Source organism: Ovis canadensis, chromosome 19 (assembly GCF_042477335.2).
Source record: "Ovis canadensis isolate MfBH-ARS-UI-01 breed Bighorn chromosome 19, ARS-UI_OviCan_v2, whole genome shotgun sequence".
In the NCBI taxonomy this organism is placed as follows: domain Eukaryota; kingdom Metazoa; phylum Chordata; class Mammalia; order Artiodactyla; family Bovidae; genus Ovis; species Ovis canadensis.
In genome coordinates, this window is record NC_091263.1 from 21,295,506 (window position 1) to 21,529,466 (window position 233,961).

At 46.7% G+C, this 233,961-nt stretch overlaps 3 protein-coding genes, 1 long non-coding RNA gene and 1 pseudogene across 10 annotated transcripts; 4 read left to right on the top strand and 1 right to left on the bottom strand.

The window, feature by feature from the left end:
• The first annotated feature begins 1,403 nt into the window (after nt 1–1,403).
• On the top strand, nt 1,404–96,765 carry CMTM8 (CKLF like MARVEL transmembrane domain containing 8). 2 transcript variants are annotated; one of them, XM_069561325.1, is made up of 6 exons: nt 68,097–68,495; nt 69,422–69,520; nt 86,302–86,377; nt 89,800–89,973; nt 94,785–94,901; nt 96,483–96,765. In XM_069561325.1, exons 3-6 carry the CDS (start codon nt 86,321–86,323, stop codon nt 96,564–96,566), a joined length of 432 nt encoding a protein of 143 aa, XP_069417426.1. In that variant the 5' UTR covers nt 68,097–68,495; nt 69,422–69,520; nt 86,302–86,320; the 3' UTR covers nt 96,567–96,765. The 2 variants fall into 2 exon arrangements, with proteins under 2 accessions (XP_069417424.1, XP_069417426.1); XM_069561323.1 differs by lacking the exons at nt 68,097–68,495; nt 69,422–69,520; nt 86,302–86,377 and adding an exon at nt 1,404–2,235.
• A 7,644-nt stretch (nt 96,766–104,409) lies between these two features.
• CMTM7 (CKLF like MARVEL transmembrane domain containing 7) lies at nt 104,410–225,304 on the top strand. 6 transcript variants are annotated; one of them, XM_069561318.1, is made up of 6 exons: nt 104,410–106,055; nt 141,850–142,023; nt 145,731–145,829; nt 149,128–149,209; nt 215,199–215,448; nt 224,954–225,304. In XM_069561318.1, the coding sequence occupies exons 1-6, from the start codon at nt 105,897–105,899 to the stop codon at nt 225,018–225,020; spliced, it is 831 nt and encodes a 276-aa protein (XP_069417419.1). In that variant the 5' UTR covers nt 104,410–105,896; the 3' UTR covers nt 225,021–225,304. The 6 variants fall into 6 exon arrangements, with proteins under 6 accessions (XP_069417419.1, XP_069417418.1, XP_069417421.1 ...); XM_069561317.1 differs by having other exon boundaries at nt 215,199–215,431; XM_069561320.1 differs by lacking the exon at nt 145,731–145,829.
• On the top strand, nt 109,203–112,461 carry LOC138424440 (uncharacterized). The gene is made up of 2 exons (XR_011250796.1): nt 109,203–109,290; nt 111,801–112,461. It is a non-coding gene; the product is annotated as an uncharacterized lncRNA (long non-coding RNA).
• On the top strand, nt 117,785–123,313 carry LOC138424437 (survival motor neuron protein pseudogene; annotated as a pseudogene).
• Nucleotides 208,367–231,331, bottom strand: CMTM6 (CKLF like MARVEL transmembrane domain containing 6). The gene is made up of 4 exons (XM_069561326.1): nt 230,190–231,331; nt 220,203–220,379; nt 213,229–213,327; nt 208,367–210,745 (listed from the first exon to the last, which is right to left on the bottom strand). The coding sequence occupies exons 1-4, from the start codon at nt 230,322–230,324 to the stop codon at nt 210,608–210,610; spliced, it is 549 nt and encodes a 182-aa protein (XP_069417427.1). The 5' UTR covers nt 230,325–231,331; the 3' UTR covers nt 208,367–210,607.
• Nucleotides 231,332–233,961: the final 2,630 nt, after the last annotated feature.

The window sequence follows — 233,961 nt, forward strand, 5'->3', positions numbered from 1 at the left end:
TCATCATCTTTGCTTTTTTTTTTTTTTTAAACACACAAACATGTTCGCACACATGGAATTCCTCTAAATATCATCATCTTTGCTTTTTTTTTTTTTTTAAACACACAAACATGTTCGCACACCCTTGTCACCACCGCGACCACAGGCAAGCTAGGGAGCCGCTTCTTTGCCGACCGTGTATCTTCCTAGAAGTGAAATATCTATTAGTAGTTTTTACCTATTAAAAAAAAAACCGATTTGTTTAATTTTTTGACTGTGGTGGGCCTTCGTTGCTGCACTTGGGCTTTCTCTAGTTGCAGAAAGCGAGGGTCCTCTCTAGCTGCGGTGCGCGGGCCTCTCGTTGCCCAGGCTTCTCACGGTCTTGGCTTCTCTTGTTGCAGGCTGTGGGCTCAGCAGCTGCGGAGCATAGCCTCATTTGCTCCATTGCTGGTGGAATCTTGGCTCACCTAGGATCGAACTGGCGTCCTTTGCATTGGCAGGTGGATTCTCAAACACTGGAGCACCGGGGAAGCCCAGTAATGCTTCTGAAATCTTTTACTTCCTGAGGTCCTCCTGCGTAGGCCCTAGACCTAAAAGAACCGAATTCCTCGTTTTACTAGAGTGTATCGATCGGTTTTGCTTTCTTCTCAGCTCACTCAGCTGACAGGACATGGTGGGAAAAAATGTCCCTTCAGACCTTTCCCCAAAGGTATTTTGGAACAGATAAAGCGGGAATGGAATGCCTTCGCTGTGACCTGAGAGCAACCCTCTCTTTGTGGACAAGGATTATTTCCTTTGGGGCGTGTCTGAATAAAATAGAATATTTCTTGCCATTCTTTCACCAGACAGTAGGAGAGTGTGCCAGGAAGATGTTCTTGTTGGCAAGGTGTCCACCTAGGCATTTTACAGACGGTTCCACTGAGGTCCAGAGACGTGGGGCCCCTTGCTCCTGGTCACACGGCTGAGAAATGCAAGTGTTGAAATTCGGGTCAGCCTGACACGTTGCCTGCACGCGTGGGGCTCCCTCATCCCCTCCCGCACCCCAGGAAAGCACAGCCCGTTAGAAACTTCACTTTGCACGACCCACACAGTTTTCTAGCTCTCCCCCGAACATTTCCTCCCTAGGCGATGGGACACTGATTCATCGTGATCAGGGACCCCCAAAGATCTCCCCGTTCCCATCTCCGGGCCAGGCGCGGCCTCCACGCATACGCGCGATCGAGCCTGTGAGAGCGCCTGGAAGCGTCTCGCCTTCCAAGCCCGGCGATGAAGCTGGTTCCTCAAATTGTTCCCGGGAGGAGGGGCAGGAAATCCCGCCCGGCTGCGGCGGGCGCCGCGGCGGGAGGGGAGGCTCCGGCCGGAGCGTCCCGGCAGCCACGCACAGATCTCGCTCGAGTCTAAGGTCCGGCCAGGTCGGAACTCCAGCCGCTCTTTCGCCACCTGGAGTCATTGCCCCGCCCACCCCCTCCATTCGCGGAGCCACGCGGCCCGGAGGCCTGGCCGCTGACCTCCCTTTCCACCTGGCGGCGACCCGGCCCCGGGAGGCGGCGCCGGGCTGGGCCGAGCAGCCGGCGGCGCGACCCCAGGCCTCCGCCTGCAGACCCCGCGCCCCGCGCGCCCACCCCCGCGCCCCGGGCAGAGCAACAGGTGAAGCGGGCCCGGCCGGCGGCGCCTCCGCGGGGCGGTCCCGCCCCGCCCACCGCGCGCCCGCCCCTCTCCACGCCCCCGCCCCTCCGCCGGGCCTCCGCCGCCTCCCTCGGCCGCCGGCGGCTCCCCTCCCGCCGGGTCTCCTGCCGCGGCGCCCCCGCGCAGCCCGAGAGCCCGCGCTCGCCGAGGAGAGGGGCGCCGCGCGCTCGCCAGACTCGCGCCGCGGCCGGACGCGCCCGGCAGGCGCCCCCCGCGCGCCCGCGTGCCCCCGCCGCCGCGCCCCTCCCCCGCCGCGCGCCCCCCTCCCCCGCCGCGCCCCTCCCCCGCCGCCGCGCCCCTCCCCCGCCGCCGCGCGCCCCTCCCCCGCCGCGGGCCGGGGCCCCGGGCTCAGAGCCGCGGGCCCGCCTGGACGCGCCGGGGGTCCCCGAGGCGGGGCCGGCGCCGCCCGGCCCGGGCGCGACGATGGAGGAGCCGCAGCGCGCCCGCTCGCACACGGTCACCACCACCGCCAGCTCCTTCGCCGAGAACTTCTCCACCACCAGCAGCAGCTTCTCCTACGACCGCGAGTTCCTCCGCACCCTGCCCGGGCTGCTCATCGTGGCGGAGATCGTGAGTGCCTCGCGCGCGCGCGCGGGCGGGGGGCGCAGGTGGGCCCGCGCCGTGCTCCTCGCCTGGGAGCTTGCTCGCATCCTTCCGACGGCTTCCGAGGAACGCTTTAGGCTGAGCCGCGCCTTCATCCCGAGGTGCCGGACTCCGAGACCCCCTCTCGGAAGAGGGTCCCGTCTCACCGTGGGCTCTTCTAGGGGAGAGGGTCGTGCGCTTCGGGAGGACTGCTGGGGAGAAGCCCGACCTGCTGGGCCCTCTCTGCGGTCGTGCCGTGTCCCCGGAGCGGGATGCTTGGTGAACACTGTGTTCATGAGTGGCAGAGATACCTGGTGCCTCCCTCACCTGATGTCCACGTGGCTGGCCTTTTCCCCAAAAGCGAAGCTTCTCGAAGATCAGGGGAGAAGACTTCTTTTTCCTAGTTATCTCCTTGGTAGATAATTCACTGAGGTGAATCAGGAAGCGTTTACGGAATAAATTCCGAGGGTCTCCTGTCTGGTGCTGTTTGAGGATCAAAGGGGTTCTTGTCTGGCGCTTTGCACATCCTGGTGTAAGACTCAGACCGTTCCCCGGGAGGGGGCACATAAACCAGCCTTCTCTCTAGAGGAGAACGTGGACGCTGAGAGCTATCGCGCCTTGAGGTTTCCTCCCGGCTGAGAAAGGTCCCGGCGTGTTAACAGCTAACGGAGGCTACTGTGTACTGGCTTCACCAGGTGCCAGGGTCTCTTCAAGCCCTGTAGATGCCTTCCTGCCCTCATGTCCCGCACGACAGCCCTATCCTGTGCAAAGTGAAAGAAAGGGAAGTCGCTCAGTCGTCTCCGACTCTTTTGCGACCCCCTGGACTGTAGCCTTTTTACCGTCTGAGCCACCTGGGAAGCCTGTCCTGTGAAGGGAACGTTGGTTATGATCCCATTTTACATGTGAAGAAACTGAGGCTTAGAGAGAGGAAGTAGGTCACACCTGCGGGCGGAGGTGGGCTTCAGACCTAGGCCTGCCTGTCTCCAGGGCCCTGCTCTTAACTGTTAAGGGGCATCCCTTCCTTCTGCCAAATCGCACTGTGTATCTGTGGCGTGTTCGGTTGTATCTGACTCTTTGCGGCCCCATGGACTGCAACCCACCAGGCTCCTCTGTCCATGGGATTTCCCAGGCAAGAATACTGGAGTGGGGTGCCGTTTCTTACTCCAGGGGATCTTCCCAACCCAGGGATTGAACCCACATCTCTTGCATTCCCAGGCGAATTCTTTTTTTGTTTGTTTGTTTTCGATTGCCAGACTGGTCTGTTTCAAAAAGGGTGTCATACAAAAGGGCAGGGAACCATGGCTTTTTCCAATGGCAGGCGGAATTCTTCACGACTATGCCACCTGGGGAAGCCCCATGTTCCTCACACTGTCATTGAAATCTAGCTTATGTGAGCTTGGGGCCATGATGGTACCAAAGTGCCTGAGGACCCCAGATCCCGTAAGAAACCTGCAACAAAGCATGTAACATAGCTCATCCACTTTTCCAGAGACTCAGCACACCCCAGGCCAACTGAATACATCCCCGTTGGTTCCAGTGCATAGAGAGTTTCAAGTGTTGGCTTAGCCCATCCCCCATTCCGTTCCCCCAGCTGGCACTGAGGCTGGGGAGATCCAATAGAAAGCTCGGGTATTGAAATCACCTTGCAGGGCCTGGCTTATAGGAATTCAACAAATAGTTGCTGTGTGGATGAAGGAGTTGGCAGGCTCCTCTGCTCCAACATAGCTACAGTGACAGAGGTGGGGCTTCTACCCTGGTGTGGATGCGGACCAGGTGTAAAGTAGAACACCTCTTGTCTTCTGATTTATGATCAACAGACTCCATGTTCCATGCTTTCTCTGAAAATAGGAAAGTGAGAGAAAAAATGTAAATGGCCCACAATTCTGTTACTAGAAATAATAAATGTTGGCATGTAGACGTTTTGGAAACTGATGGAAAAACATGTGAGAAAAATTATCCCGAATGACTACGAGAGTTTTTATTTTCGGCAGATCTCTGTACGCTCAGGTTTTACAGTCACTGGCCTACCGGTAGGCATCTAACTCCCCCCCACCATTGCCGTACCAGAGGTACCCACATTCCCATCTCTCAGACCCCTCCCCCACCAATGGTGTTATCCTTGGCTTTGCACTCTGACAAATGAGGCTTTAGCCCTCTTGGGCTACCCCTTCCCCACCCGCATTATACGTACACCTTTATGTCTTTGGGTTAGGTCGATAGCCGGTGCTGACCTTAGGATATCATAAACGCTGTTCAAGAGGAGCTGCTGAGCGGTCTGTGAGTGCTTTTCCTTTGCTGTCCAATTTCTTGTTTTTCCTGGAGATTGTAATTTTCCATTTCTGAGTTCTCTAGGTCCTTAGTCGCTGACTTTACTGTTTGAGTCTTCACTCAGGAAACAGAGACAGCAGGTATTCTATCAGGGCCGTCTTCTTGACCAGCCCTCCCTGGGAGTGTCTGATCCCCTCTCACCCGGCCTTCTCACCTGGACACGGCTGATGGCCTGGGGTCTCCTGCATGTGCCTGTTGAAAGCCCCTTCCTCTTTCTCCTGGGTTGATCCTCTGCCTCCCAGGACCAGTGTCCTCCTTCGTCTGGGGGGAAACACACACCCTCTGGTAGTCTCCTAAAAAAGGATGCATGTGTAAATTGAGAGGCGCATCTTTCAAAATGTCTTCATTCCACTGTTACACATAATTAATAGTTTGACTAGGTGAAGAATGGTAGATTGGAAATTTTTTCCTTCAGAATTTTGAAAGCATTCCTCTGTTATCTTCTAGCTCTTCTAATTCTTTTTAAAAGATTCCAATTCTTGATCGCCCCCACCCCCTTTCTGGAAACCTATAGAATCTGTTTTCTTCCAAGATAGCTGTGACATCACAGTGGTGCGCCTTCACATGAGGGTTTTCTTCCGTAATACCAAGAACCTGTTCTCTCAATCAGGAAACTCATAAACATTTAAAGAGATTCAAAAAATTTTTTAATTTATTTGGCTGCGCTGGGTCTTAGTTGCAGCACGTGGAATCTTTCATTGTGGTGCACAAACTCTCTAGCTGTGGCCCCTGGGCTTAATTGCCCCACAGCATATGGGATCTTAGTTCCCTGGTCAGGGATCAAACCCACACCTTCTGCTCTGCAAGGAGGATTCTTAACCACTGGACCACCAGAAAGTCCCCTAAAGAGGTTTTTTTTTTTTTTTTTTCTGTTTACATTATATTCATTTATTCAACAAATATATATTGATCACCAATTTTGAGCCAAGTTACTTATTCTTTTTCTAGGCATGCTCCAAATTGCCTATGTCAAATGTTTAGAATGGCCTGAGAAAGTAAGAAACATTCTCTAAGCCTGCTTTATCCATTGTAGTGGAAATTGCTGTAGAAATTTTAAAAACCTTCACTGAAATGCTGTTTTAACTGGAATTTCTTTTACACCATCTTAGCCTCTAGCACAGTGACTTTAAAGATTTAATGAGCATAAGAATCACAGCACTGTACTAAAATGCACATTCTAGAGTGCTGACTACAGAAATTCTGTTTCAGCAAGTTTGCTGCAGTGAGACAGAAATCAGCATTTTTAACAAGCTCACTAGATGCTATTGCAAAGTGTTCTTGGATGGTCCTTTGAGAAAAGAGCTACAGAATGCTTAGATACTTTCTTTTATCATAATATGCTATTATCTATAAAACAAAGGTCAATTGCTAATTATTTAAAAAATTCCAATTACTTATGATATTTCAAGTGAGTCAATTGATGATTGCAGAGTTTCTTGTGCTGTTTTACAGATTACGTTTATCTAAATAGATGTTGGGCACGTGGAATGGGAGAGGGTGTCTTCATTCATCGGAAGAACACTTCATGAACTTACTGTCCATACATGTGTGCTCGTTAGCTCAGTCGTGTCTGACTCTTTGCGACCCCATGGACTGTAGCCAGCCAGGCTCTTCTGTCCATGGGATTCTCCAGACAGGAACACTGGAGTGGGTTGCCATTTCCTACTCCAAAGAGATTCTTACAGTTTTCCTTTTCTTTCTTTCGGCCATGCCATGTGGCTTGTGGGATCTTAGTTCCCTGACCAGGGTCTGAACCCAGGGCCCCAGCAGTGAGAGCACCAGGTCCTAACCACTGGAATACCAGAGGATTCCGTAGAACTCTTGAAAATGTTAAGGATCACCCTAAATAGTATATACTACATTTTATTGATCCAGTATACTGTTTATATTTTATAAATATTTTTATTTTTGTTTATATTTTAACATCTGAGTCAGGATGTAGCTTGCAGTGGATGGTTTCTTGAACCATAAGGAAAATGGAACCATGAATTCGTTATTTGGGGGTAGAGGCATGGCAGGTTTCAAACTTTTGCTGTTCCAGCCCTCAGATTAAGTTAGACCTGCCCCCAGAAGAATGTTGCTTTCTGCCTTGAAAAAGCAAAGTACTGAGACAAAGAATTACTAAGAACCTGACTTCCTGCTTGAGCCGGGGGGAAATAATAGAGGGTAAAACACACAGTTTCCTCAAATCTGTTGTCAGGATCCCTTGGCCTGGCTTCCTCACAGAGGTGACCTGCTAAAACACCCTAGACGAGGCTGGTGTAACACGGCATGGCAACCAAATTGTGGTGGTTTCCTTCCTCTTAAAGTTTTATAACAAGCTAGAAGCAATCCAGGACTTGACCTGTGACTTGTAGGATGTTGTGATCTCATAACAGTTATGAGGATTGGAAGAATAAAAGTGATTTGTCAGAAGCTGAGTTAAATTGCAGCCTTCCTGTTGTTGGTGACTTCAAAATGAGTTGTGTCATGCAGGTAATAATGTCAGATCGCCTTTCGTTTACTTACTGTCATGAGCAAACTTAATTGGGGGAGGACAGATAGGGTTTCCTGAGAACTGGCATCTAAATTAATTTATCCTAGGACTTGCCTGGCAATCCAGTGGTTAAGGCTTCAAGTTCCCAATGCAGGGGATGAGGGTTCGATCCCCAGTGGGGGAACTAGATCCCACATGGGGTGCGGTGAGGCTGGGAGGAGTTAAATTAGTCTATCCTCTTGATTTCTTTTTGAAGAAGGATGAACACAGTTTCCTAATCTTGGCAGAAAAAGAAAATTTTAGTAAGAAAAAAAAAAAAACCCCTTGAACCGTGTTCCCTACAGTGGTTCTTATCAGGTGTGTCAATATTGACCCATGTTGAGCGTGGGGGAGGCTTTTCAAAAATTTTTGGTTATTGTCATGTCTGTTCTTCTGATGTTCAGTGCCCTGGGGTCCAGGGAGTCTAATGTCCTAAAGCCCTTGGGACAGTCTCCAGCCATGAAGAGTTGCTTCACCAGCTGCCTACAGCCCCACTGTTGAGAAACTCTGGGCGAACCACTGTTTACCCCTTGGAGTAAACCACTCCAGGGTTTCCTAAGTGGTTGTGTGTTACTTATCTGCAGTTTTAAAAAAAATGCGGCCACTTGTGAACCACTCCTTGTTTTCTGCTAAGACCATCTGTGCTGGACGTCTTCCATTCGTCACTCAGAGGCACCCTCCACCCGGCTCTCCACCCTGTAGGGTGACTTGCACAGACCTGGCCGTCTCCAGGGTCCCCTCTGGTGCCACACTGGATTCCAGGGTCCTCCTGGCACCTGTAGAATGTGGTAGGTGGGAGGGGAGTAGGTTCAGGGCGCTCGTTCTTGGGACTCTTCCCTGCCGGGGCTCAGCAGCCTAGCTATGTCCCTCTGTGCAAGGCGGGCTCTGGCAGCCCTCCGCCCTGGGCTGTTTTCCCTGGCTCTGTTATCCGGTCACTCCCAGCCACTTCCTATTGCCAGGCCCTGCGCTATGGCTTGTGGTTTTCCTGCACCCTACCTTCTAAATAAGACCTTTATTAAACTCTGCTCAGATTACCCAATCTGAATGTGCCAGTTTCCTGGGGAGACCTGATAAATTACCTTTCCTCATCAGCGGTTCATTTCTTTAGGCACTGTGTTTTGTTTTGTTTCCAATTTTTAAAAACATTTTTTCTTCTGTTCCTGGCTTTAAAAAAAATTATTGAAGTTCTTCAGTCATTCTTAATGGCTGCCTGTGTGCGCACATGCTAAGTTGCTTCAGTTGTATCTGACTCTTTGCAACCCTGTGAACTGTGGCCTACCAGGCTCCTCTGTCTATGGGATTCTCCAGGCAAGGATACTGGAGGGGGTTGCCATTTCCTTCTCCAGGGGCTCCTCCCGACTCAGGGATTGAACCCAAGTCTCCTGTGGCTCCTGCATTGCAGGTGGATTTTTTACCTCTGAGCCACTGGGGAATCCCAATGGCCACCTAGTATTCCATAAATATCCAGGCTCCCACTGTTCAATTTAGATTTCTTTCTTTCCTGTAACGAGGTTGTAACAAACATTCCTTAAGCTCCGTCCTTCTGGATACTCTTTTAAGATTTTCTATGGATGTGTACTTAGAATTGAGTAACAGGGCATATGAATCTTCCTTGAAGTAAAATTTTATTGATGTCTACAGTAAAATTTACCCTTTTTAGTGTGCTGTTCTATGAGGTTGGGCATATCCAGGTTTAAGATACAGCTTTATTGAGATATTAGCCATAACAGATTGATGATTTTTCCTTAAAAAACTAAAAGCAGAGCTATCGTCTGATCCAGCCGTCCCACCCCTGGGTGTATATTGGGAGAAAAGACACACGCACTCCAGCGTTCACTGCAGCATGCTTTACAGCAGTCAAGAAGTGGAAGCTGCCGCAGTGTCCGCTGACAGACTCATGGATACAGAAGACATGGTACATACACACAGTGGAATATTACCCAGTCATAAAAAGTAACGAAATAACGCCATTAGCAGCAACATGGATAGATGCAGAGGTGAAGTAGGTCAAAGACCATTATGTAGGATATATATGTCCTTTGCTATACACCTGAAACATTTAAAATCAACTATACCTCAAGAAAAAATTAAATAAAAAACAAAAAAATGAGAAAAGTAAAAATATACATGAAAAGTTGACCTTTTAAAGGTGCACAATTCAGTAATTTTTTAGGATATTCACAGAGTTGTACAGCTTCCATCATTAGCTGATTTTAGGACATTTTTGTCGCCGCAGAAAGAAATCTTATACCTGTTAGCAGTCGCTCCCTGACCTCCCCTTGCCTCAGCCCTTGGTAGCAGCTGGTCTGTTTTCCGCCCCTGGGGATTTGTCTGTCCTGCTTATTTCTTGTAGATGGAATCCTCTAGTATGTGGCCCTTGCTTTCTGGCTTCTTTCACTTAACATGTTTCCAAGGGTTATCCATGCTCTCGCATGTCCCAGTACTTCATTGCTTTTATGGCCAAATAATATTTCATTGTATTGTGCATATATATGCATTGTTTATCCATTCACCAACTGGCGAACAGTTGGGCTGTCTCCACACTTTGACTGTTGTGAGCACACTGCTGTGAAACTTCATGCACAGGCTTTGTGTGGACTTAGTTTTCAGTTCTCTTGGGCGTTTACCTAGGAAAGGAGGGTGGACTGATGCAGTAGGTCTTTGTTTACTATCTGTCAGGGTACTGCTAGACTCTCTCCAAAATGGTGACCCTAACTTATAATTCCAGCACCAACACAAGTGTTCCGATTTCTCCACATCCTCCCCGAGATTTATTTTCTGCCTTGTCTAATCATCCTACAAGGTATGAAGTGATAGCTCATTGTGGTTTTAGTTTGTATTTCCATGATGACTATTGATGTTGAGTATCTATGTCATTTGTACAGCTTCTTTGGAGAAGTGTCGATTCAAATCCTCGGCCATTTAAAAGGAACAGCCACGCCCTGAGAAGTTGAAAAGTAATGTCAACAGCAACCTAATAAAGATAATGTTAACAACCAAAAAATCGTTTGCCACTTAAAAATTTAATTTCGCTCATTGTGGACTCGTAAGCATGCTTTTCATATTCTGGATACCAGTTCCTTATCATATGTCAGATCCATGATTTGCAAATATTTTTCTTCCGTTCTGTGTGTTGTCTTTTCACTTTATGTGATGGTGTCCTTTAAAGAACAAGGGTTTCCTGATTTGACAAAGTACAGTTTATGTATTTTTTTCTCTTGTTGCTTGTATTTTTGATGTCATATCTAAGAAGACTTTGCCTAATGCAGGGTCGCAAAGATCTGCTCCTCTGTTTTCTACAGAAAGTTTTATAGGTTTTTTGGGGGGAGGGCGGTGCTATGCTGTACTGTGTGACACGCACAACTGCCCTGACCAGGGATCGAACCCGTGCCCCCTGCGCTGGAAGCACAGAATCTTAACCTCAGGACCACTGGGAAAGTCAAAAGTTGTATAGTTTTATGTCTTACATTTAGGTCTGTGGCTAATTTTGAGTTGATTTTTATATTGAATGTGAGGAAGGAGGGTAATTTCATTCATTTCCATGTGGATATCTAATTGTCCTAGCACTATATGTTGAAAAGACAATTTTTCCCCCCACTGAATTGTGTTGGCACCCATTGTTGAAAATCATATGGCCATAAATGCAAAGGTTTATTTCTGCATTATCAGTTCTGTTTCATTGATCTAAATATCTATCCTTATGCCAATACCACACTAACTGTAGCTTTATAGAAAGTTTGGAAATCAGACTATGAGTTTGCAAGTTTGTTCTTTTTTGAAAATTGTTTTGGCTATTCTGGGTCCCTTGCATTTCCTTGAGTTTTAGTATCACCCTCCTGATTTCTGCAAAAAGGGCTGCTGGGGTTTCAATATGGGTTGTGTTGAATCTGTAGATCAGTTTGGGAAGTATTGTTATTTGAAAACTGTTTTCTAATTCATGGACATGGGATACCTTTCTGTTTATTTACATCTCCTCTAATTTAACAATGTTTTGCAGTTTTCAATGGACATATCATATATTTGTTTTGTTAAATTTATTCCTAAATGTTTTATTCTTTTTGATGCTATTGAACATGGAATTATTTTCTTAATTTCATTTTCAGATTGTTTATTGCTGCATCATAGAAATCCAGTTGAGCTCTGTATCCTTAACCTTATATTCTACAATTTTGCTGATTTCATTTATTAGTTCTAATAGTTTTGTGTTGGAGTGGGGTTGCTTTATGTGTTTTTAAGGCTTCTGGTATTACTGCCCAGTTGTACAGAAAGGTTTATACCAATTGGCGTTCCCTCTGGTTCTGTTTCAGTGTGTTTGTGTGTTTGTGTTCTAGTGGTGTTTCAGTGGGTTTGTTTCTTCAAATACTCAAACTTAACATTTTCCAATTTTCTTGGGGTGGGAGATACTCTAATAAAACCTTATTTGGCATCGACACCCACTGGTCAGAGCATCAGCTAATATTCAGGGGAGCTTTGGACATATGAAGAAAGAAATTTTTTAAAATTTATATTTCTGTGATGATTAAAATCTAGCATTTAAAATATGCTCATTAGCCATTTATTTCTTCTTTCAGTAAATGCCTGTCTTTCGCCTTCTACTCATTTGAGAAAATAGGGCTCTTTCTTTCTTTAAAAATGTTACAGACATAGAAAAGGGGGTGAAAAAGTGAAAGCGTTGCTAACGTCGCTCAGTCATGTCCAACTCTTTGTGACCCATAGACTGTAGCCCACCAGGTTCCTCTGTCCATGGGATTCTGCAGGCAGGAATACTGGAGTGGGTAGCCATTCCCTCCTACGAGGGATCTTCCCAACTCAGAGATCGAACCCATGTCTCTTGCGTTGTAGGGAGATTCTTTACTGTCTGAGCCACCAGGGAGTGAAGACATTTATGAAAATTTACTCCAAGGAGGGAAATAAGATTGGGCTATGGGATGTATTTGAATAGGGAGGTTTGCTTTTTAACTCCTTATTTTTTACATGGTTTTAATTTTTTTGTAATGAGAATGTATTTATACATTAATGTAACTAAAGAAACTTAGCAGTGTGTTCATTGTACAAAACTTCAAATCATTTATATAGAGTGAAAACTGAGTATCTCTGATAACTTACCTCCTTCACTCTATCCAGCATCTACCCCCATCTACTGAGTGTTCGCAGACCTTTTTCTGTATGAAAGAGTGTAGTATACATATTCTGCAACATCTTATTCGCTTAGTGATATCTTGATATTTTTCCATATTGCTTTTTTGTTGATTTGTAAGTTTCCTGTATAAGTATTACCTTTCTCACGTCACTTGTTGTTAGAATCATTCATGCCATTTTCATCAAAATAAGTTTCTAACTTGCATGAAATCTAGAGTCTTACCTTTATTCAGCCTTCTTGGGTTTACTTTGCTTAAACATGGCTTCCGTATACCCAGGATTATACAGATATTTGAAGAAAATACCATTCTTTTAAATGTTAAAAATAGTTACCAGCAGGAGTTCCCTGGTTGTCCAGTGGTTAGGACTCGGCGCTTTCACTGCCGGAGCCTGAGCTCAATTCCTGGTCAAGGAACAGACCCTGCAAGCCGTGCGGTGCTACCAAATATAAATAAATCAACAATTTTTAAAAAATTGTCATCTGAAGGCATAAGTTCTTTCTCTGTGGATAAGAATATAATTTCGTGATCATGGTATCTCCCCTGCCAGAGTGAAGTAAGTCAGAAAGGGAAAAACAAATATCATATATTAACGCCTGTGTATGGAATTTAGGGAAATGGGTGGAATCTAGAAATATGGTACTAATGAACCTGTTCACAGGGCAGGAATAGAAAACAGTCTTGCGGACCCAGCAGGGGAAGCAGAGGGTGGGATGAACCGAGAGACTACGACTGACATGTGTACGTTGCCATGGTTGAAGTTCACGGCTAGTGGGAAGGTGCTGTGGAGCACAGGGAGCTCAAGCTGGTCCTCCAGTGGGTGGGAGGGTGGGTCACGAGGGAGGGGACACGTGTATCCCTATGGCTGATGCACATTGTTGTATGGCAGAGACCACCACAACATTGTAAAGCAATTATCCTCCAATTAAAAATAAATTTAAAAGAATATAATTTCATTTTCCCCCCAAATGGGTAGCCAGTTGTCTCACCATTAATCATATTCCCATATATGTGTAACTGTTTCTTGATTCTGAGTCAATTCTAAATTGACTGTAGCTTTATCATGCATTTTAATATTCCGTAGGGTCAGTTCAGTTCAGTCGCTCAGTCGTGTCTGACTCTGCGACCCCATGGACTGCAGCGCGCCAGGCCTCCCTGTCCATCACCAACTCCCGGAGCTTACTCAAACTCATGTCCATTGAGTCGGTGATGCCATCCAACCATCTCATCCTCTGTCGTCCCCTTCTTCTCCTGCCCTCAATCATTCCCAGCATCAGGGTCTTTTCAAATGAGTCAGTTCTTTGCATCAGGTGACCAAAGTATTAGAGTTTCAGCTTCAGCATCAGTCCTTCCAATGAGTATTCAGGTCTGATTTCCTTTAGGATGGACTGGTTGGATCTCCTTGCTATAAATCACACCAGTTTCCCTCTTTCTTGCTGTGCTTTTGTATACTTACACTTGGAGGTGATTTTTTAAATCATTGTTCCTTACATTCCACTCTGATTTTGATTGAGACTGCATTAAATTTATAAATTAATTTGAAGAGATATCCTTATGATATTGAATCTTATCACTTAAGAATATTATATCTGTTTATTTAAGGTCATTTTATGCTCTTGAAGTCCTAAGTTTTTTCCAGATGAGTCTATGTACTTCTTATTATATTTGATAAATAGGATTTCTAAAAAATGAATTGGATTTGGCAATTTGTAACTGTTTGTAGTTCAAAAAAAAGCTTTTGATTATCTTGTTTTATATGTAACCATTTTATTTGAATACTTAGTTCTAGTTATTATAGTTAGTTCTATTATTATTTTATAAGTTATAGTAATATCTGAACACGGATGGTTTTCTTCTTTTTGTATTTTTACTGTTTTTCATTATTGCATAGGGTAGGAATGATTGAGACGAGATGGATATCTTTGGCTGACTCATAACTTTAACTGCAGTGTTTCCAATGCTTTAATTATAATACAGGTTTTACTGTGGGTTCTGGTAGATATTCTTTGTTGAATTAAGAAAGGGAGGTTTAACTCTGTATTTTAATCAGGAATGATTTCTGAATTTGGGAGCTAGTATTTGGCTGGGAGGGTGCCTTTTGTTAGGTCACCATATAGGGTTTTTTTCCTTCTATTTGTTAGTGGAGTGAATTACATTAGAAAATCTAATGTTAAGTCATTCTTGTACTTCTGATATGATCTCTATTTAATTATAATGTATTTTTTAAAAAAACTATTGGATTTTAACACTTCCTTTTTTAACTCTTGGATTTGATTTGCTGGTGTCATATCTGAGGGCTTTCTGATTGTGTTAATATACGACCAGCCTTCTAGATCACTTTGCCGTGTTCTGTTTTGTCTGACTTTACTAATGTCACCCCAGCTTTTTTTGGCTAGCATTTATCTGATATGTTCTTGTCCCCTTATTTTTAATTGAAGTGAGATTCACATAACATATAGGCATACTTCAGAGATATTGTGGTTCCAGACCAGTGTAATAAAGCAGTACCAAAATAAAGCTAGTCAAATGAATTTTTCTGTTTCCAAGTGCATAAAAATTATGTTTACATTATACTATAGACTGATAAGTATTCAATTCAATACTTTTAAAAAACAAGGTACATACCTTAGTTAAAAATGCTTTATTGGTAAAAAAAAAAATGCTAACTGTCCCCAAGTCTTTAGCGGGCCATAATCTTTTTGCTGGTGGAGACTCTTGCCTGTATGTTGATGGCTGCTGACTAATCAGGGTGGTAGCTGCTGGAGGTTGGGGTGGCTTTTGCAGTTCCTTAAAATAATACAACAATGAAGTCTGCTGCCTTCGTTGACTCTTCTTCTCATGAGCAGTTTCTCTGCAGCGTGCTGTGTTCTTTGATAGCACCTGACCCACAGTAGAACTTCTTTCAGAGCTTGCTTCAGTCCCCTCACACCCTGCCACTGCTTTATCAGCTAAGTTTATATAATGTTCTGGATCGTCAGCCTCGATGCAGTTCACCACCTTTCATGGGCAAGGTTTGTGGCACCTCAGAACACTTACAGTCGTGTCATCAGAGATCACTGATCACGGATCACCATAACAAGTGTGATAATAATGAAAAGGTGTGAAGTATTGTGAGAACTAACAAATGTGACGGAGACCCAAAGTGAGCAAGTGCTATTTGAAAAAGCCAATAAGGCTTGTTTGATACAGGGTTGCCACACACCTTCAATTGTGAAAACAGTATTTTTGAAGCACATGAAAGGAAAGTGTAATGGAATGAGGTAGGTCTATAAAAGTGGCTATTTAAAATGAACAATTGAGTGACATTTAGTATAAAACATTCGATCACTTTTATCTCGTTCTGGAACATTTTCATCTTCTGAAAGGAAACTGTACCTTTAATATTTTCCTTTCTCTGTCATCTTGTTAAGTCTTCTATATTGATCATGTAACTAGTTGTATACCCAGTCTGAGAATTCGTCTTTCAATGTGGAAATTTTTAACACGCTGATATTTATTGTGATAACTTATTTTGAATTCTTGGTTTTCCTTATTTTTTTCTCTAGTGATTATAAGTTATAAATTCCATTTCTATTTTGTTTGGAGTTATCTTTTAAATTTTACCCAAAGTATTTATATATATTTTGCTAACTACCCAGAGAATTAAGATGTGTAACCACATAATTCCATTCAAAATATAACACTAACCTTGTCCTTATCATGCTCTTTGTGTTAGACAGTTTTTTATGTTTTTCTTAAATATTTCTTAAATATGTTTTTCTTTCGAGATATAATTCACATACCATACAGTTCACCCACTTGAAGTGTACAGCTCAGTGGCTTCTGGAATATTCACAGGCTTGTGCAACCATCATCATAATCGATTGTGGAATATTTTCATCATCCTAGAAAGAAATGCCCTACTATTAGGAGTCATTTCCCACTTCTCCACATGCTCTTCCTATGCTATCACTGATTCTGCATTCTGTGTCTATCAAATTTGCCTACTTGGACATCTCATATAAATGGAATCCCATAATATGTGATCTTTCGTGCCTCACTTCTTTCGCTTAAGCTAACATTTTCAGGATTCATCCATGTTGAAGCATGAGTGAGTACTTCATTCCTTTTTATTGCCAAATATTATTTCATTGTGTGGCTTCATTTTATCCATCCGTTCATGAGTTCATAGACATTTGGGTTGTTTTCCACCTTTTAGCTATTGGTAACGCTGCAAGAAAATTATTAGAGATATCAAGGGAACATTTCATGCAAAGATGGGCTCGATAAAAGACAGAAATGGTATGGACCTAACAGAAGCAGAAGATATTAAGAAGAGGTGGCAAGAATACACAGAAGAACTGTACAAAAAAGAGCTTCATGACCCAGATAATCACGATCGTGTGATCACCCACCTAGAGTCAGACATCCTGGAATGTGAAGTCAAGTGGGCCTTAAAAAGCATCACTGTGAACAAAGCTAGTGGAGGTGATAGAATTCCAGTTGAGCTATTTCAGATCCTGAAAGATGATGCTGTGAAAGTGCTGCACTCAATATGCCAGCAAATTTGGAAAACTCAGCAGCGGCCACAGGACTGGAACAGGTCAGTTTTCATTCCAATCCCAAAGAAACGCAATGCCAAAGAATGCTCAAGTTAGTTAAGTCGCTCAGTCGTGTCTGACTCTTTGCGACCCCATGGACTGTAGCCCACCAGGCTCCTCCGTCCATGGGATTCTCCAGGCAAGAATACTGGAGTGGGTTGCCATTTCCTTCTCCAGGGGATCTTTCCAACCCAGGGATCGAACCCAGGTCTCCTGTATTAGAGGCTTTAACCTCTGAGCCACTACCGCATAATTGCACTCATCTCACACGCTAGTAAAGTAATGCTCAAAATTCTCCAAGCCAGGCTTCAGTAATACGTGAACCGTGAACTTCCGAATGTTCAAGCTGGTTTTAGAAAAGGCAGAGGAACCAGAGATCAAATTGCCAACATCTTCTGGATCATCGAAAAAGCAAGAGCGTTCCAGAAAAACATCTATTTCTGCTTTGTTGACTATGCCAAAGCCTTTGACTGTGTGGATCACAATAAACTGTGGAAAATTCTGAAAGAGATGGGAATACCAGACCACCTGACCTGCCTCTTGAGAAACCTATATGCAGGTCAGGAAGCAACAGTTAGAACTGGACATGGAACAACAGACTGGTTCCAAATAGGAAAAGGAGTACATCAAGGCTGTATATTGTCACCCTGCTTATTTAACTTATATGCAGAGTACATCATGAGAATCACTGGACTGGAAGAAACACAAGCTGGAATGAAGATTGCCGGGAGCAATATCAATAACCTCAGATATGCAGATGACACCACCCTTATGGCCGAAAGTGAAGAGGAACTAAAAAGCCTCTTGATGAAAGTGAAAGAGGAAAGTGAAAAAGTTGGCTTAAAGCTCAACATTCAGAAAACGAAGATCATGGCATCTGGTCCCATCACTTCATGGGAAATAGATGGGGAAACAGTGGAAACAGTGTCAGACTTTATTTTTTTGGGCTCCAAAATCACTGCAGATGGTGACTGCAGCCATGACATTAAAAGACGCTTACTGCTTGGAAGGAAAGTTATGACCAACCTAGATAGCATATTCAAAAGCAGAGACATTACTTTGTCAACAAAAGTCCGTCTAGTCAAGGCTATGGTTTTTCCAGTGGTCATGTATGGATGTGAGAGTTGGACTGTGAAGAAAGCTGAGTGCTGAAGAATTGATGCTTTTGAACTGTGGTGTTGGAGAAGACTCTTGAGAGTCCCATGGACTGCGAGGAGATCCAACCAGTCCATCCTAAGGAATATTAGTCCTGGGTATTTATTGGAAGGACTGAAGCTGAAACTCCAGTACTTTGGCCACCTCATGCGAAGAGTTGACTCACTAGAAAAGACCCTGATGCTGGAGGAATTGAGGGCAGGAGGAGAAGGGGATGACAGAGGATGAGATGGCTGGATGGCATCACCGACTCGATGGACATGAGTTTGGGTGTACTCCAGGAGTTGGTGATGGACAGGGAGGCCTGGCATGCTGCGATTCATGGGGTCGCAAAGAGTTGGACACGACTGAGCGACTGAACTGAACGCTGCTAAGAACATACATGTACAAGTTTTTGTGTAGACATATATTTTTGTTTCTCTTGAATGTCTTCCTAGGAGTAGAATTTGCTGGCTCGTATGATAACTATATTTAACTATATAAGGAACTGCCAGACTGTTTTCCAAAGCGAATGCATAATTTTACAGTCCCTGGGCTACTTTTTAAAAAACTAATTTCTTGGGAATAATTTCTTGCCAGTTGTCTGATGCTTTTACCCATAATGTTGTTGTTTAGTCACTAAGTCACGTACGACTCTTTTGTAACCCCATGGACTATAGCCTGCCAGGCTTCTCTGTCCATGGGTTTTCCCAGGCAAGAATACTAGAGTGGGTTGCCATTTCCTTCTTCTGGGGATCTTCCTGACGCAGGAATCAAAGCCATGTCCCCTGCATTGGCAGATAGAGTCTTTACTGCTGAGCCACCAGGCTGTAATACGGTTTGATATTACACCCGTAATACCAAGTGACTCTTTTGACAATTAAAATTTTAAATTTTTTCATGCTACTTTTTGTGTCATTTGCTTTCTTGGTTTATTTTTCACTTTCAAAGTACTTTCCCGAGTAACTCCTTTAGCAAAGGTTTAAAGGTGTTGAATTTTTTTGAACCCTTGCCCTTCTAAGAGTGTCTTTCTGTTCACCTTTATACTTGAGTAATTTCATTGGGTAAAATTATAGGTCTTAAAATTTCTTTTCATTACTGCTTTGAAGATGTTGCTCCAATGTCTTCCAGTGTCCCGGGGTGTTAATAAGAGACCTGATGGTCTGGTAGTCCCTGCACAGGCCTGTTAGTTTCAATATCGTACCCCACCCCCAACCCCTAACCTTGTGACTGCCATTCCCACAGATTTAGTTGCAGTACAACCTTGCATGAATGATGCCTTGCACATTCAATAACCGTAAGAATGTAGAAAGTTGGTATGGATGGTGTAGCAAGAAATGGTAGGTGGATTGTCTTTACGCAATCTGGGTGAAATGGCTCATGCAAGGCAGTTTTGCAACCATAGGAGGTAATTATACTGGAGCTTCAGGTTGATGTAGTTAGGAATGAAAGATTGTTGAGCTTCCACTTGGAGTTTCCTGAGTCCTGGTAAGATCTGTCCCTGGGCAGGCTGAATACCCTCACCCCATCCTGGGAGAAATCCAGAAGACCTTGAAACCCCTATCAGGACAGCTGTAGCCTGATGCTCCCTGCTGAAAACAAACCTTGCATCTATTTCAGTGAACTGTGAGGTTTGTGGTATTTAAGTCGCAGGCTTGTTTTACCAGCTTTCAAACCCACAACTCTAGGGGAATCAGGTTCTCACTTCCTTTTTTCTTTTAATGTTCTTTTAAGTAATCAAAATTTTTTAAAAAGTCTCTTTGAATGCTTTTGGAATTTTCTTCCCTTCTTTAGAGGGTGACTTAAAACTCATCTCCCCCAGCACTCCTTGGACCCTTTATAACTAATACTCAGATCTGTCTTCAGTGCAGGGAGATTCCTTGTAGTTCTTCTATCTCTTCTTTCTGTTTTCTCCTTCAGAAAAGTCTTTATTCCATCCAGAAGTTCCAGGAGAGATTAAGCTATCTTCAGTATCTTCTAACTTTTCTTCTATACAGTCCTTCTCTGTGTTCTCCTGCGGAGCCCTAGGGAAATAATACTTACGGGTCAAAGTCAGATTTTCAGTTGACTATGTTCTGCTCTTCAGCCCAACTGCTGAATTAAAAAAAAATTTTTTTATTGAAGTATAATTGATTTATAATGTTGTATTTATTTATTTTTAATTTTTGGCCACACCCTGTGGCTTATGGGATCTTAGTTCCTAGATCAGGGATGGAACCCTCCCTCCCTGCATTGGAAAGCAAAGTCTTAACCGCCAGGGAATTACCCCAACTGCTGAATTTTAATTTTGGCTGTGATAGTTTTAATTCCCAACGTTTTGTCATTCTTTTTAGTTTGCAGCCTGGTTGTGTTTTATTGAATCACTTTAAGACTGTTGGGTATGCAGTTGACCCTTGAACAGCATTGGTTCAACTGCCTGGTTCCATTTACAAGTGGATTTTTTTTTTTTTTGTAGTATCCAACCACAGGAGCCAAGGTTGGCCAACTATAAGTTTTACTTAGATTTTCAACCACAGAGAGTCGAGGTGCTCCAACCCCTGTGTTGGTCAAAAGTCAACCATATCTAAGCTTTATGGAGAGACCACTTTTATTTGTTGAGTCTGTTGCTTCCCATGTGGCTGTTTTCCTCAACCCTTTGTTGATGATTGTTGGTTTGTGGGGCTTCCCTGGTGGTTCAGACAGTGAGGAATCCACCTGCAGTGTGGGGACCTGCGTTTGATCCCTAGGTTGGGAATATCCCCTGGAGGAGGGCATGGCAACCCACTCCAGTATTTTTGCTTGGAGAATCCCATGGGCAGAGGAGCTTGGTGGGCTACAGTCCATGGGGTCACAAGGAGTCAGACAGCCTGAGCGACTTAGCACAACACAGCACAGTTAGTAATTGTAGATGGTTGGAGGCTGTTTGGCTTACATGAGAATCCATGAGCCCTCAGGAATGAATGCAGGTTTTCATCATGTGACCTTTCAAGACATGATCTAGTGTCTTTTTTTAGAGAAAAGGAATTATTAATGGTGGGGAGCAACATTGGGAGAAGTGTGGCTGCTCGGACTTTGCTATGAGATGTGCAGATAGCTTGTTGGAGCATCTGGAAGTCTTGAGGCTTTATCTTGGGGGCTATTTCAAGAAGTAACTGCTGGAGAGTGTATGGAGAGAATGATCAACTTGGCAGTCTTCTAAGTCTGTAAATTTTTTCCTTATCAAATAACCCTTGGCACATTCTTTTCCCCATCTTTGCTGTTACTTTTAATCATTGGACTTTTTTGAGCATCTGCTTGGAAACTTCCCTTTTTGACGGTCCTCTGTTTCCCTCTCCAGGGCTGAAGACTGGAAGTCTTATTGCTTGTCGTTAGTTTGTTGCCACATGCCTCCCAGGATTCCCTCATGGTTACATATTGTTGCTATTGCTCTTTCCAGCTTTTTAGCACTACTGCATATTTTAAAATTATTTATATGTATGGTGTTTTTAACTTTTTGTTATTTCAGTGGGATTTAGGGAGGATGGAGAGAGAAACATAGAGGTCTAGTCAGCTGCCTTGAGAGAGCTCTGCTGTTTTATTATTTATATAAAGGCATATGTTCTCATTTTATTTATTTTGCCTGTGCTGAGTCTTTGTTACTGCACGGGTTTCCAGTTGTGGCTGCTGCTGCTGCTGCTAAGTCGTTCAGTCGTGTCTGACTCTGTGCGACCTCATAGACGGCAGCCCGCCAGGCTCCCCTGTCCCTGGGATTCTCCAGGCAAGAACACTGGAGTGGGTTGCCGCTTCCTTCTCCTCCAGTTGTGGCAAGCGGGGGCTGTTCTTCAGTTGCAGTGCAGGGGCTTCTCGTGGTGGAGCACAGGCTCTAGGGCACAGAGGCTTCCGTCGGTGTAGCTCTCAGCCTCTATCAAGTGTGGGCTCAGTAGCTGTGGTGCCTGGGCTTAATTGCTCCAAGACCCGTAGGATCTTCCTGGACCGGAGACCAAATGTCCCCTGCATTGCAAGGTGGATTCTTAACCACTCGACCACTTGGGAAGCCCTATAAAGGCATTTTTTATGTCATATAAGGAATATTCATCTTTCTGAGTTGAAAATGTATTTTTCCAGCTTCTCATGCTTTGACTTTATTTACAAAAGCTTAAAGACTTATCTTTAAGTCTATCAGTTGTGTTTTTTCCTTACATTTGGCAGGCTCGGCAGAACAGGGCCTTCGGTGGCTGCGGCATGCAGGCTCGGCAGGAACAGGGCCTTCGGTGGCTGCGGCATGCAGGCTCGGTAGCAACAGGGCCTTCGGTGGTTGCGGCGCGCAGGCTCAGCAGTTGTGGTGCGTGGGCTTAGTTGCCCCCACAATGTGGGACTTTCCTGGACCAGGGATTGAACTCGTGTTGCGTGCATTGGCAGGTGGATTCTTAACCACTGGACCACCAGGGAGGTCCTTACACATTAATTTTTAACCTGTATTTTTCTTGTAGTATGTTTTTCTGTTTAGCTTTAATATTAAAATTTACTTTGGCTGGAGGTAGAAGGTTGGGCGCTAAGGTTGGGTAGAAGGTTGGGTTGTTTTAAGATGTCTTCTCAGTTGTCTCACCCTGGTATATTGATAATCTGTAAGTCTGTTTTTCATTAGCTAATGTGGATTGCTCCCTTTATTTCACTGATTTGGTTCATGCATCTATTGGTTCCACCTCTGTACTTCCTAGTCTATTCCAGCCTTTGCTCCCAAGTTTTAAAGATACACTTTAACATCTGACAAGGCAAACCACCCCAACCATAATTTTTAGAATTTTTTAAAAAGGCATTCATTGCCATGCCCTGTCTTTTCTGTGAAATTATCTGGCTTAAAAAAAATTTTTTTTTAAACTTTTTGGCCTCACCTTGTGGCATGTGGGAATCTTAGTTTCCCTACCAGGGATCAAACCCCACACCCTCTGCACTGGAAGGCGAAATCTTAACCACTAGACCACTGGGGAAATCCCTGTCTTGGCTTTTGATTGGGTTATTATATAATACCTAGATTAACTTTGGAAAAGAGGTTTATACTATATAGTTTCTAATAAGAAGATGCCTTAGCTGTTCCCTTGTCTTCCGTTACGTATTCCTGTTGATTCTTCGCTCTTCAAGGTCTTTTCCAGTCTATAATGTGAGTTTTACAATATAAATTAATAATGCATATCTTATTTATTCAGTCATCAAATGTGTGCTGAATAATTGTGTTCTAGAAGCTTTGTCTTGCATTTATAATATAGTGGTATAATACTTTTCTATTTTTATTTAAGTGGATGGTCAATGATAAGATGTAAGACATGACAAGAAACATATACTTAGAATGATATTGAAGGATAGTTTTTAAAAAAACTCTCAAATTTTCAAATTTGAGCAGAAACTCAAGAGTCATGTATTCCTTGTTGGCTTATTGTCTTTTACTCATCCCACAGACTTAAATCTAAAATTTAACAGATGCAAAATACAGTTTCTTTCTGTTTTTGCTAAGGTTTATGACTAGAGGTATTCCCAGGAAGGTGGTGGTACTTTTCCTTAGATGCACACTTGATCATTCATCTGCATTTAGAAGGCAATGATTTTTCACACAGATTTTCTCACTTGATATGAACCAGCCCCAGACTTTGGGGAACTCCTTCTTTCATTCCCATTTCTAGTTGAGCAACAATTTGAGGAAACAGTTCCCAAATTACAATTGAGTGAGTCAGCTGTACCCTGTGGGATGCAAGTGAAACGGTTCCATTGGTTGCGTCTCCCTCTTCCATTCTCACCCAAGACATTCATGGTAACCAGGCCGGTAGGATCTCCCTTCTACGAGAAAGTAATACGTCTGTTGTCTCGGTCGAGTTTCACTTGCAGACAACATCTGCTCTAGCTAGTGGGAGCAGCGAGAGACTGATTATACGTTACTGGATGGCTTCCGGAATTGTTGGTGAGGCTGGAGGCTGACCGGCAGCGCCTCCCAGAATGCCAGCGCGGACCTGGCCTGCCTGTCCCGGCAAGTGGAAGCAGGATCTCCTCAGGGCTCCTGGATCTTGGACCTCCCTAGCGACACGTGGCCCCATGAGCCCCCTGCTTACCTCTCAATACTCTGAAGCTCGGGATGGGGAACTGGGGTTTCAGTTACAGCTGCCACAAAAAACCAAATGCTGCCTTGGCTGAGTCTGCCGGTGGGGATGCAGAAGGTGCCAAAGTGTGTCCTCTGGGCCCACGATGTTGTCTTTGGCTTCCAAGTCCTGCATGGGTGTGTCTGCCCGAACCCCACCGTGTGTGGGGCCTGAACTTCCGTCTGACTTCCGCGTCTCCTGAGAGGAGGCCATGCTCCAGGGGGAGGGGAGGGGAACTGAGGGGTCCCTGCGGTGCTCCCCACAGCTGCGTCATTGGGTTTCACCAGGGCCACTGCAGCCGAGGTGGAAGACCTCCTGTGATTTGTCACACTTCCAGAACATTCTAAGCACTCGCTCCTTTTACATCTGGCTGTGCATCTTCCTGCCTCCCTCCCTCCCTCCCTCCCTTCCTTCCTTCCTTCCATGTGGCTTGCAGGATCTTAGCTCCCTGACCAGGGATTGAACCTGCACCCTCAGCAGTGAGAGCTCTCTGTCCTAACCACTGGCCTGCCAGGGAATTCCCTCTAGATGTGGATTTCATTTCTAGCTCTGTGACCTTGCACAACCAATTGAAGATTTCCTGAACTTCCATCTATAATAATGAGAAGGGTGATGATGACTTTATAGGCTAGCAGATGAAGTGAGCTAACATACCCATAAGCCCTATCCAAGAGGGAAATGTTAGTTAATTTCTTGGGTAAATGTCGGCTCATTTCTTCCCTTCTTCCCTCAGTAGTAGGTCCAGACTTTGTAGATTAATTGCATTTGAATGGGGCTGCATTTGGAATGAGTGGCCAAATCTTAGTGAGTTCTCATGCACCCAGTAACAAGCAAGAATATAGAATTTGCCCTTTGTGGCTTATAGTAGGATTAGGGTTAGGATAAGACTTATTCTCTGCTGCAAGGCATGCCTGATCTTCCCAGAGAATCAGACCAGGAATCAAACCTGTTCCCCCTCCGGTGAGAGCATGGAGTCTTAACCACTGCACCATCAGGAAAGCCCTAGGATCAGACTTTCAACTAAAAAAGCTTAAAAGTCACATTGAGAACCACAAAGACCTGCTTATTTTAACTTTCAACACGGGTAGTTCATTTAGACTGTGAAAGATTAATAGAAAGATCTGGCCACAGTTATGAGTGATTCCAGCTTTGTAGATGCAGTAAGGAAGGTTTCATTGATTTGTGTTCCTGGATAGACTTTACTCAGAGAAGGTCCGAGAAACCGCTGGGTGGCTTCATTTTCCAAAGGTCTGAGTTGAATAGCCTGTTTTGGAAAACAGGCAAGCCATCGACCTTCTTATCTTGCGTCACCCTTCCCTTCGTCTGTCCAGAATCTAATTACCAGAAATGTCACTCTCCAGGGAAAAAGTAATTCAGAGGAGAAAGACATCTTTATCGTTGATTCATAACCTGCCTTGTTTCCAGAAAGAACTTGAGGCAGGACAAAAATCTTTGAATGAGGTTTTTAAAGAATACAACTGGAAAGCTATGTCAGTCACGGATTGACAAGCTTCAAAGATCACTTCAGAAAAAGAAACACTTAATCTGACGCACTAAACCTGAACAGACTCGCAGGGCCATTCTTGAATGAAGTTCCCAGAGACGGAAAGCCCCTGTTGTGTCTAACACAGGCAGGTCAGCTAATGCTGCGCTGTTGGTTGCCTGACAGCACGTGCAGCCGTCACGGGGAGAAAACATGGAAGACTTGTCAGCTCGTCTTCCTTCAGCTTCAAATTTACTGGAGGAGGAAAAAGTCTGTGTGCTTTGAGGCTCTGGCCTTCTGATTCAAGGCCCAGCAGTCTCCTTAGAGATGGATGTTTGAGGAGATCTATAATAGCAATATCTAATACTCTACTAGCTTGTACTTTGAAAGTCATGGCTCCTTTAACTGTGACATGAACCTTGAGTGGTTTTTCTTTTCACTCACATGTCAGATGAGGAGCTGAAGTTCACACTGCCCTGGGAAGCGAAGGTTGGATTTTTAACTTCCCTTCATGTGATGAGGTTGATTTCATGAGAGGTGGGAGACCAGAGCTCAGCTTACCTAGGCTCCTCGTTAAGGTCGGCTTGCCTTCGCTGCCAGCTGGGAGATGACGCTTGGCTAGGACTCGTGCCCGTTCCCCAGCTCTCGCGGCACTTCAGAAAGACGGAGCCGTCATCCTTCTGTGGCTGACATACGATTGAGAAGTGGGCAAGTGTTGTCTGCAGGTTTAATCATGCCCCTAGAACTAAGATTCCTTCAAACTTCTTTGTATGGAATATCAAACAGCACTAAAACCTCTGTATGATTTAAAGAATGGTATAACAAGTAACCATATGCTATCCACTCAGTTTAAGAAATACAACATTAGCCGATCTTAGAGGCCCCTGGTGTGCCCTGCCCACTCCGCAGAGGTAACTGCTGTCCTGGCTGAGTATTCTGTAAAGTTCAGGGTCTGCCCATTGTTTAGCCTTGACCTTTTCAAAAGGCATTTAAAAAAAAATTATTGTTATTGTTATTTTATAATTTTTTTTGACTGTACCTTGCTGCATGCGGGGTCTTAGTTCCCTGATCAAGGATTGACCCCACCCCCTGCAGTGGGGGCACCAGGGAAGTCCCAGCCTTGACTTCCCTTGAATGTCAAGAGAATATAGGATCACATATTTTCTTCTATGACTTGCTGCTTTAATTCATCACTCAGTGTTTTCCATGTTGCTACATGTAGCTGTTCACGCAGGTTAGAAACTGTACTGTAGTCCATTACACGAATATACTATAATCTTCCTCTTCTGTGTTGATGACCGCCTGGATTGCCAGGTTTTAAGTGAATTAAGTTCTCTTTTTTGTATTTCTCATTTTTTTCTTTCTCTCTTTGTTTGTGAATTATTCTCTGTCTGTTCTGTTAGTTGATTCTCCAGCCATCATACAGGCATAATAGTCTCTCATCCAAGTCAAATGAGGCTGTATTTTTCCCCTGCTCCCAAACGAAGACCTTGGAACTCTTAACACAGATGACATCCCTCACAAGCTAAAATGGTTCTAGGCATTTAGTTCTGTCCTCGTTCCCACCTGCAAGCTAGGCATGACACTTGTATGCCAGCGACAGTTTGGTTTTATCCGCAACCCAAATAGTGGCCTGACATCCGTGCTCACTGTTCTTTCTTCCATCTCAGACCTCCCATTAGCCTTTGTCTTTCTGAAAATCGTTTTCTTCCTCATTCTTGAAAGATTGCTAGGCCAAATTCCACATGACAGTCATTTTTGTCTCAGTTCATTGAAGGTATCGTTCTTTGTCTTACTGGTTTCCATGGTGGTTGTCAGAGTCGGCAGTCAAAAATGTAGGTCGCCATTTCTTTTTAACTGAGCTGATTTGCTTTTAAAATTGTCTTTGTCTTTATATACAGCAATCTCACTGTGATCAGTCAAGTGGAGGGCTTTCTTTTTATTTACTCTTGGGTTTAGTTGGAATTCTTGAATCGCAGTGATTGCTCTTTCAATAGTACTGAAGAATCCTCAGTGTTTATATCTTGAAATGTTGGAAGTATTGCCTTTCTCATTTTGTTTCATCTCCTTCTGAAATTCTTAATGTGTATTAGATCCTTAAGCTCTATTTGCCATGTCTTTTTTTTTTTGTCAGTATTTAAAAAAAATTTTAGTTAATTAATTTGGTGGTGCTTGGTTTTAGTTATGGGATGCAGGATCTAGTTCTCTGACCAGGGATCGAACCTGGGCCCCCAGTGTTGGGAATGTGGAATAGCCACTAGACCACTGAGGAAGTCCCTGCCATATCTTTTAAACTGATAATTTCCAACTATGTGTTCCTGATATACATAGCAATATTACTGCTGTATCTTCCAATTCAGTGATTCTTTCTTTAACTGTTTAATTCATATTGTTGCCTTTTGGTTGCTGAGTTGTATCCAACTCTTTTGTGACCCCTTGAACTATAACCTGCCAGGCTCCTTTGTCCATGGGATTTTTTAGGCAGGAATACTAGAGTCAGCTGCTGTTTCCTTCTCCAGGGGATCTTCCCTACCCAGGGATCAAACCCAGGTCTCCTACATTGGCAGGCGGATTCTCTACCTCTGAGCCACTAGGGGAGCCCCGTTTGATTCATATACTCAAATTTAAATTTTGGTTCTTTTACATTTCTAGAAATTCTTTACCTTTTTCAGATCGATTGTGCCCATCATAGTCTATGTAGACTCAGACCAAACCCAAAGGAGAGACTGCATATGAGTCTAAGTGGAAAGGCATATTTTTTAACCCCTTTACCAGTTGCCAAGGGTATTGGTAAAATTGCTGAGGACCTCAGTATCCCTGTAGGAGGACCCTCAAGGCTTCCTCTAGCATTCTCTCGGTCTTCTCTGCGTCCTCCCTGAGCTCCCCTGCCCTTCAGTGTGGCCCAACTCCAGTGTCCATAAGAAGCCTAGCTGTCCACGTGCTGGGTTAGTTTCAGGTAGTGACCAGTGATGGGTGTGGGGCTCTGGCCAGTGCACACTGACCTCTCTCTTCTTTCCCCTTCTTGTGTTTCCTCCTAGATTACTCACCCTCCTCACCTCCAAATCCTTCTGCCTCTATTGTGCAGGGAAACCATCTCCAGCTCCTACCCGCAACTTGTGTACCTTAACCCACTGAGGGCGCCTCAGGACATAGGCTGCCCAGTGAGCTAGGAACCAGCTCCCTAGAGGGATGGCGTTAGACATAGGAACTTCGTCTTCTCTAACGTGGTTGACCTTTGTTCTGCTCATGGTGTTGCTTGTGCACCTGTAAAACCCTGGTGTTTCGTGTATCATTATATCAGCTCTCGAGGATGTCACAGGGTCTGCGCCTGTCTGAGCACCTTGATGACACCGCTGCCTCTGGGCAGGGGGAGGGGTTGACTGCGGCTCCCTGTGGACCTTAGCCCGGGTGACTTCCTCTGCACTCCTGGACAGAAGGAGGGCTGGCGGAGGTTGCGTCACCAGGAGATGACTGTTTAGAAGGATCAGTTGGAGCCATGCCTGGCAGCGCTCAGGTGCTCTCCGCAGCCTGTCTCATGCATGGATCCCACAGAATGAGCGGTGGGTGTCACGCCTTCCGCGCCTCCTGCCACCTCCCACTCCTCCTCTGGGGAGCTGTCTGTCCGCGTGAACCTGTTTGATGAGGCTCCCAGACCTTCCATACTGTCTGTCATATGAGGGATGCCTTTTTCACGGTCTGTTCTTCGCACAAATGAGTGACATCTCCATGACACTGCCGTTTGTCCCCTAATCTTGAAAACAAAGGGGAAGGGAGAGAAAGAAATGGAAGCGTTCACTCTGGTGAAGGCCCTGCATGGTGGGTGTGGGCTGCAGGCAGGTAAGACCCCAGGACTGCTACTGTTGCTGTCAGACTAGGGCAGTCGGTGGCCTGGGGGCAGAGCTGCCCTGGGGCCCTTACTGAGAGTGGTTGAGCTGGTAGGAACTCTCCAGTGTGGCCCAAACATGCAGAACTCTGAACGTCTCGTCACTGTTGTCACCCTTAGTTCAGTCACTCAGTCGTGTCTCTTTGCAACCCCATGGATTGCAAAATGATGGGCCTCCTGTCCATCACCAACTCCTAAAGCTTGCTCAAACTCATGCCCATTGAATCAGTGATGCCATCCAGCCATCTCATCCTCTGTCGTCCCCTTCTCCTCCTGCCCCCAATCTTTCCCAGCATCAGGGTCTTTTCTAATGAGTTAGTTCTTCGCATCAGGTGGCCAAAGTATTGGAGTTTCAGCTTCAGCATCAGTCCTTCCAATGAATATTCAGGACTGATTTCCTTTAGGATGGACTGGTTGGATCTCCTTGCAGTCCAAGGGACTCTCAACAGTCTTCTCCAACACCACAGTTCAAATGCATTAATTCTGTGCTCAGCTTTCTTCACAGTCCAACTCTTACATCCATACATGACCACAGGAAAAACCATACAGCCAAAGGCATAGTCAATAAAGCAGAAGCAGAAGTAGATGTTTTCTGGAACTCTCTTGCTTTTTCGATGATCCAACGGATGTTGGTAATTTGATCTCTGTCTCTGCCTTTTCTAAAACCACCTTGGACATCTGGAAGTTCATGGTTCATGTATTGTTGAAGCCTGGCTTGGAGAATTTTGAGCATTACTTTACTAGCATGTGAGATGAGTGCAATTGTGTGCTAGTTTGAGCATTCTTTGGCATTGCCTTTCTTTGGGATTGGAATGAAAACTGACCTCTTCCAGTCCTGTGGCTGCTGCTGAGTTTTCCAAATTTGCTGGCATATTGAGTGCAGCACTTTCACAGCATCATCTTTTAGGATTTGAAATAGCTCAACTGGAATTCCATCACCTCCACTAGCTTTGTTTGTAGTGATGCTTCCTGAGGCCCACTTGACTTCCCATTCCAGGATGTCTGGCTCTAGATGAGTGATCACACCATCGTGATTATCTGAGTCATGAAGGTTTTTTTGTAGAGTTCTTCTGTGTGTTCTTCCCACCTCTTCTTAATATCTTCTACTTCTGTTAGGTCCATACCATTTCTGTCCTTTATTGTGCCCATCTTTTGCATGAACTGTTTCCTTGATATCTCTGATTTTCTTGAAGAGATCTCTAGTCTTTCCCATTCTATTGTTTTCCTCTATTTCTTTGCATTGATCACTGAGGAATTCTTTCTCGTCTCTCCTTGCTATTCTCTGGAACTCTGCATTCAGATGCTTATGTCTTTCCTTTCCTCCTTTGCCTTTAGCTTCTCTTCTTTTCTCAGCTATTTGTAAAGCCTCCTCAAACAACCATTTTGCCCTTTTGCGTTTATTTTTCTGGGGATGGCGTTGATCACTGCCTCGTGTACGATGTCAGGAACCTCCGCCCATAGTTCTTCAGGCACTCTGTCTATCAGATCTAATCCCTTGAATCTATTTGTCACTTCCAGTGTATAATCATACGGGATTTGATTTAGGTCATACCTGAATGGTCTAGTGGTTTTCCCTACTATCTTCAATTTAGGTCTGATTTGGCAATAAGGAGTTCATGATCTGAGCCACAGTCAGCTCCCAGTCTTGTTTTTGCTGACTCTATAGAGCGTCTCCATCTTTGGCAGCAAAGAATATAATCAGTCTGATTTCGATATTGACCATCGGTGATGTCCATGTCTAGAGTTGTCTCATGTTGTCGGAAGAGGGTGTTTGCTATGACCAGTGCATTCTCTTGGCTAAACTCTGTTAGCTTTTGCCCTGCTTCATTCTGAACTCCAAGGTCAAACTTACCTGTTAACTCCAGGTATCTCTTGACTTCCTTCTTTTACATTCTGGGCCCCTGTGATGAAAAGGACATCTCTTTTGGGCATTAGTTCTAGAAGATCTTGTAGGTCTCCATAGAACCATTCAACTTCAGCTTCTTCAGCATTACTGGTTGGGGCATAGACTTGAATTACTGTGATACTGAATGGTTTGCCTTGGAAACGAACAGAGATCGTTGTGTCATTTTTGAGATTGCACCCCAGTACTGCATTTCAGACTCTCTTGTTGACTATGAGCGCTACTCCGTTTCTTCCAAGGGATTCTTGCCCGCGGTAGTAGATTTAATGGTCATCTGAGTTAAATTCACCCATCCTAATCCATTTTCGTTCACTGATTCCTAAAATGTCGATGTTTACTCTTGCCATCTCCTGTTTGACCACTTCCAATTTATCTTGATTCATGGATCTAACATTCCAGGTTCTACGCAATAGTGCTGTTTACAGCATTGGACTTTACTCCCAGCACCAGTCACATCACATCACAACAGCTGGGCTTTGTTTTCGCTTTGGCTCTGTCTCTTCATTCTTTCTGGAGTTACTTCTCCACTCTTCTCCAGTAGCATATCGGGCACCTACCGACCTGGGGAGTTCATCTTTCAGTGTCTTATCTTTTTGCTTCTTCCTACTGTTCATGCGGTTCTCAAGGCAAGAACACTGAAGTGGTTTGCCACTCCCTTCTCCAGTGGACCACGTTTTGTCAGACCTCTCCACCATGACCCATCCATCTTGGGTGGCCCCACACAGCATGGCTGATGGTGTCATTGAATTAGGCAAGGCTGTGGGCCGTGTGATCAGCTTGATTAGTTTTCTGTGATTGTGAGTTTATTCTTTCTGCCCTCTGAGGGATAAGAAGAAGAGGCTTATGGAAGCTTCTAGATGGGAGAAACTGACTGTAGGGGAAACTGGGTCTTGTTCTGATGGGCAGGGCCATGCTCTGCTGCTGCTAAGTCGCTTCAGTCGTGGCCGACTCTGTGCGACCCCATAGACGGCAGCCCACCAGGCTCCCCCGTCCCTGGGATTCTCCAGGCAAGAACACTGGAGTGGATTGCCATTTCCTTCTCCAGTGCGTGAAAGTGAACTCATTCAGTCGTGTCCGACTCCTAGCGACCCCACGGACTACAGCCCACCAGGCTCCTCTGTCCATGGGATTTTCCAGGCAAGAGTACTAGAGTGGGGTGCCATCGCCTTCTCCAGGGCCATGCTCAGTCAGTCTTTAATCCAATTTTCTGTTGATGGACGGGGCTGTGTTCCCTCCCTGTTGTTGACCTGAGACCAAACTGTGGTGGAGGTGATGAGGATAACGGTGACCTCCTTCAAAAGGTCCCACGCACGCACTGCTGCACTCAGTGAGCCTGATCCTGCAGCAGGCCGCCACTGACGCATGCCTCTGCTGGAGACTCCTGGGCACTCACAGGCAAGGTTGGGTCAGTCTCTTGTGGGGTCACTGCTCCTTTCTCCTGGGTCCCGTGCATACAGGGTTCTGTTTGTGCCTTCCAAGGGTCTGTTTCCCCAGTCCTGTGTCAGTTCCGGCAGCTCTGTGGTGGGGTTAATGGTGACCTCCTCCAAGAGGGCTCATGCCATACCCAGGTCTGCGGCACCCAGAGCCCCTGCCCCTGCGGCAGGCCGCTGCTGACCCGTGTCTCTGCAGAAGAGACTAAAACCCTTACAGGCAGGTCTGGCTCAGTGTCTGTGGGGTCTCCTGGGGTGCGTGAGGTTTTGTCTGAGCCCTCCGAGTGTGTCTGGAGTGTATGGGATTTTATTCTAAACGTGATTTCACCCCTCCTACCATCTTGCTGGGGCTTCTGCTGTGCCCATGGACGTGGGGTGTCTCTTTTTTGGTGAGATCCAACATCCTCCTGTTGATGGTTGTTCAGCAGCGAGTTGCACTTTTGAAGTTCCCACAGGAGAAGAGGAGTGCGCACCCTTCTACTCTGCCATCTTGGGTATTATTGTCACCCTAAATTACATTATTCGTTCTAGTGAAAAGTCTTTGCTTCAGAGAAGCCAGTGGAACAGAAACGAGACTGGCCTGTATAGTGTTGAAAATCAGAATTCATCACCAATGTGTAAAAGTCAGAAATTTTAGGAAAGTCTAGATTTCCGCTGACTTTCCTGGCGGTCCAGTAGTTAGGACTATGAGCTTCCCCAGTGCAGGGGGCACAGGTTGGATCCCTGGTCTGGGGACTAAGATCTGCAAGCCATCTAGCACAACCATCCCCCTCAAAGAAAAAAATCTAGATTTCCATCTTCTCTTGGAAAATTGGATCAAGGCACAACACTGGGCTCACAGTCGCTTGTGGCAGTCATCCTCTCGCCTCTGCCTGTAAGAGTGCTGGTTGCACGCGTGTTTGACTGTTGTGACAAAGCCCAAGATAAGGGGCTGAAACCAGGCAGGAACGTGTTTCTGTCTCACCCAGCAGCCACGGGCTAGTGGCACGGAGCAGATGGGGCGGCTCTGCGGTGCCAGGCTCCTGCCACCTGTGTCCTGTCCTCGCTGTGCCCCATGCAGGGGCTCACCGTGGTCCCAGTGCCGCTTTGCTCGTCATCATCACATCTGCTCCGGGAGGAGGACAGTGGAGGGTGCAGCCCTCCAGGACCCAACCTGAAAGCTGCACTCGTCATTTCTTCTCTGTTGGCGTGTCCTGTGGGTGCGGCCACGCCTGGCTGCAGCGAAGGCTGGGGAAACGTGCTCTCCGTCTGTATGACCAGGTAAATAGCCAAAGCCCACTTCTTCATGAGCAGAGGAGGTGAGAGTGGGTCTTGCTTTATGCCCCCGAGGCCCCATGTTCACCTTTCTGCAGCCCTCCATCCTGGGCAGTCTTCTCGCGACTGAGACCAAGAGTCATTGCTGTTCCTTGTGGGCTTCACGCACTTGTGTTACCTGCTTGGTCCCAGGAGGCATTTAACATTGCTTTCTCAACTGTGCCCTGATGAGCTTTTTCAGCATGACACCCCCGGCTGTCGTACTTCTGCTGCCTCTGTTTAGAACTCCCTTCCCTCCCTTTCCATGGACAGAGGAGCCTGGCGGGCTGCAGTCCATGCGGTCTCTAAGAGTCGAACACGACTGAGTGACTTTCACTTTCCATCTTGACTTTCCCTCCCTTTCAGGCCTGGCAAACTCCCCCTGAGGATAACTCACCTCCTCCTTCCTTTCCCAAGTTGAGTTCTCTCTGCTTTGTCCCATCCTAATACACAAACTGCTAATTCTACACGTTACCTGTTATTTACCTTCATATCCTGAAAGCCTACAAAATACCTGGTATGTAATACAGAGTAATGATCAGCACCATTTATTGAGTGTTCAGAGAAAGGCACTGTCTAGAACTTCTATAAACATTTTTTAATGTACCACAATGAAATAGCGTGTTAGTCATGGCCTTTCTAGTTGTGGGTGATGGAAACTTGACCCAGACTGACTTGAACAACAACAGAAAGGAGGAGCATTTACTGATTCATGTATCTGAGAAGTAGAGGTTACAGCGGAAACCAAGAGCTGAAATAAAATGATAGCAAATTGCAGTCTCTCTCTCCATCTCTTGGCCATGCTTTCTTCAGTGTAGACTTTGTTCTTAGGAAGGCTTTCTCTGCCGAATGGCAAAGATGTCACCCACAGTTCTATATTATTTTTATAGTTACTGATCCCAGGGAAAAAGAAGAACATGACTCTTTCTCTTCATAGTGATAACCAAGTGCTGGAGGAAGCCTCATATGGGCCTACGTTGGTTGTATGGTCATTCCTTGTCCAATCAGTATGGCCAGGGAGACCGAGTACACAGACCACACCCAAGTCATCTGTCTGCTTCTGGTACTAGGGAATGGAGTCAGCCCCACTCAGATTACATTGCAGAGAAGCTGGATCTCCAAGGAGGGAGATAACAGGCAAGAACACATGCCCATTATATCTAGAACTACCCTTATCCTATTTTATGGTTGAGGCTAAAAGAGGTTATGGAGACCTAAAAGCACAACCAGAAAGTAGCAGAACTGGGATTCAAACCAGGTCTTTCTGACTCCAGATGCTGGATGCTTAATTCACTGCACCTAACTTTTTCGAGCCAAAGCCTTTGACTGTGTGGATCACAACAAACTGTGGAAAATTCTGAAAAAGATGGGAATACTAGACCACCTGACCTGCCTCTTGAAAAACCTATATGCAGGTCAGGAAGCAGCAGTTAGAATTGGACATGGAACAACAGACTGGTTCCAAATAGGAAAAGGGGTACATCAAGGCTGTATGTTGTCACCCTGCTTATTTAACTTCTATGCAGAGTACATCATGAGAAACACTGGGCTGGAAGAAGCACAAGCTGGAATCAAGATTGCCAGGAGAAATGTCAATAACCTCAGATATGCAGATGACGCCACCCTTATGGCAGAAAGTGAAGAGGAACTAAAAAGCCTCTTGATGAAAGTGAAAGAGGAAAGTGAAAAAGTTGGCTTAAAGCTCAACATTCAGAAAATGAAGATCATGGCATCTGGTCCCATCACTTCATGGGAAATAGATGGGGAAATAGTGGAAACAGTGTCAGACTTTATTTTTTGGGCTCCAAAATCACTGCAGATGGTGAATGCAGCCATGAAATTAAAAGACACTTACTCCTTGGAAGGAAAGATAACCAACCTAGATAGCATATTCAAAAGCAGAGACATTACTTTGCCAACTAAGGTCTGTCTAGTCAAGGCTATGGTTTTTCCAGTGGTCATGTATGGATGTGAGAGTTGGACTGTGAAGAAGGCTGAGCGCCGAAGAATTGATGCTTTTGAACTGTGTTGTTGGAGAAGACTCTTGAGAGTCCCTTGGACTGCAAGGAGATCCAGCCAGTCCATTCTAAAGGAGATCAGCCCTGGGTGTTCATTGGAAGGACTCATGCTGAAACTGAAACTCCAATTCTTTGGCCATTTTATGCGAAGAGTTGACTCATTGGAAAAGACCCTGATGATGGGAGGGATTGGGGGCAGGAGAAGGGGACGACAGAGGATGAGATGGCTGGATGGCATCACCGACTCAATGGACATGAGTTTGAGTAAACTCCGGGAGTTGGTGATAGACAGAGAGGCCTGGTGTGCTGCGATTCATGGGGTTGCAAAGAGTCGGACATGATTGAGCAACTGAACTGAACTTTTTTGAGAGTGAATGACCCTGGAACTCCATCTTTGTATGGGGAAAAATGAGGTTTGCTGCCCATATATATGACTGCCAGAATACTGAATTTTCCTATAGCCCCACCATGGGAGGAATTTGTGTAGAAGCGCACATTTAGGGAACTTCAAGTGGTCCAGTGGTCAAAACTTCACCTTCCAATGCCAAGGGTGCAGGTTTGATCCCTAGTGGGGGAGCTTAAATCCCACATGGCTTGTGGCCAGAAAACCAGAACATAAACAATAGAAGTAATATTGTAACAAATTAAATAAAGACTTTTAAAAATTACTGCAGATTTAGCTATAAATTCCACTTTCCCTGGAATATTTCCGGTGCTGTACCTGGAAACACTTTCCTTGGCCGGTATAGAACTCATTTTACTTGCATGGAAGTAGGAGGAGTTGGGTAGCTGGATTCTTTTCTTGGAACGTGTTGATTGCTTTAGTACATTCCCAACTGAGGCGATGTTATCTGCAAGAGAGGGAAAACTGGTTCCAGTTTGGGGGAAGTGAAGAAAATCTTCCTGTTATTTATGTATAAGTGCATCTGGACACGGGCTTCTCTGGTGGCTCAGCAGCAAAGAATCTCCCTGCAAGGTAGGAGATCCCAGTTCTGTCCCTGGGTTGGGCAGGTCCCGTGGAGAAGGGAATGGCCACCCACTCCAGTATTCTTGCCTAGAGAATCTCATGGACAGAGGAGCCTGGCAGGCTGCAGTCCATAGGGTCACAGAGTCAGACACGATTGAAGTGAGTAAGCAGCAGGAGCGTATGTACACATAGTGCATAAATGCATGTGTGGTTTATCTGCGGTATTTTTAAAAATAGTTTTATTTAGGCATAATTTATGGACCATAAATTTCATCTGTTTTTAAGTGTACACTTCATTATTTTTTAGTAAATTTACAGTTTCTTAAAAATATTCATTTGGCTGCCCCGAGTCTTAGTTGCAGCGCATGGGATCTCGTTTCCTGACCAGGGATCAAGCCGGGGCTCTCTGCATTGGGAACGTGGAGTCCTAGTCACTGGACCCCCAGGGAAGTCCCGGGTGGTTTGTTTTTTTTGATGTTTGTATGAATTCTTTGTATACTTTGGATATCAGCCCCTTATCAGATACATCATTTGTAAATCCCCTCTCCCATTCAGTAAATTGCCTTTCCAGTCCAAATTCCAATGTTGTTGGTGGTTTTCCTTTGCTGTACAAAAGCTTTTTAGTTCAGTATAGTCCCACTTTTTTTTTTTTTTTTTTGTACTTTTGCTTTAGTTGAGCTTGCCTGAGGAGACATACACAAAAAGATATTGCTAAGACTGAGGTCAAGGAGCTTTATTGACAGTTATCATAAATGGATGTTGAATTTTGTCAAACTCTTCTGCATCTAATGAGATTATTTTTATCCTTTATTATAATGTGGTATATCACGTTGATTGATTTGCAGATATTAAACCATCCTTGCATCCCTGAAATGAATCCTACGAAATCATGGTCTGTGATTCTTTTAGTGTCTTCCTGAATTTGGTTCCTTTATATATTACCCAGGATTTTTTTTGCATCTATGTTCATCAGAAATCTTGGCCTATAATTTTTTTCATCCCATTCATTCTCAAACCCACTCCAGTCAGCCTGTCACTATCCCACCCAACCAGATTGGTCAGGGTTGCCAATGGTGCCATTTTGCCAAACCCAGTCATAAACTTTCGGTCCTCATCTTACTGAACCTACTTTGACCCAGTTGACGATTCTGTTTTTTTCTTTTAAGTACTTCCTTTCCTTGGATTTGGGCTACTGTCCCAAGTTTGTCCTTATTTCTTTGATGTGCTCCTCATCTCCTTTCCTGGCACCTCCTCATCTCCCCAAGTCTAAACATGGGAGTGTGCGGACTCAGGCCTTACAATATTTTTCTTGCCTGTCTATCCTTATTGAATTCCAGAATCCTGGCTTTAAGCTTTCTCTCTCTATGTCTATGACTCCCAGTTTGTATCTCCAGCTTGAACTTCTTCCCCAGATCCCAGATTTGTATATACCAACTTACTATATCTCTTGTATATTTCATCGACAACTCAGTGCTAAGTGCAAATTTTGGGCAAATACACAGGATAGAGAACCATGTTAAAAAAAACTCATGAGGATGCAATGAGCAAAATCCAGACTATGCTTATAGGACAAATGACCCAATTTCTTAAAAAAAAAATTTTAAAGAAAAAAATAACGAGAGTAATGGAAGAGAAACCTTATAAATTAAGAGAGACTTAAGAGATAAATGTCAGTTGTAATATGTGGACCTTACTTGGATACTGATTAAAATAAGCAAATGGTTAAAAAAAATAAATTATGAGATTATCAAGGATATTTGAATATTGATAAGTATTAAATATTACTGTTAATTTTGTAGCCATGATAATGGCTGCTGCTGCTAAGTCACTTCAGTCGTGTCCAACTCTGTGTGACCCCATAGACGGCAGCCCACCAGGCTCCCCCGTCCCTGGGATTCTCCAGGCAAGAACACTGGAGTGGGTTGCCATTTCCTTCTCCAATGCATGAAAGTGAAAAGTGAAAGTGAAGTCGCTCAGTCATGTCCGACCTTCGGCGACCCCATGGTCTGCAGCCTTCCAGGCTCCTCCGTCCATGGGATTTTCCAGACAAGAGTACTGGAGTGGGGTGCCATTGCCTTCTCCATGATAATGGTGATTTGGTTATATTAGGAAAAAAACATTTTTTAAAAAAACTACCCAGAATGTTGTCAGTTCTCACCAAGGTTTGTGATCCACAGACCACAAGAGACAGTTATATATGTAATTGCCTCTTAACTGATCTCCATGCTTTTACTACCTGTTTTCAGCAAAGCAGCCAGCGAGATCCCACTAAGATGAGTCACATTATACCCCATCCATCTCACTTGGAATAAAAGCCAGAGTCTGTTCAGTCTGCAAAACCGTGTGTCCTCTTCCCCTTCTGGGTTGGCCTCTCCAGCCACTCAGCCTCCTGGCACCTGCCTTGTTTTTCTGCATAAACATTTATCACCATCTGACTACCTGTAATTTTGGGGGGCTGATACTCCCACTAGAAGGAGAGTGATGTGAGGACTGAGACTGTTTATATTGTTTGTTTCTAAACCCCCAAGGGCTTGAAATATCTCCTCACACATAGCAGACTCTAAGTAAATGTTTGTTACAAGAAAAACATGTTTCATGGTGGGGAGAAAAGGAAGACTTTAGGACGAAAATGTTTACAAAGGTTCCTTGGGAGTGAAGGGTAGTTATGAAACATGGCTGAGAAATGGGCCCCAGCCCAAGTCGTGGCGAAGCACGTGGTTGCCTAGGTCGGGGCTGCGGCCCCCTCATTGCCGTGTTGTTCTGTCGCCTTTTCCCCAGTGGGGCGGTCTGTCATTTTATCTGTGACAGCTGCGTATCACTAGGCAGAACTTGGCCAATCAGTTCTAACAAGGAAGTAGAACTCGCTCAGTTGTGTCCAACTCTTTGCAACCCCGTGGACTGTAGCCCACCAGGCTCCTCTGTCCATGGGCATTCTCCAGGCAAGAGCAGGTTGCCATTTCCTTCTCCAGGGGATCTTCCCAACCTAGGGATCAAATCCCGGTCTCCTGCATTAGAGGCAGGATCTTTACTGTCTGAACCACCAGGGAAAGGCGACTTGAATTTCTTCTTCTTGAATTGAAGCACAGTCTCTTGAACTCGTCCTCTGTGGCTAATACTGACCACCATGTGGGACTTCCCTCCCTCCACCGCATGGCAGGATGTTTATTGCTTCTGGCTCCCAGGATTCGTTTGACAGCAAAGAAACATCTTCAGTATGTTTCACACACATGCCCACTCCCTGCCCCCCTTAAGAGAACTGGGGTATCAGAGAGGCTTCTAGGAGGAATAGGGAAGAAATGAGGCCATCCGTGCAGAGGCTCCAGTGCACGGTTAGTTTATGGCTGGAATATGATGCTCTGGATATTTGCGATGCCTTTGGAGTCTTTTCTGAAACTCAGTTTGTAATTATTCACCGGGTATTTTATGGTATTTTATTTGTAGTTCACTTGTTTCTAAAGAGTTCAAAGTAGCTTTTTGAGTATATATAACCCCCCACACAAATATACACTGAAATTTAACAAAAGTGGGGAAGGCTCTAGCCCGGGAGAGCAGGAGGAGGCAGGTGAGTGAGCTCTGGTCGGGGGTGGTGAAGCGGGGTTCAGTGGGGGGTCACCTGAAGCCCGTGCTCTCTGCCGCCCACCAGCCAGGAACTGGGGCGGTGTGCTCCCGCCCTTGACTGCCACACTTTGCTTCGTCAGCATCGTGTTCCCCTGCCCCCCCCCACCTTTGGTCATCAGATTGTGCTTTTTACTGAGAAGTCTAAATAACTGGCTCTATGGCATCGTTGAAAAAGGTGGATTCAGGACTTTGAGTAGACATTCTAGATGATTGGTGTCTGTCTCCACCTCCTGCCGAGATCACGGCTCCCAGAGGCCATGAACTGTGACTGTTGCTCTCGTTACTCCAGTACCTGGAAGGCAGGAGGAACTCGGTAAATATTTTATTGAGCAAATGAATGGTGTTACAGTTCTCCTTACTGGAAAGCAAGAAGCCAGTCAGTTGTTTGAGCGAGAGTTTGGTTGGTTGTTTTTTTTCCTGGCTTGTTTGTGTGTGTGTGTGTGTGGATTTTTTTTTAAAGTTGTGTTAGTTTCGGGGTATAGCACAATGATTCAGCTATATATATATATGTATATGTGTGTGTGTGTGTATATAGATTGTTTTTTAAAATTCTTTTCCCTTATAAGTTATTATAGAACACTGAGTACAGTTCCCTGTGCTATATAGTAGGCCTTGCTGATCATCTGTTTTATGTATACTATGTGTGTATGTAAATCGCAGCCTCCTAATTTATAGCTCCCGCGCCCCCTCCTGAGTCTTTCTGAGAGTTCGTTCACATGAGCGGTTACACCAGGAATGTTGAATGGCATCCTGGATCTTGTCCTCAAGGAAACTTGGGAGAAGCTTTGGACGTAGGGTCCACCCGGCCTTTCCTTGTCAAGGGAAAGTTGCAGGCCTGGCATCACAGAGCAGTTGAAAGGGGGGCAGCGTTTCAGAGGCCCCAACAATGCAGTCTAGGCACACACTTTGGCTCATCCCACCCGACCCAGGAAGGGAGCTTAGAACCCTCCGGGCGTGTGGAGAGCAGCCCCTAGGCGTTCCCGCTTCCGGGGCAGCAGTGGGTGCCTGCTGGAGGTGGTTCAGCTGGCAGGCACAGTAGTGAAAAAGCAGGGCCCTTGCACAGAGTTATATGTTAAACATATACCAAAAAACATATATGCCAAAGTGGATGAATTCCCTGTAATTTCTGTAAACTAGTTAAATGTATCAGTGTCCTGTTTTTAAGGAAGTACTACAGTTATGTAAGATGAGAGAAGCTGGGTGATGGGTACCAAAGACCTCTGATACTATTTCTGCAACTTCCTATGAGTCTATCATTTAAAATAACAGATTTTTTAAAATTAATTTTTAAAGCAGGGACTAGCACCAGAGCTGGCTTCAGCACCACACTTCCCTGTGCTGAGCAGTAACTCTGTCCCTTATCCCTACTGATAACTACATATTACTCCGTGCCTCTCTCCCCATGGGAACATAAACTCCCTGGACGCTGTATCGTTTTGTTCACTGTTAAATTCCCCTCCACTTAGCATGGAGCCTGGCACCTGTTTTTTGTACCCAGGTGTTTGAATGAAGGTAGCACAGGTGACTTAGAATCCGAGGCTCTTCTGTCCTGTGGCGAGAACGATGCCGTTTCCTCCGGGCATTGGGAGAATTAAATGTGCAGAATGTGGATAGGGGCTGAAGCTCTGAAACTTTGGCCATCTGATGCGAAGAACTGACTCATTGGAAAAGACCCTGATGTGGGAAGGATTGAAGGCAGGAGGAGAAGGGGGCGCCAGAGGACGAGATGGTTGGATGGCATCACGGACATGAGTTTCAGCAAGCTGTGGGAGATGGTGAAGGCCAGGGAGGCCTGGAGTGCTGCAGTCCAGGGGGTCGCAAAGAGGCGGACACGACTGAACAGGAAGGACAACAGTGTGGGTAGAACTCAGGGCCTGCCTGGGGGCAAAAACTGAGAAAAACATCCTGACTGTGTGTCATGCTAATTCTGGCGGGGCACACTCTCCTTAAAGAGCCAGAGAACGCGTTTGGGCCTTTGCGGGCCATGCAGCTCTGCAGGACAGTGAGGAGCCGTGGGTAATCTGTAGCTGAGCGAGCCTGCCTGTACTCCAGTGCAGTTTCACTTGCAGACATTGGAACTTGAATTTCATATAGCTTTCACTTTGTAAAGTGTTTGCCTTCTTTTATTCCTACCCCCCGCCCATTTTGAAAATATAGAACCCACTGTTAGCTCATGGGCCTGTGGACTCCGCCTTTTCCCCTAGCCCGCTCTCCATATCACTGGCACACACGGAAGCCCTGGAAACTCGAGCATCTGGGGGCAGAGTTAATGTTTCCCCTCACAAGGAGTCGGCTTAATGATCCCTCTGTTGGCCCGGAGGAAGGCTGCTCCTCTGGCCTCAGGAGACCCAGCCTGCGTCGCCGTCAGGAAGCCCCTTTCCCCTGTGTGGGTTTCACGGAAGCCCCCTCAGTTCCAGGCTCCTCGCGGTGGTCTCTTCGGGTGACTTGTCTCCTGGAAGGTCAGATGGGTTTGGGCTCAGCCTGCTCAGCCTGCTCAGCCCCAGGGGGCATGATATGCCCTTCAGCCCCTCGGTCACCCACCAGTCTCCACTCTGGGGTTGGAGCTGAGATGTGCAGTGGAGTCAGGCTTGGGGTGCTACTCATCTTTTAATTGGGACTGGCTGAGAGCCACTGAATCCTCTTTCCTGACTAAGCAGTTAGACTCGCGCAATGAAGAATCAACGGGCTGCTTTGAGAACTGACATAAAATAGATGAGGTCTCTAGCACATAACCACTGTTTGTATTGGGTCCCTTCTGTGATGATTGAACCCAGATGAGGTAAGGGAGTTCCCAGCTGGAGAGGAGTAAGGTAAGACTGTCTCCATTCCTTTAGACACACACACAGCCAGTCAGTGTTCTTAGCTGGAGCTTTTCCTTCAGCGTTTTGCTTTTATCAAAACTAGCCTGACACATAGTCATACTTTTTTTCCCTACGTTTTAGTTAAACCTCCTAGATATTTTGTTCCTAAACAGCCAATGTGGTGACTACTTTTACCCCTAAAATCATGACATACTTTAGGGGCTAATACTTTTAAACTAGTACCAGGTAAATTATTTTCTTAGTGGTCAAATAAGTTAAGTTTTTTATGTTGTCTTTGTGTACAACAAGAACTATAGTTATTCTGCCAATTCAGGACACAATTAAATTAGAACATTGGATTGAGGAAGGTGAAAGTTTAGCAAAATATCTGGATGTCTGTTGGGAAGCTTTTAAAAGTTGATCGGATTGGTAGAATCTGAATAAATGTTTTAGAAAATTATTCTTTGAATAAAAATCTACATGTTTCATACATTCTGTCAACCATACAGAGATGGCCAAGTCAATTCCATTTCTGTACACAAACAATGAATAGTTTGCAAATACAGTTTTAAAACCTTAATATACAAGACCTTTATGGAGCAGAACTATGAAACTTCATTGAAAGGTAAAGATCTAAGAAAAAAAAAAAAAGAAAGCTATACCATGTTCATAAATGAGAAGCATCCATATTGCACAGATGTCAACTCTTTCGCAAATAATTTCATTCAACGTAATCACAGTCCACATCTCAAAGTCTTGGTGTGGGTACGTGTAAGGCAAATCAGCCTGCTTCTGAACTGTGTTCCCATGTGGAGCAGGCTGATACTCTGAGGCCAAATTTGGAGAACTTTGGCGCCAGAATATGGAGTTTAGATACGATTAATATGGCAGTGTGTATTAGACTGGGTCAAAAATGTAAAACAAAATTTTTTTTGCCTAACTTTAACGTTATAAGCAAATTCTGGAGATTCCCGGTTTACCCAGGGGTTGCCAGGCGTCTTCAGGGAAGACACTTGCATTTGTGTTCGCATCACCTCGGTGCTGAGCTGCAGTCATCCATCATGGACTAATGATGGAAGAACAAGCAGACTGATTTTATGAAGGTCAGCTTAGGCCGAGTGAGGCTGGGTAATGCCAGAGCTCACAAAGGGGCTCGCAGCAGCTGGAGTGAGTGACTGGAGAATTGCACCGTCACACAGGGCATGACACGTGGAAGAACTGGCACAGTGCGCTTGGCACCATATCTGAATTTCAGGGAGTGTTCAGTTTCATAAAATCTGGCCACCAAAAAACAACTAGCTGTGTTGATTTGAAGTTTATTGGATTTGTGGGGTTTTGTTCTATTTAATTGCAAATTAGATTTTGTTTATCAGTGTGAAGGAACCATAAGTAAAAGACGTACATTTAAGAGACAGACTCAGAGACTAAAGAGAATGAACTTACGGTTGCCAGGGGCAAGGATGGGGGGAGGGCAGGGATAGTTACAGGGTTTAGGATGGACATGTCAACACTGCTGTATTTGAAATGGATGAGCAACAAGGGCCTACTGTATAGTGCAGGGAACTCTGCTCAGTGTTACGTGGCAGCCTGGATGGGAGGGGAGTTTGGGGGAGAATGCATACATGTGTATGTATGGCTGAGTCCCTTAGCTGTTAACCAGCTGTTAACATTGTTAACTGGCTACACCTCAGTACAAAACAGAAAGTTAAAAGGTCTATGTTTAGCTCTTGTTCATACTGACATTACACGACTTAGCTGTCGCTGAGGGCTATTGTAAGAATTATTTTCACTTTTTTTTAATTAAAAACATTTTTTTGGCCATGCCATGTGGCTTGTGGGATCTCAATTCCCCGACCATGGATTGAACCCCAGGCCCTTGGCAGTGAAAGCACGGAGTCCTAACTGCTGGACCACCAGGGAATTCCCTGTTTTCATTTTGAAGAGGCTCATATACTATTCAAAGCTGAGAAATACTGAAACATGCTGAATAGGACTGGACTGTGATGTAGATTTTAGTTTTCTTTCTCCACTGGCAATCTGATGGGAGGGGAGAGGGAAGATGAATTTCAGTGGAGAAATTTGTTTGTCTTAGGTCAACTGTTGAGAAGTCTTTAGGCATTTCATTTAATCAGATGAAGAAACTGAGAACAGTTAAATGGCTTATCGAAAGCCCCGTAGCTGGAAGTGAAAGGAGGATGCCAGTTCAGCTCGAATCCCTTCTATCAGGCTGTCTTACAGGGGTGAACAGTGGCCTCATGGGGGGTGATGGCTGGATACAGGAAAGGAATGAATCTGGAAACCTTATTTCTTGAATTTTCCTGTTCCCACCTAATAGTCAGAGATACCTGGCGTCTGCCTGGTGTGTGGTGAGTTAAGTTAAGCCAGCAGCCTGAACGGTTAAGTCCTGGGCCCTGCATCCTGCCTCCTTACACATTATTTATTTGTCTGTTTATTTGTTCATTGTCAGGTGCTGCATTTCCCCTCGCCCCTTTTTTTGGCTGCCGTGTGGCATGCAGGATCTTAGTTTTCCGCTCAGGAATCAAACCTGCATCCCCGGCAGTGGCAGCACTGAGCCCTAACCACTGAACCAGCAGGGAAGTCCCGAGTCTTATTCACCTTGAACAGAGCACTCAGTGAAACTCAGCCTTGCCTGCTTTCGCCTGAGTGACAAGTGTCCTCCACGCGCCTGTTTCCAGGCCTTTGCTCTCGCAAAGATGGTTGAAGCCTAGGATGGACCGTGGACGTGCGTTCTCGTGTGTTCAGCCCAGCCCACTTGGAATCCACTTTCCTTCGTGGAAATCCGGTTCCCCTCTGCCACTCCCTTGAGCGTCCTGCTCCTGGTGCGTTCCTGGCCCAGTGACCCTGGAGAGGTCAGCTGCACTCCTGGAGCCGTTATTAAATGACCTGCTGCGGCTGTGGGATGGCTTCACCCGGAGCTCTGGCAGCACTATTCCAGGAACGATGCCCTTAGGGGCGTGTAATGTTGCTTCACGTGTTCCTGTCCAACTTGAGGTTCCATGGGTCGTGACCCCTGCTTAGTTCACCCAGACTTTTCTTGGGAAGAACAGGGGCTAGATCAACCACAGAGGTGCAGGAGGGCTGTGTGCCCGCGTGTTTGGGTGCCTTAGTGTGTTGTTGGAAGAAGGCAATGGCACCCCACTCCAGTACTCTTGCCTGGAAAATCCCATGGACGGAGGAGCCTGGTAGGCTGCGGCTCATGGGGTCGCGAAGAGTTGGACACGACTGAGCGACTTCCCTTTCACTTTTCACTTTCATGCATTGGAGAAGGAAATGGCAACCCACTCCAGTGTTCTTGCCTGGAGAATCCCAGGGACGGGGGAGCCTGGTGGGCTGCCGTCTATGGCGTCACACAGAGTCGGACACGACTGAATTGACTTAGCAGCAGCAGTGTGTTGTTGATCCTCGGCCCCGCCAGTAGAGGGCAGCAGAGCAGCCCACCTAATGCCCACATTTTCTTTATTTTAATAAGCTTCATGAGGCTACCTTTTCAGCTCGTTCCCCATGTTTGCTCTCAAAAGATGGTTGCTTTTCTGGAAGATTTGTGTTCTAGCCACTGGACAAAGAGAATAAGTCACTCTATTATGTGTTAGTGTTGCAAGATGATTTTAGGGAAATTGCCCTCTACTTTTGAAGAGGGATTGCACCAGTTCCTGGCCTTGAATGCACACATGACTTGAACTTCTTCACCAGGCTATTTATTCTCTTTTATGAAGCAGCATTCATGACATCAGCGCCTCTCGTGGGATAAATGGTAGCCTCACCCGGAACACCTCCTGGCTGGTCTCAGCCCTGTCTGCTGCTGGGGTGGACGCTCCAGGCTGCTTTGTCTGCCTGAAATCCCAGGAATGTCCTTATAGTGTCTTGTGCAAAATGGTGGTGGTGAAAGATAACAATTTGTTCTATTGTTTAACAGCCTTATCTGGAGGAACGTTTAATTACCAGCTTGTGGTAGTTCAGGAAAATAAGATTGTTAAACTCAGGGGACTTTGGCAGTTGAAATAGGAAAAGAAGATCTGTATGTGGGAAGAATTTGGAGTAGTTTGGGTACAAATTTAAGTATTTGAAGTGTTTGTTACTGAGGGAGCCCTAACAGTTAAAAGTTAAAGATGCTGAAGGAACCCAAGTGTGGGTGGAGGTAAAGAGGTCTGGTTTGTGTTCCCAGCACACATCATGGTTATTGGCCATGTTCCTTGCTCATAGAATTTCTGCATAATCTCAATAATCCCCTGGCTAAAAGCTTTGTGTATTGGAAGGTCTAAAACATGAGACATGCAATAGACATATGACTTTGTTTTTAAATATCTTCCCTTCTCTTAAAATTTTTTCTTCAGAACTCTGGGTCTATTTCCAGGGAAACCCTAGCTAGGAATTTCCTTATATCCAGTTTCTGCTTATAAAATGAAAACAATCCTGATTTTATATTTCATTTGCTCTTAGCAGCCAGTCCCACATGGCTAGTTTAAGCCCATCTTGGTTGGATTCACACCTTAAAGAGTGTGGTGTGTTTCCTGTGGAGAACAGTCCACGGTCCCGGACGTACAGCGTGAGGTTTAGAGGATGTCAGGGCACCATTTCCAAATGTAAGTTCCCTTCCTTCTACTCCTCCTTTTTGGAGAAGAGTTCAAAAAGACGCATTGCATTAACTCAGTGATAATGTTGGCTCAGGTTACCCAGTATTTTGTAAACATGTTGGAGTACTTTGGGTTAATCATGGGAATGCCAGATTCTATCTAGCTTGGCTGTTCCTACACTAGAGAGAGGTTTTTCTTACATGGGGGTCATTGAGAAACATCAAAAACCAGTGGAAAGGAATTTTTAAGAAAAATTTATCCAAAACTTAAATATAAGGCAAAAAGAGATTACCGAGTATGCTTTCAATATCCCACTGGAACATTGTTTAACAAGCCTCCGGCGGAGCACATGATATTCTAGGGCGGAAGCCAGCAGTTTTTTTTCTGTAAAGTGCCACTTAGTAAATATTTTAGGCTTTGCAGCTTGTTTGGTCTCTGAGGTAGCCAGTGAGCTCGTTTTGTGAGCACAGCCATAAACAGTGCATAAACAAATGCATTCAGCTGTGTCCCAATAAAACTTTATTTATGGACTTGTTGACATCTGAATTTCATGTAATTTTCATGTGTCATAAAATATTTTTCTTTTGATTTTTCCAACCATTTAGAATATAAAAATCATTTTCGTTCACAAGCCCTATGAAAACAAGCTGATATTAATAAGTTGCAAATGATTTTTGTCCAATTAAGGTGTAGAATGATTTCTCCCATGTAGGGAAGGCCCATCAAGGGTAAAAGCTTTATGCCCTAATGGATGTTAACTAGTTTCTTGTTTGATTTTTGTTTGTTTTAGGCACAGCTTGTGAAACCCTAGTGAGAGCGGGGAAAAGTACAAAATGGAATCGTGTGCCTCTGTTTATGCTGCCGAGTGCCTTTCACTGGATCTTTCTGTTCCTAAACCTTAGGGCCACTTCTTGGTTCAAAGCTGGTTTTTGAGTCTGAGGGCAAAGATTTCCTGGGCTAAGGGAGGAAAAGAGGAAACACAGCTTCAAAAAGGCAGGTTGGCATCCCAGCAAGCCAGGACCTTGGGGAGAGAGATGGAAACAGCAGATAAGGAATCAGAGGCCCTTTTAAATTAACCACTACTCTTGTGGGTGCTTAAAGCCCCCTGAGTACTTCAAGCCCAGAGGAGAGCTGCTCTCAGAAGGTGTTGCCCCCTAACCTTTTGGGGAGGTCAGGGGTCTGTTGCAAACCAGGGAAATCTAAGGCTCCTCTCCTCATAAATTTATGCACACACACACCAAGTTTTGCCTGTACCTTCAGGGTCTTTTGAAACCCCAGACAGAAAGAGATTGACTCACTAAATTCAAACAGAAACTCCAGGGCCTTTGGCGTAGAAACTTGTCGTCTCTGGTCTCTCATGCCCAGTGGCCCTATTAAACTAGTGAAACGGGGCGTCCCTGGTGGCCCGGTGGTTAGGACTCTGCACTTGCACCGTGACTGCGAATTGGATCCCTGGTCAGGGACCTAAGAGCACGCATGCCACACAGCATGGCCCAAAACGAACAAACAAAAACTACAAAAATTACAAAAAGTAATTTTCTCTCTCTAACCCCTAACTCTCACAATCAGCCTCACACCCAGCTGGGCAGCCTCCTCCTGTTCTCAGTGAGTTGCTCTTGGTCACCATTACCTGAACTCTCCAAAGTCCAACTGCATAAGTCCCAGAATCCAAAATAAATAAATTTGGGTTGTAAAGAAGGAAGGTTTTTTAAAGAAAAACTTTGTTGTCTTATTCTAAGTTGCTGAGAGTCACTGCTTGCTGGAACGAAGGCCTTTCCTGGCAAGATTTCCCTATATTCTCATGAGAACACTTGTGTTAACATGTTGCAAAGATGACTTTAATCTTTGCTAAGGATTCACTTGGTGCATGCCTACGTCTTGAAGCCTGTTACTGTAGTAGCCATGAGAAATTTCTAGGATTTTTGACAACTCTGATGCATCAAAACTTCTGGGTTCAGCTCCCATTCTTAATGTGGTAACAGAATCAAAACATGATTAGATTCAAGATTTTTTTTTTTTAATCGTAAATCTTAGGTTCCAAACACTTAAAATAAGTCTGGTCACCTATCTTCAGATTTGAGGAACAAAATAAGGGTCTTAATACTTTCTTCCCCATCATGTGATACGTTTCTGAAGCATTCTGGCTTGATTGCATACGGATAGCAACAGATCTATACTTAGCTTTCTTTTTACTCCCAACTTTAAGTTTTGAAAAATTTCAAATCTGTAGGAAAAGTGAAAGAACAATTCAGGGACTTCCCTGGTGGTCCAGGGGTTAAGACTTTGCCTTCTAATGCAGAGGGTTTAATCCCTGGTTGGGGAGGTAAGACCCCACATGCTTCTAGGCTGAAAACCGAAACATGAAACAGAAGCAATAGTGTGACAAATTCAATAAAGACTAAAAATGGTCCATGTCAAAAAAAATTTTTTTAAACAGAAGAAGGAACATTTCAACCCACTTTTGTAGACTCCATTTAAATTCCCAATTAGCATTTTTCTGCATTTGCTGTGTCTCCTTATGTGTACTTATTTTAATTTTTGTTCCGTTGCTATGAAGTTTCAGGTATGACACTCCCTAAATACTCTAGTGTATCTCCCAAGAACAAAGGTACTCTTATATAATTGCAGTCATCTTCACACTGAAGGCATTTATTGATAGCGTCAGTTCAGTGCTGGTGGTTTAGTTGCTAAGTCCTGCCTGACTCTTTACGACCCCATGGACTGTGGCCCACCAGGTTCCTCTGTCCATGGGATTTTCCAGGCAAGAATACTATAGTGGATGCCATTTCCTTCTTCAAGGGATCTTCCCGACCCAGGGACCATACCCGTGATTGTTAGTGCAGCTCGTGTTCACACCCGCCGAATGTCCTTTGCCGCCGCAGTGTGCCCCAGTCCTGCCCTCTCCCTCTGCCTCCTGTCTCAGGGTCCAGCCAGAGTCACACGTTGCATTTGGTGGCCACGTCTCTTTGATCATCTTTAATCTGGGAGTGTCCTCAGGCTTTTTGTCTTAGGACACTGACATTTAGGAGTCTAGGCCATCTTCTGGAATGCTCCACAGCCTGGTTTGTCTGCTTCGTGATGAGATTCAGGTTACAGCACTGGGGCGAGGATATGGGTGAGTGGTGCTGCGTATTGCTGATCAGGGCCCCTCAGGAGGCAGGTGACCACAGGCTGTCCCCATGACAGCGTGGCCGAGTGTGGTCCCTGGGTTCCGGGTGTGCCTGCGAGATCTTGTAAACTGGGGCCCTCCTGTCCTCAGTCTGCAGGGGCCTATTTTGAAATCATGTACATGTACTTTACCCTAATGCACTTTCACCCGCTGATGTTCTTCTTAGCCCTGTTGCATCTGTTGCTGGAGGCTGCAAGGAAAAGCAGAAAAGAAAAAGAAGTGAAAAGCAAAGGACGTCCGATTAGATCTGTGTGGAACCATCCCTAGTGCTCCTTTATTTGTATAATTGCAAGGGATGAATGCTGTGAGCGCCCTGTAGTTCCCAGAGTGTACAATCAGTCTCTGTGAACAAAAAGAAGCTTAGTTGGGCTCCGTCTCCCCATAGAGACCTCCAAGGCAAATATTTGTCTGGGGTCGGTAGCCTGCAGTGATTCCTGAAAGTCTGGGTGAGGTTATAGAAATGCCTGGTGTTTGCCCTGGTGGCGTGCACAAGACGAATGAGGCAGAATTGTGTGAGCACGGTTACACGTCGCTTTTCATGTTTAGTTAACAGACAGAACAGGGACGTGGGCTTCAGCAGCCCCGGCTGGATAAACAACCTCTGCAGAGTTGAGAGAAGAGTCAGCACTGTCTACTGCTGACTTAAAGGGACACTGAAACTTTGTAAAAAAAAAAGGCTTGAGTGCGAAATAGATAACCAGCAAGGACCTAGTGTATAACACAGGGAGCTATACTCAGCATTTTGTAGTAACCTATAAGGGAAAAGAATCTGAGAAAAATAAAGTGTAATTGAATCAGTGTGCTGTACACCTGAAACTAACACAGCAATGGAAATCAGCTGTATTTAAATTAAAAATAAAATAATAGGCTTGGCTAAAACCTTAGAATCTTTCTGCATGGATGTGAAACTTTGAGTGGATTTTGTTTTTTATTTTGTTTTTAAAATTTTTATTACAGTTAGTCAGTTTTCCATGTTGTGCTAGTTTCTGCTGTATGGCAAAGTATATCCGTTATACATATGTCAGGTGGATTTTGTATTTCCTCTTTCCCCTTAGGGAAGTGAGCTAAGACATTAGTTTGGAGCAGTGGATGTGAACCGTCTAAGGGAAAATGTTGGCCATCTGAACGCTCCTGGGGAGGTATTCTGCAGAGCATGGTGTAATTTGGTGTTCTCAGACATTTGTTTCAAACATGCTCACTGTTTGTAAAGTGCCTTCTCAGCATCGTAGCATCATGTAGCCCAATCCTTTATGACACCGATTTTCAGCCAGGGAGTGGTTTTGACCCACAAGGAACATATAGCAAAATCTGGACCCACTTTGGATTGTCACAACCAGGAAGATGCTATGGGCATCTACCAAGTAGAGGCAGTCTGTCACTCGGTCGTGTCCGACTCCTTTTGACCCCACGGACTGTAGCCCGCCAGGCTCCTCTGTCCGTGGAGTCCTCCAGGCAAGAATACTGGAGTGGATTGCCATTTCCTTCTCCAGGGATCTGCCTAACCCAGTGATTGAACCCAGGTCTTCCACACTGCAGGCGGATTCTTTACCAGGAGAGCTGCTAAAACACGCTTCAGTGAACAGACACCATCGTCCGCCACACACACACACATTGCCACTGACAAAGGAATATCAGGTCCAAAATGTCAGGAGTAGCAGGGTGGAACAGCTCCTTTTTATATGACTTGTCAGCAAATGTTTGCAGTATACGAGGCACCGGGTATTTGAAGAAAATTAAGTCGCTCAGAAGACTGATGCTGAAGCTGAAGCTCCAGTCCTTTGGCCACCTGATGTGGAGAGCTGTCTTGCTGAAAAAGACCCTGATGCTGGGAGAGATTGAAGGCAGGAGGAGAAGGGGATGACAGAGGATGAGGTGGTTGGATGGCATCACCGACTCAGTGGACATGAGTCTGAGCAAACTCTGGGAGGTGGTGAAGGACAGGGAAGCCCGGCGTGCTGCTGTTCATGAGGTCGCAGAGTTGGACACGACTGAGCGAGTGAGCAACCACAAAGCTGATCGCCTCGTTGGGAAAAGAGGCAGTAGAGGATCTCCACGTTCTGGTACATTCATGTTTTTTATTTACAAGCCACCCTAGCTGTTGGAGAGGAGCTGGCGCAGCAGGCTGTGAACAGGAACTTCCTTTGCGTTGGTGTTTACCGGGTGAGTCAGTGTGGAGGGTTACAAAACCACTCTTCTGCTCAGACCTTGGCATTGCCCCTGCGAGGCATCTTACTACTTACCCATTAGCCACCTTTCCCTCTACAATGCCAACAACCGTACTTAGGGTTTAAACATAAATCTTTGATTTTGGGGTTGTTTTTGCCCATGAAATGTTTTCTTGACTTTCGAGGAGATCTTAACACAACTGTATTTGCATAAATCTTCCCACTTCATTTCTTTTGCAGTCAGCTCTGTGCTGTTGACTCAGTGCATTTCGCTACACACCCATCCGTTGTGTTGCCTCTCGTCGCTGCATAGCCCTCCTCGGAATGGATATCGGTTAGCCGTGCTCAGGCTGTGGCATAGACAGTGGGGGAAGGGACTTCAGGGCGGACACTATTCAGGGCAGTGATTCTGAAACCTCAGCATCATCCAGGAGATTATTAAATCGAAGCTCATTGATCTCCCCCCCACACACAGGGTTTCTGACTTGGTAGGTCTGGAGTAAAACTTTCACGTGATGTTGCTGCTGGTCTGGGGACCATACTTTGGGAACCCCCAGTCTGGGACAAAAGTCCACGTGGGGGACCGTGATTAGGGAGTATGTGCAAAGGGGCATAAAGCTGCAGGGGAGTCTGGCTGATGTAAGCTCTGGGAAGACAGGAGGATACTGCCTCAAGAAGGAGCTGAGGTGAACGTTAAGCTCATTCCTGTTAGAAACGCAGTTCGGGAAGAAAAGAGAAAAAAGGGAGATGGAGAATGGGATTTTTCTTTTTTTCTATTAGCAGTAGCTCTATTATGGGCTTCCCAGGTGGCGATAGTGGTAGAGAACCTGCCTGCCAGTGCCGGAGATGTAAGAGCTGCGGGTTCCATCCCTGGGGTAGGAAGATCCCTTGGAGTAGGAAGTGGCAACCTACTTCAGTATTCTGGCTTGGAGAATCCCGTGGACAAAGGGGCCTGGGGAGTCACAAAGGGTCAGGCATGGTGGAGCGCCCACCCATACACAGCACTGTTATTACTATTAGTATTATCACCACCATTGCTGTTAACATTAGCCCTTCAGGATGGAGGAGGCATAAGCTTTCTTTCCAGAAAAATAGATGAAGAGTCACACGCCCCCTCCCTCCCCGCCTCCAGTGTCTGATTTGCTCTGGGTGAGAAGATGCCTTCAGGCCAAATGGTCCTGCTCTCAGCAGCTTCAGACAACGCAGAAGCAGGTTCGTGTCTGTGGGCTATTAGAGACCTTAGTGGCATAAAGAGGGAAAGACAAGCAAGCTGCAGGGTAGTCAGTCAAGTTTTCCGTACAAGGAGAAGCAAATGTACGAGCCCTTCCTCCCCGTCTCTGTGTCTGTGCCCAGAAGGAGACAAGATAACTTGGTAGGAATGCCCGGGTGGCTTAGTGGTGAAGAACCGTGCTGCCAGTGCAGGAGACGCGGGTCGGGAAGATCGCCTGGAGAAGGAAATGGCAGCCTGCTCCAGTATTCTTGCCTGGGAAATCCCATGGCCAGAGGAGCCTGGCGGGTTACAGTCCATGGGTTTGCAAAGAGTCGGACACGACTTAGTGACTGAACCCTTAGCGATCCTCGGGCACCTCAAGCACTCAGTCCTGCCCCAGAACCCCGGGGTGCTGGGTGAGACTGTGGGAGGGGCGCTGACATAGGGCCTGAGGAGACTGGACTCTGACCCCATTCACAACCTCAGTGTCATCTGAGCTCTTCATGCTTCACTGCCAGGCACGTAGTAAATGCTTAGAAACAAATCTGAGCCTTTACTGCTGTTGGGTTTCTAAAAACTGAAGTATGGTTAATTTACAAAATTGTGCCAGTTTCAAGTGTGAAGCAAAATGATTCCGTTACATATATATAATATATGTATTCTTCACCAGATTCCTTTCTAAAACCTGCTCTTAGATTTGAATATGGGTTGATAGGAACCGTGGAGCTTAGTGAATTTTCGTCTATTATCTTCTAGATCCCATGGCATCACCTTTTAATGAAAATTATGGCGTAGCATCCCTCGGAATTTAAGGTTCAAAACTGTTTCACAGTTTGGGGTCACGGCAGCCCCTCCAGTTAGAGATACACTATCGCCAGAAGGTTGTCCTGACAGCTCTGTAGTCAGCAGTGCCTGTGGGTGGATGGCACCCACGTGGGCACAGCTGCTGCCTGTGGGGTCAGGGAGCTGTGACGGCGTGTAGACAGAGCGAGGTGTCCCAGGGAGTTGGCGTCAGGTCATACAACTTGAGTGGCTGATCTCTAGACACCTTTAACCCCCTTCTCTGAACTGTGAAAAGCCTCACTCCATTGCCCCTGTGCTGTAGCAAGAAAAGCTGATTTGAGTTTAAATCAGAAAGCACTCATGCCTGAGCTGAAAACCAGTTTCTTCTTTTGCCCCCATGCTGGACTCACGGCCCACAAAGGGTCCCAAACTTGGGGTGTCGTGGTATCTCATTTTGCCTCAGAGTCCCACTCACTGAGAGCCCAGCTATGTTTTTGGTGATGCAGCGATCCTAGCCAAGGGTTTGGTCCAGCAGGAAGTCGAGAGTGGACACTGAGACCCTGCAGCAGCCTTGTCCATGAGCGCCGAAGAATCGATGCCTTGCAACTGTGGCGCTGGAGAAGACTCTTGAGAGTCCCTTGGACTGCAAGGAGATCAGACCAGTCCATCCTAAAGGAAGTCAACCCTGAATATTCATTGGAAGGACCGATGCTGAAGCTGAAACTCCAATACTTTGGCCACCTGATGGGAAGAACTGACTCATTGGAAAAGACCCTGATGCTGGGAAAGATTGGGGGCAGGAGGAGAAGGGGGCAACAGAGGGTGAGCCAGTAGGGTGGCATCACCGACTCAGTGGACCTGAGTTTGCGCAAGCTCTGGGAGATGGCGATGGACAGGGAAGCCTGGCCTGTTTCAGCCCACGGGGTCACGTTGGACAGGATTGGGTGACTGAGCAGTGAAGTCCAGTCGGGGCTGGAAGCTTCGTACGGTGGCACCAGCGCTCAGTGGGCCCCTGCCCATGGGTGAGGGGAGGGTTTGCCGCCTCTGATGCCCGTTATCCTTGACTGTGCTGAGCTGGCCCTGCGTCTTGCAGGGTCATTTGGGATTCTCATATCCAGCCTTCCTTTTCCTGGTTTAATCTTTAGAAAAGAGGTAGCAAACAAAGGACATTTCAAAACAAAACAAAAGCAGAGTAGGAAATTCACGCTAACATTCGCCATGTAAGTTACATTCGGGGGAAGGAGCAGTGAAGGTATGGGTGATTTTAAAAAATTTTTGAGGTTTTTTTTTCTCTTTCTCAGTAACTCAGAAATCCCGAAACTACTACATGGATTTTAACAAGCCACCCGGGAGAGCTCCCTCGCAGTCCTGTGGTGAGAACTCTGTGCTTCCATGGCAGGGGCACAGGCTTGATCCCCGGTCAGGGAACAAAGATCCTGCATGCTGCAAGGTGTGGCCAGAAAGGAAAAAAGTCACATGGGTGCATCTTTGAGGGAAGGTTGTTGGAAGATCCCATCAGAATTCCATCATGGGGATTGGAGGAATTCTGCCTGCACTGCAAGGCAGGAGCTTGAATTTACAGGCCAGCGCCCTTTTGCTCTAATGACGAGTCCATCTGATCCTCTGGAGGTGCTTTAGAGATGTCCCATTCAGTAAAGGACATCTCAACAGGGAGCTTCGCCCTGACCGCAAGGGGTGCCAGGGAAGACACGAGTTCAGTCAAACTAGGTTGGACTTACAAGCCCTTGACTGCTTTGTTCTAGGGGCATTTTCCTGCAGCGCAAGAGAGCATTGTGTGTGGGGGGTTTCCTCATGGGAACCTGAGAATCTCACGGCCGGGATTATCTGCTCATCCTTTATTATCAGCTCTGGGCACAGGCTTTGAACAGTGCCTCTGCGCCTCTGGACTAACCATTTAGGAAATACCTTGACTTGAAGGCAGGGTTCCGCTCAGGGAGTATGAGTAAGAAGAGTAAGACAGGAATTCTTTATTTTTAAAAAAAGTATTTATTTATTTGGCTGTGCCGGGCCTTCATTGTGGCCTGCGGGATCTAGTTCCAGCTGGGCCCCCTGCATTGGGAGGGCTGCGTCTTAGCCACTGGACAGCCAGCGAGGCCCCTGTGGAGATTTTTTTCTTAGTGTATCTTTTTTCTTTCTGTCCATTATTGGTAAGGAGGCAGAGTTTTCTAGAATGGGCCTGTGGGTCCAGTTGAGGCATCACCGATGGAGACCTTGACAGCCTCTTGCAGAGATGTTGAGTTGTGAGTTCTGGTGAGCTTGATGCTTGAGTAAGTGGGGGAACTCCCCGTCACATCCGTCCATTTCTGTTTTCCTACTCGCCGACTCTGCAGCACCTCGATGGGCCTTTGGGCATCCATTTGGTGGGTGAAGTAAATGGGGAAACACACGGAGCTAAGCTGCCATTGCTGTTTTCAAAACTTTACAGTTAAAGGAGGAAGAGATGTGGGTACTGACCAGACACAGGCTGGATGAAGAGTGGGAAGAAAGAGCCGAGCAGATCCCACGCTGGGATCCCTGCAGTGTTACCCTGGAAGTGAAAGAGGGGCTGTGCAGAGTCAGTCTGGGAAAGGCCAGGCTAGACAGTGTTGATATTATTCCTGGGAGGCCTTCTGAGGCCGTAATGGGCTACATTTCTAAGTCCAGCCTTTCCCAGACTAACTGGACTGTGAACCCTGTTTGTTGGACTGTCTCAGAACGTACTTTGAAAAATGTGACTTAGGGAGCTGGTGGCATATTTTCTGGTGGCTTGTGGTGTTAGACCCTAATTCCTACATTATCTGGGGTTGACAGCCTATGTTATTCCTTTTAAGAAAACCAATTGCCTCTCTCCCACCTCCCCTTTTTAAAAATGAATTAGCTCTTTTTTTTTTTTAATGTTTATTACCTTTCGTTTATTTTTTTGGCTACATAGCATGCAGGATCTTAGTTCCCTGACCAGAGATTGAACCCACAGCCCCTGCATTGGAAGCATGCTGTCTTAACCGCTGGACACCATTTAACCACTCGGAAGTCTTACATTAGCTCTCTTTTGAGAAGCTCTTGACACTCCTTGAAATAACTAGACATCCTCTGCAAAGATCCAAAAGGAAATTCACTGAAATCTAAAACTGTACTCAGTAACTCTTTTCATTCCACCTTTATGGCTTGCTGGGATCCGTCTCCTGGTGGAGCCGACTGGATGAGATTGAGGCCATTGTCTTTTTCAAAATACCCCTGGAGATGACTGAGACCCTTCCAGATGCCTCGTGTTTTCAAGGGTGGTCTCGAGCCCTGAGAGAAGGACAGCTTCTCAGAGCAACTTAGAATCCAGTTAACCAAAGGCAGGACAAGAATGTGAACTTTTTTGTAAGAGTTTGTGGCCAAACGTTTAGGGCCTTACAGAGGCATCTAGTCATTTGTGAGCTTGAAGCTCATGAAACGGAAGCTGAATAAAAAAGCGCCTGCTTTGCGAATTTGGGAGTGGTTTTCTTGGACAGCAGCAACTTTCATTGAGACTCAAAATATATTTGAGTGGGTTGAGGTGTGAAGGAGAACTGAATGACTTCAGTTGAAAGCTGAACTTTTCAGTTCAGTTTTTAGAAACCAGTCGCTTACGTGGTGAGAGACCTCCTCAGTGCTAAGTTCAGTTCTTTTTTTTTTTCTGCATCATAGAATATATGGACTGCTATGGGTTTAAAAAAAATTCTTTTTTGATGTGGACCATTTTTAAGGTCTTTATTGAATTAGTTACACTATTGCTCCATTTCATATTTTGGTTTTTCAGCCGTGAGGCATGTGGGATCTTAGCTTCCCAACTAGGGATTGAACCTGCACCCCCTGCATTGAAAGGCAGAGTCTGAACCACGGGACTATCAGGGAAGTCCCTCTCCTTTTTTTATGTGAAACATCTTCCATTTATTAATATTTCAGAACGCCACCCTCAGCTGAAATCTGACTGGTTGTGAACCCAATCTGTTCACAATCTGTCTGTTTGCCAATATGGTGGATATTTTGCTCTGATAAGAAAATGCTTTTGTGTATAATTTATTCCTAAAAATGCAGGACAAGACTGTGTTTGAAAACGGAACCACAGACTTGCATGTTACTGTTAGAGGCCTGGGTACTGGGAAGTGGCCTGGGATCTGAACTGGTAAGCTTTTCCGACTCTCAGGGCAGTGGGGGGAGAAGCAGGGGACGCCTGACATCGCTCTGGCACTGTGCAGCCATGCATCCCGGGACGGTCACTCGGTGCGGGCTTCTCTCCTCATCTGAACTGAGACTGGTGGTAGAATTGACCTGAGAATCGTGCAAGGTCTAAGCGTGTGGATACAGGGAAAGGCCTTGAAGCACCGCCTAGCGCTTAGGGACTGCCCAGTGAATGTTAGCTTATTTTTTATGGAAGACTTAAAACATAGATTAAACCATAAGTGTAGTCAACCGTGATTACTTCTCTAAAGTCAACTCGTCACATCTGACTTGGTCCATCGCACTTAACATGACATTTAGCAGGAAAGTAAGTGTTCATGTTGGAGGAAAGACTTAGTGTTAAAGGGTAGGAGGCAAGGGTAGGAGGCAAGAGATATTCCTAACATTGTCCAGATTTTATTTTGAAATTCGCATATTGCCAGTGGAAAAGTAAATAAAAGTGAGCAGAAGTCTAACCTTTATGAAGGGCAGTTGAACAGCTGTTCTTTTTAGGACAGACCCAGGTACTCTGACTTAGGAGTTACACTGCTGTATAAATTTTCCCTACAGCGAGCCTGGTTGCGTATAAAATGGTATTTGTACAAGGTGATTCCTTGCAGTGCTGTTGGCAGAGCGGGAGACCGGAAGCAGCCAGCAGAGACTCTGTACTCGGGAACACTATGTAGCGGTTTAATGAGAAACAGGAGGCCTTCCGCCCGGTCATCGAAAAAGCAAGAGAGTTCCAGAAAAACATCTATTTCTGCTTTATTGACTATGCCAAAGCCTTTGACTGCGTGGATCACAACAAACAGTGGAAAATTCTTCAAGAGACGGGAATACCAGACCACCTGACCTGCCTCTTGAGAAACCTATACGCAGGTCAGGTATCAACAGTTAGAACTGGACATGGAACAACAGACTGGTTCCAAACAGGAAAAGGAATACGCCAAGGCTATATATTGTCACCCTGCTTATTTAACTTCTATGCAGAGTACATCATGAGAAACGCTGGACTGGAAGAAGCACAAGCTGTAATCAAGATTGCCGGGAGGAATATCAATAACCTCAGATATGCAGATGATACCACCCTTATGGCAGAAAGTGAAGAGGAGCTAAAAAGCCTCTTGATGAAAGTGAAAGAGGAAAGTGAAAAAGTTGGCTTAAAGCTCAACATTCAGAAAATGAAGATCATGGCATCCGGTCCCATCACTTCATGAGAAATAGATGGGGAAACAGTAGAAACAGTGTCAGACTTTATCTTTTGGGGGCTCCAAAATCACTGCAGGTGGTGACTGCAGCCATGAAATTAAAAGATGCTTTCTCCATGGAAGGAAAGTTATGACCAACCTAGATAGTATATTCAAAAGCAGAGACATTACTTTGCCAACTAAGGTCCGTCTAGTCAAGGCTATGGTTTTTCCTGTGGTCATGTATGGATGTGAGAGTTGGACTGTGAAGAAGGCTGAGCGCCAAAGAATTGATGCTTTTGAACTGTGGTATTGGAGAAGACTCTTGAGAGTCCCTTGGACTGCAAGGAGATCCAACCAGTCCATCCTAAAGGAGATGCAATGAACTGAGTGTTCATTGGAAGGACTGATGCTGAAGCTGAAACTCCAATCCTTTGGCCACCTGATGTGAAGAATTGGCTCATTGGAAAAGATTGAAGGCAGGAGGAGAAGGGGATGAAAGAGGATGAGATGGTTGGATGGCATCACCAACTCAATGGACATGAGTTTGAATAAGCTCCGGGAGTTGGTGATGGACAGGGAGGCCTGGTGTGCTGCGGTCCATGGGGTCGCAAAGAGTCAGACACGACTGAGCGACTGAACTAACGAACTAATTAACTAACTACGGACGCTTCCTGGGCTTCCCAGGTGGCACCAGTGGTAAAGAGCCTGCCTGCCAGTGCAGGAGACTTAGGAGACATGGGTTCGATCCTTGAGTTGGGAAAAGCCCCTGGAGAAGGGCGTGACAACCTACTTCAGTATGCTTGCCTGGAGAATCCCATGGACAGAGGAGCCTGGCAGGCTACAGTCCACAGCGCTGCACAGTCGGAAACGACTGAAGCGACCTAGCACACGTGCACACATAGGATGCTTTCTAAGTTCTTGGAAGAGATCCCTAAAGCGTGCTGTCAGGACAGCAAGGGGAGGCGGAGGGGGAGAGTGAAGTACAATTTGGGAACGACGCAGGAGAAACTAATAGCAGCGTTTGCCCCTGGGTGGAAGGAGGGTAGGAGGGAATTGCCGTGGCAAGAGAAACCCAAGAGGGACCTGGTGACCCCGAGGCGCCTCGCTGTCTGCCTCCGTGCTTCTCCATTTCCAGCTGTAGCAGTGTGTTACCTGTTTGACAAAGTAGAATAAGCAGGAGGTGGGAATTCCCTGGTGGTTCAGTGGCTAAGACTCAGCTCCCAGTGCAGGGGGCCTGGATTCAATCCTGGGCTGGGAACTAGATCTCACATGCCATAACCAAGACCCAGGGCAGCCAAATAAATAAGTAAATATTAAAAAACATTTTTTTTTTAATTAGAAGGAATTTCCACCCCAACTTTCCTCTTTCCATAAAGGTGACAGCAGACGGTCAGCATAACGGTGCTGAGACCCTGGGAATTTCTCTCTAGGTTTAGGTCTCCGGAATGTATGCCTTTATTTCAATTTTATTATGAGAAATTTCAAACTGAGTATAATATACTCCCATCTACCTACCACCCAGCTTCAGACTTTATTAATTTATGCTGCTTCTGTATTCCTACCCATTCTGCCTCCAGGAGGGCTTAGAAGGAAATGTCATTTCACCTGTAAATATTTTAGTAAGTAGCTCTAAAAGGTAGGAATTATCTTCTAATATTTTTGACAATAGTTATATTTTATAATAAAAAATAATCAAGTCAACTCCCCAACCCCTTCTCCAGTCACAACACTGTCCCACTTTAAATTTGACCATGGGGTTCTTTTCTCGAAATGTTAATTCTCAGTCTGTGCTTTAAGAGGTTTCACCACTTCGTTCATCACTGCACCTTGCTTTTTAGGTGCTCCCCAGAGAGCTACTTCCAGCATTTCCTACATGTGAAGTTTTCTCTTCTCAGCTGGACGGTGCTCACTTTGGTCCTGTGAACACGTAGTTAACGATGCTGTTGCCTGCATTGGTGGCTCCCCTCTTCCATGTAACACTCACTCTGATGAGCTAAGAAGGGTGACAGGCAACAAAATATTCAGATATTTGTGTAGACCAGCTCTGCTGAGAAGGCAGGCATGGCAGAGCTGTCAAAACCACCCTCGAGAAAAACAACCCACAATGGGAAATAGGGGTTTGTCAGCTCACATCAGGACGTGTGACATAAAAGGCTTTGGGAGTTGCAATCAGTAATGTGCAGAGTGAGCTTGAAAGTCGAGGCCCCGTGGACTTCCTCCTGCAGGCGTCCTGCGCTGAGCAGCTGTCTGAGAGAGCGAGCTCCACGAGCAGCTTCTGCTTCTCACTGGAGATCTGTGAGTCTGTTGTCGAAGACCTGAACTGACCTCAGTGCCGCTGCCTCCAGTCCTTAGTCAGGTTCCCTCGTGCATCTGAAATGGAATTAAGAGTTCAGAGAAACGAAACTGTACGCCCACACAAACACTTGGATAGTAAAAGCTAAAAGCGGAAACAACCCAAGTGTCCACCAGGTGATAAGTGGACGGGTGACATGCGGTGAGGCGCACAACGGAAGGTTACTCAGCCATTGAAACAGTAGCACATGCTGCTGATGGGCGCTGCAGCGCGGAAGCCGGGTGCAAGGGCTGCGCATGACACAGTTCTGTTTGTGTGAAATGTCCAGATCTGTGGAGACAGCAGATCACTGGCGGCTCAGGGCCAAAGGCGTGATGGTGGCAGGAAAAGGGGAGAGACTGCTGGTGGGGAAGGAGTTTCTTTAGGGTGATGAAAATGTCCTGGAACGATGGTGGCAGTTGTACAGGTCTGTGAATACATTGAAATGCATTGCGTTGTACACTTTAAATGGGGAGGTTTTATAGTTGGTAGATTACATCTCAATGGGGACTTTCCTCGTGGTCCAGTGGCTAAGATTCTGTACTCCCAACGCAAGGGGTCTAGATTTGATTCCTGGTCAGGAAACTAGATCCTACATGTTGCAGCTAAGAGCTCTTATTGGGACAGCTGAAGATCCAGTATGCTGCAACTAAGACCCAGTATGACCAAATAAATAAATGTTAAAAAAATAAATCTCAGTAAAGTTTTTATTAAATACCATTGGCCCTTCCCTGGTGGCTCAGTGGTAAAGAATCCACCTGCCAATGCAGGAAACACGGGTTTGATCCTGCATCTGGGAAGATCCCACATGCTGAGGACCAGCTGGGCCTGTGAGCCACAGCTGTTGAGCCTGTGCTCTGGAGCCCAGGACCTCAGCCACTGAAGCCCGCGTGCCCTAGAGCCTGCGCTCCACAGCAGGAGAAGCTGCCGCAGCGAGAAGCCCGCCCCTGCAGCTCGAGAGCAGCCCCCGCTCCCCACAGCCGGAGAAGCGCCTGTGCAGCAGCAAAGACCCAGCACAGCCAAAAATAAACAAACAAATCAATACAGTTATATTTTAAAGGCATTGGATTTACTTACAGTGCCTCGAAATGTACCTGGCGTCTGTTTTGGTGTTTGTCTGGACTGGGGGTGTGGTGCAGCCCCGGGGTTGGGGCGTGTTAGGTGAGACGAGGAAGGAAGGAGATGTGGCTTCCTTTCCTCTCTGAAACTCCATGCAAATCTTGTTTCTTTCCTCCCAGATCACTGGGAAACAAGTGACTTTACTTGACCTCGTGGTCTTATTTTACTTCCCACCCTTCATTCAAGGTTGGACAGTGGTTCCTTTAGCAGCTAATGACTTCTTTTTTCCTCACTCTACCCCCACCCCAAAACTTGTTTCTAAAGTACCCTTGTACTTGTTGGGTGACAGTCGGTGACTTTCTTTTTCTGGAGTTTTCCTGTGTTGGCAATTGTTTTGGTCTTCAGAAATCAGTGCTGGTATGACTGCCCCTTTTATTTATATGACCCACGAAGGAGAAAGAGTTTAAAAACAACACCTGGAGGACTTCGCTGGTGACCCAGTGGCTAAGACTCCCAATGCAGGGGGCTCAGGTTCAATCCTTGGTCTGGGAACTAAGATCCCACATGGCACAAGGCCTGGCACAGCCAAATAAATAAGTAAATATTAAAAAAAAAAAAGAGAAAAGAACCCAAGGGAATTCCTTGGCAATCCAGTGGTTAAGACTCCCAAGTTTCCACTTCAGAGGACCCAGGTTCCATCCCTGGTTGGGGAACCAAGATCCCACAAGCCAAGTGGTTTTGTGACCAAAAAATAAAAAAAATAAAACAACACCCAGGTCAAAGGTGTATTTTTCTTCTGGTGAAAAAGCTGTATCAGCATGCTGCCCTGGGAAACATGGTGCTATTTAAATGGCATCGGGGACCTAAGTGAGACTCGGGTCATGCGCCAGCTTGTTCACTTGACAATCTGCTGAAAATAGAAAGTCGTGTGGGGAGAAGGGGGTGTTTCTCCAGTGCCTCAGCCGCAAAGAATCCACTGGCAATGCAGGAGACATGGGTTCGATCCCTGGGTTGGGAAGATCCCCCGGAGGGAGGCATGGCAACCCACTCCAGTATTCTTGCCTGGAGAATCCCATGGACAGAGGAGCCTGGTGGGCTTCAGTCCATGAGGTCACAAAGAGTCGGACACGACTGAAGTGACGTAGCGCAGCACTTGGGGAGAGACGGAGAAACACAGAGCTGGTGAAAGTGTGCCTGTGTGCGTGTATGTGTGCTCGAGTGTGTACGTGTGGACTGACTCCACAGACCTCCTTCCTGGGAAGCAGAGGAAGAGAGACGTCCTGCCCTGACATCTTCAGGGGAGCATCCTGGTGAAGAGCTCCCAGGTGGGGGAGCCCGACCTTAGTATCCTGAACTACTTTTGAAGAGCAGGGAGATGGTGGTTGTAATTTGCTAGATCGGGAGGAGGCAAACCACAGTCAGGGGGCCAAGTCTGTCCTGGTGCCAGTTTTCAGGAATGTTTGTTCAAACGGCCACACCCCTTTGTTTAGATATAGGCTGCTCCCAGGTCTTAGCCACAGAGCCGAGTTACTGCAACTGTCTGTCCTGCAAAAGCCTGAGATATTTACTGTCTGGCCCTTCACAGAAAAACTTTGCTGACTTCAGTGCTCAGTGATGGAATTCCCTTCCCATCGGAGTCCTTGGAAGAGGCCTGTTCCATGGTACTTGGAAATTGAGTCCTGGTGATACTTAGAAATCCCTTAGCCCATAATACGAACTCTGGGACTGCTGGCTGTTTCTTTTTATTTTCTCCTATAAAATGATGCAGGCCCCGCCCAAGGCCGATTGGTTCTTTTAGTTGCTGGTGTGTTTGGGTGAACACAGCAGTGGGCTTGGAGAAGGCAATGGCACCCCGCTCCAGTACTCTTGCCTGGAAAATCCCATGGATGGAGGAGCCTGGTAGGCTGCAGTCCTTGAGGTCGCTAAGAGTCGGACACAACTGAGCAACTTCACTTTCACTTTTCACTTTATGCATTGGAGAAGGAAATGGCAACCCACTCCAGTGTTCTTGCCTAGAGAATCCCAGGGAAGGGGGAGCCTGGTGAGCTGCCGTTATGGGGTTGCACAGAGTTGGACACGATGAAGCGACTTAGCAGCAGCAGCAGCAGCAGCAGGCTTCCCTGGTGGCTCAGGTGGTAAAGAATCCACCTGCAATGCAGGAGACCTGGGTTTGTTCCCCGAGTGGGAAAGATACCCTGGAGAAGGGAATGGCAAATCTTGCCTGGAAATTCTGATGGACAGAGGAGCCTGGCTGGCTACAGTCCATGAGGTCACAAAGAGTCAGACACAACTGAGCGACTAAGCACACTCGCACGCAGCGGTGAATGGCTTTGAAACACGCCAGGTGAATTTGGGGCATTTCTGGTGAACCTGGGCTTGTACACCAGCCCCTGTTTCTACAGCTGATTTGGCTGAGCTTTATTCTCCATCAGGACCGACCTTCTTTTTCCATCTGTTCACAGTGATCAGTCTTCTCATTTTACTGGTGGTTCGCAACACCACCTATTGGGTCATCTACTTAGGAATAGTCAAGTGTGGTGTCTGGGGCCTGGGCTCAGAGCTGTTTGATTATAACATGGACACATTTCTCAAGCTGTATCTCCTGAGTTCAGAAACGTGCTTCCATCCACACGTGCCCTCGCGTCATCCCCTGTGAAAAATGCTCTCTGGGCCTGTCCTTTCCGAAGAGAGAACACGAACTTGCTATAAAGATTATAAACGCCTATTTGCTGAAATGTTCTGCCTCCAGTGGGCAGGCTGCCGATTTAGCGTAATCATCTCAGGTTTATTGACCTGTTTGTCCTCTTCTTACGTGGAGCTTTACTAGGCCTCTCTGCAAGAGTGAAGGTTGGACCTCTTTTCCTCATGTAGGGAGTTATCACTGTTAAGCTCGTCTAAGGGAAAAGGAGGTTGGGGTCTCTCACATCATCCTGCCCAGGCAGGAGCTTGGTGAGCTGTTCACAGTCAGCTCGACTGGCAGCAGCATCTCACTGCAGTTTTCATGGGAGCTGTATCGCTGATCCTGTCCGTGATGCCAGTGGTCTCGCTGTTCACACTGTCCGCACTGTTTGCTGAACCCAGGGTAGGCAAGGGCAAGGCAAGAGGCGAGAAGGAGCCGTAGTAACTGAACACGTTTATTCTCTCCTGGCCGGCACGGTGGCCTTAACACAGCCTCCCTCCTGGCTGACGCAGCCCCAGCAGCAGTCACTGTATAACCGTAATGCAGCAGTAATGTAGCCACAGCGTGGCCTCATAGGACGAGACCGTTGCATCGCTCCAGTGTAGCCCCAGGGCAGCCAGGGTTTTCATGGTGAAGCTCACACGGGCGTACCACACAGAGTAGTCCGTGACCAAGCCAGTACCTAACGATGCGCGTGCACAGCGCCATACAGGATCTCAGTGTTAATAGTCCTTCTTTACACTGCGTGGGGTGAGAGGGTCTGAACACACCATCTCGGCTAATTTGCTCTCTCCCTGCAGGAGCACTGGTTTGTGACCATCCCCGGGGGAGCATCACCTGTCTATTTAAATAGTGAAATAGACCTAGGGGTTCCTGGTGTAACTCAGCTACAAGGAAAAGTTCCAGAAATAGAGATGCATTGTTACTTACTGACTGCCTTCAAAAACGCCTCCATGGTTGCCTCTTCTTTAGGGAAAGAAGATAGTCAGTTTCTTGGATAACAGGTTTCTCCCGGGGGAGGGGAGGGGAGGGGACTTGTCTTTCAACATTCAGTGGAAGGAAGATATGACAGTACCTGTCCAAATTAACCAGTGTTGTTTCTATGAACCTGGGCTTATCAAGTTTTTCAACCAAAAATTTCCCCAACTTCTGCGAGCAAACTCGAGGATCTGAGGGTGAGGCCTGAAGCTACCCAGGTGGGTTTGTTTCTGTTGTTTTTTTTTTTTTTTTGACAGGAGTGATTTTTATATTTAAAATTCCTGGGAGCCTTCCCCTCTGCAGTATTTCTGACTCTGATTCTCAGTGAAAAGGTACTGTCTTAATCTGCTCAGCTACTATAACAAAATAATATAGGCTAGGGGGCTTATAAACCACAGAAAAAATTTTTGACTGTTTTATGTATGTATTTGACTGTGTTGGGTCTTGGTTATGGTAGGCGGGATCTTTGCTGCAGCATGTGTGATCTTTTTTATTTTTCCAATTGTGGCACAGGGATTCCCTAGTTCTGGAGCTCGGGCTAAGTAGTTGCCACACGTGGGCTCCAGAGCACATGAAATCTTCCCGGACCAGGGATCAAACCTCCGCCCTCTGCATTACAAGTGTATTTTTAACCACTGGACCACCAGGGAGGTTGGAGCCGCAGAAATTTCTCTCTCACAGTTCTGAAGATGGGAGCTCCAAGGCCAAGGTGCTGGCAGAGGAGGTGTCTGGTGAGAGCCTGTTTGCTACTTGATAGATCGCTGGCTTCTCACTGTGTTCATGCATAGCTGAAGGGGAGAGGGAGCTTCCTGGTGACTCTCTCATAAGGATCCAAACCCCATTCATGAGGACTCCATGCTCATGATTGAATCATCTGCCAAAGGCCCCACCTCCAGGTAGCACCATATTGGGGGTTAGATTTCATCATAAGAACTTGGTGGGGGAGACAGACATTCAGTCTGTTGAAGATACTTAGTTACTTATCTGTGATAATACCTTTCCCCTAACTTACCCCTGAATCTTTGGCTTAAAATGATGCTGTGGCTTCCTGATAGCTTAGCTGGTAAAGAATCCGCCTGCAACGTGGGAGACCTGGGTTCAGTCCCTGAGTTGGGAAGATCCCCTGGAGAAAGGACTGGCTACCCACTCCAATATTCTGGCCTGGAGAATTCCATGGACTGTGTAGTCCATGGGGTCGCAAAGAGTCGGACACGACTGAGCGACTTTCATACTTTGGCAGAGGGCCAGGTTCTGCCCATGATTAGATGTCTGTACAGTATTCCTGCTTATCAAAGGAAGCCCCCAGGGGCCAGTGGTTGACTGTAAAATGCCAGGTGGAGCATCTGAACCCACCGGGTTGGGGGGAGGGGATCACCCTCCCAGGAGCAGTGGTAGACAACGGCATCACCTAGGATGCAAATGCTTAGTGGTGCCCACGAAAGAACCCGGCTCAGGACGGCTGGCTTAGAACCTGCTCTTAGGGCTGCAGGTCTGTTCCCAAGCAGCAGCAGAGGCAGCCAGGTGGCGTGGAGGCCAGCCCGGCAGGGCCCCCGCTGCACTCCTCCCACCCGCTGGCTGTCTCAGCGACGTAACATTGAAACAGATCCTCCCGATAGCTCGCCCACGCTCAATGACATGACTGGCTGTCCCCATGCAGCTGTTGCCAAAGGAAATGTTGAGAATGTGCCTACTCTGAAACACTGACGCCAGAAATACCTGTTTCCAAAAGTGCCTCTGGTCCTAGGACGCCTGCCTGGTGAGTAAACTCTGAACTCCTTAACCTGCTGGTTTGAGCTCCGCAGTGTGGCCCCAGCCACCCCATGTGTCTCACTGCCCACCCTCTGGCCTTTTCCAACATCCTTAAAGCAGGTGGGTGCCAAGTCCCAGCCTTGCCCCTGCCTGGAGGGCAGCTGCTCCCATCCTGGCCTTCCTGAGGCTGAACGTCATCTCTGGGCACCCAGAGTCATTTATTGCTCCTCCTGAATGAATCGCCCAGCATTTCTTGTCGTGACTGCACTTCCTTGGCCCTCACCTTGGGCTCTGCTACGGGGTTTTCTGTTTCTTTCATCTCCCTGGCCACACTGAACATTCTGCAAGGGAAAGAGCTGTGTCTTTTTCCTTGCACACACTCTCTGGCCTCGTGCAAGCCTGTCTCTTTGCTTGTCCTGGTGTCCTTAGTGACTTTCATTCAGCTGTTGGAAGGAGGGAAAAAGCGGAGTTTTACACAGATGTGCTATAAATAGGTGCAATCCAGGAAAACTCAAGTTTACATGGAAACTAAATTAAAAGGTAATTCTGCTGCCAAACAGGATTTTAGGCATCTTGTGAATGGCACTTCTTTAAGGCTTATAAATTTTGATTTACAGCAACTTGATAATCTTTCAGGAAAAAAAATTGAGTGGTTTGAATTTGAAACTCTGAAATAAAACTGCCAAAATAATCCCATTGTATTTTTCTTAGTTGCAAGAATATCAGATTTGGCACACAGGGAAGTTTTGGAGGGCAGCTGGAAGGGTCCATCCCAAACTATCAAATTATATACGCTGTTCCACAGCCTCCAGTAGTCCTTAATGTAGGAGATATTTCAATTTTTAGATGACAGGTCAGAAATACTGAAGTATGAAATACACGGATAAGAGAAACTGCCTGGTCAATCTTCAGTAACATGGTGAATGGCCCCCTTTTCCATGTGAATTCTTTTCTGTTGCAGTAATAGGTAAACCTTTAATCAGTGAGTATTAAAGCTCAGGTTATATACTTATATCTGTGTTAAAGAGGTATGTGACCCTCACCATTAGGAAAGCAACACTTTTTTTTTTTTTGAAAGATCAACAAAATTGACAGATGCTTAGCGATAGTAAGAAAAGAGAAAAAAAGACTGAGACGAAATCAGAAATGAAAGAGGATGCATTACAACTGATGCCACAGAAGTAAAAATGCTCTCAAGAGATTACTGCAAACAATTATACATCAACAAATTTTGCAGTCCAGAAGAAACACATTTTACAGTCCAGAAGAAACAAATTTTGCAGTCCAAAAGAAACAAATTTTGCAGTCCAGAAGAAACAAACTTCTAGGAACATACTGTCTTTTACGACTGAGTCATAAGGAAACTGAAAATTTGAGCAGACCTATAACTTAGAAAGAGACTAAATCAGTCATCAAAAACCTCCCACCAAAAAAGAACCCTGGACAAGATGGCTTCATTGGAGAATTTTAACAAACATTTAAAGGAGGCTTAATACCAGTCCTTCTCAAATAAAGTCCTTGACATAGAACTGTGTGTCAAGAGCTGTGTCTTCCCAGAAATTGAAGAGGAGAGAACATGTCCGGCTGTATTCTGTGGAGGCAAGCATTACCCTGATCCCAAAAGGAGACAAGGATACTATAAGGAAATTGCAGATCAATGCCCCTGTTGAACACAGATGCCAAAATCCTCCACAAAATACTCACAAACAGAGTTCAACAACATGTTAAAGATAGTATATATCATGACCAGATGGAATTTATTACTGAATGCAAGGATGGTTCACCGTATGAAAGTTAATTAGTGTATATAACGTACCACATTAACACAATGAAGGACAAGGGCTGCGTGATCATTTGTCAGGGGGTGTCCAACAGGAGGATTCCTACGTGCTGTGTCTCACAAGTCCTTTGTTTCTTCTTAAGCGGAACAGCACGCTGCTCCCAGAAGCTGGGGTCACTGTGTGAGACAGGCTTCAGTCTCCATTAGTAAACATTCTCTTTACGACAGAGCTGCTTAGCCTCGATCCCCTTTCTTGAGACATGGATTGTCTCCTGACCTTGTGGCCATCAGCATCCCTTGTTCCCTTGGTAACGGTTACTGTATGTGTGGCTTTCTCATCTTTATCACTGACGAAAGAAAATTCTTGTACTACAGCCTATATATACTCACGGAAAAATCATTAAAGCACCTTTGCTCCATCAGAGCTTGGGTCCCTGTGGCTTTCTTTCTTTCTGTCTCTCTCTTCAGCTGATTCCCTGGAGCGCAGAGACCCGTCTCGCTCACTCTCCTGCCCAGCCTTCTAAGATTCTCTCAAGAAGGCACCCTGTGCCTTCACCCCGCCTTGAGAGGGCACCCGGTGCCTTCGTGAGAGACACAAGTCCTGTGTCAAGGACTTTATTGGTTTTTTGCATAAACCAGGGAGTATCAGCCTCTTTCTCTCTTTCACTTTCTTATCGTTGCTACCGAACCACGAGGTTCCGGTCCATTAAAGGACCCCAACAATCATTTCAATTGATGAAGAAAAAACATCTGACAAAATTCGTCACCCTTTCGCGATGAAAATGCTCAGCAAACTGGGAACAAACTCCACTTAAGACTGTATGTGAAAACCCATAGTTAGCATTGTACTCAGTGGTGACAAACTGAAAGCTTTCCCTCTGAGATAAGGCAAGGGTGTCCACTCTCCCTGCTTCCATTCAACAGAGTACTTAAAGTCCTAAGCAAACTAGTCAAGAAAAAGAAATGAAAGTCATCCAGATAGGAAATGAAGGAATAAAGTTATCTTTCTTCATAGATGACATCATCTTATATGTAGAAAACCCTCAACATTCCATACACACACACACACACACAAAGCCACCATTAGAACAAATTAATGAACTAAACAAACTTTCAGGATACAAAATCTACACACAAAAATTCATTCTACTTTAATAAGCTAACGTGGAACAGTCCAAAAAGGAAATTAAATAATCCCACTTACAACAGCATCAAAAAGAATAAGATACATTGGAATAAACTTAATCAAGGTAGCAAAAGATTTGTATCGTGAAAATTACAAAACACTGCTGAAAGAAATTAAAGAGGATACAAATAAGTGGAAAGACATCTGTGTTTGTGCTTGGAAGGCTTTATATTGTTAAAATGTTCATACTGCACAGAGCAGTCTACAAGTTTGATATAATCCTATCAAAACCCCAAAGGAATTTGTTTTTCAAAACCAGGAAAATTTTCTAAAATTTGTATAGAATTTCAAAAGATCCCAAACATCTAAAACATCTTGAGAAAGAAAAGCAAAGCTAACGTCCTTACACTTCCTGATTTCAAAACTTCCTGCAGTCATCAAAACAGTATGGTACTGGCGTAAAGACAGATGTCAAGCTGAGTACTGTCACTATTTAACAGTCCCAAGGGAGTGGAATGTCGCTTACGGATTACCAGTCTCAGGAAGGACTCCAGACTCTTCTGCCGTTGTATCTTGGTATTAGAGTTAGCAAGGAGAACACAGGTGATGGGGCAAGGCTTTACCTGTATGGTGAACAGACATCAGTTTCAATAGTAGACATCAGTAACTCCTCATCCGCTGGTTCCCCTCATTAGCCAACACAGGGCAGTTGGCCTGTGAGCACCCCTCTTAAGCCACAGTAGAAAGACCTCAACCCTTCCCCTGTGTAGTCTGAAATACCGAAAGCTGGGGGAGTGCCTGAGGGCTGTTGCGTACATGGTAACGCAGAACAAAGGAACATTCATTGCGCTTCAAACAGGAAAAGTTATTCCCGCACAAGGTGATAAGCCCTGCTCAGGCTCTCTGGGTTCTTTATCTCTTGGGTAATGCAGTGTTCCAGGCCCGAGGCTCATTCTTATACAGCTGAGTGAGGGTCAGGAGATTGCACGGACAAGACTGCCTTTCCCAACAGCATGCAGCCCAGTGGGTCAGAATAGAGAGCCCAGCAATAAACCCTCCTGTCTGTGGTCCCAGGAGGCACTAGTGGTGAAGAACCCACCTGCCAGTGCAGAAGACTTAAGAGACGTGGGTTCCGTCCCTGGTTCTGGAAGATCCCTTGGAGGAGGGCATGGCAACCCACTCCAGTACTCTTGCCTGGAGAATCCCATGGACAGAGGAGCCTGGCAGGCTACAGTCCTCAGGGTCGCAAAGAGTCGGGCACGACTGAAGTGACTTAGCACACAATCTATGGTCACATGATCTTCAACACAAGTGCCAAGGTGAGGCAACGGGGAAGGACAGTCTTTTCAACTAACGATATTGGGAAATGTGGATATCCACAGGCAAAAGGATGAAGCTGGATACATCCAATGAAGTTGGATACCTTACCTTACATCATATACAAAAAGGAACTCAAAATGAATTACAGACCTCAAGATAAGACCTGAATTATAGAACTCCTAAAAGAAAACATAGGGGGAAATCTTCATGACTGTGTATTCACCAGTGATTTCTTGGATATAACACCCAAACCAGAAGCCAAAGTAGGGAAAATAGGGCTATATCAAATTTAAAAATTTCTGCACAACAAAGGAAGCCATCTGCAGCGTGAAAAGGCAGCTGACAGAATGAGAGAACATATCTGCAAGTCAAGTATCTGATACAGAATTAGAGTCCAGAATATATAAAGAGCTCCTACAACTTAACAAGAGAGTCAGTTTTTAAATGGGCAGAAAACTTGGCTAGACATTTCTCCAAAAAAGATACACAGATGGCCAACAACAAGCTCATGGAAAGCTGCTCAACATCACTGATCATTAAGGAAATGGAATCAAAATCAAAAGAGATGTCACCTCACACCCAAGGGGGTAGCAGCTATCAAAAAGACACAATGACAAGTGTCGCCAAGAATGTGGAGAAATCAGAACCCTTGTGCCCTGCTGGTGGCAGTTTAGTCACCAAGTCGTGTCCGACTCTTTGCAACCCCATGGCCTATAACCCACCAGGCTCCTCTGTCCATGGGATTCTCCAGGCAAGAATATTGGAGTGGGTAGCCATTTCCTTCTCCAGGGGATCTTCCTGACCCAGGGACTGAACCCAGGTCCCCTGCATTGCAGGCAGATTCTTTACCGACTGAGCTATGAGGGAAGCCATGTGCCCTGCTGGTAGGAATGTGAAATACTACAGCTGCTATGGAAAAAAGTGTATAAACCTTCATCAAAAATGGAAAATAGAACTAACATTTAGGTGCTAGTCTCTCCTTCAGTGCCTGTCTGCTCCCTGAGTAAGAACACGCCTCTGCCGGGGACTTGCTAGGTGACTTCCACTGCGGGGGGCGTGGGTTCGATTCCTGGTTGGGGAACCAAGATCCCACTTGCCTCTCAACCCTCTTCACCTCCCCCCAAAAAGAACACACCTCTTTCTTACCCTCTGACGACCTGGGACAAGGACTCCAGGGCTTTTCTGTCTGAAAAGGAAGGAAGGGAAGGGCCGGAGCTGATCTCCAGGGATACTCACGGGTCTGTCCAGCTGGTGCGGGGCTGCACCCTGGCACTGGCCCTCCCAGCTCGCTCTCTGGGAGAGCGGGAACAGCATGGTGCCTTCCTGTTGGTGCCAGTCTTCCTGCCCGCAGCGTGTTTGTGCCCATCTCCTGACAGGTGTAGACTGAGCGGGTATCTGGGGGTCAGGTGCGCTAGCTGGCTGGTGGAGGGACTCTGATGAGGTGCACATGAAAAGGTGGGAGTCGGACTCACCTTCAGACAGAGTCTGACATCCTTGATTGTTTCCAGGGGCCAGATGGTTGTCTTTCTCCATTTCCGCAGCTGTGGCCTCACTGACCGTGGCCTTCGGCCCCTCTGAGCCTGGTCTAGCTGGTGCCAGGGGCATGTGATGCAGGTCGCCTGTCCCCAGGTGAGCCTGGTCTAGCTGGTGCCAGGGGCATGTGATGCAGGTCGCCTGTCCCCAGGTGCTTCCTGGACTGGCCATGATCATGGATGTGTGCATGTATGCTCACTGTGTTGCGTCCGACTCTTTGCGACCCCACGGACGGAGCCCGCCAGGCTCCTCTGTTCATGGGATTCTCCTGGCAGGAGTATTGGAGTGGGTTGCCGTTTCCTTCTCCGGGAATTATGGTGTATAACTCACCCCAGTTTCCTTCGGTTTGAAACAAAAAGGCCTGATAATCATAAACCACGGAATCAAGAATGGCCTTTGCAGCTTCCTAGAAGGAAAGGGATCTGCCACTCGAGGGATCCGAGCTCTCAGCCAAAGATGCACAGCCTTATTTTCTACTCTCAGAGGCAGTGAGGCACCCACAAAGCATGTGGACCGAGGGAAGGACGGACTGCAGAGACCAGCAGCCCGGACAGACAGCTGCAGAGCTCCCCGACCTGGAATGCAGTGGTCTGGCTTCCTTGACATGAGAGTAACTTTCACACCCGCCGCTGTGGGGCGAGCGCCTGGCATCCTTGGCAGGGGGAAGCAGTTCATACCTCCGTGCTTGGCTTTTATTTCAGGCCTTTTAAGATTGACATTAAAGAGCGGCCGTGTGGCTCCTGACGTACTGTTGACAGCGTGTGAACCGCTCCATCTGATCTCCCTTTCTGGTGCCTCAGGGAGGACAGAGGTGGGAATCCCTGCCCCACATCGTGGACACAGACTCACGGGGTGGGGGGCACGTGCCCGCAGGGGGCCCTGATGCAGTGGTGGCTGCCTACAGGAAGACTAGTTCATGTGAGATGGGTTTTTTTGACCTCAGGTGGAGCTGTGCCCCTGTGGGCGGTCCTGGGAGGAGAGAATCCCCAGACCCGGCTTTGTAGACCGTGGTTTTCAACCTGCCCTTGCCCAGGGAGCGTGATCCTCTGCAGCGTGTGGCTGCGTGTGTCTGAATGAGATCAGTGCTGGGAGTGGCAGTGCCGTGGACAGACAGCAATGCCACTGAGAGGCAGGACGGCCGTGGTCATGGGGGTTGGAGCTTCCCTCCACGGAGAAGACGGAGGGGCTGCTTTGTGCTGACTCTCACCCCCCTGCACCCCACAATGCCTTTTTCCTCTCCCTTCCTACTGCTTCCTCCCTGTAAGCCTCTCTTTTCCTCCGCCTCCTCCTTTTTGGCGGCCCTGAGTCTTCACTGCTGCACAGCCTCTCCTCTAGTCGCAGCGAGTGGAGGCTGCTCTCTAGCTGCACTGGCGGGGCTTCTCATTGCTGTGGCTCCTCTTGCTGCGGAGTGCGGACTCAGGAGTTGCGGTGCCTGGGCTTAGTTGCTCCGAGGCATGTGGGAATCTTCCCAGACCAGGGATTGAACCCATGTCTTTGCATTGGCAGGCGGATCCTTAGCTACTGAGCCATCGGGGATGTCCCCTATAAGCCTGTCATCTCTTTGCTGTTCCTTAAAAGGTATCCCTTTTCCTTCCCCCCTTTGCCCGCACTTCACCCAAACAGAAGGAAATCAGCAAGGAATTTTGCTGAAAGAAGCCAGCAAGGCTGGGATCCAGGCGGGCATCCAACCTCAGAGGGCTCCCTCAGCGGTGGGGATGTAGGTGGCTTTGGGGTGTCGCTGAATCCAGTCTCCTTACCCTGACAGTGTGGCTACCACACAGTTCTATTTTCTGGAAGACTCTAAGCTCTCTGACCAGGACTGGCTGCTCCTTTGCTTATTGGTTACCCAGGACCATGAATGAAGTGTTATTCACGGATTCCTGGAGAATATTGGAGCTGGTGTGTGTCCCTTGTGAGGAGATCTTTGATCGAGTCAGTGTCACCCAAGATCCCTTGTAAGTCCCTGGTGCATGGGGCTCCTGAGGGAGTCAGAGGGAAGGGAGGAGGAAGGGCCTTCTCAAAGCCAAGCTGCTGGAGACTTGTGAGAACTCGAGGGTGGCCCGAGAGTGCATTTCTAACAAGCTCGGGGTGGTGCGGGCCAGCGGAGGGGCCGCCTATGTGGCTGCATTGCAGTGGGGACCACGCCCTCTGCCTCTGCAAGGCTCAGGGGCAGAGGCTGGCAGATGATGGCCCACCTGCCCTCCGTTTCGTCGGCTGCGCTCGATCTCTGCTGTGGTGTGCACGGGCTTCCCGCGCCGCGGAGCGTGGGCTCTAGAGCATTCGGATTCCCTGGTTGGGACGCGCTGGCTTAGTTGCCCAGCAGCATGTGAGATCCTAGTTCCCCGACCAAAGGTTGAACCTGAGTCCCTTTATTTTTTTAATTGGAGGATAATCGCTTTTCAGTGTTGCATTAGTTCCTGCTGTACAACAAGGTGAATTAGCTCTAAGTATACGTTTCCCCCCTCCCTCTTGAGCCCCCTTCCTAGCACTCCCCACCCCACCCCTCTAGGTCCTCGCAGAGCGCAGAGCCCTGCTCGCCGTGTCCTGCGGCCGCTTCCTACCAGCCAGCTGTTTCACACGTGGTGGTGTGTGGGTTTCAGTGCTGCGCTGTCCATCGTCCCACCCTCTCCTTCCCCGGCTGTGTCCACAAGTATGTTCTCTGTGTCTGCATCTCTATTCCTGTGAAAGGTGGATTCCTAACCCCTGGACCTGCAGGGAAGGCCCTGCCGCCTGCTTTTGTAGTTTTTGTGAAACGCAGTTACTCCCATCCTCCTGCGTGTGTCTGTGGCCCCTTTCATGCCCCACGGGCAAAATTGAGTCGTCGTGATGGAGATCTTGTGGCCCAGAAAGCCCAAAATGTTTACTCTGTAGCCTTTCCCAGAAAAAAATGTGCCAGCACCTCCTCTAGCATGTCCTTGACCCCTGAGCCCCGTGGTTTTAACTACAAGATTAGACCCCATTTTCTTCCACTGGCTAAATAGTCCTGGACCCTTAACTGCCAAGATGCCAACTCTGCTAAGCATCCTCTGGAGGAGAAATATATGAGACTAATGACTGCTGTTTACCTAGATCTCTGGAGATCACAAAACACCTCCAGACCTTGCAGCAACCTTGATAGTGCTGTACCCGTCTTATGGAGGCACAGACTGAGGCCTAGAGGGGTCAGAAAGTTAGTGATGTACCTAGGTCTTTGGTTCTCCCTACCTCCCACTCTGCTTCTTGGATACAGCCCACGTTGGATGCACTTGGCGTGCGAGTCGTCTGTTACGTGCATGCTAAATTGCTCTTGTCGTGTCCGACTCTTTGAAACCCTGTGGACTGTAGCCCACCAGGCTCCTCTGTCCATGGGATTCTTCAGGCGAGAATACTGGAGTGGGCTGCTATTCTCTCCTCCAGGGGATCCTCTAGGGATCGAACCCACATCTCTTACGTCTCCAGCTTTGGCAGGCAGGTTCTTTACCCGTAGCGTCCCTGGGAAGCTCTTACTGTGTAACAGATTCCCCCCAAGCGTCACAGCTTCAAACAGCAGTAAACACGTGTTACCGCTTGCCGTGTCTGTGGACCCGGAATTCAGGATCCGCTTAGCTGGGCAGTTCTGGCTCAGGTGTTTACCTGAGGGTCAGTCTGGTATCTTCATGGGTTGCAGTCAGTTAAGGCTTGACTGAGCCTGGAAATCCACTTCCAAGGCAGTTGCTCACCTGGCAGGCAGGTTGGTGCAGGCTGCCCTGGAGACCTTGTTCCTCTCTCTCTGGTTCTCCCCTCAAGGCCACTCCAGTGTGCTCACAACATGATCCTTTCCACGACTTAGTCTCCCAAATCACGCAGCGTCATTTCTGCCACACACAGTTCATCAGAATCATTGGAGAAGGAAATGACAACCCACTCCAGTATTCTTGCCTGGAGAATCCCATGGACGGAAGAGCCTGGTGGGCTACAGTCCACGGGTCGCAAAGAGTCGGACATGACTGAGCGACTTCACTTTCACTTTCACTGTATCCAAGAAGTGCATCCAAGCATTTGTAGATGTATGTTTTTACATTTTCTTTAACCCCAGAAGCATTTTACATTGCTGCGGCTGCTTAGTCACTTCAGTCATGTGACCCCCTGGACTATAGCCTGCTGGGCTCCTCTGTCCATGGGATTCTCCAGGCAAGAGTACTGGAGTGGGTTGCCATGCCCTCCTCCAGGGGATCTTCCTGACCCAGGGATCGAACCTGGGTCTCCTGCATTGCTGGCAGATTCTTTACCGCTGAGCCATCAAGGAAGCCCATTTTGTTTTGGGGTATAGCCAGTTAACAATGTTGTGGTGGTTTCAGGTAAACAGTGAACGGACTCAGCCATACCATATACATGTATCCGTTCTCCCCCAAACCCCGCTCCCATTCAGGCAGGCTACCTCCCATTAAACACAGCTATATTTTTTAAACGAGCCCAGTGTGCAGATTCCCATTCCATTGCCTGCTGGCACTGTTGGGCTTCTGTGGATTCTCTCAGTGATTGACATTTTTAAATATTTGCTTGCTTATTTGACGGTGTTGAGTCTTCGTTGTGGCAGGTGGGGTCTTCATTGTGTCACCCGGAATCTTTTGTTCCAGAGCATGGGCTCTCTAGTGGTAGCACACGAGCTTAGTAGCTGCTCTGCAGCATGTGGGATCTTAGTTCCCTGACTGGGGCTCAAACCCGTGTCCCCTGCATTGCACAGTGGATTCTTAACCACTGGGCCAGCAGAGAAGGCCCCCTCAGTGATTTAATTGGCCGTACACGCCAGACTAAAGCTCTGAGTAAAAGCAGGGTGCAGTCACACCCTGGCATCACCTAGGCTCAAGCCTTGTTCTGCTCTGCAGCCCCTGAAGGTCCCCTATAGTGGTATTTGCGGGGGGGTCAAAGAGGGCCGGGGGGAGACACCCACTTTCTTGGCATGTGTGAAGGTGGTAAGATGACCAAGAAGAAAGTGATTCAAAGTGCCCCCCCCACCCCCCGCACCACACCAGGTCATTCAGACCTGCATCTCCTAGGTCCTGGTGACCTGCTCCCATTTGAAAACAGTTTTTCTAACTCGACCTTCCCCGCCTCCCAGATCAGGAAGCAGGGGCCCAAAGAGGCACAGTTTCTTGTTGGCGAAAGCAGCAGGTATTAAGCGCACTTCAATAAAGCTTCGTAGGGGTGCACAGATTAAACTTGCCTTCCCAAGTCTTTGTGTTGGTTACTCCTTACTGCAGCTGCTGCTCACGCTTCTTGTCAGATCTCTTTCCAGGCCACGTCTGAGTCTAATGGGTAAGTCCTGGCCCGAGTTTGTTCTTCTGTGCCTTGCCACCTCTGTGGAATGTGCTTCACATGGAGAAACTCCTCTAGACAGATGGTAAACTCTGATTTCTTCCCACTGAACAGGGATGGGAGCGCCTGAATCTCGCATAAGCAGGGTTTGGTCACCCTCTAGTGGAGAAATGGAAAAGGTGGCCATGCTCGCTGAAGAGAAATGCTGCTGCTAATTGCTTTAGAATATTGTAAAGCAGTTACCCTCCAATTAAAAGAAGTCAAACAAAGGAAAAAATAGATTCTTAAATTTAAGATACATACATTTGCCATATGGATGGAGAATTTCTTGAAATCTAATTTTAACTACCTGCCATGTAACCGGTATGTGATAAAACAAATTATTGACCATTACTAATAGAAACTTGGGCTTCCTTGGTGGCTCAGCTAGGAAAGAATCTGCCTTCAGTGCAGGAGACCCAGGTTTGATCCGTGGGTCGGGAAGATCCCCTGGAGAAGGGAATGGCAACCCACTCCAGTATTCTGGCCTGGAGAATCCCATGGACAGAGGAGCCTGGCAGCCTACAGTCCCTGGGGTCGCAAAGAGTCGGACACGACTGACGCAATAGAAACTCAACAGAAGAGAAGCGCTGTTGACCTGTGACGTGGGGGTGACTCTGAAAGCTCCCCTGGTGTTGGGAATCATCCTGAGGAGCGTGTGGTTCTTTGATGGTGCAGAGACGAGATGCAGGCTTATTGTTCTGTCATCTCCTGTGGTCCAATATACTAACGATCTGATTCATTTACAACAAGGCAGGAAACAAATGAAACAACAGTATGAGCGCGTGTGTATATTTCCTGATGCAGAGATAAGCACGATGGTCCACAGCAGTGGTCCCCACCCTTTCTGGCACCAGGGATCAGTTTGGGGCTGATTCAACCACATTACATTTATTGCACGCTTTATTTCTATTATTATTGTATCAGCTCCACCTCAGATCCTCAGGCATCAGATGTCAGAGGTTGGGGACCGTTGGTCAACAAGATTGGCTACATTTTTTCTGTAAAGGGCCAGGTGGTAGATACTTTAGGCTTTGCAGCCAAAGACCATGGACCCTGCCGTCGTAGCATGGAAACAGCCTTAGATGGTGCTTAAATGAATGAGCATTGGCTACATTTGCGGACCGTGCATAACAGGCCGTGGGCTGAGGGTAGCCATGGACCACGGTTATCAGCCCCTGTGCAGAAGAAGGAGCTGGACTGCGTTCATCTCTCGCACGAGGCAGTCAAGTCCTCAGGGGCCGGCACTCATGCCCTGCTCACCTTTGGACGCTTGAGCGCCCAGCACTGCATCTGGCTGGCAGCAGAGCTGCTCTGGTGCCAGCCTCTGCCGGGTCTCCGCTGTGGCCTGCGGGCTTGCCCTCGTTGTGGTGCACAGGCCGCTCTCATCGTGGAGCAGGGGCTCTCGCTCACGCAGGCTGAGTGGCTGTGCTCTGAGGGCTTAGTTGCTCCTTGGCGTGTGGCCCTTAGTTCCTGGACCAGGGATCGAACCACCGTCCGCTGCGTTGGAAGGTGGATTCTTAAGCACTGGACCGCCAGGGGAGTCCCTGCCTACTCAGTCTTCATCTGCTTCTGACCATCCAGATGTGGCTGGGACCTTGTTCTTAAAGGTCTGTATCAGCCTAGTTTCCTTGTGTAGAACTTGTCACAGTTCACAGTCAGATATCCATTGATGGACCTTCTCCGGAGGCAGAAATGTCTGCTTCAACTCAGCATGACACCACCAGGGCACGCTCAGGGAACTTTTTGATTGACTCCTTGTCACATGTGTGTGGTATTAGACGCAGCAAGAGGACACCACTCAGCATAGTCACACTGTGCGGGCCTCTCCTTGCGGGACACGTAAGAGTGACTCTGCAGGAGCTGGTCTCCAGTGCTGCCTTACTGCAGGGAGTCAATATGGTAAGCGATCGCAAGCCCAGTGAGGTATTTCAGAGGTGTGCTGAGCTCACCTGCTGGATCAGCGCAGCTCTGAGGGGCAAAGGCAGCTGGAAACAGCTGGCACATGGCTCTCAGGGTAGCCTAGTTCATCATCAGAAGTCACCTATCTATTTTGAAGATGGAAAGGCAGATGGTAATCATGCTGGTTCCAGGCTAAAGTCAGAAAGAAAGCAGCCAGCCCGTAGTGCCTAGAAAAAGCCCTGGCTCATAAGAGACGCCCCGTAGACATTTGAATAAACGAGACCCTTTGAACTCCTCTCTGCAGCAGAACAGCTGTCACAAGGCCCAGAGGCTTCACAGGCAGGAGAGTCCTTATGGACAAACTCAGTGTCATTTTTCAAAACCTAAGGCATCTGTTTCCTTGGTTCGCAGGACATGGGGTATGGAAGCTGTGCACGGGTGAGTACACGCAGCCGGGCTCAGTGACAGCCTCAAGAGGTCACCAGGTGGAAGGCTTTCAACATAAAAAAAGTTTTCTTCATAGAAAAACCCGGATATCTGGTACCTTTTGTGGGTGGGAGTGGGGATGGGGCAAGGAATCTTATTCCTCAAGGTAGTAACTGAAGAATTCAGTTCACTGCTTCATCTCTTGCTTTTCTGTTTAAACATTTATTTATTTGGCTGTGCCGAGTCTTAGTTGCAGCATGTGGGATCTTTAGTTGTGGCAGGTGGGATCTAAGTCCCTGACCAGGATTCAAACCCAGGCCCCCCTGCATTGGGAGCTCAGAGTCTTAGCCGCTGGACCACCAGGGAAGTCCCATCCCTATTGCTTTCCTCCTCCTTGTTATCATTTGTTTGGGTCAGTATCCAATATTCATTATCATCTCTGTGTAAATGTGAGAGTTGCGTATTAGAGCGAACTGGCAACTGCAAACAACTCCTCTAGTTTCTTTTGCTTTTCACTGAAGTCAGTAACATGCGTAATTTTTAAAAATTTGCTCACTTGTCTTTGTAGCTAATTGTTCTCACATTTGTCCAATAGCTTTTCAGTAATGTCTCCCGGAAGCCAGTCCCATCAGACAATGAGTTCTCATTTTTCACTTGGACAAATTTCTCGGGGGGATCTCCCTTCACCTTGAAACTCCTTAATGTCTTGTTCTCTGGATCCCTTATCGTCCTCTTTCTTGGCTTCCTCCCTCACTTGGGGTGGAGCAAGTTCCCTAGTAGTCTCACCAGGTGAAAAAGTAGGGAAAATAACATTCAGCGCGGTGCTGACGGCCGTCACTGTGCCTGTCTTTTGAGTCACTTGGCTCCAATCTACCTGGTTACCGTCTGTGCCTGGGTGCCTATCATGTCTAGGTTTCTCCTCCTCTGGGGGCTTACCAGAGTTCTGTTGGCTTATTCTTTTGTTCCTCTTTTAGAGTTTATGCCCTCATTTTTGTTGGGTCATATCCTTCAGTAGATTCCTGAGAAAGAATGTGTGGAAGGTGGATTTCTTTAGACTTGCGGATCTGGGGAAAAAAAAAAGTGTCTGCCTCTTGCTCTTCATTGCTAATTTTCCTGGGTCATTTCTAGGTTAGAAATCACTTTCCCATCTGAAACCATTTGTCATTATTTTCTAACATCCTGTCTGCTTTTGGAAAAGTGAAAAGCCATTCTGGTTTCTGATCCTTGGTGGGTCTTTGGTCGTTCGAAGCATCTTTGCACCTGAGGTTCTAAGATTTCATGCTGAACCTCAGTTGAGGCTGTTTTCATCCATTGTGCTTTGGTACTCGGGGGAGCCCCTTCTAGGTGGACATTCATCCAAGCTTCAAAAAAATATGTTACTTTTGTCTCCTTTCCTATTCATCTCATTCTGATGAACGTTTTAACAGGGTTTGGGAAAGGAACAAAATTAGATTCACGTGTTCATTTTGACATCTTTCCCCCAAAACCTAAAATATACGCCAAAGCTATAGGAATTGGCACTGGCATGGCAGTGCCAGGTGGAGGTGATGGGGCTTCCTTGGTGGCTCAGCAGTAAAGAACCTGCCTGCCAGTGCAGGAGACACAGGATATGCAGGTTCAGCCCCTGGGCCGAGAAGATCCCCTGGAGGAGGAAATGGCAACCAGCTTCAGTATTGTTTTTTAATTTAAACTTATTTATTTTAATTGGAGGCTAATTACTTTACAATATTGTATTGGTTCTGCCACATATCAACATGAATCCGCCAGGGGTGTACACGTGTTCCCCATCCTGAACCCCCCTCCCACCACCCTCCCCGTACCATCCTTCTGGGTCATCCCAGTGCACCAGCCCCGGGCATCCTGTATCGAACCTGGAGGGGCGATTTCGTTTCTTGTATATTGTACGTGTTTCAGTGCCATTCAGCTTCAGTATTCTTGCCAGGAAAATCCTACGGACAGAGGACCCTGGTGGGCTAAGGTCCTTGGGGTCACAAAGAGTTGGACACGACTGAGCGAGCGATTGAGCACAGCACATAGCAGCCGGTACAGATGAGTGGGACAGAATAAAGATTTCAGACACTGACCCAGTATATGAGACGTTGCTGACCCAGAATATGAGACGCCGCTGACCCAGTATATGAGACGTCACCAGTATGTGATGACGGATCACCTGACCATCTGTGAGAAAGAAATAAAATTGGACCTTCTTCACCCCATCTGTAGAACTCTGTTCTAGTCTGTTTAAAGATTAAGCAAACACACAAAGCTCTCAGAAAATATCAGAATATTTTTATGATATGGGTTCTGAGGAAGCCCTATCCTAAGCACATAGGAATAAAAGAAGGCTCAAAGAGTGACCTATCGATTGTGTAAAAATTTTAAACACTCACGTGACTGAAGACTGAAGTTTAAAAAGTAAACTGCATGGAAAAGATTGCTGCATGTGTTGCTGTTCCTGCTATGTAAAGATTTCTGCAGATCAGTAAGGACATGATTTGGTACAAATATCAGGAAATCAGAACTGGAAGTGGCTAATAAGCCTTTGGAAAGATGCTCTTCCCTCCTCACGACTGATCAGGAAGATGCGAGCTAAAATAAGAAGGAGACTGTACGTCAGGGGTTCTTAGTGTGCAACAGCACCATTTGGGAGTTTGTTAGAAACACAGATGCTCAGGTCCCTTCCTAGATCTACTACTGAGCACAACCTCGGGCACGGAGCCTCTTCACCTGAGGGTTAATGAGCCTTTCAGGTGATTCTCTGATGTTTGAGAACCGGTGCTGTGAAAACACGGTGGTCAGTGTCGTGGATGAACCTCACATTGCTGAGTGAGAGAAACCACGCATGGGGGTGTAGACGGTAAGGTTCCATGTCTTTGAAGTTCCAGACCAGGGATGATAGAAACCGGGGGACTTGCTCCCCTCGGAGGAAGGAAGAAGTTAACTAGGAGTGAGGGCGGAGCCCCCAGGTGCCCTGTTTCTTGAGATGGATGCTGGTGATGCAGGTTAGTCCAGTTTGTGAAGATGCGTGGATCTGTTCGCTTAGGGTTTGTGCACTTTTCTCTGTGCTGTACTTCAGCCAAGCAGTGAAAGGCAAAACATGAGCTCTCTCTCTCTCTCTTTTTAAAATCAGGTTTTTAATCATTTAAGACCTGGGCATTTAATGAGGTTGGAAAGGAAGAGCAGGCATGCTCTGATGAGAAGATGAGTTAGCACAAGATTTTTGATGGCTAATTTGACAGTACCTCTGAAGCTTAAAATAGCCTAGAAATTGCATTTCTAAGACTATTATCCGGGAATTTGGGTTTGCAGGGGTATACATTCTGTAAGAATGTTTCCTGGACATGTTTTGTAGAAGCATAAAGGTGACAACTTAAATTTTTCTCCATAGGGAGAAGGTCCCATGAATTATGGAAAACTGGGCAGCTGTTAAGAATTGGCGTAGATCTGGAAGGAGGGCCTCCGTGGTACGGCTGACCGAAAGACAGAAGTTATAGGCACCATATACCGAGTGATCCATATTTTTTAAAGGAAAAAGAAAAGGATTTGCAGGTGGTGATGACAGTGATAAATGCAAGCGGAAGAAGCTAAGAATGGTAGACATAAAATTTTTATGTTGGTTTCTCTTGAGAATTTACAACTGGTAGCTGGAGGTTAGAACTTCTTTGTGTGCTTTATATATGTTTCATCTATTGCCATGTTTATTTTTGCCTGCATTTATCACTTTCAAAAGTTTTTTTTAGGTCTCAGATTTACCATTCCAAAAAACGTGTTAGTCTAAATAATGCTTGTCAGTGAAAAACAAACAGTATTTTTGAAGTCTAAGCAAATAAAGATGTAGAGCTTGTCTTAAATACATGCGCGCACACACACACACACACACACACACACACACACACACACACCAGGAGATGAGCATTTTTGTAGAGTGGTTTTCATCAGCGTTGGTTATAGTGAGAGACAAAAGTTGCTTCTGAGTGTGTTTCAGTTGCCCAAGAAATTCACTTGCATAGGAATTTTCTTGAAGACAATTTTCAAAAAAACTGTCTTTTCTTGACAGTTCTTTCCCTGTGTTTGCTGATGAGATCTTGGGTCAAAGATTCCTACTCTTTGACAGACAGCTCAGTTAGAGATATCGTCCTTGTCTGTAAAAGATAACCACTGCTAGCACGTTAGACAGAGCATCTCTGGACAGTGGACCTCACTTGCTTTTAATAATGAAAAACATTTTCACATTCAGAGTCAAGAGCTCTTAGTTAAGCCCTTGTACCCACTCCAGTGTTCTTGCCTGGAGAATCCCAGGGACGGGGGAGCCTGGTGGGCTGCCGTCTATGGGGTCGCACAGAGTCGGATACGACTGAAGCAACTTAGCAGCAGCAGCAGCAGCAGCAGCTGGATATGAGCTTGTCCTGGCAACTCTCAAACCCTTGTCTCTCCTGGAGAGACACCAGCCCTGTTAGCAGTGGCCCCTCCCATGGTTATTTCCTGGGTGTGTCCTCAACAAAGGACCCTTCCCACCCCTTCAGTTTGAATCAAGAAGCCCTTGATGTTATTTCAGGTCCTGCCATGCCAGGTGACATGTGTTACCTGTCCTGTTGATACAGTGGAATGTCACATCTGTGTGTGTAGGTTACCTGTCAGTTATGGTGAATTCTGGACCATAACCCCAGGGGTGTGAGTCTTAACACTTTCTGGAATTTCATCCTGTTTGATACTTCGCTTTCAGTAAATTCCTTTGCCACAGGTGTGAGCCCCAAAGTACGTAAACGCTTCTTTAGATTCACATATGACATTGGGCAGATAAAAGAAGCTCAACTTTCAGCTCCAAGGAGGGAAAGTAGCAGTGTTCAGAGTCTACTCTCTGCTCTCCCATGCAGACATCCAGACTTGGACAGGGACGTGGGCTTGTCTCCAGGAGCACTTTCAAGTTCCCCTGGAAACCTGTCTTAGTGATGCTAAGTGATGCTCACAGGAAGTCTTCCTTCCTAAAGCAGAACTTGAGCTCTTCCCCTGGACCAACCACTTCTAATCCCATCCCGAGGTCCCAGGCTCGCTCCAATGGGACAGGTTGTAACCTGAGCCCAGGTCAGCCCTGTTAACCTGTTCCTGTATTTCATCTTTTCGGCTGAGAAGGTGACACCCTAATCCACTGGGGAGTTTTTCCAGAGACCTGGGTGTAATTCCTCTTTATTGTAACCTAGTCCATCAAATCCGTGAAGGTCCTGACTCCTGAAATTTGCCTTGACTCATTCACTTCCCAGTACTCACCAGCGTCTTAATCTTAAACACATTGTCTTCTTCTTCCACTTGGATTAATACAACAGTCTCTGAATTTGTCTCTCCACCCCACCACCCAGCCACCTACATGCCCGTTCTTGCCATGCAGCCAAAGTGATCTTAACAAAAACTTAACCTGTTCATATCATTGTCTTGCTCAAAACCCTCCCTTAGCTCGTAGGATAAAGTCCGAAGTCCTTAGGTGTCCTGGCCCACAGAATCTGACCATCGCCAAGCCTTCTGATGTCTTGTACCCATGTCCTACACTTTTCTGCAGGTTCTAGAAGGCCCTTCCCTTGCAGCTGTCTGCTCACATCATGCCCTCTGCCTGGGACAGCATCCGCCCAGCCGTCTGCGTAGCTCTTAGTGGGTCTTCAGGCTCTTCCTCAGCATGGGCCCCTCTGATACTTGCCGTTCCTGCCCACAAGCTCACAGCCCCGTTAGAGACTCTGCTCACACCCTTTATTTCCTTCATAGCATGTTCACGATTCTGACTGTTCGTATATCTCCCCTCATGAGACTCTTAAGTGGTGCATGAGCAGATCGGCTCGGTTCCTGCCTGGCCCTGTCCTCGGGGCCCATGAGCAGGAAGCCTAGCCCGTGGTAGGTGCTCAGGTGTCGAGGCCGAGTGACCAGAGAGATCGGAGTCCGTTTTGTGTCACACCCACAGAAAGAGCTGAGACAGGAAGGAAGCTTCTTGCTCTGAGTCATACGCAGCCAGCGGCCACCGCGGACACCTGATGCTATCTCCTGGGGACAGGGTTTAGAGGCCAGCTTTCCTGTGACTCAGGAATGAAGTCCTCCTGGGCCCTGGAAGGGCTGGGCGGGAGATGGACACTTGGTTGTGGCCTTCCTCCTTGAGAACCAGGCATCCCCACAGCACGGGTCAGCAGCCTTTCTCCACTCAGTGCTGACAGGACAGAGCTTCGGGCTCGCCCTGCCCTGCAGCAACAGTGAAGCTGGGTGACTCTTGCTGGAATAAACCCCCGGTTTGTTTCTTGTCCCCTTGACAGGTGTCGGGAACAGATTCCAGCCACAGATGTGTGTTGTTTTGTCCCTCTTTATTAGCACTAACATTTGTTGATTAATTTATTCATTCATTCATTTATGCATGCCTCCATGCTGCACCTTGAGACTTGTGGGATCTCAGCTCCCTGACCAAGGATTGAGCCCAGGCCCTCACAGTGAGAGTGTCGAGTCCTAACCACCAGACTGCCAGGGAATTCCAGGGCTGGCCTTTAAAAATCAAGATTATCAGCATGTACAAACTTGAGTTTCTGTGTTCTCCTGGGGGTAGGCAGGGAGAAAGATCAAGAAAACCAGCCCACAGCAGTTGGTGGGAGCTGGGCAGAGACAGGGCATGGATGGGCTTCCCGTTTGCCCTGGTCTCTGTGCAGCCTGCTCTGCTCATTCATTTTACCTTTCTGGTGTTTGCGGGAATGTGAATTTGCACCCCCACCCCAGTCACATTTGTTACATGTTTCCATATGTATGCATGAAAGTTGTAGTTGACACTTTGTCTAATTGGTTTTTTCCTGTGTCCACTTCCTCCTCCTCCTTTATTTTCTCTTCCATCTCCCTTTTCCTTCCCACTGCCTCTCCCGCTTGACAGGTTCTGGGACTGCTGGTGTGGACGCTCATCGCTGGAACGGAGTACTTCCGGGTCCCTGCCTTTGGCTGGGTCATGTTCGTAGCTGTGTTTTACTGGGTCCTCACCGTCTTCTTCCTCATCATCTACCTAACGATGACCTACACCAGGATCCCCCAGGTGCCCTGGACCACGGTGGTAAGCAAACCACGAGTGTTCTTCCTGTCCGTTGCCCCTTAGGTGGGGTGGAGTGTAGTCCTCCAGTCAATTTGCGATTGTCTCTATGCCGGTAAAGCAGAGGGCAAAGCCAGGGAGAGCCCAGCACCGGTGTTTCACACCTGAGTGTGGAGCATCATGTTGGAAGGTCCAGGAATTCCTTTTAGGCAAAGTAGCAAAGCGGTCCTCAGAAGACTGAACCAAGAGAAGCTCTGTTCTCTTGCGTAACCTCTTGGTTCATTAATTCTCAATAAACAGTGACCCCTGGATACAGGTGGGTCAGGGCACAGCCGCAGCAGATCTTTCGCCCTTCCAGCCCCTTCTGATGCCATGGCTTTAGCTCTTTGATATTGAGATGCAAAGAGTTAGAATGAAAAATGAAAGATGCTGTTAGAACAACTAGGTGTGCTCATATTTGGGAGTAGGAGAGGGCAAAAGTGACTGGATTGTGGTCCCGACTCCATGCGGGATGCAGGATAACAAAGGGAAACACAGAGTCCAGAGATGCGGGCCATGGATAGGTGAAAAAACGTATGGATTACAGAACCGTAGTCTGCTTGGACACCAGAACAATACCCTAGACGTTCAGTGACAGAAATTTCTTACAGTTCTAGAGGCGAGATGTCTAGGATCAGGTGTGAGTGGAGTTGGTTTCTGGTGAGAGCCCTCTTCCTGGCTTGCAGGTGCCTGCCAGTCTTGCTGTGTCCTCACATGGCAGAGAGAGAAGAGGGGATGTGAACTCCCTTTCATTTCTTAGAAGGGTGCTAACCCTCTCAGGTGGACCTCACCCCCATGACCTCCTCTGACCCTAAATACCTCAGAGGCCCCTAACTGAATACTATCGCATTGAGGGTTAGAGCTTCAGCATATGAATTTGGGGGAAAAACATTCAGTCCATAATATTCTGCCCACCCAAATCACACCCATCTCACAGGCAAAGTGCATTCATTCCATCTCAGCATCCCTCAGACTCATTCCAGCATCAACTAAAATCTAGGTCCAAAGTCTAGGAACTTTCCTGGTGCTCCAGGAAAGCACCTGGTGCTTCCAGTGCCAGGGACATGAGCTTGATCCCTGATCAGGGAATTATGATCCTTCATGCCACACATAAAAATAAATAAAAAATAAAGATAAATCAGACCTGCGAATCAGATTAGCAGGTGCTAATCCTGCTTAAAAAGCAACCCCCCGCCCCCCGCAACTCAAGCCAAAGTCTCCTTTAAATATTATCTGTGTCAGGTATGGGTGAGACTTGAGGTACAGTTCACCCTGAGGCAAAATTTCTCTCCAGCTATGAACCTGTGAAACCAGGCAAGTTGAGTGCTTCCAAAATACAGTGATGGGACAGACACTCCCATTTCAAAAGGGAGAAATAGGAACGGAGGACGGCGTGACAGGTCCCCAGCAAGCCCGGAAAGTTACCAGGCAAATTCCATCTGATCTTAAGGCTCCATAATAATCCTTTTTGGTTCAGTGCGGTATCTTCTGGATCCATCGGGAGAGCACTGTCACCCCAGTGCCTCTGCAGGGTCCCTCCCCCTGGGACACTGGGGGGGACATGCTGGATCACAGAACCAGAGAGGTAGCCCCACCCTTTGAAACTGAGGGGGAACCAGCCTGCCCAGTGGGCCCATGATAGGAGAGCCAGCCTGATGATCTCTGAATCGCCTCTATTTCTGTGAAAGATAAAGCTGCGTCACAGTCATATAGTTCTGTGGTTCTATCCTGCAGAATCCAAGTTCAGCTCCCCTCCTTCATTCTGGCCTATCTCCATCCCCTTCTGTTCAAACTGGAAGTGTTCCTACTGGTATAATCCCTTACTTATTCATGGCTTCTACTGAGATTATTATTCAACTAAATTGTGCCAAGTTGTGTCCAACTTTTTGTGACCCCATGGGCTGCAGCACACCAGGCTTCCCTGTCCTTCACCATCTCCTGGAGTTTGCCCAAACTCATGTCCACTGAGTCGATGATGCCATCCAACCATCTCATCCTCTGTTGCCCCCTTCTCCTGCCTTCAGTCTTTCCCAGTATGTCTGTTCTTTGCATCAAGTGGCCAAAGTATTTGGAGCTTCAGCTTCAGCATCAGCCCTTCCAATGAATATTCAGGGTCGATTTCTTTTAAGATTGACTGGTTGGATCTCCTTGCAGTCCAAGGGACTCTTAAGAATCTTTTCTAACACCCCAATTCAAAAGCATCAGTTCTTCAGCACTCAGTTTTCTTTATGGTCCAACTCTCACATCCATACATGACCACTGGAAAAACGATAGCTTTGACTAGACGGATCTTTGTTGGCAAAGTAATGTCTCTGTTTTTTAACACACTGTCTAGGTTGGTCATAGTTTTTCTTGTTAATTCTAGTTCCAAAATCTGTATCCAACTCTCTGCCCCAAATTCTGTATTCATCAGGGTTCTCTAGAGAAATAGAAGTAATAGAATGTTTATCTATATAAAAAGATTTGCTCCAAGAATCGGCTCATGGGCTTATGGAGCCCAAGACATCCCGAGACCTGCAGACAGCAAGCTGGAGGCCCAGGAGAGCTAATAGGCCTGAGAACCAGGAGAGCTGCTGTTGTAAATTCTAATCCAAAAGCCAGCAGGCTTGAGACCCAAGAAGACCTGAAGTTTCAGTTGAAGTCCCAAAGCAGGAACAAAGACTGGCGGTCCCAGCTCAAGGCAGTCTGGCAGGAGTTCCCTCTTACTCACAGGAAGGCCAGCCTTTCTTTGGAGTTAGGCCGTTACTGACTAGGTGCGGCCCACCCATACTGGCGGGGGCCGTCTGCTTTACCCGGTTGGTCTACTGATTCAAACATCGATCTTATCTAAAAACACCTTGATGCACATCCAGAATAGTGTACCAGCATAAGTTACCACATCAGACTAACCATCCCAGCACTTTGTGTGATACATACTAAAGTGGGGGGATGTACCGAGTGGGATGCCCACATCTGTATTTGGGGGAGCAGATTGACTGACTCCCACCTGTTTACCCAGAAACAAAAGTGAGGATTCCCCATGAAGACCTTCAAGAACCGGGTGTAGTTTCTGAGAGTCAAGTCCATAGTGATCCCACACATGCCTGGGGCAGTGGAGGTAGCCGTGGGGGAGGTGGCACCCTGCTTCCCAGGCAGGAGCGGGGAAGACTGCCTCGTTTGGTTGAGGGAGTCATGGAAGGCTGCCACCCCAGGCTGTGGCACAGGGGATCCAGGTGAGGGCAAATCACAGTGAGTTGGGGAAATTTAAGGAAAGCTGATTTGGAGGAAGAGGAGTCTTGAACCAGGTCTCGAGGAAGACGCTTCAGTGCTGGGAAGAAGATGAGCCTGGAAAAGGTAACATGGGAGCCAGTGGTCCAGATGTGGGAATGGGCAGGACCCTGACTTCCACCTCTGCCCAAGTCTCAGTTCCAAGCCGATGCTCTGGACCAGAGGCTGGCAAACTTTCTCTGTCACAGTCATTCAGCTCCGCTTACTGTGGGAGAGCTGCCTTAGACACTTAGTAAATGAACAAGCATGACTGTGCTCCAGCAAAACTTTTTACATAAAGACTGGCAGGTAGGAGACCTCCCTGGAGATCCAGTGGTTAAGACTCAGAGCTCCCAGTGCAGAGGCACGGGTTCAATCCCTGATTGGGGAGCTAAGATGCCCACATGTTGTGAGCGGTGCAGGCAAAAAAGTTAAAAAAAAAACTGGTAGACTTGAGTTTCTCTGGCCTTTTCACACATGGGTGAGCAGCCCTGACGGGGAGGCGATGGTCTTTCTTGAAGCAACAAAGTGATTAAACACTTCTGAAGGGGCTCCAAGTCTCGTTCTGCTGACTGCTAGTCAGGATTCTTTATCTTGCTGACCTTCAGCCTAGAGCATCTACTAGTCTCTCTCTCCTCCAAGCCTAAGATTCCTTCATTGATCTAAAACATTAAAGATTTAAAACATTGCCTGTAATGTTACTTTTTTTTTTCACTTGTTTAATGATGCTTCCTTCTGAAACTCCCTGGTTTTAAAATGCTCTGATTTGCATTTTCAGAATTTGTCATCATGAGGCATGTCCCATCCCCATTCTACCATAAAGAAGCTGAGGTTTGAAGCCTCCTGACTTTGCGCAGGTTCACACACATCTGGGCCCATGTCTCTCGACTTCCACCCAGCAGGTTTTCTCTGCCAGCATCCTGCTCGGGGTGTTTCTCTGCCCGAGAAGTAATTAGAACCCTGGCCAGCAGCCAGGAGACCCCTTCACATCAGGAGCTGCACGCTCACACGTGTGAGGAGACCAGAAGGTCAGACAAATGAGTATAAACTCAGAGAGTGTGGAATCCTTGCCACCCAGACCCACGGACTTAAACAACTGCAGAATATTCTTCAACTAGAAATAAGCTGTGTTCCCAGAATCTCTAGGTCTTCTGTTGTTGGCTTTTCCCCCCTCCCTGGAGAATCCAGAAATCTGGGTTTCTGTCTCAGCTCCCCCATTTTGGAGATGTTCGCAGCCAAATTTTGGAAATTTCATGTACTGCCACTAGACGCCAATAAAGATCAGGCGTGTCTGGCCTCTAGTTGGGACGTTTTATCTGCTGCTCTCATTGAGGAGCCCTTTGCAAGCCCTCATGCCTGTGTGAGTGGAGAAGTAGCATGCAGAAGGGACCCCTAGGCGCCAAGGAGCCGCCTTCTCATTAGCCTTGTCCCCTGCCTTCTTCCTGCGTCCGCATGAGCGCCTTGCCAAGTGCGATTCTAGCTGCTTCTGGGGTCTGGGGGTGCCCAGACCTTCCCAGGCTCCCTAAACACTCTGCACCTCTGCTTCCCAGGGCCTGTGGTTTAACGGCAGTGCCTTCGCCTTATACCTCTCAGCTGCTATTGTGGACGCATCTTCCGTCTCCCCGGAGAGAGACAGTCACAACTTCAACAGCTGGGCAGCTTCGTCGGTGAGTGCGCCTGTCATCCCGGGGGTCTCCTCCTCCCCGAGGCCGGCTGCGGATCAGAGGGAAAAGGACAAAGTTACCTGCAGAACTTCCCAGGTGGCTCGGCAGTAAAGAAAGCGCCTGCCAGTGCAGGACACACAGGAGATGCGGGTTTGATCCCTGGGTCGGGAAGATCTCCTGGAGATGGAAATGGCAACCCACTCCGGTGTTATAGCCTGGAGAATCCCATGGACAGAGGAGCCTTGTGGCTACAGTCCATGGGGTCACAAAGAGTTGGACGTGACTGGGTGACTGAGGACACATCACCTGTAGGGAAAAGCATCACCTGCCGGGGGGGCTCTTTGGCATTGAACTTCTGCTTGGAGTATCATGGGGCCTCTTGATGGCCTGGAGTGTGAAGAGGCTGAAATAGTGCACTGGAGTGGAACCCAGACTCTGGAACAAAACAAGTATCTGTGGGAGAAAAATCATTTGAGGCGTTCTAAGAATAATTCTGCTGCCTACAGCATCAGTTTGGGGAGAGACAGAGATGAGCACTCTAGGATTCTGTTTAAGTAGAAATTGTTGTTTACACCCTAACGATGCCTGGAGGGATAAACCCTAGCGGAGGTTCCTTCCAGGGACTGTGATGGTCCATGAGGGGTGTGGGATGAGAGGCTTCTGCTTTTTAATTCATGTACTCCTGTACTGTTGGTATTTTTGAATCATGTGTATTTTTCAAATTTAAAAAACTAACTTTAAAAGTTTCTCTGAGATTGGCCTTGAAATATTTCATCAGCATCAGAAGTGTTAGGGGGAGTGGTCAGTTAGACAGGAAGGCCAGCAGGGTGATGTTAAAGCTGACGGGTGATACATGGGTGTTTATTGCACCAGTGCTTTAAACTTATATTTCAAAATCTCTGCATGCATGCATACCAAGTTGCTTCATTCATGTCTGACTCTTTGTGACCCCATGGAGTGTAGCCCACCAGGCTCCTCTGTCCATGGGATTCTCCAGGTAAGGATGGAGTGGGTGCTTTACCCTATTAGAAGATAAACGGCATGAGTCTACATGAGATTAAAAATCACGGTCTGTTGTAGTTAACGCACATAGCAAGACTCAGCTGGGCAGTTGCAAACTATTAGCTATAGGATGGATAAACAGCCAGGTCCTACTGTATAGCACAGGGAACTATATTCAATACCCTGTGATAAACCATAATGGAAAAAAATATGAGAAAGAATACATATCTATATATAGAGAGATATATATATAGGCGTCCCAGGTGGCGCTAGTGGCAAAGAACCCTCCTGCCATCGCAGGAGATGGAAGAGACACGGGTTCGATCTCTGGGTTGGGAAGATCCCCTGGAGGAAGGCAGGGGATTGGAGTAAAGCTGCAGGCTTCCCAGATAGTTCCAAGAAAGAAAAACAGCCCAAATCCATTCCAGAAGGAAGGTAATTGAACCAGTAAAGCGGTTTTAGACGAGAAAACTTGGAGTCCAGGGATGCGGTCAGTACGTTATTCGATGGAAGTGAAGTGGTAGCTTTTGCTAATTGGGATGAATTCTAAACCCCCTTTCTACTGTGTTTTGTTTTCTCCAGTTCTTCGCCTTCCTGGTCACCATCTGCTACGCTGGAAACACATATTTCAGTTTTATAGCTTGGAGATCCAGGACCATACAGTGATTCACCATTTTGAAAATTAAAAGGGGGTGGGGGGGGGGGAGGAAGACTCACTGTAAAACAAACAAACAAAAACAAACCTGTAGGTATAATGTAAATTTCCAGAGATTTGTATTTAACTAATGTTTTTATATACTTAGTTAAATTTGCTCACACTGGTTTGTTACAATTAAACTGGATACTTATTTGCTGTAGCTTCTAATGACTGTCTTCACTGTCTTGTTGCTGTCTTCACAGACCTTAGTTTCTTAGGTGATATAGAGAGAGATGAACTGCTGATAGGAAGAATGCATCAAGTTCATCAACCAAACTTTTAAAAATGCTAGATTCTTTTTTGACTAAATGTTGTAGAGTTGAGGGTGGCATGGTGTCTCATGCGAGAAAGGAGGCCTTTCGCTGAAGCCTGAGGCTGGGGGCTGCCAGGAGTTCTTCACCCTCAGGGAGCTGCCCAGGGTTGATACTGCTGGAAGACACTGTACACAGGCCAGTGTGTCAGAGCGATCCATCTCCCCAAGCCTGGGGGTCATTGGCATCCATGATTCTCACACGCCGACCGGTTGGCACCAAAAGCATCTAACGGCCACTAACCTTGCAGCTTAGTAATGAGCTCCCCTTAAGCGATGCTCTGAGCACAGTGGCTGATGCGCTGCTGGTTGGTTTTTCTAACACTGATTAAAATAAACCCGTAACCATTAAAAGAAAAATTACTTGCCTGTGCCTTAAAACCGTCCTGCTGACCCCAGAGACAGAAGTACCACATTGAGCGGAACATGTGTGACCCAAAGGTCCCAAATCTCTAGGCTCCAGCCTGAATAGTTTGTAACATTCTTATCAGGTCTTAGGAGACAGTGGGACGATGCCCGTTTGGGAGGCAGATGTGCACTCAGAGGAAGTGTTCTCGGGCAGGATGTCTCTTGCTGGCACGGCAGTGTATCTTCAGTGATTTTTCTAACTGAGCCTCTTTTGAAAAACAGAAAGCCACAGAAACGCTGGTGTAGTTGGTGAGCAGGAGCGGGTTCAGCCGAACACTCTGGATGCGGCCCCGTGGCCCCCGCCGTTCTGCTCGTGTGGCGGAGCCATTTCTTTCGCTTGCGTGTTGTTTGTGCTGGTTTCCCTGTTCCTCTGATTACTCCCTGTATAAGGAGAGCTGGGATTTCTCCAGTGTCTAATGACACCCACCCCAGACCTTTGAAAGGAACAGTGAAGAATGTTCCTGGCTTGTGGGTCCAAAGTGGTTGTGGGGAGGGGACACCAGGAGGGAGGGGGTGTGGGGCACGGGAAGCCTGTCTGAGTCCCACCTGTAGTCTTGATGCTTCGGGTTCTGCAGCTCACACCTGCAGCTGACTGGAGCTGCCCGCGCGCTTCCTGGAGTTTTGTTCCCAGGCATCACCCGGACAGCCTGCGACTTGCTGATTTTGCAGGAAAAGCTGAAATAACTAGTCAGGGTGTGTGCACCACCTCTCTCCATCTTTCCCTCTCACACTCGCAGAAGCCTGTTCACCTTCCGCATACCTTCTGTGTATCCATTTTTCTTAAATTGAAATACAGTGGGTTTACAGTGTTGTGTTTTAAGTGCACAGCGAGTGATACACTTTAACATATACATAAGCATATATATTCTTTTTTTTTACATTATCTCACATTACCGGGTGGATTTTTAAGTACTTTGTATTGCAGGTAAGCCTCCTTGAAAGGCAGAAAAACTGTAACCTGAGAGGTCTGTTTCTGTCATGAGGAAGAAGCCTGTTTTTATGATCTGTGTGTGTGTGTGTGTGTGTGTGTGTGTGTGATTTCTACAACCATGGCCACATTTATAGGAAGTAACTTCTGGGGTAAAAGATTTCGTTAGCCAACTTGAAATAGCCGCCAAATAGACTACAACCAACTGTGGACCTTTCCTAAACTGGCAGCACCAAAGGGATCAATTTCAAGGGATCTATTTCAAGAGATCAGTGTTTCATCTCTGTCCATGCGGGGTGTGGGGGACTTGCCTTCTCGTCTCTATTTGTGACTTTTCAAGAGCATGACCCTTAGCGTTGCCTTGAAAGTTCACCTCCAAAAAACCACCCAAAAAACAAAAAGCATTTATTTTTAGCTGAAAGGAAGTTCTTATTTCTTGTTTTGAGTGCTGACTTTGTTCGTCAATAATTTTTAAGTGTGAATTTTTAGACAACAAAATGATTCTCTGCTGAAGCTGGAAGTTTTGAGCTGGGTTTAATTTTTCTCTGGAAAAAGAAGGAATAAAAAAAGCAAAGCCACATGCAACAGAGCCCGCATAACAAGAAGAGTAGTTTTCTGGGGATGAGAAATATTATTCCAAGTACAGTAGAATGTGCTTACACTCTGTCGTCTTAGCCCTCCCAGCACCATCACATTCTCTTTCATAGAACTGAGGGGGGCGGGTTTCATTTAATGTATTTACCCACTCATGACAAATCAATGAAATGCTTTAGGGGTTTAATTTCTCTCTATGGCTATTTCCAACTCTTAGCCCCACAAGGTAAATGTTTAGCCAATATTTTAAAACTAAAAAAATCTAGAGGCAAGAATGTTTGGCATCAGTTACCTTTGTACATTTTTAAATTCTCCCTTCATAGGAGACCCCCCACAGGGTACCAGTGCACAAGCATGTTAAATACACAAGCTATCTCTGCACAGACATTTAACAACACTAACTGAAGATGCAGCCCTGGCTAGGAAATCAATTTAAAAGTCTGAATTTCTGTTCCCTAGACAATTCTTAAATTGAAAAGAGATTTTCACAGGAAAAAAAAACAATCCAGGCACACCTCATTTTATTGCCCTTCACTTTACAGATACCGTGTTTTAGACAAACTGAAGGTTTGAGGCAACCCTATGTGGATCAAGTCCATTTTTCCAGTAGCATTTCCTCACTTCATATCTGTGTCGCATTTTAGTAATTCTCCCAGTATTTCAAACTTTCTCATTATTATGTTTCTTACAGTGATCTGTGATCTTTGATGTTACTATTTGTTTTCAGGTGCCACAAACCGTGCCCATATAAGATGATGACTTTAATCCATAAATGTGTGTGTCCCGACTGCTCATTCCCCATCTCTCTCCTTCTCTATAGGCCTCCCTGTTCCCTCAGACAACAGTATTGAGATTAGGCCAGTTAATAACCCTGCAATGGCCTCTGAAGTGTTCGCGTGAAAGGAAGAGGTCCATGTGTCTCAGTTTAAATCAAAAGCTAGAAATGATTAAGCTTAATGAAGAAGGCATGTTGAAAGCCCAGACAGGCTGAAAGCTTAGCCTCTTGTGCCAAACGGCCAAGTTGCAAATTCAAAGGAAAGGTTCCTGAAGGAAATTAAAAGTGCTATTCCAGTGGACACAAGAATGATAAGAAAGGGAAATAGCCTAATGGCTGATATGTAAGTTTTTGGGGTCTGTGTAGAAAGAAGATCAAAACAGCCACTTTTCTTGAAGCGGGGCTGGGGGGGGGGAGCCTAATCCAGAGCTAGGTCATAACTCGTTTTAATTCTAGGAAGGCTGAGAGAGATGAGGCAGCTGCAGAGGAAAAGTCTGAAGCTAACAGAGGTTGGCTCATGAGGTTTATTTTTTTTTTTGTTTTTGTTTTTTTTGGTTCATGAGGTTTGAAGAAAGAAGCCATCCCTTTAAAGTTGGAGGTGAAACAGCAAGTGCTGACGTAGAAGCTGCAGCAAGTTGTGCAGAAGATCTAGATAATTCATAAACGTGGCCACTCTAAATAACAGATTTTCAATGTAGACAAGTCAGGCTTCTATTGGAAGAAGATGCCATCCGGGACTTTCTGAGCTGGAGAGAAGTCAATGCCTGGCTTCAAAGCTTCAAGGGACAGGTTGACTTTGTCATTAGGGGTGAAACACAGCTGGTGATTTTAAGTTTAGTGTTCATTTACCATTCTGAAAATCCTAGGGACCTTAAAGTGAAAGTGTTAGTCGCTCAGTCGTGTCTGACTCTCTGCGATCCCATGGACTGTAGTTCATCAGGCTCGTGAAATTCTCCAGGCAAGAATACTGGAGTGGGTTGCCATTTCCTCCCCCAGGGGATCTTCCCAACCCAGGGATCGAACCCGGGTCTCCCACCATGCAGGCAGATTCTTGACCGGCTGAACCACCAGGGAAGCCCCAGGGACCTTAAGGGTTATGCTGTATCCACCCTGCCTGCGCTCTGCCAGTGAAAAACAAAAGCCTGGATGACAGCGCCTCTGTTGACAGCATGGTTTACTGGCTACTTTAAGCCCACCGTTGAGACGCACTGCTCAAAAGAAAAAAAGATTCCTTTCCAAATATGACTGCTTATTGATGAGGCACCAGGTCACCCAAGAGCTCTGGTGGAGATGAACACGAGATTAATGTTGTCATGCCTGCTAACACGACACCTGTTCTGGAGCCTGTGGATCATGGAGTCATTTCGGCTTATTATTGAAGAAATACATTTTGTAAGGCTTTGACTGCTGTAGATGGTGATTTCTCTGACAGATCTGGGCAAAGTCAGTTGAAAACCTTCTGGAAAGGACTGTTTTTTAACAACTGGTGTCACTTAGAATATTCGTGATTCATAAGCAGAGGTCAAAAGAGCCACGTTGCCAGCAGTTTGGAGAGAGTTGGTTCCAGCCGTCGTGGAGGGCTTTGGGGGATCGAGGCTTCAGCAGAGGAAGTAACTGCGGATGTGGAGGGAAGGGCGGGAGAGCCAGTTAGAAGTGGAGCCTGGAGCCTTCCCTGGCTGGCAGTGGTTAAGACTCCGAGCTCCCAGTGTGAGGGGCCCAGGTTTGATCCCTGCTCGGGGAACGAAGATCCCACATGCCGTGAAGCAGCCGAAAACGAGCCAACCAACAGCAGGGGCTGGGTTGCTGCCTCTCCTCTCCTGATGAAACTAGTGGATGAGGAGTCGCTTGTGGAGGAGAGAAGGCAGTGGTCCCTTGCGATGGAATCTACTCCTGGTGAAGATGCTATGAAGACTGTTGAAATGAGAACAGAGGATTTAGAATATTACATAAACTCAGCTGCTAAAGCAGCAGCAGGATTCGAGAGGACTAACTCCACTTCTGAAAGAATATCGATGGGTAAAAGCTATCAAACAACACTAGCAAGTGCAGAAATCATTTGTGAAAGGAGTCCATCGATGAGGCAAACTTCAGTGTTGTCCTATCTTAAGAAGAAGACGGCCACCCCAAAATTCAACAGCCACCGCCTTGATCAATCAGCTGCCATCAACATCCAGGCTAGACCCTCTACCAGCAAAGAGCTTATGATTTGCTGAAAGCCAGAGGATTGTTAGCATTTTTTAGTGAAAAATATTTTTAAAATTATGTACATTGTTTTTTAGACAGAATGCTAATAATAGGCCATAGTATAAACAGAACTTTTATGTGCCCCGAGAAACCAAAAAAATTTGTGTGACTCGTTATTGTTATGGTCCAGGACCAAACCTGCCCGATCTCCGAAGAAAGCCCATATTGGCCTAAATACACACAGGTGCGCACTGAAAGAGCAACCTGGGAAATATTTCCTGACTTGGTGTTACATAAATATTCTGGCTACGTTCTGCTGCCGAAGTGAATTGTAAGTGTACAGAGGTTAAAGAAGGTAGGTGACTCTTCCCGGTGCTGGTGACTTTTGGGCAACGGGAAAGATCAGAATATCTATTGTTAAAAGTAAACAAGTATTTGGTGTATATAAAAGAGTATCAGGTTTGAGGGAAAGTGCTTGGCAACCCAGAGGTGATGACTTTTCAGAAACTTAAGGTGAGTGGCAGGAAAGTTGAGGCATTCACTCATTCCATCTGGAAGGTGTGTTTCGTGTCAGTGGCAGACTTCTTTTCTAGAATATTCAGAGTAGCAGTTAAGTCAGGATGTTGCAGACCTTGCCGCTGCGTCCTCAGCATCTTCCTCTTGTCATCTGACTGCCCTTAATTTTTTTTTCAGTATCCACACCGCTCACTTACACCCCAGCGACTTCCGGGAAAGCCAGCTCCACTGTGCTCTGGGATGGAGCGTGTGGCCAGGGCTAAGCCCATCCCACCCTAGCCGCAGCAACTGGCTCAGGCAGGAGCATGTGACCCAGGCTTGCTGGGGAGTTCCGAGGCAATGTACAAGCGGGAAGTTGTTGACAGTTATCTTGTGACCATGAGGAGGAGCCAGCCATGGGATGAAGGCAACGGGAAGAAAGATAAAGATGGAAAGATACTTCATGATGACACGGCTGAACCTCCAGCTCCTCCAGCCTAGTGGATAGAAAACAGCTATACTGTGAGAAAAGGAACTAGGTGAAAAATACACACACACATATATGAAGAGTCTTAAAAATATTCATTCCCATTGATTTGGGGATCCTTCTCTTAGGAGTCTTAAGATTCATGCCCAAAGATGCTAATCCTGGTCTTATGTATAATAGGAAAAAAAGTAAATTAGCCTAAAACCCTACCAGTAGGAGAATGATGGGTCAATAAATCACTGAATGAAACTTTATAAATGAATGCAGTACAACCCAAGTTTATTCAGAATCAGAATTGGCTAGCACCATCATTAATGATTTAACTTTGTATTTCTCTGGGCCAGGAAGATCCCCTGGAGAAGGAAATGGCAACCCACTCCAGTACACTTGCCTGGAAAATCCTATGGATCAAGGAGCCTGGTAGGCTAAAGTCTGTGGGGTCGCAAAGAGTCAGACACGACTGAGCGACTGACACTTGTATTTTTAACACATTTTTTAAGCTGTGCTTGAACTGTGGTTGGTAGGTTGATTACGAAATTGAAAATTAGTTGTTAAAGTGCTGTCTCTTTAAATACATAGAATGAAGAAAAAAAAGCTATACACACACAAAAAACATCAATGCTGCCACGAAAAAGTCTTTGTGAGGAATTTCTAACAGGAAATTGTGGTATGATTCAGAGCTTAATTGTAAAGGATCATGGGGTGATTTTTAAATTTCTTTGTTTTTCCTAGAAAAAAAAGAATACACAGTGAGCATTTCTGTTCAGACTTAATTTTAATTTAATAGAACAGAGAAATTGATCTGACCTGTTTGATAGTCACAGTTATTCTTGGGCTGCATGGCTGTGCTGTGGTCAGATGTGCCCGACTCTTTGCGACCCCATGGACTATAGCCAAGTTAGTGGGCCCCCTCACTCTTGTGAGTGCACTCACCTAACCCCTTGCTCCCCAGGGGGCAGCCCTTCTCACCAAGAGGGCATCACATTGTGTAGACATCTCCGTGTACTTGGCCACAGGTCAAGTACACTCCAGATCAGCAGACGGCTCTTGTGCGGCCAAGCCTCTCGCTCCAGCTTTTTAAAAAAGAAAAAATTTATTTGGCTGCACTAGCTCTCAGTTGTGGCATGCAGGATCTAGTTCCCTGACCACGGATCAAACCCCGGGTCCCCTGTATTGGGAACATGGAGTTTCAGTCCCTGAACCACCAGGGTAGTCCCTGTCGCTCAGGCTTTTAAGTGATCGTGATAAAATGATTAACACAGAATGGGCCACCACCAGTGATTACGTCTGATCGAGGCTGGGTGGCATGTGGGCCAGCGGCAGGGAAACCCAGCCAAGTCTCGGCTTCACTGGACTTGGAAACGACAGTGGTTCACAAACTCTGAAATGCATCTGATTCATGTAGGAGGTTGAGGGCCGATCTTGCCAGAACACAGGTTGCTGAGTCTCATACCCGGAGGTTCTGATTCAGCAGGTCTGGGCAGATGGAGAGGGGAAGCGGTGAGAATTTGCATTTCTCACAAGTTCCCAGGTGATGCTGGGAACACAGATCGAAAATCACTGATTTAGGAGATTGGTGGCCCCTGGAAGGAAGAGTAATCCAGTGCGTTTCTTTTTTTGCTTCCCTGAAGCCTTCACAGCAACAAAGACCTCACGTCGTCTCCACAGTGTGTTGTGACCCCTTGGAAAAGCACAGAAGCGAAGATGTGAAACTGTATAGAAAATGACATGCGATGTCAGCTTCGTGCCCGGGGCATCTGAAGCTGTCACAGAGCACCTGCATAGCTGTCACATTGTCACAGCAGCCCTGAGGTGCGGTTACCTTTGTTTTAGAGAATGAAACGGAAGTACCAGGCACCATGACTGTCGTCTAAACAGAAAACAGATATTGGAGGCAGTTTCTTTCTTCGGCCATGAAAACTTCCTAGCGTACACGAAAGTAGAGAACGTGGTGTCACGAATCCCCGAATGCTTCAGCTTTGGCAATGACTGGTTCTCAGACTTGAGCGTTCAGTAGAATCACCTGGCAGACTTGGCAAAGCAGAGATTTCATGAGTTATCCCTACTTTCTAGAATTATCAAAGGACTTCTCCAGTGGTCCTGCGGTTAAGATGCCAAGCTCCCACTGTAGGGGGCCCGGGATCTTAGTTGGGGAACTAAGGTTCCGCATACCACATGGTCCAACTGAAGAAATTATCAGGACTTATCAACAGTTAGCACTGGCATCCAGTGATCTCATGAGGTAGGATTTTGTGTTGTGTGGAAACATTTCGTGGTTTGATGACTGATACCATTTCCTTTCAGTGATCCTGCTTGCTCGTTTAAAAAATAACCCAGAACGCAGGAAACAGCATCTCTCTTGGATAGCGGTTTGACAGCTTCTTATAGAGAGAAACCTGTGCTCACTTTGTGACCCAGCAAACCCATTGATAGTTGCCCCCACACACATAGAAATGAGAGCTTCTGACCGCCAAAAAAATTTCACCAGAATGGTCACAGCTTTATAGGGTAAAATGGGATTTATCTCGATGCATCCTGTCGAGTGAAAGAAGCCAGAAAAAATGAGAATATTATGTCAAGTCTATCGAATCCGAGAAGAAGCAAAACGAATCTATAGCGACAGGAAGTGGGAAAAGAGCACGATGGAACTTTTCCCCCGTGGGCGGTGATTACACAGATGTACATTCACACACAGAACAATTAACAGAGCTGAACACGGAAGGCTTGGGCATTTCAGTGAGTGTAGTTTACACTTCAAGAGCCCTCAGCACACATCCGCAGCCTCGCCCACACCAGATCCCAGGAGGCTCAGACCAGCTGTGCCCGGCCTCGCCCACCTCGGAAAGGCTAATACTCGGGGCATCCGCTTCCCTCGGCCCCCTCTAGCTCAACTTCCGCGCCTCCCCAAGGGCGGAGGCTACAGCCGCCTTTCAGCTGCGCGCCGGCCAGTGTAGCCGAGGCTGGGTGGGCGTCCTCCGAGCGGGCCCGGGGCGCGTGCGCCCCGCCCACCAAGGCCCCGCCCCGCCCACAGGCCCCGCCCCGCCCCACAAGGCCCCGCCCTCTGGTACTGGCCCTTGCCCTCCGCCGGCGGAGGCAGCCCGCGGGCGAGGGCCGCGCGATGTCGCACGCAGCCGGGCTCGTCCGCACCACGTGCAGCAGCGGCAGCGCCCCGGGAGCCGGGGCCGGCGCGGGGCCGCTGGGCGCGAGCTCCTCGGAGGGGCTGCTGGACCCCGTCTACCCCCGCACCCACGCGGCGATGCTGAAGGTGGCGCAGATGGTAAGGGAGGCCGGGGCGCGGGCCGGGGTCCCGCGGGGAGACCGCGGAGGGCGGGGTCCGGGAGGGGGCGCGCCCGCGGCGGGAGCATCGCGCCCCGGGCGGGGTCGCGCGCCGCCCCGGTCACGTTGGAGGGGCTTCCTCCGGCGAGGAATTCGGCGCGCCCCGGCCCTGCTCCGGGCTCCCAGTTCCTCCAGCCGCTCCGCGGGGTCCGCCTGCCTGGGGCCGCAAGAAGCCACGGCCAAAGTTCCGAGCGCCTTCCTTCCTCTTCTCGGGCCGCGCCGCTTCGGACCCGCCAGGGGGTGGGGAGTGCCGGGGGGCGGCGCTCAGGCCGCGGAAGCCGGCCGCCTCCAGCTCTCTGGCCGCCGCGGTTTCCTCGCTAACCCCGCGCCGCTGGGCCTCCTGCCACCGGAGCGGCCTCGCCCGAGCGCGGGGTCCGCGGCCCGGCCTTCCGGGGGCAGAAGGTGGGGGACCCTTGGGGCAGCTGTCCCGGGCCCTGCCCCTCGACTCCCGAGGGAGGGCCTGCCCTCGGGGCCCCTGGACGGCAGCGGTCACTCGGGAGGCCTCTGTGCTTTGTGAGGAGCGGGCATCTCCGGAAAGGGAGCCGGGCGGGACCGAGGCCGGGCCCTCCAGCAGCGCAGACCTTGCCCGGCCTGTTCCCCATTCTTCTCTCTCTTCCCAAGTTTTTCTTCCTCACAATTTTTAAGCCTGAAACACCTTTCACGTTTGTCTGATGTGTTTGGAAACTCGGCCGGGCTCATTGTGATTCCACTCCAGATAATGTTTGCAGTGAGAATGGTAGAGGGGGGAAAGTGGTGGTTTTGCAAGGAGGGAGGGATGGGGCTTATACGCAAGGTCACGGACCCAGAGGCCGGGCTGCCTGGACACAGGGTGAGAGCCTCGCAGGCGTCCACAGCTCTGTTACTCTGGGGGCCAAGGGCGCGTGGAGGGGACTCTGGTTTCCTGCTTAGGCCAGAACTGAAGGGAAGAGGGACTGAGTTCCCTTTTCTCAAAGAAGAGCATCTAGATGGACTAAAAATTAGGAAGTGGAAGTATTGTAGCTACTAACCAAAATAAATCAGGCACAGCTGTGTTGGCTTTGAGTGAGGCATTTTGGGGGGCTCAGGCTAAGAAATCTGATCAGCCAAATAGAGGGGACGTACCTACCTCCCCACCCGCTCCAGTGTTCTTGCCTGGAGAATCCCAGGGACGGGGGAGCCTGGTGGGCTGCCGTCTATGGGGTCGCACAGAGTCGGACACGACTGAAGCGACTTGGGAGCAGCAACCTACCGCCTCATCCTTAAGAAAGATGAATGGGAGCCTTGGAAGGTGTATCAGGAGCTGAATGATGAGATTAGTGGACAAAGATTGGGGTCAGAGCCATCCATAAGTTTAATAGACACAGACAGGGGAGAAGAGAAACCACCCCTTTATTCCTCTCCTAAACTAGCCTCTTACCTTTGGCCCTTGGGCCAAGTTGCAGGTGACAGTGATGGCCCTATGCCCCAGAGAGAACAGAGACTTGGAGAATTGCATCTCTGTGTGCCCAGAGGGTTCTTACGCCTTCTTCCTTCCCTGGGGACTGCCCTGTGGCTGCAGGCGGGTTTGAGCAGACCCCCTGGGCGTGAAGTTGCCTTCGCCATGGTCATGTTACTACGCAGAGACCATTTAGGGCTGATCTCCTCCTCCTCGTCTTCTCTGGGAGTCCCCCCAAATCCACTACCCGAGGAAGGAATGTCCATCTGGATCCTCACAGAGTGTGAGCTGGAGCCGGGCCTCCTGGCATCATGCGTGTCCTTGAGGGGCCTGGGCTGGAAGGAGTGCCCGGGCCCTGCAGGCATCCAGAGGCCCTTGCCCGGGGCTCCAGCAGCACTCCTCATCATTTTGTTTGTTCATTAGACTTCAGTGAAACAGATAGCTGTGACAAAGCCCTTGCCCTCAAGGATTCTGTGGTTTTGCTGAGGAGGCAGACTTGTCCCCAAACTGCCTGGCTGATGTGATGAAAGGTCTGTGGTTGCCCACATAAGGAAGGAAGGATGGAGGGGAGATTAAGGTGACATTTGAGTTGAATCTTGAGGGTTGAGTGTGGGTGTGTCAGGCTGGGCACGCCCTGTTGGCCTCCCAGTGACTTTATTCCGGTGATTCTGGGGAGGGGGGACGCAGAAAGGAAGGAGACAGGGTGAGATGAGGGCCAGTGATGGGCAGTTCTTCCTGACATTTAGAAAGGGGTCTATGTCTCTTATTGAGCATCTGCTCTGTTCTTACCTCTGCATAAGCCAAGCTTGTCGGAGAAGGCACTGGCACCCCGCTCCAGTACTCTTGCCTGGAAAATCCCATGGATGGAGGAGCCTGGTAGGCTGCAGTCCATGGGGTCGCTAGGAGTCGGACACGACTGAGCAACTTCACTTTCACTTTTCACTTTCATGCATTGGAGAAGGAAATGGCAACCCCCTCCAGTGTTCTTGCCTGGAGAATCCCAGGGACGGGGGAGCCTGGTGGGCTGCCGTCTGTGGGGTCGCACAGAGTCGGACATGACTGAAGCGAAGCCAAGCCAAGCCAAGCCTGTGGAGACAAGATAGAGCCTTTCAGCAGAGACTCTGACACTTGCAGAACCATAATAGGGAAGGAGAATCAGAATGTAGTTTCATAAGCAGTGAAGATGGAAATCTAAGTGTCTTCCAGAAGCTTCCTTTTTAAAAAGTTTTATTTTCAGTCACACTGTGCGGCTTGTGGGATCTTAGTTCCCTAATCAGGAATTGAACCCAGGCACTCGGCAGTGAGAGCCCCGAGTTCTAACTACTGGACCACCAGAGAATTCCTAGAAGGTTCCTTTATTTACTCAGTAAATATAGAGCACCTGCTGTATGCTAGGACAGTGTGGAAGGCCCAGTGAACAAGAGGGGTCAGCCCCTGACTTCTTTATAGTGTAATTGGGAAAATAAACATTGAGTGGTTTTAAATATAAAAGTGTGCACTGGGACAAAAGTTACAAAGGAAAGGCCCATAGAGCAGCAGTCCCCAACCTTTTGGGCACCAGGCACCAGTTTCATGGAAGACAATTTTCCTGTGGACTGAAGGCGGGGGATGATTCAGGATGATTCAAGTGCATTACACTTATTGTGCACTTTATTTCTGTTATTATTACATCAGCTCCATCTCAGATCATCAGGCATCAGATCCCAGAGGTTGGGGACCCCTGCCGCAGGGAATTAACTGGGAGGTCTACCCTGTCAGGAAGGTAAGGAAGGGCTTTTCTGTGGAAGGGATATTTGGAGGATGAGGGAACAGCATTATCAGAAGAAGGAAGAGCACAGACAGGGGCTCAGTGACTGGAGGAAGGAGGAGTGATGGTTGGAGGGAAGGGAACAGGGCTGGGAATGGTGTGAGTGAGTCTGGAGAAACATGCTGGGACAGCCCATCCAGGGTCTGCCAGAGCGTGGTGAGAATAGGGCGCTTGTTCTAAGATTATCCCGGAAGTAATCATATCAATATCAGTCGAAGCGATGGTTCTCAACCTGGGACTGCACAGCCCCCTAGAGTCATTTTGGAACTTCATGGAAATTGTCTGTTGGCCGTCACTGGGATTAGGGTCGTATTCAGGATGTGTTTCATTCATTTCAACGAAGTAATGAAGGCATTGCAACTATCCTAAAGAGAGGTGTTATCAGGAATGCTGTGGAAGGGGACTAAGTGGGTGTGTGAGTCTGGGAAGAGTGCCTGAGTTTTTCTGGCTTCCTAAAGACTTTCTAGGAGTTTGGGGCAAGTACGGACTTCCCTTGGGTATTCACAGCCCACATCCCAGATGGAGTTAGATGGTGGGGGATCGCAGCCTCTGATATAACCATGGAAAGACCTGTTAGTGGAGAATGAGCAAGCATAGCCCAGAATGGCTCACCCTTCATGTTCTGTCTCAGGACTGTGTGGAAGGAGGAGCCCCAGTTTGGTTCCCAAATGCAGCCGGCACTCCCATGCCCTATTTTGTGGCAGCTGGAGGGTTGAGGGCAGCAAAGAACCTCATGTCAAGAGTTTTTGACCCTTTGGGACTTCCCTGGTGGTCTGGTGGCTAAGACTCCAAGTTCTCAATGCAAGGGGCCTGGCTTTGATTCTTAGTCAGGGAACTAGATCCCATATCACACAGCTAAGACCCGACCTAGCCAAAAAAAAGTCTTTCACCCCAACCCAGTCCCAGTCCAACAACAAGAAACTGCTGTCCATCAATGGTCAAACAAAAATAATAAGACGTAACTTACAGGCTTTATTCCTGATAACAGAAGTAATACTTGTTCCTTGTAGAAACTTTGGGAAACCGAGAAAAAACTAGACCCTCCCACTCCCTCTCCCCCTGGGTTTAATATTGAAAGTAAAATTTTACACTATTTCATAGGCGACATACAGTTTGCAGTTGTTGTTGGTTTTGTCTTATTTTTACAAAAGTAGGATGACACCCTACAGTTTGTAAAGTGCTTTTATTTGCTTAACAGGTGATGGATGATTTCTCATGTCACCTAAGGTTTGCACGCAACAGTGTTTTTGCAGCCAGTTACAAATGTACCTGTGGTTTGTGTGACCAGCCCCCTCCCTTTTTTTTGGTGGCTCAAGGAGCTTTCGGTTCTGCCTGTTGATGAACAAGACAGTGATGAACTGAACTGCCCTGCAGAGAAGTTTTGGTGTGCAAAGCCATTAATACTTCCTTAGGATAAATGGTCATGACCTTTCACAGAGAGAGAGATGGAGTGCGTCTTGCCCTGCTGAGCGTGCTGGCCTTAAACAACTCTCTAGCCTTGTTAACATCCAGAAATCAATGGTTGTCTCTGTATCATCCAGAAATTTCCAGGAGCCAAAAGTGGTAGTAATAATATTTTAAGTCACAGTCTTATTTTCAGTGTCTGATGGTTTAGAAAAGAAAAAAGCAGGCTAGAAGACTTTGTAAGGATTTTATTTTATTTTTTTAAGAGCTTCATAAAAAAAGATTTATTTCTTCAGAGTTTTACATCAGTCATTGGTTGCTGGTATGAAAATATCTCTTTTTTTAATTCTTTGGCTCAAGGGTGATACCGTTGGTCAGAATGGGCACATGTCCTTTTCAAAAGCAAGAGGTCTTGGAGAAATCTGTGTGTCCAGAAACAAGAGCTGTGTAATGTCCATTGCAGTCTCTCTTTTATCACCTACTTTTGATGTGGACCATTTTTAAAGTCTTTATGGAATTTGTTACAGTGTTGCTTCTGTTTCTTGTGTTTGGAGGCATGTGGGATGTTAGTTCCCCGACCAGGGATCAGACCCCCACCCCTCAACATTGGAAGCAAAGTCTTAACCACTGACCCACCAGAGAAGGCCCTCTTTCCACCAAACACTTTGAAAGGCAGTCGTGTTTAAGCAATGGCAACAGCCTCCACGTACTTTGGAAGGATGACAACACCCTTGGGTGCGAGGATTTGTCTATTCAGGCTGCAGACAATGTGGTTTCCTAACTACTGGCGAGAATTCCCCTGCAGGGCACCCCAAATAACTGTCCGCAATCGGGAGCCACTGGCCAGCTGAGAGGGTCCTGATGAAAACAGCAGCTGAAGGGGTCCACCAGGCTGGGGGATGAGGGTGGGGATTTAGGGGCTGTGCGTGGTCCCACATGAGTCCAGACAGTCCCACAGGGTCCCTGGCATCACAGTGGATCCTGGAGACCCTCCAGGACATTCCGAGACCGCCCTGTGTGGCTCAGCACATTCGTTTCATTGTTTCCTCCCTTCCTCCCAGGCTCATGCCCTGCTCTCCAGACTGGTGCTTCCTGCCTGGGGCCCCTGGCCGCCATCTGCTTCCTCGCCCTGCCGTCTGCCCGCGGCACCGGCCCAGGCCTGCTGCCTGGGAGCCTCCCGGTGACCCGCCGCCTGCCTCATGCTGTCCTCCTTTGTCACCAGTTTGGCTCAGAAGTTTATTTGCCCGCTGCTCACTCCCGGGCATTGCTCTGCCGGGTCCTTAGCAACCCGCTGGCATTGGTGGCCTGGCTCAGGGCCTGGCGCTGGCTGCTGGCCCTCTATCCCCTAGCCTTCCTGAGAGATGAGGGCTCGCAAGGAGAAGGGGACCTCTTCCCAGTGCAGCCCCATCCTCTGCACCAGCGGCGGTGAACCTCCTGCTGAGAAAGCCTTTCACCTGGTCTGTGTTTTACTTGGCAGTGACAAGGCTCTTCCTTTCCCTGGGGCAGCCTTTTCCCTTTAAAAAAATAGGGGGACAGATTCACTAATAGAGAAAGAGAGAAATTGTTTGGAAAGTGGTTGCTACACATTACCCACAGAAGAGATTACTGTGAAATTTTCAGAGTAAAACAGGTGGAGGTGGAGACAGTGAAGGGAATTCAGAAGGGAATAGGAAAGAGAGAGGAGAAATTAAATAAATGCTTTTGGGCACAGAGTAAATTGGACCTTCTGGAATGCAGAGAGAGTAACTAAAGAGAGCATTTCTTCCTCTTAGGTTTTCTTTATTCCCCTGGGGAGATGGCAACAATGCTAGTATTGTTTAAAGGGAAGTCTTTTTAAAACTTTTTCTCTCATATGATGAAAGTGATACTTAGCTAATAATAATAGTAATAATAGCACTTATCACACACTGAGTTCCTGTTAGGTGACAATGACTGGGCTAGGTGTTTTACATGTGTGGGCTTATTCAGTCCTCAAAATAGGTAGTTCCTATAATTATCTGCATCTTACAGATGAGGAAACAGAGAGAAATTTGGTAACTGGCCCCAAATCACAAAGCCATAAATAATGAAGCTGCATTTGGGGCAGTTTGAGTCTGGATCTTGAACTCGTGAAAGGACAACTTGGAGTCACTGTTTTTCATTGTCAGTATGCCGTGAAGAGTTCCCCATGTCTTTAAACCTCTTTTCCCTAACTACTCACTTATTTGGCTGCACTGGCCCTGTGTTGCAGCTCACACATCTTCGACCTCCTTTGCAGCATGCGGGATCTTTAGCTGCAGCATGTGGGAGCTAGTTCCCAGACCGGGATGGAACCCAGGCCCCCTGCCTTGGTAGTGCAGAATCTTAGCCGCTAGACCACCTAGGAAGTCCCCTCATGTCATTACAGCTTACCTGGGAAGGATGCTGTGGTGCTACATACGAGTCCATTGTTTGGTTAGAGGACAGGCAGTCGCAGAGTTAAAAGGAGGTGCTCTGAGATGTCCCAGCAGGTGCTGATGACAATTTCACCTTTTGCCAGAGATGAATTCAGGCCGAGTGGGGAAAATCCCTCTCTGGGGTACAGGGCAGACGAGTGTCACCTACTTTAGAAAGTGTTTCCCGTATTCCTCTCTGGGCCTCTGGAAGGCTTAAGAGGGAACCATTAGGAGGACTTCCCTGGCTCCCTGGTCAGAGAACTAAGATTCTGCGTGCCGCACGTGGCAAAAAAAAAAAAAAAAAAAGTTAGATCATTAGCATCATCCTTGCATTATGTCCTAAGTTCCTCCCAAGAGAAGAACTAAAGTTCAAGTGTCTGCTTCGTCATGTCAGGCAGTTTCACATGCAGTTTCCCTTTGGCTAATCCTTAACGACTATTCGTCAATTATTTCCCCCTTCTTTTGATTCAATGAAGGCTGAGAGATTTTGTCCCTTGCACAAGGTTGGAAAATTCTATTAATGTCTGGAGCCAGCATGGGAACCTAAGTGCCACGGTCTAACCCTTCCCCCCATGCTGTACTGGCCCTCTGTGTGTGGCAGACAGGCTCCCCGGCTCCCCTCTGTGGCTGACACACCCTAGGGGGACCCCTCCCATGAGTCACTTTGTTGTTCAGTTGCTCAGTTGTGTCTGACTCTTTGTGAACCCATGGGCTGCAGCACGCCAGGCTTCCCTGTCCATCACCAACTCCCTTAGCCTGCTCAGATTCATGTCCGTCAAGTCGGTGATGCCATCCAACCATCTCATCCTCTGTCGTCCCCTTCTCCTCCTGCCCTCAATCTTTCCCAGCATCAGGGTCTTTTCAAATGAGTCTGCTCTTCGCATCAGGTTGTCAAAGTATTGGAGCTTCAGCTTCAGCATCAGTCCTTCCAATGAAGATTCAGGATTGATTTCCTTTAGGAGATGTGATGTCATTCCCATGGTTATATCTTGTGCCTGGGCGAAGGGATGCTGCAGATGTAATTAAAGCTCCAAGTCAGTTGATTCTGAGTTGATCAAAAGGACGTTATCTTCAGGTGAAAGTCCCTCAGTCACGTCCAACTCTTTTCAACTCCATGGACTGTAGCCCGCCAGGCTCCTCTGTCTATGGGATTCTCCAGGCAAGAATACTGCAATGGGTAGTCATTCCCTTCTCCAGGGGAGCTTTCCCATTCAGGGATTGAGCCCGGATCTCCTGCATTGCAGGTGGATTCTTTGCCATCTGAGCCATCAGCCTGGCTTAATCAGGTGACAGTCCTTAAGAAAGATACTGGGTTCTTCCCAAAGGGAGAGATTCTCTTGCTGACCCTGGAGAACTAACCTGCCCTGCTGGGTCCAGCAGAGGGCCACATGAGGCGCAGCTATGGGTCGTGTCTAGAAGCTGAGAGCAGCCCTCAGCTGAAATCAACCAGAAAATAGGATCCCATAGTTGGAACAGCCCATGAGCTTGGTTGAGAACTCCAAGCCTCAGAGGAAACCCCAGCCAGGCCCCCACCTCGACTGCAGCCTCGTGAGACCCTGAGCAGAAGACTCTAGCCAGAGCTCCCGACTGCTGAAAATTGTGAGGTTTTAAATGAATATCAGTTTAAGCTACCTACCTGGGTAATTTGTTAGGCAGCAGGAGATATCTCATACACCCACAGAAACCTGTGTCTCCTGCATCGGATCTGGTGTTTTCATGGCTGCTCCTTAGCAAGAAAGGCCGGGGAGTGGAGGGTCAACAGCCGTGCAGGAGGCAGGAGGTACAGTGGCCATTTAAAGAATACATTTACTTTATTTGGCTGCATTGGATCTTGGTTATGGCATGCAGGATCTCTGTTGTGGCTCATGGGCTTACCCTGCAGCATCTGGGATCTTAATTCCTGGACCAGGGATCGAACCCATGTTCCCCACTTTGCAAGGCGGATCCTTAACCACTAGACCACCAAAGAAGTCCTTCAGTTCAGTTCAGTCACTCAGTTGTGTCCAACTCTTTGCGACCCCATGAATCTCAGCACGCCAGGCCTCCCTGTTCATCACCAACTCCCAGAGTTCACCCAGACTCACGTCCATCGAGTCAGTGATGCCATCCAGCCATCTCATCCTCTGTCATCCCCTTCTCCTCCTGCCCCCAATCCCTCCCAGCATCAGAGTCTTTTCCAATGAGTCAACTCTTCACATGAGGTGGCCAAAGTACTGGAGTTTCAGCTTTAGCGTCATTCCTTCCAAAGAAATCCCAGGGCTGATCTCCTTTAGAATGGACTGATTGGATCTCCTTGCAGTCCAAGGGACTCTCAAGAGTCTTCTCCAACACCACAGTTCAAAAGCATCAATTCTTCGGCGCTCAGCCTTCTTCACAGTCCGACTCTCACATCCATACATGACTAGTGGTAAAACCATAGCCTTGACTAGACGGACCTTAGTCGGCAAAGTAATGTCTCTGCTTTTGAATATGCTATCTAGGTTGGTCATAACTTTTCTTCCAAGGAGTAAGCATCTTTTAATTTCATGGCTATTTTTTTTAATAACAGTTAGATACGTTTTTATCTGGGCTGTGGTCATATGTCTTTTAATTCTTTGCAGTCAGTCTGTTGGCTGGAATCCGTGCTCTGGGCATTGTGCTAAATGCTTTAAAAGCGAAGAATTCACTCATTGTTAGGACCCGGGTTCAGATCTTCCCTGGTGGCTCAGACGGTAAAGCGTCTGCCTATAATGCGGGTAGACCCTGGTTCAGTCCCTGGGTTGGGAAGATCCCCTGGAGAAGGAAATGGCAACCCACTCCAGTACTCTTGCCTGGGAAATCCCATGGACAGAGGCTGGCTGTCCATGGGGCCGCAAAGAATCAGACTCGACTGAGGGATTTTCACTTGAAGATAACATCCTTTTGATCAACTCAGAGTCAACTGATTTGGAGCTTAATTACTTTTCTCTGCAGCATCCCTTCACCCCAGCATGTGACATAACCATGGGAATGACGTCACATCTCCTTTGCTGTTTCTTACAACGGTATTTCCACTTTACAGATGAGGAAACTGTGGGGAATTTAAATACCTTCTGTGCAGAAGAATGGCCTCCACCTCCGGCAGCCCCACTGTCCTCCAGGGTGCTTCCTAGAGCCAGTCTAAAAAATGAAAATACTGATGCTCACAGTGGTTGTACAACTGTTAAAAATGTATTTCCTTTTTTTGAGTAGATAACATTCACATGATCAAGATTTTTAAAGTGCATAAACTCTTCCAGTTTTGACATTTCCTTCCTGGAAGCTCCCAGTGATAACTGTTTTCTTGTATGTCATCAGGAGTTGTTGATATTTTATGTTTCTGTGTGTGTGTGTGTGTGTGTGTGTGTGTGTCTGCACTGGCTTTCCACTTTGGGGATCATTTCGTATGCATGCAGAGTGTTCTCATTCTCCTGTTCTGTAACAGCTGCGTTATGTCCCGGAGAATGGATTGACTGTATTGTTTTTTAATCAGTCCCCTATCGATGGGCACTTAGGTTATTTCGCATCTTTTGTTACGTCACAGTGCTGTAGTGGACACCATTTTACATATCATAGTTCTCTGTGTGCAAAGATCCTCAGAAGGAGAAACCCCTAAAGGTGGAATTCCTAGGCCTGCCAGCTGTTGCCTGCCCTTGGACATTTCTTCGTCTGTTCTGTAACTCAGATTCTCAAACATCTCCTGTGATCTACTCCCAGGGGGTGTCAGAGGTCTTCCGCATCCATTGTCATTGAGAGGCTCTACTTGGTGCTCAGGGTTCAGAGTTCAAGCTCTCTAGACTCCTGCCTGACTTGCTTTAAGATCAAGATTTAAGGACCAGAAAAGTCTGGGGAACAAGAAGACCTGTGTGATCAGCATTGCTAGAATTTCCCAGAATCCATCACAGGGAGTGTTGAAGTCAAGCTTCCTAAAAGTAGAGCTAGAGATGGGGATTCTCTTATTTATTTAGCAATATTTATTTTTATTGCAGTGCAGTCGCTTTACAATGTTATGCCAGTTTCTGCCGTATAGCAAAGTGAGTCAGCTCTGTGTGTACAAACACCCCTGTTTTTTATTTCCTTCCCACGTAGGTCGCCACAGAGCAGCGAGGAGAGCTCCCTGTGCTGAACGCTAGGTTCTCATGAGTTATCTGTTGTGTACACGGTAGTGTGTATTTGTCGATCCCAGTCGCCCAGTCCATCCCCCTCTCCCTTCCCCCCTTGGTGTCCATGCTGTGGTTCTCTGTGTCCGTGTCTCTGTTTCTGCTTTGCAAGTAAGATCACCTCTACCTTTTTTTCTAGATTCCACATATATGTGTTAACGTACAATATTTGTTTTTCGCTTTCTGACTGACTTCAGTCTGTTGTTGGACCGTCTCTAGTTTCCTCCATGTGATGTGTCTGCATATGGCAGAGTCTCGCTCCTTATTGTGGCTGAGTAATACTCCTGCAAAAATTGCCTGAGTGAGGGCTGCAGTCAAGGGCAGGGGAGGACTAGATGATGGGTCTGGGAAGTCTAGCCTCAGTCTGATCTTGCTGGGAGCTCTGGAGAGTGAGCTGCCCCACAGAGATGCTCCCGTTTAGGGCAGTGGAGCTGGGCTTTTGTTCTGTTCATTGGCTACAGACCAGATTAAGGGAGTCGATAAACTTGGGATGGGGGGCCTCTGAGCGAGACAGCTCCCGCTGTGCAAGGAAAATCTTGAGAAGGTTGAGGGTGTGATAGCTGGGATGCGTACACTGGCCTGATAGAGGGGAGCCCAGTGAAGCAGGGGGCTTCCCTGGTAGCTCAGCTGGTAAAGAATCTGCCTGCAATGCAGGAGACCCCGGTTTGATTCCTGAGTCAGGAAGATCCTCTGGAGAAGGGACAGACTACCCACTCCAATATTCTTGGGCTTCCCTGGCGGCTCAGCTGGTAAAGAATCCGCCTGCAATGCTGGAGACCTGAGTTCGATCCCTAAGTTGGGAAGATCCCCTGGAGAAGGGAAAGGCTACGCAGTCCAGTATTCTGGCCTGGAGAATTCCATGGACTGTGTAATCCATGAGGGGTCTAAAACAGTTGGACACGACTGAGCAGTGTTGGAGTGACTTTCACTTTCACTTTTCACTCACTGTCAGTAGAGCAGTGAACCTATGAAGCAGCGCCTGCCTGTGTTTCTCAGGAGCCTTTGGAATGAATGGCTTTTCCTCTGGTTGATCTCTGCCAAGGCTCTACGCTGGTGTGCTCTGGGGACAGACAAACCTGACCGAAGCCTCCCTCCATCTGCAGAACTGGTTTATCAGTATTCTTCCCTGGGGCACACCCTGGATCTGCAAGGCCAGTCTGCACCGAATTCGGATGTTACTTTTTGCTGGTCACTTAAGCAGTTGTTATTTTTGTTTTCAACTCTCATTTGAAACAAGGGGAGACGAAAACAAATCAATATTTACTGAATGAAAAAATAAAATCAATAGGAGCCAAAATTATTTCTGTAACCTTTCAGGAAAGAATTGTGAGCAGTATCATGAGGGTATAAATAACTTGACCGTATCTGTTTTAACTCCTTGGAGGGACCTAATGATTTCAAAGAAGCACCACTGACCTTGTGTCGATAATGTGACATTGGTTTTACAAGGGTCCTCAAGTGTCATCATTACGGAGCAGTGTTTACTGACTGCCACTTTGGGAAGAGGAAAAGCTGCAGTGTATACAGCGGAAATTAACACAACATTGTAAATCAAAGCAAAACTGCAGCGTAGGGACTTCCCTGGCGGTCCAGTGGTTAAGACTCCACCTTCCAGTGCAGGGGGCATGAGTTCGATCCCTGCCTGGGGAGTTAAGATCCCACATGCCTCTGGGTGCGGCTGAAAACAAGAGCCTGCATTGTAATCTGCATCCCCTAAACCTGATGGCGTCTCCTTGCTGACAGAAAGCCTGTTGTCAGTTTGTTGTGTACATTTGGTTCCAGACCACCGCGGTAAAGTGAGCATCACAGTAAAGTGAGACAAATGAATTGTTTGGTTTCCCAGTGTTATATAAAAACTATGTTCGTACTATATTGTAGCCTGTTACCTCTGCAATAGCATTATGTCTAAAAAATGTACATACCTTAATTGAAAAATACGCTATTGCTAAAAAAAATAATGCTAACCATCATCTGAGCCTTCACGTGTCTTTGTCTTTTTGCTGTTAGAGCATCTGGCCTTGATATTCGATGACTGCTGACCGATCAGGGTGGTTATTGCTGAAGGTCGGGGCTGCTGCTAAGTCGCTTCAGTCGTGTCCGACTCTGTGCGACCCCATAGACGGCAGCCCACCAGGCTCCCCCGTCCAGGCAAGAGTACTGGAGTGGGTTGCCATTGCCTTCTCCGGAAGGTCGGGGCAACTATGGCAATTTCTTAAAACAGGACAACAGCGAGGTTTGCCGCATGGATCGGCTCTTCCTTGCATGAGCGGCTTCTCTGCAGCCTGCAGGGCTATTTGGCAGCACTTGACCAAATAGTGGAGAACTTCTTTCAAAATTGGAGTCAGTCCTTTGAAGTCAGTCCTTTCAAACCCTGCCACTGCTTTATCACTTAAGTTTATGTAGTATTCTAAGTCCTCTGTTGTTATTTCAACAAACTTTGTAACATTTTCACCAACAAACTTCACAACTCTGCCTCAAGACACCACTTCCTCTGCTCATCTGTGAGAAGCGACTTCTCATGCACTTAAGCTTTATCAGGAGAGGCAGCGATTCAGTCCCATCTTCAGGGTCTATGTCTAATTCTAATTCTCTTGCTGTTTCCACCACATCTGCAGTCACTTTCTCCACTGAAGTCTTGAAACCCCTCGAAGTCATCTGTGGGGGCTGGACTCAACTTCTTCCAAATTCCTGTTAACGTTGATATCTTGACCTCTTCACGTGAATTATGAATTTTCTTCATGGCAGCGACAATGGTGGATCCTTTCCGGAGGTTTTCAGTTAACTTTGTCCAGATCCATGAGAGGAACCCCTGTGTATGGCAACTGTATAGCGTTACAAAATGTATTTATTAAATAGTAAGACTTGGAAGTTGAAACAACTCCTTGATCCATGGGCTGCAGAATGAATGTTGTGTTGTGTGGTAAGTCACTTCAGTCACGTCCAACTATTTGTGACCCTATGGTCTTAGCCCGCCAGGCTTCTCTTTCTGTGGGATTCTGTAGGCAAGAATACTGGAGTGGGTTGCCATTTCCTTCTCCAGGGATCTTTCCGTCCCAGGGATCGAACCTGCTTCTCCTGCATTGGCAGGTGGATTCTTTGCCACTGGGCCACCTGGGAAGCCTCTGTCCTCCAGTAGAAGGGTATTTGTCTACACTGAGCACTTGTCTCGCGGTGTGGCCACCTTTGTGACTTACCTTACCTAGTGCTTCTGGAGAGCTTGCTGCAGCTCAGTGTCTGCACTTGCTTCACCTTGCACTTTGCTGTTAAGGAAACGGCTTCTTTCCTTCAGTTTCATGAACCAACTTCTGCCCACTTAAGACTTGTCTTCTGCAGCTTCCTCACCTCTCTCAGCCTTCTTCGAATTGAGGCAAGTTAGGGCCTGGCTCTGGATTAGGTATTAGCTCAAGGGAATGCTGTGGCTGGTTTGGTCTGCTATCCAGGCCGCTGAAACTTTCTCCACATCAGCAATAAGGCTGTTTTGCTTTCTTATCATTACGTTTCTTTTTTTTTTGTAATGAAATGTAATGGAGCAGCACTTTTCATTTCCTTCAAGAATGTTCCCTTTGCATTCACACCTTGGCTAACTTTTGGCGCCAAAGGCCGAACTTCCAGTCTGCCTCAGCTTTCGACATGTCTTCCTCACGAAGCTTAATCATTTCTAGCCTTTGATTTAAAGTGAGAGGCGTGCGACTCCTCCTCTCACTTGAACGATTGGAAGCCCTGGTAGGGTGACTGGTGGCCTAATTCCAGCATTGCTGTGTCTCGGGGAGCAGGGAGGCCTGCGGGGAGAGCGAAAGACGGGGACGACTGGCCAGCAGACACAGTGCCCTTTGTCCTCCGTGCTTGAGTGCGTGTTTCCCAAGAAGGCCCTTCTCTTGCAAGCCGCCGTGCAGTTTGCTCTTTCAAGAGGCCTGTGACGTCAGTTCTGTGGCATCTGATCTCGCTGCTGTGCTCGGGTTTCACCAGTTGGCCCGCTAACGTCCTTCCTTTGGTCTGGCGTTGCCCTCAGTGATGGGGTCTCGGCACCCTCTTCAGTCTGGAATGGTCTGTCTTTTTCTCCATGACTCTGACATCCGTGAGGGGTCCAGGACGGAGCAGCCCTGTCATTGGATGTGAGTTGGTGTGCAAGGACGCTCTGACTCCCGGCGTTCCGTAGCCACCACGGAGGCAGAAGAGAAAGAAAGGGAAGAACGTGTGTTTGGGTCATGGTGACCTTATCTCCATTTTACTACTTCCGTTTTCACAAAAGTCCCGTTTGCAGACTTCCTATCTGGAGTTAATAAGAGTTCAAGTTGGGCTTGATTGCATGTCCTATTAATAATAATAAAACACAACAGCTTAGCTCAAAGAAGACATCCTTGGGGGACCTCCCTGGTGGTCCAGTGGTTAAGACTCTGTGCTTCCAATGCAGAGGGCACAGTTCGGTCCCTGGTTGGGGAACTTAAAGGTGACATTCTTAGAAGAGTGGCTAAAGTTGCTTGAGGGATGATCACCCACCACGTCCTGTTCTGTGAACTTGCCTGAATTACCTCATTTAATGCTCAACAACGGCCCTATCCTCTAGGTACTATTATTTTTCACATTTTCAGCCAAGCACCTGAGTCCATGGTAATTACACCGTCAGATATGGAGTCTGGCACAGGTATTTAGTGGTTCCCCAAAGCCCAGGCTGCTTCTCCTGAGCTGCAGGCTGGCTTCTGGTCAATAGCGGTGCAGAGGCAGCTCGTTCTCACCAGCGGAGTGAGTGAGAAGGGCTGCTGGGTACTTCTGTTTGAGGCTCTGCAGAGGCGCAGGATCCTCTATTCTTTTTTTTCAAAGTCAGTTGAATGCAGGGGACTCCAAGCCCTATTTTGCGTGTTTAAAGATAAGGGATGGACGCCGCGCACCTGGCAGCGGGCTAGCCATGGCGATGGGCGGCGGCGGCGGTGGCGGCAGTGGCGGCGGCTTCCCGGAGCCGGAGGACTCGGTACTGTTCCGGCGCGGCACTGGCGAGAGTGATGATTCTGATGTTTGGGATGATACAGCATTGATAAAAGCATATGATAAAGCTGTGGCTTCATTTAAGCACACTCTGAAGAACGGTGACATTTCCGAAGCCTCAGAAAAACCAAAAGGCACACCTAAAAGAAAATCTGCTAAGAATAAAAGCCAAAGAAAGAACACCTCAAGTCCTTCAAAGCAGTGGAAAGTTGGTGACAAATGTTGTGCCATTTGGTCAGAAGACGGGTGCATTTACCCAGCTACTATCGCTTCAATTGATTTTAAGAGAGAAACCTGTGTTGTGGTTTACACTGGATATGGAAATAGAGAGGAGCAAAATCTGTCTGATCTACTTTCCCCAACCTCTGAAGTAGCTAATATAGAGCAAAATGCTCAGGAGAATGAAAATGAAAGTCAAATTTCAACAGATGAAAGTGAGAACTCCTCCAGGTCTCCTCTAAATAAACCAGATAATACCAGGTCGAGAGCTGCTCCGTGGACCTCTTTTCTGCCCCCACCACCCCATATGCCAGGATCAGGCCTGGGACCAGGAAAGGCGGGTCTAAACTTCAGTGGCCCGCCGCCGCCACCCCCATCCCCACCGCATTTCCTGTCCTGCTGGCTGCCTCCATTTCCTGCTGGACCACCAATGATTCCCCCACCACCTCCCATATGTCCAGATTCTCTGGATGATGCTGATGCTTTGGGAAGTATGTTAATCTCTTGGTACATGAGTGGTTATCATACTGGTTATTACATGGGTTTCAAACAAAGTCAAAAAGAAGGAAGGCACTCACATTTCAATTAAGGAGCTTTTTGTCTTTCAGATTCAGGTGTAGCTCTCTCCCAAGGAGATGGTGTTCTGGTGTGCCCTGGTTGACGTGAACAAGCGTTACGTCATTTTCTTCATGCACACTTGGATGGGTGCATGTCATCTGCATTTCCCCTTGTGTCATGTGACTCATGCTTAAATAAACAGATATTTTAAGGGAATAATCAGTTTGAATAACTGAACAATGGAAATATGATTAAAAGAAACTCAAGGTCACATACAGTGCAGAAAGTCAATCTGTTAAAATTGCAACTGAGCCCGTTTGTATATTGTAACTTTCTTAGTAAGTATGTTAAGCTTTTTATTAATGCCTTTAAAAATAAATAACTTTAAAAAAATAAAAATAAAAATAAAATAAAGATAAGGGATGGAAACAGTCCCGGGGTCTGTAAGCGGTCTGCTTCCCCTCCCTAACTGCCCCCGCCCCGGCCCGGGAGGGAGCTTTCCCAACACCCCCACCCGAGGTAGTCCCCCCACCCGCCCGCCCGCCGCTTCCACCCAACTGCTGCCCCCATCACCCTGTCCCGTCGCTCTCTTCTGCTTTCTTCCCAGCACTTCTTCATCTGAAATCCCCTTTCTTACTTCCTCGTCAGAAGTGGTGGTGGTCTTCTCCACCAGGACGCAACTGAACCGCAAGGGGGCGGTGGCCATCGTGCCTGGGTCGCTGCGGGATGCCTCACAATCTTTGTTGTTGTTGTCTTAGCTTTAAAAATATTTTTTTTAATGAAAGTATAGTTGTTTTGGGGATTCCCAGGTAACTCAGTGGTAAAGACTCCACTTGTCAGTGCAGGAGACATGGGTTTGGTCCCTGCCTCGGGAAGATTCCCTGGAAAAAGGAATCTGGCAACCCTCTCCAGTATTCTTGGCCTGGGAAATCCCATGGATAGAGGAGCCTGGTGGGCTATAGTCTCTGGGGTCCCAGAAGAGTTGGACATGACTGAGCGACTATATAACAGCTATCATATTGATTTACAATGTTGTATTCATTACTCTTGTACAACAGAGTGATTCAATTATACACATATTACACTCTTTTTTTAAAAAATGCTCTTTTCCTTGGGACTTCCCCAGAGGTTCAGTGGTTAAGACCCTGTACTTCCAACGCAGGGGGCCTGGGTTCTATCCCGATTTGGGGAACTAAGATCCCATGCGCTATGGGGTGCAGTCACACAAAAACATTTTTTCCCACTATGATTTTTACAGGATATGCATATAGTTCCCTGTGCTATACAGTAGGACCTTCTTGTTTATCCATCCTGTATATAGAAGCTTACACCTGCTAACCCCAGCCCCCCACTCCATCTCCCCCACCCCCTGCCCCCTGGCATCCACAAATCTGTTCTCTGTGTCCATTCAGAATCGTTTTTTTTTTTCTTGAATGAATGAAAGAAGATATTCTTTACCAAAGCCTCTGTTAATAGCACTCATTTCGGAAAAGTCCGCCTGGGTAAAGCGCTTGAGAGACGTGGATCTTCTTCTGAAGACCCAATACTAGTTGTTAATCATGATCATGAACAGTGATAGCGAGGGCAGAGGGGTGACCGGGCTGTGGAAGGGCCCGAGGCAGTGGTGTCAGGCCTGCAGGCCAGGAGGCAGAAGCGGGAGCCGGCGGGGAGAGGCTGAACGCCCGGCCTGGAGTTTCCGGTGGAGACGAGGTTCTGTGCTGGTGGCCAGTGTGGAAGAACCTTTCTTTTTTATTGAGTCGGGCTGACAGCTTTGCACTGACTCACACAGTGAAAACAGGGGGCTCCACTGCCAGAGCAAACAAAGCCGAGCCATGGGATGAGAGAAGTGTCTGCCGGTCTGTCCAGCTGTCAGGACTGGGCCCCTAATTTACAGCGTCACCAGCAGACACTGAACGGCAGCATTACTGTAGTGGGCTAGAGACTGAGGGCACAGTGTGCCTGATGCGGGCAGCTCACTCTCAGACTTCGATTTCTGGCTCGAGTGATGAGCCTCTGTGCGGTCCTGGTCGTGGCTCTTCACCCGGCAGAGGCTCAGCTTCACGTCATGGCATCAGATAGATGTTTATTTGGTGTCTCCTCTGTCCCAGCTGTTTGGGGGTACAGCAGTGAACAAGGCTGATCGTACCTTTCCCCTTGGGCAGAAGATGAGGAGGTGTTACGCATCATCACCCCAAGGCCCCATTGTTTTAGGCGCTGCTAGGAAAGGAAGCTGGTGTTAACTATGTGAGGACGCAAATCTCATCACTTAGAAAATGTATGCGCATTTGAAAGAATTCTTTTAGACTGAACTAAATGGAGATTTTATATACGCTTGAAAGTGAAAGTCACTCAGTTGTGTCCGACTCTTTGTGACCCCGTGGACTATACAGTCCATGGAATGCTCCAGGCCAGAATACTGGACTGGGTAGCCTTTCCCTTCTCCAGGGGATCTTCCCAACCCAAAGATGGAACCCAGGTCTCCCTCATTGCAGGCAGATTCTTTACCAGCTGAGCCACCAGGGAAGCCCAAGAATACTGGAATGGGTAGCCTGTCCCTTCTCCAGAGGATCTTCCTGACCCAGGAATCGAACCAGGGTCTCCTGCATTGCAAACAGATTCTGTACCAGCTGAGCCACCAGGGAAGCCCTTTTATATACTCTTGTGAATACCTAAAAAGGAAAATTGATGAACGAAAATAAATTGGTGAAGATAGTCCTAAAATGGCCCGTCTCTGCTAAATTCTTTTTTTTTTTTTTTAAGAATCTTTATTTTTTTAAAATATATTTTATTTACTTATTTTACTGCTCCAGGTCTTAGTTGCAACATGCAGGCTCTTCAGTCTTTGAGGCAGTGTGTGGGGTCTAGTTCCCCGACCAGGGATGAAACTCAGGCTCCCTGCATCGGGAGCACAGAGTCTCAGCCACTGGACCAGACCAGCAGGGAAGTCTCTAAGGACTCTTTTTTTTGAGGAATCCTTTTTTAAGTATTTTCGCATACTCTGGTCGTCGGTGTCGTCAAGAGTGTGAGCAGTGCAGCGTTCCTTAGAAGAGTCCGTGGGAGAACTGATAGCTATCGGTGCTGGGCTCGTAAGCCAGCTGGCTTTCGACTCCTGCTTCTGGGGATGATGCTACAAGTGCCCGTCTCACCGTCTTGCCATCTCCACCCCGCAGCCTCTGGCTCCCAGGCTTTCAGAGAGCGCTCCGCTCTGGTCTCGGGGGTTTTCTTATGTGTGCTCTGACGCCATTCCCAAGTTTTGAGCTGGCCCATAGCAGGCAATTGGGGCTGCTCCACATCTGCTCTCTGGTCTCGCCAGCAGAAGGTGCAGACCCGTCTGTGGCTGGAGGGAACTGAATGACAGACGGAGCATGTCTGCATCAGTGAAGTGTGGTTAGTGTGAGGGCGATGAGCCTGCTGCGGGAGGAGGCAGACAAGGCCGTGATCTCAGCTACCCGGAGTCCTCCCAGCCTGCACTCACAGCTGCCTGGGAAAGGAACCTGAGGCTGAGGCCTGAGCCTGGGAAGAGAGTTCCGAAGGAGGCGAGAGCCTGTGCGAAGGTGTGGAGTCAGGAAACGTGCGTGGCCAGCTCCCAAGCCGGGCTGGTGGTGGTGCAGCCTGGAGCTCTGGTGGTGGTTGTTGTGTTGCTCCGCCGTGTCCGACTCTTTGTGACCCCTGGACTGCCAGCCCTTCACTGTCTCCAGGAGTTTGCTCAGACTCATGTCCTTGGAGTTGGTGATGCCATCCAATCATCTATCCTCTGTCAGCCCCTTCTCATCCTGCCCTCAAAGCTTTCCCAACATCAGGGTCTTTCCCAGTGAGTCGGCTCTTCACATCAGGTGGCCAGAGTAGTGGAGCTTCAGTATCAGTCCTTCCAAGGAAATCAGGACTGATCTCCTTTAGGATTGACTGGTTTGATCTTGCAGACCAAGGGACTGACAAGTCTTCTCTAACACCACAGTTCAAAAGCATCAGTTCTTTGGCGCTCATCCACCCAAAAAGCCTGCTGGGCTTTGATTGGGATTGTATTGAATCTATAAATCAGTTTGGGGGATGGCATGTTAACTATATTGCATCTCCTTAGCCATCAAAATCTCTCCTTTTATTTAGGTGTTCTTTGATTTCTCTCATCAGTATATTTGTAGTTTTTAGCAACTGAGCCACTTCACTTTCACTTTTCACTTTCACGCATTGGAGAAGGAAATGGCAACCCACTCCAGTGTTCTTGCCCGGAGAACCCCAGGGACGGAGGAGCCTGGTGGGCTGCCGTCTATGGGGTCGCACAGAGTCGGACACGACTGAAGTGACTTAGCAGTAGCAGCATACTATAAATTTAGATTTATATCTATTTATATCTGTTGGTACTTATAAGTAGTCTTGTTGTCAACAAATAAAGCTGTTTGGGTTTTATTTATTTATTTATTTGTCCGTATGACTTGTGCGATCTTAGTTCCCTGGCCAGGGATCAAACCTGTGCCCCTGCAGAGGAAGCAGAGTCCCAAATAAAGTTATATTTTTTTCCTTTCAATCTGTGTGCCTTTTATTTCTTTTTCTTATTGCAGCCTCCAGAAGAACATGGAATATGAATGGTGAAAAAGGACATCTTTGTTGGCTTTCTTGGAGGGAAACCTGCAGTCTCTCACCACTGAGTATACTGATAGCTGTAGATTATTTTGCTGTTGTTCAGTCGCTCAGTCGTGTCCTACTCTTTGCGACCCCACGAACTGCAACACACCAGGCCTCTCTGTCCTTCACCAGATTATTTTGTAGATGACCTTTATCTGGTCAGGGAAGTTCCCTGCTATCCTGAAAGTTTTTATAATGAACGGATATTGAATTTTGTCAAGCGCTTTTTCTGCGCCCATTGATAAGATATTCAGGTTTTCTTCTTCTGTCTGTTAATGGGCATACACTGATTTTCAAATGTTGAACCAGTTGTGGATTCCTGGGATAAACTTTAGTTAGTTGTTTAGCATTTATATTTCTTATAGATTGTTGGATTCAATATACCAACATGTACATTTTTTAATCTTTTATTTGGAACATTTTTTCTGACTTGCGGTGTGGTTTTGGCTGAGCTGGGTCTTCGCTGCAGTGTGTGGGCTTTCTCTAGCTGCGGCAAGCAGGGGCTGTGCTTCGTTGCAGTTTGCAGGCTTGCTGTTGCAGTGGCCTCCCTTGTGGCTGAACGCAGGCTCTAGGTGCCCAGGCTTCAGTCGTTGCAGCTTGCAGGCTCATTAGCGTGGCATTCAGGCCTTTGGGCACTAGGGCTTTAGTGATTAGGTGTGTGGGCTCAGATGTCCTGCCGCATGTGGAATCTTCCCGGGCCAGGGATCAAACCCATGTCCCCTGCCCTAGCAGGCACATTCCTATCCACTGTACCACGTGGGAAGTCCTGTGCCCTTATTCTTTCGAGGCTTAAAAGAATAGCCTGGAAAGAGTTGATCCAGCAGCTTGTAACGCTCCCCCGAGACTTGGGCGCACTGGTAGCCGAGCCCAGGTTCCCCTCTTTCCTCTTCCTGTGGCTGCAGCCCTTTGGGGTTTTGCCTGTGTCTCACTTCTGCACACACGTTAGAACAGGATAAAGTTGTGAAACTCGGTTCAGAAACAGGATGTAGGAGGAAGCACTTGCCTCCTGTGGCTAGATCTAAGTTGACTCGCCTCACCTTGCTGAGGCTCTGCTAAGTGCTGGGCCCCAGGGCAGCCCTGGGGACCGTGTGTCCCTGCTGCGTTCATCCCAGTGGGTCTCTTAGCAGGTGCACAAGGGAGGCTTTGTTTAGCGGGAACTTTTTGCTCCTGTCTCTGCCCTCCCGGCTTCTTCCAAAGGCATCGAGACCAGGGCTGCTCCGAGGAGACTGAAAGGCTCTGTGTCTTACCAGCAGGCAGCTTCCAGCAGCCAGGAGGCCTGGAGTGAGCCTGCAGGCCCGGGAAGGGGAAATGTAGGGAGGGGCTGGGCTGCAGCCTTACCGGGGTTGTTTTGTAAGCAGAGGCCAAGGGGGTGGGGAACTTTCTGAAGGAAAGTCTTTGTTTTCACCTGGCACACGGGTGATTTGAAAGTGAGAGGCATGGGAGAAAGGCCTGCTTTGGGGAGTGATGTGACTGAAGCTGGGGGTGCGGACCACAGTTAACTGCGCCTTTGAACCAAGGATGCGGTGGCTGGAGGGGGAAGCAGTCAGGGGCGAGGCATATACTTCTGCCCCGTGGTCTTGTCCCCGCTTCGGAGTCATTTTCTAAAACCCGACCAGAGAGCAGCAGAGGGGACGCTGACAGCCCGCTGGAGGCAGGGGCCCTGGCACGGTTTTTTCTTTCATCCAGTGCTTTGTCTGTGTAAAGGTCTAGACAGACAGCTCTGCCAGCTGGTTTGGAGCCTGCTGTCAGCAGTCTGAGGAATCCGAGGCAGCCGCCTCCCATTTGAGCTCACAGGGGTAGTTTCCCGCCTGCGCCCGAGAGCTGTGATGTAGGAGGGGCTCCTCACGTCACCCCAAGGCCCCCCCCCCAGGACATCTGTGCCACCTGTCACCCTCCTCCCTGTGTGCTCAAGTCCTGCAGCCCCTGGAGTCCACCCTGAACCACTCCCACTCTTTACAGAGGATGTGCCTGCCTTCCTGCCCTCCAGCAGCCTTCCTCACAGATGGTACCTTCCTGACGTTATTCGTCTTTTGTTTTCTTTTTCTTTAAAAAAAAAAAAGAAATTTATTTGAGCTGCGCTGGGTCTTAGTTGCAGCATGCGGGATCTTGAATCTTCATTTGAGCATGTGGGCTCTTTAGTTACGGCATGCGGGATCTAGCTCCCCAGCCGGGGATCAAACCCGGGCCCCCTGCATGGAGTCTTAACCACTGGGCCACCAGGGAAGCCCTCGTCCCCTTTTTCTTTTAATGTCCCTGTGTCGCGGTCTGAGGCCCCTTGTCCTTTGAGGCAGGGCCCGGGTCTAAACTGTCCTTATGGTGCGCTTATTGCCTGCTGACGACTGGCCCTGCTTAGATGAGCCCCCGGTTAACTGTTGCTGTGTGCCAAGAGCTTCTCAAACATCATCCCGTGTTACTCTTCTCAGAATACATGCTCAGGGACTTCGACTCCTTGCCCTTTCTTGAATGTTTACTGGAGCACTACCAGCCGTTCTGAATGCTTTGCTAGAATCGTCTCATTTAATCTTCACATCAACTCTTTGTGGTAGGTTTTCTTCTTACCCATTTTAAAGATGAGGAGACTGAGGCCTAGCGAGGTTAACTGGCCCCTTAGTACTTGTGTTTAGTGACTGTTTGACCCACGGGGGTTGCTGGCGTGCTTTACTGCTCCTTTCAGGCTCACTTGCTCCGACTGAAGACCAGCCTCTGGCTTACACTCAGTCTCCTCTGGGTGCCATACGACGATCGTGTACCCTTAATCGCCGTGGCTTTCCATCAGTGATACATGCTTACAGTCCCTCAGTGGCTCTTGTGTACTTGCTTTGTCATTTTTTATCCCAGACTAATTTCTCTTTCCCCCAGGCTGGCACTGAGTTGGCATCATGCTGCCTGGGTTTTTAATCCAGGCATCCCACACCCACATTGTCAAATCCAGCAGGCACTTATTTCTGGCAGGCGCCCAGGGCTGGATGCCAGGCCTCCTGCTGGGGCCGGGCCACACAGCTTCTCCAAATATTTACTTCACCAGGATCTGGGCAAAGCACTGAATGGCGTAACTCTCTCTCTCCTGAGTCAAGGTTTCCTTAGGATCGTCCTTGGCAGAATGGAAACCAGCGTAGCCTTGTGTTCCTAAGCAGGGCTGGGACCGTCGTTAGGACTCAATAAATAATCACTGAATGAATGACTTTATTCTTTCCACTGTAAACACTGGGGTTGCCTGAGTGGGAAACCAGGGAAGTTCTGAAAACAGTGCATTAGTTAGCTCTTGCTGCATGACAAACAGCCCTAAAATCTTGGTGGCATCACCAAGCCTTTACTGCTCACATGGTGGAGGTCTGCTGCGGTCGGCCCTGCTAATCATGACCCCGGCTTGCTTCTGTGTCTGGAGGCTGGCTTCTCGTCCAGTCTGGACTGGGTTCATCTGGGGTGACTGGGTTTCAGCACTGTCTGCATGTCTGCCACCAGACGTTTCCTTCTTAGATGCCACTGCAGGGAAGCCCAGACCTAGAGCTGGCGGAGGTAGCCTCTGAAACTGTCGGTGGCATTTTTTTTCATTTTTCTCAGCTGAGCCTGGAGCATCCAGACCCAGCAGTGGTGGCCCCATCAGAGCCTCTCGTTGAGGACCATCCAGGTCGAGCATCTTTTTGGGGGTGTGACATGGGATGGAGGTGGGGATTTATGGAGTCATCTTCAGCCATCCCCACTGCAGCCAGTGGCTGCTCTGTGTGATCGTCGGTTACCGGGTTCTTGGAGGCAACAGCTGCCTTCCAGCTGAGCCGCCTGAGAGCTCTCGGCCCAGGGGCTGTGTCTACGCCAGGGTCCCAGGTGGGGACCCAGATGTGATCCCTCACCTGGGCCCCCCGCTGCCCTCTGAACGGACCTCAACTTCCCTTTGCACAAGAATCAAAACACGAAACCCAGAACAGTGCATATGCAACTCTCAAAACAGGCCAGGCGGGACCTTTTTTGTTTAAGCGCCTGCTCCAGCTACTACGGTTGCGGCGCAAATTGCTGCTAAAGTTAGTCTGTGTAAAGCAGCCACTCGCTAGGCTCACAGATTCTGTGGGTCAGGAGCGTGGGCGCGACGCGGTGAATAGGGCTTTCTCTTTGCTCCGTGGTGACTGGGCAGCTGGGAGAACTTGAGAGCTGGGGCCAGAGAAGCCAAAGGCTTTGCTTTCTCATGCATTGAGCTAAGTGCTGACTGGTGAGCCACCCTCAGCTGGAGCTTTGGCCAGACACCCACTCTCGGCCTCCCAAGTGGCCTCTGGTGGGAGAGCTCCAGGGGTGCGTTTGCAGATGGAGCGGCGGCTCAGGGAAGTTGCATCAGGGTCCCTGACCCAGCTGTGGAAGGCCTGTGTTGTCACTTTGACCACCTGCCAGGAGGCCATTCAGGCAACCCAGGTTCAAGGCAGGGGATGCGTTCCGCTTCTAGGTGAGGAGCGGCCAGGGTCTAGAAGAACGCAGGAGCCTGGAAATGTTGCTACGGCTATTCTCAGAAAGCACAGTCGGCTGGCATGCAGTAACGAGGGGTGAGATGTTCCTTCTACCCCTCACTGCTGAGGCCAAGGGCATCACAGTATCTGGCTGCAGGGAATTTAAGCCTCTTGTGCAGTCCAGTCCCATCCTGTCTCCTACCACAGACCATTGAGTCCTCAGGGAGAGCTTTATTAAAGCTTTGCCAATGAAGTCATCTGCCCTGTCCCACGTGCGTGCGTGTTAAGTTGTTCCAGTCATGTCTGACTCTTTCCAACCCCATGGACTGTAGCCCGCCGGGCTCCTGGGATTCTCCAGGCAAGAATACTGGAGTGGGTTGCAATGCCCTCCTCCAGGGGATCTTCCCGACCCAGGGATCCAACCCATATCTCTTTCACCTCTTGCATTGGTAGGCAGGTTCTTTACCAGTGGGACCACCACCTGGGACCTCAGCCTGGGGAGAAAAAAGACAAAAAACATAAAGGGGGGCAGAAGCAGGGTTCTATGATTAAGAACCAAACTGTGGAATTGGATGGAAAAGACTGAATCCCGTCTCCGGGCAAACAGCTCTATGGCCCAGGGCGGGCACTTCCCACATCTAGGTTTCCTCATCTGCATAAGAGTACAACCCAGGGCCAGGCTCTTGGGAGGTACCTGATGAACAGTAGGCATCCCTGAGAATAAGCTTCCTCATTTCAGCACTTTGTAGGAAGCTCACGTCCCAGCAAGGGCCGTTGACCCTGCCCCTGCGCCCCCCAGTCCTGGAGAAGATTCTCGGCAGTCTCTCTCTCTCTTATTGTCTTTTAATGATTCTTCAGGGAACCTCTGGGAAACACTAGCTCCTACTCTTGAGTCAGACCCTGGGGGGTTCACACGGGGGGTCTTTTCATCCCATTCTCTAGGTTTTAGAATCTTTTAAAAAAAAGAGAGAGAGAGTATTTCATATATTTGCTGTTTTCCCCCGTTCTAAATTAATACTGTGTTTGCTCAGTTAAGGACTTCCTGTTTCAGTAGGACAATTTAGTAAAAATGACGTTACTGGATCAACAGATGTGCTAATTCTTTTTAGATACATGACAAGTGGGTGTTAAACCCGGCAGTGCCTCCCAAGCCTGCTTAGTATTGATCCTCAGGTGTTAGTTCACTGTTCTGTCGCCTCATAGTTCACTGTGTATGTGTTTGGGGGTGAAGCACCAGAACTCTCCGTTTGTTACTGGAAGTTATTCTCATTGCCTCTTTACCTGGTTACCTGTGGCAGCAGTCACCACCAGCTCATGCCGAGTCCTCCTCCTTTTTTTTTTTCCTATACCTCGTGGCACATGGGATCTTAGTTTCCTGACCAGGGACGGAACCCTTGCCCCCTGCAATGGAAGCTCGGAGTCCTAACCACTGGACCACCAGGGAATTCCTTCCATCCTCCTTGAATTATATCTTCACCTCCTTAGACTTCCCTTTTTATTTTTAATAGCTTTATTGATGTATAATGTACATACCATAAAAGCTCCTCATTTTAAGCATACACTTCAGTAATTTTTAGCAAATTGACAGGGTTGTGCAACCATCACCATAATCCAATTTCAGATTCTTTCCCAAAAGATCCCTCATGCACACTTGCTCCCACATTATTCTGAAGAAGCCGCTGCTGTACTCCTGTATTTATCTCATCCATAAATATTTCAGGGTGTGTGTGTGTCTTTTTTTTTTTTTTGCTGCACCACGTGGCATGCGGGATCTTATTTCCCCAACTAGGGATTGAAACTGGGCCCCCTGCATTGGAAACGCAGAGTTTTAACCACTGGACCACCAAGGAAGTCCCAGGGTGTGTCTCAGTCGCCCAGCACTCTACGTGCTTGTTGTGGTGGCCCCTACTAAGGCAGCACCCACCCACCCCCCTCTGCTTGTGCCCCCAAAGCAAACCCCTGCATTCAGTGCTGTCTCTTGAAACCCAAGAGCCAAGATGGCGTGATTGCAGAGAAGAGTCTGCAGTCCACCCACAGGCCGTGTTTACACTGGGGCGCTGGTGAGAATCCAGTTTTGCCCCAAATTCAGTCCTGCACCCATCATTGAAGGCCTCCTCTGTGCTGGGCCCTGTGGGTGCAGCAAGGAATTGGTCCTGGGCTCTGCCCTTGTGCCCACCACTGAACTGCGTACGGGGAAGAACGCCCCGGGGTGGGGTGGCCGGCTGGCCACAGCACCACTCTGGCCTGATCCGCACCTGGACGTGTGTGTGCCTGCGTGTTGCAGAGGCTCCCTGATGACCCCTTGTTTCTGGGGTCAAAGCCTGCACTTGTCTCAGAGGCACCAGGGAAGCCCACGTGCACCGGTCTCCTCCCACGTGTTAATGGTGGGGCCTGTCCCGAGCGGTGCTTTCTCTTTCTCTCTCCCCCTCTCAGCATCAGGGAGCAAGAGCATGGTCCTGCCGGGTGCCTGGAACGTGGAAGGCCTCAGGAGTGGGTGGACTGTAAACTGTATTCATTCATTCCAGCCAAAAATATTACCTGTGGAGAATCCGCGTGCCATTCAAGGTCCTGACTTTGGAACAACAGTGAGCAAAACAGACCAAAACGCTCAGCATCGTGGGGCTTACAATCAGGGTGACAGACAATAGGAAATAAGCAGATGAAATACACTGCTCGCTGGGGCTGTGGAGCAGAATGATTGAGAGACGAGAGACTACAAATGATGAAGTACTTATCTTTTAAAAAGCAGGGTATTGGGACTTCCCTGGTGGTCCAGTGGTCAGGACTCCACTTCCCAGTGCAGGGGGCACAGGTTCCATCCCTGGTTAGGGAGTTAAGATCCCATAAGCCTCCTGGCCAAAAAAAAACATAAAAAACATAAAAAAGAAACCAGAAGCAATATTGTAACAAATTCAATAGACTTTCAAGATGGTCCACGTAAAAAAAAAAAAAAAAACCTTCTAAAAAATGAAAACTAGGGTATAAAACAGTGTATAGGGGTTTCCATGGTGGCGCAGTGGTAAAAAAACAAAACAAAATCTGCCTGCCAGTGCAGGGGACACGGGGTTTGATCCCTGATCCAGGAAGATCCCGCGTGCTGCAGAGCAACTAGGCCCATGTGCCGCAGCGACTGAGCCTGCGCTCTAAAGCCACAGCGACTGAAACCCGCACGCCTAGAGCCCGCGCTCTGCAACAAGGAAGCCACTGCAGTGAGAAGCCCGTGCACCACATCCGGAGAGTAGGCCCCGCTCACCGCAGCTGGAGAAAAGCACACGCAGCAACAGTAAATAAATAAAATTTATCCAGCGTAGCCAAAATAAATAAGAATTACTTTCAACAACTGTACATAGTATGCAATCCAGTCTTTGAAAAGGAAAAATAATACTGCTGGTGCTAAGTCACGGCAGTCATGTCTGACTCTGTGTGACCCCATAGACGGCAGCCCACCAGGTTCCCCCGTCCCTGGGACTCTCCAGGCAAGAGCACTGGAGTGGCTCGCCATTTCCTTCTCCAGTGCATGAAAGTGAAAGGTGAAAGTGAAGTTGCTCAGTCGTGTCCGACTGTTTGCAACCCCATGGACTGCAGCCTACCAGGCTCTTCCATTCATGGGATTTCCCAGGCAAGAGTACTGGAGTGGGTCACCGTTGCCTTCTCTGGAAAAATAATACATATGTGCTCAAAACATCCCTATGTAGAAAGAAATACCCTAAACTCCAGAGGTGGTAGTTATCTCTGAGAAGTGGGATTATGGGTGATTTTTTGTTTTCTTAGACACTTCATGAATTGATTTTCTTTTTTCTTTTTTTTAAATTTTTATTTATTTATTTGGCTGCTCTGGGTCTTAGTTGTAGCATGTGGGATCTAGCTCCCTGACCAGGGATCGAACCTGGGCCCCCTGCACTGGGAGCTCAGAGTCTTAGCCACTGGACCACCAGGGAATTCCCCATGAATTGATTTTCTATTCTGTATAAGTATCGATTATATAATTAGAGTGACCCTACTTAAGCAGGATGCCTGACATGACTGTCATTTCTAAAGGGCCCCACCTTTCTGAGTTGGAGCCCCAGAGTCCTGCCTCCCAGTGTGAGAGCACTGCAATCAAGGCAGGTTTCCCTTCTATTATCCAGGGTCCCACAGGCTGTTCTGTGCTTGCTCCCAGTGGAAAGCAGACAGAAGGTTTAAGCCCTGGGCTGAAAACAGAGGCCAGGAGCTGGGAGAGGGGCCTGGAGAGACACAAGCAGGTCCCATGGGCAGGGTGGTGGTGTGGGGAGCAGGGGTGTGCAGCTGTGTGCCAGGGCACAGCTGACCCTGCTGTGTGACGTTCAGCAAGTCGCTTAACCTCTCTGTGCCTTATTTTCCTTGTAAAAGGACAACAGCAGGATTTGCCTCCTGAAGCACTTATCCCTGGGCCTGGCCCTGGGCCGTTAAAGATCTCCATGAGGTGTCATAAAGCGCCTTTTACAACTTTGTATGGAATTTTGTGTGTGTGGGGGGGCGCCAGTTCTGTGCAGCTTGAGGGATCTTAGTTCCCCAACCAGGGATCGAACCTGTGCCCCCTGCCGTGGAAACGTGGAGTCCTAACCACTGGACTGCCAGGGAATTCCTCGTATGTGATCTTTATAATACAAGAAAATAAACCAAGTGAATTTTACCATGGAACAGTCCTTTGACACATGCCTTTCCATGGGCTGATGTGGGGCCATTTCCTGGAGACTGGAGGAGGGGGTCCACCGACAGGTAGGGGTGCATGTAGGAGCCCAGGGCAGAGCTCAGCCACAGCTGGAGTATTGCAGTCTCCTGCCGTCCTCCTGCCCCCAGGCAGAGCCGCCGATGGGCCCGTTTACATCTACAGATGCACTTCCCCATCACGGCATCATCACCCACATCTCTGACTTTTTGAACAAGCTCAGCTTTCATCTCCCCGGCTTTTCCAGAAAAGCCTCTTAGAGCGGGTCTGCGGCCTTTTGATGTTGCCTTTCATCACTTACTTTCCCTCCTCCTGCCTGTGTCTCTCACTGAAACGTCATTCCAAGGTCAGAAGGAAAACCTGAGAGAGGGTGGGGTGGTGACCTGCTGGCACCCAGCCCCAGCAGGCTCTCACACAGAGGTGCGTGGTGCCATCTGCAGCCAGACGTGGGCAGGGTGTTAGGGGACAGACCTGCTGGGGGGATGTCCCTGGGCAGTTCATCTCCTGAGCACCGCCTCTGGAGGCTTTCCAGAAACTGTCTTAGACTTCAGAATTCCATTTGCTCTTTGAAGGAGACCCACCCAGCCTGAAAACCTGGGCCCACTGCCTGGCACGTGGCCGTGAACCTCAGATCTGCCTGTATTAGTTTCCAAAGTTCTCAGGGAGCGACAGTCATTTCTCTCGGGTGATGTTTAGTTGGTTTCATCTGCTGTGAAACTGAAACGCATGCTGCTTTCACGACACTCCTCTCCTTTCTAAGAGTAAGAATTCTGATAGCACGGAGTCGGAAAGAGCTCGGTCTAGGGGAGAGGGGGTGGCTTCTCGCCTGAGGGAAAGCCAGGGTCTCTCCAAATAGTGCCACGGCAGGTCCGAGAGACGTGGCTTTGAGTTGAAGGTTCTTGCAACGTGACTTTTAAACCCCTGGACATTTATATTAGATGACTTATTTTCAACTTGCCTGACTGTTATAAAAGAACTGATTGGGAATTCCCTGATGGTCAAGACTCAGAGCCTTCACTGCCAGGACCTAGGTTCATCCCACAAGCCCAGATAAAGACTGGTAAAAATGATTCTTTTTTGGCGCAGCCAAGAAAAGAGAAGAGACCTTTATGAGAGGATCTAGAGAATTCTCTGAATAGAGGAGCCTGGTGAGCTACAGTCCATGGGGTTGCAAAGAGTTGGACATAACTGAGCAACTAAAATACACACACACACACACACACACTCACACACACACTCACGCACACACTCACGCGCACACGCACACACACACAGGAGGCCGCCAGAGAAACAAATGAGTCCTTTAGGTGGTATCACACTGATATTATTCTAAACAGAACCGATGTGTCTTCCAGAAATTCTCCAGCCTGCTTCACTTCAGTTTCTCTGAGTTCAGACTTTTTTAACTGGGAACCCGAACAGGTCCTAATAGATAAACAATAAGGACTTACTGTCCAGTACAGGGAACCGTATTCAGTATCTTATAATAACCTATAATGGAAAAGAACCTGAAAAAGTGTGTATATATATATATAACTGATGTATATATCAGTTGTCCACATCCCAGCTCTTTTCTCTTCGCTGTCTGTTCTTTCTCTTGCTTCACCCTTCCGCATGCCCCCTGAGTGTCAGTCTGGAGGATTCAAGGCATTTGCAGAGGTTACTCACTGGCCCTGGAGGAGTTCCTGAAAAGCCTAGAATAAAGCACACTAGCTGAGATGCTGGCTAGCTAAAGTAGCAATGATGCCTCCTTGGGCAGAAAGGAAGTTTTGATAGCGTGCACGAGTATACACCATCTGCCCTCTAAACGAGACTGGCCAGAATCGGGCTTTACTGGAGAAGACTGCATGACTGGCAGCCTGAGACCCAGGGATGAGAATTCGGGGAGTCTTATTTCATAGTCAGGGTTCCCAGAGAAGATGGAGATGGGCTGGGGTCATAGAGCAATCGTATGCTTCTCGGCTCAGCCCTGGGGCTCAGAGGGGAAGACTTGCCTGGGCCCCTTCTGTTGCTTGGGGAAACTTACCCGCGTGTCCGCAGACTCAGTCCCAGATAAAGACTGGTAAAAATGATTCTAAAATCTGTGCATTCAATGAGGTGCAAAATTGCTTCTCCACCTCGAAATCACACTGCATAATCCTGGGTTATTTGCATTTTAAGTGAATTAAACCGCCCTAGCCTGTGTGAGAGGATCCATGCCAGGTGGCGGGACCCCCCCGCCACCTCACTCCCCAGATAGACGAGGGCTGGAAATGGGGGGATGTTGGTGGGGCAGCAGAGCTCTGACCATCAGGCACACTCCTGGGTGAAGCAAAGACTCCCTTTGGAGCTTTGAAACAGCCTCAAGGCGAGACTCGTCATATCATCCGTGGCCAGTGGGCTGGAGAGGAAACGAAAAAGTGAAAATCCTCAGGCTGCTAATTAGCGAAAGGGAAATATGCAAACACTGAGGGTCTCGTGTGTCAGGCCCACATTCTTCTGCTTTGATCTGTTAAGTAGAACACTCTTCACGCCCACTTTAGGCCTCAAGCTGAATGTTCTTTGCTGGCTGAGTCCCTGTAACCTAGGACCTTGATAGAATGCTAGCAATGAGGAGCTTTAGAAAACAGCCTTTTTAGCGTTGGCCAGCCTTAGATTGATTTTGTGATTGAATTCTCATTATAGCTGCTCACTTTCTGCATCGAGGTTTCCCCATGGCAGCACAGTAGCGAGGGCTACACTTGAAGCCAGATAGTTCTTTATTATGGGGTCTATGCTGTGCATGGAGGGGTGTCAGCATCCTCCCACCACACACACACACACACACACACACACACACACACAACCAGGAATGTCTCCAGACATCACCAACTATCTCATAGAACACAAAATCACACATACACGCCCTTGGACAGTCACTGTTGTGTAAGCCAGAGGCAGTATGAAAGATTTAACCTTTCTCCTAAACTGGTTGTGCTTTTAATATTGACCAAGACTTTACATACGTTTAACACATGTGTGTTATTGGTTCATCCCCCGTTTGGGGTGAGCAAGACTTTCTTCTCTGTTAGTGGCCTTCACAGAAACTCAGCCCTCTCTTCCCTCTCTGCCCTCCCATGGTATTCGTTTCCTTTTTGGCCACGCCGTGCAGCATGTGAGATCTTAGTTTCCCAATCAGGGATCAAACCTGGATCCCCTGCATGGGATGTGTGTCGTCTTAACCACTGGACCACCAGGAATGTCCCTCCCAGGGTATTCTCATGTTGCTAATAATTGACCCGACCTGCTTATTCATTACTAGGTCTTGAGTTTATTACTTCTGCACACTCATTCATTCAGGTAACAATATGCTTAGCGAGTTCTCATAGCAGGCCCCAGGATGGGGCAGGGTGTGGAAGGGCAGGGTGTGGAGCAAGCAACACCTTGTGGCCGGGACCCCCACACATTTGATGATGCGTCTGGCCTCCTCAGCTCATTCATGATCAGGGCTTACATTTTGGAAAGCAAAACTGCATCCAAAGTGGAGGGACATGATCCCTGGAATCAGACAGTCTTAAGAGTCAAATCCCTCCTCCACTGCTTACAAACTGGGTGTTAGTCGCTCAGTCGTGTCCAACTCTTTGCGACCCCACGGACGCATGGAGCTCTCCAGGCTCCTCCGTCCATGGGATTCTCCAGGCAAGAATACTGGAGTGGGTGGCCATTTCCTTCTCCAGCGGATCTTCCCAACCCCGGGATTGAACCGGGTCTCCTGCATTGCAAGCAGATTCTTTACTGTCTGAGCTACCAGGAAAGCTCTAACTGGGTAGCCGTAGGCTGATGATGGAGCCTGTTTGCCTGCATTTCCCCACAAGCAGGCATGGGGGGATTTTGCTGACTCAGCAGAGTTCTGGGACGTCGCAACGAGATCGTGTACATCAACCAATCAGTACACGGTAACGATGAGGTAAGTCTATGGCAGAACAGTCAAAATGAGACAGAAGGAAAAAAAAAAGCCAGCAGTAACTAAGAACATGCCCCCATTTGTGGGCCTTCCCTAAAGTGCAGTGTGAATCTATGTTATTCATTAACCAGACCTCCTCAAAGCAGACAGATGCACTCAACTTTTGAGAAGAAGGCCTCTTTCTTCAGATTCTTTATAGCTCCATGATTAATATATTTCTTTTCCATCTCAAACAAGGGGTCACACTGACCAAAGGCTTATCTGTACGTGCATAGTTGAAAAAAACAAAAACCCTTCAACCAACTGTATACTCAATGCTAACCTGTCAATATGATACATAATTTCTTTGTCTCAAAAATGTATACAACTGCACCTCTAACTTCTGCTCAGTGGAGCAGTCCGCAGAGTTTCTGAGAATCTGTTTGCCAGGTTATCATCCTCAGTTTGACTCGAATAAAATTCTCTTATCTGTCTTCTTTGCTGGATTGTTATTTGATTTCTTGCCAACAGTAACTTACTATCTGCCGGCTGGTAGGTTATTTGTATAAACTGACATCTTGGTGGGTCAAAAATAGTCAAGTATTGGCAACTTCCTAGGTCAACCTCGCATGTAAACCTGGGGTCCACTATCTGACTGACTCTGGAGGTTGAGCAGATAAGGGGAGTGGTCCTGCCTGGCTGTTTCCGGAGTTCCCGCCCTCTCTCTGAGGTTGCACCCTGCTGCTGCATAGACTACTCAGAGCAGACGAGCCACTTCCTGCCATCCTCAATGTTCACCGCGGCTTGTGTGTCAAAAGCTTGTCCTGTGGGGAAACTGCTGTTCCTTGCCAGTTTGTGAGGGAGTAACCTCAACTGTGACAGCTCCTTAGTTCCCTGTGGTTGGTTGTGTTCCTGTTGTCTGGTTTTATAAATCTGTCTTATCCCTGTATTCACTTTATCTTATTTTGTTTTTTGGGCATGTGGGATGTTAGTTCCCTGACCAGGGATCGAACCCGAGCCCCCCGCAGTGGAAGTGCAGAGCCTTAACCACTGGACCTCCAGGGAAGTCCCTGTTTTGTCGTTCGTCCCCTGGGTGCCCATCTCAGGTGGGCGCTCCTCTGATGTCTCCGTGTTCCCACCCCAGGCCACGCTGCTGATCGCCTTCATCTGCGTGAGGAGCTCTTTGTGGACGAGCTACAGCGCCTACAGCTACTTTGAAGTGGTCACCATTTGCAACTTGATCATGATCCTCGCCTTCTACTTGGTGCACCTCTTCCGCCTGTACCGCGTGCTCACCTGTATCAGCTGGCCCCTGTCGGTAAGGGAGTGGCCGGGCTGCGCTCCGCCCGCACGGGTCAGGACGCTGGCTGGGCGCTGGGGCCCGACGTCCTTCCAGCCTACCCACCCCGCCTCCTTGGCTGCTTCAGCCCTGAATTTCCCACTGCTGGGTGGCCCTCTCTGCCTCGGGTCCTACTGGCCTCTAAAACTCACCTTCAAGCTGCAAGAAGGCTGTGATTCTCATCTCGATGCTTCTTTTCTCAAGTGACAGAAAATGGGCTGTGGCGAGGGGGCGGGTGACTTGGAGGCGGAACGTGGAAGGACAAAGCTGATGGAGGTGGTGGGTATTTACACTGTTGTACGGATAAGATCTGTCAGCTGCGGTGGAGAGGCAGAGTCTGAGGAAAGATATCAGAAGTTGCTAAGGTTTCTTCTTCCCATTGTATTATTTTTAAAACGACTTTATTTACACCTGTTGACATGTCATACAATTACCGATTAAAGTGTACAGTTCAGTGGCTTTCCATATGTTTTTAGACTTGTGCAACCGTCCCCTCATTTATAGAATATTTTCATCACCTCAGAAAGAAACCCTGTACCCTTTAGCTGTTACCTCCTACCCCTCATCTCCTCCGGCCCTGACCTGCTAATTGACTTTCTGTCTCTATAACTTTTCCTGTTCTGGAGATTTCATGTAAGTAGATTCATATATGTGGTCTTCTGTAACTAGCTTCTTTCACTAAGTAGAGTGTGTATTGGTTTATCTATTTACAGCATGTATCAGTACTTCATTTCTTTTTATAGCTAAGAAATAATCCATGGAAAGGATATACCATATTTTGGCTTTTTGTTGATTTGTTTGTTGGGGGTGCACCACGTGGCATGCGGGATCTTAGCTCCCTGACCAGGGATCGAACCAGTGCCCCCTGCAGTGCAAGCACAGGGTCCTAACCACTCAGTCACATTTCGTTTATTCATTTATCATTGATGGATATTTGGGTTGTTTCTACCTTTTGGCAATTGTGAATCCTGCTGCTGTGCACATTTGTATACAAGTTTTGTGTATGGACGTGTTTTTGTTTTGCTTGGGAATATACCTAAGAGTGGAATTGCTGGGTCACATGGTAAATGTTTAATTGCTTGAGAAACTGCCTGGCTATTTTCCCAAGTGGATGTACCGTGTTGCATTCCAGCAGTCTTCCCACTTGTTCTTTTTGAGGATTATTTTGAATTGTAGTTCCATAAGGACTTTATAATCAGCTTTTCAGTTTCCACTAAGAAGTGAGCTGAGATTCTAATAAGAATGACATTGAATCTGTAGATAAATTTAGAGAGTATTGCCATTTTAATAGTAATATAAAGTCTTGTGATCCATGAGCATGGAAGGTTTTTCCATTTATTTAGATCTTCTGAAACGTCTTTCAACAATGTCATGTAACTTTCAGAGTACGAGTTTTATACTATTTTTGTTTAGTGTGTTGCTAAGCATCCTACCCTTTGTGATACTATTTCAAATGTAATTATTAATTTCATTTTCAGATTGTTCACTGCAAGTGGATAGAAATACAATTGATTTCTGTTTATTGATCTTGTATCCTCAATTGTGTTGAAATCATTTTTTAGATCTAATAGACGGTTAGTGGATTCCTTGGTGTTTTCTATCTGTGGCAGCATACTGTCTGTAAATAGAGATAGTTTTACATTTGTTTGCAGTCCGGATGCTTTTTACTTCATTTTCTTGGCTTACTGTAAGAAATTGAATGTTGAAGTGGCAAGAGCAGATAGCATCTTGTTCCCAATCTTAGGAGGAGAGTATTAGGTTTTTATCATTAAATGTAACATTAGCTGAGGTTTTTGTAGATAAGTGTTAGTCACTCAGTCATATCCAACTCTTTATAACCCCATGGACTGTAACCTGCCATGCTCCTCTGTCCATGCAATTCTCCAGGCAAGAATACTGGAGTGGGTAGCCATTCCCCTTCTCCAGGGATCAAACCGAGATCTCCTGCATTGCAGGCAAATTCTTTACTGGTTGAGCCACCAGAGATGATATTTATCAAGTAGAAGAAGTTGCCTTTAATTCATTTGTCTATTAAGACAGTCATGTAGGGGGATGAATCCCTCTAGGATTCTGTTATTGCACTGATTTTCATATGTGGAACTATCTTTGCATTCCTGGAGGAAATTCTGGTTGGCTGTGTTGTATAATTCGGTTTATATGTAGCTGGATTTGGTTTGCTAGTCTTTTGTTGAGCATTTTTGCATTGATATTCATAAGAAATATTATTGGTCTGTAGTTTTCTTGTGATGTCTTTGGTTTTGTTATCAGAAGTGTTTGCGTCTCTTATGTTTTTTAGAAAAGTTTGGAAAGAGTTGGTATTGCTTCCTCTCTAAATGTTTGTAATTCTGCATGGAAGCCATCTGGTCTGGGCTTTTCCTGTGGGTAGTGTTTTTATTATTCATTCAGGTTCTACTATTTTAGATCCTATTGAGATTATTTCTCCTTGAGTCATTTTCAGTAGCATGTCTTTCTAGGAATATCTCCGTTTCATCTAACTTATCTAACTTATTGGTGTACAACCGATCACAGTATTCTTTTAAAATCCTTTTTATTTCATCAGTAGTGATGTCTCCTCTTTCATTTCTGATTCTGGCCATTTGAATGTTTTTCCTCTCTTATTTTTTCCCCTTGGTCAGTCTAGGTAAAGTTTTCTCTATGTTGTTGATCGTTTCAAGGAGCCAGCTCTTGATTTCATGGACTTTCTTTGCTGTTCCTTTCTCTGTATCACTCATTTCTGCAGTAATCCCTGTTTCCTTCTTTCTTCTTGTTGTAGGTTTTAGCTTACTTTTCTTTTCCCAGTGTCCTAAGGTGAAGGTTTAGGTTATTCATTTGGAACCTCTCTTCACTTTTAATATATGCCCTAACAGCTACAAATTTCTCTGTAGAGCGCAGTCCGCTTTCGGTGGCCCTAAGACCCAGCTCGCCCTTCTGATCTGGTGTTGGTAGGGGAGGGATGGCATGAGGAGAAGCATCCTCTTGTTGTCAAAAGACAGAGACCCCACCTCCTCCAGGACCTGCGAAGCCCCCATTTAATCATGGAGAGTGAATGGGGCATAAAGAGATGGCCTCATGGACCCAAGGGAAGCAAAGATGGGGTCAGCCCTTCCTGCAGACCCTCGGCAGTCTGGTCTGCGGGCACGTTTTCAACAGCCAAGAAGAGGGAAGAAACAATGCGGGTAGAACTGGGAGGGCTTTTGTCCGCAGAATGGGGAGGCCCTCCAGGCAGCCATCAAAGCCAGCGTGTTGCAAGCCCAGACTTTTCTCTGCAGCAGGAGCGAAGGCACACATCTCTTTAAGGGCTTTGCTTCTCAGAGCTGGAACTGTACTGAAACGCTCCAGCCTGGAAGTTGCAAGCAGCTCATTTGCTTGTTAGGAGCTTTAGCCGGAGGTCCAGGTAACCATGGACAGCCTGACCTCAGGAGTGCAGCCATCCTTAGGAGACATCTCTGCTCATCTGAGAAGCATCTTTGTCTTTGTCGCCTCTCTTCCTGCCTGCCCAGCGTCTTATCTCTCCTGCTTGGCCTCATCCTGGCCAGCCGTCCTTTCTTGTTGCCTGTGAGCTCCACTGCTCCTGCTGGGGTGTTACCGGGAGAAGAGGAAGTGTCTCCCTCTCCCCTCTGTCCTTCTCTTCCGAGAGCCGGGAGTGGAGCTCCCTACCCACCCATCTGCTTTGTTTCTGCCCCCAGGAACTCCTGCACTATTTAATCGGTACCCTGCTCCTCCTCATCGCCTCCATCGTGGCAGCTTCCAACAGTTACAGCCTGAGCGGACTGGTGGCTGGAGCGGTGAGGACGTTTCCCAGGAGGCGGCAGGGAGGAATTCCTATTCTGAATGCCCACTTTCTTCCTCACAGGGCAGCAAAGGGATTGTTCTTTGGGGCCTTTCTTTCTCGGGATCAGTCTCTACCTTGATCCACCAGCAGCGGTCCCCAGAGAGCCTGAAACTTGGGCCCATGGCAGAGGGTATCAGGTGGTGATGGGCAGGGCTGTGCAAACTCAAATGGCCCCAGCGGCCCGGACCTCTTTCTTTTACAGCCACTCCTTAAATCAGGGGATAAGTAGGTTTTAATTCTCATGCTTGCCCTGATCATTCACTCGGGGCTGTCTTAGCTCTATGCAGGGAAGGGTTCTGAGGCACCCTGGGGCCCAGGGAACAGTCCTGCGATCAGCTATCCACCATGAGTCTCAGCTTTGCCATTCCTGACTATTCACAGTATTCAGGCCAGGAAATAACACTCCTCTACCTTTCAGAGGTGAAGACTGACCCACTGGCTAGCCTCAATAGAAGTAGGATGAAGTGGACAAAAATAGAGCATGGTGGGAGCTATGTGTATTTATCATCCAGAGACACACAGATGTGTCTATGTGAGTGTGAGTCACTCAGTCGTGTCTGACTCTTTGCGACCCATGGACTGTAGCCTGCCAGGCTCCTCTGTCCATGGAATGAATTCTCCAGGCAAGAATACTGGAGTGGGTAGCCATTCCCTTCTCCAGGGATTGAACCCAGGTCTCCCACATTGCAGGCACATTCTTTACTGTCTGAGCCACCAGGGAACCCACATGTGTCTTAGAAGCCACATATGGGAAGCCATATTTTTTAAAAGATCTATAGGTTCCTGTCATCTGATTTCTGATTTAGCTTATTGTTTATAGTTTGGAAGCCTGTGGGCTACAACCGATTTGCCTCACTTTTCAAATGAGTTTGAGGAGAAGCTGTCTGTGTGATAGTCACTCACTTCCACATGGAACTCAAAAATCTCTTGACTTTGGGCTGAGAGCCAATGAGTGCCTGGGATTCCACCAAAGGGTGGAGTCTGCAGGGGGCAGAAGGTCCCTGCAGAGGGGCAGCCAGACCTCTGAGCACTCACGCCCCTTGAGCTTAGTCATTCAGTCGTGTCTGACTCTTTGTGACCCAATGGACTGTAGCTCCTCTGTCCATGGGATTCTCAAGGCAAGAATACTGGAGTGGGTTGCCATTTCCTGCTCCAGCAGATCTTCCTGACCCAGGGATCGAACCCTCGTCCCCTAATTTGTGCCCCTTAAGCCCCTCCCGTACCCCTTCCCCACTGTGGAGGTTAGTTTCCAATAAGAGGGATGTTTCTCACCTGCCCGCTGGCGGAGGAAGCACAGGGGAGATTCGTGCCCACCGTGTTTCAGGACCACATGGGCGGAGTCCCACTGGGTTTTCTGATTCAGGTGGCGCATGACAGTATTAGCCCTGGACTCCCAACAACTCCCACTTGTCCTCCACCTGTCCTGTGGGAACCAGCATGGACCTGGAGAAGCCAGAAGAAATGCAGAGATACAGTCCCTGCTGTATGAGAAAGTGATGCTCTTGCTTAGGAGGCCGGGGCTGTGAAACAGTTAACATGCAAGGCCCTGTCGTCCAGAAGCACATTATGTAGCCCTGTAATAAACTGTTCAATTACGCAGCGTGAACAGTTGGGGAGCAGGACAGTGTATAATGTGCTAATTGTGCAGAACAGACAATGAGAGGCCAGGACAGGCTATAATAGGCTGATTATGTGGTGCAGACAATTGGTACAAAAGGAACCAGGGAGACGGACAAGGGGGAAGAGGAGGCTGGTGGGGGCTGGCAGGGCAGCCACGTGTGGGAACCAGCAGGCAGGCAGGATAGTCCTGCACTTGGGTTGGCTGCTCTGGGCTGTTCCTGCTGGACCTCCGGGAGCCCCCAGGCATCCACTTTGGGGGGCCTGTGGACACTTGGGCAAGGTGAGCAGAGAGGAACCCTGGGCTCAGATCTCTGGTCTGGCCTGGCTGGCTCCACTGCCCTGGCTTAAAGAGTTGACCTCCCGTCCCTGCTTTCTTGAGCTGCAAAAACATGGGGGGAAAGGTAACAGCTGTGCTCCCATCTGGCAGAGCTGTGAGGCTAAAGGAAGCCATGCATCTGAAGGGCTTAGAACACTGCCTGGGATGAAGTAATCATGCTCCATCAGCATTAGCACTTGCTGCTGCAGTTGTTGTTAACCAGAGGTCCCCAACCTCTGAGATCTCATGGCTGATGATCTGAGGTGGAGCTAATATAGTAATAATAGAAATAAATGTAACGCACTTGAATCATCCTGAAACCATTCCTCTTCCCTGGTTCGGGGAAAAATTGTCTTCTATGAAGCCCAGCCCTGGTGCCAAAAAAGTTGGGGACCTCTGTGACAAGTCGGGAAAGGCTACCGGCTTCCAAGTTCCAGGCAGAGACACCTGAGCCTGTGTCTGCTGCTCATTCCATCATTTAATAATCCTCTGTGAGGCCCTTCAAAGTGTTAGTGAAATTGTTAGTCACTCAGTCATGTCCGAGTCTTTGTGACCCCATGGATTGTAGCCCGCCAGGCTCCTCTGTCTGTGAAATTCTCCAAGCAGGAATATGGGAGTGGGTAGCCATTTCCTTCTCCAGGGGATCTTCTGACCCAGGGATCGAACCTGGGTCTCCTACATGGCAGGCAGATTCTTTACCATCTGGGAAGGTAAAGAAAGTAAAGGACTTCCCCACCAGGGAAGCCCAGGAGGTCCTTTGCCTACCACAGATGAGAAGGCTGTGCAAGGCTGGGTGCTCACAGCGGAACGCAGGACAGGCATGCTGCTTGAACTTATTTCAGCCTAATGTTACTTAAACATGTGTAAACTTGATGCCAGGTATGGGGCCTCAACTTCTGGCTCCAGGACAGCTGGGAAGCCAGACAGAACAGAAAGCCTTTGTGGATGAAGTACATATGATGCTACCTAACCAAGATCCATTTGAACACTGAATGTTAAGAACCCCGAATAAAATGTACTGTTCCTCCTTTTTCTGTCTTATTAGACGAGGATAAAGAGTGGGGGCACGTAGTTGTCTGGAGAAAGGTGAGGGGTGGTGCCCAGAGGCCTGGCTGCGACCCAGTTGCGGCCTGACTGAGGCCAGGGCATCACCTCCGTGGCTGCGTGAGGACAGGTGGCCAGGTCAGATGAGTCCCCGGGCTCCCTCGCGGCCACAGCCAGTACAGGAAACGGGCACAGGGACGAGCCGCTGAAGGGGCTGCCCGCATGACTGGCCCTTGCCCTGGGCACCTCCTGGCCCCTCTCTCTCGTGCAGGTCTTCGGTTTCCTGGCCACCTTCCTCTGCCTGGCGAGCGTGTGGCTGTCCTACAAGATCTCGTGCGTGACCCAGTCCACAGGTGAGTTCTGCTCTGAATACAGATGACCAAGAAGGTTCCCTGTGCTCAGGAATGGGAGGACATGGGCCCTGGAGCTTGGCACTAGGGGACCACTGACAGAGCACCAGCCTGTCTCCATGGCGCGCAGGGTCACCCCAACATTCTCATTCTCTTGATGGCAAAGCGTTTTCTTTAAATGAGTTTCCTAATGACAAAAATAAAAGGTAGTATATTTAGAAAATAGAAATAATAAAAAAAATTTTTTTAATAAAAACCATTATCACACTACCGAGAAACAGCACCTGCTGGGTGTCTGTCCCTTCAGCATTTCCTTGCTCTGAATATGCAAAGAGAGCTGTGCCTTTGTTTTCTGGGCCATGCCGTGCAGCTTACAGGATCTTAGTTCCCTGACCTGGGATGAAAGCCAAGCCCCCTTCAGCGGAGGTGCAGAGTCCTAACCTCTGGACCGCCCGGAAAGTACCAAGAGATGTGCGTTTATTAAAGGATCAGACTTTGTGCATGATTTTGCAAACTGCTCCTCTGCTCCTACCCAGACCCTTACCGGTCACTTTCTCCACATTATTAAGTGTCCTGCTCGGGCATCCGTCATCGCTCGGTGGCATTGCCCTGGCTCCTCTGCGTGTCAGCATCGTAGTTTACTGAACTTGTCTCCTATTTGGGCACATTATATGTATATATATATATTTTTTAATTAAAAATTCTCTCCTACTCAACAGTGCTGTAATGAACAAATGAACACCCTTGTAAATATACCCCCAGACACATAACCTAATTTTTTTTCACCTTTAGAATAAATTCCTAGAAATAGGATTGCTGAAAGTTGAACTAGCTATACTCTACTTCTTTCTTTGAATCAGTACTCTTTGCTCATTATTCTTTTATTTGTTTTTAAAACATACATTAAAAATATCAAAGCACCTTACAGAGTGCTTGCCACAGTAGAGCTTCAGTCTCCTTCTAAAACTCTCACTGGCAGAAAGCTGACAGAAGGCTGGGTGAACAGAGCCAGTCACCAAGGACCACAGTAGTAGGACTCCCTTTAGGGAAAATGTCCAGAATAGACAAATCCACAGAGACAGAGAGCGGAGTACCGGTTGCTTAGGGCTGGGGGCAGGGGTACAGGAGTGACTGCATATGCGTTTCAGGCTTCTTTTGGACACGATGACTGTTCTAAGATTGTGTGGATGGTTATACAATTCTGTGAATATAGTGAAAACCACGGAATTGCACACTTTAAATGAGTGAACTGTGTGGTAGTTAATTATATCCCTGTGAGGCTGTTTAAGAATGAATGATGAAAAAAAGAATGTGAAAAAGTTAATAGGTAGTGTCTAAAAATGATACACCAATCAACGTTGATATAAATATGTTAAACTTATGGAGGAAGACCTGAAATAAATAGCCGAAGGAGTTAAAGTACCTCTGAGAAAGAAGCCTGGGGTGGGGAGGAGCTGGGAGGGGAATCTCTTATTTCGTTTTTACAAATGGACTGAAAAAGCATAAAGTAATTCCCACAGCCTTGGTGTGGGCCGAGGAACGCAGCGCATGCGCAGCCCTGGGGCAGCCCTGCGGGCCTGGCCCCCTCAACCCTGCCCTTCCCTTCCCCCAGACGCAGCCTGACGCCCCCAGGGCCCCCCAGCCCTGTGGGAGGTCCTGCAGGACGTGTGACCCCGTGGATGGAGGGTCATGAGCTGGCGACCCCAGAAGAAACCGGGGTCTCGGGACTCGCACCGGATCCCCCGGCTGGTAGGCGCGGGAAGGACTCTTCTTCCGGCTTCCAAGCAGGTCCAGCCTCTCTCTGCAGCCTTACACACTTCATCAGAGAGTATTCCTCCCTGTCTGGGAAAGAAAAGCAGCCGCCAGGAAAATCTGATCTCTTCCTCCAGCTTTAGAACTGCCTCAGGGACTGATGCCCCCCACCCCCCACCCCCCACTTAAGCTGATGGAGGGAGGGGGTTCTGAATACTCCTGTGAAGCCTGTCCCTCTCTCCAGCCCTCGGGAGGAGCACTGCCTTAAAGTCTCTTCTGAAAACACAGCCATCTAATTTATCTCGCTTGGAAATCTGGTCTTGAAGGTACCCTCTTCCTTAAAAGTGAAGCCTCGTGGTAGCACCGTGCGGTCAACCAGTCACCAACTAGGAGGTGTCACGGGCCCTTTCCTGTTGTTCCCATTGTGTATGTGTTTTTAAATAAAATGTTAACTTGGCCAATTGCAGGAGTTCTTACTAAATTAGAAGAAGGCTGTAAAACCAGAGTGAAGCACGTGCTACCTGAGGACCCACTAGGTTCATGTGCCCACCAGAGGGGAGAAGAGGAAAGAATGCATATTATCCTGGCCTCAGACTTGTGTGTTTTCAAAGTACATTAAGGGTGGAAACCAGCGTAATTCACATAAGACTCAAAAGCAACTTGGGCAGCCTTAAAAAAGCGGGAAATTCTGACACATGGTACACCATGGATGAACCTTGACAACATCATATTAAGTGAAGCAAGCCAGACACTAAAGGACAAATACTGTATGATTTTAGTTACAAGAGGTGCCTAGAGTAGGCAAAATTCACAGAGACAGAAAGTAAAATGGCGATTGGTTGCCTCCAGAGTCTGGAGGGCGGAATGGGGAGTATTTAATGGGTAGGCACAGCTTCTGTTTGGGAAGGTGAAAATATTCTGCTCTGGTTGGGTCTTCCTTGGCAGTCCAATGGGTAGGCTCTTTGCTTCCACTGCAGGGGCTGCAAGTTTGATTCCTGGTTGGGGAACTAAGAACTCACATGCCACCAAAAGAACAAAAAATACATTCTGGAGATGGTGGTGACGGCTGCACATTAATCTGAATGTAATTAACGCCTAAAAAATTGTTTAAATGGTTAACTTTTCTGTTACGTATATTTCACCAAGTTTTTCTTCTCTTAAAGCAACGCAGGACCCTCTGTCTAAGGCTCCTAAGTAACTGACAAGCTTCTTGGGAAATGGAGAAAGAGAGACACAGTTCAGCCCAGCAGAGGCCAGCACCATGTTCTAACAGCTAAGCCTTGCAGGTCTAGAGAATACAGGTCTGTCATCTCAGGGGCAGTGCCCACGAGTAAGCCAAACTCTGTCCCCACCACCCCAGCTCCCAGCACAGGGAGGTGACCCACCAAGCAGTCCCAGCCCGGCAGGACCAAGCGGAGATATGGGAGGAGGGACATTTGAACCCATGGTGGGAGGATGGTTAGGACTCCGCGCTTCCACTACAGGGGGCATGGGACCTGCAGGGACCTGCCCCAAGGACCGAGAGCCAGTTTTCACTCATCATGACCACTGCAGGCCCAGGAGAGGGTGTTGACACCAGGGACCCTGGGAGGTGAAGCCAAAGTGGGTCGGCCCACATGGTCTCCCACGAACAGGCGGCAGAGCCCTGGGGAGGGACCTGGAGGGTGGGGTGGTGCCCTCCATGGGGTAGGCCTCTGCACAGACGTTTCTCACCATCCACAAGGAAAGACTTCTGCTCAGTGAGGCTCCCAGGTGCGGCCACAGAACTGGCCCTTCCTCCAGGGGCCCCATGAGGAAGCCCACCTGTCCCAAAGGCCGGGTGGAGACCCCAGGAAAAAGCCGAGGGCACATGAGGTCAGGGCTGGAGATGGGGTTTGAGTCCAGGTCCTCACCCTGGACCTGGAGGCTCGGCCTGGACTTAAAGTCTCCGTCCTTAGCCTGGGCCTTCAGTCAGGATGCTCGGGTGACCCAAAGCTGGCCCAGACCTGTGCCACCACCTCCCAGGCCTCGTTCGTAGCCTGGGTTGCTACCTTCTGTTGCCATGGAGATACGGCAGGCCTTTGGGTCCCACTTCTTCCCCACTGTAGGGCAGTTTCTGGACTGTAGCAGTGAACAGGGGCTCACAGAGGTGAATTTTTATTTTAAATTTTTAAAAGAAGTTATCCTGTTTTTTAAATTAACTCATTAATTGGCTGATTCAGATCTTAGTTGAGGCCCTCGGATCTTTTCCTTGCGCACTCGATCTGTCTAGTTGCGGCATCAAGGCTCAGTAGCTGCAGAACACAGGCTTAGTTGCCCGAGGCATGTGGGATCTTAGTTCCTCAAGGAGGGATTGAACCCTGGTCCCCTACATTGCAAGGCCGAATGTTTACCACTGGACCATCAACGAAGTCCCCGGATGTTGATGTTATGTGCAAAATACATATTAACATCTTAAGATGCACACTCTGTTATTGATGGCAAACACTGACAGTGGGAACCCCGCCTCACACAGCCCTAGGAGAAGGCTGGCCTTGCACCTTGCCTGGTCCAGGGAGGCACCAGGAATGCGAGGTGAACTTCTGAGAACCTTCCAGGATATCTTGGATGAGCCAGGCTTCCTCCACCTCCAGCCACCAAAAACAGGTAGATGAATGAGCAGAAGAGGCTACAGCCCCATTTAGCGCCTTACTCCAAACGGCATGTAGTTAAGGTCACTCCTCTTATAGACTGACTGCATTAGAAGTCAGTGTTATAAATGTAAGTGAATAATTTATATGGATGCCATATTTCCAGTTTTACATAATGGGATTTCATGTGTAGTTTAGACTGACAAGGGGGACTTCTCTGCTTTAAAAAAAAAAAAAAAAAAGGCACTCCTTGAGCTGAAGGGAGCTGCCAGGCTGCCCACTAGACACCAGACAAATGGACAGGGCGACCAGTCCAGGTTGGAGAGGGCCAAACACCGGGAGAAACTTCCTCAGGAGGCCGCGGTGACCACACCTGGTGCCTCTGGACCTTGTAAGGAGACTTGAGGCAACTGGTAGCTTCTTGGGGATTCACTGCCAAGAAAAAGAGAACACGATTAACTCTATATAGAGTTGCGCAAAAAAGGAAACGCTAGTATGAAGTGTTGCGCCAGATTCAGTTCTGAAGAGGGATTAAATAGTCAATAGCCAGACAGCTATTGATCTGGTCGAAACTCAAAAAAGGAAAAAGAAACGCCGGGCCGGGGATGCACGTGGAGGGGCGGCCGCAAGCGCCACCGGGGTCGCCAGGAGCCCCACGTGACTGAGAGAAGTAGAAGTCTGGATTTTTAGGCCAAACAAAACTTGTGTGGGCTGGCTGCAGCTGGTTTGCAGAGCACCCCCGACTCCTAGTGGCGGTTCTCGGGCAGGCCGGGGAGGGGCGGGGGCGCAGGAAGTCAGTTGCTTCCTGCGCCCGCTCGGGCGGAGCCCTCCCCCGGGAGCCGGGTCCCCCGCCCGAGCCGCGCCTCTGGGCGCCGCCACTGCTCCCCGCGGGCTCGGCTTCCTTCTGCGAAGAAGCACCCGGCCCCGCCTGAGGCTGCTCGGCTCCCCGCGCCCGCAGCGCCGCCTTCTGGTGGCCGTGGGGAGCGCCGCCGCCGGCCCGGAGAGCCGAGACATCCGAATCCAGGGTTCGGGATCAGAAGCACAACTTGCAGGTTTTATTGGAACCTCAGGCACTCAGACGCATCATAATTCCCTAGTTCGTGATGCTCACGCGCTGATCACTGGCTTCTGACCACATTTAACTGTAACTACACGCTTCCCACCCCATCCCCGCTCCTGGTTCTCCTTTCTTTCGAAATCTCCATTCACCACACCTTTGCTTTTCTTACCGCCTAATTCTAGTTTCGCTCGATGTATTGCCTAAAAAGTGCAGATGAGTATGGCAATTCTTTATAATTAAACGAAAAGGACTCCATGCCGTAGGTCATCCTTTCACTATGTTGCTGTAACAGACACACCACCCCCCGCCCCCACCTTCTTTCAGGCAACACTTAGCATCCTCTCAGCCCTTATTCGCGCCCTCTCTTAATCCAGCCAAGAACCGCGTGTCTGCCGCGCAAAGGCTGTGACCAGTTTCACTCCAGCGCAAGCACAGAGCTGGGCCGCAGGCTTCACGGACAGCTTTTGACTGCCACTCCAGAGCTTTCCTGTGGACCCTGCCATGGGTGTGCAGCCCGCAGTTACGGGAGAGTTCCTGCCCGTAGGGTGATGCTGGCTAATTGGACACAGCAGTCGGTGGATACATTTGTCCTCCTTACCTGAGACACACTGTCCTGTGTTTAGCCGCTCAGTAATATCGACTCCTTGCGACCCCGTGGATAGTAGGCCGCCAGGCTCCTCTGTCCACGGCAGCCTCCTCTGTCCATGGGATTCTTCAGGCAAGAATACTGGAGTTGGTTGCCATGCCCTTCTCCGGGGGATCTTCCCAACCCAGGCATGAAACCCAGGTCTCCCGCATTGCAGGCGGATTCTTTACCGTCTGAGCCACCAGGGAAGCCCAGACTGTCCTGAGGCAGATTTTATACAGTGTCTCCCATGGGACCCTGCAAACGATCACACAGGGTGGTCCATTCGGCAGCCTCCTACTGGCTTCACTGCCCAGGTAGGTAGTCCATCTGGGTCTGTGAGTACAAGTCAAAAATAGGCCGCCGCTGCGCCAACTAACTGCCTTACTCAGGGGCCACCTTGGAAGACAGTAGTGAAGGTTGCTGAGCCCAGTGGTTGGAGCTCGGAGCATCTGACTCTTCCAAGGAAAGAAAATAGCCTGGAGGGAGCGATGAAAGGCCACGGGCAACCCCCCACAGCCCCCGCAAGAAGTGGGTGGGCAGAAAGCCGCCAAGATTCTCAAACGAGCGAGTCGTTTGAACAAGAAGTGAGTCACCTTCCAAGTAAAATTCCTGGGTAAGGAAGGAGGCCACGGAATGCCAGGAAAAAGGCAACCCAGGAAAACTGCTATACAGATGAATCTATTTTACAATAGCCAAGACAGGTGATTGACAGGGTTAAAAGGGGCGGACAGAGCGGACCAGAGGAGTGGTGAGCTTGCACGTGGGAAGCAACGCGGGAACCTGGACTGAGTCCGCGAGTCCTGCGCGTGAGGACCTACTCAGTGCGAGCTGACTCCCCTCAGACCCGGTGAACCAAAGCCATGGGTCGGGCGCGGACAAGATTCAGGTATGGATCGGCTCTCCGGATTCACCCCACCCAGGGGAAGCCCCGCGTGCTCCTGAACTTACGGAGTACCGGCTGCAGTTTTGTGGGGGGTTTGGTTGGCTTTGCTCTGACGGTGCTTGCCTCTCTTTCATAAGAACCTGCTCGCGGGACCCACTCATTTGATCCACTGTTGGTGGCTCCTCTGAGGGTCAGATGCAGGCTCCAGGATAGGCTTTTCCCCGTAAAGTTCGCCGAGCATAACATTCGAGACAGCACCTTCTTCCTGGGAGAAGAAAGGGCACACGGTCTTTTGAGGGTGGCCAGGGTCAACACGGAGTTCCCACGCTTCCTGGGGAGCTGCACGCCCTCTGTCAGGCCGATGGAGGCCGGGAACTTTACTGTGGACTCTGGGTGCCTAGGTAAGAAGGTGGCCTCGTTCATTTCCACCACTCTCGAGGCTTCCAACGTGGCGCAGTGCCACTCCCCTCATACCTGGCTCTTGGCCTGCAGTCTAGGGTATGGCGAACAGTTTATGTTTTAAATGGGGGCGGGGTGGCGGCCAGGGATGGAAGAAACCAGTTTGCTTCCACCTGGCGTAGCACACAGTATGCTTAAGGCCCTGAATTCTCCAGTGAGACAGCATCAGTGGCTTGGACACAGCTTGTTACCATGTGAACTGTTGGTGGGCATGCAAGCGTCTCTATGACAGCTTCACAGGCCAAACTGCTTTTGCTTAGTGACCCACACTCCCCTCAGCTGCCTTCCAAGTAGCCATCTTGGGAGCTGCATCACAAAGAGACGTGTCACAATCAGTTAACAAGAAACTTGGTGTGACCACAAATTATGGCAAAAATCCCAGCTCCACTGGCCCCTTTGCATATTGCATAGAGACAGTACATCCCAAACCTGGGAATATTCCTGTAACCTCCACCTCCAGATGTCAGACCTGTGGCCACATTTGAATGAGGGCCCCAATACCCAATAATCTTGGAAGCCCTTTAGGCGCTCTATCCTTGCACCTCCTTCAGACCAGTAACGGGTGCCTGTAACTCATTGCGCAGCTGATGGAGGCCTTTTACCATGATGGCCTTTGGCTCTCCTGGCCCTCTGAGCTGCTGGTGGTGTTTTAATAAAAACTATAATAGACAAACCAGAAGAGCATAGAGGTTGAAGAAATTTTGGCCCAAAAATAAGTATAATAGACAAATAAAATGTTACATATTTAAAGGAGATAGCGCAGTGATTTGACGTATGTCTGCTTTGTGAAATGATTGCCACAGTCAGGTTAACACATCCATCACCTCACAGCTACCTTTTTTTTTAAAGTGTGTGGTTGAGCTTTTGAATTTGAGAACTTCCTCCTGCCACTGAGAAGCAACTGTGAACGTGACTAACCTCTGGTCAAAACAGCCTCCAACCTGACATCCTGCAAGTCTGAACTAAATTCCATAGGTGGGATGAGCTCTAGGAAGTTCTGTTGTATAAACACTACGGATCTTGCAGTTAAGCCCAGTCCCTAAGCCTTTGACTTCGCCAACAGGTATCTTCCCTCATGGAGTGCTAGTCTCATGAAAGCCAGCTGACGACAATCAGTGAAGGAGCCCACCCTGCTTCCAGGTGAGCAGGCCCTCTTTAATGCCAGAGCCTTTCAGTGAAGGCAGACGGCTGGTGGCCTGCAGCAGTGGGTGTCCCATGTGATGAGCTGAATTTCACAGGGGACTTTGTAGTCAGGGCATTGCCCATCCCCGCTCTCCCAGGAATCAGTGAACAATATCTGTATATCAGCTCATGGACTGTCACTTATGACCCAGCTTTAATGGTCAGGTCTTTGGGCCCCCCAGGACTGGACTCGTAAAGAGATCCCATATATTGGATGACCTCCCCTTGGAAACATAACAGTTTTCAGATTCAATATTTACATTATATGCATAGTTATATGAAATAACCACACCTAGAGAACAGTGTTGAGACAAACATATGTGGGAAAAGCCAACACGTGTGGCCATTACCTCTCGCTGTTGTTTAGTCGCTAAGTCACAGGCGACCCCATGGACTGTAGCCTCCCAGGCTCCTCTGTCCATGGGATTTTCCAGGCAAGAGTACTGGAGTGGGGTGCCATTTCCTTCTCCAGGGGATCTTCCTGACCCAGGAATTGAACCCAGTCTCCTGCATTGCAGGTGGAGCCATTACCTCTGCTGCAGACCAGTGGGCTGTACTCAAGTCCACCGTAGCTGTAATGGAACCGCCATAAAGCTTGAGATGCCTAGAGAGGAATCATGGAAGTGAGTCTTCACTGCAAAGACCTGTATCGTTGGTCCACTATCCTAGAGTCCTCAGTGAGGACTTCCACAGGGCCACCTGGCCTGTCTTCCCCTATTGGCAGCTTGCTCAAGAGTGACTGGCCCCCCTGTCGACCTGAGCTCCTCAAGGGCTTTTGCACCTGCTGTGATCTCAACAGGTGAATGGGTGGATGTTTCATTTTGTTCAGATCTACGCAGATACGCTTGACCACTTTGTCCCAGATATTTTACGGTCACCCTCCCCTGCCCACTGTCTGCGCCACTGGAAAGTAGCAACTCCTGGGCCGGAAAGGAAGATGAGCTGGATCATCCCCCTGTGGAGTGGACGCCTCTCAGCTGATCAGGTGTGAACATGGCTGACCCCAGAAGTGCACTGAGGTCCAGGGCAAACGAGCAACTTTTTTTTCTTCTCTTTTTACCAACATGGACCAGCAGTTTCAAATGTCCTTCCCCTAATATTCTAGTTTTCATGATGTTGAAAGTCTCACCTTCACCTAACCCGCTGCAGGTTCCCAAGGGCCAGTGGCCGATCAAGACAAGCGTGGAAGGTCCTGGAGGTTCATTTCCTCTTATTTTGGGAGCTTATTGGAGAAATGGCTCAAAAAGACTGAGTTAGCACAATAGAAAAATATACTAATTCCAGCTCCTGGGCTTTAAAAAAATTTTTTTATCGGAGTATAGTTGCTTTACCATGTTGTATTAGTTTCTGCTGTAAGCAAAGTGAGTCAGCTATATACACATATACATATATTTTGTCTCTTTTTTTGGATTCCTTCCTATTTTAGGTCACCACATAGAATTGAGTAGAGTTCCATGAGCTATACAGTTCATTCTCATTAGTTATCTATTTTATACAGAGTAGTGTGTATATGTCGACCCCAATCTCCCAATTCATCCCACCTCTTCCTCCCTTGGTAAAGATAAGTTTGTATTTTTACATCTGTGACTTTATTTTGGCTTTGCAAATAAGTTCATTTGTACCATTTTTTTTCCCCTAGATTCCACAATATAAGCGGTATTATACATTTGTCTTTTTCGGACTTCACATTGTATGACGATCTTTTTTTTAAATTTATTTTAATTGGAGGCTAATTTAAAATGTTGTAGTGGTTTTTGTCATACACTGACATGAATCAGCCTTGGGTATGCATGTGTCCCCCATCCTGACCCTCCCTCCTACCTCCCTCCCCATCCCATCCCTCAAGGTCATCCCAGTGCACTGGCCCTGAGCGCCGTCTCATGCATCACACCTGAACTGGAGATCTATTTCACATATGTTTCAATGCTATTTCAATACACATGTTTCAGTGCTATTCTCTCAAATCATCCCACCCTCGCCTTCTCCCACAGAGTCCAAAACTCTGTTCTTTACATCTGTGTCTCTTTTGCTGTCTCACATATAGAGTCATTGTTGCCATCTTTCTAAATTCCATATATGTGCATTAATATACTGTATTGGTGTTTTCCTTTCTGGCTTACTTCACTCTGTATAATCGGCTCCAGTTTCATCCACCTCATCAGAACTGATTCAAATGCACTCTTTTTAATGGCTGAGTAATACTCCATTGTGTGTATGCACCTTGCATCCCGGGGATGAAGCCCACTTGGCCATGATGTGTGATCTTTTTAATGTGTTGTTGGATTCTGTTTGCTAGAATTTTTTAAGGATTTTTGCATCTGTGTTCATCAGTGATACTGGCCTGTAGTTTTCTTTTTTGTGTGTGGCATCTGTCTGGTTTTGGTATTAGGGTGGTAGATTAGGTGACCTCATAGAATGAGTTTGGCAGTTGACCTTCCTCTGCAATTTTCTGGAAGAGTTTGAGTAGGATAGGTGTTAGCTCTTCTCTAAATTTTTGGTAGAATTAACCTGTGAAGCCATCTGCTCCTGGGCTTTTGTTCGTTGGAAGATTTCTGATTACAGTTTCAATTTCCGTGCTTGTGATGGGTCTGTTAAGATTTTCTATTTCTTCCTGGTTCAGTTTTGGAAAGTTATGCTTTTCCAAGAATTTGTCCATTTCGTCCACGTTGTCCATTTTATTGGCATATAGTTGCTGATAGTAGTCTCTTACGATCCTTTGTATTTCTGTGTTGTCTGTTGTGATCTCTCCATTTTCATTTCTAATTTTGTTGATTCTTCTCCCTTTTTTTCTTGATGAGTCTGGCTAATGGTTTGTCTATTTTATTTATCTTCTCAAAGAACCAGCTTTTAGTTTTGCGGATTTTTGCTATAGTCTCCTTTGTTTCTTTTTCATTTATTTCTGCCCTAATTTTTATGATTTCTTTCCTTCTACTAACCCTGGGGTTCTTCGTTTCTTCTTTTTCTAGTTGCTTTAGGTGTAGAGTTAGGTTTTTTATTTTATTTTTCTCTTGTTTCTTGAGGTAAGCTTGTATTGCTATGAATCTTCCCTTTAGCACTGCTTTTACTGAATCTCATAGGTTTTGGGTTGTTGTGTTTTCATTTTCATTTCTATGCATATTTTGGTTTCTTTTTTTATTTCTTCTGTGATTTGTTGGTTATTCAGAAGCATGTTGTTTAGCCTCTATATGTTTGTATTTTTAAGAGTTTTTTCCGGTAGTTGGCATCTAATCTTACTGCACTGTGATCAAAGAAGATGCTTGAAATGATTTAAATTTTTTTGAATTTACCAAAGCTAGATTTATTGCCCAGGATGTGATCTATCCTGGAGAATGTTCTGTGTGCACTTGAGAAAAAGGTGAAATTCATTGTTTTGGGGTGAAATGTCCTATAGATATCAACTAGGTCTAACTGGTCCATTGTATCATTTAAAGTTTGTGTTTCCTTGCTAATTTTCTGTTTAGTTGATCTATCCACAGGTGTGAGTGGGGTATTAAAGTCTCCACTATTATTGTGTTATTCTTAATTTCCCCTTTCAACTTGTTAGCATTTGCCTTACATATTGTGGTACTCCTATGTTGGGTGTGTATATAATTGTTATATCTTCTTGGATTGACCCTTTGATCATTATGTAGTGTCCGTCTTTGTCTCTTTTCACGGCCTTTATTTCAAAGTCTATTTTATCTGATATGAGTATTGCTACTCCTGCTTTCTTTTGGTCTCCATTCATGTTAAATATCTTTTTCCAGCCCTTCACTTTCAGTCTGTGAGTGTCCTTTGTTTCTAGGTGGGTCTCTTGTAGACAGCGTATTTCGGGTCTTGTTTTTGTATCCATTCAGCCAGTCTGTCTTTTGATTGGGCCATTCGACCCATTTACATTTAAGGTAATTATTGGTAAGTATGATCACGTTGCCATTTACTTTGTTGTTTTGGGTTTGAGTTTATACACCCTTTCTGTGTTTCCTGTCTAGAGAAGATCCTTTAGCATTTGTTGAAGAGCTGGTTTGGTGGTGCTGAATTCTCTCAGCCTTTGCTTGTCTGTGAAGCTTTTGATTTCTCCACCTTTGAATGAGCTCCTTGCTGGGGACAGTCACCTGGGCTGTAGGTTTCTCTCTTTCATCCCTTTAAGAATGTCCTGCCATTCCCTCCTGGCCTGAAGAGTTTCTATCGAAAGATCAGCTGTTATCCTTATGGGAATCCCCTTGTGTGTTATTTGTTGCTTTTCTCTTGCTGCTTTTAATATTTGCTTTTTGTGTTTGATCTTCATTGATTTGATTAATATGTGTCTTGGGGTGTTTCACCTTGGGTTTATTCTGTTTGGAACTCTCTGGGTTTCTTGGAACTCTCTGGGTTTCTTGAACTTGGGTGGCTATTTCCTTCCCCATTTTAGGGAATTTTTCAACTGTTATCGCCTCAAGTATTTTCTCATGGCCTTTCTTTTTGTCTTCTTCTTCTGGGGCTCCTATGTTGCATTTAACATTGTCCCAGAGGCCTCTGAGGTTGTCCTCATTTATTTTAATTCCTTTTTCTTTTTTCCTCTCTGTTTCATTTATTTCCACCGTTCTATCTTCCACCTCACTTATCCTGTCTTCTGCCTCAGTTATTCTACTGTTGGTTCCCTCCAGAGTGCTTTTGATCTCAGTTACTGCATTATTCATTATTGATTGACTCTCTTTTTTATTTCTTCTAGGTCCTTGTTAAACTTTTCTTGCATATTCTCAGTCCTTGTCTCTAGTCTATTTATCTGTAACTCCATTTTGTTTTCAAGATTTTGGATCATCTTTACTCTCACTATTCTGAATTCTTTTTCAGGTAGACTCCCTATCTCCTCCTCTTTTGTTTGGTGTGGTGGGCATTTATCATGTTCCTTTACCTGCTGAGTGTTTCTCTGCCTTTTCATTTTGTTTAGATTGCTGTGTTTGGGGTGGCCTTTCTGTAGGCTGCAAGTTGTGGTTCCTCTTTATTGCGGAGCTTGCTCCCTGTGGGTGGGGTTGAATGAGTGGCTTGTCAAAGTTTCCTGATTAGGGGAGCTTGCATCTGTGTACTGGTGGGTGGAGCTGGATCTCTTCTCTCTGGCGTGCAGTGAAGTGTCCAGTAGTGAGTTTTTGAGGTGTCTATGGGTTTGGCATGGCTTTGGGCAGCTTGTATTTTAATGCTCAGGGGTGTGTTCCTGTGTTGCTGGAGAATTAGTGTGGTATGTCTTGCTCTGGAACTTGTTTGCCCTTGGGTGGAGCTTGGCTTCAGTATAGGTATGGAGGCTTTTAGATGAGCTGTTGTCGATTAATGTTCCCTCGAGTCAGGAGTTCTCAAGTTTTGGATTTAAGCCTCCTGCCTCTGGCTTTCAGTCTTATTCTTACAGTAGCCTCAAGACTTCTCCATCCATACAGCACAGATGATAAAACATCTACGTTAATGATGAAAAGTTTCTCCACAGTGAGGGACACCCAGAGAGGTACACGGAGTTACATGGAGAAGAGAAGAGGGAGGAGGGAGATAGAGGTGACCAGGAGGAGAACAGGGGCAGTCAAAGAGGAGAGAGCAGTCTAGCCAGTGATCAATTGCCTGTGTGCTCTCCACAGTCTGGAACCCTCAGAGAGGAGAAAAGGGAGGAAGGAGATAGAGGTGACCAGGAGAAGAGGGGTAGTCAAAAGGGGAGAGACCAATCTAACCAGCAGTCAGTCCCCTAAGTGTTCTCCACAGCCTGGAACACCCAGAGAGATTCGCAGAGTTAAGTAGAGAAGCGAAGGGGGAGGGAGGAGATAGAGGTGACCTACGGGAGAAAAAGGAGAGTCAAAAGGGGAAGAGGGCAATCAAGCCAGTAATCACACTCCTAAGGAAAAATGGGTACTGAAGATTGGATTCTTAAAGGTACAAAATTGATAACAAATACCAAAAAGCAAAGATTAAAAATCTAGGGTAGAGGTTAGACTCTCAAAAATACAATATTAAAAAAAATCACAAAAATTATAATATATATATGAATATTGCTTTAAAAATAGGGTCTTTTTTGCGAGATAATAGTAGGTTATAAAAATGAAAATTAAAGGAGTAATAGAGGACTTAAAATTTTTAAAAAATGATAGATATTTAGGAATTTCTCTGGAGCTGTTGCAGGCAGTTTGGGGTCAGTTCAGTTTCAGATAGTTCCTTGTTCCAGCTTGTAGGTCTCAAGATCTACAGGCCCCTTCCAAAGTAGTCGGTGCTAACGACAGGGTTTTAATCTGTTGCACCTGTCACTTCCCTCTTTATTTTGGCTTGTTTGTTGGTCTCTTAGTGTCTAATTTCTGCCCTGACACAAGGGGGCGGTGGTGGACACTTATTTAGGCTCACTGTAGTGCTGTGGGGAGGGAGGAACACTCCAAACTTGCCGGGAGTGCTCACAGTGTCTCGGCTACACTGGGTTTGCCCCTGCTCACGGCCTGTGTGAATTCCCAGTCTACACTGCTCAGGCTCCATGTTGCTCTGCAGGGGAACTGTCTAAAGTGGGCCCTGAGTTGCATGCACTTCCCAGGTCTAAGCTGTTCAGGTTCTCAGATACTTCACAAAGGTGCAGACTCGGTTGGGCCTGCGTTTTGTGCCCTTCCCAGGTCCGAGCAGCTCAGGTGACCAGGTGCTTGGCGAGTGCACTCTCCCCAGGTGGGGGTGCGTCTTATCGCCTCCCCCATCCCAGCCCCTCGGTTTCCTGGGTGGCAGTGGGAGGGCTTCCAGTGGGAGCGCTGTCTCAGGCGTGCCCTGTGTCTCCTCTGGGGAGCCGATCTCTGTGACCCTCCTGGCGGATGTCAGCCATCCAGGGTCGCAGGAAGACTTGGTTAGCAACTGGAGCCTGCTCACAGTTTGGTAGAGGATGCCGTCTTTGGGGCCGAGATTGCCTCTTTCCTGCTCTGGCTGCCCCCCCCCCGCACACCCCGCGCCCCCCACCCCCCGCCCCCGCCTCCCTGTCTCCAGCGGGGGATGGGCCGGTCTGCAGCCAGCCAGCTCTCCTGGTGTTTGCTCAGTGCTTTGTTCTGTGAGCCAGCCAGCAGTGTCTTAGGTTAGGGGTTTTCGCGGGATAGTTCTCTTTTTTTTCTCTCTCTGGCTATCCCACAGTTTGGGTTGCTATCTCATGTTTAGTCCAGTTCAGTCGCTCAGTCATGTCCAACTCTGCGACCCCATGAATCGCAGCACGCCAGGCCTCCCTGTCCATCACCAACTCCCAGAGTTCACTCAGACTCACGTCCATTGAGTCAGTGATGCCATCCAACCATCTCATCCTCTGTCGCCCCCTTCTCCTCCTGCCCCCAATACCTCCCAGCATCAGAGTCCTTTCCAATGAGTCAACTCTTCACATGAGGTGGCCAAAGTACTGGAGTTTCAGCTTCAGCATCATTCCTTCCAAAGAAATCCCAGGGCTGATCTCCTTCAGAATGGACTGGTTGGATCTCCTTGCAGTCCAAGGGACTCTCAAGAGTCTTCTCCAACACCACAGTTCAAAAGCATCAATTCAAAAAAAAGAAAAAAAAAAAAAGCATCAATTCTTCGGCGCTCAGCTTTTTTCACAGTCCACCTCTCACATCCATACATGACCACTGGAAAAACCATAGCCTTGACTAGACGGACCTTTGTTGGCCAAGTACTGTCTCTGCTTTTGAGTATGCTGTCTAGGTTGGTCATGTTAGCTCCCTCAGGTTGCCCTCAGGGCGTTCAGTCCCTGTCCTTACCCTAAGCAATGCAGCCCGCGCCTCCATGTTCGGCCCCGCTTGCTGGTGGCAGATGCGGGCGTCTGGGGCTACTTCTCGACGGGGAGTTGCCGGCAGGCTCATAATCTGTGGGTTTATTTGTTTATCTATCCTCCCAATTGTGTTGCCCTGAGATTCCTAAACTCCGCAGAGACCCGCCGGTGGGAGGGTTCCCTGGTGTTTGGAAACGTCTCCTGTTTCATGCCTCCCTCCCCGAGAGGGGTGTCTGTCCCTAACTCTTTTGTCTCGCTTTTTACCTTTTGTATTTTGTCCTACCTCCTCTTGAAGACAATGGGCTGCCTCTCTGGGTGCCTGGCGTCCTCTGCCAGCGTTCAGAAGTTGTTTTGTGGAATTTGCCCAGCGTTCAAATGTTCTTTCGATGAATTCGTAGGGGAGAAAGTGGTCTCCCCGACCTATTCCTCCGCCATCTTAGGACTGCCCCCCTCTATAACAGTGTTTTTATAGTCCTTGATTTTTATAAAATTTTACTTGGTATTAGCAAGGGATAGTAAAATAGTCCCAGGAAGTCAGCAGCAGATCCATGCACACCCATAAATCTGGTATATGGCAAAAGGCAGCATGGTCTGTTACAGGAGCAGAGCCGCTCACTGAGACAATCGAGGAGTAGGTATCAGATACTCACCCCACACAGAAAAATCAGGGAGGACCAAAGTACTACATATAAGGGGAAAATCCTTAAGTATTTTAGAAGGTAGAGAACATCTCTGACCTTGACGTAACTACAGAACCAAAGTTAAAATATATTTCTGCAGAATAGGAGAAGATATGTCCAAGGCGTGTTACAAAGGGTCATATCTATAAAATGTCAAGAACTCTCAGGATGGACATGTACACACTGCTATTTTAAAAATAGATAACCAACAAGGACCTACTGTATAGCCCAGGGGACTCTGCTCAGTATTATGAAACAACCTGAATGGGAAAAGGATTTGTGGGAGAATAGATGCATGTGTAACTGAATTACTTTGCTGTGCACCTGAAACGAACACATTGTTAATCGCCTTTACTCCAATATAAAATGGTTTTGTTTTTTTTTAAAGAACTTTCTAGACTTTGCTGGTGGTCCAGTGGTTAAGACTCTGCCCTCCCAATGTAGCGAGTGCAGGTTCGATTCCTGGTAAAGGGAATCAAGATTCCACGGACGATAACAATAAAAGAACTCTCAAATGAGGAAGAAACAACTCAATATTTATAAAAGGCGACCAAGGTTATAAACAAACCACAGACCCATGGAAACCTAAAACGTAAACAAATGAAAAGCTGCTCAGCCTCACACGTCTCTACTGAAGCTGTTTTAGGCAAATTTCTTTCAGAATGAATGACGGAATTTGTAATGGTTTTTTGTTTTCAAGGATGAGGATGTAGAGATGGTGGTTAATGAACTAGGGGATTGGGTCATTTATGATACCACTAACTCTGGGTTTTTCACAGTGATGCTCTAGCAATTGCTGCGTTGTACAGTTTTGGTACTAGATTAGTACTAAGTTTAGTACTGGATTAGTACTTGTACTGGCTGATCACTGCTTATAGGTGTTGGAGTCATGATGGAGGTTACTCTGGTAACTAAACAGAATTATGCTCGGGAGGAGGTGATGAGGAATGAGAGGAAACAGTTCCCTCAGGCATTTTTGGTCTGATACAATGTAGAGGTTTTTCTTTGGCTAAGAGAGGTGGATTTTGGTAAAACATGTTGTAGTCAGAAGTGATGACACTGATTTTTGGCTATCTGAAAAATTTAATGATGGTAAGAGGCGGTGCAGGATCACTGGGAAATAGCCTAAGAGGTTAGAGAATTTGAAGAGGTTTGAACGATAATTCAACTTTAGATTTGGGGGTGGTGTGGTTGATTTCTAGGACCAGAATGAAACCTGAAATAGTCACGGCCAGGACAGTTGGTTTCGAATAAGGAGGCATTGTTATTTGTGGAATTGTTGCGGGGGAGAATAGTGTTGGAGAGAAGGAATCCAGCGAAGATGCTTCCAGCTAATAGACGTCTGATGGAATGGATTAGGAGCAGGTGATTTTCATTGAGAAGAGAGAAGCAAGGTCGTCCTGGGAGTGGGAAGAAAATTTGCATGCTGTGGACAGCTGGGAGCAGCGTGGTAATGAGAGTGGTTAACAGGGCTCAGGCATCGGTTACAAGGAGTTAGCAGTTTCCATCATCAGGTCTTTGGAATAAGAACCTGTGAGGACGAGGCTTCCAGTTCTCGCGAGACTTCCGCGACGAGGGAGGTTGCCGTGAAAAGGTATGGCTTTCCAAAAGCTTTCTGTTTTTCGAATGCCTTGTTCACCATTTAAATTGTGGAGCATGGATCCGGAGCTTGCAAATGCTGTGGCTTTGAAGAAGGCATGTGTACACGTATACAGGAAGCTCAGTAAGGTTGACTCATGCCATCGTTACCTTAAAGAGGCCTAGTTGGTTCAAGTGGAGAAAGCAGCCAGTTTTTGGACGTTGATTTGGGTGAGAGTCCAGCCTGGTGGGCTACAGTCCATAGGGTTGCAGGATCGTACGAGACACCAACCTCTGAGCACGCGTGCACGCAGACATGGCTGTAAGTAGTATGGTGCTGGCTCCAGAGCATATGTTCTTGTTTGGATGAACTTATTGTTTTCTATTAGGGCGTGAAAGTGGGTAAGTAGAAAAATGCCTGTTCCAATCTTGCGCTTGAGTGGAGCAGGGCTGAATGGGGGGTGGAGGGGTGGTGGGGAGGCCTCTTGCTGAGGGAATTCAAGGAAGGAGGCCAAATGGGGTGGATTTTCCAGTTGTGGCTGGGAAACAAGCCCTATGAAGGGAAGCTGGGTTAGTTTAAGTATAAAAATATGTTGTATATTTCATGTTAAGTTGAATAAGAGTCATGCTAATTGACGCAAGAAATCCAGTATCTCCCATGCAGTTATATAAGATTGCTTGAGGGAGGAGTTTCCCGGTGGCCCCTGGTTAGGATTCTGGGCCGTCATTGCTGGGGCCCAGATTTGAACCTTGGTCTGGGAACTAAAATCCCAGGAGCAGCCCAATGGGACCAAAGAGGGGAAAAAAGAGGTTGCTTGCAGGGCAGCTGGATTGGCTTCTGCTTGGCCATTTGGCCATGTCATCATACAATCAGTAAAAAGGTATAATTCCATCTCCTCATCCAGTGAGAAGTTGGAAGAGGTTGTTGGCAGTATCAAGAATTAGTATTGTAATTAGAAAGAGGAGGAAGTATTTGAAAAATCGGTTCATATTAGGGTCTGCGTGTATATATCACATTAAGAATGCTATAATCATGTAACAAGTATAGCTACTGATGCGAATGTTACTGACATCATCTCTTTTGAAGCTAAATGATCATTTGAAGGTTTGGACAGTGATTCATTGTCCTTTCGAAATCATTCTTGGCCTGCAGCACAGCAAGCCTGCTTAGTCGCTCAGTCGTGTCTAAGTCTTTACGACCCCATGAACTGTACCCTGCCAGGCTCCTCTGTCCATGGAGATTCTCCAGGCAAGAATACTGGAGTGGGTTGCCATGCCCTTTTCCAGGGGATCTTCCCAACCCAGGGTTTGAACCCAGGTCTCTCACACAGCAGGCAGATTCTTTACCCTCTGAGCCACTAGGGAAGCCCAAGAATACTGGAGTGGGTAGCCTGTCCCTTCTCCAGGGGATCTCCTTGACCCAGGAATCAAACTGGGGTCTCCTGCATTGCAAGTGGAATGAATGAATATTACTATAAGGATTTGACTGGTGATAAAAACGTATGAAATAATGGCTTTTATGTAGGTTGAGTATATGTCACTTTACATGTTTGAGTTTGTTATAAGCGGTAGTGTTAATATAAATAGCCTAATTGCTGTAAAAGAGGCAAAAAAATGTATTCCTTTTATTTAGAGTGGCATGAGTGTTGGCTCCTAAGACCAAGTGATGACTGCTACCCTTTGAAGGTCTGAAAAAGACATCCTGTTAGGTCTGGAGGCCTGAATTAGCAGTTCTGGTGTACTTTTCTGGTAAATAAGAGAGTTTGACCACAATAAATCTAGTGTTGTTTTTTTTTTTTAAACTATGTTGGCAGTAGAGGGGCCAGCACATAATTTTGGGGATTGAGTGATAGATAAGAGTTGGAGAATTAAAAGAGCATTTTCTCATGTCAGTGATTTTTTTTTCCCCCCAAACCACACGCTTTATATTTAAATCTAAAATTGATGGGCTATAAAACACTCATTACAACAGTCAAACTTATAAGCTCCTAGGTAGTTTATAAATACAGTGACTTGATATTACGATTTAGTACAAGGGCTAATATATTAAGATCCTAAAAACGAATTTTCCACCTTATGAATTAAAGAATAAAAGTATTTGAATGCAATGCATAAGTAGACCCAAACTCTCTTGGCTAGTTTGGCCTATTGCTTTCCTCTGGTTTTCTGCTTCCAATGTTGTTGGTTTCTGGTCTTCGGTTTTAATCATTTCCCTCCTTTGGGGTTTCTTGTACACTTCTTCTAATTTCTTGTTTAGTCCACCTTACTTATTTTTTTACTTGGAGTCTGGCTGCTCCCCAGTGTCGCCGTGTTGGTGCCTGCTGTGCGCACGGTGATTCAGCTCTCCGCCTCCCGCCGCCCGCAGTCCCGCCCCTCTAGGTCATCGCAGAGCGCCGAGGGGCCCTGTGCTGCCCGCAGCTCCCCGGCAGCTCTGTTCACCCACGGCAGTGTGTATGTGTCAGGGCTGCGCCCTCTCCTCCCCTCCGCCCCGTGCCCACGGCTCTGTTCTGTAGTCTGCGTCTCTGATCCTGCCCTGCAAATAGGCTCGTCAGTACCTTTTTTGTAGATTCTATATATATGCGTTCAGTTCAGTCCAGTCACTCAGTCGTGTCCGACTCTTTGCCACCCCATGAATCGCAGCACGCCAGGCCTCCCTGTCCATCACCAACGCCCGGAGTTCACTCAGACTCACGTCCATCGAGTCGGTGATGCCATCCAGCCATCTCATCCTCTGTCGACCCCTTCTTCTCCTGCCCCGTAATCCTTCCCAGCATCAGAGTCCTTTCCAATGAGTCAACTCTTCGCATCAGGTGGCCAAAGTACTGGAGTTTCAGCTTCAGCATCATTCCTTCCAAAGAAATCCCAGGGCTGATCTCCTTCAGAATGGACTGGTTGGATCTCCTTGCAGTCCAAGGGACTCTCAAGAGTCTTCTCCAACACCACAGTTCAAAAGCATCAATTCTTCGGCGCTCAGCCTTCTTCACAGTCCAACTCTCACATCCATACATGACCACAGGAAAAACCATAGCCCTGACTAGACGGACCTTAGTCGGGAAAGTAATGTCTCTGCTTTTGAATATGCTCTCTAGGTTGGTCATAACTTTTCTTCCAAGGAGTAAGCGTCTTTTAATTTCATGTCTGCAGTCACCATCTGCAGTGATTTTGGAGCCCCCCAAATAAAGTCTGACACTGTTTCCACTGTTTCCCCATCTATTTCCCATGAAGTGATGGGACCAGATGCCATGATCTTCGTTTTCTGAATGTTGAGCTTTAAGCCAACTTTTTCACTCTCCTCTTTCACTTTCATCAAGAGGCTTTTTAGCTCCTCTTCACTTTCTGCCATAAGGGTGGTGTTATCTGCATATGTGAGGTTATTGATATTTCTCCCAGCAATCTTGATTCCAGCTTGTGCTTCTTCCAGCCCAGCGTTTCTCATGATGTACTCTGCATATAAGTTAAATAAGCAGGGTGACAATATATAGCCTTGACGTACTCCTTTTCCTATGTGAAACCAGTCTGTTGTTCCATGTCCAGTTCTAACTGTTGCTTCCTGACCTGCATACAGATTCTCAAGAGGCAGGTTAGGTGGTCTGGTATTCCCATCTCTTTCAGAATCTTCCACAGTTTATTGTGATCCACACAGTCAAAGGCTTTGGCATAGTCAATAAAGCAGAAATAGATGTTTTTCTGGAACTCTCTTGCTTTTTCCATGATCCAGCAGATGTTGGCAATTTGATCGCTGGTTCCTCTGCCTTTTCTAAAACCAGGTTGAACATCAGGAAGTTCACGGTTCACATATTGCTGAAGCCTGGCTTGGAGAATTTTAAGCATTACTTTAGTAGCATGTGAGATGAGTGCAGTTGTGCGGTAGTTTGAGCATTCTTTGGCGTTGCCTTTCTTTGGGTTAATACACGGTAATTGTGTTTCTGACTTCACTCAGTATGACAGACTCTGGGCTCATCACTATCAGTGATGGCTTCATGTTGGGAACATGATGTGCATATTTACCTTTGTGCTATGATGAGCGCATATCGGGAGTATAAAGCAGTCATTACTGCATTAATTCCTATGAGGATAATGGTGGTGGTTGATCGTGAGAGAGGTGATGATACTACACATGATTCTCCAGTTAGGTTGATAGTTGGGGGCAGGGCTAAATCTGTAAGACATGCTAGGCATCATCACGTTGCTGCGAACCAAGGTGTGTTTACAGGCCTTGTGCTGGGATGGTTGTTGGGCTGCGAATGCTTTGTTGGTGTGAGTTTCCTCGGAGATGGGCATAGTCGCTGTGACACTGGAGGTGATGATTCAGGCGGCAGCTGCCCTGAAATCTGTGTGTGGGTCCGTAGCCTCCCACTGTTACCAGTGCGGCTGCCAGGACTGGGGCCTCTGTCCTGGGGGCTTCTGCGTGGGCTTGGGCTGATCAGAGCTGAAGGCCGTCAGATGTTTTAACAGCTCTCATCTGCCTTCTAGTCCTATGAAAATGCTAGATCAGGAGCTGGGGATTATGTGTGCTCGACATTGAGTTATTAAGTTTTTAAAAAATTTATTGAAATACAGTTGATTTACAGTGTTGTTACCTTCTGCCTACAGCATAGTGATTCTTTTTTTTTCTTTTTGCCTACAGCATAGTGATTCTTATACGTGTGTGTGCTAAGTCGCTTCAAGTCGTCTCCGACTCTTTGCGACCTATGGCCTGTAGCCTGCGAGTCTCCTCTGTCCATGGGATTCTCCAGGCAAGAGTGCTGGAGGGGGATTGCCATGCCCTCCTCCGGGGATCTTCCCGACCCAGGGATCGAACCCAGGTCTCTTACGTCTCCTGTATTGGCAAGCTGCTTCCTTACCGCCAGTGCCAGCTGGGAAGCCATACACATGCTTATGTTCTCTTTTCGTGTTCTTTGCTGTTGTGGTTTATCACCGGATATGTAATACTGTTCTCTGTACTATACAGAGGACCTTGTTTATCCATCCCATATATAACCCCAGCCTCTCACTCCACCCCTCCTCCAAGCCCGCCCCCCTCCACATCCCCAGCCTGCGCTGTGTCTGTGAATTACTCGGTTTACTGAGCCTGCAGGGTTGTGGATATACCCTAGTGCTACTAAGAGGGGGAGGGACCCACTAGTGTGTAGAATAAGAAAGTCCTGCCTGAGGTTGTTCTCCTTGATTACCCTCATTGAGTAATGACCAGTGTCAGAACGCTAGTTGCTTCCAATAAAGTATAAAATAGTGTCTGTTCCATGGCCAGTGTTAAGGTTAGCAACATTTGTAATATTACTAGCCTGGTGATGGAGAGTGTTTGAGGGGTGGTTCGGGAGACGCCATACATGTTTGATACTGTTACTCATAAGGATAGTTCAGGTGCTATTTCACAGGCTGCAAATACTCGCAGAACCATGGGTATTCTGCTAGCTAGACTGAAATGTGTGTTTAGAATTATTAGCTCTGCTATCATGAATAGTGATAATATTATTCCTTAAAGGCATCATATCTAGTAAGGATATTGAGATCAATATGTTAATAATCCTACAAGAGATAACTGTACATGCCTTAGTAATATTTATGTATACTAAAAGGCACTAGATAATTATGAGCTTAATCATACTGTAAAGAGTCAATATTATTTCAGTTTAAGTTAATGATCATATTCAGTTCATTCTAGGCCTTTTTGGGTGCATGCATAGACCAAATTAATTGCTGTTAATGCAGTTAGAAACAGGTTTAATGAGCATAGTTTGCTTTAAAAATTTTTTTGGGGGGGTTGATGTTTGTTAGTTTCAGGTGTACAGCAAAGTGATTCAGCGGATTCTTTACCATCTGAGCCACCAGGGAAGCCCAGTACTTATGCGTATATTCATTCTCGTCCAGATTTTCTGTTTATATAAGTTATCATAGAAAATGGAGCAGAGTTCCCTGAGCTACACAGTAGGTCCTTGTTGGTTATCTGTCGTACACTAGTAGTGTGTGTATGTTAATCCCAGGGTCCTGATCCATCCCCTCTGCTCACATCTCTCCTTTGGCTACCCCGAGTTTGTTTCCATGTCTGTAAGTCTGTTGCTGTTTTGTACATGAGCTCCATTGTGTCCGTTTTCCTTAAATTAGACTCACATGTGAGTGGTATCATATGCCGTCTGTCCCTGTCTGTCTGACTTCCCTCCCTTAGTGCGATGATCTCGAGGTCCATGCAAGTAGCGGCCGATGTCATTTCAGTCTTTTTTGCGGCCCAGTAACACTCCATCGTGTGTATGCACCAGCCTTCCATTCCTCTGCGATGGACGTGTAGACTGCTTGCATGTCTTGACTGTTGTAAATAGTGCTGCAGTGAACACTGGGATGCGTGTATCCTTTCAGTTTACGATTTTCTCCAGATACATGCCCAGGAGTGATATTGCTGGATAATGTGGTAATTCTGTCTTTAGTGTTTAAAGGACCCTCCATGCTGTTCTCCATAGTGGCTACAGCAGTTTACACTCCCACCAGCAGTGTAGGAGGGCTCTCTTTTCTCCACACCCTCTCTAGCGTTTATTGTTTCTAGACTTCTTGATGATGGCTCTTCTGGCAAGTGTGAGGTGATACCTCATTGTACTCTTGTATCTCTCTGATAGTGATGTTCAGCATCCTTAGTAATAGATGCGTTTTAGTCGTACCAAGTTTGCAAAATATCAGTCTCAGGCAGCAGCCACTGGAAAGTCAAAGCGGTGATTGGGTGTGAAGTGAAATTTTAAATAGTCTAAGAAGCAGAGGGTCAGGAAAGTAGAATCAGTTGTTACCTGTTGGCTGGGGAATCCGTTAGCCATGAAGTAAGCTGATCCGTATATCCTATCTGAAATTGCGAGAGGTGTTCCCTACTATTCTGAGGTTTGTGAAATGTGTAGTAAGCACCCCAGACAGTTGTCATGGAGTTTGTTGCTCAGGCATATCTGAGTCTTAGCAGCCCCATAGATGGTAGCCCACCAGGCTCCTCTGTCCATGGGATTTTTTTCCTGGCAAGAATATTGGAGTGGGTTCTCATTTCCTCCTCCAGGGGATCTTCCCGACCCAGGGATCAAACCTGTGTCTCCTGCGTTTCCTGCACTGGTAGGCAGATTCTGTACCACTGAGCCACCTGGGAAGCCCCAGACAGTTCTCGGAGGGTCTGTCTTTGTCTCCTTCTGGGAGTCTATGGCAGGCACAAGCGATGAGTACCTCAGTGGCCAGTGGGACTGAGGTGTTGAGGAGTGGTCCTCTAGTGGGTTTGGAGGGTGAATGCTTGGAGGGGTCAGCATCCACCTAGCCCGGGTGTGGGGGCAAGGCTTGACTAATGGAAGACTCAGAAAATGGTGGTATTAAAGAGGACTTCTGAAAGGATGAAAAGCATTAATCTAGATCAATGATTATGGAAAGTGATAAACATCTTTTACTATTGTATCTGTGTAACTGTTACTCATTTAATACTATTGCATCATGGGTGGTCAACAGAAAAATAATAGGATTCTATGTCACCAGAACCAGCATTTAATGGAAAAACCTGTAATCACTTTTTAAATCCAGATGCATATCAGAATGAAAAATTTTTGAAAAATATGAAAGCCAAGGTATTACTTTTTTTCTCCAGAGCTCCAGATATGTTTCTAATGTGCAGCCATGTTTAAAAACAACCGGACTCTATGATAATCCTTTACTTTTATCTAGTTTATTTCACTTTCTCTATTTCGTATTTAGTGCTCCCATTTCAATTAGTTTATGTTTTCCGATTTCTCTGTCTCTTCTGTTCTTTTATTTTCTTTCTCAAGCGTAGTGGAAAAACTTCTGCATGCATATATATTAAATAGTATGTGGGGGCTTCCCTGGTAGCTCAGCTTGTAAAGAATCTGCCTGCAAGTGTGAGACATGGTTCGATTCCTGAGTCAGGAAGTTCCCCTGCAGAAGGGATAGACTACCCACTCAAGAATTCATGGGCTTCCCTGGTGACTCAGATGATAAAGAATCCACCTGCAATGCAGGAGACCTGGATTTGAACCCTGGGTTGGGAAGATCCCCTGGAGGAGGGCATAGCAACCCACCCAAGTGTTCTTGCCTGGAGAATCCCATGGACAGAGGAGCTTGCTGGGCTGCAGTCCATGGTGTCACAAAGAGTCAGACATGGGTGAAAATCTAAACACATGTAAATGTGTGTATAATACATATATTTTAGAAAACTTACAAACTTTTGCCTAACTAAAAAATTTAAGACATTTTGATTCTACTTGTTTGACTTAGTATGAATAGAATGCTATATTTCTAATAAAAAAAAACATTTAAAAAGCAATAGTTTTACTGTATAACACAGGAAACTAATCAACAGCTTATAACCTTTAATAAATAAAAATAATCTGAAAAATAATATGTGTATAACTGAATCACCTTCCTATGTACGTGAAACATGGTAAGTCAACTATACTTCAATAAAATATGTTTATTAAACAAACAAAAAGAATTAGTCCAGATCGAAGTCCTTTTTGAACAGCTGGTGTAGGATGGCCGTGGCAGGTGCTTTCTTGGACTGTGTCTCATCATCAGTGTGTTGTGCGAGTGTTAGTAGACTTAGAATTCTCATATTGAACTGAAATCCTGTGACGAGGCCACGTGTTGACAGGAGAGCCGGAGGGGCTCCTGAAAGGAGTCAGGGTCTGAGGTTTACTCTGACGTGCGTGGGTTTGATGGGTCATGCGTGTTGTCATGTCAGTAGAGACTTACTGGTAGGGTGACTACATAAGCTTGAACTAGCGGGACAGCAGACTCAAGGATCATGAGTGGAAGGCGAATGATGACTGTCTTAGGGCTGTGCTGGCCCTAATATGTAGCAGCGCTGGAGCTCCCCCCGCCCCATTCAGTGATTAATGAGCGCCCTGCTCCAGTATTGGCTGTTAATCCTATGGCTGAGGCTGTGGGTTCACTAAATAGGCTCACAGTTGTGATGAGGACTAGCACAGGGCTAAGATGACCCGGGGCTCCTTATGGTACAGAATGGTCCAAGGGTGCTTTTGTTATGTGGGGAAAACCAGGCGTGACCGTTCCTGCCCCTGGAGGGATTGCTAGACCTGAATGTGCTGAGGGTTGTGTGGTGGGCGTGAGTGACGGTGGTAGGATCCTAGTAAATTGTTGACCCAATAAATAGGATGAGTGATTGAAATGCTTGTGTTCAGGTCTGTCCTCTGTGATTGTAAATGGCTGTTGTTTGGTGGGGGAGGGGCGATTAATTTTAATTGGAATATAGCTGCCTGACAGTGCTGTGTTAGTCTCTACCGCACAGCAGAAATAACCAGCCATACGCATACATGTATCCCCTCTTTCTGGGATTTCCTTCCCGTGTAGGTCAGCACAGAGCATCAAGCAGCGTGCCTCGCGCTGCACAGCCGGTTCTCGTTAGTTACCTATTTTATATACGGTGTCAACAGTGTGTATGCGCCGATCTCAGTCTCCCGAGTCACCCACCTCTCTTGCCCCCAGCTCGTATCCAGACTGTTTGCTGTCTGTGTCTCTGTTTCTGCTTTGCAAATTAGATCATCTGTACTATTTTTCTAGATTCCGCATATGCATTAATATACCACGTTTTTCTCTTTCTGACTTACTTCATTCCGTATGACAGTCTCCAAGTCCAGCCCCGTCTCTTCAAATGACCCAGTTTTGTTCCACCTTATGGCCGAGTGATATGAATGGCTGTTATTTATTTTGATGTGAGTTGGAGGCATCACTGTTGAGTAGAAGTGACGTGGTTATGGACTTGTGGTGGAGGTGTGGGGAATACAGTTCTTGGGACTAGACCAATGATGATAACAAGAGAAGTCCTGTTATTGTTGGGGTAATGAATGAGGCCAATAAATTTTAGTTCATTTTCTTTCTCAAGGGATGGATTATTTTTTTGCATTTGAGTGAGTTTTAATTCTAGGTTTATGTGATAAATGTATTTTAAAATTATTCATTGGACTGTAATAAATAGGCCTAGAATGATTGAAATAGTAATGAATTGATGTCTCTAGTTGCAGCAAATCATTAAGGGGAGATTTTAACTCCCATCTTTAACTGAAGAGGTTCATGCTGTTTAGCTTCTTAGTGGATTTATGATATTTATGTGGACCATTTCTCAAAATATCCTGGTGGAACTAATTCCAGGATGATAGATATGAAGCTATGATTTGATCTACAAATTCCTGAGCACTAACCATAGCGTAGGCCTGGCTGTGTTGATACAGGGGTTGTTTGGTTTAAGTTTGTTTGGATTAAGATGCTCCTGGAAGAGCATCTGTCTCTTTTCAGGCCCGATAAAGGGCCGGCTCATGAGTATAAAACATCTTCAGAGGAGGCTGAGCTTCTCTTGTCATCTCTATGGGTAGAACCACTCGGTCATCTCCTTCTAAGGAGTCGCAGTTCTCCAGGCTTTAGGTCTGATGTAGGGGTCATAGAGGGGTCAGAGTTGAGAGCTTCATAATCAGTGTATTCGGAGCTCCAGCCTCATTGTTGCTGTGGAGCTTTTAGGGTCAGAAGAGGATGAATCGGCAACAAGGGCAAGGCAGTTAAGATGAGGAGACGACTGGTAAAGCTGTTCAGACCGCTTCCACTTCTCACGCATCTCTCGTCTTGCATGCGTAAGTTCAGTCATCAGCATGAGTGAAAGTGGAAACCTCTCAGTTGTGTCCGACTCTTTGTGACCCCGTGGTCTGCAGGCTGCCAGGCTCCTCTGTTCGTGGAATTCTCCAGGCAGGGATACTGGAGTGGGTAGCTGTTCCCCTTCTGCAGGGGATCTTCCCGGCCCAGGGTTCAAACCCAGGTCTACCGCATTGCAGATGGATTCTCTACTGTCTGAGGTCTAGTCATTAGCATGAGTGATATAGTGTAAAACACTAGAGCGCTAATAAAAACAATGATGCTTCGTGTGTGATCATGAAAATGTAGGAGCTCTTCTGTGATGGGTTATATTGCCTCTTGGAAGTTGAGTGGAAAAGGATATGCCGTGGAGAGAGAGTGAGTTTTCACCTGTATTTTAAGTTGAGCAAAGTTTTGAAATTTTTACTCGATCTCATTGATCGAGAAGTGCACAATGATTATGGTGTTTGCTTGAAACCCGTAGAAGAGGGTGTGATTCCTTCCTTCCCTAATTATTTGAGACTGATGTAAGTGGGTTCTTCAAACGTGTGATGTGGTGGAGGGCCTCGATGTAATTACTCTGACTTTGGAAAGTTATTCTACTGTTGAGACCTCTTGTTGTGATGCAGATGCTTCTCATATTATGAAAATTATTAGTATGAGTGCTATAAGTGGAATGCAGGAACCTGTTGATGAAATGGTATTTTATGTTGTGTGGGCATAAAAGTAGTGAGAATATCCTGGTGGTATTCCAGATAAACAAAGAAAATGTTGTTGGAAGAAGGTTTTATTTGCACCTATATATAGCATTACAAAATGTATTTTTCTCCTGTCGGATTGAGCGTTTAACCCAGGAGTAGCGGGAATCAATGCACAGAGCCTCCTGTGATAGCAGAAACGCCTCTGTTGACAATGATGTCATTTAGTCACCGAGTTATGTCTGACTCTGTCATCCTATGGATTATAGCCTGCCAGGCTCCTCTGTCCATGGGATTTCCCAGTCAAGAAAACTGGAGTGAGGGTGGGGAAGAAAAAAAGAAGAAAACTGGACTGGAGCGGGCTGCCATTTCCTTCTCCAGGGGATCTTCCCCACCCGGGGATCGAAGCTGCATCTCCTGCTTTGGGAGGTGGATTCTTCACCACTGACCCACCAGGGAAGCACCCCTATGGTGATACCTAGTGAAAAGCTGTAACTATGTAATGTGTATTGTGAAGGACAGTATCGAGGGGTGAGCTGGCCATAACAATTCCTGTTAAACTACTGCTGTCAAAAGGAAAAGGAATCCTAGGGCTCATAGTAGACGATCATTAGCTGTTATCTTTGTGAATAATTGCTAGTCAGCTAAATACTTTTACTCTACGGTAGGAATAATTGTGGTAGCTGACATAAGGTATGGTTGTGTATCAGCATCTGTACCTACTGTGAATATATGATGGGCTCAAAGGATAAAGTCTAGAAAGCTGATGGATATCATGGCTCAAACTCTGCCCATCTATCCTGAAGGCTTTTTTTTTTTTTTTCCTGAGACTGTACTTGCAAGATTATTCCAAATCCTAGTAAAATAAGGATATAAACTTCAGGGTAATTAAAGAATCAGAATAAGTGTTGTATATAATTGGGTCTCCTCCTCCTGCAGGACCAAAAAATATTGTGTTTAGAATTTGGTCTGTTAATAAGAGAGTCATTCCAGCTGCTGATACCAGTAATGATAATAGGAATATAGCTGTCATCAGTACAGATTATACAGATAATAGTATTATCTGTATTGAGATGGTATCGAGATGGTTTTGTATTGATGATTGCACTAATGATATTAGTCCGCCTAGGACTAAAGAAACACCTGCCAAGTGTAGAGGGGAAGTGGTGAAGTCACTGGAATCTCCTGTGTGAGCTTGATTTTCGGCTAAAGGTGAACACACAGTTCAGCCTCTGCTGGCACCCACTTCAACCATTGATGTTGTAAGAAAGAGTGTGGGCCTCTGGGTTTTGTCAGCCTTTTAACTGTTTTGAGGCTTTCAGTGGCTAAGTCGAAGATCTCACGTGGTAAATGTCACACTGCACTTGAAAATATGTGGGTTACTTTCAAAATACCTTCTGATACTGATTTCTAACATAATTGCACAGAGGCCAGAGAAAAAACTCGGTGATTCCAGTACCTTTAGACCGTGAAGATTTTGCACCTTGTTTCATGTCCCTGGATATGTTCCACTGTCTCCTGGTTTATGGTCTGTGGGAACTTGAGTAGAATTTGTTTTGTGCTGTTGTGTGACAATTGTATACATTTAATTATGTTGAAAAATACACAATTAGAGGCTTTGTGGTCTGGAAAATTGTATTTATGTCATGAATATAATACACAAGATATATTCAGTCAAGAGAATACTTATTAGAGTTTCAGTATCTCTACATTTGGGCATTTAAGATTCTTTTGTATTTATTTGAAACAGCTGGATACTTCATTACTTGTCTAATTAGAAAAACTTGAGTATATTGAAGACCTGGTCATTTAATGATCCTTAATACTGTAATTAATACATCAACGGATTTTCCTCAATGATATAAATTTGCACTAAAAGTATGATTAGAAAATGAAAAACGAATGGGAAGGCAACAGTTTTTTGGTTGTTGTTTTGAGTGAGAACACATACCGCTGTTAATAGTGCGGCGATTCTCCTCAGCGTAACGTTTGAATGGATGTATTCCTTTTTTACTGGGAGTAAAAGCAAATAAACAGAAAAATGCCTGCTTACAAGCCCTGTGCTTGATTGGAGTGGGGCTGAGCGGAGGCAGTGGGGAGCTCTCGCTGCTGAGGGATTTCAAGCTGGGAAGCCAAATGGGGTGGGTTTCCCATTTGTGGCTGGAAAACAAGTCCTCTGAAGGGTAAGTTTGGATAGTTTAGACGAAGGAAAAATTTGTTGTAAATCCTATACGTTTAAGTTGAATAAGAATCATGCTATTGATAAATGAATTGGATATCTCTGATGAGATTATATAAATTTACTTGCAAAGGAGCTGGATTTGAGTTACCTCCTGCTCAGCCGTGCCACCATCCATCAGTAAAAAAAGACACAGTTCCAACTCCTCCTCATCCAACAGGAAGTTGGAAAAGATTGTTGGCAGGACCAAGAATTAGTCCTGTCATTAGACAGAGGGGGAAGTATTTGAAAACTTGGTTCGTGTTCAGGTCTGTGTGTATGTATCATATTGAGAATTCTATAATAGATCACGTGACAAGGACAGCTGCTGGTGTGAACATTATTGAAGTCATCTCTTATGAAGCTAAGTGATCATTTGAAAGTTTGGTGATTCACAGTGTCCGTTTGAAGTCATTATTTCTTGGCTTGAGTGAATGAATATTACTGTGGGGATTAGACTGGTAATAAAAGCATATAAGAGTGGTTTTTATGTAGGATGGGTATGTGTTATTTTAGCAGATGTTAACGGTACGTGTTTATACTTGGTAGTGTTAATATAAATTGTGTAACTGGTGCGAAAGAGGCAGTAAGATTCCTTTTATTTGGAGTTACATCTGTGTTTTGGCTCCTAAGATTAATGGATGATGACTATCCTTTAAAAGCCTGAAAAGGCCATCCTGTTAGGCATGGGAGCTTGAATTAGCAGTTCTTGAATACTTTTTCAATAAATAAGAAGGTTTGAGCTTCTGTTACTAGATTAACAATCCTCATGGGTTCTTTAACATTGTATTTACAGTCAAAGGACCCCCCAAATAATTATGGGATGGAGTGATAGAGAGGGAGGAGGTAGTTATAAGGGCATTTTCTCATGTCAGTGATGGTTTAATGTTAGGAGTGTGATGTGTATAATTACCTCATTGTGTTATAATAGGGAGTGTAAAGCAGTCATTTCTATATTAATTCCTATGACGATAATGGTGGTGTTTGATCACGAGAGAGGTGATATTATTACAAGTAATTCCCCAGTTAAGTTGGTAGTTGAGGGCGGGGCTAAATCTATCAGGCTTGCTAGGAATCCTCGTGTTGTGAATGGGAGGAGCCTTTGTAGACCTCATGCTGGGGTGGTTGGGCTGTGGATGTGTTGATGTGAGATTGCTGGGAGAAGGGTATAGTTGGTGCGACGCGGGGGTGATTATTAGGGCAGCAGCTGCTCCGTAGCTTCAAGGTGTTTGAATGAGAAACGCTAATGCTGCGTGGCTGACAAGAATATGCAGTGGGTAAACGCTTCCAGGCGTAAACCCTTCGAGCGAGTGAGATTTATTCCTCAGAAGGAAACTAGGAGAAAGGGATCTGCCCTGAAATCTGTACATGGGTTTGAAATGGTTGTGACCTTACATGCTGTAGCCTCCCTGTAAAATTACTAGTACGGCTGCAAGGACTGTGGCCCCTGCCCGGGGGCTTCTGTGTGGGCTTTGGATAGTCAGAGCTGAAGGTCAGAGGTGGTTTTTTTTTCTGAAGGCTGTCATGCATGTTAATCCCATGAAAATGTTAGATCAGGAGTCCGGTATTAATTTGTATTCAATGTTGAATTATGAAGAAGTTTAAATTGAATTTATTTTTAATTGGAGGATAATTGCTTCCCAGCGTTTTGTCGGTTTCTGCTGTACGACAGTGTGGATCAGCCATAGGCATACATACATCCCCCTCCCTCGTGACCCTTTTTCCCACCCCTCCATCTCACCCGTCTAGGTCATCTCAGACCCAAGCTCTGTGTGTTACGCATCAAGTCCCTGCTAGCTGTCTATTTTACATACGGTGATGTACATAGTTGATGTACAATATTGCATTAATTTCTGCTGTACAGCAGAGTTGATTCTTTTTATCGGACTTCCCTGGTGGCTCAGCTGGTAAAGAATCCTCCTGGGAGACCTGGGTTCAATCCTTGGGTTGGGAAGATCCCCTGGAGAAGGGAATGACTGCCCACTCCACTATTCTGGTCTGGAGAAGTCCATGGACTGTACAGTCCCCAGGGTCATAAAGAGCTGGACACGACTAAGTGACTTTGACTTCACTTCGCCGTTGTGGCCTCTCACAGGGTACTGAAGACAGTTCCCTCTGCTGTACAATAGGACTTTGTTTCTTCACCCTGTTTATAATAGCTTACATCTGCTAGCCCCAGCCTCCCATTCTGTTCCTTCCCCAGCCCCTCACCCTTGGCAACCACCAGTCTGTTCCGCTTGTCCATGAATTATTAAGAAGTTCCATGAGCCTGAAGTCTTGTGGTTGTATCCTAGGGCTATGTAGACTGGGAGGGATCCTACCAGTGTGTCGAACAAGAAAGTGTATGTATTCAGCCCCTGTCTGAAGTCGTTCTGTTTGGTTACCCCATTGGGTAAATGACAGTATATGTTGGAACTAGTATTGTTACAAATAAAGTGTAAAATGGGGTTTGTTCTATGGCAGCCAATGGTAAGATTAGGAATATATGTAATATGTTGATGGAAATTTTGTGGGGGGGTTTAAGGACTCCTCGGACAGGTGGATTGGCTGGCTAGAAGTGTGAGTGGCAAAGTCCTGTTGTTAAAGCTGATGAGAAAGTCACAGAAAAAGCTCGGGAAAAGTTGAGGCTGTTCTTGTTAAATTGACTGAAAATAAATAGGCTTATTCCACTAATCCGTAAGCTGTGGCCTGTAGTGTTAATTCAGATGATATCACTCTTTGAGAATCGTGCTAGTGGTACTGATGTTGGCATAATGATTTTTACCACTGGAGAAGGTTAAGATTCTGTGCCTAGTTGGTGCCGTCCATATCTGATGCTCTTACTAATAGGAGTAGCCCAATGCCGTTCACAAGCTGCAGATACTAGTAGGACAATGGGATTTTGCTGGCCGGAGTGAAAGGCGTTTTTAGAAATATCAGTGTTGCTCTCATGAACAGTGATCATATTATTCCTTCTTGGCATAATAATGAGGCTATTAGGTGAGACCAGTATGTTAATAATCTTATAAGAGATACTGTACATGCTGCTGCTGCTACTGCCGCTGCTAAGTCACTTCAGTCGTGTCCGACTTTGTGCGACCCCATAGACGGCAGCCCACCAGGCTCCCCCATCCCTGGGATTCTCCAGGCAAGAACACTGGAGTGGGTTGCCATTTCCTTCTCCAATGCATGAAAGTGAAAAGTGAAAGTGAAGTCACTCAGTCATGTCTGACTCTGAGCGACCCCATGGACTGCAGCCCACCAGGCTCCTCCCTCCATGGGATTTTCCAGGCAAGAGTACTGGAGTGGGGTGCCATTGCCTTCTCCACTGTACATGCTATGCTAATATATATACTAAAGACATTTGATAATTATGAACTCAATCATAATCTACTGTGTGTGTATACACATTTATACATTCATTTATTTTAGCTTAAACTGATGATCATATTCAGTTGATTCCAGTCCTTTTTGGGTTCATCCATAAGTTCAGTTCAGCTCAGTTGCTCAGTTGTGTCTGACTTTTTGCAACCCCATGGACTGCAGCATGCCAGGCCTCCCTGTCCATCACCAGCTCCCAGAGTCTACCCAAACTCATGTCCATTGAGTCACTGATGCCATCCAAATCTCATCCTCTGTCGTCCCCTTCTCCTCCTGCCTTCAATCTTGCCCAGCATCAGTGTCTTTTCAAATGAGTCAGTTCTTTGCATCAGGTGGCCAGAGTATTGGAGTTTCAGCTTCAACATCAGTCCTTCCAGTGAACACTCAGGACTGATCTCCTTAAGGATGGGCGGGTTGGATCTCCTTGCAGTCCAAGAGACTCTCAAGAGTCTTCTCCAACACCATAGTTCAAAAGCATCAATTCTTCAGTGCTCAGCTTTCTTTATAGTCCAACTCTCATATCCATACATGCTGCTGCTGCTGCTGCTGCTAAGTTGCTTCATTCACGTCCAACTCTGTGTGACCCCATAGACGACAGCCCACCAGGCTCCCCTGTTCCTGGGATTCTCTAGGCAAGAACACTGGAGTGGGTTGCCATTTCCTTCTCCAATGCATGAAAATGAAAAGTGAAAATGAAGTCGCTCAGTCGTGTCCGACTTGTAGCAACCCCATGGACTGCACCCCACCAGGCTCCTCCGTCCATGGGATTTTCCAGGCAAGAGTACTGGAGTGGGTGCCATTGCCTCCTCTGCATCCATACATGACTACTGGGAAAACCAAATCATTGACTAGATGAACCTTAGTTGGCAAAGTAATGTCTCTGCTTTTTAATATGCTCTCTAGGTTGGTCCTGACTTTTCTTCCAAGGAGCAAGCATCTTTTAATTTCATGGTTGCAGTCACCATCTGCAGGGATTTTGGAACTCCCCAAAACAGTCACTGTTTCCATTGTTTCCCCATCTGTTTGCCATGAGGTGATGGGACCGATGCCATGATCTTAGTTTTCTGAATGTTGAGCTTTAAGCCAACTTTTTCACTCTCCTCTTTCGTCACTTTCATCAAGAGGCTCTTTAGTTCTTCACTTTCTGCCATAAGGGTGCTGTCATCTGCATATCTGAGGTTATTGATATTTCTCCCAGCAATCTTGATTCCAGCTTGTGCTTCTTCGAGCCCAGCGTTTCTCATGATGTATTCTGCATAAAAGTTAAATAAGCAGGGTGACAACATACAGCCTTGACGTACTCCTTTTTCTATTCGGAACCAGTCTGTTGTTCCATGTCCAGTTCTCACTGTTGCTTCCTGACCTGCATATAGGTTTCTCAAGAGGCAGGTTAGGTGGTCTGGTATTCCCATCTCTTTCAGAATTTGCCAGTTTGTTGTGATCCACACAGTCAAAGGCTTTGGCATAGTCAATAAAGCAGAGATAGATGTTTTTCTGGAACTCTCTCACTTTTTCCATGATCCAGCGAATGTTGGCAATTTGATCTCTGGTTCCTTTGCCTTTTCTAAAACCAGCTTGAACATCTGGAATTTCACAGTTCACATACTGTTGAAGCCTATCTTGGAGAATTTTGAGCATTACTTTACTAGCGTGTGAGATGAGTGCAATAGTGTGATAGTTTGAGCATTCTTTGGCATTGCCTTTCTTTGACATTGGAATGAAAACTGACCTTTTCCAGTCCTGTGGCCACTGCTGAGTTTTCCAAATTTGCTGGCATATTGAGTGCAGCACTTTCACAGCATCATCTTTCAGGATTTGAAAGAGCTCAACTGGAATTCCATCACCTCCACTAGCTTTGTTTGTAGTGATGCTTCCTTAGGCCCACTTGACTTCACATTCCAGGATGTCTGGCTCTAGGTGAGTCATCACACCATCGTGATTATCTGGGTCATGAAGATCTTTTTTGTATAGTTCTTCTGTGTATTCTTGCCACCTCTTCTTAAAATCTTCTGCTTCTGTTAGGTCCTTACCATTTCTGTCCTTTATTGAGCCCATCTTTGCATGAAATGTTTCCTTGGTATCTCTGATTTTCTTGAGGAGATCTCTAGTCTTTCCCATTCTATTGTTTTCCTCTATTTCTTTGCATTGATCACGGAGGAAGGCTTTCTTATCTCTCCTTGCTCTTCTTTGGAACTCTGTACTTAAATAGGCATATCTTTCCTTCTCCCCTTTTGCTTTTCTCCTCTCTTCTTTTCACAGCTATTTGTTAGATAGAAGGTCTATCTAGTCAAGGCTATGGTTTTTCCACTGGTCATGTATGGATGTGAGAGTTGGACTATAAAGAAAGCTGAGTGCTGAAGAATTGACGCTTTTGAACTGTGGTGTTGGAGAAGGCTCTTGAGAGTCCCTTGGACTGCAAGGAGATCCAACCAGTCCATCCTAAAGGAGACCAGCCCTGGGGGTTCATTGGAAGGACTGACGCTGAAGCTGAAACTCCAATACTTTGGCCACCTGATGCAAAGAGCTGACTCATTGGAAGACACTGATGCTGGGAAAGATTGAAGACGGGAGGAGAAGGGGACGACAGAGGACGAGACGGTTGGATGGCATCACTGACTCGATGGACATGAGTTTGAGCAAGCTCCGGGAGTTGGTGATGGACAGGGAGGCCTGGGGTGCTGTAATTCATGGTGTCACTCGGCCATGACTGAGTAACGGAACTGAACCACTTGTGAAAATTTTTGCTCTAGTTCTGTGAAGAATGCCATTGGTAATTTGATAGGGATCACATTAAATCTGTAGGTTGCATTTGGTGGTATAGTCATTTTCAAAATATTGATTCTTCCAACCCAGGAACATGGAATATCTCTCCATCTGTTTGTGTCTTTGATTTCTTTCATCCGTGTTTTATAGTTTTCTGTCAACAGCTTTTTTGTTTCCTTAGGTAGTTGTATTCCTAGGTGTGTTATTCTTTTTGTTGCAGTGGTAAATGGGATTGATTGATTGTTTATTTTCTCTTTCTGATTTTTCATTGTTAGTATATAGGTATGCAAGTGATTTCTGTGTGTTGATTTTGTATCCTGCAACTTGACTAAATTCACTGATTAGCTCTAGGAATTTTCTACTAGTATCTTTAGGGTTTTCTATGTATAGTGTCACGTCTGCAAACAGTGAGAGTTTTACTTCTTATTTTCCAGTCTGGATTGTTTGTTTTTTCCTTCTCTGATTGCTATAACTAGGACTTCCAAAACTATGTTGAATAACAGTGGCAAGAGTGGGCACTCCTGTTCCTGATCTTAGAGGGAATGCTTTCAGGTTTTCACCATTGAGACTCTTGTTTGCTGTGCGTTCATCATATATGGCCTTTATTATGTTGGGGGAGGTTGCTTCTGTGCCCATTTTTTGTAGAGTTTTTAATCATAAATGGGTGCTAAATTTTGTCAGATTTTTCTGCATCTATTGAGATTAGCATGTGGTTTTTAATCTTTCCTTTTGTTCATATGGTATATCACATTGATCGCTTTACATATATTGAAGATAAACTTGGAATCAATCCTGGGATAAACTCAACTGGATCATGCTATATGATCTTTTTAATGCATTGTTGATTTCTTTTTGTTGGAATTTTGTTGAAGATTTTTCCATCTATATTCATCAGTGATATTGGCCTATACTTTTCTTTTTTTGTGATGTTTTTGTCTGGTTTTGGTATCAGGGTGATGTTTGCCTCATGGAATGAGTTTGAAAGTGTCTCTTCGCTTGAAATTTTTTGTAAGAGTTTCAGAAGGATAGACATTAGCTCTTAAATTGAAGTATAGTTATTTTTAATAGAAATAAATGACAAATAGTAAAAATAATTTATAAGTTTCTGTTTGTCTTATTTCTGATGAATGTTACTTTTTGTGAGGTAACATGAACTAGTAAAAAGGATGCAGATGTGTTCTAAATTGACTCAACTATTATAGTGTGGTGGATACTTGTATGTATCTTGATGTTAGGGGAAGGAAGCAAGATTGGGGTCTAAAAAAACAAAGTAACTACCTCCTGGGGTTGCTGGGCTTCCCAGGTGGCACTAGTGGTAAAGAACCTGCCTGCCAGTGCAGGAGACCTAAGAGGTTCAATCCCTGGGTTTGGAAAATCCCCTGGAGGAGGGCATGGCAACCCACTCCGGTATTCGGAATCCTCCATGGACAGAGGAGCCTAGTGGGCTACAGTCCATAGGGGTTGCAAAGAGTTGGACACAACTGAATCGACATAACACACACACACACACACACACACACACACACTCTGAATCGACACACACGCATGCGCGCACAACTGCTGTAAGAATTCAGTGAAATATTGTACAGAAAATCTCTTAACAGCATGCTAGACAGCAGGCAGGCACTCAATACAGTTTACTTATACATTTTCGTATTCATATCCCATGCCAAGGTTTGAAGTCTGTTTGATTTCAACAAATGAAAGCAGTGAAAAAAGGATTATAAATATGTCAAAACTGTGTCCTGAATTTGATTGTGATCAAACATAATTATCTGCTCCTGTCACTTCTTTTTGCACTTCCTGGCTAACTCTAGGCAAAAACAGTGGGCTAAATACTTAAACTGATTCACTGTGATCAGATAGATAGGACCTTCTAAGGGACAGAATTTTAAGATGGAATGAGCCAAAGAAGAGGTCAGCAAGCTGGGACAGTTGTAATGTTGGGATCCACAGAGTGCTTTATGCGTCCCACTGCTCCTTCACATCCGTTGAGCCTTACATGGACGAGCCGAGCATGGATGATACCAGCCTCATTCGTGGGCGAGAAGGAAACTGAGGCCCAGAGAGGTGAAGTGACTTGCCGACACTCACATTCTGGGCAAAGCCAGGTCTTACACCCAGGCAGTTTTTATTCCTGTTATTCTGCCAAGATCAGTGGCCTGTTCAAGAGCTGACAATGCAGAGGGAAAATCTTCTTAGAAACAGGACAGCCTATTTTCCCAGCAGTGGAATGTCAGTACTCCAGACGATCAGTGCATGTATTATATATATTACATATTTTGGCTTAATAGTATTTGGTTAAGCAGTGAATAAAAATCTTAAGTCTGAAAGTAGTCCAATATCATTTTGGTAAATCTATTGGAGGGCGAGGAGTTATGCTTTGGTGTTAGCCTTTGTCCACTGTGAGTGAGGATTTGTTGAAGAAAATTGTGTTGACTTAATAAACCATGTATCAGCCTCTTAGAGGCACAATGGGCCTACTAAACTTCGGGCTGTTGGCTGTTTATTCAGCAAAGAACAATCAGTAAAGCTCACTTGGAGGCCACTTGGGGACGAGAGAGGCGAGCGCATGAAGGGCCGTGTGTGTGACTTTCATGGAAAATGCACTTTGGTGATGATGAAGTACGGAAAGGGCAGCTATGCTCAAAGGAGAAATCGAGGATAGGGGAAGATCAAGGGCAGTTGGCTTGCACGCTTACCCAGCAAAAACATGCACTGTTGAAACAATTACAAGGATTATAGTGAAACAATTACAAGGATTATAGTGTCTTAATTTTTAGGAAGGATTGATTGTTGAAGAAGCCAAATTCCAGTCTGCAGAAACACCAGCTGAAATTTGAAAGAGAATTGACCAAGAACTATTTAGGTATCTTTTTCATGTCTCTGAGAAAATCACGAAGCATCAAGAGGGCACGCCCCACACCTCTTTCCAACCTGTCAAAATCCTGGCCCCAGGATGCAGGCTTTTTAAGTCGATAAGAGAGGTCCGGGACCTACAGGTGGGCTCCATCATGTTCCTTTCACTCCTTTTTCCCACCCCACCTTTCCCTGATTAAAGAAATAGCTGGGTGTGCGCTCCCAGTAGCACACGCATGCCTGCTCAGTGGCGTCCAACTCTTTGCGACCCTCCTCTGTCCATGGGATTCTCCAGATGGGAATACTGGAGTGGGTTGTCATGCCCCCCCGCCAGGGGATCTTCCCAACACAGGACTCGAACCTGCGTCTTCTGTGTTGGCAGGTGGATTCTTTGCCAGTGTGGCCCCTATCTAGATTGAGGTATAGTTGATTGACAGTGTTGTTCCAGTCTCTGCTGTACAGCAGAGTGGCTCAGTAATACACATAGAGACATTCTTTTATGAAAAGATATTCTTTCCTATAATGGCTTATCCCAGGATGTTGACTATAGTTCCCTGTGCGATACAGTAGGACCTTGTTTTTCCATCCTGGTTTGCATCCGCTAGTCCCAGACTCCCAATCCATCCCTCCCCCAGCCTCCTGGGAAACGACCCGTCTGTTCTCTGTGTGATTTCTGTTTCATTGATTGGTTCATTTGTGCCATATTTTAGGTTCCACACAGAAATGACAGCGTGTGATATTTGTCTTTTTCTTTCTGGCCGACTTCGCTTGGTCTGATCATCTCTAACTGGGCCCGTGTTGCTGCAGATGCCGTCATCTCATTCCTTGTGGCTGAGTAGTACTCCACTGTGTGTGTACGCACCTCCTTTATCCATGCATCTGCTGACAGACGTTTAGATGGCTTCCCTGTCTTGGCTCTTGTGAATAGCGCTGCTGTGAACATAGGGGTGCATTTCCTGCTTGGATTAAAGGCGCTTTCTCTGGGCACACGCCCAGGAGTGGGATTGCTGGGTCGTATGGCAGCCCCAGCTTTATGAGGAGCCTTCATGCTGTTCCCCATAGTGGCGCCCGCGTACGTTCCCACCAGCAGTGCGGGGGAGTTCCCTTGCCTTCACACCTTCTCGGAAAGAAGCTTATCTTTACAAATACAGATGGAGTTTTGCTCCTTCGGAATTGAGTACATAACCTGAGACAAGCAGGAATCCGTGCACAAAGCCTGCTGTCCTGGTGAAGGGCACTCTCGCTGATAATACACAGTGGAAAAGCGCAGCTGCCCAGGGTGGGTCAGGAAGGACAATAACTAGGGATGAGTTGGTTCTAATAATTCACTGTCAAAAGGACAGTCCCTAGGTCTCCTAATATAGCAGAGGGTCATTTGATGTTTGTTGCGTCTGTTGTTGTTGGTTGTTGAGTCAGTAAATCGTGTCTGCCTCTTTGTGGCCCCGTGAACTGCAGCATGCCACGCTTCCCTGTCCATCGCCATCTCCCAGAGTTGGCCCAAACTCAGGTCCATTGAGTCAGTGATGCCATCCAACCATCTCATCATCTGTCATCCCCTTCTCCTGCACTCTGTCTTTCCCAGCATCAGGGTCTTTCCCAATGAGTTGGCTCTTTGCAGCAGATGGCCAAAGTATTGGAGCTTCAGCATCAGTCCTTCCAGTGAACACTGAGGACTGATCTCCTTTAAGATGGACTGGTTGGATCCCCTTGCAGTCCAAGGGACTCTCAAGAGTCTTCTCCAATACCACAGTTCAACAGCATCAATTCTTTGGTGCTCAGCTTTCTTTATAGTCCAACTCGCACATCCATACAGGATACTAGAAAAACCATAGCTTTGACTAGACAGACCTTTGTCAAAAAGTGATGTCTCTGCTTTTTAATACACTGTCCAGGTTTGTCATAGCTTTTCTTCCACGGAACAAGCATCTTTTAATTTCGTGGCTGCAGTCACTGTCCGTAGTGATTTTGGAGCCCAAGAAAATGAAATCTGTCATTGTTTCCACTTTTCCCCATCTATTTGCCATGAAGTGACAGAACCGGATGCCATGATCTTCGTTTTCTGAATGTTGAGCTTTAAGCCAGCTTTTTCACTCTTCTGTTTCACCTTCATGAAGAGGCTCTTTAGTGCTTCACTTGCTGCCATAAGGGTGGTGTCATCTGCGGATCTGAGGATGATGTTGCTCCCAGTAACCTTGATTTCCGCTTGTGATTCATCCAGCCTGGCATATCGCATGATGTACTCTACATCTAAGTTAAATAAGCAGAGGGACAGTATACAGCCTTGATGTATTTTTTCCCCAATTTTGAACCAGTCCATTGTTCCGTGTCTGGTTCTAACTGTTGCTTCTTGACTGCCTACAGATTTCTCAGGAGGCTGGTAAGGTGGTCTGGTATTCGCATCTCTTTAAGAATTTGAAGAGTTCGTTCTGATCCACACAGTCAGAGGCTTTAGCATATGAAGCAGAAGTAGATAGTGTTTTTTTGGAATTATCTTGTTTTTTCCATGATCCAGCAGATGTTTGCAATTTGATCTCTGGTTCCTCTGCCTTTTCTAAATCCAGCTTGAACATCTGGAAATTCACGGTTTACATACTGTTGAAGCCTGACTTGAGAATTTTGAGTATTACTTTGCTAATGTGAGAGGAGTGCAGTTGTATGGTAGTTTGAGCATTCTTTGGCATTGCCTTTCTTTGGGATTGGAATGAAAACTGACCTTTTCCAGTCCTGTGGCCACTGCTGAATTTTCCAAATTTGCTGGCATATTGAGTGCAACACTTTAACATAATCATCTTTTAGGATTTGAAGTAGCTCAGCTGGAATTCCATCACCTCCACTAGCTTAGTAGTAATGCTTCCTGAGGCCCACTTGACTTTGCAATCCAGGATGTCTGGCTCTAGGTGAGTGGCCACACTATCGTGGTTACCCGAGTCATTAAAACTTTTTTTTTTTTTCACAGTTCTTCTGTGTATTGTTGCCACGTCAATATCTTCTGCTTCTGTTAGCTCCATACCATTTCTGTCCTTTATCGAGCCCATCTTTGCATGAAATGTTCCTTTGGTATCTCTAATTTTCTTGAAGAGATCTCTAGTCTTCCCCCTTCTGTTTTCCTCTATTTCTTTGCACTGTTCATACAGTGTTACCTCTATTAAGAGTTACTAATCAGTGAAATACTTTTACTCCTGTAGGAATAGCGATAATTAGAGCAGCTGATGGGAAGTGTACTTGCGTATCAACACCTTTACCTACTGTAAATATATGATGGGCTCGTAGGATAAATCCTGAAAGTAGATGGATACCATGGCCCACCTATCCTAAAGGTTCTTTTATTTTTTTCGGAAGAAGAAGTTACAGTGTGCTAGATTATTCCAAATCCAGGTTAAATAAAGATATAACCTTCACAGGGCGACCAAAGGATCAAAGTGTTGGTAGAGAATTGGATCTCCTTCTTCTGCAGGGTCAAAAACACTGTGTTTAGGTTTTGGTCTGTGAAGAACAGAATCATTTTGGCTGGGGACACTGGTATGAATGGTGATAGTAATACAACTGTTATCAATACAGATATTCAAATAATGGTGTCTGGCATTGAGATGCATCAGTTGGCTTTATATTAATGATGGCACTAAGGAAATTAATAGCTCCTGGGGCTGAAGAAACACCTACTAAGTGCAGGGAACAAAACCGTAAGCACGACGGAAGCTCCCCCATGAGCTCGTTTCCTGGCGATGGTCGTCACACAGTTCAGCCTGTCACAGCCCCAGTTTGCGCCACTGATGCGATTGAGAGTGAGAAAGAGGGTGGGAGGAACCTGAAGCTTCTGTTACAGGTGAAGCTGTGCTGGGTGCTCTGGTTATCAGTGAGACTAGTCAGCTTCCAAAACCTCCAGTTATGGCAGGTATAACTGTGAAGGAAAAGACTGACGAAGGCGTGGGCTGTCACTGCTGCGTTGTGGATTCGGGCGTCTCAGAGCCGTGCTCCGGGGTGACCTAATTCAGCATGAATTAGTTGGCTTAAGGGAGAACCTGCTGTTCCAGCCCAAGCACCAATTAATAAACATAAGGGGACTTCCCTGGCAGTCGAGTGGGTAAGAATCTGCCTGCCAGTGCACGGGAAATGGGTTCAATCCCTGGTCCAGGAACAAGAATTAAATAAACTGTACTTGCTTACGGCTTTGAAGGCTCTTGGTAGCGGTAAGATTGGTATGAGGGGTAGAGTTTACATGGAGATTGCAGTTAACGTTGGGAGGAAAGTCACTTCCTTTGTGTGCTCAAGTTATTGTTTATGGAGGGGAATATGCTTGATGATGTGGCGTGTGGAAGTTGTGTGGGCTTTCCTAGTGGCCCAGACAGTAGAGAATCTGCCTGCAGTACAGGAGACCCTGGTTCGATCCCTGGGTGGGGAATATTGCCTGGAGGAGATGGCAACCCACTCCAGTACTCTTGCCTGGAGAATCCCACGGTCAGAGGAGCCTGGCGAGCTGCAGTCCACGGGGTCGCAAAGAGCTGGACGTGGCTGAGTGGCTAACACACGCAGTGCTGTCGTAGTTATAAGTGTAGGTAAAATACTCTGGTCATTCCTTGACTTAATTCTTTTATTTTTTGGCCATGGTGCATGCGGGATCTTAGTTCCCTAACCAGGGATCAGACGCATGGCCCCGGCCGTGGAAGTACAGAGTCTTAAACACGGCCAGCCAGGGAAGTTGCTTGAATAATTATTCATTTGGGTGCAAATTCTGATAGTGGTGGGAGGCCTCCTGTTGATAGTAGAATAGAGAGAATAAGTCAGATGGGTATTTTGTTTCCTGTACATGAACATGCTAACGCAGTATTGGTCGAACTGTGAATGAATAATGTTGTGAGTGTTATTATATAAATGGGTAGGTTTAGGATTGTCCTTGTTGTTACTTGTCCCATAGGGGCAGTTGATGAATAAGCTATGCTTTTTTTGTTTGATTTAGTCTGCCTTATCCCCCAATTATAATGGGAGTGTGGATATAGGTAGTACTAAATTTAGGTTAATGGAGAGTGAAATTTGGTATAACCCTGACAGGTGGTTGCAGTTTTTTGTCACATTAATAGGATTACGCATGCTGTTAGTGAAATGCCTTCTGTGACTTCAGGTACTCCACTGTGGAATGGGAGACTCCTCCTCTTATGACTAGGCCACTGTTAGGACTGATGTATTGGATTAAAGGTTTTTGTGATGGTTCATTGGCTGGTGTATAGGACATTAATGATGATGGCTAGGGACTTCGCTAGTGGTCCAGTGCTTGAGATTCCATGCTTTCACGGCAAGGGGCTCAGGCTCAATCCCCATCGGGAAACAGATCTGCATGTCCTGAGATGCAGCCAAAAATTTAAAAAAATTTAAATAATGATGGCTTAAACTGTAATGTTGATGCAGTGGCTTGTGTTAAGAAGTATATATTTTTTAAAGAAGTATTTAGTGGCTTCTTCTATAGCTCATGGGTTAAAGTTATTGTTAGGATGGGGAGGATACCTCGTACGCTTATGTTAAATCTGGTAATCAGTGTGAGCTAGTTGTTACAATTAAGGTGCCTGAAATAATAGTTGACACAAAGAAAATGGGGTTTCTTAGTATAGGAAGGCTGTAAACCATTATTTTCAGGGTCTGTGTGGGCCTGATAGCTTATTTAGCTGACCTTACTATGGAATGTAGTATAATGTGGTAGTTCCAAGAGTTTTGGATTCTTAAGTGAAAAGGATATGAAAATGTTAGTTGCTCAGTTGTGTCTGACTGTGACCCCATGGACTGTAGCCCACCAGGCTCCTCTGTCCATGGGAATTCTCCAGGTGAGAACACTGGAGTGGGTTGCCATGCCCTTCTCCAGGGGATCTTCTCCACCCAGGGATCAAACCCGGGTCCCTGCATCACAGGCAGATGCTTTACTATCTGAGCCACCAGGAAAGCCCCAAGGGTCAGTCCAGTTCCTATAATTCTAGAAATAAGATGGAAACCTCTGTCACTTACTCTATCAAAGTAACTTTTGTCAAACATATGGTTTATGTTTGTGGGGGTGCGTTTGACAGCGTTTTGATCAGTAGTGAGATGTGTCCTATAGATGGGGCTAGTGGCCCCATCTGAAATTTTTTCAGAGTAGAGGTATGAGTGATCATATTGGAATTGTGGGTAGGATGCTCAAATTCATATGAAGAAAATTGTTAGAGATTTGTTTTTTTGTGGTTTTTATTTTGCCATACCTCAAGGCAAGTGGGATCTTAATGCCCCAACGGGGAATTGAACATGAGTCCCCTGCAGTGGAAGCGTGGGGTCTTAGCCCTGGACAACCAGGGAAGTCCCTAGTAAGAGTGTTTGGATAATGAAGTTAGTTATATATAGGTCTGGTGTGTGGGGACCATGGGATGCTCCTCGGAATAGGATTGTAGTAAAGATATGATGATGATAGTGGTGTATTCTTCTGGGGAAAATATGGCGAATAGGGCCTGCTGCATATTCCACGTTGAAGCCAGATATGAGTTCTGTTTCTCCTTCTGTTAGATCCAAAGGGGCACAGTTAGATTCTGGTAGGGTAGAAGTAAACTGTGTGATCCAGTAGGGGATGGGATGAGAAGATTATTCATAAACGTTCTTGTGTTGTGATCAGTGTTGGAAGGCAAAGTATTCATTATTCAGTTCAGTTCAGTTACTCAGTCATGTCTGACTCTTTGCGACCCGATGAACCGTAGCACGCCAGGCTTCCCTGTCCATCACCAACTCCCGGAGTTCACCCAAATTCCTGTCCGTTGAGTCGGTGATGCCATCCAGCCATCTCATCCTCTGTCGTCCCCTTCTCCTCCTGCCTTCAATATTCCCCAACATCAGGGTCTTTTCAAACGAATCAGCTCTTTGCATGAGGTGGCCAAAATACTGGAGTTTCAGCTTTAACATCAGTCCTTCCAATGAACACCGAGGACCAGTTTCCCTTAGGATGGACTGGTTGGATCTCCTTGCAGTCCAAGGGACTCTCAAGAGTCTTCTCCAACATCACAGTTCAAAAGCATCAATTCTTTGGCGTTCAGCTTTCTTCACAGTCCAACTCTCACATCCATACATGACCACTGGAAAAACCATATCCTTGACTAGATGGACCTTTGTTGACAAAGTAATGTCTCTGCTTTTTAATATGCTGTCTAGGTTGGTCATAACTTTCCTTCCAAGGGGTAAGCACCTTTTAATTTCATGGCTGCAGTCACCATCTGCAGTGATTGTGATAAAAGGGGACTTTCCTCACAGTCCAGTGGTTAGGACGAATGTGCTAACTGCCGGGGCCCCAGGTTCAGTTCTTGGTGAGGGAACTAAGGTTCTGCAAGCTGTGCAGTGGCTCGATGAAAAAGGACAATGGTAGGAGGCTAATTGCTAATTGCTAATTGTGATGCGTCATATGAAATTGTCTGTGTTTCTGCTTACAGGAATCTAGTTAGTGCAGATTTTGAGTATGAAGCTCATCTGGGTGACATAGATGATACAGAGGGGCTTCCCAGGTGGGTAAAGAATCCACCTACAACAGGAGATGCGGGTTCGATCCCTGGGTCAGGGAGATCCCCTGGAGAAGGGAATGGTAACCATTCCAGTATTCGCCTGGAGAATCCCCACGGACAGAGGACAGTCCATAGGGTCGCAATGAGTTGGACATAAGCAACTCAGCACGCACACACTGAATAATAGAATGGAGTAGACTGCAGCCATGAAATTAAGATGCTTGCTCCTTGGAAGAAAAGCTGTGACAAACCTAGACAGCATATTAAAAAGCAGAGACATTACTTCACCAACAAAGGTCTGTCTAGTCAAGACTGGTTTTTCCAGTAGTCATGTATGGATGTGAAAGTTGGACCATAAAGAAAGCTGAGCACCAAAGAGTAGATGCTTTTGAGCTGTAGTATTGGAGAAGACTCTTGAGAGTCCCTTGGACAGCAAGGAGATCAAATCAGTCAATCCTAAAGAAAATCAACCCCGAGTATTCATTAGAAGGACGGACAGTGAAGCTGAAGCTCCGATGCTTTGGCCACCTGATGCAAAGAACTGACTCATTTGAAAAGACCCTGATGCTGGGCAAGATTGAAGGCAGGAGGAGAAGGGGACGACAGAGGATGAGGTGGTTGGTTGGCATCACTGACTCGATGGACATGAGTCTGCGCAAGCTCTGGGAGTTGGTGATGGACAGGGAAGCCTGGTGTGCTATAGTCCATGGGGTCGGAAAGAGTCAGACACGAGTGAGCGACTGAACTGAACTGACTCAAGGAATGCCATGTCTAGAAGAATTGGATTAAATATTTAGAAACATTTTATTAAGGGAGAGGAGTGCAACCTCTGATTATAAAAGTTTAACTTTTACGAAATTACAGGGCTCTGTCACCCTAACAAACCCTTTTCTTGGGCAGAGTAATTATGAATTAACTACACTAAAATTATATCCTTAATTATTGTAAGCACTTTTGTAAGGTAGGCTTATTTCTCGTGTCCTTTCAGACTGGGAGAAATCCAGCGTAGATGGAGATCAGCTTGGATGGCTCCATTCTGAACTCGGATCACATAGGACTTTAATCACTGAACCCAGTGGTTACACCACTGGGGTGTCCTGAGCTGACACTGCTCGTAAACCCTGCTGTTGCCAGGAACTCTAGAGTAAGGCTGCGCTGTTAGCCATAGGGCAACCAGTTCTCTTAATTGAGTTTTTGGATCAAAAGATGTTTCATTACTCTAACCACTAGGTGTAGATTTTAATCACTTGGAGGCTTTTTATTCTTCGAGGTCACCCCAGCCAAAATTGTTGACCCGTATGAAATCGTTAGCCATTAATGGTTTAATTTTTGCAGTTAATTAAAACTCCATAGGGTCTTGTCTTACTTTTGTCATTCCCGCCTCTTCACAGGAAGCTCAGTCTCACTGACTGAAAGTGAGAGACGGTGAAACCTTCCGTGGCCTTGCACGCAAGTCCGTATTTAGAGAGCAGATCGCGTGGCTTTCTTCACGTGGTGAGGGTGCCGCCCCTGTTTTCCTGACGTTGGTGGCGGGCGGTGCCTCTCGCGCTTGTTATGCTAGAGGTAGTGTGAACAGGCACAGCTTGTCTGCCAAGTTCTTCTATTTTTCAAAATCTTCCCATAGGTGCCTACCTGTGTTGGTTTAACAATGTATTTGATAAATAGTTTACTGTTGGTTTAGTTTTACTATGATCAGTATAGTATTAGTCATGGATGTAAGCTTATGCTTACATTGCTGCTTACTCATATTAACATTAGTGCTTCTATAAATTAATAGATTAGTTCAGGGTTTAACTAGGAGCTGATTAATTTGCCATTGGTATTAAGATAATGTTGAATGCTTTCTTAACTGATGGCTAGATAAGATTGTAGACTGTTTCTAAAAAGCTGTACCTTTTTAGATGAACATTTAAGTTATAGTTTTCTGAGTAATTTGTAAAGTTAAACTAAAGTCTTCTCTGGACAGCCAGCTTTCACAGGCTTGTTTGGCTTATCATGTCTACTTACAAATCTTCTATTTTGCCACATAGATGAATCAGTTCTGGGAAACTGATTAGCTCATCTGGTTTTGGAACATTTAACTTAAATTCTCTTTGTTAAATATTTACTAGTTAAATTATGCAAAAGTAAAAGGGATAAGCTCTGATTTTTATTACTCTCACTGTTTCTCTCATCACTCCCTTATGGTGCACTTTTTATTGTTTAGGTGCTCAGTCACGTCTGACTACTTTGCAGCCCCGTGGACTGTACCCACCAGGCTCCTCTGTTCATGGGCTTCTCCAGGCAAAAATACTGGAGTGGGTTGCCATTCTCTTCTCCCGAAGAGAGAGATCTTCCCGACGCAGGGATGGAACCCGGGGCTCTTGCATTGCAGGCAGATTTTACTGCTGAGCCACTAAGGAAGCCTAATGCCAAAAACATGTTGAATTTCTGTCTCCTATACTTAATTTTTTAAATTAATTTTTATTGGAGTGTAGTTGCTTTGCAGGGTTAATTTCTGCTGTACAGCAAAGTGAATCAGCTGTGCGTATACATACATCCCCTCCTGTTTGGATATCCTTCCCATTTAGGTCGTCTCAGAGCACTGAGTTTCCTGGGCTATGCAGTAGGCTGTCATCAGTTATACACACTGTTGACACCGCGTGTAAAGGAGGTCTGTCGACCTCAGGCTCGCAGTCCGTCCCACCACCCTCAGCGGGCCCCTTGGTGCCCACACATTTGTTCTGGGCCTCTGTTTCTGTTTTGTGAATAAGATCATCCGTGCCATTTTCTCTAGATTCCACATATATGCATTAATGTGATATTTTTCTCTGACTCAATTCACTCTGAATGCCAGTCCCTAGGCCACGTCTCTGCCAGTAACCCTGTTCCTTTCTGCTGACGCTCCCGTGTACATGTACCCGATCTGCTTTATCCGTCCATGGCGGTGGACATTGTTGTCCCCACGTGCTGCTGTTGTGAATAGCGCTGCAGTGAATGTTCGGTGCCTGTGTCTTTGAATTCTGTTTTTTTCTGGGTATATGTCCAGGAGTGGGATTGCTGAGTCATTATCTCCTATGCTTTAGATACTGGGTGAATGTTTTCTATAACTTGTAGTAGTTGAATGTGTGGGTGGTTTGGACTGGATTCAGTTCAGGGTATTTGTGAATCATACATTCTCCTGGGTGTGAGCTAGGTGCTCTAAGCACCTAGCTTAAATTTCTCCAAGCACCTTTCCTGGTCTGCTGGGCTTCCCTGGTGGCTCAGCTGGTAAAGAATCCGCCTGCAATGTGGGAGACCTGGGCTCGATCCCTGGGTTGGCAAGATCCCCTGGGGAAAAGGCTACCCACCTCAGAACTCTGGCCTGGAGAATTCCATGGGCTATACAGTCCATGGGGTCACAGAGTCGGACACGACTGAGCGACTTTCGCTTTCACTACCTTGTTACGACTTACTTCCTCTCCTGGTTTGTTAAGTGGTTTATGGGATAATGTAATATTTGAAGAGGATGATGGACAGTGCGTGCGTGTTTCATAGCCTGATTTAATTACGCACTCAATTCTGAATTTACTACTAAATCGTTTGGTTTTCAGTTTCATGAAAACGTTTTTGTCATAGGAAATAAGTTCTTGAAATAGAAAATGTAGCCCATTTCTCCTCGTCCTGTAACTTACACATCTGACCCGGTGTTTTTATGTACCCCGAATATGCTCACTGCAGTTCATTTTCAGCGTTTGCTGAAGATGGCAGTGTGTGGACTGCATTAGCAGGCGCTGATGAGGTTTACCTGTGTTTATCGGTTATAGAACAGACTGCTTTACATGCATAAAGCTCTGCTAAGCCCTAAGTGTAAAGCTGCTGCTAGTAGCATTCTGGTGAACACTTGTGTTACTGTGACTATTTGGGTTCGGGGCTTGGTGTAGTGGGGTACCTAATGCTAGTTTGGGTCTCAGCTGTCCTGTGCTCAGGAAACATTAAAGTCACGTTCAGTTTATTTCTGCTAGGCTTTTTAAGGCTTAGAACGTGTTTGTTGTGGTGGCTATTCTGTAACACGTCACAGTGGTGTTTTCTATGAATTTGGATTACTTGTATGACTAATGGTGGCCGACAGGAAATTTACCAACCATCGATAAACTTACTCAGACTTCATTTATGGCTTAATTGTGATTGCTGCTGTTTCCCTTCGGGGTGTGAGTAAGCTGGGCACACAAGGTACTATTTTCATGTGCTTGATACCGGCTCCTTTTAATCTTCATGAACAATTTTAATCTTGCATAAACAATTTTATTAAAAACAAACACGCTGGGAGCAAACCCTTGTTAATGGAATTCAGTGTCTTCCTTTTAAGTATTTTAGCTGCATTAACAGGTGAGTTTGTATATTTCATGTAATAACGTAGCTTGTGTATGGTTGATCTATGTAATTTATGTTGAATTGAGTGTTGATTTTTTAACTGATTTTGGTAAAACATACACTCCTTATATAGACAGACAATTCCCTAGAACTAAGTAATTCATTGGTATGTTTGGGGCTATTTTCTAGGTCTGTTTTCCTTTCCATGAAAATGTTTGTTAAATAGATCCACTAATAAATTCTGTGTATTTGTATTTTTTGCCTTGTTTGGGGGTTTGGCATGCTGTCATAAGCATACGGAACACAGCATTTAGTGGGGGTGGTAAGGGCAGTTTGTTTAGTGGGTTACTTACTGTTTAATGCATACATACGTGTACATGTCCACAGGGAATGTAAACTAAAGCGAGGCTGTTTCAGTGCTAGACTGGCCGTAATGGATTGTCTGAGATTAAATGTGAGACAAGAGGGAGGAACCCAGCAAGCACATTGCCTATGGGAATATAATCCCAGTGGTTCCACCACCTTGCAGACCCATTTAGCTGTGTTGAATGGAGAAGGCAATGGCACCCCACTCCAGTACTCTTGCCTGGAAAATCCCATGGATGGAGGGGCCTGGTGGGCTGCAGTCCATGGGGTCACGAAGAGTCGGACACGACTGAGCAACTTCACTTTCACCTTTCACTTTCATGCATTGAAGAAGGGAATGGCAACCCACTCCAGTGTTCTTGCCTGGAGAATCCCAGGGACGGGGGAGCCTGGTGGGCTGCCTTCTGTGGGGTCGCAGAGTCAGACACGACTGAAGCAACTTAGCAGCAGCAGCTATGTTGAAAATGCATATACCCCCGACCCGACAATTTCATTTCTAAATACACACCCAGCACATGTGCACAAGATGTTCGAGGATGCTTATTCGGTGCCATACTGGTTGAAATGATCAATAATTTAAACTTTTCTTATCAACAGAGAAATGATAAGTAAGTTGTGGCATATACGTTCAAGGAAATACCAAGTGGCGAAAAATAAACCAACCAGAGTTACATGTATCAGATAAATTTCAAAATCCTATTGACTGAAAAAAAGCAAACTACACGTTATACACTGTGGATACATCTGAACATATAGTAGACAAGAAAAGCAGAAAGGATGTCCACCAAATTCAAAATAGTGTTGACTGTTGGAAAAGCAAAGAGTAAGATTAGAGGTGGTGGTACTTAAAAGGATAACTTTTTTCTCTTTAAATGGGGACCCTTAAAGCAAATAATGGCAAAATGTTATGATCTACTAAAGCTGGGTGATATCTGCAGCAGCCGTTATCCTGTACTTCCGGTGCTTGACATATTTCAAAAATTAAAAATAAAAGTAGCCAGGGACTTCCTGGAAGTCCTGTGGTTAAAGAGATCTTGTTCCCACTGCAGGGCCAAGGCTCCCTCTCTGGCTGGGGAACTAAGATCCCGCATGCCGCGTGGTGCGGCCAAACCAAGTAACCAAATGGCGTGGTATCAGGGAAAGAATACTACTCCCCACCGTTTATTAAACCAGTTTCCTGTGGTACACATTATGTGTAGAATTGTAATTTAGTATAATTACAATTTTCTATTTTAAATGGTTGTCGGTTAGACAGGCCTCCCCCAATTTCTTAAACAGGACGGACACTGTTGATCCCTAACCCATGGTCCTTTCTCTTGCTAACAGAACCAGTTTTGTTTAGCTATCAGAAGGCTATATGCTTCACAGGTATTCACAACCTAAGGAGAGGGATTTTGATGACTTTAAGCCAGTCACAGCAATTCTGTTCTCCATGTTAATAACTGATTTGCAAATAGGCATTTAATGGCTCCTAGTAAAATAGGTGAAGTCTACCAAGGGGCTTCTGTGAAAAACCTTGGAGAGACACGGATATTGTTGTAGAAGCAGATGACACCTGGAGATGTCACCACTCTGTTACATCAGAGGGTCAAGTTCAGTTCAGTTCAGTCACTCAGTCGTGTCCGACTCTTTGCAACCCCATGAATCACAGGACACCAGCCCTCCCTGTCCATTACCAACTCCCGGAATTCACTCAGACTCACATCCATCGAGTCAGTGATGCCATCCAGCCATCTCATCCTCTGTCGTCCCCTTCTCCTCCTGCCCCCAATCCCTCCCAGCATCAGAGTCTTTTCCAATGAGTCAACTCTTCGCATGAGGTGGCCAAAGTACTGGAGTTTCAGCTTTAGCATCATTCCTTCCAAAGAAATCCCAGGGCTGATCTCCTTCAGAATGGACTGGTTGGATCTCCTTGCAGTCCAAAGGACTCTCAAGAGTCTTCTCCAACACCACAGTTCAAAAGCATCAATTCTTCAGTGCTCAGCTTTCTTCACAGTCCAACTCTCACATCCATACATGACCACAGGAAAAACCATAGCCTTGACTAGACGGACCTTTGTTGGCAAAGTAATGCCTCTGCTTTTGAATATGCTATCTAGGTTGCTCATAACTTTTCTTCCAAGGAGTAAGCGTCTTTTAATTTCATGGCTGCAGTCACCATCTGCAGTGATTTTGGAGCCCCCAAAAATAAAGTCTGACACTGTTTCCCCATCTATTTCCCTTGAAGTGATGGGACCGGATGCCATGATCTTCGTTTTCTGAATGTTGAGCTTTAATTAAGCCAACTTTTTCACTCTCCTCTTTCACTTTCATCAAGAGGCTTTTTAGTTCCTCTTCACTTTCTGCCATAAGGGTGGTGTCATCTGCATATCTGAGGTTATTGATATTTCTCCCAGCAATCTTGATTCCAGCTTGTGCTTCTTCCAGTCCAGCGTTTCTCATGATGTACTCTGCATGTAAGTTAAATAAGGAGGGTGACAATATACAGCCTTGGCGTACTCCTTTTCCTATTTGGAACCAGTCTGTTGTTCCATGTCCAGTTCTTACTGTTGCTTCCTGACCTGCATGCAGATTTCTCAAGAGGCAGGTCAGGTGGTCTGGTATGCCCATCTTTTTCAGAATTTTCCAGTTTATTGTGACCACACAGTCAAAGGCTTTGGCATAGTCAATAAAGCAGAAATAGATGTTTCTCTGGAACTCTCTTGCTTTTTCCATGATCCAGCGGAAGTTGGCAATTTGATCTCTGGTTCCTTTGCCTTTTCTAAAACCAGGCTGAAAGTTCACGGTTCACGTATTGCTGAAGCCTGGCTTGGAGAATTTTAAGCATTACTTTACTAGCATGTGAGATGAGTGCAATTGTGGGGGAGTGTGAGCAGTCTTTGGCATTGCCTTTCTTTGGGATTGGGATGAAAACTGACCTCCAGTCCTGTGGCCACTGGTTAGTTTTCCAAATTTGCTGGCATATTGAGTGCAGCACTTTCACAGCATCACCTTTCAGGATTTGAAAGAGCTCCTCCACTGGAATTCCATTACCTACACAGCTTTGTTCATAGTGATGCTTTCTAAGGCCCACTTGACTTCACATTCCAGGATGTCTGGCTCTAGGTGAGTGATCACACCATTGTGATTATCTGGGTCGTGAAGCTCTTTTTTGTACAGTTCCTCTGTGTATTCTTGCCACTTCTTCTTAATACCTTCTGCTTCTGTTAGGTCCATACCATTTCTGTCCTTTATCGAGCCAATCTTTGCATGAAATGTTCCCTTGGTATCTCTAATTTTCTTGAAGAGATCTCTAGTCTTTCCCATTCTGTTGTTTTCCTCTATTTCTTTACATTGATTGCTGAGGAAGGCTTTCTTATCTCTCCTTGCTATTCTTTGGAACTCTGCATTCAGATGCTTATATCTTTCCTTTTCTCCTTTGCTTTTCGCTTCTCTTCTTTTCACAGCTATTTGTAAGGCCTCCCCAGACAGCCATTTTGCTTTTTTGCATTTCTTTTCCATGAGGATGGTCTTGATCCCTGTCTCCTGTACAATGCCATGAACCTCTGTCCTTAGTTCATCAGGCACTCTGTCTATCAGATCTAGGCCCTTAAATCTATTTCTCACTTCCACTGTATAATCATAAGGGATTTGATTTAGGTCAGACCTGAATGGTCTAGTGGTTTTCCCTACTTTCTTCAGTTTAAGTCTGAATTTGACAATAAGGAGCTCATGATCTGAGCCACAGTCAGCTCCCGGTCTTGTTTTTGCTGACTGTATAGAGCTTCTCCATCTTTGGCTGCAAAAAATATAATCAATCTGATTTCGGTGTTGACCATCTGGTGATGTCCATGTGTAGAGTCTTCTCTTGTGTTGTTGGAAGAGGGTGTTTGCTATGACCAGTGCATTCTCTTGGCAAAACTCTATTAGCCTTTGCCCTGCTTCATTCTGTATTCCAAGGCCAAATTTGCTTGTTACTCCAGGTGTTTCTTGACTTCCTACTTTTGCATTCCAGTCCCTGATAATGAAAAGGACATCTTTTGGGGGTGTTAGTTCTAGAACGTCTTGTAGGTCTTCACAGAACCATTCAACTTCAGCTTCTTCGGTGTTACTGGTTGGGGCATAGACTTGGATTACTGTGATATTGAATGGTTTGCTTTGGAGACGAACAGAGATCATGCTGCTGTTTTTGAGATTGCATCCAAGTACTGCATTTCAGACTCTTTTGACCATGATGGCTACTCCGTTTCTTCTGAGGGATTCCTGCCCGCGGTAGTAGATATAATGGTCATCTGAGTTAAATTCACCCATTCCAGTCCATTTTAGTTCGCTGATTCCTAGAATGTTTACGTTCACTCTTGTCATCTCCTGTTTGACCACTTCCAATTTGCCTTGATTCATGGACCTGACATTCCAGGTTCCTATGCAATATTGCTCTTTACAGCATCAGACCTTACTTCTATCACCAGTCACATCCACAGCTGGGTATTGTTTTTGCTTTGGCTCCATCCCTTCATTCTTTCTGGAGTTACTTCTCCACTGACCTCCAGTAGTTTATTGGGCACCTACTGACCTGGGCAGTTCCTCTTTCAGTATCCTATCGTTTTGCCTTTTCATACTGTTCATGGGGTTCTCAAGGCAGGAATACTGAATTCCCTTCTCCAGTGGACCACATTCTGTTAGACCTCTCCACCATGACCTGCCCTTCTTGGGTGGCCCCACAGGGCATGGCTTAGTTTCACTGAGTTAGCCAAGGCTGTGGTCCTAGTGGGATTAGATTGACTAGTTTTCTGTGAGTATGGTTTCAGTGTGTCTGCCCTCTCACAACACCTACTGTCTTACTTGGGTTTCTCTTATCTTGGACGTGGGGTATCTCTTCACAGCTGCTCCAGCAAAGCACAGCCACTGCTCCTTACCTTGGACGAGGGGTATCTCCTCACCGCCGCCCCACCTGACCTTGAACGTGGAGTAGCTCCTCTAGGCCCTCCTGTGCCCAGGCAGCCAGAGGGGCAACCCAGAGGACAAAAACAGAAGGATGGGCATGAAAACATGGAAAGAGCCTGGGTCCCTGGTGACACTCCTGAGCCACTCAATTTATCACCTGTGGAACTGAACCACCCAGACTTCTTGTGAAATAAATTTTCCTTAGTGTTGAAGTGTTTTAGGCCTTCCCTGGTGGCCTAGCTGGTAAAGAATCTGCCTGCAATGCGGGAGACCTGGGTTCGATCCCTGGGTTGGGAAGATCCCCTAGAGAAGGAAAAGGCTACCTACTCCAGTATTCTGGCCTGGAGAATCCCATGGACTGTATAGTCCACGGGGTTGCCAAGAGTCGGACATTCTTTCTGAGCAACTTTCACTTTCTAAGTGTTTTAAGACCCACCTCGTTAGATATTCTGCTCCTTGTAGTTGACTGTATATTGATAAAATCATGCTCTTTATCAAAACACAGATGTCTGAAGAATGTACAAGTTACAGTGAGTTTGTGATGACTATAAAGATCTTGTTATTCTCATACGTCTGGAGGCAGGAATTTTGCAAACTACACACATACCTGTAGCTTTACCAGAACCACCCGAGTTTTGCTTCACTTTCCCAGTCACTGAACAGCCTGAACGAGAATGAGCCTGTTTGGGGGACTATTACCCATACTAGGAAATGTGACTGAGTCCAAATTTGCTGCTTTGGAAGTATTTGAAGGCCTTTATTTAGTTCACAACATTTTTTGTAACTCTTCACACATGGTTCCCTAAAGATGTTGTATGAATGTGTATTCTAACTTTCCAAGAGAGAGAGCCCACAGGCGGATGTGTTTTTTCCTGCCCATGCCCCACGCCCTGGCAGATCCAAAGTCCAGTATTCTCACCCACGTTGTAAAGCCAACTCCTCGAAGTCTGGAGAACACTTTCATTTAAACACTATGCTTCTGTAATAACTAAACAATGACAAAGGTATGAACAATAAAGTGGATTTATTTAGAAAGACTACAAAATTTGACAGACACAAAAGACCCACAGGATTTAAAATTATTAAATATAAAAATGATTGGCTATAAACAGTGTAAAAATACATTCCCCAGTCCCCATACAGAACATAATTTAAGTACAGCAATTATAAAATCTCTGTACTGTATGCATATTTCCCTTTTAAAAGAACTGTTCTCAACGGTCTACTTATATAAATTTACCTTTATTCTGTAACAGTGGCTTTGGTTTCAAGTTCTCCTTGAAATTTTTATTGACCACAAAGATCTTTTTACTCCTAACTTCCATCACAGCAGATAGAGGCTAATTAGTTGTGGGTCCTGTTTAAAAAAAAAATGGTGAAGAAAGGTTCCAGGATGACCTGAAATACCAGTGAAAGTAGTATCTTCTGGTGGTCAGCCAGGAGCTCCATTCTGCTCCAGTGAAACAAGCGAAGTGAAACCTCGGGACAAGGAGAGCGTCAGCTCCGCACCGGCCTGCTGGGGCCATTCTCAGCCTCCCGAGTGGGGACCCTGAAGGGACCCAGATGGTCTGCTGCGAGTTCAGCTGGGCGGAGATGATACTTACAAGGACAGCAGTACCTGCCTACCACAAGCTGGTTATCTGAGCCCAGGTTAGACCTAAGCCAGTTCTCCTCCCTTACTTAGCACACCCTGTGAACAGACAAAGCGCATCCTCGACTGGGTCCATGATCTCCCGAGCAGGCAGTGGTGAGTTGCCACTAGCAACCAGGCTGACAAAGGGATAAGGCTCTGCATCGGGAAGACAGCAGAGGTTGTGTTTGGGCATCTGTGTCTGAAACCACCCATGACACAGTGGCAGATGAGAAACTAAGGACGGGGTCATTAACCTGTCTCACTGGAAACACGAGTCCACTCTGGAGTCTTGAGTGAAAACTCTGAACAAGAGGACAAGCAAGGTCTAGCCTGGGAAGAACTTGGTTAGAAAGGTCCCGTTATAAAAAGACCTCCCTTAGGAACGGTCTCATTCAAAGCTGGCTCTAAGTTAGCCTGCCGGCAACAAACAGTTCTTCAATTACAGCTGGTTATGAAGTTCCCCTGAGGGGGGTCTGGCACTCTCTCCCACCATCAGCAGTACTGAACTGGGCAGGAGTCTCTGGGCACTCCCTGTCTTAAGGTCTCCTCTGAAGAGAAACCAGGGCACTGTCTGTGTGGGAACGAGAACCCTAAAGATCCTGCTGTGAACCTCTGCAACGCGACAGGCCCGGGAATCTGAAGCAGCTGCCATCAAGGCAGCCAGAGCCCCAGGCCCACCTCTGCCGGCTGCTGGAGCAGTACCTGGACCATCCTGGGAAGGAGACAGAGCAGGGAAGCTCTCAAATCAAAAATCAAAGGTTGAGGTTTTAAAGTAAGATGGGCTCCAAAGAAAACCCTGAACCTTAATTTCAGGAGAAATAACCATATGCAAGAAGGAATGAACCGCGTTCTGTCTCATGGCGTGAACTCGTCTCTTCACACTGGAAAGTGGTGAGGGCCTGCTCCTACACTTGCTTTCCACTGCGCTGTGCGAACGCGGAGTTTTGGTCCTTTGTCAGGGTAGCGGTTTCTTCCATTTTTCTACGTGTATTTTTACATGGGGTTGCCGACATTGTTGCTTTTAGAACATGTAAAATCTCAGCATCTTCCATACATTTTCTATGAAGCTATAAAAGGTCTCGGAGTTAATAATTATATCCTAAAATGTTACAGTATAATTTTAAGGCAGAGTGAGATATGGTAAAAGCCTGGGTTTTACATGTGTAAGGAAAAAACGTAGACCAACATTTAAAATAATGATCTCTTAAATATACATTAAACTGTATCTAGTCATCAAAAAGCAAAGTCACAGCTAAGCAAATTAAAAGTAAACCATTTATAAATGGATGAACTTCATCACGCTGTTCATACAGCTATAAAGCATAATTTGAAACCTAACCCTAGTAACAATGATGGAATAATTCATCAGTTGAGCTATGTGATTTAAAGAAACAGCTGCTCTTAACCTCCAAACAAAAACAAAAGTTCATCTGACACAAGTTTCAACCGTTACAAAAAAACTTTTTTAAAAGCCCTCTGGCCTCAGTCCAATCAATACTGATCAAACTGCCGCCCTGCCTTGCTCTCCAAAAATCAGCGGTTTAACAAGGACCCAGGGTCTACAGGAGCTGCCCCTCCCCACGCAGCAACCTTGTACACCTGTCCCCTCAAGTCTCTAAGCATTCAGAGGTTCAGTAAGGTACTCTCTCCTCACAGCGGCCTCCCCTTTTCTCGGCTGCGGCTCCTTACATTTTTCACGGAGCATAAAGGAGAAGTCAGCCACGTATGCAAGACTTGCTAGCATCCCAAACACCTGAGGAGGGAAAGGGGACAAAGATTACATGAGGAATTCTGGAGGATACGCTCACATTTCCTACTTGACTCTGGACCCATTTTATACAAACAAGACAAGTCGATTTACTTCATACGCATCATTCTTAACGTGTGTGTGGCCTTGTGCACACGTGTGCATCGTGTGTGTTGCGCCTAACTCTTTGCAACCCCAAGGACTGGAGCCCACCAGGCTCCTCTGTTCATGGGACTTCCCGGGCAAGGATACTGGAGCAGCTTGCCATTTCCTCTCTCCAGTCTCCTGCATTAGCAGGCACATTCTTTACCACTAGTGCCACCTGGGAAGCCCCATTCTTAACATTAAGTAAAAAAAAATTTAAGGTCAGGTCATCCAAAAATGCAAAGCTAGAGAAAATTTTCAGAATAACGCCCATCCGTCAAAGTCTCCCAACATATTAACGTCCTGTTGTGTGTGTGTGCGTGTGTTCAGTGCCAATCTATGAAGCTAAGGTTAACAGATGAAAACCAAGTCCTGCAACGTGAAGCAAAACAAGACTGTTAGCAAGGGTTAGACGACACAGCTGAAAGGAGCAGGCAACCACGCCTAGGCAAAAATGACAAGTTATTCACAGCAGAGCATTCTACAGTGAAGACACTGCAGCGGCCTCGAGACTGGCTCCAGCTCAGTCGCGCTGCAGTGGCACAGCAGCGCGGTGCCACTGCCTGCTTCCTCTTCCTGAGTCACTTCCTCATCGCGCTCGCCTAACGTCTGAGCAAGCCTTCTGAGAATTCTGGCAAGGGACAGGAGAACAGTGCAAATTCAGCTTCATCACTAACAAGACCCTTAGGGTCTGGGCCCAGAAGAGTGCTCTGCAGAAAGGGACACTCGCTGGGGACGTGGCTGAGGTCTGCAGCTCCACCTCCACACCTGGCTGCCGGCCGCCGCAGCCCTGGCCCTCCACCCTCCGCACTTCACAGGAAAGCAACAGCTTCCTCATTCACCGAGCGTCCCCAACACATCCAGCCGACATGCCACGAGCAAGTCCACCCCTCAAAAGCCCAAGGCCCTTTCCCCCTCTGGAGTCTTCATTTGGCTTGAGGGCATCTGTCCCCTTATTTGGCTGGCAAATATATTCCATACTTCAAAGGCCAGACCAGATGTCACCTTGTCTGTGATGACTGCCTCAGAGAGCTCTGGTCTATACAGGACCCCCTCTGCGTATCACCCAATGATCTTTTTTGCTCACGTCAGAATTTTTTTTTTTTAAATAGACTCCTCACTCATTTAAATCTATATAATTTTCATACTTAGAAGGTAATTTTCAGCATATTATAAATACCGAGCTTTTAAACCACCACTCTTAAACATACTCAATGAGACTGAATACTGTAACATCCTAACACATCACCTAATTAAAACACACAAGTAAGCTTTTAAATATCTGGGAATTTTAGGACATGCTCTCTCCCACCCTCCATGAACTGAACATCTCAACTTTATTTCATTTGCATTTCCTCCACAGGATTTTTATAGTAATAATTTTTATACTAGAAATTACTGCTTCACCTTATCATACTCTTCTGCAACAGAACTTTCTCTTAAGTACTAAGACGTGTTCATGTAAGTAGGTAGATAATATTACAGCCAACCAATCGTCTGAATGCCTTTTGAGTTGTTCTAAGCAGTTTGAATGATCTATATGCTGATGTTTCCATTAATTACAACCTCAGTTTTGTTATGAACAAAGCATTACTTGAAAATCAGCTGACTAGTGAGAAGACTTGTTAACTACTTATTAACTGTTCATATTCACAGCACTGGCCCCGATTAAATCCACGATCTTTGATCTGCAATTCTGAAATTCAGAAAGCTACAAAAAAGTTTCATGATTTACTTGGCACAAAATTGTCACACGATAAAACTATTTAGTCTTTACCCATCGCTATTTTACTGTGAATATTCAGAATAATATTCAGAACTATTAATGTTAGATAACAAGGTGCTGCTCAGACTGTCCAAAGGTGTGATATAGTAAATGTACCGTTATTGCCTTTCTAAAATCCAGAATATTCTGATTTCTAAAAACACTTGGCCCCGCAACGATTTCAGATAAAAAAATGTTTACTTATCTCTTATATTAGACTGAACTTTGGGGTCATACCTGTTATTCCCTACACTTAAAACAGCACCTGATATGTATAAGTGTGTTCTGTTGAACTGAAAAGGGGAGAAATTTTGAGATAATCAGTCAATCCTACCACTTCCATTAGCAATAATGTTCACAGGCGGAGTAAGTGGATTTTTGTGAACAGACCTCAAATTCTAAAGACAGGTTCTAGGTTTTTAAGGCTATCATATCTATTTGCTTTTAGGTCCTCTATTGAAAATTACACTAAAAAATAAGTTAGACAAACTACTCTCCCTTATTGTATGACCTGTTAAGTACTTTCCAAATTCTCTATTTTTAAGCAAACAAAAACAAGCAAAGGATGAAGGGTACTTACAATTGCAGCAATTTCAGTTATGGTATTGTCATGTGTCAAAGCAAAAATGATGGATGCCACAAAGAATACCAGTCCTGTGCCCAGAGTGATATAAAAATCCTACACACACAAACACAGAAGGGATACAGACAGCACGGTTAGGTTGGTTGAAAACGAGTGTGTTTTACTTTTTAACAAAACAGTGGCTTCTTTTTTCTTTACTCAGACTTACATATTTCAACTACTTTTCAATAAACTTGGTATTTCATAGATACCCTGTAAAGGAACACCCTATAAAAGTGCACATGCTACATCCAGAAGATCATCTTTTAATAAAAACAGTTCTCCATCATCAGCTACATGTGGAATTTAAGAACTAAAATCACTGTATGTAACTGTGAAACAGACCCACAGACGCAGAGAAACCAGTGCTGACCAGTGGGGAAAAGGGAGGGGCGGGGCGGGGGCGCCAGTCGCCTTGTTTAAATAAGCAAGAGCGGGAAGCACTGCAGAGCACGGGGAGGTCTACAGCACCGTGTAACTGACTTTCCCTGGAGCATCATCTGCAAGAATACTGAGCTGCTGGGTTTACATCTGAAAGTAATGAAGAATCAACTCTATACCATTACAAATAAATAAGGTGAAACACACATGCATGTCTATGTACCTTTTTCTTTAGGACATAAATATCAAAGCCGTAAGATTAAACACCATATTACTTCCAGCAAAAAAAAAAAAAGCATTTTTCTTTCCTTTCCAGGTAATCCATGCTAGGATGGCCTCCCTCAGAGTACTTTGTTGCTTTTAAACTACAAAGGACTGCCCATCATTCACTCAATAAAATTACGCCAATAGTCTGTGTTTTAGACACTTAAGCTTTGTTAGGCTGTGGTTTTCAGCTGTACCCACCAGGTCACCCAGCACAAGCGTGTATTAATAGGATGAGATGGTCTACCCTACACGAGCACCCAGAGCTCATCAGAATGCGGCTTACAGCGCTGGAATAGCTTCTGGTTTCCCAGAGCGCACTCGGGCATCACCTCACGAGGCGCGCTCTCAGAAGCCGATCGCAAACACCGCCTGACACGCAGCCCTGATTCAGAGGGGAGACTGGAGACGTGACAGCCCCGCCCAGGGGCTTCCAGTCTGAGGGAGTTCACATTCTCCACGGAACCCAGCACCAACACAGCCACCCAAAACAGAACTCACTTTTGTTAGTTCAACATTTATAAAAAATGCTCGATTTTTCTCTTTGCTTCTAAAAGAGGTGTCTTTCATAGTTGAAGTACACTCGAAGTATTTAAACAAGACACTCGTTTTGAGACAGAACGCAGTATTCAATGACATGGGCCCTAGAGCTCGACTACCTAGGTTCACATCCCAGTGATGTTCCTTCCTAGCGACAGGATGAGTAGTAACAATATTATATTCATAGGTGATTCTATAGATTAGAGTTCCTTAATCCAAGAAAACTGCTCAGCCCAGTGCCAGATACACAGTAAATGTTTCTTAAACACTGGCTATTGTTGTTCTTGTAATGGGACAGAAAAGATTCTCTCTTCAAAAAGATTACTGTTCCATCCTAGATACCACACCCACTATATACTCGAAAACGTTTTCTCAAAAAGAAAACCCCCCAAAATTTTAAGTATATTAGAAAGCAGACAGTAAGAGTAATTTTTAAATCAAAAAAACAGGACTTCCTTAAAATGTCAGGTTGAAAAGTAGAATATATATATGATTACAAATATGTTTAAAACTTTCTATAAGACCCAAAAGAAATATTTTAAGATATTTTATGAAAGCTATTTTAAGATGAAGTGACTTTTTTTCATCAATATTTTAAAATCAGTATTTACCCATAACTTTTTAAAATGCTGGAGTTTGATGAAATCAGTGTTCTACATTTTGCTTATTTTGACCATAAAAGTAGAAAATTTATATTGTTTCTCGTCCAAAAGATCAATGTTCTTATAAACAACTCTTTCTAGGGCTTCCCTGGTGGTCCAGGGTGCGCTCCCTGGTCTGGGAAGAGCCCGCCTGTGCGCCCTGGAGTCTGTGCTCCAGCAGAAGTTGCCGCACTGAGCCACCCGAGCGCTGCATTGGAGAGCAGCCATCTGTCACAACCAGAGACGGCCAGCCTGCAGCAACGAGGGCCCAGTGCAGCCAAGGAGAAAACAGTACTTGGAAAACACCAACCGCTTCTAAAACGCGTTTACGGAAAGTAAGCTTCTATGGAAAGTAAGCTTTCATGGAAAGTAGTGCTATTTGGCTATTGGACGAGAAACGCATGAATGTGGTCATCAGAGGCTTTGTGGATTTGATTGAGACTCTACCTGATTTTCAAAGTTTTTTTTTTAACTGTTCAGTATCAACTTTCTGCTGCTTCATTTTTCAACCTTAAAAGAATCATTAAGTATATGTACTTTTTTATTGATGGATGGCCGATTTATCCTTTTGTGTTCACTTCAGGTGTAATACAAAGTGATTCAATTATGTTTTCTCAGAATATTCTATTATAGATTTATGTTTTCTTCAGATTATATTCCATTAGAAGTTTATTATAAGATACTGAGTACTGCTCCCAGTGCTAGCAATAAATCCTTATTGCTCCCCTATTTTATGTATATAGTCTCTTAATCCCACATCCCTAATTCGTCCCTGCTCTCTTCCCTCTCCTCTCTGGCAACCGCAAGCTTGCTTTCTGTATCAGTAAGTCTGTTTCTATTTTGTGCATATGTATATCTTTTATATTAAAATCTTTAAGGATCCACATAGTGAAGTGCCATCATATAGTATCTTTCTCTGACATAGTATAATATTCTCTAGGTCTAGTAACATGTTACTGCAAATGGCAATATTTCATGCTAAAAAGTTATTTTAAAAGACAGTATCCGATCAAAATGGTGTAATAGAAAGACGTGGAACTTGCTTCCTCCCACAATTACATGAAAAATACTTCTACAGAGGGAACAATTCTCACAGAACACCTATTGAACACCAGCAGGAGACCTCAAACCCCTGAAAGGACAGGAATGATCTCCAAGTGACAGGCAGGATGAAGGGAGTGGGGGAAGGCAGCAGGATGGGACCTGTACCCCTGGGAGGAGCTGGAAAAAGGAAGGTTCCTACCCTGTGCAAAGCCGCCTCACTGGCCAGGAGATGAGCGTGGCAGCCGATCAGGTGCAGGAGGAGAGACAAACTGCACACGAGGTGCAGGCCACCACCCTGCACGCCCCAGCCTGAGAGAAACTTCTCGTACAGGCGGAGGCCGGGTGCTGAGACGCAGGAGTTTAGAGGGCAGGCCTGCGGAGAGGACTGCTGTTGGCTGCACGGAGACGACCCGAAGAAGCCGGCATGTGCTCTGGCCACAACTTCAGGGGCTCCTGCCCGGGGAGGCGCCTGGGAGCCAACGCCAGCAGGCCGCCCATGCACAGAGGCGGGGCTGAAACCCCAGCAGGACCCAGGGGCCGTGCGGCTTAGGAGCAGGACTGCGGGGTCTCCCCACAGCTCCAGGAGCCGCCGGCGTTCGTCTCTGCTGGCAGCCGTGTCAACTCAGCACCCACAGAACATCATGCGGACCACGGGTCCTCCCACGGCTGGAATAGATGCAGCCTGGGCAGCTAGGGGCCTCCTGGACCCGTGCACACAGGGCCTGGGCCGGACCAGGGTCTGAACACCTCCAGAGCCCCACAGCAGGTCCAGGGGTGCCACTCCTGTGGTCCTGGAGCCTGACTTCAGTGGAGCTGAGCTGGTGGCCTTGTGAACACCAGGCCAGAAGGACCCCGGGGCCAACTGATGGGAGTCCAAGGCTGAGATGGGGGGAGGGCAGAGCTGACCACGGTACATCTTCACAGGTGCCAGGTGAGCAGACTCACCCAAAAACCACTCTGAGGAAGACTCAGTGGGGACGCTCCAATCCCCCCTACCTTGCACCACAACTCAGAAGCACATCTGGGACCTTCTACTCCCAACAGCTAAGGGCACAAACTGGACCCCTGACAGGCCAAAGGCAACCACAGAGCAAGGAGGCCCCGCCCAATGTCCGCTGCAGGTGCTGCTCACGTCAGCCACACGAGCCAGCAGGGGGAGGACAGCGAGCAGACGCTGAGGAAAGCAGCGGCAGGCATCCACACTGCAAACAGCCCTCGCCCCCAAGATACTAGACAGGGCTACACAAGGGTGCTCCCACATAAAAACAGCCCTCCGAAACCACAGCAGATAACTGCTTCTCCTAAACGCATACAGCAAGGGAAACACAAGTAAAATGAGGAAGCAGAGGAACCGTTCTCAATTAAAAGATCAAGAGAATTCCCCTGAAAGAACCAACAACAAAGCAGACCTCTCCAGTCTAATAGACGGCAAGTTCAAAAGGGAGATAATGAAAACTGAGGAAATTAGGGACTACTGACAGAAATGCAGGTTACTATGAAAAGGAACTGGAAACTAAAAAAGGAATCAAGAAAAATTAGTGAATTCATTTCTCGAGATGAAAGCTGAGCTAGAAGCAGTGAAGAGTAGGATGAAAAACGCAGAGCAATTAAGGGGCCTGGAAGATAGAATAATGGAAGTCCCCTGATCAGAAGAGCGGACGGAAAGCCAAAACGAAAACAACAAGCGAGAGCGCTATGAGAGACCCACGGGATAACACAGAGCGTGCGCTCTACGCACAACTGGAATCCAAAAAGGGGAAGCAAGAAAAGGACCGAACATGCATCTGAATAAATTATGGCTAAAAACGTCCCAAATCCACAGAAGGAAACAGATATCCAGGCACAGGAAGCACAGCAAGTCCCCAACAAGGTAAACCTGAACAGACCTACACAGACAAGACCTACTTCTCCAGAGAGACGCCGCAGGCCAGAGGGATGGCAAGATACACTCAAAGTCCTGAAAGGGAAGAATCCACAACCTGAGATACTCTACCGAAACAAGGAATTTCCCGAACAGCTGAAAACTAAATACAGCAATACTGAACCCATCCTGAGGGGAATACTGAAAGGTCGTCTCTAAGCATAAAAGAATTTTAAGCATCTACAGGAAAGAGAAAATCATCATCTGAAAGTAAATCACTTAGGAAAGCTAGTATACAGATTAAAAAATCAAAAATCTCTGTGAAGCGGGAGGTTGGGGTTGGCATATATACACTACTGATACCATGTATAAACAGACAACCAATGGGAGCCTACTGTATGGTATGCAGTGCTCTGTGGAGACCCAAACTGGGAGAAAGCCCAAAACAAGGGGCTAAATGTAAGCACAGAGCCGACTCACTTTGCTATACAGTAGAGACACTGTGAAGCAACTATGCTCCAACGAAAATTCAAACAAACCCAGCATGGTTCTGGCACGAAAGCAGACGTACACAGATCACTGAAACAGAGCAGGGAGGCCAGAAGTGAACCCTGGCCCTGGCGGCAGCAACACAAATGGGTGTAGCCCCCACATAGAACAGTATGGAGGTTCCTCAAAAACTACAAAGAGAGTTGCCATAAGATCCTGCAATCCCGCTCCCAGGCATGAACCCAGACAACACTGTAATTTGAAAATACACATGTACCCCAGGGTGCATAGCGTCACTACTGATTGGTGCCAACACATGGAAGCAACTTAAAACATCCATCAATAGACGAGCAGGCAGAGAAGATGTGGGGTGTGTGTGTGTGTGTACAGTGAAACGTGACTCCCTAAAAAAGAATGGAATCACACAATTAGCCGCAAAATAAATGGACTGATCTTACTAAGTCAGTCAGAGAAGAACAAACGCCATACCTCTTACAGGTGGAATCCAGAACGCGGCTACAAACGAACCTACTTGTGCAACACACTCACAGACGCAGAGCGGATGGGTGCCGCCCCGGGGGGAGGGAGGGGTTAGCAGAGCAAACTGGTATACAGAGGACGGGTGGAAGGCGCAGGGAGCTACCTCCAGCATCCTGGGATAAGCCACAGCGGGAGAGAACGTGGAAAGAATGTGCGTGCGTGTGTGTGACCGGATCATTTTGTTGTGCAGCAGAAATTAACACGACACTGTTAGGTCAGCTATACTTCAACACCATTTTTAAAATGCAAAAAAAAAGGTAACAGATTCTTATGGTACAAAAGAGTATACAGAAAAAAGTAAATCTTAGGTATATTATCAATATAGGACCCGAAGCTTGCTTCTCATTAAAACAATAATAAAATCTTAACTGGTTTATATTTACCCCTATTGTTTTTAATAGTTAAAACTTAACTCTTTTATCTTTCTCCTCAAAACTGAATTTCATAAATCTACCCTGCTAGTTACAATTCCTCATAAACAACTCTTGAGAACCTGAATGCTACTGAAGTAAACTGTTCAATTTTTTCTTCCTTAAATGCAGTAACTCTATAAATTAGCTCATCTGTCATCTCACAAATCCATACTAAACGAAAAACTGAGGGTCAGACTAAGTCTTTAGAAAGTTATACATCTCTTAATTTTGTGAATATGAAATTGCCCCTTTACTTTTATTAAAAGGGTTACTTCTAAATAATGAATTTAACAAATACCTTCTAAATTCACTTAAGAGGAAACTTTCTTTCATAATAAAATCAAAACAACATAGCTAGAGTTACACGCTGTTTTGTTTAAAGGCTCCGAAACCCGTCGTTAGATCATTGCTCCATCTCTTACGTCCAGCGCAACGCCGGACCTACAGCAGGCACAGTGCAGAACTCAGAACCCACACTCTGAAATGTAAGAAGTCAAAAATGATTAAAAATCCCAGTTTTTAAAAAATACCTAATGTGAATCAGATTAAACCACCAATACCTGTAAATTACTGGCAGTGTCTGTCACTATAATTTCACCCTCCCCAACCATCCCATTTGGCAGGGAAAACCAAGCTGCTCGGAGCCAGACCTGAAGCAGTGGATAGTGTCTTTTCCCGTCAGAGTTGTGACTAATGCAACCACACAATATCCAAAACATCTACGCTGTCGTCACGGGGACTGTGTGTTCTCGTGCTTACCGATGACTTGACTTTTGCGGGATCAACTCTGTCGTACACTGGCGTGCAGTACACAATCAGGATAAGAAGACTCAGCAGAAAGGCGCTGCAGCTGACAAACTCAAAGAAATAGAGTCCTCCACACAAAGTGCACTGCGACACAACCTCCTCACAGATGAAGGCCAGGAGAGACAGCACCTACAAAAGAAACGGAACGTTGGGCTTACCTGTTTCTGGGAAACCTACAGAATTTGTCTGTAGTGTTTGTCGAGTGCAGACTTGGCAAACAAGATTCCTCAATGAACCCGATCTATCTACATGGGACTCAGTCCAGACGCCTTGAAGAGTATGTAAGGTCACAGAAAATTAACTACTATGTGCTGAATGCCAGAACAGGAGGAATTCAGAAACTGTCATAGGAGCACACGGAACAGGCACTCAACCTGGGGTTCAGGAAAGGCTTCCTGCAGGGAAGCTGAGACCAGGAGGGCTGCAGAGTCAGTTTGGGAGTGGGGAGGCAAAGGATGGGGCAGAGTTTCAGGCAGAGGAGCAGCACGCAGGAGGCCTGGAGATGAGAGCGCATGCGCCGCCCCACCCCACCACACACAGAGCCCACACCGCCACTGAACTGAGAGGGGCTGGGCCAACACAGAGCCCACAGCCCCCACTGAACTGAGAGGGGCTGGGCCAACACAGAGCCCACACCGCCACTGAACCGAGGGTGCTGGGCCAAGACGGGAGGGGATGCAGCGCAGAGACGGCGACAGGAAGCCAGGGAGGTAAGCCGCAGGGTTCTCTAAGCGCCTCCGTGGGCTTCCCTGGCGGCCCAGGGGGTAAGAATCTGCCTACCAGTGCAGGGGCACAGGTTGGATGCCTGGTCCGGGAAGACTCCACCTGCTGCAGAGGAACTAAGCCCATGAGCCGCAACTACTGAAGTGCCTAGACGCCGCGCTCTGCCACGAAAACCACCGCAATGAGAAGTGATGCCCCGCAGCCAGAGAGCAGCTGTAACAACAGCGAGCCACACCCAGCGAGAAGGACCCGCGCAGTCAAAATTAAGTGTATGAATAAACAGACGCCTCCTTTTCCTAGTGTAAGGAATCTGAATCTTAAGGGTTTTTAAAGCAAAGGGTGACATGATCAGGTTTATGTTTTAGTAGTTCTTTCTAGCCACAAGATAGCGAAGGAATGGGGGAAGAGCAAAACTGGGGGTTGCCATCCAGTCGGGAAGCTGATGCCAGAAATGAAGGGAAAGCGTGAACAGGGGAGTTGTGATGGACGAGAGTCAAACCTCCGATGATGGAGCAGAAGCCCTCAGCTGACGGGACGGCCACAGACAGAGCAGGAGACGAGATGACATGTGTGCTTAAGCACTGTAGCGCCCTCAGCTGAAGGGACGGCCACAGACAGAGCAGGAGACGAGATGACATGTGCGCTTAAACACCGTAAGGCAACAAGGCGCGCTCATTCATCCACCGGTCTGCAAGGGGGCCTTTCTTTGGGAGTGCGCCTGACTGGAATCCCCCTCCACGTCTGCTGCATCAATCACCTCCATCATTTAGGACTGCCACTTCCAGACTGATGCTATTTCAAGCAGAACAAGGTCTGGGACACTCGAGAAGTAGCATGCCGACTCCTTCTAGAATCAGGCTAGTTTTACTAGCCTTTCACAGTTGCCATGCTCTTAATTCCACAGCAAGTATTTATCAACTTATTTTTTGGTCTTTCTAAAGCATCCCATTTATTTTCATAGAAACAATTCCTTTTCACATTGAATTTCAGTCTTGCAGTATTTAACTGGCCACAAAAAAAGTATTTTAATGCATTTCCACTGAATGGAGAACAGTTATTTGGCTAATTCAACAACTCAAATGCAGGTGGGTTTTAACAGCGCTCCCACTGTTGTGTGCTGAGGTGCTAACACACTGATGTCTCACTGCAGAAAGAAGAGTCTGTCTGCTTGTTAAGAGGCAAGAGTGTTGGCAAGAGGATAAATTCATTTTAAGCATGCTGTAAATGAGAGGTCTGTGGATGACGGAGGTGCTGCCTGAGGCAAAAGGATATGTGGGTCTGGAGCCCGGGGGACACATCTGAGGTGGAGCCCAGCGTGTGGGAGGTCACCCAGAGTTAGGAACGCTGGCCCGCGGAGACTGTGATGAACCCCAAGACTGGAGGGACCAACAGAGGGGCTGCTGGTGGCGGTGATTCAGTTGCTAAGTCATGTCCAACCCCTGGGACCCCATGGACTGTAGCCTCCCAGGCTCCTCAGTCCATGGGATTCTCCAGGCGAGAGTACTGGAGTGGGGTGCCATCGCCTTCTCCAGGGGATCTTTTGATCCAGGCAGTGAACCTGCGTCTCCTCCACTGCAGGCAGATTCTTTACAGCCCAAGTCACCAGGGAAGCCCGTAAGAGAGGAGGCGATACGACGGTTAGGAGCAGCAGTCCCAAGAGGAGCAAATCAAGAAAAAGGATTTCTATGCAGGGCAAGTGAGCAAAGTGCTGACTGCAGACCTCCCTGGTGGTCTAGTGGTTGAGACGCCGTGCTTCCAATGCAGGGGGCACGGGTTTGACCCCTGAAGTCAGAGATCTGAGATCCCAGGCCTGCCGTGTGGCACAGCCAAACACAAGAGCCACCACCATGAGTGCTGAATGCTCCTCAGAGGTCAGGCAAGAACGCGACTGAAACGCTACGAGAGACTGAGGTTCGGGGCTGCTGCTGACACCAACAGGGCCACCTCAGTGTGCTCAGCGAGGGCAGCTCACACTCCAGCGCCGTCCCCCGGCAGCGAGGGGGCGAGGCCGGCAACAGACACAGCCCAGTCACCAGGCCCAGCCTCACGCAGCCAGGTGGAGGGTAGAGGTAGATGGGCTCACTGGGGAAAGGCATTTCAAAACAGAGAACTGAGCATGTTTAAACACGCAGAAACCTAGGAGAAGTCTAAATAGGAAGAAAAGAGCATCTCTAAAAGCAGGATTCAGGGCTCAAGGTGTGGGCTGGCACTGCTCTAGAGAAAGGAAGAGGGGGCAGAGACTCACTTGGGCAGTCTGTGTGGGTTTTGTGGAAGCTGAGGGAATTTCCTTCTGAGCATTAAAACCTGATGGCTGATGAAATGACTGATGACCCAAGTCAGAGCCTACTGGGAAACGTCACCTTACTCAATGCAGGTCAGCAGGTGCAACCAGATACATGAATGGCAATAAGACTGCTACCAGAATCCGCAGTGACATTTCAGAATAGCTTTATCCACCAAACATTTTCATCAAAGCAGAGGCCCTTGGTACAGCCTTTCTGGAAAACGGGTTAGCAATTTCTTTAACAACTAAGCAGGCAACTGCCATGTGACCCAGGAACTGCATTTCTACAATCTGCTCATTTCTTGGTCCAGAAAATGAAAATGTACATTCCTGCAAAAACTGATATGTGAATGTTCTTAACATTTTATTCATCAGTCTAAACTCTGAACACTCCAGATGCCCTTCAACGGTTAAGCAAACTGTGGTATCCATACCATGGAATACTACTCTTAGCAATAAAAAGGAAGAAACTGGATATATGCAACAATTTGGATGAATCCCCAGAGAATTCTATAAAGTGAAAACAATCCAATCTCAAAAGACTACACACAGCAGGATTACATTCACAGAAGAACACAAGTTTTGGAGATGGGGAACTAATCAGTGGTGGCCGGGACATGCGGGAGCTACGTGGTAACAGAGCAGTTCTGGTTCTCGGCTGCGGTGGTGATCAAGGAAGCTACACCTGACACAGCAGCACAGAGGTGCACGAACACACACACGTGTGAATGCAAAGGGCCTCCCTTCGCGTGTGTTTTTGCAAGTTCCTGTGATACTATGATTATTTTAAACAAGTTTAGAAACAAATCTAAATTAGCATCGAAGCCTCTAAGGGATTTCCCCCCTCCTACTGCCCATACAAAGTTCACATGTGCCCACAACTGACAACACCAGCGTGTAAGGATGAAAATAGATCCTGTTTTGCTGTGATTTCCTGTAACTTAATGAGGCATAAAACAGTCCAGAAGATCCCAAACAACTTCCTCATATCAGACAGATGTTAGGTGAGGCATTCCCAGTCCCGGCACCACAGACAAAGCAGCACACCAAGACAAGTCCCAGAAAGCCACGGTGTAAAGGAACTTCCTCTCTCGCAATTACACGAAGGGTTTTTAGTGTCTTGAGTGTAGTAAGTGCCAAATGTTTAAAACTTCATTTCTTTTGTTCCCTACTACGTTAAATACGAGTTTCTCTACAAGAAATCTTCAGGATATATCTAAGTTGTATGAAATTAACTGTGAGAAGAGAAGAGCCTAGAACTCACTGAGATGTGAGAACAGCAGCTCTGGACCATCCTTATTACAAGAATGAGATTATTGGGAACACTCATCAGTGTCCCTAAGACAACAGAATCGTTATCTGCAGTAGATACAGACCACTTATTTACTCTCCCCAAGACAAGTGCAGGAACTAGCTGGGCCAGAACCCATCAGAGACAAGTCATTACAAGCCCTCTTCCAAACTCCTCAAAGGAGGCATTCTTACTGACCTTAATTAAACCTTAGGGCTCCATCAGGAGGGGGGTTCAGCATGGACATCCTAAGAGAAGGAAGGGGTACTATGTCAAGCTTGGATATTTACTAGTTCCTATTCCCAGTTAAAGGCCAAGAAATTAGCACTGTAAGTTATATTCAGTGTGAAAACTCCTGACTCCCCATCTCTGTTAACACTAAGCTTCCTTTAAACTCTCCCACAGCTCCAAGAGCTGCCCTGGCGGTTTAGTAGTCAAGAATCTGCCTGCAATGAAGGAGATGTTGGTTTGAGCCCTGGGTCGGGAAGATCCCCTAGAGGACGGCATGGCAACCCACCCCAGTATTCCTGCCTGGAGAATCCCACGGACAGAGGAGTCTGACGGGACTCAGAGACTGCAGAGAGCTGGACACAACTGAGCGACTGAACAGCAAGACCAAGAGCAGCTCTATATGGTCGCTAACACGAAACTGAGGCAACATCTCACAGTCTATACAAATGTCGCATCGTTACGCTGTATACATGAAACCAACGTTCCAAGTCAATAACATCCCAATTAAAAAAGTTTTTTAAAGTGTGTTGAGTATTATGTATCCAACATTGTAGTATGTGTAGGAACATGTAATAACAAAAAAATTAGACCTATATATGGTCTTCCCTTGTGGCTCAGCTAGTAAACAGTCTGCCTGCAACGCAGGAGACCTGGGTTGGGAAGATCCCCTAGAGAAGGGAAAGGCTACTCACTCCAGCCTGGAGAATTCCATGGACTGTATATAGTCCATGGGGTCACAAAGAGTCGGATACGACTGAGCAACTTTCACTTTTAAAACCTATGTATAAGGGGGAACAAAAAGAAAACAATAATTTCATACCTCATACTTGAGCACTTGGTATAAATTCAGGAAGATGTTCAGATCCACCTGGATTAATAGTAGCCGCAGAAGGATGAGTGAAAAGCAAGACCCAGGATCAGGACAGGCAGAGGGCACTCTGGGTGTGGCACAAAAGGAACAGAACCACACCAGTAAGGATTTGCAGGGCAGCCAAGAGAGTAAGAAGGCGACTGACCCAACTGGATGGGGAGTGATGAGGAAAATGATTAAGGAGCGGAGTGTGGTCATGTGATGATCCTGCCAGAAATGATGGACTTCCCAACGCAGGAACTGCCTGCCTGGTTTTGCTGGTTAGCAGGCAGGAGGGGTGGAGGACTGGGAGAGGCTGAAGAATGTCACAGTCCAAGCGGAGGAGGGACCAGGGCAACTGGCACCAGGAGAGCAAGGCACGGGCAGCTGGACATTTACTTGCCTTAAAAAGCAAGTAAACACACTCCAAACTGTTACTCTAACAGCGAGGTACCAGAGTGTACTGCTGGGACCTACAGTGTGACTAATTTTAATCTCATATATATATAACGTATATATTTGTATTTGTAAGCAGACATTTTTTTGTATTAAAGAAGAAAAGTGAAAGTTAAGGGAAGAACTTCAAGAAATGTGTGGTCACCAGCATTGAATCCCTAAGTGGCTGAAGACAGGAAGAGATAAAGCCACTGAATCAGGTAAGGATATAGTGGTGAACGCAACCCCTAAGTTTATAGGCTCAGTGATTACTTTCTGGTAAACAGTACTGCTCTCCACAGCATGAAAGCACCGTACTAAATACTGCTCACTGAAGATTAGGCTAAGCACCTAACAGTACACATGCCCAGCATGGCTCCTTCTAATGATGCAAAATTGTACCCAGACGTAATCAGGGGCATTATCAAGCTGCTAAGAGATGGCAGGGCCCTTGGAGAACACGTTCTCCCACGCTTCTGTTTACAGCTGAGGGAATTAAATCTCCGACACACTAACTCCCAAGTTAGCCACACCCCCCTGACTCCCAGTCTGCACTCACTGACCCCCTAAAGCACTGTTTATTAAGTTCATCTTACCACTGGGTGTGTTTGTGTAGGACTTCCCTGTCAGCTGGGTTTCTGAAGTTATAACCATACTTCTGTCCATTTCCCTTTTTGCTGTTAAGTCATACATTAAAACCACCATGCTAGAGCCAACACATCTGGGAAGTCTTAGTGACTAAAGATGCACTTACCGTCCTGGTGACTTCAACATTCAGATAATGACTCCTCGGTGTCTCCATTTCAGTTTCACTACCCTTTCTGAAACTTCAGCCTTCCCTAAAATTAACAGTCACCACACTACATACTAATTCTCCATCACTGAACAGTCTACTGCCAAAAAGCTTCTCATAAAAGAACTTTTTAATGTTTGCATTAATTGTAAGGCTCCATCTACACAATTCTATCAGTCTGTGAATTAATAAACTCGCTTTAAAAAGCTTGAAGTGATATGTAAGGTTCAAGTAAACAAATGTGTCGGCCTGTAGTCAGGCTAAGCCTCCCGTGCTTTCAGCAAACATTTACTCACAAAGGTTCGAGGATACAATTTGCTGACATTATGGATCTTCTTCAAGGTAAAAATAGAGCACTTCAATTTAGTAGGAAGTCATGAAAAGAGTACCAATATAAGAAAAACGGCTTTCAAGTGATTTGTTTCTTGGCACTTACAAAATAACACTATTCACAACTTAATACATTTAAATCACTGGTGAATTCTAAATCAAACTGCTTGCCTGAAGAGTCATTCTAATCATAGTACTATGCAGCCTTCAGACATTCAGCTGGTACTATAAACACAATGCTTGCTTGTGGCAGAGACTATGCCATACATACTTAGGCCACTACACCAGTTTACTAGCAAGGGATTTGGCTGCCAAAAAAGTCAATTCTTCCCATAAGACCACAGGAAAAAACCTGCCTCAAAAAAAGAACAGTGACAACAAAAACCTCACAAAGTACATGTGTAAGGAACTACTAAAGTGACTCATGGACAGAGGACCGCCGTGGCGCCTTATGGTACCTTCTCAGCTGAGTCTCCATTTCCTCTTCAGCTCTGCAAGGGTGGATGGACAAGCCTTTGACCAAACCGAGGTCACCCGTGAACGGCAGATACAGCCCTCTACCTCCCAGAGCATGTAACTCAGGAGGCGGTTGTGCCGTTTTCGCTCTAGCCCCCCTTCTGTTGGCAGGTGTGGCTCTCTACCCCCCGGTGTTCGGCTCGGTACTGGCATACACATCCTGCAGAGCCTCAGAGACCGTAAAAACCGTAAGACTGCAAAGAACCTCCGAGGAGACCCAATTTCACCTCCGGACTCCATGAATTTCCGAAGTACACAGGGTCTGGTTTGTTAAATTTCAGAATAAGACATTTCTCTTTTGGGGTTTTTGAGAATCTGGTATGATTTATGGGTCTAGAAAAATGAACGTAGAAATGCACTGTATTTTGAATAAAACGTCCTCGGGCTTGCAGGTCCCTTGTTAAAGTACCTCCGCTTTGACTATGGGTTTCTCCACTCCAATTGTTCCTTATTAGAGCTCGCCAACTCTTTTTAATTAAAAAATAACTTATCTAAAGAAACCAACCTAAAGGCAGAGTCTGAGTTACGGCAAAGAAGACTTTGTCTGTTGCCCCTGGCTGCATCAGTTTTCACTGACTCCAGATAAAGCTTTCTTGGGACTTTCTGGGTAAATCCTCTATTGTTGTGAAGAGGTAAGACATTGCAACAGACAAAGTAGGCGCAAAAAGACGACCATCAGAATGAAAGGCAGCACTAAAGAGGTATTTTCCTAAATCTATGTTAAAGAAAATGTCGTAAGTTCCCTGTGAACAAGGAGATTCTCTGGCAGTCCAGGGATCAGAACTCCAGGCTTTCACTGCCAAGGACAAGGGTTCAATCCATAGTCAGGAAACTAAGATCCTGAAAGCCACAAGGTGAGGCCAAAACAAAGTGAAAAGGCTGGGACAGGTTCACCATAAACAAACAAATGGATTTCAAGAAGAGACATTAATTTTCATTCTTTTGCTCTTTCTCCTTATGGATGATAGAGAACAAGCAGGAATAGTCTAACAATCCCTGCAAGGCAAACTCATCCTCCCCCTTCTCTCCAAGTAAGAAGTGTCCCATCCAAACTTACGGCTGCATTCTATTCAGAAGACATGGGACTGCAGCTTATTAAACTATAAGTGAGGCAATCGGAAACTTTACTTTAGATGTGCCAGTTCTCACTGGAGAAAAAAAAAAGAAAGGCAACTGAAAAGATATTTAATGGGCAACAGACGGATACTGACAATGCCTTTTGAACAGCAAGAGTGCTTCAAATGAATATTAACTCTTTCCTGTTCCAAAGAATCCTTCTACTTGTACAGAAACATTTTAGCTCTAAGGCAGAGAAACACAGCTGACATCCAACAGTCATGCAAGAGCTGAGGACAGGAAGAGCAGAAGGAAGCCCTTCCTGGGTAGGAGGATCCGCTGACGCAGAAGAGCAACGGCAGGAGGGGGCAGAGGACACGGCAGGGACAGGAAGGCTGGCAGCATGCAGACCCAGCCCGACCCTCCTGGGCCGCACTGCCACTTCCTTCCAAGTGACTTCCCAGTTATTCCCAGAAGTGATCATTTAGGGGGCTAAAAAGCTATTTAGGCTTTTTACTGCAATTTTTCTTTTCAATGAAAGTAGGTCATCTGAGTTCTAAGAATGTTATCTGGTTATCTAAGAACCTAAGATCTTCCAAAGGAAACCAATTGGCTGTTTTCAATGGGGATGATTCAAAAACCAAACCAACCCAGAAATATTCTAAACAAGCTGATTTTTCCTCTTGCAGAAAATGTTACTCATTGTTGGTTAAAACAGAACAAAGGAGCTCAATGTGCATGTGATCTGAATAAAAATGTAAATCTCAAAGATGGTTTGATATTTTCACTAGTAGATTTAAGGTGCTTAGCAACGCCTAAAGGAAACTGAAACTCAATGTCCCTGAAAGAGAATGCCCTCGCTCTGCTACCTTCACACAACTCACACAAAAAGCTGTCCTTTTGACTTTGTATTTGGTACACACACTGCTCATTTAGAAATAATTCTTGGCCAGTCAGTATTAAAACTTGAGACAACTTATTGTACACCTCTCTCTACGCCTTGCGTAGTATCGGAACACACTGTCCAACAAATTTAACTGTCCCGTTGGGTTCGCACCAAGAAACCGAAAGAACCAGAGAATGATAGAAAAGCATCTTGTAGTCCAAACACGGACACTCTGGTAGATAATGCAGGGTAACAGCAGGGAGAAGAGCCAAAGGTCGCCACACAGCGGCCGAGAACTGGGTACGCTGCGGGCTTGGCCCTCCGGCGCACTTCCTGCGCCCGCCGAACACGCCGGGTGGTCCCAGCACCCCGCGGCGGGCCTCGAGGAGGGGCCCGGGAGGAGGGGGCGCCGGCGCCTCCCCCGCGGGGAACGGCCCCTCCCCGGGCGGCGAGGGAAGGAACTGGGGATGTGGAAACGGCCGCCGGCGCCGCAGGCAGGGCGCCGCTCGCCGCCTCCTCTCGCCCGCGCCCGCCGCGGACTCACCAGCTCCAAGATTTTGAGTCGCCGGAACCCCGAGAGCCGGCTCAGGGTGAAGTAGGCGGCGAGGCCGCTCCGGGCGCCTCTGCCGGGGCCCGGGTGCGCCTCGGTGGTGGCTCGGTAGACCTCTCCGTTCTCCATCGCCCAGGGCCCGGGAACGCAAGGCCGCGGCGGGTGCCGACTCCTCCGACTCGGCGGGCTCGGCCGTCACTTCCTGGGCCTCCGCCCCACTTCCGGCAGGCTCCGCCCCACTTCCGGCAGGCTCCGCCCCACTTCCGGCAGGCTCCGCCCCACTTCCGGCAGGCTCCGCCCCACTTCCGGCAGGCTCCGCCCCGGCCCGCCCCCTGCCGCGAGGCCTCGCCTCTCCCCTCGTAAAGATCTTCGGAGAGACTCGGGGAACACGGACGGCAAGTGCAACTTCCTGGGGACCGCAAACGTCCCGCCTCTCTCTGAAATGGCTGCTGTGGCCCGGTTGAGCAAGGGAGAAGAGGAGGAGGTTAGGCTGGAGAGGCAGGCAGAAGCCAGACAACGTAGGGGCCTTGCAGAGCAAGGGAAAAAATGAATTTCATTTTCAGTGTTACGGGTTATCGCAAAGGACTTTCAGGATTGCTCCCTCCAGCTTCTCTGAATTCCTTTCAGGCTTACATGTCAACACTGCTGCTATAGTCCTCCCATATGTTAATTCTGTGTGAACTCATCAAGGAAGGTAATCATAATTTAGCAACCTTAAAGCTGATCGATTTACATGCCAAGCACACGTACTTTCTCCACAACAATATACCGTAGGTACTCTCATTACATTAATTTTACAGATGAGAAAAAGGTACAAAAGCCCCTCGCCATGTCCCCCAGTTCTTTTTAGAAAAAGGCTTTAGGTCTCTTAGGCCTTCCCTGAGTTCCAAAGAGCAGATTTAAGCAATTACTAATGAAGGAAGTGAGGACTGCAGAAACAGCAGCAATCAAGACAACCGTTCAGGGATCAAACAGTCCTAGTTCTTCCTCAGGCGATGCCTGCCGGTAACAATCTGGCTACGGATCTTGGAGGTGTTATGCAGGAAGAACCAAGACCTCCACGCAGGTGGCAGGTGGTGACTACAGGCTGACCACCAGCACACAGACTCCAGACTTGCTGGAACCAGACAGCAGATGAGGAAGATTCCTGAAACGCCGCCCTGTTACCTCACCGCCAACCAATCAGAAGCAAGTTACGCCCTCTGCATTCTCACCCCAAATGCTGCCATTAAAACCTTCTGATGAAAACCATTGGGAGTTCAGGTCTTTTGAGCACAAGCTGTCCATTCTCCCTGCTGGGTCCTGTGAGAAACGCTATCCTTTCCTTCACTGCAACCCAGTGTCAAGTCCAGCTTTGCTGGACTGTAAGCAAGAGGACCCAAGTTCAGTTCAGAAACAAGGCCAAGAGGCTGAGTATCACATCCAAGGTCAAACACCCACAGGCAAGTGGAAGGTAGGCCCAGGCCATCTGACTCGCAGCCTTGCTGCTGGCCACTAAGCCAGAAGCCCCAGCCTGCACCCCTTGAGGGCCTGGAAACCCATGTGAAAGGAGGGGATGCTGCTTCCACATGGATCTTCTGTTCTCCACAGCCCCAAAACTCCCTTTCTCCCATTCAAATGGAACAAAGCAGTAGATCCTACGCTGGGAGTGAGGGGCTGGGGGTGGATAATCTACAGTCAGCCCAAACCATCTTACTGTCTGATTAAACGTTAACCTCTTGCCAAGGCCAAGCAGCCACCAATCCTAGCCAATAAAACCTCTGTCTTTTCACAAGAGCTATAAGAATTCATTGCCTTGTTATTCTTCAAGTCACTATCATCCCAAACTAGACACTACCTGTGTCTGAAATCCACTCTGAAATTCATCCCCTACAAGGAGAGAGAGATGGGTTAATGAACACAGAGATGGATGAAAGGAGAGACTTGTGATAAGGGAACTGCAGGAGCACACTGATGGTGAAGCACACGGGAGTTCACTGTACAATCATTTCAACTTCTCTGTTTGGATATTTTCAAAATAAAGTATTGAGGGAGGGACCTCCCTGGTGGTCCAGTGGTGCAGAATCCCCGTGCCAAAGCAGGGAACACCCATTTGACCCCCAGTCCGAGAAGATCCCACATGCCAAGGAGCCACTAAGACCGCAGACCGCAAGCACGGGGCCCAGGCTCTAGAGCCTTGCTCTGCAGCCCGGCCATCAGTGGACTGCAGCTAAAGAATACCCCACGCTGGCAGAAACCAGAGAAAGCCTGAGCACAGAAGCAAAGACCCAGCACAGCCGAAAAACCCCAACAAGTGAGGATGTGCATAGGTTATATACAAATACTACATATTTTTAAAGGAAAGACTAGAGTCTCTGAGCATTCTGGTATCCAAAGGGGGATGAAGTGAAGTGAACTGAAAGTTGCTCAGTCATGCATGACTTTGCGAGACCACGGACTATTCGTTCCATGGAATTCTCCAGGCCAGAATACTGGAGCGGGTAGCTGTTTCCTTCTTCAGGGAACCATCCCAACCCAGGGATAGAACCCAGGTCTCCCACACCGCAGGCAGATTTCTTTTACCGTCTGAGCCACCAGGGAGGCTCCCAAAGTGGGATCGTAGAACCAATTCCCCGAGACACCAGAGGATGACTATATTAGGGAGTCCTTTCGATGGGGGGCACCCACACAGAAAACTTTCCCTTCATTAATGAATAAACAACCCTGAATAAATGCTGGGACTGGCTACACTGAAATGAGAAATCTTACTTATGGAGAAAAGATACACCAAATAAAAGGAAGATTAAGTTTTGAAGATTATTCAGTTTTCTCCTTTAATAGCAGTATTTTTTTTTTTTAATGAAGGAAAAAAAAGCATTCAAGAAGAGACAGTTTGGGAAAATATAATTTGAGATTTTCACTATTCAAAAAGTAACTTGGTGCTACTTTTTCAATTAAAAGTTTGTTTTAGCAGCTCCTACTGAAACAACTTCAGGGCTGTCTTAACTATGTTAGCACTGTTAGGCAGGAGCATGGATACAAATCTGGATCACAGACACTGACTGTCCTGCAGAGATGGCCACAAACGCCCACGGCACAAAACAGGAGTGTGCATGTCATAAAAGACAGAGGATCCAAACTATAAAAAAGAAAAAAAGAGAGATAACACAGATTAAATGTTTTGAGAACTCAGAGTCGAAGAAAATGACTTTCAGCTGAAAGGATCAGCGTGGTGGAGCTTCAAGCTGGGGGTTAAAGAATAGTGGACTTTGGACGTGCAGGAAGAGGAGAGGACAGTGGGCACACCAGGCAGAGTGGGAACAGCAAGAGAAGCCAGGACGTGCACAGGAAACAGCAGAGGAGGAAGGGCAGAGTGGGAAGGGAGGCTAAACCGACGGTCCAGTTTGGGAGGGCCTGAGGAGGCAGGCTAAGGAGGCACCTGCCTTGTGGTCTAGTGGTTAGGACTCCGTGCTGCCACTGCGTGGGGCACAGGTTTGATCCCGGGTTCAGGAACTAAGATCTCACATGCTTCTTGGCACAGCCAAAAAAAACCAGAAATCAGGCTAAGGAACTAGAGCTTTCCTTACTGCTGAACAATGAGGAACTGCAAAGGAGCAAAGTGAATGACCAGAGCTCTGCCTTGGGGGTGTTTTTCTAGCAGCCTTGTGTAGACTGGTTGGTAATGGGCAGGGAGAGACTGTTGTGGGTGTTCTGGAAACAGGAAAGGGAGGCTTGAACTCGGACAGTGGCCACAGAAATAGAGCAGAAGGGGCGGCCTGAACAGACT

What these genes read in the sequence shown, in the direction of transcription:
- CMTM8 (XM_069561323.1), top strand. Translation starts at nt 2,089, where the DNA reads ATGGAGGAGCCGCAGCGCGCCCGCTCGCACACGGTCACCACCACCGCC. An exon ending in AGGTGCCCTGGACCACGGTG is followed by an intron (nt 89,974 to 94,784) that starts GTAAGCAAACCA and finishes TCTGCTTCCCAG; the next exon opens with GGCCTGTGGTTTAACGGCAG. An exon ending in ACAGCTGGGCAGCTTCGTCG is followed by an intron (nt 94,902 to 96,482) that starts GTGAGTGCGCCT and finishes TGTTTTCTCCAG; the next exon opens with TTCTTCGCCTTCCTGGTCAC.
- CMTM7 (XM_069561317.1), top strand. Translation starts at nt 105,897, where the DNA reads ATGTCGCACGCAGCCGGGCTCGTCCGCACCACGTGCAGCAGCGGCAGC. An exon ending in TGCTGAAGGTGGCGCAGATG is followed by an intron (nt 106,056 to 141,849) that starts GTAAGGGAGGCC and finishes TTCCCACCCCAG; the next exon opens with GCCACGCTGCTGATCGCCTT. An exon ending in GTATCAGCTGGCCCCTGTCG is followed by an intron (nt 142,024 to 145,730) that starts GTAAGGGAGTGG and finishes TTCTGCCCCCAG; the next exon opens with GAACTCCTGCACTATTTAAT.
- CMTM6 (XM_069561326.1), bottom strand. Translation starts at nt 230,324, where the DNA reads ATGGAGAACGGAGAGGTCTACCGAGCCACCACCGAGGCGCACCCGGGC. An exon ending in CCGCAAAAGTCAAGTCATCG is followed by an intron (nt 213,328 to 220,202) that starts GTAAGCACGAGA and finishes TTGTGTGTGTAG; the next exon opens with GATTTTTATATCACTCTGGG. An exon ending in TAACTGAAATTGCTGCAATT is followed by an intron (nt 210,746 to 213,228) that starts GTAAGTACCCTT and finishes TTCCCTCCTCAG; the next exon opens with GTGTTTGGGATGCTAGCAAG.